A 234950-nucleotide genomic window follows, 5' to 3' on the forward strand; every position below is an offset into this window, starting at 1 on the left:
GGATCACCGACCGATGACGATCAATTGTTCGTAGGTAATATACCCTATGCTGATTTTACCGACTGATATTCATGGTCCGACCGATGACGAGGAATTGTTCGTAGGTAATTTACCCTATGTGGACTTGCGCTGAAATCAGTTCTCGAAAAGTCCATCAGATAGCACTAGTTTTTGTAGTTCCTGGAAATTCCACCACTTAGCGCTAGCTGTATCGGTGAGTGCGCAGACGCGACCAACAGCGGTAAAATTCAAACATAAAAAGTCCCCAAGAAGCCTCGCCCTTTCCGACCCCTGCCTGTTCAGAATGATCGCGCGCGTTCGGAGACCACCCTCTCACCCTGGAAAACGACTTTTTTACCCTCCAAATCAACCTTTTCCGCTCGGGAACGACTTTTTCGACCCGAAAAACGACTTTTCCGGCTCAAAAAACGCTCCTCCTTGCTCTGAATCGGAATTTTCCGACCTCTGTCTGTTCAGAATGATCGCGCGCGTTCGGAAACCATTCTTTTACCCTGGAAAACGACTTTTCCACCCTCCAAATCGACCCTTTCCGCTCGGAATCGACTTTTTCGACCCGAAAAACGACTTATCCGGCTCGAAAAATGCTCCACCTTGCTCTGAATCAGAATTTTCCGACCCCTGCCTGTTTAGAATAATCGCGCGCGTTCGGAAACCACCCTTTTACCCTGAAAAACCACATTTCCACGCTCCAAATCGACCTTTTCCGCTTGAAAACGACTTTTTCGACCCGAAAAACGACTTTTCCGGCTCGAAAAACGCTCCCCCTTGCTCTGAATGGAAATATCCCGACCCCTGCCCGTTCGGAATGATCGCGCGCGTTCAGAAACCACCCTTTCACCCTCAAAAACGACTTTTCCACCCTCTAAATCGACCTTCCCCGCTCGGAAACGACTTTTTCGACCCGAAAAACGACTTTTCCGGCTCGAAAAACGCTCCCCCTTGCTCTGAATCGGAATTTTTCCGACCTCTGCCTGTTCAGAATGATCGCGCGCGTTCGGAAACCACTCTTTTACCCTGGAAAACGACTTTTCCACCCTCCAAATCAACCTTTTCCGCTCGGAATCGACTTTTTCGACCCGAAAAACGACTTTTCCGGCTCGAAAAACGCTCCCCTTTGCTCTTAATCGGAATTTTCCGACCCCTGCCCGTTCGGAATGACCGCGCGCGTTCGGAGACCACCCTTTCACCCTCAAAAACGACTTTTCCACCCTCCAAATCGACCTCCCCCGCTCGGAAACGACTTTTTCGACCCGAAAAACGACTTTTCCGGCTCGAAAAACGCTCCCCCTTGCTCTGAATCGGAATTTTCCGACCCCTGCCTGTTCGGAATGACCGCGCGCGTTCGGAGACCACCCTTTCACCCTCAAAAACGACTTTTCCACCCTCCAAATCGACCTTTTCCGCTCGGAAACGACTTTTTCGACCCGAAAAACGACTTTTCCGGCTCAAAAAACGCTCCTCCTTGCTCCGAATCGGAATTTTCCGACCCCCGCTATTCCCAAATGGCCGCCACTTTTGAATCTCACGAAAAATCCGAACGATGGCACTGGCCGCGACTCGTTTTAGTAGTTCACGAAAAGTCCGCCACTTGGCACTAGCAGTATTGGCGAGTGCAGCCACGTGACCAGCAGCGGTGAAATTCAAACATATTTGAAAAAATCAGGGAAAATTGGGAAGAATCGCAAAGAATCAGAAAGATATTGATCCAGGATGACGTCCCATCGGTTCTGGATCACCGACCGATGACGATCAATTGTTCGTAGGTAATATACCCTATGCTGATTTTACCGACTGATTCTCATGGTCCGACCGATGACGAGTAATTGTTCGTAGGTAATTTACCCTATGTAGACTTGCGCTGAAATCAGTTCTCGAAAAGTCCATCAGATAGCACTAGTTTTTGAAGTTCCTGAAAATTCCACCACTCAGCGCTAGCTGTATCGGTGAGTGCGCAGATGCGACCAACAGCGGTAAAATTCAAACATAAAAAATCCCCAAGAAGCCTCGCCCCTTCCGACCCCTGCCTGTTCAGAATGATCGCGCGCGTTCGGAGACCACCCTCTCACCCTGAAAAACGACTTTTTTACCCTCCAAATCAACCTTTTCCGCTCGGAAACGACTTTTTCGACCCGAAAAACGACTTTTCCGGCTCAAAAAACGCTCCTCCTTGCTCTGAATCGGAATTTTCCGACCTCTGCCTGTTCAGAATGATCGCGCGCGTTCGAAAACCACCCTTTCACCCTCAAAAACGACTTTTTCACCCTCCAAATCGACCTCCCCCGCTCGGAAACGACTTTTTCGACCCGAAAAACGACTTATCCGGCTCGAAAAACGCTCCCCCTTGCTCTGAATCGAAATTTTCTGACCCCTGCCTGTTTGGAATGATCGCGCGCGTTCGGAAACCACCCTTTAACTCTAAAAAACGACTTTTCCACCCTCCAAATCGACCTTTTCCGCTCGGAAACGACTTTTTCGACCCGAAAAACGACTTTTCCGGCTCGAAAAACGCTCCCCCTCGCTCTGAATCGAAATTTTCCGACCCCTGCCTGTTCGGAATGACCGTGCGCGTTCGGAAACCACCTTTTTACCCTAAAAAACGACTTTTCCACCCTCCAAATCGACCTTTTCCGCTCGGAAACGACTTTTTCGACCCGAAAAACGACTTTTCCGGCTCGAAAAACGCTCCCCGTTGCTCTGAATCGGAATTTTCCGACCCCTGCCCGTTCCGGATGACCGCGCTCGTTCGGAAAACACTCTCTTACCCTGGGAAACCACATTTCCACCCTCCAAATCGACCTTTTCCGCTCGTAAACAAATTTTTCGACCCGAAACACGACTTTTCCGTTTCAAAAAACGCGCCCCCTTGCTCTGAATCGGAATTTTCCGACCCACGCCTGTTTGGAATGATCGCGCGCGTTCGGAGACCACCATTTCATCCTCAAAAACGACTTTCCCACCCTCCAAATCGACCTTTTCCGCTCGGAAACGACTTTTTCGACCCGAAAAATGACTTTTCCGGCTCAAAAAACGCTCCTTCTTGCTCTGAATCGGAATTTTCCGACCCCTGCTTGTTCGGGATGACCGAGCGCGTTCGAAAACCACCCTCTTACCCTGAAAAACGACTTTTTAACCCTCCAAATTGACCTCCCCCGCTCGGAAACGACTTTTTCGACCCGAAAAACGACTTTTCCGGCTCGAAAAACGCTCCCCCTTGCTCTGATTCGGAATTTTTCGACCCCTGTCTGTTCTGAATGACCGCGCGCGTTCAAAGACCACCCGTTCACCCTGAAAAACGACTTTTCCACCCACCAAATCGACCTCCCCCGCTCGGAAACGACTCTTTCGACCCGAAAAACGACTTTTCCGGCTTGAAAAACGCTCACTCTTGCTCTGGAATCAAATTTTCCGACCCCTGCCTCTTCAGACCCACTGCGCGTGTTCGAAAACCACCCCTTTACTTTAAAAAACGACTTTTTCACCCTTCAAATCGACCTTTTTTGCTCAAAAACGAATTCTTCGACCTGAAAAACCGCTTGTTCGCTTTTAAAAACGACGCTCTTCGCTCTGAATCGGGATTTTGCGACCTACACCGCTCTGGTATCACTGCCCACGTCAGAAAACCACTCCCTCACGCTTTGACACGACTTTCTCAGCGTTTAATTCGACCTCTCACGCTCAAAAACGAATTTTTCGACCTAAAAAACCGCTTTTTCGCTCCTAAAAACGACCCCCTACGCTCCGAATCGGGTTTTTCTGACCCCCGCCATTCCCAAATGGCCGCCACTTTTGAATCTCACGAAAATTCCGAAGGATGGCACTGGCCGCAACTCGTTTTATTAGTTCACGAAAAGTCCGCCACTTGGCACTAGCTGTATTGGCGAGTGCAGCCACGTGACCAGCAGCGGTGAAATTCAATCATATTTGAAAAAATCAGGGAAAATTGGAAAAAATCGCAAAAAAACAGAAAGATATTGAAGATTGATCCAGGATGACGTCCCATCGGTTCTGGATTACTGACCGATGACGATCAATTGTTTGTAGGTAATATACTCTATGCTCATTTTACCGACCGATGATCATGATCCGACCGATGACGACGAATTGTTCGTAGGTAATTTACCCTATGTGGACTTGCGCTGAAATCAGTTCTCGAAAAGTCCATCAGTCAGCACTAGTTTTTGTAGTTCCTGAAAATTCCGCCACTCAGCGCTAGCTGTATCGGCGAGTGCGCAGAAGTGACTAACAGCGGTAAAATTCAAACATGAAAAATCCCCAACATAAAACATCCCCGAAAGACCTCGCCCTTTGAGCGAAAAAAGTCAAAAATCGAATTTTTGTTCGGTTTTTTGAGCTAACTCTCACATATAATTAGCTCAGAAATCCGAATCTATGTGCCAAAATCATCTACTCAAGCAATCGATCGAGTAATCATCAGTTATTCGCTGTTCAAAGCAAAATAATTATGAGACATCGATTGGTTCCAGTCGTAGACTCACTTTGATTCGTCGCAATTCATGCATGGGTCGGAATATTCGAATTTCTCGGTCTACGAGGGAGCCCAAGCTTAGCTGAAATCAGGTAGCCACAGCCGAGGGGTTTGTTTTGAGGCGTCACCTCTGCTCAGCCCTGAAGGTGACGACCCGCAACAAAGCGCCACGGTGCTGGCTACGCTGACTCCAGCACAGCTTGGGCTCTCTCGTATGCTCCCAACAGCGAATAATTGATGAATAATTAGCTCATCAATCGACCGGCCGTTGGATAAATTGGACTTGAATTCGTCGAGTCAATTGTGCCACGACCCGAAACCATCGGAATATCTTGATATTTCTACGTCTGCAACAAACGATTGGCTTATTAATCGACCGGTCGTTGGATAAATTAAATTAGGAAGCAGTTGTGGATTCTCAAACTCCAAATACATGACGATACCTATATTACGGCTTCAGGAAAACGAGCGTGTCGACTGGACCGAGCAATTCCTGATACTCGTCGAGAGATCTCCATTTTTTCGTCCAGAAATGCGACAAAATGGACATAACGTGCGAAGTTCTGTCAAAAAGCAGCATCGCGGATCGAACGGAGAACCCCAACGATTTTTCTGAAACAAGTACAAATATTCAAATGTTTATAGATTACCGGATGCTAGAGGAACCAGAAACTAACAAACCTGCATTTTTCATTCGGACGCTGTATCCATATCAAAATAAAACTGACACGTAACTTTGCAGTTGCTTGGATTTATTGTCCAGGCCCGAAAATTGCAAATACCTGAAAACTGTAGCCTCTGATCCTCTGGGTTTTTTTCTGTGTCAAGACCAAGAATGCAATTACCTGGACAAAGGAGTAAATTTAATGACATGTCATCATTAGTATTCGTCAACATCAGGGTTGTGTTCAACTTCGATTTAAAGGATATGCTCCGATGGAACGTCAAGGGTGTGTCACGAGTTTTTGATCGGTAAGTTATCAGATCTGATACCGACCGATGACGATGAATTGTTCGTAGGAAATTTACCCTATGCGGAGTTGCCGACCGATATCCACGGACCGACCGGTGACGATGAATTGCTCGTAGGTAACTTACCCCATGTGGACTTGCGCTGAAATCAGTTTTTGAAAAGTCCATCAGATAGCACTAGTTTTTGTAGTTCCTGAAAATTCCACTACTTAGCGCTAGCTGTATCAGCGAGTGCGCAGACGCGACCAACAGCGGTAAAATTCAAACATAAAAAGTCCCCAAGAAGCCTCGCCCTTTGTCCGAGAAAAGTCGAAAATCGAATTTGTTCTCGGTTTTTTGAGCCTTATCTCACATATAATTAGCTCAGAAATCCAAATCTGAGAGCCAAAATCATCTACTCATGCAATCGATCGAGTAATCATCAGTTATTCGCTGTTGGGAGCATAAAAATTATTAGACATATCGATTATTTTTAGTCGTAGACGCACTTTGATTTGATTTCAATTTCTCTGCTCATTACAGTGAAAAATTTGCGATTACGATTTGGGAGGAGAGAAATTATGAGACATATCGAGTGGTTTTAGTCGTAGACCCACTTTGATTCGTCGCGATCCATGCATGGGTCGAAATATTCGAATTTCTCGGTCTACAAGGGACCTAAACTGGAGTCAGCGTAGCCAGCAGCTAGCGTTTTGTTGTGAGACCTCACCTTCGAAACTGAGCAGAGGTCACGCCCCACAACATACCGCGCGCCCGTGGCTACCTGACTCCAGTTTGGTCCCCTTGTAGACCGAGAAATTCGAATATTTCGGCGTATGCATGGATTGCGACGAATCTATGTAGGTCTACGACTAAAACCAATCGATGTCTTATAATTATTCTGCTTCGAACAGCGAATAATTGATGATTACTCGATCGATTGCATGAGTAGATGATTTTGGCTTTTTGAATTTGGATTCCTGAGCTAATTATACGTGAGATTACCCTTGAGAAGCCAAAAAAAATTCGATTTCTTAGCAAAAAATTAATCATTGTTTTGATTGGGTTTAATATGCTTTTCTTACGTATTTTGATTTCAGGAATCCGAATCTGGAAGAAAAATTGATCTATTTATAAAATTAAGCGAGTTATCGCCAATTTTCTGCTTTTTGCGGTCAAAAATAAAAAATTGGTTTTCTAGTCTATATTGATGTAATTTGAGTTCAGGAATCGCACAGGATATCTATAAGGGAAAAAATCGTAGCTCAATTTGGACAACGGATTCGTGTTCCTGAGGTCAAAATACATAAGAAAAATGCCATACAATCAATTTTTATTCTTTAAAATTGATCGTATGGCACTTTTCTTATGTATTTTGACCTCAGGAATATATATATTAAAACCCAATTAGAACAATGATTTATTTTTTGCTCAAAAATCGAATTTTTTTTTTGGTTCTTCAAGAGTAATCTCACATATAATGAGCTCCGAAATCCAAATTCGAAAGCCAAAATATTCTACTCATGCAATCGATCGAGTAATCATCAATTATTCGCTGTTCGAAGCAGAATAATTATAAGACATCGATTGGTTTGAGTCGTAGACCCACATAGATTCGTCGCAATCCATGCATAGGCCGAAATATTCGAATTTCTGAATTCACCAGCAAACCCAAGCTTAGCTAGAGTCAGAGGTAGCCACGGGCGCGCGGTTTGTTTTGAGGCGTCACCTCTGCTCAGCCCTGAAGGTGACGTCTCACAACAAAGTGCTACCCTGCTGGCTACGCTGACTCCAGCACAGCTCGGGCTTCCTCGTAGACCGAGAAATTCGAATATTTCGACCCATGCACGGATTGCGACGAATCAAAGTGGGTCCACGACTAAAACCACTCGATATGTCTTATAATTATTCTTCTCTCAACAGCGAATAATTAATGATTATGTGATCGAATGCATGAGTAGATGATTTTGGCTTTCAGATTTGGATTTCTGAGCTGATTATCAGTGAGATCAAGCTTGAAGCACCAAAAAAAAATTCGATTTTCGACTTTTTCGGACAAAGGACGAGGTTTTTTTGGGGATTTTTGACGGGTCTTGACGTATTAGGGTGGTTTGTTCACGATTTTTGGCGGTTTTCGATCCAAAGGGGTGGTTCATTGGCGATTTTTTGCTTCTTCTGGAAGAGAGGAAAGGTTTTTTGGCGATCATTGACGATTTTCGACCGGAAGATAAGATTTTCTGGCGATTTTCGGCTTTTCCTACCAGCAGGGCCAGTTTTGAGGTGATATTTTTTCTCAGATTTGGAGCCCAGAAATCCGACTCTTCTTGCGAGAATATTTTGCTCGATTAATTAATCGAGTAATCGCAAATTTTTCACTGAAATGATCAGAGAAATTGAAATATCTCTGTAGCTTTGAGTCGGAAAAAAATAGGAAAAAATCGCAAAAAATCAGAAAAAAATCGGGAATTAATGTAGGATGACGTACCTTCGGTTCTGGATCACAGGGAACCTCTAGAAAGGCCGGGAAATGCAGTAATTGGCGGATCAATTGAAAAATTGACTCAAAATCGAAAAGAAATCAGGAAAGGAAGGAAAAAATAGAAAATATTCGGTCAACATCTGGAAACAAGTCTAAGGTCGTGTTACTCTAGCTGCAGGGCGTCAAAAACTCACAGGACATGGAGGAAGTCCACTAATTCATTCAAAATGAGATAAAATTCGAGAAAGATTCAGGAGAAGAGCGGGAAATAATAAATAATGATGACGGAGCAGTAGTTGTATGTATTTTGATCTTGAAAACAAGAATCTGATTACATAATTGAACAACAACTAGGAGCTATCAAGGTATTACAATTTTTTGACTTCTCAAAGCAGTAGAGTACAGCAGTCAATCAATTTAAACAGAGGATTAGTATTACCATCGTTTCTGGGCCCTCAACACGTAGAAGTGCCAAAACTTCAGGGACTAGACTTCATTATTGACTCGTATATCGATAAACGACCAGAGTCTCACAGATACTGCAATATTGCTAACACAATACAGGATGCGTTTCGAATGTTTCAAAATACCTTATTCTAATACATTTCGAACTTAAGAACATAAATCCGACGAATTAGGTGAGCCACGACTCAAAGCTACAGAGATATTTCAATTTCTCTGCTCATTACAGTGAAAAATTTGCGATTACGATTTGGGAGGAGGAAAATTATAAGACATATCGAGTGGTTTTAGTCGTAGACCCACTTTGATTCGTCGCGATCCATGCATGCGTCGGGAAATTCGAATTTCTCGGTCTACAAGGGACCTAAACTGGAGTCAGCGTAGCCAGCAGCTAGCGTTTTGTTGTGTGACGTCACCTTCGGGGCTGAGCAGAGGTCACGCCCCACAACATACCGCGCGCCCGTGGCTACGCTGACTCCAGCACAGCTCGGGCTCCCTCGTAGACCGAGAAATTCGAATATTCCGACCCATGCACGGATTGCGACAAATCAAAGTGGGTCTACGACTAAAAATAATCGATATGTCTTATCATTTTTGTGCTCCCAACAGCGAATAATTGATGAATAATTAGCTCATCAATCGACCGGCCGTTGGATAAATTGGACTTAAATTCGTCGAGTCAATTGTGCCACGACCCGAAACCATCGGAATATCTTGATATTTCTACGTCTGCAACAAACGATTGGCTTATTAATCGACCGGTCGTTGGATAAATTAAATTAGGAAGCAGTTGTGGATTCTCAAACTCAAAATAGATGACGATACCTATATTACGGCTTCAGGAAAACGAGCGTGTCGACTGGACCGAGCAATTCCTGATACTCGTCGAGAGATCTCCATTTTTTCGTCCAGAAATGCGACAAAATGGACATAACGTGCGAAGTTCTGTCAAAAAGCAGCATCGCGAATCGAACGGAGAACCCCAACGATTTTTCTGAAACAAGTACAAATATTAAAATGTTTATAGATTACTGGATGCTGGAGGAGCCAGGAACCAACAAACCTACATTTTCCTTTGAGACGCTGTATCCATATTGAAATAAAACTGACACGTAACTTCGCAGTTGCTTGGATTTATTGTCCAGGCCCGAAAATTGCAAATACCTGAAGGCTGTAGCCTTTGATCCGCTGACTGTCTTCGATTCCGAGACCAAGGATGCAATTACCTGAATAAAGGAGTAATTATAATGACATGTTATCATTACTATTCGCAAACGACAGGGTTGTGTCGACTGGAACGCCACCATGCGGCGAGCCCCACCAGCAATGCATGCTGGGAGTCTCGAAGCGTCTCGAAGCGTCTCGAAGCTACGACGCCATTAGCTTCCCGAATTTCGAACAGTACACCTCGTGCACTCATAACTCCTTACTAATTTAACCATATCGCATAATACCTAATCCTAAAGGTCGCACTAATCAGCTTGAACATTAATTCTAATATTGGGACAAGAATAATCTACTGAATTGGAATATAAAATGGTTTTACCTGAGATACTGCATGGCTCTGCCCGGGCCAGACAGGCATGGACAAGTTATGAACCGGTCCTAGACCTGCTGCGAAGCAATCTGCGTCTCTGCAGTTTCTTCGAAATGCATACTCACAATGCAATATGGAGATCTGAAACTTCTTCTACCCGGATCTTAACCTTTCCTGTCCTACAATCTGGTTCGTTCTAACTTCTCTTCTTTTCTATCTTTCCCCGCGTATTTTCGTAGCGAGCAGCGAGCGGGCGCCTTTGTTTCGACTTACTGCGATTCGATCGCGAACGGTCGAATTAAGGTCGATCATGCGACTATGCCCCTACTTATTACGATTTATTTTCACGTTTAATTTGTTACAACAATAGAATATCTTAGTTTGTTGATGTAATATTTCGAATCAGAGTGCACTATTTTTTGTTTCGGAGAATCGAGTTCCTAATCTTTCAACGGTTTTTCACGAAATTTTCATTTCTCGTAAAGTTGCTGCGTAATAGACACTTGGTAATTTTGATTCGATTATAATTGCTCGGTATTCGTAATACCGGGCTGTGATTTTATGGCGAAGACGACCTTGTCGCCGTGGGGTTTGTAATCTGAATCAATTTGATTTGGAACTGCAATACTTATTCGTGTATTGGTATTATGCATTATAGAGCCCAGAGCCTGTTGCACTTCGATGGCATACTATACGTATCGGTGCAACTAATCTAACTGGCACGTGCAATACTGCTGAGAACGATTCCGTAGCTACTCAAACCGGATTTCTGTTCACTACATTCGAGCAGAATTGGTGAGCCTCAAATTTTAATAATTCTAGTCACATTCTCCGAATTCTGTGACTCGCACCGCCTGTGTATTAGAAATCCACTTTATCAAAAATATTTAAATTTCGTCTTACAGATAAAAGTTTTTACTACCTACAATAAAGTCTCCTCGTCTGGCTGGTCACCAACCACACGCATAAAGTGAAAAATTTCGGTAAATACAATTTTCTACCACTGTTTTTTATCTTTGACGGAGTCTTTTTTCTTATTATTCATGTTTTTCTCTTCTTGTCATTTTTAGAGCACTATTTTTCGTGGGAGTATCGAAGGAGCATTGTATCGACCTCTCATCGTACTACATCTTCTACATTCAACCTACTACACAGCTATAGTCATCAGGGAGGCAGAGACATCCGGGTAAAATCCAAGACCCCTGAGCTTGGGAACCAGCTCGGGTCCGGTTTTGGTACCGGCAGCGGTGGGGTAAGTCCCAGCAGTCAGATTTCCTCGATTTCTTTGCCAGCTCACACGATGGTGAACGCTGGCATCGGGATCGTTGTATTTTATAGAATAAGTATGTTCCCCCAATTCGCGTGGCGTGGCGGTACTTTTAGATTTTAAAATCATTTTATTAGCTCAGGTAATCGTAGGTTCGGTTGTCGTTGAGCATAGCGCACTTGCAGTTTGTAGAGTCACAGGTATAGAATTTTTTTGGAAAATTATTCAGTTAGTTGATCTATTGGTTAGTCAGTTGACAAATAGTTCATACACTATGAACTATTGGCATGACGATACCTATATTACGGCTTCAGGAAAACGAGCGTGTCGACTGGACCGAGCAATTCCTGATACTCGTCGAGAGATCTCCATTTTTTCGTCCAGAAATGCGACAAAATGGACATAACGTGCGAAGTTCTGTCAAAAAGCAGCATCGCGGATCGAACGGAGAACCCCAACGATTTTTCTGAAACAAGTACAAATATTCAAATGTTTATAGATTACCGGATGCTAGAGGAACCAGAAACTAACAAACCTGCATTTTTCATTCGGACGCTGTATCCATATCAAAATGAAACTGACACGTAACTTTGCAGTTGCTTGGATTTATTGTCCAGGCCCGAATATTGCAAATACCTGAAAACTGTAGCCTCTGATCCTCTGGGTTTTTTCCGTGTCAAGACCAAGAATGCAATTACCTGGACAAAGGAGTAAATTTAATGACATGTCATCATTAGTATTCGTCAACATCAGGGTTGTGTTCAACTTCGATTTAAAGGATATGCTCCGATGGAACGTCAAGGGTGTGTCACGAGTTTTTGATCGGTAAGTTATCAGATCTGATACCGACCGATGACGATGAATTGTTCGTAGGAAATTTACCCTATGCGGAGTTGCCGACCGATATCCACGGACCGACCGGTGACGATGAATTGCTCGTAGGTAACTTACCCCATGTGGACTTGCGCTGAAATCAGTTTTTGAAAAGTCCATCAGATAGCACTAGTTTTTGTAGTTCCTGAAAATTCCACTACTTAGCGCTAGCTGTATCAGCGAGTGCGCAGACGCGACCAACAGCGGTAAAATTCAAACATAAAAAGTCCCCAAGAAGCCTCGCCCTTTGTCCGAGAAAAGTCGAAAATCGAATTTGTTCTCGGTTTTTTGAGCCTTATCTCACATATAATTAGCTCAGAAATCCAAATCTGAGAGCCAAAATCATCTACTCATGCAATCGATCGAGTAATCATCAGTTATTCGCTGTTGGGAGCATAAAAATTATTAGACATATCGATTATTTTTAGTCGTAGACGCACTTTGATTTGATTTCAATTTCTCTGCTCATTACAGTGAAAAATTTGCGATTACGATTTGGGAGGAGAGAAATTATGAGACATATCGAGTGGTTTTAGTCGTAGACCCACTTTGATTCGTCGCGATCCATGCATGGGTCGAAATATTCGAATTTCTCGGTCTACAAGGGACCTAAACTGGAGTCAGCGTAGCCAGCAGCTAGCGTTTTGTTGTGAGACCTCACCTTCGAAACTGAGCAGAGGTCACGCCCCACAACATACCGCGCGCCCGTGGCTACCTGACTCCAGTTTGGTCCCCTTGTAGACCGAGAAATTCGAATATTTCGGCGTATGCATGGATTGCGACGAATCTATGTAGGTCTACGACTAAAACCAATCGATGTCTTATAATTATTCTGCTTCGAACAGCGAATAATTGATGATTACTCGATCGATTGCATGAGTAGATGATTTTGGCTTTTCGAATTTGGATTCCTGAGCTAATTATACGTGAGATTACCCTTGAGAAGCCAAAAAAAATTCGATTTCTTAGCAAAAAATTAATCATTGTTTTGATTGGGTTTAATATGCTTTTCTTACGTATTTTGATTTCAGGAATCCGAATCTGGAAGAAAAATTGATCTATTTATAAAATTAAGCGAGTTATCGCCAATTTTCTGCTTTTTGCGGTCAAAAATAAAAAATTGGTTTTCTAGTCTATATTGATGTAATTTGAGTTCAGGAATCGCACAGGATATCTATAAGGGAAAAAATCGTAGCTCAATTTGGACAACGGATTCGTGTTCCTGAGGTCAAAATACATAAGAAAAATGCCATCCAATCAATTTTTATTCTTTAAAATTGATCGTATGGCACTTTTCTTATGTATTTTGACCTCAGGAATATATATATTAAAACCCAATTAGAACAATGATTTATTTTTTGCTCAAAAATCGAATTTTTTTTTTGGTTCTTCAAGAGTAATCTCACATATAATGAGCTCCGAAATCCAAATTCGAAAGCCAAAATATTCTACTCATGCAATCGATCGAGTAATCATCAATTATTCGCTGTTCGAAGCAGAATAATTATAAGACATCGATTGGTTTGAGTCGTAGACCCACATAGATTCGTCGCAATCCATGCATAGGCCGAAATATTCGAATTTCTGAATTCACCAGCAAACCCAAGCTTAGCTAGAGTCAGAGGTAGCCACGGGCGCGCGGTTTGTTTTGAGGCGTCACCTCTGCTCAGCCCTGAAGGTGACGTCTCACAACAAAGTGCTACCCTGCTGGCTACGCTGACTCCAGCACAGCTCGGGCTTCCTCGTAGACCGAGAAATTCGAATATTTCGACCCATGCACGGATTGCGACGAATCAAAGTGGGTCCACGACTAAAACCACTCGATATGTCTTATAATTATTCTTCTCTCAACAGCGAATAATTAATGATTATGTGATCGAATGCATGAGTAGATGATTTTGGCTTTCAGATTTGGATTTCTGAGCTGATTATCAGTGAGATCAAGCTTGAAGCACCAAAAAAAAATTCGATTTTCGACTTTTTCGGACAAAGGACGAGGTTTTTTGGGGATTTTTGACGGGTCTTGACGTATTAGGGTGGTTTGTTCACGATTTTTGGCGGTTTTCGATCCAAAGGGGTGGTTCATTGGCGATTTTTTGCTTCTTCTCGAAGAGAGGAAAGGTTTTTTGGCGATCATTGACGATTTTCGACCGGAAGATAAGATTTTCTGGCGATTTTCGGCTTTTCCTACCAGCAGGGCCAGTTTTGAGGTGATATTTTTTCTCAGATTTGGAGCCCAGAAATCCGACTCTTCTTGCGAGAATATTTTGCTCGATTAATTAATCGAGTAATCGCAAATTTTTCACTGAAATGATCAGAGAAATTGAAATATCTCTGTAGCTTTGAGTCGGAAAAAAAATAGGAAAAAATCGCAAAAAATCAGAAAAAAATCGGGAATTAATGTAGGATGACGTACCTTCGGTTCTGGATCACAGGGAACCTCTAGAAAGGCCGGGAAATGCAGTAATTGGCGGATCAATTGAAAAATTGACTCAAAATCGAAAAGAAATCAGGAAAGGAAGGAAAAAATAGAAAATATTCGGTCAACATCTGGAAACAAGTCTAAGGTCGTGTTACTCTAGCTGCAGGGCGTCAAAAACTCACAGGACATGGAGGAAGTCCACTAATTCATTCAAAATGAGATAAAATTCGAGAAAGATTCAGGAGAAGAGCGGGAAATAATAAATAATGATGACGGAGCAGTAGTTGTATGTATTTTGATCTTGAAAACAAGAATCTGATTACATAATTGAACAACAACTAGGAGCTATCAAGGTATTACAATTTTTTGACTTCTCAAAGCAGTAGAGTACAGCAGTCAATCAATTTAAACAGAGGATTAGTATTACCATCGTTTCTGGGCCCTCAACACGTAGAAGTGCCAAAACTTCAGGGACTAGACTTCATTATTGACTCGTATATCGATAAACGACCAGAGTCTCACAGATACTGCAATATTGCTAACACAATACAGGATGCGTTTCGAATGTTTCAAAATACCTTATTCTAATACATTTCGAACTTAAGAACATAAATCCGACGAATTAGGTGAGCCACGACTCAAAGCTACAGAGATATTTCAATTTCTCTGCTCATTACAGTGAAAAATTTGCGATTACGATTTGGGAGGAGGAAAATTATAAGACATATCGAGTGGTTTTAGTCGTAGACCCACTTTGATTCGTCGCGATCCATGCATGCGTCGGGAAATTCGAATTTCTCGGTCTACAAGGGACCTAAACTGGAGTCAGCGTAGCCAGCAGCTAGCGTTTTGTTGTGTGACGTCACCTTCGGGGCTGAGCAGAGGTCACGCCCCACAACATACCGCGCGCCCGTGGCTACGCTGACTCCAGCACAGCTCGGGCTCCCTCGTAGACCGAGAAATTCGAATATTCCGACCCATGCACGGATTGCGACAAATCAAAGTGGGTCTACGACTAAAAATAATCGATATGTCTTATCATTTTTGTGCTCCCAACAGCGAATAATTGATGAATAATTAGCTCATCAATCGACCGGCCGTTGGATAAATTGGACTTAAATTCGTCGAGTCAATTGTGCCACGACCCGAAACCATCGGAATATCTTGATATTTCTACGTCTGCAACAAACGATTGGCTTATTAATCGACCGGTCGTTGGATAAATTAAATTAGGAAGCAGTTGTGGATTCTCAAACTCAAAATAGATGACGATACCTATATTACGGCTTCAGGAAAACGAGCGTGTCGACTGGACCGAGCAATTCCTGATACTCGTCGAGAGATCTCCATTTTTTCGTCCAGAAATGCGACAAAATGGACATAACGTGCGAAGTTCTGTCAAAAAGCAGCATCGCGAATCGAACGGAGAACCCCAACGATTTTTCTGAAACAAGTACAAATATTAAAATGTTTATAGATTACTGGATGCTGGAGGAGCCAGGAACCAACAAACCTACATTTTCCTTTGAGACGCTGTATCCATATTGAAATAAAACTGACACGTAACTTCGCAGTTGCTTGGATTTATTGTCCAGGCCCGAAAATTGCAAATACCTGAAGGCTGTAGCCTTTGATCCGCTGACTGTCTTCGATTCCGAGACCAAGGATGCAATTACCTGAATAAAGGAGTAATTATAATGACATGTTATCATTACTATTCGCAAACGACAGGGTTGTGTCGACTGGAACGCCACCATGCGGCGAGCCCCACCAGCAATGCATGCTGGGAGTCTCGAAGCGTCTCGAAGCGTCTCGAAGCTACGACGCCATTAGCTTCCCGAATTTCGAACAGTACACCTCGTGCACTCATAACTCCTTACTAATTTAACCATATCGCATAATACCTAATCCTAAAGGTCGCACTAATCAGCTTGAACATTAATTCTAATATTGGGACAAGAATAATCTACTGAATTGGAATATAAAATGGTTTTACCTGAGATACTGCATGGCTCTGCCCGGGCCAGACAGGCATGGACAAGTTATGAACCGGTCCTAGACCTGCTGCGAAGCAATCTGCGTCTCTGCAGTTTCTTCGAAATGCATACTCACAATGCAATATGGAGATCTGAAACTTCTTCTACCCGGATCTTAACCTTTCCTGTCCTACAATCTGGTTCGTTCTAACTTCTCTTCTTTTCTATCTTTCCCCACGTATTTTCGTAGCGAGCAGCGAGCGGGCGCCTTTGTTTCGACTTACTGCGATTCGATTGCGAACGGTCGAATTAAGGTCGATCATGCGACTATGCCCCTACTTATTACGATTTATTTTCACGTTTAATTTGTTACAACAATAGAATATCTTAGTTTGTTGATGTAATATTTCGAATCAGAGTGCACTATTTTTTGTTTCGGAGAATCGAGTTCCTAATCTTTCAACGGTTTTTCACGAAATTTTCATTTCTCGTAAAGTTGCTGCGTAATAGACACTTGGTAATTTTGATTCGATTATAATTGCTCGGTATTCGTAATACCGGGCTGTGATTTTATGGCGAAGACGACCTTGTCGCCGTGGGGTTTGTAATCTGAATCAATTTGATTTGGAACTGCAATACTTATTCGTGTATTGGTATTATGCATTATAGAGCCCAGAGCCTGTTGCACTTCGATGGCATACTATACGTATCGGTGCAACTAATCTAACTGGCACGTGCAATACTGCTGAGAACGATTCCGTAGCTACTCAAACCGGATTTCTGTTCACTACATTCGAGCAGAATTGGTGAGCCTCAAATTTTAATAATTCTAGTCACATTCTCCGAATTCTGTGACTCGCACCGCCTGTGTATTAGAAATCCACTTTATCAAAAATATTTAAATTTCGTCTTACAGATAAAAGTTTTTACTACCTACAATAAAGTCTCCTCGTCTGGCTGGTCACCAACCACACGCATAAAGTGAAAAATTTCGGTAAATACAATTTTCTACCACTGTTTTTTATCTTTGACGGAGTCTTTTTTCTAATTATTCATGTTTTTCTCTTCTTGTCATTTTTAGAGCACTATTTTTCGTGGGAGTATCGAAGGAGCATTGTATCGACCTCTCATCGTACTACATCTTCTACATTCAACCTACTACACAGCTATAGTCATCAGGGAGGCAGAGACATCCGGGTAAAATCCAAGACCCCTGAGCTTGGGAACCAGCTCGGGTCCGGTTTTGGTACCGGCAGCGGTGGGGTAAGTCCCAGCAGTCAGATTTCCTCGATTTCTTTGCCAGCTCACACGATGGTGAACGCTGGCATCGGGATCGTTGTATTTTATAGAATAAGTATGTTCCCCCAATTCGCGTGGCGTGGCGGTACTTTTAGATTTTAAAATCATTTTATTAGCTCAGGTAATCGTAGGTTCGGTTGTCGTTGAGCATAGCGCACTTGCAGTTTGTAGAGTCACAGGTATAGAATTTTTTTGGAAAATTATTCAGTTAGTTGATCTATTGGTTAGTCAGTTGACAAATAGTTCATACACTATGAACTATTCAAATAAATCATCATCCACCAACCTTATGTAAGCAAGAGTGCGCGGCTCATAGGCAACGGTAAAGACCATCGTTTGATTGGCCAACGCGTTTTCTTGCATTTTATAATAATTTTTAGTGATTGATCTCGTTTTCGTCGATCACTAACTAGTAAAAAAAATTAGGCCGTTCGAATGGTGGTTCTTTACCATAGTTTCACTTTCTCGAGGAGAATCAGGTATGATCAGCAGCTCCGAGCGATTAAAAAATACGTAATTGATTTTTTGGAGATAAAAAAATTTGTCGATTCAGTTATTCTCAATTCTCATTCATTCAAAGTAATTAACTCCAACTGATTGATATGGAAACATATTTTTCAACATCTTCTTTCCTCCCTGATTCTCTTGTTAACTTTAAGTATCCGATTAAGCTTCAAGAAACTACCGCGGACATTGGATTTAGTATAGAAATAATTAAGATATAGATTGAGTGTGAAAATAATTAAGATATAAATTAAGTGTGGAAATAAATAAGATTTAAATTAAGTTTGAAAATAATTAAGGTATTTATAATAAGGTATAAGAATATTCTTGGGCAACGTTTCATCTTCCGAAGTGGAATCCTGATCGAAGAAAAATATTATTTCACTACCTATATTATTTTTTGTTAGCATTAAGAAAAAAAAAAAAAAGAATTAGTCATAAGAAACCTTACCCCAAACACACACATTTTTAAGCCCTTAATTAATATGAATTAAATTCATTCTTTTGCTTATACCATTTTCCAATACGATTTCAAATGAAATTATCGAAACATTGTTGTATTTCAATTCATGAGAATCACGTTATTCAAATCATTTCACGATTCTGGAAGTTTAATGAATTTCGGCCGATAAAACCACACACATTTAAAAATTTATAAATTACGGCTTTGGCCGGGGCAATGGAAGCCTATATTATGCACACAAAACACATATATTTATAAGTAATATAAAAAATAACAATAAATTACAATTAGGAATTAGGTTATTATTAGTTTCAATTGTTAAGTCTGCGCTCATTACCTCTAAAGTAAGTAAATTTAGATTAACGAGATCTAGGATGTCTAATCATGCATAAATTTTTCTTCCCTCACACAAATCTATCAGCCCTTTACTTTCTTTGCTCACTGTCAGTATACAAATAGATATGAGATTGATTAAAATCATTGTTCAAAGATTCTAATGACATTCTATCAAAGTACTACAAAATTTGAATCAACTAAAATCAAGTTACTAAAATCATTCAAAGATTCTCAATGTTGATTATAAATTTCGGTTCAGAAAAACACACACCTTTTCAAAATTTACTAAATTCTTTGGCTTTGGCCAGGGCATGGGCAGCCCGCACTATTTCTTTCCACACAACAGGTATGGTGAGTTTTTGAACGAGAGACCACGGCAATGAATGTGATATGTGAGTGAGATTGGTTTGAATGAGATGTATAAACACATGGGAATTTTTTTCCCTTACACACACAGCCCTTAAGCTTTTCTCGTTAAAAATATACAAATTTGAATTATTTCGGCCTAAAAAACACACACCTCTTCAAAATTACGGCTTCGGCCGAGGCATGGGCAGCCTGAACACAATTACACTTTGAAAAGACTTTTTTTTTTAATTTTTTTCATAGAGTCAGTTGTCAAAAGTTTGACAAAGCGAATGTGAATGAAATGGTTCGAAGCGCCGGCGCTGGTGTGATTCGGGGATTTCGTCAGTAAAATCATTTCTTGGATAAATATAGGTGAAAGGCAGGTATAGGTAAATTCATGCATCGCGAAGGGGTTCTATTTGGAATGTATGTGCAGTGTGAATGCGAGTATGCAACTCATAGTTTTAACCGTTGGGCCGGGTGTGGGCTTAACAAAGTGGGTAGGCAAGAAATCGGAAGTGCAACTTTTCTTTTCACAGCAATTCCAAGTGATCAATTAACTAGAGTTTATCAAATTGCGTTGGCTAATTTTTTGCAATATTTTGCTTGATATTTTTATAATAATTCTTTTCGTGCGGTCTTTTAGATCTCTTTGCTGAGATCTACTAGATGCTTTTACTTCCAATGGTTCACAAACCCAACCAAACAAATTCAATTAGATTAAGTTTTTTTCTTCCCTGTAATATTTCTGGTCACTTGGAATGGGCAAAATGCGTCCACTTTGCTCTCCGTACCAGCCGTGGTGCATGGAAGTGAGGTGGACGTTGAGCTCGAAGACGTCGCGTCGAAGAGGACCACCGACCGCCACGCCACAAATGTTCAAACCTTCCCTATTTCCACTCCCCAATGTTAATTGGAATAGAAGGATGCGATTAAAAATTGCATTTCTTCGATTTCCATTAGCATAATTATTCCAAGTCTGACGCTGCTCGCGCGGGTACATAGCGCGCGGACGAGGAATCGCATGTTATTTGTTTATATATGTTATTTCTTGTATGCCCGATTGGGCCATTTTTTAAACAATAACTAGCGTGACTTGCCATCTTGCAAGGCGCTTTAAAAACTTTGAGAGATTTTTTTTCAGGAATTTAAAGTAAAATAAAAGCCCAAGTTTCGTTGCTGCTGCTCGTACGCGCGCGGACTTGGCGCTTAAAAAATGCATCGCAACGCTTTATGCGTTTTAAACCCAAAAACCAAAAAATTGTAAGGAATCAAGTACTATTGCACCTTTTTGTGCGTGGTACTTGACTTCCAGGGGATTATTTATAAGATACTAATCAAAAGTTTACCTTTCAGATTATCAATATTAATAATATTTGCTTACAGCTCCTAATCAATATTTTTTATTTTCAGTTTTCATACTAATTTCAATTTCCTTACAGGTGTTAGGTTTCAGTTTTTAGGTCCATTGCTAATCAGATGTTATTCACAGGCTGTCTCTGGCTACTAACATGCAGTTTGCTTTCTGATTTCAGGAATCCAAACTTTCTGAAGACTCTCCAAGTTTTTTCATTCGTATCCTTGATTTTATTGTACGTACTAATCAGATGTTGTTCACAGACTGTCTCTCAATAGACTCAGGCAACAGCAAGGACGTCGTGTGATCGCATTGGTCGCGAAAATGATAGGTTTTGGAATAAATTCCCTGGTTGTGTGTCATGCAAATCTTTCGATCCAACAACGTCCTCCTTATCTTGGGAGCTTTCGATTAGCATTGGCTCCCGCACAGATCTAGCAAATTGATGGCATATCAATGAGAACGCATGAGATGAATGCGTTGTGAATTGAATTGGAAACAAAGATTTTCTTTGATGGATACTTACTCTACGCTCTGGTAGAGCTATACGAAAAAAGGCATGACATATTTATCCAAGGTATACAGGGTGAATCCTTCAACTCTGTCAACCCGTCAGGGGTATGTTGGGGCTGCTCAGACAAGCATTTTGAGGTAATACACTTATGGTCGGAAACTCCTCCTAACGGCTGTGGAGGGCTTTGGAGTTTTGTTTTAAAAATTTTTTTTTTAATTTTTTTTTGTTTTTATTTTTTTCTTTATGGTACCCAGTTTCCCTCGCGTGACGATTAACTGCAGAGAAAACTTGCCTGTGGGGAAAAGGTCGGTTTGGGAACCGTTCACGATACCAGCGTTGCGCAGCGAGTGAATTCGAATCATTGGCGCGGTACGCATAATGCACATCTGTTAGCTCGACCCAAGTAAGGCGGTTCATAATTACTCGACTTGTCATTGTACCGATGAGACACTAAGAAGTACGTTTTTGAGCGCAGAACAAACCATTACGTTCGAATCCGAGCGAAAGTAGGAGCAACCCCTGGGTACCAGAAAAAAAAAATAAATGAATAAATAAATTTTAAAAAAATCTTCAAAGCCCTCCACAGCCGTTAGGAGGAGTTTCCGACCATAAGTGTGTTACCTCAAAATGCTTGTCTGAGCAGCCCCAACATACCCCTGACGGGTTGACAGAGTTGAAGGATTCACCCTGTATACATACACGTACATATATCCACTTACTTATATATCATGTATAATTTATATTTGTACATACGAAAGGTGTAGTTTGACTCGCGCTCATTTCTCAATAACAAACGTTGAAATGAATTAGGAATTTTATTGGCGTGACCGAAATCGTATAGAACAACTGAGGAGCTCGCAGTACTATGATGGATTTATTCATTCATTTTTATTCCTGAAAGGTTTTATTCCTGCTAGCTGTATCGGCGAGTGCACAGACGTGATCAACAGCAATAGAATTCAAACGTAAAAAATCCCCAAAAAACCTCGCCTTTTGTCCGAAAAAAGTCAAAAATCGAAATTTTTTTTCGTTTTTTAAGCTTCATCTTACATGTAATCAGCTCAGGAATCAAAATCTAAAATCCAAAATCATCTACTCATGCAATCGATCAAGTAATCATCAATTATTCGCTGTTCGAAGCAGAATAATTATAAGACATCGATTGGTTCTAGTCGTAGACCCACTTTGATTCGTCGCAATCCGTGCATGGGTCGAAATATTCGAATTTCTCGGTCTACGAGGGAGCCCGAGCTGTGCTGGAGTCAGCGTAGCCAGCAGCGTAGCGCTTTGTTGTGGGTCGTCACCTTCAGGGCTGAGCAGAGGTGACGCCTCAAAACAAACCGGACGCCCGTGGCTACCTGATTCCAGCTGAGCTTGGGCTCCCTCGTAGACCGAGGAATTCGAATATTTCGACGCATGCATGGATTGCCAAAAATCAAAGTGGGTCTACGACTAGAACCACTCAATATGTCTTATAATTTTTCTGCTCCCAATACCAAATAATTGATGATGACTCGATCGATTGCATGAGTAGATGATTTTGGCTTTCAAATTTGGATTTCGGAGCTGATTATATGTGGGATTACTCTCGAAGAACCGAAAAAAAATTCGATTTTTGAGCAAAAAATTAGTCATTGTTTTAATTAGGTTTAATATGCTCTTCTTACGTATTTTGATCTCAGGAATCCGAATCTGGGAGGAAAATTGAACTATCTCTCGAATTGAACTAATTGTCTGCATTTTTGTGCGTTTTTTGGCATCAATTAGAGGATATCTCGAAGGGAAAAAATCGTCGCCTAATTTTGACAACGGATTCGTGTTCCTGAGGTCAAAATTCATGAAAAAAAGTGCCATACCATCAATTCTCAAGAAATCAAAGCTTTTGGCCAAAATCCGAGATTTTTTTCGAGGGGTACCCCTTGCGATTTTTTAAAATTTTGACCAAAATTTTTGATCGTCTGAATGGGATCGTATGGAGGTATTTTGACCTCAGAAACACGAATTTATTGTCCAAATCAAGCTACGATTTTTTCTCTTCGAGATATTCTCAAATTTGTAGCAAAAAATGCAAAAAAAATGAGGATAACTCGGTTATTTTTGAAGATAGATCAAATTTTCCTCCGGATTCGGATTCCTCAACTCAAATTACATTACGATAGTCTAAAAAATCGATTTTTCATTTTTGACCCCAAAAAGCTGAAAATCGGCAATAACTCGGTCAATTCCAGAGATGGATCCATATCTCTTGCAAATTCGGAGTTCTTAGGGCGAAATACGTGAGAAAAGCATGATTGACCCAATTAAAAAGAAGATTGTTTTTTTTGCTTGAAAATCGGAATTTTTCTTGGTTCTTCAAAACTAATCTAACATATAATCAGTTGAGAAATCCAAATTTGAAAGCCAGAATCATCTACTCATGCAATCGATCGAGTAATCAGCGATTATTCGCTGTTCGAAGCAGAATAATTATAAGACATCGATTGGTTCTAGTCGTAGACCCACATAGATTCGTCGCAATCCATGCGAGGGTCGAAATATTCGAATTTCCGAATTCACCAGCAAACCCAAGCTTAGCTAGAGTCAAGTAGCCACGGGCGCGCGGTTTGTTTTGAGGCGTCACCTCTGCTCAGCCCTGAAGGTGACGACCCACAACAAAGTGCTACCCTGCTGGCTACGCTGACTCCAGCACAGCTCGGGCTCCCTCGTAGACCGAGAAATTCGAATATTTCGACCCATGCACGGATTGCGACGAATCAAAGTGGGTCTACGACTAAAAATAATCGATATGTCTTATAATTTTTATGCTCCCAACAGCTAATAATTGATGAATAATTAGCTCATTAATCGACCAGTCGTTGGATAAATTGGACTTGAATTTGTCGAGTCAATTGTGCCACGACCCGAAACCATCGGAATATCTTGATATTTCTACGTCTGCAACAAACGATTGGCTTATTAATCGACCGGTCGTTGGATAAATTCAATTAGGAAGCAGTTGTGGATTCTCAAACTCAAAATACATGACGATACCTATATTACGGCTTCAGGAAAACGAGCGTGTCGACTGGACCGAGCAATTCCTGATACTCGTCGAGAGATCTCCATTTTTCCGTTCAGAAATGCGACAAAATGGACAACACGTGCGAAGTTCTGTCAAAGAGCAGCATCGCAAATCGAACGAAGAACCCCAACGATTTTTCTGAAACAAGTACAAGATATCTATGGTACAAGTCTTGGAATGTTTATAGATTACCGGATACTGGAGGAGCCAGAAACTAACAAACCTGCATTTTTCATTTAGACGCTGTATCCATATTAAAATAAGACTCACACGTAACTTCGCAGTTGCTTGGATTTATTGTCCAGGCCCGAAAATTGCAAATACCTGAAGACTGTAGCCTCTGATCCTCTGGGTTTTTTCCGTGTCGAGACCAAGAATGCAATTACCTGGACAAAGGAGTAAATTCAATGACATGTCATCATTAGTATTCGTCAACATCAGGGTTGTGTTCAACTTCGATTTAAAGAACATGCTCCGATGGAACGTCAAGGGTGTGTCACGAGTTTTTGATCAGTAAGTTATCGGATCTGATACCGACCGATGACGATGAATTGTTCGTAGGAAATATACCCTATGCGGATTCGCCGACCGATGTCCATGGACCGACCGATGACGATGAATTGTTCGTAGGTAACTTACCCTATGCGGAGTTGCTTACCGATGACGATGAATTGTTCGTAGGTAACTTACCCCATGTGGACTTGCGCTGAAATCAGTTTTTGAAAAGTCCATCAGATAGCACTAGTTTTTGTAGTTCACGAAAATTCCGCGACTTAGCGCTAGCTGTATCGGCGAATGCGCAGACGTGACCAACAGCGGTGAAATTCAAACATAACATATCCCCGAAATAAAGAATCCCCAAAAAACCTCGCCCTTTGTCCGAAAAAAGTCGAAAATCGATTTTTTTTTCGGTTTTTTGAGCTTCATCTTATATATAATCAGCTCAGGGATCCAAATTTAAAAGCCAAAATCATCTACTCATGCAATCGATCGAGTCATTATCAATTATTCGCTGTCCGAAGCAGAATAATTATAAGACATCGTTCGGTTTTAGTCGTAGACCCACTTTGATTCGTCGCAATCCGTGCATGGGTCGAAATATTCGAATTTCTCGGTCTACGAGGGAGCCCGAGCTGTGCTGGAGTCAGCGTAGCCAGCAGGGTAGCACTTTGTTGTGGGTCGTCACCTTCAGGGCTGAGCAGAGGTGACGCCTCAAAACAAACCGCGCGCCCGTGGCTACTTGACTCTAGCTAAGCTTGGGTTTGCTGGTGAATTCGGAAATTCGAATATTTCGACCCTCGCATGGATTGCGACGAATCTATGTGGGTCTACGACTAGAACCAATCGATGTCTTATAATTATTCTGCTTCGAACAGCGAATAATCGATGATTACTCGATCGATTGCATGAGTAGATGATTCTGGCTTTCAAATTTGGATTTCTCAACTGATTATATGTTAGATTACTTTTGAAGAACCAAGAAAAATTCCGATTTTCAAGCAAAAAAAACAATCTTCTTTGTAATTGGGTCAATCATGCTTTTCTCACGTATTTTGCCCTAAGAACTCCGAATTTGCAAGAGATATGGATCCATCTCTGGAATTGACCGAGTTATTGCCGATTTACAGCTTTTTGGGGTCAAAAATGAAAAATCGATTTTTTAGACTATCGTAATGTAATTTGAGTTGAGGAATCCGAATCCGGAGAAAAATTTGATCTATCTTCGAAAATAACCGAGTTATCCTCATTTTTTTTGCATTTTTTGGTACAAATTTGAGAATATCTCGAAGAGAAACAATCGTAGCTTAATTTGGACAATAAATTCGTGTTTCTGAGGTCAAAATACCTCCATACGATCCCATTCAGACGATCAAAAATTTCGGTCAAAATTTTAAAAAATCGCAAGGGGTACCCCTTGAAAAAATCTCGGATTTTGGCCAAAAGCTTTGATTTCTTGAGAATTGATGGTATGGCACTTTTTTTCATGAATTTTGACCTCAGGAACACGAATCCGTTGTCAAAATTAGGCGACGATTTTTTTCCTTCGAGATATCCTCTAATTGATGCCAAAAAACGCACAAAAATGCAGACAATTAGTTCAATTCGAGAGATAGTTCAATTTTCCTCCCAGATTCGGATTCCTGAGATCAAAATACGTGAGACAAGCATGATGAACCCATTGAAGACAATGATTCATGTTTTTCTCAGCAATCGAATTTTTTTTTTGGTTCTTCGAGAGTTATCTCACATAATATCAGCTCAGGAATCCAAATCTGAAAGCCAGAATCATCTACTCATGCAATCGATCGAGTGATCATCAATTATTCGGTATTGGGAGCAGAAAAATTATAAGACATATTGAGTGGTTCGAGTCGTAGACCCACTCTGATTTTTGGCAATCCATGCATGCGTCGAAATATTCGAATTCCTCGGTCTACGAGGGAGCCCAAGCTCAGCTGGAATCAGGTAGCCACGGGCGTGCGGTTTGTTTTGAGGCGTCACCTCTGCTCAGCCCTGAAGGTGACGACGCACAACAAAGCGCTACGCTGCTGGCTATGCTGACTCCAGCACAGCTCGGGCTCCCTCGTAGACCGAGAAGTTCGAATATTTCGACCCATGCACGGATTGCGACGAATCAAAGTGGGTCTACGACTGAAACCACTCGATATGTCTTATAATTATTCTTCTCTCGACAGCGAATAATTAATGATTATGTGATCGAATGCATGAGTAGATGATTTTGGCTTTCAGATTTGCATTCCCGAGCTGATTATATGTGAGATTAAGCTTGAAGAACCAAAAAAAAATTCGATTTTCGACTTTTTCGGACAAAGGACGAGGTTTTTTGGGGATTTTTGACGGGTCCTGACGTATTAGGGTGGTTTGTTCACGATTTTTGGCGGTTTTCTATCCAAAGGGGTGGTTCATTGGCGATTTTTTGCTTCTTCTGGAAGAGAGGAAAGGTTTTTTGGCGATCATTGACGATTTTCGACCGGAAGATAAGATTTTCTGGCGATTTTCGGCTTTTCCTACCAGCAGGGCCAGTTTTGAGGTGATATTTTTTCTCAGATTTGGAGCCCAGAAATCCGACTGTGCTCGCGAGAATATTTTGCTCGATTAATTAATCGAGTAATCGCAAATTTTTCACTGAAATGAGCAGAGAAATTGAAATATCTCTGTAGCTTTGAGTCGGAAAAAAATAGGAAAAAATCGCAAAAAATCAGAAAATAATCAGGAATTAATGTAGGATGACGTACCTTCGGTTCTGGATCACAGGGAACCTCCAGGAAGGCCGGGAAATGCAGTAATTGGCGGATCAATTGAAAAATTGACTCAAAATCGAAAAGAAATCAGGAAAGGAAGGAAAAAATAGAAAATATTCGGTCAACATCTGGAAACAAGTCTAAGGTCGTGTTACTCTAGCTGCAGGGCGTCAAAAACTCACAGGACATGGAGGAAGTCCACTAATTCATTCAAAATGAGATAAAACTTGAGAAAGATTCAGGAGAAGAGGGGAAAATAATAAATAATGATGACGGAGCAGTAGTTGTATGTATTTTGATCTTGAAAACAAGAATCTGATTACATAATTGAACAACGACTAGGAGCTATCAAGGTATTACAATTTTTTGACTTCTCAAAGCAGTAGAGTACAGCAGTCAATCAATTTAAACAGAGGATTAGTATTACCATCGTTTCTGGGCCCTCAACACGTAGAAGTGCCAAAACTTCAGGGACTAGACTTCATTATTGACTCGTATATCGATAAACGACCAGAGTCTCACAGATACTGCAATATTGCTAACACAATACAGGATGCGTTTCGAATGTTTCAAAATACCTTATTCTAATACATTTCGAACTTAAGAACATAAATCCGACGAATTAAGTGAGCCACGACTCAAAGCTACAGAGATATTTCAATTTCTCTGCTCGTTACAGTGAAAAATTTGCGATTACGATTTGGGAGGAGGAAAATTATAAGACATATCAAGTGGTTTTAGTCGTAGACCCACTTTGATTCGTCGCGATCCATGCATGCGTCGGAATATTTGAATTTCTCGGTCTACAAGGGACCTAAACTGGAGTCAGGTAGCCAGCAGCTAGCGTTTTGTTGTGAGACGTCACCTTCGGGGCTGAGCAGAGGTCACGCCCCACAACATACCGCGCGCCCCTGGCTACGCTGACTCCAGCACAGCTCGGGCTCCCTCGTAGACCGAGAAATTCGAATATTTCGACCCATGCACGGATTGCGACAAATCAAAGTGGGTCTACGACTAAAAATAATCGATATGTCTTATAATTTTTATGCTCCCAACAGCGAATAATTGATGAATAATTAGCTCATCAATCGACCGGCCGTTGGATAAATTGGACTTGAATTCGTCGAGTCAATTGTGCCACGACCCGAAACCATCGGAATATCTTGATATTTCTACGTCTGCAACAAACGATTGGCTTATTAATCGACCGGTCGTTGGATAAATTAAATTAGGAAGCAGTTGTGGATTCTCAAACTCCAAATACATGACGATACCTATATTACGGCTTCAGGAAAACGAGCGTGTCGACTGGACCGAGCAATTCCTGATACTCGTCGAGAGATCTCCATTTTTCCGTTCAGAAATGCGACAAAATGGACATAACGTGCGAAGTTCTGTCAAAGAGCAGCATCGCGAATCGAACGGAGAACCCCAACGATTTTTCTGAAACAAGTACAAATAATAAAATATTTATAGATTACCGGATGCTTGAGGAGCCAGGAACCAACAAACCTGCATTTTTCATTGAGACGCTTCATCCACATTAAGATAAAACTGACACGTAGCTTCGATGTTCCTTGGTTTCATTGTCCAGCCTCAAAACTTGCAAACGTCTGAAGACTGTAGCCTCTGATCGTCTGACTGTTTCCCATTTCGAGACCAAGAACGCAATTACCTGAATAAAGGAGTAATTATAATGACATGGCATCTTTACTATTCGCAAACGACAGGGTTGTGTTCAACTTCAATGTAGAGGCTATGCTCCGATAAAACGTCAAAGATGTGTTACGAGTTTTTGATAAGTAAGTTATCAGATCTGATACGGACTGATGACTTCGGAACGATCGTAGGTAAATTATCCCATGCGGATTTGCCGACCGATATCCATAGACCGACCGATGACGATGAGTTGTTCGTAGGTAACTTACCCTATGCGAATATGCCGACCGATACTCATAGACCGACCGATGACGATGAATATTTCGTAGGTAATTTACCCCATGTGGAATTGCGCTGAAATCAGTTTTCGCAAAGTCCATCAGATAGCACTAGTTTTCATAGTTCACGAAAATCCCGCCACATAGCGCTAGCTGTTTCGGCGAGTGCGGCCACGTGACCAGCGGCGGTAAAATTCAAACATATTTTAAAAAATCGCAATCTCCTGCCCTCAGATTCTCCATTTCATCCTTCAGATCCTCTTTGCTCAGGTGTCTACACTTGTACTTTGGTGTTTGCCTGAGCCTCAACGATTCTTGTCCTAAGAGTTCCAGTCTATTGTTTAAACAGAAACAGCGGTCAGTGGAACCATTCAGGAGGTAAACTTTTTGGACCTGCTCACTACAGAGGATGGAAGTATCAGAGATTGTAACAGGTGGATTAATACTAACGAAAGAGATATTGGAATAGTTACTCGTATAACTCCAGACGTTTTGATAGAAAGCATTGAGTAACTATACTTCGTACTAAGTATAGTTACTCAATGTAGAAACTAAGGGCCCACAGGTCCACCCTTTGTCGAGCCTGTGTGCGGAATGATTCCAGCCCAAAATAGATCCTCTTGGAGGTTACCGGCAGCATCTGGTACGAGACCTGTTTAATTCGTATCTTCTAAGGGCAGCTTGCGGCTCGTCGCTAGTGACCGAACTGCTCCGAGTCAGCCCAAGGCCCGTAGCCACTAGGAGAGTCCACATCAAACACACTTGGCGAACTTCGCTCCTAAACGCTATAATTCGTCTCAACAATCACGCAGAATCAATACAGAGATCAGTGGTCTCGCTAGATTTCGACAAAATATATGATTACATTTTCAATTGTACGTTCAAACTGACGTGAAAATTATTCTTCCTCATAACTCTGGAGAGTGAAAAACCGGTTCTCTTCCTTTTTGCTACACACTACCTACGAGGTATGGATGTGTCCGTGGTGCAAGCTCGATCAGCGCGTTATAGAACCGTGGTTATAGCTCTTTAGTACCGCGTTCATCGTGACCTCTGACGTGATCCACTTACGTTGGTATCACTACGCGCAAGTTTCATCACCATTGATTGGGCCACTTGATATAATTTAGCTGTACAAGATCACTGAAAGTCCTCGCCAATTCGCTGTCCAAGTTCTACTGTATTCATATTTTAATTGCTTCTCCAATGAAACGGATGTTTCCTCTTCCTCTTTTTCTTTCCAAGGTGCAGACTAATTGTTGTTGAATGAAAACATACGACACCCGGCGAACGTTGTTCGCCAAGCATAAGCGCAGTGATGTGTGCTATAATGGTCGCAGTATAGGGAATAATACTACTATATTCCCTATACTGTGGTTAAACACACTTGGCGTACGTCGCACCTCAATGCTATAATTCGTTTCAACAATCACGCAGAATTAATACAGAGATTAGTGGTCTCGCTATATTTTGACAGAATATATGATTACGTTTTCAATTGTACGTATGGACGATCAAACTTACGTGGAAAATTATTTTTTCTCATAACTCTGGAGAGTGAAAAGCCGGTTCTCTTCCTCTTTGCTACACACTACCAACGGAGGTATCGTATGTGTCTGTGATGCAAGCTCGACTAGCGCGTAATAGAACCATAGCTCTTTAGTACCGCGTAACCAAAACGCGCTACTCATGGTGTAAATTTCATAGTAATCAACGAATTTCGTTGATAGTAACGAGTAGTAACGAGAGAGCGGAAGAAAAATGTCTACGGTGGATGCACGTGACAAGCGCCGAGACTTTGCATGATCAAATACTGACTAAATTTTCTGGAGTTACCGTGCTAATAGAAAATGATCAGTAGTTTTCATGCTGCGTTAAAAAATGCTGTGGACGTGGTGAGTTATAATGTATGTTCGTCTCTAACCGATCGTTATTTGCTAACTTCATCTGGAACAAAGATTCCGGAGTTCGAAATAGTACCGTCAATTTCAATCTTTGTATCAATGCAGCTATGAGGCAGGAACAAGACTTTGTAACCAGAAAGTTGAGCCTCTGTAATTCTATCAAATTAAATAACTCTGAGCTTGATCATTTTTTCAGGTTGCTCCACCGGCAACAGCCTTGGACGACTTTACGTACCACTGGAAACAGTTGATGAATTTTTACGTGAATCATTTGACCAACTGTAAATTACCGATAGAATCTACAAACATTCCACATCACCTGGACCGATTACTCGGGATCCTGTTGAGTGAAGAAAACTTGCTAGGATCAGAAAATCCTGGGCCATGCTTAGAATATTTACTACAGCATCGTCTTTTGGACTTGCTAGCCACTTTAGCTAGCGCTGAGACACCACCAGGAATGAGATTGATCTGCTTATCGTTCTTCAAGAGGCTCCTGACCCGACTACAGCATCCACTGCTTCCTCATGTTTCAATTCACAGCCCTGTTCAGAGATTGATTACATTCTGCAATGGAAATGTTGCCTCCCCTACTGAAAACGAAGAAATACAATTTCTTGTGGCTCTTTGCTTCTTAATATGCAAATATCCAAACCTCATATTTGTTATGAATAATGTTGAAATACCACAACAGAGGCCAAAATTTGTAGTTAATTCGGCTCGAAACAAATTAGACACGCAACAAATTACATATGCACCTACAAGGACCAGGAACAACTCTAATCCATTGTTCGAGCCTCTGAACATGCAAGCAGTCACTTTAATAAATCCCAATTTCCATCATTCTGACAATGGAAAAAAGCTATCCAGCACATCCAGTCGACACTCGGCCAAGAGTAGGGATTTTAGGGTAAATTCCAGCAAACAAATGCCATACATGGACGACACTTTAAATTTGAATTCTATGGAACATGAGAGGAAAGTATCCAATCTTTCTAATGTCCCTCACGGGAGGAATGAAGTAGAGTCTACGTCAAATAGTCCTAATTCTTTGAAAAATTACGTCAGATTCCTCTCACCATCAGATAATGTAGCTCATCAAGCAGCCGAAGTGGATGAAAAGTGCTCACAGCATACTTTGATAGGATCTACAGAGACTATGAAAGGACTTGGGTCAAAAATTCAAGATGTCAGACAGTCACAAATAGAATTGAAAGGTGATTCGTTACACCTCACTGCATCCTCAAGCCTGGATAAGATGGTTGCTCACTGTGAGATGTTTGAAAATATGTCCAGGGCGTTCGGCACCGACTGTCACCCAAATAATAGAGCCAAACATCATAGTGAAAATTTGCAGTATTCTTCAAATGGTACATCACCGACAAGAAGCTCTAAATGCCTATTACTAGATGCTTTGATAAGCTATCTAAATAGCGCAGTAGGTATCTAAATCTAGAACCCACATATTAAATCATTCTATGATTTTCGTACGTTCTAACTTTTTGTGCATTCTATCTGTTCTAGGACAATATGGTCAGAGTGAAGGCTTGTGAAGGAATAATGGTCTTGGCATCATTACAAGATCCCTTGTTTGCTCGTATCATTGTGAAGAGTGAATTGCCATTTGCATTATCCAGTAGACTAGAAAATTTGTTTAATCTTATACCGGCTCATGTTGATCCAAATGAAATTGACGAAGTCAATGTAACTTGGGGATTAGATTCCCCGCTTTGGACTAGTGAAAACGAATTTCCTGGATGTAGACAACTTGCTGCATTTTTCATGTGGCTTGATTATTGCGACCAGCTAACTAGAGAGGCTTATCCAGTAGTTGGAGAAGTTCTTGCTGAAAACATCCATGTGATGTTCTTTCAAAAAGTGTTGACTCCTGCCCTTTCTGATCATCATGTTGTGCTAATCACTGCGCTCATTACAAAATGTTTGAAGGATATGAGATCGCCACTTCTGAACACTGGTAGATTGATTATCCTTATTTCAACTGTAGTTAGCTGAAACCATAGCGAATAAGCAATGCTTTCTACTCGACATTTTATAGAGATGAATTACTGGCTTGTGGGTCATCGCAGGGATCCCGAATTACCTGGTATTCAACCCTTCCCTGTGATGCATCAGTTAATAAAAAACTGCTACGAGGGCAGTGATGATTTAATTCTTGAAACATTGAGGTTATTCGGAGAAATAATCGAGAGACGACACGAGCATGTCCTACATTGCTTAGTTCTCACTCATCTAACATCTAGGGGATACTACAATAGTGGAGCAGCTGACTGTGCTATCGCTTCTTGGAGTGACGAAGAAGATGAAAGAGAAAAAACCAGGTGTAGCTTAGACTTATCGTATAAACAAAATCATAGTCGAACATTGGCACCCTCAAACATTCACAGAATCGTAAATTGGTAGGGTTTAATCGTTTTCCTTATACCTACATGTTATACCTCTCCCTCAGGTCCCCTATGAAAGTTTTGGTTTCTGTTCAGCTTTCTATCCCTTCTACCCAGAGTGCTACAGTCGGACTTGGATGCGAATAATTACGAGCAATATATCACCGATTGGGAAAAGCAGTACTCTTCAGTCCTAACTGAGTGTGCATTGTTGTCTTGGCCCCTGGAAGCAGTGAAAATGGATGACTTGGCTAGTTTGGACTCGAGACCTGAGGCTGATCATTGCACGCCTAGATTTTATCCAGGGGAATTCTTAACTATGCTTTTCGAGAAAATTACCAACATTCCCCACCAGAAATATGACATTAATCTTCAATTGACTGTGCTAGTATCAAGGCTGGCGCTGCTGCCGCACCCATATGTCCATGAATTTCTGCTGAATCCTTTGCTACCCCTAACACCAGGAACTAAAAGTTTGTTCGGGTGTTTACAGCAGGTTGTAAAGTACCTTGCAATCGAGGTTACTAAGGTGAAGGGCTATAAACAAATTTTAAAAGACATACGGCTTAAGTTGCTGCAAGATTCAAATGACAACCAGTAAGTAAACAGTACTTCTCCGATTCAAACTATCATAACTATTGTGACGTGATGAATATTTTGCTTTGCAGAGAAAAAGAGGACATTCTCTTTGAAAGCGTCATTATCACTGAAGAATTTTGCAAGGAGCTCGCAGCTATATCTTACGTGAAATATTATCGTTCCATGTGAAGTTTGAAAACTCAATCCGTAACATCTTGAAATGAATGTTGACCCTTGAAGGGTAAATTTTCATGCAAGCGTTAATCGTGCTTGGAAGCATAAAAGTTTCATGCAATTGGCGACGGAATAGACGCTCTGAAAAGACATTTGATCGTGAGTAGCTATGTGACCTGTGATAATAAAATCCGATGTGACAACGTCAAAATCAGATCAAGTTATGTTTCTCTATTTCAAAATATATCCTACAATCTGAAAATTTTTTCCATATAAACCGATTCATCGCTGCAGCGATACATCGAACACAAGTAATTTAACATCTTCTCTCGGTGGCGGATGCTCTCAAGATAAACGTCCTAGTGGTCTGAAAATAAGGAAACGGTGAATGTATTTCAAACTTGTAAATGTGGCCTTCCGTTCAACTACGAATATTAAATGAAATTTGAAGATGTATTATCGAAAAAAATTGATAAATCGGTATGATTTCTGGTCTTGCGTCGAAGGAAGTAGTCAGTAGTTCGAAATTGAGAGCTGAAAACTTATTCGAATATTCACCTTGTCAACGATCAGTCATCGGATATTCCACGAAATATTTGAATTTGCAATCACGCTGTGAAGTATCTGATTATTGTAGCGCCTTCAGTAGGACTCGGAGCGATGTGATGTAGCGCTTCAACTACCTTATTTTCTTTTATGATTATTATACCTGTGTATGTGAATAACTAATACCATCCACGATACGTACAAAATCAAAGTATCAAGACATTCGCCAAGACAGTGCCAAGCACCGCATTTTTCAATTTGTTTCGTTAACATTTTTTTTTCAACTTTTTGAATCAACGATCCAGTTTTTTTTCATTCCTCAAGTTCCTATTTCTTCTAAATGTGAGTAGGGTAAAATTCTTTTTTCATCTCAGCTTGGGGGTAAAATTTGTAGCTTAGATAACAAAAAAAATTTCGATTAAAAAAAAACAAACACCTCTCTCAATATTTAGAGGTGGCCCACTAATTTTGAAAATTATTAAGGAATGTGAATTGCCGAATATCATAGATATATACATAGGATATGATCGTTTCCAACTGAACTTCTACTCTGATACAAAAACAGAGATATGTAGTTTAAAATTTTGTTTGGAAGAATATCCTGAAGATGTTGATATCAGTCTTCTAGGGTAGCTTAAACATTTCCATATCTACGTGAAGACACACCATACAGCCAATGAACGTAACTCAAACCACAGGATCTATACCAAATAATTTTTCAAGATAAACTAAATTTGGCATTTCCTGATGTACAGACAACGTTACGGTTGTTTTTGAGTCTGATGGTTACCAATTGTTCAGGGAAACGATCTTTTTCGCAGTTGAAGCGTTTAGAAAATGAACTGCGGACAACCCTGCTCCAAGAAAGATTATCGGACCTTGCTATCTTGTGTATAGAAGCCTAAAAACTTCGGACTTTATCATTTGAAGATATTATTGTTCACTTTGCGGAGCTCAAGTCTCGTAAAAAAACTTTGCAGCAATAAGTATAAATGAAAAATATGAAAGGACAATGAAAAAATATATAAAAGCAAAGAACAGAAAGAAAACAAAATAAAAGCAACAAATACAAAAAAAAAGGTTGACGCAGAAAACACGAAAAAAAAGAAATAGTTAAAAACCACAGAAAAAATGAGTAAAAACAAAACCCCATCGATAGATTTCTACGTTGTCACGGGAATTGGGCTTGATTCACTAAGAGGAATCATGATAAATACATTTACATATCGTTTTGGGGCCTCCAACATATTATAGCTTAGGGCCTTCGTATAACTTTTTGTTAATTCGGCCCTGTCCCAAGCTAATTGTAAGAGAGAAAAGAAAATTTTGTTTTTTTGCCCCACCCTACTTTGGACGTGATGCGAAGTTACATGTATACGTGCTCGGCGCTACACTAGTTATGCTTGAATATTATACATGCCGCATTGTTTTGCACGGGAGGTGGCTTTTGGGCAGCTACTTGTTACGTCTGGAGGGGAACAGTACTTTTAAACCTAATATTGAACTATTGCTTCTTCGGCGTAACGATGATTTACAATCTTACAATCAGTGGCACACGCGCATACCAGAGGTGAAGCTGAGCGTTGCGATAGAGGTAATTTAATTTGTATATTGTCACGATAACCATGGAGGCAATAACCTGTTTTGAATAAAAATTATACATTTTCTCCGCAAACTGTAATTTATTTGTAGTTCATCGTGGAAAACATAGATTATCGATCGATAAGATTTAATTAATACCTCGCAATTGTTGTAATTTGCACTAGCGAAAGACTTCTTTCTCTCTCAGGGTGCAAGAAACGCCTGGTCGCGTACCGGGAAAATGCCATTTAGAAATTTCGCAAAATGAATAACGGTCGCCCATCCTCTTAGCTGTCGCCTACCGTCGTGACAGTAGCAGAGCAACAGCCTTGGGAGAACTATAGTGCTCCAGCTAGTAGCCTCATTGTCAGTGCGACGAACTGTATCGTGCTTCTCATTGCTACTGCAGCCAATCGATGAAAAAACAAAATACTGATGTGTGTCAACTACAAAATGGGGAATAGTCTGGACTTGAAAATAGAAGAGTTCGTAAAACATCTTCAGCGGTTGTTATTGGGCGTCGACGACGAAACGAGAAAACGTTCATCAATCATTAAAGTGAACAATGATAATCTATCGACACATGGGGCTCTTTGTTTTCCTACTTGCATCGAGACTTGGAAGAAAGTATTTCCAAAAAGTTTAGAGCCCGGCTTACGTTGTAGAGATATATTGGAATACTACCTTATTAGAAACGGAATCGCATACGATGACGAGCAGATCACAGAAAAGGTGAGATCAAGTCCGGAGAGTATAACCTAAAAATATTCTAACCGGTGATTTTTTGTTCTTTTTCACCGGACACTTCAGGCTTTCCAGAGCGTGATTCGAGCAAGTAGCGATTGGTATACAAAAATTGCGAAGTGCGTCATTGAGAACAAAAGAGTTAGCGTTTTTTTGAACAGAGAACAAACTTTTGCTAATACCGTCTCTCGAGTTCTGGCTCGAGGTGACAGCTACGGAGAGTTTGAGTCGAGAAATGAGTGCTTTTATTTTAATGTCATCCCAGACAGAAACTCTGAGCTAACAAATCTAAGATTACGTCTAATTAAAGGTGTGACTGAGAATGTACTAAAGGCTCATGGATGCCAAATGTCCAATAATATCAATAGCCAAAATTATAACATCACTGTTAGGTCTGGAAATAATGTCTCCGAAAATGAATCTAAAGTATTACTCTGCGGCGTCGTAAAGAGCATGGAGACAAAAGCAAAGGATACAGCTCTCACAGAAGCAGAATATTTGAGACAAAGACTGGCAGAATTATCCAAAATGTCAAATCACAAACGCATTATCTCTGGTGAGCACGGATGCCCCAACACTGTACTGTTCCAGCAAATTGCAGATGCTGCGATTGCGCTTGAATTTTTGGCCGTGAGACCAAATCGTGCTCTGACAATCTCTTCAAGTTCTGCGTTATACAAGAGTTCTCTTAACCTTAAGGGTAGGTCTGATTTATTTGTGTTCTCCTTTTGAATGTGTTTAGGAAGTTTTTCCATTTTTCATCAAAAGCAAATATTTTTGTGCATTTTAGGCTCCTTATTCATCCTCTACAACACAGCCAGAATTTCAGCCATATTTCATAAATTTGAAGACGAATGTTCTAATGGGAATTATCCAAGTTTACCAAATATTGAGAATGTGGATTTCTCACTATTAGATCAAGAGGTTTGGCTAATATAGGCAATTGGACCCCTATGGTGAGTTTTTTCAATCATGAGTACGGATCCGAAATTTTTTTTTTTGATTCTAGGAAGAGTGGGAGCTGTTGTACAATTTTCTACTTGGCTATCCAGAGATGCTTAAAAGTTGTGCGCGATTAGATGTAAACCTGGAAATTTGCCCGCAGTATATTTGTTCGTTTTTGTCGCACTTGTGTAATAAATTTAGCGCATATTATCGACGAGTTCGGATCCTAACCGTAGGAGAATTTTGAAATAGTTTTATTTACAAACATGGAGAGGAGAAAGATTGTGTTCATTCGTGTCTTTTCTTATTCTAACAGGAGGGAAGAGATCATTTGATGCCAACGATGATGGCTAGATTGTACCTACTCAAGGCTGTACAAATAGTGACGTGTAACGCTTTGAGGTTAATAAATACAAATCCAGTTTCGCAGATGTAAGGATAATTCTTGTGCTTCAAGATAAGCGAATTACACGAGACCGTAGTTTATGATTATAACCATGGAAGAAAGTTCTGATGTTATTTTGTGATTATTGTGAATTGACCTCACCTCACAGTGACCTTAATATAATTTGTGGAGGAAACAATGCCGAGTCACTTCTTCTTTGCATGAAGTAACGGTCACCCACAATTTTAAATGTATCTAATTTCACGTATCATTCCATCATGTTTTCGTTCTATTTTATTCGTGCGATAAAATTTTGATGCATTCGATGTTGAAGCCGATGAATAAGTTTTTCTCGGAATTCACAATCATGACATAGTCTGTTGATCATGAAATTTGTGATACCGAATGGAGTAACTAACGCATTCCAATTCGGTTTCGAAATCAGAAAATATTAGGCTCAGAGAAGATCTATAAGTGTATAGCCTGGGTAATGCGTTGGTTGCTTGCGCGCGGTGGATCGGATTATTGACAATTATCTTTTGGGCTATGGCCAGTGTATTAGGCCTAGTAAAATTTGGTCCGTCTGTTATGTACATATTTACGTACGTGCGCATAGTTTGATCGATAGTGGTCAGACCTGATTGTGGTATGAATTCAATGGGCAAAATTGGCAAATGTGTGAACTGAGAATGATACAATTCATATGAAAAATTAAGTTTAAAGGAATAATGCAAAAAATTAAATATCTCCGGAACCAAGCGTGACCGACCATTAATTAACCCAAAGTAAAAGTCACTCCGTATCAGTTACTCTATGTATTTACATCTGTTTAAATCAAAATATCCGGAGGTGAAGAAAAATTTCGCATTAATCACCAGATGTGTTACAATGATACAATGAAGTAAAATATGAAAACTAAGTAACGTTCATCGTTTAGAATCAAATGCTGCCCTTGCATAATAATTACTCGCTATGTTAAAATATCTAATCATACGTATATTGCGCATTGAAGATTGCATACTGATTAGCATCTATTATCTCAGTCTGCGGCGATATATGTATTTAAAAAAAAAAAAAAAAGAAATCACTCTGCGGTCAATTCGAATTAGAAAGAACATAAAGACAAGTTCGAACGATATCGGGGTATAACTATTTTAGCCACAGTGCAGTAGTGTGGGTACATGTTGCGTACAATAAATTATGTATTATTCTTTGCTGTCTTTCACTGGGGTCAAGTTTAGCCAGACATCATAGTTCGCTACTTATACGTTCGTCGATAGTTTTAATGCGTAAAGGATCATAGAGATCTCGTGTAATGAGAGCTCAACGCCGCCGCCCCAACACCTTTTCGGATCCGGAATCGTTCCGATGGGTGGATGAAGGCTTATCGTGGCTCGGTCTGATAATACCCATACGCTCGAGTTTGGCGAGTTGATTCTAAGCAATTTCTCAGACAGGATGAAAAAAGTTGAACGAACCAGAGCGTATTTGTACGCGCTAGGAGGGGAACAATTTAATAGCAATGTAGGCACCTGAAAACTGAAATAAAAAATCTTGCTGCATCACTGTGCGACATTCTATAGAAGATCGTTATTTGGTTGGTCATCGTTGTTCGACCAGCTGTTTGTTTTGTTTTCGGGCATGAAATTCACGTGACGGTCGCAAGTGTGGCGGTCTGCACTGGTAGCTTGTGCCGCAGGTGTTGATTGGCGGTCTCCATGCACTCGCGCAATGCTTGGCCAATAGGGTGCGTCGTTAGTAAGGAACGGCTGGTGCCTCGGTGCAAAGCGTTTGACATCGATAAATGCGTGAGAGTGCTCGCGGGGTGCGGAGCCAGCCGTCGTGAGTCCCTTGTGTCCGTTCGTTGGTTTCGTTTAATTTTTATTTGATGGATAAATCTGTGCGGGTTACATAAATTTAAATGACAATAAACGACAAAACGTCACAGTGTTAATCAAGTGGTTCATTGGCACGATATACATGCTCAATTAATACAACTTGTACGTGTGCGCTCGGGCGAGTGTGTGTATAGTATGTGTGTATACGTATATACACATGTATGAACATATATAAATATACGTATATACAAATGTATTCACGTACCCACTAACGCAAGAGTTCTAGTTACTCGCGATATAGAATAAACGGCAGATATTCGTGTTCTACACATATTGTTCAGTTCATATAATTATTCTTGATACATATACACACTTGACCGTACTACATCAACAATTCGTGCTTGCGATCGTCGATCACCATTTAGTTTTTTTATTTTTGTTCGTTTGTTTCCTGGATTTACATCCGATTTCTTTTCGCGAACAAGTCGTGAGTTCCTAACGGAAAAACAAAGTAGTAATAAGCGTCAAATTTTGTTGCTACGACGACACTTGCCGTCACGGCCGTGATCAACGACGACGACGACGACGACGACGACGACGACGACGACGAGGGAGAAGAACTAATAGTAACGATTAAACGGTATTAAAAGTTGAATGTATGCCTACCACTGAAACGAACAACGGAGTGAAGGTAAATAAATAATCATGCGGAAAGCTAAAAGTTTTGAGGAGTGAAGTAAAAGAATAGAAACACCGATAATTAACGGAACGCCCGTCAACGTGACTTGATCACACGCAAGTAAAGCTGGTTTCACTTATACATATATACGAAAGATACGTTACTGACAAACCCGCGCTAACTTTAACTCTCAACTCCACCTTGGTTTTTTCGACGCTGCTGCCGCTCAGTGCGCTGCGTACCTTATAAAATAAAACCGATAAGGTGCGCGCAGTGTTAAAATTGATGTGAAAGAAATCATATAATCATAAAACAAGGTTGACAGTATAATTATTATAATTAACAATAATCTGAATTTGACAAATACAACGACGAGTAATTGCAAAGGTGTCACGATAAAGCATCGAAGAAATAAAGTGAGAGAGGTGGTGGAGCTAGTGTGTTGTGTACGTGTGGAACGTGTACGTGGGAAAACGTAGGTTGATTGAGTTGGAAGTACGAGGGACGAAGGAGACACTTTCAAAGAGGATTTCTGTGAAATAACAGAGCTCATCACGGAAAATATGAGCATTGCTGCCCTTTTGGAGGCCGCCGAATACATCGAAAGAAGAGAACGGGGTAAGTGTCACAGACACATCGTCGACATATTATTTATCAACAATCTGCTGTACCCTCGCTACCGCTATCGAATATAAGAATCCATCTGTTGTCCGTACATACACTTGATACCGATCGGTACTGCGTCGGACTTGGTATCATCACGAAGCTGCAGCCGTGGCCGTCTCTCGACTTTCGGACCGGTGGGTCGTTCGCTGGCTGCAGCTGGCTGGCATTTGCTCGTTTTAGACAAAAAAAAATAAAAGAAAAAAAAAAAAAAAACAAACATGGAGCGTAGTCGCGTTCTGCTTCGTTCCATTTGCATCCGTGTTTCCCTGCACTGTTCTTCCACCTGCTAGAAACTACCGCGTCAAGTTATATTTGTTGCTGTCCTAGTGCAGGGTGACCTACGGCCAAGGCATCAACCTCGTGTCGGTTCGTGTCACTTTTTTCACTACAGTTTGATATTTCGCTCGTGACATCCGATGTGATGCATGTCTATAGCTATAGATAGAAGAGAACCGTCCTCGAATTCTCTGTACCTATCATGTGTACATGAACGAAAAACAAAAAGAATTCCTCCTCTCTTTGACTTTTTCCGATCTCACGTACCGTAGAGTTATTGTATTGGCATACGTGCCCTACGCAATGTAAATCTCTCTCTCTCTTTCTGTCTCTCTTTCTGTTTCTTCTACTTCATCATTTTGCTTGCATTCCCTCTCTTCTTTCATTTGTAACGTCCTTGTCTTTCTTACGTTTATACTCACTATACTTTTCCTCCATCTTCCATCCGAGTTGGTACAACTCCCTCCACAGCGCTGCCATGCCCGACCCCGATGGCTTTAAATACGTGTACCGTATATGCATTCGCAGCTATAGTATATCTCGTGTATACCCATATGTATACGCGTATAGCTGGTGTACCGTACGTACGCATAGAGCTCTTTGGCACCTGGCGGCATCAAGGCTTACATAAGAAAGTAATTCAACTCCCAACTCCTCCCACCACCTCTCCGAGCTTGCGGATTCCGTGTAATAACAAAAATATATTGAACCCGAATTCCCGGCACCTCCTCTGCACTGCTGGTACAGCAAATGATTATACATAAATGTCCCTATTTTTGTGCAAATCTCATCCTCGCAGGTATGTGTTACGACAAGAGAAATGAGGCTAAACATCGCAGAAGTGACCAAACGTTATCGTAATCATCCTCATCGTTATAGTACTGTCATGAATATTTTTATCAACGATGTACTCCTTATCGTTGCGTGGCTATTTTCGACCGATTCAATCCAATCTCAACCTCCCCGTTCAAAAATGCTACCTCCGGGGATACCGAAACGCGAGCGATGCGATCATTGCGGTGGCTGTTCCTCTTCTTCATAATTTCATCCGCGTTATCATTATACAGATCATTAGGTATGTACAGGGTGATTAATTTTCATCTCTCCAGGGCAGATTTCTCGCGAACGGAAAAAGCATTTTGGGACATGACTCATTAGAGTTATACCTGCTGGAATTAAAAAAAAAAAAAAAAAAAAAAACGGAAAAAGCTTTTGTTATTTGTAGCCTCGAACGAATCTTTACCAAGAATACAAAGCGAGAATCGTACGCTTTTGTCGGTCCCTGTTATCGTACAGTCTTTGTATTTTAGTTCGTTTAACGTTCATTTGGAAAAGTAGTTCCGTCACTAATCATCGCTATTCGGGAAAATGTATTACCACTCTATATTTGTGCAATAGTGCTTACCTACAAAATTTGATACGTTGGTCTCATTGTCAGTTATTTCGAGAAAGTTTCTGGTGAAGGTTTACGTCGTATAAGGATATAACTACTTTCAATATTATCGAATTTTTGATTGAAAAATGTTCAATTCTTTATTGATATAGGGTTGACCAAGTGTCAAAGATGTTCGTTTACGTCACCGAAAAGTTTGAAGGTTGAAATAACCTTCGAACTCCGACGTGATCAGTGGAACTCATCGTTATCAACTCATTTTCGAGCAGTGTCGCGACATGATTCTACATTGTACAGTTCTTCGCCTATTGGTTTTATGAAGCAAGTCCTTGGAATACCTTTTCGTGCAAAATTGATCGAACTTTTGGTTTGCGAAATGAAAAATGTAAGGTTCCGTTCGAAAAACCGAAGTTGACCTTCACTTGGTCTTGGCCACGCCGCTTGAATCAAATGGCTACTTCTTTTCTTCTTCGAACCACACAAATTTTGTGCGAAACCTTTTTTTGCGTGACTTAGCCGTTTTGAAGAAATCAAAATGAATCATCTTTAATACAGATGTATCAAAACTTATGAGTTACATAGATGTATTTGACCAGATTATGTGACGACTCGGCGCGATCTGCGAGTCCCTTATTCACCAGTCGCTTTTAGCACTAACAAAAGAGGTATCCAACTATATTTGTTTACTCGTTCCATTTTCTGTGAATAAGAAATCTAGTCAAACACTTTTGAAGCTAAACGCAGCTTGCGAATAGGAAATTTTATGTTTGTACACGCATCAGTACCGAATGTATTGAGCATAGTAAGTATAGTGTAAAGTAATATCCCGTGCACTTCTGATGCATAAATAACCCATGTATGTATGTACATACGTACGTAAGTACAGGTGCACCGAAACACTACGGTCAATGCGTGAAATATGCGCAAGCATCGCGGATGCACTGATACTGTACACGTAGCTCTTTACGCACATACTTGCCCCTCTTCTCACGCCTCACAATGTAAGCTTGGCGTGATCATAACTGGCGTAGTTAGACACTACGCGATATGATTTAGGTTGGCGCTAAATATCCCTAGGAGAATTTACAGCAGCGCAACGGCAGAGGTGAGGATCTGGTGCCGCTCGACCCGCATCTATTGTACGCGAAGTCCAATAGAGATACATATTTTGCGCCAACCTGAATCATATCGCGTAGTGTCTAACTACGCCAGTTATGACTGAGGTTTGTGTACATACTTTCACTACTGCCATCTTCAACCCCATCCCCATCCCCACATTTATATCCATATACTCGCCGCTGGTGTATCCACAGCGCCTGCGCCGCACTCCCACCTTTGTCTATTTCACTTTCTGCATCCATACTACTATACCGCAAGATCCCAGTAGCTGACTTGATGCTTGTGGCGCTTCCCCCGTGCCCAAGTACGGGGCTTGAGTCGAAGTCAACGAAAGAGACTAACAATAAGTTTATTACACTAATGCGTATGAAATAACGTACGTTTGCGTTATGACGTAATAACATGGATGTACGAGACCGGAGTGAACTTGGCCCCCCAATATACATACTATTTTAAAAAAATGTTTGCCACCGATTGTTATCCGTTTGCCAATGTTTGCCGTATCTTTACCTTCGTTTGCCTCTTTTAATTTCGAAAGTTTTCCGTTCGCGAAAATTGAAGAGTAATGAAAAGGTAAAGAGGAATATTCATATGATAACAACTCAAGAATGCTGTACCATTATTATGATAATTATGATTATTAATTATGGTGAAGGGGCAAACGAAGATAAAGATATGGCGAACATTGGCCAACGAAGGACAATCGATGACAAACCTTTTTTTTCAAATGGTATGTATGTATATTGGGGGGCCAAATTGACTTCGGTGTGTACGAGGTGTGCACTTTGGGATTGTCTACATTTCTTGAAGTAACTATCATTCAAGTACATTTTATGCTATCGCGTTGTGAATAGAAGCGATTCGACAAGTATTAGTTACTTTCCAAAAGCTCTGTGACTTGGGCTGTTTCGTCTGGGTCTAACTCAAGAGTCTCACTTTTTTCGCTATCATTGACCTGTCTTCATTGATTTCGAAAATACGACTGAAGTTACGACAAAAATGTATTGAGATGTAAAGTTGAACTTGAAATTTCAAAAAATCGTTTTATTGTAAAATGAAGCCTCAACTCACAATCAATATATCGCCTTAATAATACATCTGACAATGAGCAACATGATATAACCGTTCTTCTAACAAATTAGGTTTCCCAATGAAATTGAAATTAGAAGTTTGGATGAAAATTGTCTGCTGGTGAGTAATCACTCCACAGACAAACACTCCATCGTTAACACGAAATAGACATGAGTGTTCCATTTTCACTTACCTCGATTTTCAATATTCGAATCTTCAAATTCGGGGCTTGGCACATCACTATTTTTTTTTTTTTTCCACGCATCCGATGATATCGACGAGCTCGTGCTCGCGTTAAATCTCGTCTTCTTTCCCAACGATTCATGATGAATTTGAAATTGAAAATTGCAACTGTCACGGTGTGGTCGAATATAATCTCGCTGCGACTATTCGATCAGCTGAGTATATAATATGGGGATTGCTCAGCATAGTTGAGAGGGCCAAGCTATAAGCGCCTCAGTTGGTGTCCCTCATCTTCGTAAACTAGAGAAGTTTGGCTAGCGCCCGTTCGGGCTCCCGTCAGGCTAACGTGTCGAGGCGCGCAATGGCTAATTGTAAGCCTGATCTGGCGCTGGTGTGGTATATGACATGCCCCAGCAAATTTCTACACGGGCTCCTCTTTCTCTATCGTTACCTCTATTACAAGTCAATCGGCCATCGGAACAGTGTGGAGCGCGAGCTATTTTTCGGCTTTCAACTATAATAATGGGACTGACGTAAAAAGCATTCGGTCACCTACGGCAACGAGGGTGGCATCTTCTTTTCTCTACTTGCGGACACGGCTCGATGCTCATCACGCGCACGTGGCCGCGCATCTGTCGTGCAAACATCTGTGCCATCCGCACACCCATATCTCTCCGACCTGATACGCGTGTACTGTACATACCTATGAATATTATGCAAGCGCATGTGGAATATATAGAGACATCAGTGTTCTTTACCGTTGCAGAGGCTGAACATGGCTACGCATCGACAATGCCGATACCAGATGACATTCGGACCGTTGTCAAGAGGACCAAGACAAAGAAATCCCAGGGCAGCAGGTTCGTTGATAAAAGCCGGGGGTGTACGTACTAGTTGCGATAAGCCCCCTACCGAGTTTTTAGTATTTCGAGGGCTAAGAACCGGGAAAACTTCATCTTTTTGGACTTGCAATCAATGTACTACCACGAGAACGAACTCAGAAATGTTGGCAAAATAAAGAAGCATCATCGGAATTAGTGTTCTTCAAACGAAATTGTTTAGTTGGAGAGAGTAGCGTATTGCGCAGCAATGAGGATGTGATATATTAGCTTCCATGATGCATACACCCACGCTTCATACATCTTCACGGAACGGAAAGGCGCGATTTCAATATCTGGGCCATCAATAAAGACCGTCAAATCAGGGGGCAAAGACTTCAAGTAAGAAAAAGATCACAAGCAAACGAAATTTTTGTTTGCTTCCCCCTCTACAAAAATAGCAAAATCGGCCTTTCCCATTTATCTATGGGGAAGAGGTGAATAAATTCATAGATACATACATTACCATCAAAATTTTTATGTTGTTGGCACGACCTTCCGATAGCATATAACGTTCAAATTTGACGAAATCACATGGAGCCATCTACTAGAAAGATTTAGAAACATAAAATGAATGAATATATAAATTACCAAATGAACCAAATTGAACTATGCTAAAATGCTTTTCTTCGCATCCAATTTTATGCCAACAACCGTAATTCATATCATTTTATCTTTTGCTCACTTTTGTGGGGTACTTTTACATGGTCGTGACCGGCATTTCACCCGACAGGTCGCTCTTTTCCTACTCTCTTTAATCGGTGATGCGTAGGCTTGTCGGAACGGTTAACGGTATACGATGCTGATATTGTAAATTTTTCACATATTTGGTCTATTTTGTGCGATGAATCGTATGACGAAACATTAATTGCCAAACATATGTACGGTCGATGGCGGATCGCTCCTTTGGAAAAAATAAGAAAAAATGTCCTCGCATATTCCAAATCGCTTATAGAATCATTTTGTATAGGCCCCGTGTCCAATTTTTAAGTCATGATATCGCGGAAATGTATAAATAGTGTTTTTCTACGATGAAGATACAGATATATGTTTTTATTTGTTGCACACGCATACGGAGTGTATTCTTTCGATGTGATTCTATGCTCGTCATTTGAAATGAATCGTAATGTTTTAGGTCAGAGGACGCCCGTTTGCATTTAGCTTTTATCATACGATCACCTCGTTTCATAAATTCTTAATGGGGGCTTCTCGAAACTACACCCAAGACTGGCATAACGTAGTTCTTAAATCTAACTTGCATATCATCGTCATAATAATTTTCTGTATTTCTCTGTTACAGAACTACTCATAATGAACTGGAAAAAAATAGGTGAGTTACATCACAATGCAATTGTACGGTTGGTCGTAAGTTCAAAAATGAAGCCGAGAGACTAAAAAATAGTTTTTTTTACTAGTCCTCCACATTTCGAAAATTCCGGATAAAAGGACCTACTACATTGCGCTCTTGGAACAATGTTCAGAACAACCTGGAACAATCGAGAAAAATTGAAATTTTTGAAAAGTGGAGGGCTAGGTCAAAGAATCCTTATTTTTTTTTTTTATTTATTTTTTTTTTATTTTCCAAGATTCCAGTTCACACTAGGACATTTATTTTCTGAAGCAATGCAGAACGGTTCTAGAACAATTTGGAACAATCGTAAAAATTTAAATTTTCGAAAAGTGGGGGGCCAACTTCACGGAGGTACGGTTACCTCATAGGTTAGCACTTTTTTTGTAACGTATTATATTGGGTGAACTTCGGCAACATTTTTTTTTTCAGGCACTTGTTATATTGAGTTCTTACATGCATATCATTGGTGCATACCGTGTCTTTATAAAAACGTGCTATAGCCTATAAAGCTGTAATAGTGGTGTACTCGCCTGTGCAAAGTTTGTTAACGGGTGAGTTGTAGAAGCCGATGCAACTTAACTGTACCTAGCGAGCCGCTGGATACAGTTTTATAATATCGCGACAAAACTTATGGCGAACCTGAAATTTCTGATACTTCTTTCTCATCTATGTCAGGTGACAGCTGCGCTCGAGCTGTCCTACTAGATCTTCTATAGCGCGATACACGATCGACCCGCTTTCTTTTTCGAATCACGATATAACGTTGAGGCATAGCTGGGTCGTATGTACGTACATACATACATACATACATACATACATATGTATAGGTACCGTGCGATTCCGGTGCAACGGGCTGCGATCCACGCATGCGTCGAAATATTTGGATTTCTCGGTTTCCGAGTGAGCCCGAGCTTTGTTATCGCTGAAGTCAGCGTAGCCACCGGCGTAAGCGTACTGTTGTTAAATGTCACCCGTGAGGGCTGATCGGTAGCAGATGTGGCAATAGATCAGCCCTCACAGGTGACATCTCACAACAAGACGCGCCATAAGGGCATAACTTATTTTTTAATGTTCAGTTCTTATAAAATCTTGAGCTCTTTGAATTCAATATTATACCACGTACACGTCGCGGAGTACATTTGTCATGTGCTCGCGAGCTGATTTTCCTAACATAACATAATCTGTATACCATCTATCCACTCTATTCTCACAATCCATGTAAAATTTAGAAGGCGTTCGTAAGCATGCGATCGTTAATTTGATGGCAGACCCAAGTTCACTTACTGGAATTGTAGAAAGTTTAAACGAACCGACGGGTGAAATCTAAAGGTAGGCACATATATAGATTTTCGCGCGAAAATCCTCTATTAGATGTGACATTGTGATTGAATGACAATCTGGTGAATCGGCATTGGCTCCTGCAACGTGTGTCGCTGTAATAAGATGCACGTGGGATACAGGTGTTGCGAATTATGCCTCGATCGAACTGGTATCGAACGCGAACTGTTCCTCCGCAGTTCTAACAACGGTAGCCCATCCATGTCTCTGTTGTCCCGTTTTAGCACACTCGCCAACATTTAGTGGAAGCATCGAAAGCAATTTCTTCGACAGGTCGACCGCAAGAGCTGAATTATCGAGCTACAGGGATTGGCGGCATTTCGATACTTGAATTTGTTTGTTCACATCCTGTTTCATTCTTCTCAAATTCCTCTTGGTTCACCTTACCGCGTTGATCACCGCGCCAGCTCTTCTCACCGTGAGTAGATCATGTAGACCTATAGTATATTTACCCACCTGCACGTAATACTACACCCACTCTAATTTTCGTTGCGCGTGCGCCGATGATTTCCACAGCTATGGAAATTTGTATCCGGGAACAAAGGGAATGAAGGTCGGTAGTAGGAGTGGGTGCAGTTATTATTCCTTCGCGAAGCTACACCGCTCACGTATGAGTATAAGCGTAGGGAAACACTCGTGCCAGGTACCTTCATTCGGCACTGCAGCAGCATTTTGATTTTGTCGAACTTTAACTTGCCGTACAATTCTCCTTTTGGCTTCTTCCCTGTCTTTGAATTCTCCTCGCAGAATTGTTTTTTTTTTTTTGCGCTATGAGCGCAACTCCGGGGTCGAAGAGAAAAAGAACCGACGAGAGAACAGCGAAAAAAAGAGGGAAAAGAACCGAGAAGGTAATTTGAAATGCATTGAATTTTTAAGCGTCCCCCTCGATTGTGTTGCGTTTGACCAATCGAGAGCCAACTTTATTCGTCGCTCTTTCTTACAATTAGTCGCGGCCTTTAAACCCCCCTCTCTCCCGATAATATAGCCCTTTCACCTTTTATGAAACCATTCGACTGCGATTGGTTTCTTACCTGTTGACGACCCATTTTTTCTTTTTTCAACTGGATCTCTTTTGAATTACATCGCATATCCGAATCTTGAAAATAACACGGAAATCAATTTTTATTTGCATCTTTGCCAAAAAGCAAAAAGAAAGAAAAGAACTCTATGAATCATGTTTAGATAGATCGTTGCACATACGAATATATCATATGTCTCTATAGTCTATCCTACAATTAATTGGCCGTAGGACACGAAGCGCACGGCCGAACAAACGGCGAATAGAGTTCCGAGACGAAAACGAAAACAGAACCAACCTAATTTTCCCGAATGTCGGTGAAACGCGTTAGCAACATAAGTATCACATATATTAATAACCATATCTGGTCGATAACATGTCCTATTCACTTTTGAACTATAATGTAGATTGGAGAGGATGGAGAGTTACGATTGTGAGATGATTTTTGAATGATGTGGGATAATAATTATTATAATACTTGTGATATTTGGAATCGATAACACTGACAATCGCACAGCCATTGGAGTACTACCTACGCCTCTATGTCGCCTAATTGTAAGTCTGGGTATACCTATGTCTATCCAGCCAGTCGCGTGAATTGGTGTGGTCGCGTTAAGGAGAAAAGGAAAACGAGAGAAGGGGAGTAGCCGTTCCTCTCTGCAGATCGATACTCCGGGTGGGTGCCAGTACTGCCAGCACCTCGTATAGGCTCAGATAACGTTGTAAGTTGATTGACGTTGTTGGATAATCTGGATAGCTCTCCTGCGGTTCTCTTCTAAACGTTATACGCCCGATATTAATTCTCTTCAATACCGATGTGAACCAGTACGTATAGATGTATGCTACACTCAACTAAATTCAAGAGTCACCCCGGGATGATTGGACCTTCTTGGGGTGGCCCTTCAATTTTTGTGCCTATTTTCTGTGTGCGTGCGTACGAGTGCGCGCGCGCGCGCGCGCGTGTGTGCGTATTTTGCGTACAGGGTGAGTTTTTTGTCTTTAGACAAGAAAATATCTTAGAAACTCAAGGTTTTTTGGTAAACTATTTGGAACACAAGTTGCAGGATCAGAAGAGACAACTCTAATGATGCTAAGGATTCAAAAAATTATGGAGGTTGTATGAGAATTTTAGGGGGTGACTTTTTTTTTCAAGGGAAAATCGATGTTTTTTCACTATAGATTCGTAATCTAAGAACACAACTGAGTAACATTTGCACGGAACATTTTTTTTTGAATGTCAATTTTTTGGGCATCAAGGAAAATCAACCTAAATTTAGCGGTTCGCATTAAATTTTAAAGGAAAAACTAAAGCTTTTAAAGAAAAATCGCAGAACGCAAAAGATGCTTAGATTTAGGGGAAGATATTGAAAAATTTCTGGGGATGGTTTAATTCGGCTTGATAAATTGAAGAGGTCAAATTTCGAAAAGCTTGCGTTTATAATTTCTTGATCCCATACTTCATTCAACAAATCCCCAGACTTGCACGCCTCGGATGCTAAGTGGGAGAGGTTGGGCTCCGTTATTGGTCGAAACTAAAATACGTGATTTTTCAGCTTCAATCGTTGCCACCAATTTTATACAATGCTTATTCAACCAAAAAAAAATTCACCATAATTAAGAGGACAGTCTATTCAACAATTCTGATATACATTATATATTTTTAAGTAATTTTATTCAGATTGTTATACAGAAAAATGTAATTGAATATTTATTTGCGGACGTCAATCAGTTTGTTTGTATGTGATCATGCGTGTACGTACCACGATATCTTTCGAAAGACTGAATCAATCGAGCCCCTTTCATTTTTATTAAGTTGACAATTTAAAACAGTGGAATCTTATTGAATTTCACTAATGTAATTATCATCGTTTGTTTGTTCATAATTAATTGAGGAAGTGATCAACGTCAGATATTTCTTCCATCTAACAATAAAAGGCACCAATGTGTCATTGTTAGTAGCAAAACATAACAAGAGAGAACTTTACTAAAGCGCATGCTCCATAGAAGTGCTTGTGAGGAGTTTTTATTTCGCGTTTATTTACAGATAACGTGCCGGTAGTCTAAACCTGAAATTGCTCACTCTACCGACTTTTATTGCGATAACATGAGCTTACCAGGCGCGTACTACTGGATTTTCCATTATTTTCTTCTTCTATCAAGCTATTCAGGTGTAGTAGTTATTGGGTGGGTGTTATTCCAAAACATTGAATGTACTTGGTGACCTTTTGGGGGGTTTTTATAACTTTTTGGCGGTAAGAAAAAGTTTCGAATTTTTAATCGTGAACCGTGGAAAGGTGAAACTCAAACAAATAACAAGCGGTATGGATTTATGCGTATGGCGAGTTGGCAACTCGAGCGCATTACGTGGAGCGAAGTATAATATCAGATGATTGCTACCATAAGGTTGGGTCGACTGAAACTTCTGTTTCCTGTGCTTTTATGAATTGTTTTCATCGTCACCAACGAGGTGCAGACACTTCATGAATTACGTTGCCTCTTTTTGTTTGTTACAGGTGGGTATACTTGACACCTCAGGTCTGATCTTTTGATTGATCTGCAACTATCGCATGATACGATGGTAATTATAATTGCATTCATTCGTTTTTTCACAACAAAGAGATTCATCGAGACTCGTTGTCAGAAGTATGGTATAGTTTCCATTATTTGCTATTGATTTGCTAAAATTTTTTGTATTACATTGCACAAATGAAAGAATAAAAAAAATAAATGAACAAATGAAAAATAAATAAACGAATGAATGAAAATAAAATAATAATAGAGGGGAACGCGGGGCCATATGGGGTAGCGGGGCAGAACGGGTATTTACCCTAAAAATTTTGTGAAATTGTTTTCAAAATGATCGAAAAGGACTTTAAACATTATTCTGGATTGAAAATTTGTTCCCTCCCCATGGAATCCTCAAGTACCCAGCTTTGCCCCGCCTTCCTCTACTAATGATAACTAATACAACATATCAAGCCCGGCTATGATGAAGATGGCGATGATGTAATAACTGACGAATGAAATTCAATCCCATCTGTCGATCTTCGATTTTACCCGAGCCGGCGAAGTTGCAGTTGTTGAATCGACGAGGGTTGCACCGATGCATCGCGATGATGCGATGGGGGGCCGGACTAGGCTCGAATCGGGAGCCAGGCATCCGGCAGGGGGTGTGATTTGCATGTTTAATTAGGATATACATCTCTACGCTTACATCGTTCGTCGTCTCAATTTTCAGTTCAGCGTGTGTAGGATGCGCATCTGAATGTTAATGACATCGATCAGTAGATGAAGTGATTTAACAAAGATGAAGGAAGTTCATGGTATAATAAGTCGGCCTGATATCGCGAGGGGTAGTTTGACTCTTTATTTTCCATTTCATTTTTAAATGCGGCATTGACCCGAGCGATGAAACCGTTTACACGACGAGAAACTGATCTTTATTATGTATTATCTAGTTTAATTAATACTCCGACGGGGGGGGGGGGGGGGTTGTCTATGGGCCATTAGATAGATAATACATATCATCCGACAGACGAAGAGATCGCTCTGTATTCTTTTCCTATTCCACCTACTCTTCTTATCCCTACTCCTTTGTTCCCCGAATAAATGATATCAAATGGAGCTATGGCATACAATTGAATCAACTCCTGCGTATAGCACGGTTTTCCCGAATCACTTTGAGTACGGTTGGGAAACATCGTGGCGTTGCAATTATCCAAGCGGTTCGTCAACGTGCAATCGACCTGGTCTCATGTCACACTCACGAAGATACATTTCCGACTATTTGAATAATTTTTCAGTATATACGCCTGGTTAGATTGATTGTGAATCGTGGATTGTGGATTACAAATCTACCGCACCGGGCGTACGTGCATTCGTGTATTACGTGTCTCGTGCAATAAACCTCTCCGGAAACTCGAATTTCGTTACGAGCTCGTGTATGTACCGTAGCATCACGAATCGATTATCTCGACGATTGCTAATTTTTATCAGTAGCTACACGCAGTAGTAATAATAATGGAGCGATAAACTTAATTGTGAATCGACGATTAGGCTAGGTTATAGCATCGCACAGGTATACTTACAGACGATACATGGTCCTGGTCCCACATCTTTTAGTGTTTCGCCGCAAATGCGGGCTCGACGTTGCTAAGCTAATCCGAGGGTGCGCTCGGTCTACCTACAGCAGCAGCGTTGACGCATAGAATCGGAAAGTGAAAGTCAGCGAAGAAAGGGAGCCTATAGTATGCATGTATGTTCGCAATTGGCTCGGTTTGCTACGTTGAAGAATCAGATGTTAAATTCTCGGTAATGAGATTTCACGGGCACATGGCCCGGGACACGGCTCATTCCCGCAAATGAAATCAGAGAATCCACGAAACCATGAGGCGGCTTATTGTCGGAGCATTTCTCACGTATAGATCTGTGTTTTGCGCACAGTGTGCAAACTGTGTGAAAGGGGCAAGGGCGCGAGTGCCATAAACAATGAGCGATGGAAGAGTGAGAAATACTAGGAAGACGACAATTCTCCGAGGCTTCTGTCGCGCGCTTCTATCCACTCACCACGTGACGTTCTACGGATTCGTCAAATTATGTTCGGGCGCTTGGTGAGCTAGTCAGGTAAAGACAGGTCGCCTCTTTGGGCTTCGTCGTCCTCGATGTTTGTATCGCCACGATGACAATTCATTTTGAACGCAACAAACTAAAATTGCATGAAAATTGTGACGGACGACGAGGTAAGCCAGCGGCTCGGATACCACAGTTGACGTTTGGCTTATTGTTAGCGGAGAACGGTATGAATTTCCCACCGTAATGGGGATTTTTTTTGTATCGAAGTGATAATATTATATTATTGATAACAGATACACTGTGATGTATCATCGTCTGCGTCCAGTTGGTTCGATAGGTGGAACACAGAGAGGCGCGGTAGAGACGAAAAATAAGGGGTGAGGAGTTAAAGAGCGACCGAGTTGGCTGTTGGGTGTATGTATGTACGTATGAATATGTATACAGTTTTAGGCCGGCGATTGTTATACAGTTTGCGATGGATTGCAGGTGTGCATATCGTAACGGACACGGCCAATGACTACTGACGTGGTAGCGGACCGTTTCCACTCGACAACTCATTTCATTATTGAAAACCTCCTAAACATTTTAATCTGTGCCAAATAATTTATCTGACATCTCGTCGGTCTAGTGGAAATATTTGATTCTAAACATTTCCATTAGAACGACATTCTTTATAGTCATCAAGTAGGAAAAACGTACCTCCAAGATTCTTCATTTCTATTTATCGTTCAGGGTATGCCTGTTGAGTGGTTGTATGGGTGTGCTTGTATCATCGTTTACACCGCAGACAAGAAATTTATATTTTGTTGGAAGTGGGGCCCAGGCACACTGCATGAGATTCCTCGTTTCGTTTTTATTTTATTGAAATACTCTTCATCAAACATATCAACAAAAAAATGCTAATCTCTAACTAAAATTGAATTCATTTCAAAGTTATAGCTCAAATACGTTGCTCGATTCATTGCAATCCGATTTATTCATCGTGGCCATAAAGGTGAAAATTTTAAATAAATTTAATAATAGAGAATCCTCTGCTGTCGCGCCCCACAAAAATCTCCACGCTTTCTCTCGCAATCAAGAGTTGAATTTCTATAGCCACTACGCTACGGAAGCTGTGTGCCAAACACCTGCAGCCTTCTTTCTCCGTGCATCGTTCTTCTCTCGTCTAACAACAAGTGGATATAATGTGTAGTGGATCTAACAAAGTATACCTAGTAGCAGATGCTGGTGATCGTTCTGACATTCCGTCGTACCTCCCCCTCCACTTTTTTCCCCCGTTATAATTTTTTCGCGGCGTTCAAACTGGCAGCAAACCGACTGCCGCATATAAACCTGATAGCTGTCATTTCTTCGAAAATTCACTCTCGAATCAAGGCAATCTCGAAGATGATTCTAGAAATCCTCATTATGATTTTACTTGTTATTGGCGTTGTCATTATCCGTGGTTTTTTTTTTCTAATTTTTTCCAGAGTATCAATCTAGGTTCCTTTTCATAATTAATCATTTCCCATTGATGATAATTTACTGTAGTCGAAGGAGTGTTCTGACAATGGCCTGGGAAAAATTTTCGAGTCGTGGGGTGCGGAGACCATGTTCACTTTACCTCTGGGTTGAGGGGGTGAAGAGAAGAGTCATCCTGTTGCAAATACTGATTGGGAAACACGGTATAAAGAGTAGCCTTACCTAGGTAGTGTGACCGGAATAAAAGTACACCGGAAGAAAGAGTTGGAGCTACGGAGGCTCCCTATTCTTTGAAGACCGTGTATTTACAGTACGTCTAAAAACTTGTAACATTCATTTCATATGCACAGGTTATGTGTTTTGTTTACCAATTATCTGCAGCAAATTCGTGAGCAACTGCGAATACTTGAACACTGCAGCCATCATCCTCGTGATAACGGACTATCCGGTACGTTACGTAACGCAAAGCATATCGCCTTTCTGCAAAAGGCATTGCGATTTTTCGGCGGAATGATTTTACTTTGCGGAAAAAGACGGAGATGACGCGTACCGCCGCTAAAGTAGCAACGCGGTGTAGAGGGTGTAGCTGAAGTCGTACGCGCTGACGGTAATTCCTTTGTAATTCCAATTTAACGCGCCACATTGATTAATCAGCCTGATTAAACCTTTGCAACATCGTGCCTAAGCCGCTTCTGTCAACTAATTGTGACTCCCGGGTCATTGTCTGTATGCTCGTTTCTTCGTCCCATATCTCCGTATACCCGGACACGTTATTGATTTTTCTCGGAGAAAGGAAAGGTCTTCCTCGTTAGTGCTCCAACCCGCAAAGCAATGCAGCATCGCTGATCCTGACTAGCATCCTTTTGATCCTTAGAGTAGCGAAAAGCCACCGGAGCGGGATATACATCGGGAATGACATGTCCGAACAAACCTGAGAATAAATCCGATTTTACTCATTTTTTCACCGAAAATGAGCATTTTATAAGAAATCGGAGGCTCGTGAGCAAATTTTGCCAATAGTGTTGTCTTGAGCGTATCAAAATATGCATTTGGTCAGAATTTCAATTCAAACAAAGTCCCGAATTTTTCAGTAACCGTTCCGCACCGAAAAGCCACTAGAATGGCTTTGCAAGTGTCAGGGACTTTGGTCTGGATATTACTAATAGATATGTATGAGTTTTTTTCAACTATCTAGTCGATTTTCGGTATTTTAAATCACCGCACCATAAGGGTCATATAACACTGATAGTGCTGGAGCCAAGCCCTTGGGAGAGGAAAGAAAGAAGAGGAGTCCTCACCGTACAGATTTATACTACTCGTTTTCTTATCAAAAACAGAAGCCATTCACGAGTGACCGCGGATCGCTGCTTCTGGGACACAAAGCGAAAGACAGCTGCGCGTAGTCGCCGATGATATACCTACGATGCTGTGATTAATGATTCAACGACGAAACTATTTTCCACCCAATTTTATTGTATTCCGACCAGACGATCTTCAGACTTGGCTGCTTTGATTTATCGTCATTTTGTTATGCGTCGACGGTTACGTTCCCGTTGCTGAGCAAGCCAAGAGCGAGCGCTGGTTCACTTCGCTCGTTCATTTCATTCGCTGATCTCATACAAAATGGAGTCCGAAGTAAATTCGTTATTCTTGATTTCGAAGGCTATAATAACTAAAAGGGTTGTAACCCTCGCTTTATGTCCGTACAGAGAGATTAAATTTCACGGAATCACGGTGAGCTATCAGCCAGAAGAGTGTATCGATGTCGTGAAAATTTTTAGTTTCCGTGTCATATTTCATTCGAACAATCGCGAGATTGATCATTTGTTTTTTTCACAGTTATGTGATACGCCCCTGTGATCCTTACTTAGGTGTTTATGCAAACGTCATCTGCTTTGTGATAGAGACGGCGTGGGCTCGATTGCTTACCTAAAAGAAATCATTCGCACACTGTATTAGGTGATTGTCAATACTTAACATTTGTTCTCTCGCCGGCAAAATGTAGTAATGTACAGACGTGTCTGATTTTCTTTACCAAGTCCGTTATTTCTTAATTATAATGAATACAATCAATCAGAATCTCGTCTCTCGTTCAGTGAGCAGAACAAACTTCCTGACGTATCGGGTCCCCGTGTAAGAAGAGTTTCCAGATTCCAACACATTCTCACATTTCTTCGTGGAATATAGAATTTATTTCAAAAGAAGTTATTCGTCTCTTGCGTTCGAAGCGAGAAAAGATCAAGAATCGTTCTGAGACAAATCACCAGCAACTGTTTGGAGAATAAAATAGAAAATATGACTTGCATGCGATTAATTTATCGATTTCATTGAACTCGAATTTAAGCGAATATAAACTCAATAAGCGTATGTATCAACGAAATTTCACCAAGTTCAGTATCGTTGGCCTAAATTTTAGGGTCTCTATCCTCAATTCTTTTTTTTCCATTTATTCGATGAACAAACGATGAACAACCTCCTATGCTTATTTGTTTTGCAATTTTGAATCTCATGAAAAAAGGAGATGTTTTCGTAAAATTTTTTTTTTCGAAATTTATTTTCGAAATTTATTTTCGTTTGAAAAATTCTATTCAAAATATGGAGTAAATTTTTGGACTTGTCGACTAAGGCAAATTAATTATCTCCGGTGTCAATCACAACCGTGGTTATGAAACGGTTAATGCACTCGCAAAATTTACTCAAAAGTAAGAGAACCCTTCCATCTCTATTCGCGTACATGTGAATCTATATTTTCTTCGTTTACCACTTTCGGTATTGTTTTTCCTATTTCTCGGATATACCGTTACTAACATTCTCTCAATCTTTTATTTTTCAGACGGGCGCACCTCCGAACCTGTTTGGAAAAGTTGAAAGTGCTTGTACCATTAGGTCCCGAAACTTCGAGACACACCACCTTGGGCCTTCTCACAAAGGCGAAACGCTTCATTAAGGTATAATATAACAGCAATTAGTAGACTATGCGGTATCGCAAATCCATGTAACAGTTATGAAACTTGATTCGAGGAAAAAATTACGGGATTGCATAAGGATCGGGGTGCATCGGTAAATTTTGATGATAGTATAGAGCACGTGCGCCGGCAAGAATAATTTCTCCGATTCACGATAATTTAGGGACAAAGCGATAGAAATTCCAGAATATATATGCCGAACGATCAAAAAAGGACAATCAACGTTCCGAAATGTAGACAATTGGTCCGATTGTGAGACGCGAGCATCAACCATCACTCTACTTCCATCGTCGAAATCGCGGCTAGAGGTGGAGAAATCAAATGGGTGGCTGGCGCTGGTTAGATCGTATCAACGCGCCGAGCCGAACGATTTTCACACTCCCATTAGACTCTTCTCCTCTCCGACTTGTTTCCCCCCTGGCTTGTGTCTAATTCTTTGGTGGTGTTTTCTATTTTCGTTTGTTCTTTTTCTATCTTGTCATTTTTCAGAACCTCGAGGAACGCGAGCGAAAGTACGCCGTTCACAAGGAGCAATTGTCTCGGGAGCATAGATTTCTCAGGCGGCGACTCGAACAGCTGACAACGCTGCAGCCGGGTCACTTGCATCCCCTTCGCTCCAATGGACAGCATCATGGCGTGACCTTGAGTTCGAGCGCACCCACCCCAAGTTCTGCCGCTACCGGTTTACTTTCGAAGAGACGCAGCATATCCGAGTGTTCGGTGGGTACCGCTTTCTCCGCCAGCTCAACCACAAGCTCGCGGAACTCCGACAGGTCTGCGGGCAGCCCTTCAGTCTCCGAATCCGGTGAGTCTTTACTTCGTGATTACGAGCTACAAATCTTGGAGAAATTTATCACAGAACAAATGAATTCGGAGATCCCTAAATTGCACACTTTGGGACTAGAAAGTTTCGCTCTTCAGCGTGAAGACAACTTATTGCTAAACGTTCCGCAAATTTCAATCTGGTCTGATCGATGTGAATATAAACACCACTTTTCGTCAGAGAGAATCGAACTGCGACAACTCTAGTAAATTATCCCTTCCAGCAGCCGTTGACCCCTTTGCCCTCCGTAAAGTGTTTGCCTATACAGCAGCGATCGTATCTTGCGAGGTATGTGTGGATCAGGCATACATAAAATATCGTGATAGCCGTATATATGCATACCTATACCTCGTTATTCTCGATGACTATCGCTACATTGCTGAATTTAACCGAAATTTCACTCATTGAGATTCTTTTTATATTTCCCGTGGAATTTGGTGTGATCTATCTTTCCATTTTCACATAACAAGTTTCACGCGAGAATAATTCTTTAATTGCAACTGTCAAAAAGTGGCGATAACTCCGAACAAGTAACAGTCGAAAAACGTGGAATTGTTGCTCTATTCTATCTCACAATCAGCAAAATAAAAAAAAAATCCGCGTCCACGGTACACTGTAGGTTGCAATGGGTCGTCATTCGTCAGTTTTGCCAAAATACTATGGTAGATATTGACGAGTTGCCTTAATCATTTTAATTCAATCAAGAGTGGCTTATAATCTTTCCCCTATTCCAAGTACAGTCTTCTTTGTTGAGGACTTATTGTTAGTTGTTGCCATCGAGTCAATGACCATCAATTCTTCACTATGATGCTCGTGCGCTTGTGCATGCAAGTATTCATTCGGACGCTTATTCGCCATACGCTCGATCCAATCCCCCACTCCTATATATGCGCTCTTTGGGGTTTCTTCGTTCAACGGTCCTTGAAAACATTCGAGAGAGGTCGAGAATACAGAGAGATATTTGTAGGTAGTATCGAAACGCAGCGTTTTGGTTAAAGCTGAAAATTTGGAGGAGAAACTTGGGAAAGGAAAAAGTTGTAGGCGTATGATACCATCGTATACCGATATCGAGACTCGATGTCGATGATGATGACTAATAAAATGTATTGGGTACATAAAAACCAGTGCAACAATAATTACCGATGCCCAGTATTATGTATATAGCGCGTCGTATATGTATAGCGTACGGAGAGGGAAATCTTGTTAGCCGTTGCGCAAATCGAGTTAGAGAAATCACGGCAGTTTTCGACTAGACTAGGGAAGCCCCGGAAGGTTCGAAGCCTATCGAAGATAACGAAACACCCCCCCCCAACCCTACCCGTCCGAAAGTATCCACGTAACTTATGTATAGCGTACAATCTTTTAGTTTCGCCTGTATGGTGGGCCAGCGCGGTCGCAGCATCACGCGCGTGGTATGTTTGTACACAAACCTCAGTCATAATTGGCGTAGTTGGACACTACGCGATATGATTTAGGTTCGTGCCAAATATCCCTGGTGGACTTGACGTACTGCGATGGTGGTGCGAGTCGAGCGGCGCCAGATCCCCACCTCTGACGTTGCGCTGCTGTAAATTCCCCTCAGTCTGCCGAGCATCATTTTGGAAATTCAAAAGTTCTTGAGCGACCCCTGAAATTACATGAATCGGGCTGTAATTTAAAAAAAATCCATAATTCCCAGTTGAAAATAACCGAGTTATTCGAAAAACAAGAAGAAACCATTTAAATCAAGATAGCGACGAACGCAATATGGGGATTGTTTCGAAAATCGCGATTTACACCACCAACCACCCCTCCGCTAACAATAGGAATGAACAAAAATCGCACCCCCTAATTTTCCACAGCTCAAATGCTATTTCGACCGTGCTATCGCTATTGCCTGCGAAGCTAGGCGAGCTTGCCTCGCGCTTGCGCGTGTGACCGAATTGCGATACGGGTACGGGTATTGAGCTTTATTCGCACGCACGGGCTATTTCTTGAAGGGAAAGAGAAAAGTGACTAAGAGGAATCGTGGAAAGGGAAAGAGAAAATGAAAAAGGGGGAGTGGCAGTTGTACAGTTAGTAGGAGGTGCTGCTCCACCGATTTATGACCTTTCAAATAAAGAAAGAGGATTGGAGTTTTTTTTTTTTTTTTTTTTTTTTTTCCCCTTAACGCAATTTCATCAAGACCGAGTCGAAGTCGACATTGGTTTTTCGAACGGTGCGCCATATTTCGAACATCTGTATATCGTAGAACAGCAAATCTCGCACAAAAAATGTCTGAAACTTTTCACCTCGGGTTAACAGGTGCGAAGATAACGGCACTGTGACGTGAAATTGCCGATGCTCAACACGTTCGTACCGTTCGACGTATCACTGTCATTATTGATTCCAAAAGCATCATCATTTGATTATCAGAAGAAAATATTCGAAAAACATAAAGTTCTTACCTAACAATGAGTCGGGACGTTTTGATGCGTTTTTCGGATTCTTTGAAAAAGCGCACATTCCACGCACGTGCGAATTGAAGACTCGCCCCCTGAGGCCGAGAATGCCACGCCTTCCGTACAGTACACCCGAATGTATTTACGTTCATAGCGGACTCACTTGCATCGATATTCGTTTAAAAAGCGATTAGAGGCGGATTTTTCGTAAAGTTGTCAATCACGCTCTACCGCGTGTTTGATAATGAAGCAAATCATGTGGATCTTAATTTTCAAGCGGACTATCACATTGAATCGAGTTATGTATTGGACTTCCACAAGATAATTATTCTCCGTGATTCACCGACGAACGGATTTCATAAAACTCTTGAAACCGTTTGGGGTAGCCCGTATTGCTACCTCAAAAAAGACTTGCAAGTATTCCCAGAAGGGTGACCCTGAACTTTTTCTCCGTAAGATTCCATTAGAATCGCTGAACTGATTTGGATGAAACTTGTGTAGCGAAACGCTTAGTCTCTTCGAGGCGATTAAGAATGGCGAATTAAGACGAATTGAAAATAATATCAGTCAAGCTTCCGCCAATTGATGAGTTGCTTTGCAAATCTGTTGAAAAATTTTGAACATTCTCCGCGAAATCAACGAATCAAATTTTAACCCGTCACGATATATTGCGCCCCGGAATACATGAATTCGATGATTATACACCTCACTGGTTACTTGTTTTCTTCCCGATCACACTGGTAATCCCCTAATATCCACTTATTATTCGTCCAACGACATTAAACGATGAACAACTAAACTTCGTTATTGGTAGTGAAAGTATGTATAGGTATACAGGTACAACGTACATGTATATATAATACGAATATTTGTACGACGGCGGCTATGATCGGGCGAGTTATTCAGCAATTTTTCACCGAAATCACTTTGGGGAGAGAGAGCGTCGTCTTAACCAGCCGACGTCATAGGCAGAAGCAAAATTTGTTTTCAAGATCCAAGTTTACAATTAATATCCTTATTTTTCCGAAATGCATCCGGCTTGTTCACAGTTCTGAGCGGACAAGAGGTGACTGCAGCGAGCTGGGGGTGGGGGGCAGAAGACAAGCGGGAAGCTTGCCTGGGGGGAAATAGGGGTAGACCGATGCAGACGGTGCTGGTTTTAATGAACTCTTTTACCCGGTACTCGTGGCACGCTCTAAACCACCGCTTTGGCCGGTGTTCTCAAAGCCGTGCTACTCGCAATCCTTCTAGAACTAATCAATACCGCCAGCTCCTGATGTCACCGCGATTTCAGACCCTCGGTGTCGATATACTTATGCAGCTGTACCTGCTGCAGATTTTTATACCCACTGAATTCAACCATGCGGGAACAATACACGCGAAAATAGGGGAAACAAACGATGACGGAGGCAGTTGAAGAGTGGACATACGCGTAATTTTCTGTGGCTACATATTGCCTACATATTGCTGTAAACTCTTGAACCAAAGTAGCTATCGCGACAAGACCTTCTTCTATCCAGTGTTGTCTATGGACCTCGTATAATATGAACTTGTTCCATTCGTAAATTGTTCAGCTATTCAGCGCATATTTCTTGAATTTGCGTATGGGTTTTTGGGTATAAGTGAGATAACTTCCGGAGCATTAACGAAAGAGGACAAGCTGGAGCATTGGTGGAAGAATAAGATGGACATCGATGAAATCTGAAACGTACAGATATCAATGACAGACGGATTTCGTTACGTAATATCTTGCGGAACTGACATGAGAGTGAAGAGAGATGTCGACATAACGCGGTACTTGTTCGAAACAGTCGCTACAGGTGTTCTGTTCGAATACTGGTCTATGACGGGGAGACCATTCTTGGAAATTCGAGAAATTCCACGGTATCTCTGGACTTTGCCGAGATTATTACCGAAAGCCCTTCTCAATAGGGGATGCACCGATGGTGTTCTCATCTTTTCGCTCCAATTTTTCAGCACAGTGCCGTTTTTCTTCGTTCGAAGCACTGAAATATTTAGAAGAAATGTAAACAAACTAGCGGGTTTGGACTAACTGTTGGCCAGCCTTTGAACATCCCGTCATTTGTGCTCAAAACAATATTATTCATTATTACAATACTTTTTTCAATTTAATGTTCAACATGTGGACAGTTACCTGTAAGATCTGGTGCTCACATTTTCAATGAAAATTCGAATACGTTGAGATTCGCTGCAGTGAGGATTCCCCGTTGAGAATTTCGCGATTCTAACCTCAGGTTCGTTTTCGGCAACTCGGGATATTTCATTTTCGTCGAAATCCGTTGGTCGTAAAGTGCGTGCACCACTTTTCGCACGTCATTGATGTACTCATAGAAAAAGGTGGGGGCTATAAGGTTAAAAAACTTGAGAGTAACAAGTTTCATCAAAAAAGGAATTTCTCTTTAGCAGACTATGTGAAATTGGAATTTTGCGAATCTGGCTTCAGATTCGTAATCAGCGATCCAAATAACTTTGGAGTACCAATTTTCATCGAAATCCGATTCCCTGCGTAAAATTTTTATTTTGCCAATTTGACTCCAGATTTGTAATCAGTCACCCAAAAAATCTACTGCTATCGAGTTTAATTTGAATCCGTTCATCCGTTCCGAAGGTATCACAAATTTTACTTTGTTTTTGGGAATTTTGTTATCTGAATAGTTGAAAAACTACTGAACCGATCAGAGCTAAAATCTAATCCGTTCTATAAGTTTGGGAGAGACGCGTCGATTGAGACCAAGTTCATCAAAATCGGACCAATCGTTCTCGAGATATCGTTGGACGAAAAATTGATCACATACCCACACACAGACGTCCATTTGAAAATGATCGCAGGTGATTCCCCGGACCTCAAAACGTGAGCATCTGGTGAAAACCCAACTTTTCATTTTCGGGGTGATTACAATAACTTTCTTTTGTCTCTGAAATCAGAGAAACGGGAAGTTTCGAAAAAGAAGAAGAGGAAACTGCATGAGATAAAGGTTTGAAACGAATGGCCCGCGTGGTCATGAGTCGAGAATCACTGTTACCTGTATAGGGAATGAAAGAAGAGGAGATGGGGGACGGTGACGAAGGTGGAGGTGAAGGAGAAAGTAGAAGTGGCGAGGGCAGAGCTCGCTCGGTGTAACGAGAATAGAGGCATGTTATTGATTATGGAAAAATAACCCCCGCCTGGTGTCATGGCGATGTACGTACGTACGTACACTCAACCATAGCAGCCTCCGCTTACGACTAGGCCAGGCTGCACGATTTGCACACACGCGCGTCTACCCATACGTACGTGTGTGTACCTATGCGTACGTGAGCACGTCCATTCGCAGCGTACAACGGTAGAGTCTGGTAAATGCTGTTCTGCAGGCCCGTATAATATCGCGTATTCATTGTTACGAATACGAGTTATCTATATAAATATATGTGTATATTGTACGCACGTACATACATCATGTTCTACCGGAACGATTCGTGCTGACTGGCCACTCCGTACGCCTGACCAGCGTTAACTCAACTTACGCGGCGTATGAAGTGGCCAGTTTCCACGTATGTACATATTGGCCCTGTATATGTATAAAGAGTGTCTCTTTGAGATGAAAAGTTAGATTTTTATTTTTTATGTATTTATTTTTCACGACAGTCCCTCCTGGCGCTATGCCTGTCATTTGTAAAAAGGCGTAGAAATGTCGAATGGAATGGAAATCGAAATGTTGTAATCAAGGTTTTTTTGTACCACATTCCCCTTTTAACTTTTTTACAATATTTTTATGATATTTTATTTTGTTTGGTATCGTATGTGACTTGCATGTATATGCGGGGAGGAGATGCAGGGCACTGATTCTTCGCTTTCTCTATGTATGTATGTATGTATGTATGTAGGGTGATATATATATATATATATAATATATATATATATGAAATCATACTTTATATTTATATTGTTTTTTTTTTTTTTGTAAAATCAATTGAATTCTGTTAATCTGAGATTTTGAACTTTTTTTCGCAATTTTATTGGAAAGTATTTGAAATTTTTGATTGATGTTATTTTTGATCGCAGATATCTTTGAAACGGTTGATCAGAGGAACTTTGACCTTCAAAAGTTTTTTGTAGAGCGCTAAATTTCCTATAAATCCTCTCACTGGGATGTGTTGCGTGAACAAGCCGTTCCGAATTAATTCAAATTCAAAAATGAAAAAAAAAAAATTTCCCGTGTTATTAAAATTACGGGCTCTAATAGGCGCCAAAATCCTTGTTTTTAAATGTACTTTCAACTTTTGGACACCATAAAAAAAAAAAAAAAAAAAATTAGTAGTACACGAACTTCGTTCATAAGTGGTGTAGTTAGACACTACGCGATAATATCTCCGGTGGACCTTACGTACGATGGATGCGGGTCGAGCGGCGCCGGATCCCCACCTCTGCCGTCGCGATGCTGTCAATTCCCCTAAAAATATTTTGCGCCAACCTAATTCATATCGCGTAGTGTATTACTACGCCAATTATGAACGAAGTTCGTGTACATATATACATACAGACGTTACTGCAGTGGATTCGTGCAAAGGTACGACAGGCGAGAAGAAACCTGGCGCTGCAACACCTGACACCGACTCGTAACGAAGAAGCTATCGGCTCGGCTATTTGTTACAGTTAAATAAAATCCACCTGAAATAGATGACTTTTATTCAACATAGTACCAAAAGCGAAGACACGCTGCTCCGAACGAAAAAAGGGTTCTTTACTCCTGATACTCGAAAACTAACCGGCTAATGGTTCTCAAATTTTACATAGTCAAATTTCACGATGTACATTATCTGTGCCGAAAATTTCGAACATGGTTGAAACCTTCATTTTTGCTGAGAATTGTAGGTACACATTGAGTTTCGCGTCCAACGTATGTATGTGTACGTATCTTCGTGATCAGCGTGGCGAACTCTACAACGTACTAAAATTTCAGGATTGTCAGATTTAAGAAAGAAAAAAAAACACGAAAATCTAGACGATCTGAAAAAGTTAGTCTTCAAAACACATTCCATTCAAGCTAATCGAATTTGGATGTTTTGTTTTCAACACAGGCCCTTCTGGAATTAGTCGCACGATATTACCATGTGTATACCGTCCAAATCGTAGAGAAAAGAGCGGTAATGGTCACATTTTGAGATACCGTTCAATTATGTTAATATCCGAATCAGCAATCGAACGATTTTTCCTCATAATTATATCAATTGGTTTACTGCTATGATTTCTCACTTCTACAACAGTATCATGTTTTGACCTTCGTTGCCGGGAGCGGCAATCCGCCGGCGGCATGTTATGCAGCGGCGACGTTCGTTGCCAGATATCTTATTTTTAACGTGCACAGAATTTTATTATTTTTAGTCCGTGACATAGTTAGTCACCTATATGCCTCCACACCGACGATGAATATGCACCTAACCTACACCGGTGATGTGTTGTTTTTACCTCATCGACTAGTTTTTTTTATCACACTCGCTATCGTCTCGCGAGCCAACTTGAATTTATCTTACCATACGAACATCTATTATTATCATAATTATTATTGTTGTTGTTGTTGTTGCTGTTATCATTATTGGTACGTTTACTCATTACGTCAACGAGACCGACTTTATCTTTGCTACTGCAGGCGCTACTATATCTATACATATGTATACTTATACGAGTGCAAGAGTTGGGTTGCTATACGCGGTGCATCGACGCACGATGCCGCCCATAACCGTTCCAACGATAAAATGAGATCGAGGTCCGCTTGCAAAATCGAGCTTTACGACTAATTGCAAGTCAGTTGCATCGACTTACCTCAATTACATGTTCTTTGCAATCTGAAAGTGAAAATTTTCGATCAGTAATTGGAGCGGCAATTCTATTCGTACCGCAATCGTAAAGGTACACGTAAATGAACTATGAGTGTGCCTACATTATTATAGATACAATTGTAGTCGGACTCGAGTAAGTTGAACGTACGTATACCGTACGTACCTATGCGCGAATGAGACAGAATCACGGTGGCGTCTACGGTGAACTGGATAGCAGAACTAGGAGATTCCCATTATAGCTCGAGGGCGCTGGTGAATTTGAAAAATTCACACGATTCATGAATTTGCTTGACCCCTTTACAGAAACTTTCGACAACGTACAAACCACTGTAACCCTACCTCCAGGGAAATAGATGTTATAGAAATCGGTGCAGGTTTCGTAACCGTGAACCTACTTCGAAACAGGAATCTATAGCTACGCATAAGTGGTATGTACAGCGTATGGTATACGTACACTTCAAACAAACCATCCACGAAATTTTGGTCACATAGCGGACTATCTTGAAGTTGCGATGAAAGACCTCAACTACCAGGAATTCTTTTTTATCATTTTGCAAGCTTTTAAGCCCCTGAGGGCATAACGATTCGAAAACAACCATATTAGGGACTCCCCTAGTAAGTACAATGTCGTTACCGGTGGCGCTATACTTTTTACAGAACTGTCTTTACAAGTAGGGTCGAGATCAAGACCAACAGAAGGTGGAAGAGCAAACATTGCTGGTACACTCTATTATCTTACTCGGACAACAATTGAACATCTGTCGTACGTATGTATGATGTACGTATTGCGTCAGCCATTCGCCTATATGAAATCCGCACGAGCAATGAGTAACCAGTTCTGATTGATCGAGAATGATAGGAACATTGAAAACCCTGTTACGGCTGACGGTGTTAGGGCTTCGTTCCGGAAATGAAAAATAAAATTGAACAACAAAACTCTACGTCATATTTGTATTCCATAACTGACGTTGCGTTCTGCTTGATCTATTTCAGACGAGGTCGATGTAATTGGGTACACGAGTAACCAATCTGACACCGATGATCACAGCAGCGTTCAGAGCAGCAGCGACAGCGGCGTCGCTATGTCCACCTCCAGGCTGACCCTCTCTGAAATGATGGATAACCTCTAGGTGAGTTGGTCTCCGATCCGGGGTCACCTTCGTCGATCGGTCAACAGCTCCTGCGGTCGCGATCGCGATACCTATACACATGCATAGAACAAAAATAGAAAAGTAAAGAAGGATTGCCTTTTGAGTAAGGGGCGAAGTACAAGGTGAAGGGATCTGCCACGATTCATTTTAAATCCATGCAACATCGTTTGCCAACTTTATCTTGCGTTATAAATAAGACTCGTAAAAAATGAGGAGTATGTTTATGAAAAATAACAAGTCCCAACTCTTGTCACATAAGAGGGCTTACACTTACACTTTGATAGAAAATATTTTCATTATTACTGTGTGCGAACATCAGACCAAGCCAAGAAAAGTTTTTTTTTGTTATTTATTTATTTATTTATTTGTTTATTTATTTATTTATTTATTTATTTATTTATTTATTTATTTATTCATTTCGTGTCTCACGAGTCTAAACATTAGTGTTAGATCTGACGATGACTCTGTTAAAATTTGAGCTCGTTCGGGTAATTTTAGAGGTCGCGCATCGGGTCTCAATATTTGCATCTCACTCAGGCCCAATGGATCGGACGATACCATGATTTGAACCGTGAAAGGTTATTTTTTACGTGTTAATCAAATAGCAAATATTAGGACCCGATGCGCGACCCCTAAAATTACCCGAACGAGCTCAAATTTTAACAGAGTCATCGTCAGATCTAACAAAACATTTCTCGGCCAGGCCTTATACACATGTATCGTTTTACAATGTTTCACGTCGACTAAATTGTCTCACTACTTTTGAAACCTTAGGCTATATCCTTTTTTATGTCGCACAGAGGTTATTTTTAGTTTTGGATCACACGATTGATTTAAATATTTGACTCAAATAATAGTTGGTAAAAAAATGAGAGTATGTACCAATTCTTTCGGTATGTTCTTCCGCCCCACAATTTGGTTCGCCGATCTACTATGCCGATGCACTTTGCTCGTTTACAGTCATCGTCAAGACGAAACTTTGTCGAATATATCTTCATCGCAACTTATTGTTTATACCAAGTTTCTAAAAGTTCCATCAATCCGCCGTCAGATAACTGTTAATCCCAAGTCGGAAGCTAGTGAGAACGCGCGTCCTTTGTTCGCCGTTGCATAGTCGCCTGTAAGGCTGGGTATTAGATGGACTATAAATTACTTATAAACGGAGTGTTTTCTCGTAATATTTTCCGCTGCACGATAAGCAAGCGCGCCCGTAGTTGTCTTTCTCTGATTATCAAGAGTTATCGGCGTACCAGATACCGATGATATCTCATGACTTTCGTTGCGATAATCAAATTCTGGAAGATTCGTACCTTCGACAAGAGCCGTCACCGGACTCGTATTGATGACCGTAGATATAACGTATGCTTTATTACGCTTCGGTGTGAAATCATCATCAAGCAAGTTCTTTTGTTCCTCGAGAACGAGACCATTTATGCACGTTCTCGCGGACAGAGGATTATTTGAAATGTAAGAATTCACTGATATGGGCATACTATTGCACCGGAAAGTTTAGAACCCTCAGTTTTGGATCTCTGAAACGGTTCAGGCAAAACGGATCTACGTGGGCTGAAGATTTGTACGAAAATATACACCTTCCCTTGCCGTAAATAGAAAATCGCTCGTATTGCTGACTTTCGGTAATCGTAATTCGAAATCGAATCGAAATTCTCCAACGGAATCATTCCGAGCAATCTTCTAGGAACCTCTCTGGATTTTTTTGAATTTTTTGAATGCTTTTCTAACGAGTGGTGACGCTTCAAAGTTAACCTATATATATTCATCATGCATTCGCACGCGATAATTTCCAAATATAGATCGATATATTCAGACGTATACTACATTTCGTTGTTGCCTGTAGAAAATAATGGATAATCACTAATCACAGTGAACCCATAATGAATAACGCGATCGATTATTCTGAAACATGACGAATCAAGATATATACCTATATCTAGGTAGATACGATCATTCGTTCGACATTCACCCGTTCATGATCTATGTAATGTTATATTGTGCTAACGAAAGGGGGTGGTGTGGGGGGGGGTGTGTGTTTTGCATTACAGATGAAGATTTTTGGTGGAGGCGGCGGCGGTAGCAGCAACAGTGATGGTGACGAGTGCGGTCAGGAAGCTTTGAAGAAGGTGCCGCACCGAACGAACGGGAATGTAGGTATGTGGTTCGCGAGAGCCACAAAAAGTGAATAAGGAGTCGGATGGTGAAGGAAATGGCGGGTGAGAATATAAAAGCGGTCGTGTAGGCGGGATAAGCCGAGGGTAAAGAAAGAAACAAGTTGAATGATACTGAGGAAAAATATACGTACGCACGGTAGGAGGTAGAGGAACGAAGCAACGCGACATTGATAGATGGACGTCAAGAAATCTGGGCAATGCAAAGAGAGATGGAAAATTGAATTTCGAAGATTGACATTTAGGGATCGCGAGTAAATAGGCTGTGTGCAAATATAATACCGCAGTTATAATAACGATCGAGAGAAGCAAGTCCCATCTGTACTAGACGGTGAACGGGGCATAATTGTTATCACCTGTGACCGCCGTCGAAGTACCACGACTATTGTCAGTCGCTCATTATTTCGTGTCGCATGAAAATCAGCAGGGATTTGTATAATATCCAACCGGAAAATAATAATAGGTACGTCTGATGCGTCGGAGGAGAAAACCAAAAAGTATATTGTGACACCGTGCAAAGTCGACATCGGAGGTATAATCGCAATCCACGGAAGGACGAACAAATATACATAAAATAAAGCGAATGGAAAAGATGAACGTAATATGGTGGTGGATTATTAGTGAAAAATTGAATATTATAATACGCATCGGTGTAGAACCTCTGCGACATTATTATGAGCGTATGTGTGAATTGTTCAATACCAATGTTGCATGAAATTATTAAATTATTTTTATGACCGTGATGCGGACAAGCTATGAAAAAAGAAGTAAGAGATAGAGAGGGAAGCTATAGAAGAGAAGGTAGATCGAAAGATAGAAGCGAGCCCGGCAAACAAAAAGTTCCAAAACAATGAACATCCATACCTATACATAAAGTAAAAAAAAAAAAAATAAAAAAATAAAAAAATAAAAGATCGCAGAACGATATAAGTCAGGTGAGTGTGTTAATTGAGTGACTTATTGTCACTGATTTGGTGATTGTACATTCGAGAGTCTGAAATTATAAGCATTAATTAACCGTCTATCACGAGAGATGGAGAGTTGCAGTTTTTTGCGGCGATCCACTCTATTAGGGTAGAATTATTCAATCAATAATTTAAATGAATTATAATTATATTATTACGATAATCTTACTGAATAGTGCATGATGTTAGTATTTTAATCAACATCATCGTCATCATCGTCGTCGGTGTCGCCATCACTCTCTCTATTTTTCTTATTAAAAATACCATAATTTCTGAATCATCTGATTGTAAGAATATACATATGTGTAGTCACGAGAGGCTCACTATCTATAAAGCAAGCTGGATGACCAATTCTTTTTCTGATTGTGCGTATAATAGTCATGCGTACTTCTCGTTGATGTTACAGACAAAAAAAAACTAACGAATCAGAATTTTAATTTACATCAATTAAGTTGTAAGGTTATCGTTGGTAAAGTTTGTTATACGACTCGTACGATATTGTTCATTTTTTGTGTCACCTCGCGGTTGACAGGGATTTCAGGACGTTCTCGATTCGCGAATTCATCGACGTTACAAGTTAATTGAGGAATTGGATATTTCGCGAATAAACTCATGTCGGCATATATTGTTGCAAGTATATTAGCTTGCGATGAAGTGTGTTCGTCTCTGAGTTTACGTTTCTTTATTTTTTTTTTTTCTTACGAATTTTTATAAGATGCGATGCAAAATGCAGTTAGAGCCAACGGATCCCCGACCAAATCCAGAATGATACGTACGGGACGACGTTTCGGGATATTTCAAACATGAATAAAAGATTGAGGAACTGAGGACCGAAAATTGACGCACCGATTTGACGGACACCGACCACGGATCGATATGCGGTGTAGACTGAAATTGTAAACGTAACGAAAGATCTCTTGAAAAATATAAATTAAAAACTTTAAAACCCAAAGAAAGAAACTGAAGGGGACACAGATACGACTGCGCGCATTTAGTAAGATATAAATTTTAATGCATGACCGCTAAGTGACAATGAAGAGATTCTGTCATAAGATGGAAAGTCGGTTCTCACGATCAATCTGCTGAAATTAACCGGGTGAGCGTGATGCTGAATTTCCCAAATTGGAGAGTGAGGTGGGTGTAACAAACCCATAGGATTCATGTAGCCTTTTCATGTTAAAATCTTAATTTTTATTATTTTACTTAAATTTTACTAAATTTCAATAAGCTATTGCTTAAATTTTATAGGAAAATGAAAGTTAAAGTAACATCCTTGTTCAGAACTTTGATATTTATTGATAAAATCAACGAGACACAGCTTTCAAAATATCGCGATTATTTATCAAGGGTGAAGTGTAATGCATTCAACCTTATGCTCGCCGAGTGTCTAACTGTTTTAGTTGTGATCACGCCAAGCTTACATGTGAAACCAAACACATGCACATGAAATCAAAACTTAACTTCATTTCAACGTTTCTATGTGATTGATAATTGGGGGAAAATTTTCCGGCTGTGATCTTTAAAAGGTTACCGGGGCACGTGACATGGAATTTTAGAGACATCAACCACGGGGACATAATCCTCATGGTTCAAAATGACTGTTAAAATGATTGATAGTTATCTTTGAAAGATGTGAAATTAACGAACAAATCAGAATTGTGAAAAAAATGATACAAGTTCAAATGAAGAAAGGGGGAGTCATATATAGATGAATAAAATCATATACTATACATGTAAATGAATATACATATATGTATGCTGTAAGTTTGACGGACAACGTGACGGACACCGATGTATTCTGTCATCATGCGGTGGTTCCGCATACGCACCTCACAACATTATGAAATGGATGGTATCTAATGCCGCGTATATAGATTAATAAGTATAATAGGGGATAATAATTAAATGTGTTTGAACGAATAATTATACGATAGCTGTATAAGACGTACAAGGATGCACCTTATCAGTTTTTTGGTCCGGTCGCACCGTGCATTCTTTTGTGTTTATATATTACAATCGGTGTACACGAACTTCGTTCATAAGTGATGTAGTTAGACACTACGCGATAATATCTCCGGTGGACCTTACGTACGATGGATGCGGGTCGAGCGGTGCCGAATCCCCACCTCTGCCGTCGCGATGCTGTCAATTCCCCTAATGATATTTTGCGCCAACTTAATTCATATCGCGTATTGTCTTACTACGCCAATTATGACTGAGGTTTATGTACATTGCTGCTAAAGATATACGCGCGTGTTCGCTTTAGTTTCATCAGAGGAACGCGTTTATCTGGCGTACAAATAACTTGCAACACTCGTGATTGCGATAGCCTGGTTGAGTTGGTTCTGAATCGCTTCGCGGCCAAGCGCGCGTTTGGACAAATTTTTCGTGTAGCTGGACCGGCTACAGAGAGTTGTCTGAGCGAGCTTGGCCGCGAAGCGATTCAGTATCAACCTAACCGTATATGATTGTGTTTTATGAATTGTGATAGCTATGCAACGTGCTGTAATCAAGTAGATCAATATTACAGAGATGCATTTGCATGCGAGTTTAAGAATGATACAGGGTTTATTAGAAGCCACGCGATACCTAACCTACGCCTATACCTGTGTATGCATGTTATACAGGGATAATATGTGGAAACTAGCCACTCCGTACGCCTGACTAGCGGCAACTTGACATACCCTCACCAATCCACAAAATTTTTACTCGCGTGAACCGACGCTAGCGGGGGAGCCGCAGAGGTTCACGCACGTGAAAATTATGTGGATTGGTAAGCGTACGTCAAGTTGCCGGCAGGCAGGCGTACGGAGTGGCCAGTTTCCACACACCATCTCTGAATTATTACATCATTGTATCATTTTATCGTTATATTATTATGATAAATGATAAATGAGAGTATCTCGACATCACAGAACCAAGTACAAAATGTAAAACTAATTTTCCTTGCACTAACTGTGATGAAAGATGAAATGTTGAGAAATGTAGGTTATTAAATGAGATACATTGTATGTTATGATACTATAATTACCTCGGTAATCGACGTTTACGAATAGATGGTAAATCACATATACGTCAACGTGTGTGTTCACTTTGATCAACGGTAATCGCTGTGAATTATCGCTGTAAAAATGCATGGTACGAAATTGTTCTACAAGATCCCAGGCCAGCCAGTTCCCTCGAAAATGTGATAGTAAAATTAAACACTTCTCTAAGTTGCCGAGGCGTATGTATGTACACAAGCGCGACCGGGGCACGTGAAAGTATAAAACGTAGGCGTAAGGGAAATGGATTTGGAAAGAAGGAGAATAAAATTCACTTAACCGCCGTTAAAGTTAAACTCATACGTAAATGGTGGAGGTCACGCAGCAGCAACACGAGTTATCGCAATATTCAGCCCAAGTTCGAAATTAACAGATAGAAGCGAGTAAAAAAATTACAAACAAATAATAATGATTGAAAAACATGTGATTGGAGTAGAAAAAATTGAAGTAATAAAATGGAACTTCGTAATTAAATTAACAAGATACAGTACACCCGTACATCTAGCACGTGGCATGACGATCGTCGATGCAACGATAATGTGGGGTATTATCCCTTCGCGGATGGAAGATGAGACTCCATCGCTCTAATTTCTTTCAAAGGAAACCTGACTGTTTGATAAGATGGACGTTCGCGAGCCGCTTCATAATACGTGTCCGCAACGGTAAACAGGTTTGAGCGGCTAAATTTGTCGACACTCATTCGCAAAGGGTTATAATTTACATGTAAAGATAATACATTGTAATAATAATGATAACAGTGAGGAGGATACTCGTAACATATAGAAGATAGAAAGAAATAGCTAAAGGAAGGGATAATAAAAAAAAAAGGATATTAAAAGGAAAGGCGTAGCGAGAGTACGGCGTACGAGTTGCGTTGTGCCCAAGTGATAAACGTGACAACTCAACAACGCTAATGTGAGTGCTGATAAAGAGCACAAGTACACATTCAAGTTCCCCTTCAACGCTCCCATCCATCCCCTTTCAATTTGCCGTATTCCCATCGGGATTTTCAAAATTTCGTTCAAATATTGCTGCAGGAATTTTCGACGCCACAAAACACTTGCCGAAACCACCTAGAAAAAATATGTCAGCCCATAAAGCTAGTATTTGCTATTCTGGAGTTTAAGCTATTCAGGGTGTTTTCGACTTTTTCGAAAAAGTAGGAAATGTAAATTTTCTTATTTGTTTCTGGAAGAGGTTGCTAGATGGCCGAAGTCGTGAGCAAATGACTAACAATAAGATAGTGCAATCACTTCAATGTAACGGTCAATGCTGCAAAGTTTGTTGACCGAAGGACCTCGTTTTTTCAACCAGCATAACTTCCCGGCACCACATAGAGAAATTTTAACCTCTTAGCTTTCCCGGAATAGTCGAAAATACGCACAAGTACTTGATACCAGGAGTGATACGCATAAAAAATGATGAAATTATTTAGTGATCCAATACCTTTAATGAAACTATATACGTATAGACGAAATTATGATAAGTGCTCCATTCGCGGTACAAATACATGGAGATGAATTTCGATACCTGAAACATACATGGCGTAGTTTTAAGCACGTAATTCTCGAGTTAATAAAAATGAATGAATAAATCAAAATTGATAATAATATTTACTTGTGATCGCAGTATATGGATTGAAACAAAGTTGACAGAAACCAAAAAAGATGCAAATTTAGGAATTATTAAAAAAAAATGGGAAAAAAATAAAATTTATCCGGTATGACGGCGGTTTTTGAGATTGAAATATTAACTCAACTGATGAAGTTCGATGATGTACAAAATAAATAAAAGTGGTGTGTCACCGCTTCACTGCGTAATTCCCCAACTCTAGTTCGGTAAAGACCCCTGAAAATTCGTAACCATAAAGTTAACCTTGACCGTTGAATTCAAGGTCATAATTCGAGGTCAATTTGTCATTGGCTCGAAAATTATCGTTTGTTGTGGGAAACAAAAATCTAAAAGGCACCATTATGGTTTTTTCCGATGGAGGAAATTTCTGGGGTGATAAAATTTTTTCACCTGCGGTGTGAACGGTATTGAGGTCAATTTTGCAGCCACGAATTTTCATGGAACTTTAGCATCCTTGAGCTGGAAAATTATCAGTCAAAGCGGTAACACGTTGATTTTATACACCTTGTACGACACATTTAATAAACATACAACACGCGTGAAGTGGAATAAGGTTTCGACATAATTATGGTTGTGAATCAGTTATTTCATTAATCGTAAATTCAACGAACGATATATTACGTGTCCAGTATTATACACGTAAATGATCATGTACACGCGTATTTTCAAAATTCATTCTTTTGAGAGAGAGAGAAACAAAGGAAAACAAACCAACAGAACAAACATACTAAGGCACAAGCAATCATGTCGAGGTATGATATGATCATTTCTACTATGAACCAGTGATTATGAATTACTCATAGGTAGAATACCGAAGCTATGTTGAAAGTGCATTGACAGAACATAACAAAGTTTAATGATAGAAACATAACCTCGTCGCACCCTTACAAAGCTCCCGTTGAAAATTTAACGGAAAGACGGTTACAAGAATCATACAAGAGCAATAATACCAAAAAAAAAACAGATGAGAACAATAACAATATGATTATTGAAGAATCCTCCATGCATGCGTTTGTAAAAATGAAAGGAAACTATGGAATAAAATTTATAACGATGACGATGATGATGATGACGGTGATAATACCACCGGGGTTATTATCTTCTAACTTTTGATGAAAAGGATCTTCTTCCGTGTAAACATTTCGCTGCTTTTATTGTTTAGATCAATAAACTATATTATTGTTGTTATGATTATTGTATCGATACGCGTGACACTGATCGTGCAGAGGAATGGAGACTAGATTTATAAATGCCCAAATGAAATTGTCCCTCACGTGTCCGGCAGCTGTGCATTCTTTCTTCTTATATCCATGCGATGGGAGGTATATGTCGTATAAGACCGAAACCGATTTTCAATGAACAAGAAGAATTATTACGAAATATTAGTTTTACACTCGGAGAGGCTATAGTTCGGATCATCGCGTCGATATCGTTGCATTTTCACTGAAACTTGAAGTAAATTCGATGAATCGATAGAATTCGATTCGTAGCATCAGATCTAATAGCTATTGTAATATCCATTTATTTCCGGTCACGTATATGCATAGGCTAATTGGCGACACTCCTTCAGAGTAAAGAGCGGTCCTTTGCTCGGTTGTTGTTGAGCCACGCCACTGCAGGATTACACAGCTCTTTGAAAATCAGTCACGGCCCGACACACCTGCCGGTAAAAAGAAAGAGAGCGACACAAAGTAACGGGGTAACAAATTAAGGGGTGTAAGCCAATGAGAGAGTAAACTCCGACAAAAATAAAGAAAAGGGATACAATTTAAGATCTATCGTCAGGAAAAACACTCACGGAGGGAGGGCCGATAACAATCTGCCGCGAAGAGCGACAGCAAAAAGAAATTCCCTGGCCCTTTAGCCACTAACAATAACAACATGTGATTATTAACAGGAGAACGCTTAATGACAAGTAAAAACTGCAAAAAATTAATGAAAAAACGATATCATAAAATTAATACAGATGTCCAAAAAAAAAAGAGGCGACACAAGAGAGAGAATTCGTCAGTAAAAATAATAGTTGTAGCTGAATGATTGAAGGAGCATACAGATTTTCTCACGTCATTACTTTGACAAGAATGATGGAAAAAGTAACAATAAAAACCGATGAATTATTTATAAATTGAAGTAACGGATGGGTGAAATTGGAGAACATTATATTAGGTATGTTAATACTATGGAGTAGAGCTACGTCTGAAAATTAGATTTATTTAAGAGCAATCTTGTGGTGAATTCGGTAATTACACTCGATCCATTATGTTACTGCGATCAATATGGACTTCAGATTATTCCAAACTATGGTTGAAATTCTCTGTGAAAGTAGCAGAATGTAATGGAAGAAAATAATTGAACAAACGTATCAACGACGACACGATAACATATAATTCAAACGCAGGTGATTGTAAGAAATATTAATATTATCATAATTATCGTTTAATATTGTGGTAAGTTTGAAGATACTGCATAAAAATAAATGAATAAACAAAAATTATCATTACTATTGTATTATCATCCTCATCATCGCCACCATCACCACCGTCATTTATTATATTATTATTATTATTATTATTATTATTATTATTATTATTATTATTATTATTGTCATCATTGTTGTTGTTATTGTCATTATCATTATCATTATTGTTGGTATTGTACATATTACTTTTAACTCTACTGATATTGCGTCATTTTGATCTGATACTTTCGCGATTCTGCAGAAAATAAAAAATTTGTGTATCATTGAAAAAGCATAATTTCCTAGTTAATTGTTGTTACCCGTAATATATATGACAATCGCCCATCCATGTTTATTTGTCCGGAGTTCCTGCTGGAAACTCGCATGAATCATAAAAAATTAACCGTAAGTAGTTTCTCCAACGACACGTATGGTAAATATGCACAAAAGATATATGGATACATGCACATATCCTAAAACAGCCGAGTGCCACATGCGAAAACCGTTCGCTGAAACTTTTTTAATCGAGATGTTATATCGAGGTCTGTTATCGGTCTTAGATGCGGCCCCACGGAACCAACTTGAATTTTTTCAAAAGCTCATAATTTACTTGCCTGGACATACCGCTCGAAGGATAAGTCTTCGTTAATCCGTTGCACCGGGCAGCTGAAAACACCACTATTTGCTTATACGTGGTCAGAATAATTAGAGACGGAACGGTATCGAGCATGGGAGATAAGGTAGGAGGACAGGTTGTTCCAGAGGTGGAAATAACTTCCTACGTTTGGTTGTAAGGCGAACGATCAGATGGCAGTTTATAGTTAAAGAATAGCGTACAGGTTTCCCAAGAACTGCATAGCTGGAACTGAATATTATTGACTCATTTACACATTTTATTTAATTATTTAGGCATTTATTAATAATTTTTCATTGTTTCATAGCCCATGACACATCAGAATACGTGATAAAGCTGCTGTAAAAATTTCATGGTGATTTGCTGACAACGAGTAGTTTTAGATGTTTGTAAACATATTATATTCATAAACTACTTTTTCCTCTTTGGGTACCCCTTCGGTACTAATACGAACTAACAATAAGAGGCCATGCACTTGATGCGATTTATTCCACTTGAGACTAATTTAAAAAATTTCAACTTTCTTTAAAATATGTCGCATGGAATCCACCGGTATCGGTTGATCGCTATCGAGGAAGATGAAGATTACAATGGAATCTAAAGGGTGGCAAGAATCCGCTTTGAGTCATTGACCGGGACTCTTGGTAAATCATACGTATTGTATAGGTATAGAAGCGAATCGTTAAACGGTTTTCTACGTATAAATGAAAACGTTCGCATATCACGTCTTTCAAAAATTCATATCGATAAAAATACCGATCTAATAGTTACGCTTGTTAATTATGATTAACATATTCTATCTATCAAATGGTAATTATTATGCGTATTATCAATACAATACAAGTTTTCCAAGCTATACCGCATTAGCTAACATTCAATTTGGTAGGGCTAATTATGATCATTGTGGGTTAAATAGTTATCTAGACAACAATATTTTTCATTCATCTTTATTCCGTCGTCTGCGCTCTGTGTAGTAGAATCTCGAATCCAACGAATGTGTGGATTCCATGGCAAACGGACTGAAAAATAGGTCATTTCACCTTGGACGTGCGTTTGGCAGGTCCACCTGACCAGATCGTACATCGAAGGTAAAATTACGTACTATGGATATAAATTGCTACATCGCTGGTAAAATGTAACAGATGCACCATAGTTGTTAGTTTCCAGCTCCCGGAGTAGCGAAACGGGTGCAAGAATGAAAATTCCCTGGAATCCACAATGATACGTACCATTAACACTCGACCCTACTTCACTCCAGATATCTCTGTACAGGTGTCATAATGAAATATACCAAACCGCGTGCAGCGTGCTGCCTGTACCATACGCAGCTAAAAAAATAATGCAAACCAGCTGACCGGCAGTTCTTTGAGAAATTTTCACAGGTACCATATCGAAAGTGCGGGGCATGTTTGATTTGCGATCATGTTACTCACTATCGTGAGTCGGCGATGAATTCATCTGGTTCGTCATGTTGTTCCAATATAATTGAACTTCCATTGCTGAAATTCGCTCTCCGAGAATTGCATAATTGTATAAATTACACACTGGGAAAGTATAGGTAGTATATGTACGCACGTATATAGCTACATACACTGTATCGAGCCGCATAGGCATCGTCGAAAATTCATCTCATCGTTGAATTATCTTACAATTCATTGGAAGAAGATGTGGACAAGCGGCGTTTTACCGGATGAAAAATATCTCGATGCGTAAACCGCACATCCAAAATGTTGGAAAAACGCTGAATATTGTTTCTCACGCCGCTGATGGCCTTGTGCAGTATACGCCGTAACATACAAACGGCAGACCAATTTTAAATGGCGATAAAAATCAATAAAACTTAGTATGTAGGCAATAATGTACGAAGCCATTTTTCGGAGCTTATTGATTTATTCATCTATTCCATGCTTCATTCGCTATCGTAAAATTGGCTAGTTGGGGTGAATATATTCGTCGGCGACTAATCTATCGTATTCAATATTTCGATGAAGCAATAAAATCTCGACCCTGGTCAGATCGTTTGTTACGTTATATCGTATTATTGTAGCATCAAACCTTACAATTACAAGTATAGAGTGACATCCTGTAAATTTCAGCGGGCTATATGATTTTCCCGTTATTCGATGAGAATTTTCCAAACTCGCAAGACCCAATGGCACTGATCAGATGTTCGAAACTTGACGATGCCCAATGGCTTATAACAAGCGAGATCGATAAACATAGTGTCAACAGATAATAATCAGATATCTCATTAGAGGATAATGAATCAATCAATCGATGATTTATTCGCCGTGAATATTGAGATTTTTGGTATTTTGCTACAAGTTTTGGTTGACAAATACGATATTCAGCGTACAGGTATTAACAACAAATGAACCGACCCCGTACCGCTGCAACAAATTGAAAAATGGAATTGCGACGCAACGATCATGTGAGCTGATTTTTTACAGTAAAAAATTATTCAACCACGGCTTACGGACGAGTTACCTAAATTACAACTAAAAAGCGACAAATCTAACTCGCTAATATAACGATACTCAACTCCGCTCATTTATCTTCATACGAGGTGAAAATTGCCGAGCATCTTTTGAAACATGGTGCTAAATCGTTATTCCGAGAGATCAGAATTACTGTGAAATACATACGGATTTGTATTTATGAGTCATAATATGCTGATTTCCATAGGTTCCTCAATTCCTTATTCAATTTTATACGATCATGTTGTATCGACCAGGTCCACATGTTATTGTATCAATGTTCTGAATCGTAAGGTACGAGTTGCTGGATACAATATATTATTCTCCTATAACTGGCCAGGCGTTGCTATTCTATTTAAAAAACAATTTTCATTCCTCGCGGTGGAACATTCGATCGAATCGAAGCAGGATTCGTTTCCCGTCATTATTTCATCAGGTTCACACAACAAGCGCGGATCAGCAAAACTCAACAATGAGGTTATACTATCTTTAAGGTAATTTCAAACTTCAAAAGCCGAAGCCAAGGCAACACCTTCACGATATCACTGACCGTATCATAGTCCTAGGTGACGAGACACATACAAATATATGTATACACCTGTATTATATTGAACAAAACTACGTTTGGTCTATAATAGATATGGGGCGTCACGACTCGCAATACGCACCGACATCGTATCTCTAGCACTCGTAGAATCGATCGGTGTATTTATTATTCCGATTTGATGAAAAATAATGGAATGGCTAACAATAAGTAGATATTCGGCTTATCGTGCGCGTAGCTCTGCTCCGTGCGCGTAATGCATACGGTAGGATGACGTATGCCGGGATCGGCGAAATTATAAGTATAATCTATTATAAATTATATCTACATAAGTATATTCTTCATCGCCGTTACGTAGGCTCGCGACCGATGCAACGTAATTCTGGTAGCAATGACTTCGGGGGCCTTTGCGGCCTTCGTTTCCGTCGCGGCTGATGCGATGATGTATGTACATACGTACCTACATGGGTATCTGATACTCGTAATAAAAACAATCACGGCTTACTTCTGATCCCTAATAGACTCTCGCCGAAAGCATGTCGTATTGTGCAGCGATCGAGACGTGGATGTCAATTTTGGTAGTCGCGTCGTACACTTCCGCCGCAATGAAGAAACGAGAATCCATCCGTTTTTTCGACTATGATCCGGCAGAAAGACGGCACGATGTATACCAAAGCCAAATTCAGGCGAGCATATCGGGAAACATAACGAGAGCCCACGAGGATGCTAAGGGTACGTCGATCCTACTCCGAAGACATGAGCTGCACGTTATCGTCCGCGGATCTGTGCAGACGACGCACCTCCGACAGAGATCGAATGGGAGTTGGATTCAGCAATGAAAACGGATGCGAGTGGCGATCTTGAACAAAAATATCAACAACTTTGTTTCAAAATTTCAGTTATCATATTATCGCGTATTGTCGATGCGTGAAATGTGAAATGTTCAACAAAGAATTATGTTTGATAAATGGAAGAATTATCGCGTCCGACCGATATCTGATATACGATGTTATAGGCTGAAAAATACTAGTTGCTTTTATCATCATACTATGCTCGAGTGCGGTACAGATATATCACATCCCCACATGGGGTATGGCGCCACATACTACAGCAGGGAAGGTAAATTCAGCCCTATTTATGTATGTGCGTATGTATGGTACGCACGTACGTACGTACGTACCATACAGCGTGCGGAATACATACAGGTGCCGTGAATAATATGCGCGAGACGTCCACCTTGTACACATTATTCGTATGTGTATGGGGCTGCTGCAGTGATGCAATTTCTGGTCTAGCCCTCGAGTAGACGATTCCTCATTCGCTAACTAAGAAGATGATTTTGCTTCTCTTTTTATTCGCGTTCTCACCTCTCGGGTAGTCCGCCGAAGGTTCGCTTCTGGAAAGTTCAACGACACTGTCCGCGATACCTGCACCGCGTTGCCCGGGGCTCTTGGGATGGCCTTTATTACCGAGGAGGATGTGGGGGCTACGATTCTGGTGGTGCGGATCGCTAATTCCAGCTTGATTACCCAGGTGGCTGTTCTGTCCGCAGTTCTGATTCACTTGATTCTGATTATTCGGATGAGGGAAATGGAACATCGGGGTATGGGGCCAGGTCGCTGGAGGTGGACTCCGCACCAGGTGTTCGTGGACTTGCGCCAAAGTCAGGGGATCGGCGTCCCCGAGTTCCTGAGAAGAATTCACATTGCACTTATCGTGGCGTCAGTTTCATTTGCCTGATTATTAAGCGAAACGCTGGCTCACCTGTGACATAAGGATGGCGTCATCCGACTCGGACTCCTCGATCGATTCCACTAGGCTCTCGCGACTCGCGAGGACCTGAGTTCAAGGTCGGTAATCTCGTCTAGTTTTGCGATTGTACAATATTTGGGCGGATGGGACGAAGTGGAAGAACGATAAGTAACATGAGAATCATATTACCTGCAAAAAGGGATTATCCTGGCGACTGAGCCTCAGAGCCTCCATGTCTTGATCGATGTTCCGAGTTCTACCCGGGGTCAAGGTCAGTATCGAGTGTGACGGGGACGGATGGGGTTGATAGCCAACTACGACGTCGACTGCAGCGACGCTCAGCGTCGAGGGGATTCGAGCGACGGCGTTGTTGTTCCGATGGGCGTTTGATATCACAGCTAGAACGATGTATCGTACGTTGTTCAAATTAATTGCCGGTGCGCCGGCAACGGTAACCGTTTCCGATTGCGAGCTATAGAGAAAGGGAATACGATTCATGCTACCCCACGCTGTGAAAGAATGATGCGAAATCCTTCGCCTCTATCCGGCCCATCCCTATAATATGAGACTTGGCCGGAACAGAGATCGATAACAGTAGTTTTCGGTACAGGTATTGCTTGAACCTTGTGTTGCTCTTCGTACGACGTATTACGAGATCCACTTATGTACGGACACACACATACGTATGTGTGTATAAACATGCAAAATATGTATAGCTTCTCCACGAGTGACCTGGGCGCGCGGCAAATTTACTAAAATCCCCTTTGCTACGCGGTCATCACCCGGTTGTAAATTTCAGAAAAAAATTATACCCAAAGCTCCAAAACCGTACCAAGAGTCAACGTTCCCCGACGCGTTACCCAAGTAGATACTTTGATGACAATCCCTGAAGTATACAAATATCAGCGAACTATAATGGAAACGTTAACATTGTACGTACGTGTACATAGGTATATTGTATGATCGAACTCTTGGTCCTCAAAGTATGCGATTGATAAAATTTATACCGCACATCTGTATACATATACATTATACATAGATTCTCCGGCGTGGAAGGAATAAAGGCACGAATGTCGATTAGACTCATATATCTTTGATAGGTGTGGTAAAAGTGCAGACCACGCTATGAAATCTAAAAAAAGTAGTCAAGTGTCATTCGCAACGAATCGCTGCAAATTGGTAAATGAAAATAGGTACGTACATACATACATAAATATGTGATACGCTCTCACGAGTGCCGCGTGACGCGAGAAATAGATGATGTATAATACGGATGAGCGGTCGAGACTAGAAAAGTAAAAAAAAAAGAGTAGGTGAGTATCAAGTAATGCGAGGCGAAAATAAAGCAATCGGAACGGAGGAGCGAATCACACTGCAACGCAAATGCAACGCAAAACAATGCAGCAGGCTGAAAAAGATTAAATCCTACCAGCTGGTGTCTCGACCCGCGGAGCGCGGTCCATCTCTTCATCCTCAATTCGCATTCCCGATGCAGCAAATCTTTTCACCCTGAACAAACTCGACCAAAATGCCACACCCTTCCGTTTTATGTTGGCATATTTTTGGACATCCTCTGGCGACATAATATGCAGCATAATCGTCTGAAATTGTAATTCTGCAACGTCAATTTAAGAACTTTCAAATATTTCGCCCCGCGCCTCGATTATTGGATCGACTCGAATTACGTTTCTTTGCAATCGTTTGTTGGGAGTTATTCCAGTTTCATGCTGATCCAATCCCAACGTTCGGCGGTAATTAGTATGTCTATATATATATATATATACATATATATATATACATATATACATATATAATGTGTGAAAGAAATGGATATTTCATTCTTTTCAGCTAACCCTTCGATCACGATATACACATGTCATCGACTTGACAGTCTTTGTTCAATAGAAAAAATTTCGATCAGTCCCGCACGATTGGAGAAGAAAAAACAATAAAACAAAATGATCGCAAGACATTCGGTACTGGATCCCTGTCACTCACCGAGTCACAAAGTTGAAGTTGAGGAAAATCGGCGCAACCTGCGCATCGAAGGGTCCCCATAATCCACAAACATCTCCCTCCTTTGACAAACTATTCCGCCCAAAAACGGACGGTAACTGTCGTATTTTCAGGATTAGGTAGGTCCCTTCGGATACTAGATTCCAATTCCTGAGATCTGCAAGAGACATGAAAAACCAATCACTGCACAAATGATTTAGAATTTTTTTTTCCCAGCTGAAAATAATTCAAAAGCGTCGAAGCGCGTTTCAATTTGCCGCGATTTTCGCCCAGGAAAATTATAGTTTGTTTTTCCGAATACACCCATTACCGTGAAACGTCTAGATCAGATCATTATTTATCCCCAAGTGACAACGAACAATTGCAAAAAAGTTATTGAATTGATTGACGACGAGGGACTCGCTATTTATCAGAGGTCCTTCTGTAAGAAGTTTTCACGTGATCTTACGTAATTTACCTATGTAAGCTACGCTGTTAGGAGGCCGCAGCAGCTCTAGAGAAAAATTGAAATTGAAACATTGACGCATAAAATTTCGACTGATAACCGTAATTACGATGTTACGATGTTCTTCTTTCTAATTCGCCCGCTCTTGACGGACACGCTCTGATAATTGACAGAATGTCCGAAAAAAGGAGCATTCTCCCCTTCGGATCCTGGCCATCGACATATGATCGTATTATTATGCGATACAATCTAGGGATCGGCTTGGACTGAATGGCGAATTTCCGACTTGTTATCGAGTGCACAGGAGGAGTGGATGCGAGAGTAGATGTGTCCGCGAGTAATATGACAATAACTATGCCACGCTATACGCTCGCTAAGCATCGAAAAGCAGGTCGGGGCGCGAACATCGTTCGAACACTCCACCATGGTACGAAACGATGGGCATTTTCTGTTGTTTCCAACATCGGTCCAACTGTCCCTAAGTTGTGCGAACCTAAGTCGCGAAGGGCGTACTTCGCACGTCCCACTCGAACGACCAGTACAGTTGACGCCCGACGGAAACCGAGCCACGTGCTTTCGTTACGGTGCCCAGTGTTCAGAGTCGCAGGTCTCACGATTGGATGGCAATCGCGAGATGTGAGGTATTACGTATTAGAGTGCTCTCCGTGTAAAAATCAGCCTCCATGAACATTACGTAGGTAGATTCTCGCTGAACGATGCGCGTAAATCCCCATGATACGGTGCTGTGTCGGTTTGTCGTACAATCGAATAGTCGAGCGAACGATTTGCAGACGCTACGTTACAAAATATGTAGATGAATCCCTGCGAAAAGTTTGACGGCGGGGATGCTTACGTCCGTGTTGACACATCTGACCTATACATGTATGTATTGTATGCGTATCGTTAATGGAGTTTTCACCACATTTCTCGTTTTCCACCACTCCTCCACACGAGAACCATCTCGTGAGCAGGAAATCAACGGCGCCGACCCAGGCAGCCGATCCCATCGATCATAATTCTAACGCTATTCAGTTATACCTGTAGGTGATTACGTGTATGTATGTACCTAGGATTAATCGCATGCAGAAACACGGGAAATTTTTGCGTAGACTTACGCTAGCATCCACGTGCCACCACCTCGACTTCCATTTTTGAGACGTCAACCGAGCCTTTTTTCCTTCCCTTCTCGTTTATTCTCTGTTCTCTATCACCTCGTTCTCTTTCTACCTTTTCCCGCGCCTCCGTCGTGAACTGCAGCAGGTATGTTCCTGACGTTCAACTTCCACGGGTTGGTTCTGGGGAGCCAATGGTAATTCCCACACCTTTACGGGGGTGGTGAATGGCGTTGATCACCGGTGTTGACTCGGGAGTCAAACAATTACCCGGAGGTTGCAGCCGGGATGAACGTCCGTTTATCCGGATGAGACGACACGACCCTTCGCGAACAACGGGGACTCGGTAGCGGTGCTGAACACCAGGGATAGGATAGCTGTCTTCTAACCGGGTGTCACCGGCATGCGCATCGTCGACGCGCCTCCTGGTCAACGACGCCACCCGAATTCGCCCGAGCCCCGATCACCGATCCACCATTATAATCCACGCTACCCTCGCTCGCAATCAGTGTGGGTGGCGCACCCCAGTTGATACGTGTGCGTACGCAGAATCGAAAGGCGATTGAACGGTACCCCTAACCTGCTATCCGGGACAATATTCTGCAACTGTGGGCGCAGTTGTCAAGAGAGATTCTCTGTGATCGCTATGTTCACGTAGCGTTAAGAGAGGCCAACGATGGTTGTGTCGATACTGCCGTACAGGTACACCAATTGTGGAAATGGAAAGAACAAAAATTATAAATGTATTACGAACAGAGTATTGCCATAAGTGCAGACGTGCACCGTATAGTATTACTTCTCACTACGGTGTGACTGATGAAATCGAGCTTTCAAGTGCCCCCTGAAATTATATTATTTTCCTACCGTTATATCTTGTACATTCAATTGGATGATTATTCAAATTCATTTCTCCACGCATTCGATTTATTTTCATATAAAATATTGGAAAAAATCACAGTTACTTAAAAATCTTTCTTTCGTCGACCAGTGCATCGCAACAGCTACTGGGTAATTTACAAAATAGTCGATGATTATCATATCGATGATAACAAGAGTAATTTTGATAATATGTATATTAAGACGACAGATGATTATTTGATCACTAATAATAGTAGTAGGAGCAGTAGTAGTAGTAGTAGTAGTAGCAGTAGCAGTAGCAGTAGCAGTAGTAGTAGTAGTAGTAGTAGTAGTAGTGGTGGTAGTAGTGGTAGTGGTAATAGTAGTAGTAGTACTGGTAGTAGTAGTGGTAGTATTACTAATAGCAGTAGTTGGTAGTTAGTAGTACTAGTAGCAGTAGTAACAACAACAACAACAATGTTAACAACAACAATAATAACAAAAACAGTAACGGGAAAATCAGCTACAACATAATAATAATAATAATAATAATAATAATGGTTACATGATAATAATGATGATGATGATGATGATGATGATGATGATGATGATGATGATGATGATGATGATGATGATGATGATGATGATGATGATGATGATGATGACAAAAACAACAACTATGATAACGACGTTGACGACAATGATAGCGAGAATAACGAAAGCACCAACAACAATACTCGAATATTCTATATCGATCGAACTGGCTTTTCAGATACAGATACATGATGAGAAAGAGATATTCGCTGTTACCATTATTATAATCGTTATTCTTATTCTAATAGTTAATATCATCATAAACATTAGGTACTACTATACCATTATCCGAGCCAATGCCATGAATTTTGCTTATGATTATGATTATTATTATTATTATCAGTATTATTATTATCAGTATTGTTATTATAGTGTTATTATTATCTTTATTAGGCACGAGTCGGTCGGTTGGGCACTATGGAAACTATCCGCGTAATCAACCGCAGCTAACAATCAGTGCAGATGGTTTGATGAACGATGTAGGAAAATGATGATAATTTCCAAATTAATGCGCATTCTCACGCGTCGATGATGGTAGTTTTAGGTGCATTTTGAGATTACCACCGGTTAGTTGGATCTGGACGGCCTCATTTATTTCATTGCAGTCTGAATCTATATCAAGTTCAAGACTCACAATCATCATCGTATATGTGTACATTGAGATTGTGCTAACGGCCGCATGGTATTTGACGGTGTCGCGTGGTCGTGGTGAGCTTTTCGTTTTTCAGCGCCCCGACATACTTTGAACTCTATGGAATCCATTGCAATACATAAGTAGACGCGCTCTGGTTCTCGAGCGACGGTGTCAATTGTCAGCCTGTGAGTTATAACACTCACTGTGACGTGGGGTCGGGTGCCGTTTTGTGTTATTTTTCTAGTTACTTTGCGTTAATCAAGTTTCGTTTTAACTTGTTGGTTTCATCTCACTACGAAAGTAGAAGGGGAGAGGCTTAACCGTCCGACTCATGTTGGCAGCTTCCAATTTGTGTGAATCTTTAGTAACTCTGCATACCGTTTATAACCTTATGAATTATAGCCAACACCGACAACAATAATTCCATTGCCCAACTCTATAAGCTCAGATACAATTTAAAACTTGAAGGAATCATCCGAATTTCAGTACAGTACACGCTATTACAACTATAATTGTTATTGTTGTTGTTGAGGCTGTTATTGTTTTTACTATCATTGCGATTATTGTTATTTTCATCAAATGAAAAATATATCCCATTCAACTATATTATGTATTAGGTATTCAATCAATGGATAAATCGTACATGGGAAAGTCCACGTGAATTCGAATAGAGTCGAGTCGGATTGGAACATGTTGTTAGGTTACTTGAGCACCATTCCGACGACACTTGGCCAAAATAGCGAGCGGTCAAATCTCACAATTCAGTTCACGTGGCCTTTTCCTACACATTCCTCGTATGTGCGAGGAACAACAGCCAGTAGTAGACGAACATCGATACAACAGTTCATTTTCTTAGTAGAGCATGGTAGAGCTGAAAAACAGGCTTGTTCGCACGTGTCCAATTCGTATTTATACACATTACGTGTAGAGTGTCTACTATCTATCAACACGTGTGTCTGGTCGAGCGATACTTGTCCTCAACAATATCTAAGAATCACCACGCGAAGCACTTACCACGATTCATGGTACAATTCAGGAATGGGTTGAATTCACAGGCTAAATAGTTTAGTACCCCTCATTTGATACCTATTTATTTTTAAAGCCTAATCGTGCTTTCATCACTCAAAATCAACTCGAAGATTTTAATCTGCGATCTACATTTGACGGCGAACAGCGAATGACTATGGAATCGAACGGCGAAATCCAGTCCCACCAGGATTCTCTAGCCAAGTGTAAAAATAATGAAAATAAGAAAATACACGGTAACAATGAATAGGTAAAAACATTAGTTCACAGATTCAAATTGTCGTATACACCCCGTAGTCGGAGGACTCACTTCTTTTCCAACTGTATACCTACAATATCTATATCATACGGGATGCCTTTGTTTCCGATGATCGCCATAGATGGATGAAAAAAAAAGTTCTACTATCTTATAGTTTGTACGTCTGAGTTTTGTTCCCAGCTAGTCTTTCTTCCGCTTCTCCCTACGCGTCTCAAGTATCCAGAGTGACAATCGAATCCATTCATGCTCAACAATTTTATCGCTGCGATACAAAAACATCAAATAATGATAACGATAATAGTCATAATGATAATAAATGATAATTGCTAATCGTCGATAAAAATATTTACAAGAATATCTTACATAACAAAAATAATTTGTCGCGCGGTAACCTACATTCCGTGTTACACAGCGCGTTTAATCGTTGTCGCGGAGGGGGAATAGTTGGAAATGAAATTGGAAATGGAATGGAGGCAGTGACGGAGATAGAGACATAGATGGAAATGCAGAAGGGAAAAGAGAGAGGCCCGAAGAGTTTCACGAGAGGACGTTGACTTCCCGCGGAGAACCACATATGTTGAGGACGCTATCCGATACGTCGTCTGGCGTCGCCTGACTTCTTGCCTCGGACTGTGCCTGCCTGATGGCTTCCTTGTAAGGTCCACGTTTCTTTTTGTTGAACCGGGTCTACGCGTCAAATTTAAATTTAACAACATCGCACCCATACCGGTTGAACAGAGAGTTGGTCAATGGATAAAAATCGAGAAGATGCGAGTGGTTGGTTTTAAGGTAGGAGATGTTTTTTCGTTACCTTGAACGTTTCTAGGAACGGACTGAGCTGATCGCAGGACATCAGGGAGCTGGTGGAGGAGCCGTACCAAGCGACATGAGCCTGAGGACTCGAAGTAGTCCCGTCCTCTTTGCAGGCCACTTGGATACTCAAAACCTGACACAACAGATTTCCAATCGGCATAATGTTTTCGTTTCGACGAAGCCACGGGATCACGAATCACCGTTGTTGTCCCAGACGGGATAAAAATTGTGGAAAAACATCTCACCTTTCCGGGCCACCATGGGAACCCGTGAATTTTCCCCCAGACCACATCACCGACATCCATTCGCCTACCCGTGGCGGTGAGACAATGAGGAACCGGAGTAGCGGCGAGTCTCATAACAAGGGGGTGAGCAGGCGGTGGAAAATCGGGGGCGGTTTCACCGGCGTCGACTTCTGGTTCGTGTTCACTCAGATCGTCGCTGCTGGCGCCAGGGCTCTTGCAACCCGACGATGCGTTGCTGACGGGGTATTCGCACCTCGCGTAAGCGTTAGTGTTGAGCCTCTTCAGTGATATTGAAAGCTTTTGTTTCAGGCACTGCTCTTTTATCGCCGTATAAGAATCAACGGGAAGGACGTCCCACTTTCGCTGGTCGCCCTGGGCTGCGCCCGTCCCACTCGCACTTACAACTCGGTCCTGCTCTTGGGCCCTGGAGCCGTGTGTCTCTAACTGCGAGTGCAGCAGCCCTTTGTTGTGCTTGCGGTCTTCCTTGTGCTTCTTCTTGTGTTTAACTTTGTGCCTACGACGGTGATAAGACAGCGGATCGGAGGTTGGGTTGTACCTGTGAACAGGGTCGGTGGCCCCCATTTTTCGTTCGTAAAGTTGTGAATACATGATCATCGAACGAAAAGCATTTCGAATTTGTGTAACAATTATTTCGAATTTCAATAAATGGGAACAATCTTGAAAAGGGAACGGAAATAAGAAAATGGCTGGTATTTCGAATTCGAATCGCAGGGGACCTCCGTCCTCCTTCGGAGATTATATGTACATGTATATCGTCGTCTTACCGTGGAGAACCGTTGCACGGTGATCTGGCCGGCGAGACACCACCTAGCATTTTTCTCCTGGCTTCTTTCTTTGCTCTTTTCAGCGCTCTCTTCGCGGCCTTGGCACTCGCGTCCTTTGCCCCGGTTTGCTGCACCGCACCGTCCGAGCATCGCTCCTCTTCGTTCTCCTCGATTACTTCCGCGAGATCGACGGCTGCCGGGGTTTGTTTCGCAATTTCGGGCGGATCGTTTCGCGGCTCGGTGGGTGCATCCGGGAGGTCCTCGGTGTCCGTATCCCTCTCCCCGTCGAAGAGGGTACACTGGATCTTGGCTGGGATTTTCATCACCGTCCCCTCTCCCTGGGCGCCAAAGGATATCTTGATTACCGGTGTCGTTTTCGCGGTCCTGTTGAGCTCTTCGAAGACCGACTCATCCCACAGATCCTCCATCGAACCTACCGACCTCTTCTTCCTCGAAACCCTCCCCCCGGTTATCTTCGGTCTCATGGTGGAATCGGCCGCCGCCAGAGTCTTCTTGTCTTCCTCGTCGGGAACCTTCGCGCTCTCGACGGACGAGCTACTCAACCTCCTCGGTCTGGCACCGTAAGCGGTCGAAAAATTGTTCGTGAATTCCGTCGAACGGTTGCCCTTACCAGCCTCGTTTCTAGCGTCCTCGGGTTTTCCCGGAGAGTCCTCTTCGTCCTTGGACCAGTACGACGTGCCGGAACCCCCTGACACCGGGGACTTACCCTTATCGCCGGACGCGGCGCCCTGAATCGCCTCGTTTATCTCATTGGGTCTGAGTCTCGAAACCTTCGGGATAAGGGAAGGGTGCAATTTGGCCGACTCCGTCGGATTTGAGGCTGCGCTTGACGTTTGCGATGTATTCGCACTTGGATTTTCGGCGAACAGATTTCTCTGGCCCTTTGCCGGTGTTGGCTGACATCGACGGTCGCTGCGTCGCGTAGGTGTCGTCTCCTGGAGCTTTCGCTTACGGCTCACGTCAACGTTTTCACTGTTCTCGTTGCATATTGACCTGCACTTGCTGCACAGCACCTGACGAGGCCTCAGGCGCACCGTGGGCCTTGCATTCTTGTACCTTGCCGGGGGGTTGATGTTTCTACGGAGATCTATCTTTGTAGGAACTGCCGAGGCCCGCTTCTCCTGGAAATAACTGAACCGCGCGCCTACGGAAGCGAATTTATCGCCATCTCCACCGTCGTCGCGAACTGGTTCCGGGAGCTGGACACCGCAGGGCAATCCTCTGAAACAATATCGCTTATTGTTAGTGAATTTTTCTTTCAATCGGAATCGGAGAAATTCCATCAGACTTCCATGCACCGTGCAATCGTGAGAGACACCGCGCGTTCGCGTGGAACGCCTATCGCCCGCATAGCTCATCATAGCTCATAGGGAGAACTCTGATACCTAGGGCAAAGATCGTCGCAGTCGTACCTTCGGAGGCGGTGATTATACTTGCGTCTATAACGTATACGCAGGTACGTACTATAGAAATCACAGCTATCTTCGCAATACGCCGTACGAGGGAAATGCAAAAATCGATGTCAAATCGATCGTCGGATACAATGCGCGGAACACCGTGTTGTATTCGCTATCGTGCCTTCTGTATCTTTGTGACCGTCGTCACCAACGCATAGATGTGTGCAGGTATATTAGGGTGGTCATTATTTGGGTCATGTTTTAATTCCGTTGCTCCTCGTAGCTCAAATTTCCTGCAAATAAATAAGAAACGCTGTCGAAAGCTGGAGCTCGCAGCTCAATTCCAAGTCGACCCCCAACGCCTTCGAATTTCCCCATTTGAATAACATGCGGTTTTCGAGACTCGACGGTCGCCGTATTGTCTCTATTACTGTGCTGCTCCAAAAAATGTGAAACTTGCCAAATCTCTCATCTGCAGTATATCGGCGAACGACCTACGAAAATCACGTGGATTTTGTTTATCAATTAATTGCTGACGTTACAGATACACCATGAATGTCAATCATACGTCAGAAGATGGCATTTTGTAAGAAACGACACGACGATTATTCGATGAAAAGAATCTACTTCCGATAGACTGTGACCGCACCGAATATTTTCGTCGTGCGCTAAAAAATGATTCAAGCATTTCGTCTATTACGTCACACCTGTGCGTGTATAGGTGTATAGCGACGAACAGCTGACAATGAGTCATCCAAACCGGAGACCCTTTACTGAAAATCAGCGACGAAGGGTCTCCAATCCAAACGGTCTATGGTCGCGGCGCGGTGCGACGCGGTGCAGCAAGGGGGGTTGTTATCGAGGCATACCCGCTGATCTCGTCATACCCGAATATGGTTCTCGTTACGTTTCGTCTCACAGTTAGTTACTACGATATGCGAGTACACGCGTACGTACCATGCACGTCCGAATGTCCCAAGCTTACTTCCTCGAGGTAATGTCACGCTATGTTTCGCTTCAAAGCGAAAACTATATCGCCTATACCCGATGATTAAGGGCCATTGCGATTATCACACGGCCCGCCGTCATTTAGCTCGTTCGATAATTAACCACGTCAAATATTGACATCGGAGTGGTTGCATCGTAATTTTTAATCGCCGCACCGCCGCGGGACGAAGGAAAACTCAAGGAAGTAAGTCCCGAAAAAAAGTTTCTCCTGCTTTTCGATAGAACTCCAGAATTCGGTATTCAACGCACAGCTGATAACAGTTGTGCGCAGAAGACAGCTGTCGCTACGTCTCGTACTTATTCGATGATACAAAAATTTCAAAAAAATTACGTCGTAGGAGTACTACCTTTTTGATCACGCCCGAGAAACGAGATTACACGTCTCGATGTATGCGTCGGTTATGTTTCGTGTTTCTGGCCCGTTCCAACGACATGAAAAGGGGCCTGAAATCACGGTGATGTTATAAATGGATTTTCGAGTGAAACAAAAAAATAAATAGAATAAATCGATGTAATTCTGGGAAACAAGAGAACGGAAAGGAAGAAAATGTCAGTCCGAGGTGCCCACCTCGACCCACACTCTTTTTCACACCTTTTACTTCACCTACACATAATAATATGGAACAGGAATACCACGCGGTAGGTGTACGTATGTAAGTACGTACGTACGGTACGCACCTATACTGACTACAACAATACGGACAGTCGGGACATGTTTTTATCACAAAAAGGTGCGTCGCGTTGAGGTACGTAGTTGCGTCATCTGCGGATAGAGACGGGTATTCCAGATCCCGATTGATAGTCAACTCTGCAGTGCAGCGCTATGAAATTCCCCGCTCGAGCTCAATTCAAGGTCCGAAAATTCAAATTTCTCAGTCTGATATCGGTCTTCGAAATTTCTTCGACCGGATGCGCAGAGTAGACGGCGCGTTATCTTATCGGCAGTCACATCGGTCGCATACAATATCCGGGATACGATAAGGCCATTGAGCTCCCAACTAACAACGAGAACGATTGCGGTTTTTCAAATCGCATTCAACATCGGGTGAAACCTACTATACATATAAATTCCGTGTATGACTGCGATCACACATTCATGTCATGGGATACGAAGATGCAGTTCTAGGGATACATCAGACGATATCCATGGTTACAGCTGATGACAAATATCGAATCAACTGATTGTGAGTAACAAAAACGACGTTTATCGCGAAAGCGTGCGATCGCTGAACATTGAAAGATCATTCGACACTCGGATATGAGAGACAGGGTGCAGCCGTGCGGTAATGAGCAATTTCATTGATCAGCATCAGCGATTTGTAAAGAGGATATCGGTATCGGTCGTATTTGCAAGGCCGGAAAATATACTTATTGTATGAGGTATGAGGCACGTGTCGTTCATAGTTATTCGGAGGGTTGGACGTATAAGGAAACGGAGAATCCGGGTACTTCCGAGCTGACGGGAGAATTTTCCCGATTGCTTTGAAATTAGAAATTGGTACGCCGATTGTGAGTCGATCGGTCAGAAATTGGCAGTGGACCGTATAAAAAAAGTATAGCGCTGGAGGAAGAGAGGACAGCTGTTGTTGAGAGACGGTTGAACGCTGTAGTGTAGGCGATTATTCGGGTTCTCGAAGAAACTCTATCGCGTGGTCCTGGTTATGGACAGGGATTAGGTATTGGCTAACCACCTTTGCCGAGCTCCAACCTATAGAGTTTTTTGGAACGATTTCAAATATGATCTTGACAAACCAGGAGATTGAGAAATAATACAAAATTTGCTATGGTGGCACGGGCGTTTAAAAAGTAGTGGTGAGAAATTCATCCGATTCACCCCGATTCACCCCGATGCCAAGAGCCCCGAGCACACGACGAGGCTAACGCTGTGCCAGCGGCGACAATGTTAATAACGAATGGAGCGTTCGTACTCGTACAATCGGCAAAAGAACGCAGGTTCGGAAGAAAGAACTTGCCCGAATCGGCAGCATGCGGTCTGGTGAGAACTTACAATTAGCGGAAAAACCATGATTAGCAATTAGCACAGGAGCGGTATTCGAAGTGTCGGGACGCGCGATGCGATCGCGCTAAGCTAACTCTCTCTCTCTCTCTCTCTCTCTCTCTCTCTCTCTCTCTCTCTCTCTCTCTCTCTCTCTCTCTCTCTCTCTCTCTCTCTCTCTCTCTCTCTCTCTCTCTCTCTCACTCCCTCTTGCCCTCAGTATTCTCTTTGGGAAAGGCGGGGTCCGCATTGTCATACTAATACATGAACGCCGGGCGCGCGGTTCAATTCAATATCGATACCTACTAATTGTAAGCCGTACAGTCTTCCCGAGACCAGTCCATCATAACTTGCATGGTACAGCAGGATGGGCAACACTTCGATATCCATAAGATTGATACGCGGTAACCGTAATCGGGGGCGCGAAATTTGTCAGCGTAGAACTTTGCGCGTGACGGGGAAGGTTGCGGAATTCTACTGCGATGAGTCCTTGTAGTCGCAAGATGATACAGTTCTTCGTGAGCGGGGTTTTTCCTTCGAATTGTTTACCGATCCCAGAAGCATGCCGGAAAGACGCACGGTCAAGTCCGCGAAGGTATTTACATATTATAGTCGCGTTGCTCGTACACCTGGAAATGTTCAGATAATTTTGGGGGAAGCGAACTGCAGGGAATATTCACCCTTCGACATTGGTGATTAGCTACCTCGTTCTCTAGCCTCGTACGCGCCAGGAGTGCGATTACCCCGGTTACGTAGTGGCTTCTCAGTGCTCGGTTGTTGGTTCTTTGGGATGGGTACGTGGGAAAAGGCGGAAAGTGTATCGAGGTGAAATTCTTTATCCTGAGGATATCGGGGAGAAGGGAAATTGTGCCTACTGTAAAAAATTACGGACTATTCGACGGTACGCTCATTCACCCCCTACATAGGCCGGGAGTCGAGTTATTCGCGACAACAGAGTCGGACGGCCGCTCATGAGGATAAAATTCCTGCGATTCCTCGTTTAAAGGGGCGTGCGTTTGTCTAGTAAAGGGGACTTACCTTTTAGTCGCGTCGAGCAGTGCGCCTTGAAACAATTTAGTCCCGTGTTCGAACGACACGACCACGATGTCCGGTAGCATCGATTCCACGCTGACCAGGATTTTTTCACCTTTAACAAGGCCCAGCTTGAGCGGGGCTCCCGAGTCCGCCATATTGGTTCGTGAGAATTATTGCTCGAGTCTGTCGGACTGACGTGCGAGCTGCCCGCCGAGGGGCGAGGGGAAGCCGCCATTGCACCACGCACAGCTGGAGTTGAGCTATTCTGCGCATGTGCGACGTCGCGACGGCGTAGGGGCGGCAAAGGTCGACGCGTATCCCGCGCCTGTTTTTTCTCCCAAGTTGAAGAGATGGCGGAAGATTGAAAAGTTGCGTTCGCTTCCCGCTAAACTCTAATTCCGTTCAATGCCGATTATCTCAAATGTCGATCAATGAACTGAAACGCAATTTTTCGATCAACGCGACCGCGTAGGGACACTTGGCGTATCCTGATTCAAATGTGTGTTGTATCCCTGATGAGATTAATCCTAACAATGAGTTATTTTGGAAACCGATACGCCCGTGGACCCGACGAATGAGAAATTTGGTAAAATCCAGGCTCAGACGTTGGATTTACACGGCTCTCAACCGTCCATTACCGGACATTCATCGCGAGGGGGGACCTGTGGATTGTAGCGTAATTCCGATATGGACAGAATGTGAAGAAATTCGCTATCCTTCGATTACTAGAAATCGGTGAACGCGGAATGCGAGCGGATCCGCGGTTCGCTCGGTTCCGCTGTCGCGAATCAAAGTATTTACTCGGTGATGTGTTTTCTGAAAAATGGTGACTTTCCGTGACACGATAGATAGCGCACGTCGCCAATCCACTTACGGCCCTGGGTTTAAATACCAGAGTCTCGTTCGACTCACACGCCTGTCGGCCAGCAACTTTATTTACATCAAGCTACCCTGAGCTGATACGAATGAAGTACGGTGGACCGGCCTGACGGTGGAATGATGAAATTCTGCCGGAGGAGGCAACTGAAACCATGGCTTGGATGGAATTTATATACTAGCTCAATTCTGTCCACGCCATGGTTCTATCATGCGTGAATAATCCGTGTGTATGTGAAAAAGATTTGTGTCATTAGCTTATTCTTCTTTCTTCAATGATGGAATGGCTCTTTCTATTTCGTTTGTACAAGCGTTCCGCAACACCCGCACGAACACAAGCCGCGTAGCTTCGTGGCGGTGATCGAAAATAACAGGTATGCCTGTATGAAAATACGTCAGTGCAAATTTGTATGCCACAAGCTCGCGTTTTTCACTCATCTCCAAATGAACGCCGATTCAAGGACCTGGTCCAATCGTCCCGAAGCACTGACGTACGGTTACTCGATCATTGAGCTAACTCGTCCCCCAGTTGGATTCCAAAAGCGGAATTTCAATGTTACATCGTAATGCTGAAATAGGCGTATTATCGTCGTGTGGCACACTGTGGAATTTTGCAGTTTTTATCACATCGTAGCAAGAACTCTGTTCGATAACAACCGTCATAATGAGCGCGAAATTGCAACGAAACGAAGGCTAAACAAAAAAAAAAAAAGCTAAACCCAGAAATGACTAACAAAAGAGAAGGAGCGTTGCCAACGGATGGACGGGCAAAGTTCCAGACTTCACATGACGTTCCCATTCGATGGCGCTTACCATGCTAATCGTCCTCGTCTACTTACCGCGAACGCGGTTATATACGTATTAATTTTGCACATGGTATGGAACTGTAAATTGGTATGCGCAGGCGGTTACGAAATTAGGCGTTGACGCTCAGACGATAGACCGACGTGTCAAGGGGAGGTCTGGTATCGCGCGGCTGACGGTAAGCATATTTTCCACGCGCCCACGGACATTAACGAAATTAGGCGGAAGGATCGGTCGATTAGCAACAAGTGCTCATTGTTAGAAAAACAGGGAAAATTGTGCGCGTGGTTCGCGATCGCGTTTACATAATCGTGCGCGTATGTATGATTTAACGTCAGTCGTCTTCACCTTCTATTCGCACTGTTGGCGAATCCTCTCACAATCGGATAGTTCGTACAAATCGCGCTTGCGGTGTTCCGGCAACACACCTGTTGATCATTGTACGTACGCACGTACAATAATACAGAACCGCGCCAGTCGCTGCACCCTGCAGTCTACGCTCACAATCGGAGAGATATAGGTACGTACGTCGTACGTACCAGCGTATACGCCTGCGGTTATATTATACCGCCGTTGACTGAATACCGCTAACAAAATCGCGTAACCCGCAAGCAAATCGATCTCATCGTGTGGCGTGGTTCTGACCGAAAATAGATCCTTTATAGCATAACAAAGTACGCGTAAGTAAGTATGGCAGACGGTTGGCGAGTAGCGAATGAATCCTTTGCCAAAGTAGTCGACCTCGTGGACCTCAAAAGTCGAAAATGCTACTACGCACTGGCGAGCAATTTTTATCGAAGAGGATGGTGCAGAAAGTTTGCCCTCTGCGAGGGTTGACAGTCCATGGTACCCGGTGCAAGATATCGGTATAGAAATCAAAGAAACTATTTGCATCCCGCTTGTGAAGATTCATTTTCAATCGGTAATCAATATTCTTATCGAAACTGATTCCTTTATTTTAACTGGGTAACGTAACGTCAAAGTTACGATATCAGTGATCTGACATCGGTAGCGAAACAACTATCGTAAGATCGCGAATGGAAACAAGGGGTGCGACGATAACACTTGTTACGTGAGCCGGGGGGGTTCGTCATAACTGTAACTCTGTTGCATATGAGACTCACGCACACGGTTCAATTGCAGGAAAAACCCGCAATGGCATTGGGAAAAATCGATCTGGACAAACCGTTATGGGATTTGAGTACCTTTTTAGGTCGGTGGCGGCACTTTGCCTGGGTAACGGATTTCAGGACCTGCGTGGTGTCGGAGCAACAATTTATTAACGCCAAACAGCTGTGCGAACAATACAGGTATTACATGTACAATGATATCATACTTCCCGACATGTTGACGTTGATGTTGATATTTTGCTTTCAAATCGTATACTGCAATCCCTTCTGGTAACTGATGTAGTCTGACAACACCGTCGACTTGCGCGTCATTTGCGAAAACTCCCATCGCGCATTACGGTTATTTTCGCTCAGATCGTGTACGGAGTGATTATGCGCTTTTGAAATCATTCTATTCCCCGCTATGCACGGGTGTACGTACGTACGTACGTGAATAATTTTCACCTCGCGATAGTCGCAAAGATGTGAATAAACGCAGTTCAGGTCAGAGCTCGTATCAAGTCTATTATTAAATAGAGTTGGACGAGATCGTAATAACGCTTCTGTCACCGAAGCTATACTTAGAAGATAAACCCACGACTGATACTTGTTGCACACGAGTTAAAAATTCTTACGTATCCATGAAAGTTTATAAAAACATCACAAAATTACAGTATCCATGAACAACGAAGAGCAATTCATAGAAAACATATTGACGATAAATTTTCTTTGCACGTTATCAGGGTGGGGAGAGAACCTCCGGGTACGACTCGCGAGCAAATAGTGTATGCAAAGAAGCTGTACGAGTCTGCATTTCATCCCGACACAGGTGAGCTTCAAAATGTATTTGGAAGAATGTCTTTCCAAGTCCCCGGTGGGATGGCAATCACCGGAGCCATGCTTCAATTTTACAGGTGAGGTGAAATACTCTGATTTCTAACAGCTCCTGAGAATTACAGTTATGGTTTAGAGAGAGAAATCAGAACTTGCCGTCAACTTTGGAACGGGATGATTATTAATCCTCTCATTTTGCGGACTCAGAGCTGTGTTCTATATATTTTCAATGTCAATCTCTGTTTTCATTTACGATTAACAGGACGACGACTGCAGTCGTTTTCTGGCAATGGGTGAATCAGTCCTTCAACGCTCTTGTTAATTACACGAATCGAAATGCTAACAGCCCAGTGAGCACTTCTCAGCTAGGAACTGCGTACGTCAGTGCGACTGTCGCTGCCATGCTCACTGCCATCGGGTGTAAGACCTTCTGGCAGAACAGGGCCAACCCTCTAATGGCCGTAAATAATTGAATTTTAGTTATCTTCCAGTATAACCCGCAGTCCTTCTTTTATTCCATTCTCGCTGTGTTTATGAAATCAGTTTGTTTTTCCTGCATTACACCAATTTTTATGCATCGAAGACATATACTAACTCCTTGTGTAAATTTTTTCAGAGATATGTCCCATTCGCTGCCGTCGCCGCAGCAAATTGCGCGAACATTCCATTGATGAGGCAGAACGAAATCATCAATGGTATAGACGTGAGTGACGAAAATGGAAACAGACTCACAAAATCTAAGGTGATCACGCGAATCTTCGCTATTTTGAATTTATTCGGTACGAAAAATCGCTTATATGGTATTGTGGTTGTTCAAATAATACTATCACATGTTTACAGATAGCGGCGGTGAAGGGTATCAGTCAAGTCACCCTGTCTAGGATTGTAATGTGCGCTCCGGGAATGTGTAAGTGATTGTGTTCCGAATGTTGATCATTCCTCTTACCGGTCAAGCCCCAGACACCTACTACTGCTAACCGGTGGAATCCGGTTGATATTTTAGTTTATTTCACTGTTCTTATTCAGATTTATTAATTGATTTCGCATTATTATTTTTGTCATTCCCGCTGCGAATGCTTGATTTCCGAATGCCGCCGGCAAAGTGGCTGAATCTCACGTGTCGAAATGTAGTCAAGTATAGTCATTAGATCCGGTGCCTGTAATACAATTTACTATTTTCTCAGTGATCCTCCCACCCATTATGCAGAAACTGGAGACATACGCGTGGATGCAGAGGATCAAGCCCCTTCACGGACCTATGCAAATCATGATGGTTGGCTGTTTGTAAGTGCCCCATGACTTGATGGTTTTGAATTCCGTATCAATTATGCTCTATGCGATCGCTACCAAATATGATGTAATACCTTACAGCCTGACTTTCATGGTGCCGACCGCGTGCGCGCTGTTTCCACAAAATTGGTAAGTTTGTAGATCATTGAAGGTGTTGCAAAAATGTGGAGTGGTTTGATTTTCTTCGGTGGCATCTCCTACAAATTATCGAATTTTTGGTGTACGTTGCAGTGCTATTGCGGTGAGTACGCTCAAGCGATGGGAGCCCGAAAATTATGAGGAACTCCGAAAGAATTGTGAAGATGGTACACTTCCGGCTGTACTTTATTTCAACAAAGGATTATAGGTGTTCTCCGAAATCACTGTACAACCGAGCTCGTCTAATCTTTTAGATTGGAATAATTTCTATCAAAATTACAATAAGTAACTCTAATCTTTTAGGAAAAAGTTCGTGACTATTACAGGATATACGAATAATGAGGCGATACGAATAAACAAACCTAGGTATTGTTATCAAATGTCGGAATTCAACTGCAACTTGACTGAATTTGAAAGAGCGTATATTCTTCGACTTGATCTCGGAAGAGACGTCCATAAGTGCATTTCGTCACGTTACGACAGCTTTGCGACTTATTATACATGCATAAACTAGAGATAACCGAATAAACATTTTTATGATCATCGTTATCATCAGTTGGGTATATTTTGACAATAAATATTAAAAAACAATTTATTTTTGAAACTTCACCCCCTTGCAATTATTTTATGAACACCGGGTATCGAGCCATAAATGTATAAGACGAACTATCGCTAATGAATTCGTTGTTCAACTTTTTATAAATTAGGCGGGCGAGTATGGGGTGCTTGCATTGACGGTTGGGGAACGTAGCCGATACGCTCCTGAATCTCTGACTGTGGAATTTTCCCCCAACACGGTGAATTGATAAAACCCGCCAGTTTGTCTGCTTCCTTCTTCGCCTCACGTTCTTTCCTCAACGCTTCGAATTCCTGTAGATCATCAAGCTTCAGGTGGATTTGCGTAGGACTACGTCGAATCATTGTTATTGACCTAGAAAAATCATATTCAATAAGACCCCCATGATTTGGAAGCAACTTGCAATCTCGTGCTACAATTTTTGCAATTCCATTATTTCAATAACAAAAGATATTCATAAAAATCGAAATTAATACTTTTGTCTCTGTAAAGCAAACAACGCGTACATTTGGTTGCGATTTCTAAATAATTTATAATCCTCGTCATCCCTTTGAATATTCGCCCCTGAATTCTGACACAAAAGATGGAGGACAACTCATTCGTCAAAGTAAGCAGCGTCTACGTGCGTGCGCGTCACTGCGATCATGCGATAAAGGAAAAATATTTTACCTTCATAGAGTATGAGCGCATAAATGAAAGTGGCGGTCGAAAAATAAAATGTGTCTGAGATACGTCGCAGAAATTGTAATTCACAATCAATAAATGATATGAGTAAAGTTACCGCTGCAAAATAGCTGAAGATGTGGGTGCAAGACGCAGTCTAGTCGCTGTAAACACGCTCCCGATCGACTGCCCATATAAAACGGATATTCTTCACCGCCGCTAGCACCCTTGTTTATCAAATTATAAACAACAGTATATCAAAGATCCAGGAACGATACGATCACCCGAAAGGATGCTGTATCTCGAAGATTACGTCGAAAGTACGTAAGATCGGAGACTGCAATACCACGTCAAGCTCAATCGAGGGATATTAACCACTCTGAATATATCTATCCTTTTTGATTACTTAGAATGTCAGCTTAGTTAACATTGAACCATAACGTCACTTTACAACGTCCGCCAACTTGGATTATTTCTAATTTGACATACTCTTACGCATCGCAGATTATCTTGTATAACGAACTCTTGTGATTCAATAATTGTTCTCTTCAGTTATGAGGTTAAGATGATGTTATTCGAATGGTCAGTATATTCAGCCAACCTCAAAATCTACATCATTGTGAACTCTGTGCTGAGAGAGTGAGAATTTTAGAGCCGTACAAACTACGAATTTCACATTAAAATTCCATTAAATGCATTTTTCCTCTCCCCTCTCCTACCACTCTTCAGTTATGTCATCTGTACCAGAACGGTTAATGTTTCAGTGATCGAGCATCTGCCTCAGGAACTGCGGGACAGGTTCACGGAGATGAGAGAAATGGACTTGGGAGTACAAAGTACTGGAGACATATATTATTTTATATGGTCATAGATTGCTGAATTTGAATTAGTAAAGTGTTGATAATTTCTTCATCAACTTACAGACTCGATGGACAGCTTAGAAAAAAAAGTGAAAACGTTCTTTTCAAACGCTAAGAAAATGAAGCCAAGTGAGAAGGAGGTGGAGTACGAAACGATCAGAAAAGACTATTACAAAACGTTAGAAGACGCAGATGAAAAAGTGCACTTAGCTAATCAGATGTACGATTTGGTGGATAGGTACTTAAGAAGACTCGATCAGGAACTTCACAAGTTTAAAATGGAACTTGAAGCGGACAATAAGGGGATCACAGAGATTTTAGAGAAGAGATCCTTAGAATTGGATCAACCACCTACTAATAGTAGTCAAAAAGAAAATCGTTATAGCTTCACGTCGAATAGAACTCGAGATAGTCACAGCCATTGTAAGTTCAATTCACCAAAAATAAAAATATCGAATTTTAGTTACATGAAAGTTTTAACTGCGCATAGCCCGGGCAGAGAAACGGAGAGACTCTAACGCATCATCGGCATCGATAGAGAAACGATTGGCAATCGAAAAGGCCTCGCAAAGTCTTCCAGAGTCACGTCCAGCCTCTGCAAATTCAGGACCTATAGTAGCAACAACCTTACCATCAACCCCAACTGCAATTGCTAGCACGGTAGGAGCAGTTGGTTATAACCTTGGGCACATTGGAGCAGGTGGTAACGCGATTGCAGCGGCAGCTTCACAAGCCATAGCTGCAACACAACTAATGCAACAAGGTAGACGCACGGCCAGTTTGAAAGCAAGCTACGAAGCTATAAACACTGGAGGTGTTCACGCAGCTGAATTCAGCAGAGAATTGGCTGGTGCGGCACAAACTGCTATTGCTGCGATTCAAGAAACTACCAAGAAACATAAGAAGTGAGCTTTTCGAAAGGAATGCAGAGTTCCAGCCACATGTAACAATAACGTTTTCTCTGTAACTAGGTGGCTATCAAACTACTTTTGTATTTCAGAAAAGTCACTACTACGGTACCTAATACAAGCGTCATAAATGCAGCGGTACAACAGCCTGTCTCTCCACTCGGAGTAACAGCAGCTGCAGCTGTGACAGACCCAGACAACGCAGATTGGCCGTATGATCCTAATGAACCGAGATATTGCATATGTAATCAGGTGTCTTATGGTGACATGGTTGCTTGCGATAACTCAGATGTAAGTATGAGGCAGTAGCTTCGCTTCATTGTTACAATGGGTGCAGATCGGTTTTTTCCTATATTCTCGTGGTATTCTTGCTTTCAGTGCCCGTTCGAATGGTTCCATTATCCATGTGTTGGAATTTCGGCTCCTCCGAAAGGGAAATGGTATTGTCCGCAGTGTACATCTTCTATGAAGAGGCGCGGTGGGCGAAAGAATTAATTAGACGAAATATTTTCCGAATTTAACTGTAAGAAAAAATTACTACTACCTCGTAGCTACTGTCTGTCCCAATTATCAATTATGAGGCAGAAATAATACAGATTTCGACAGTAATTTTATACACAATTTTTTTGAAATTATACTTCAAAATAGGTTTTTTTTCCTCGCTTACGTTGGCGTTTATTGAAATCGAGCGATTTTTGTGATGACTTGAATTTTAAATATTCAGGGCGACTGATCTACGTGAAAAATTATTTATTCCCCGGTATTGCGTTGAGGCATGTTGTACATGGAGAGTATTATGGTTCGAAACCGAAAATTTTCAAGTCGATTGCACTGTGATCGCCCTGCCAGTCGAAAAAAAATCCATTTGAGTATAGATAGTCGTTCATTCGTTAGATAGTTGATTTGTTTGTTTATTTATACTATATGTATATCTTGTGATCTTGTCCTTCCTACTCTTGAAAAATGACCTCAATGGATTTCGTATAGATTTGTGACTATGAAGGCGAGCTTGGTTTAGGTCTCCCAATATCACTTCGGAGCCGACGATTGAGCGAACAATAAATAAATACGCTTTTAAAAACGAAATCATAAAAATAATTATGATAATAATAATGATAATAGACTCAATAATTGTAACGATAATGAAAAAAAAAACTAGTACCAAAATAATAAAATATTGTTTCAACTAAGTAAATAATAGCGTGTGACAAACAATATAAAATCATGTAATAAACTAACAATAAGTGATGCATTGGTATATTGAATTATTCGTCGTTCTCTTATAATTGTTTCAGAGATATGTATGATATTTTATTGTACATGTTCAATTATAAACTGGTAAAAAATAAAACGTGGTAATAATGCTAACTACAACGATTGACTAAATATCAAAGTGTTATAAAGAAGAAAACCCAAAATGAAATGAGACGGCTGCAACTAGTAGTTATGTCATCGATGCATTCTTAAATCGATTCTGCAATCAGCAGGATCAAAATTTTTATAGTTTGTATTTCGAAAAGACAAATGTAATAAAGATCGGAAACCGATATGATATAATAATAATGATGAACACGTTTTGAATCAAGCTTTTCGATAGTTCAACTGGATAATTTTGCTTTCCTGCTTTTCTATTTCATAAGTTCATGAAAAAATTAAGGTTACAATCGTCCTTTCACTTGTATGGTTCAGCAACTGGTGACAAGGGGGTTTGAATTCTCCGACGGTTCAAACAAATCTCTGAATATAGAAAAGTACAATGACATAATTGATTTTTTTTTAGCACCACGAACCTTGCTCATCTTCAATTTACAGTGGATCATCAGACAAAATATACCAAAACGTCGCACGATATGCGGGGGACCCTGAAAAACGGGGGCTTTTCCTTTCCTTTTCACCGGTGTGCAGGCCTCTTCCGTTCGACCTTTCGACTGCCTCTGCTATGTACTGTACTTTCTTTCCTATGTCCATGTACTGTACCGAGACCTGCAATCTCGATAATGGATAACTTGTTAGTCTTTTTTTGCCGTGTTTGAAAAAGGTAGGGAAACAATACATGTACGTACGACTCGTACGCAAAAATCGAAAGAATTCGTTGTAGTTCATTTCAAGCGCCCTTCCGACTCTTACTTATTTTCGTTTCGTTTGAGTAAGAGAGCATGGAATGAGACCGCAAGGAGCGAACCAACAAAAATAATGTACGTACGCTACTCCGAACACAGCCTATACACTATGATGTGAGAATTGTGGTTGTAGACTCATTGGTAAGACAATATTTGTTATTCAATTTCAAATATATTTATATAAAAATCATTAAAAAAAATACATATTGATGTGAAAATTTACATGCACTAGCTGATTGGGAGCGGTATGCCTTTTTCTATATAAATAGCGTTACGCATTTTCGTTTTTTCTCTTTTGGTCATATTGGCATAGTTTTCATACCATTACGATGATTTTTGGCGTCAAAAAACTACGCTGCTCATTTTGTCTCATCACTTTCACTGCAATTATTAATTTTGATTTTGTGTTGCACAGTATCGTCGCTTACGGTAATAGAAAATCTAACTAAGAAACTTGCCAACAACAAAGATAGTAATAATAATGATAATTACGGTGATGATGATGATGGTAATGATGATAATGATGACATGATAATGATGGTAATGATAATAACAACAACAACAACAACGACGATAATAATAATAATAATAATAATAATAATAATAATAATAATAATAATAATAATAATAATAATAATAATAATAATATTATTACTAACAAAAACAATAACAAATATGAATATTGGCATAGTTATCGAATATGTATTGTAGGTATAGAGCTAAATAAGGTATTTGGATGGTAGACAGTTCGTGCAGCAAGGTGCCTGAATATCCGGAACAATCAGGAGGCGCACGTATCAAAAGTAAATGGTTCAAGTGTACAATAGCACTGAACGATCAGAAATATTCCGTCCCACCGTTGCAATGATGTATTTACGAGTAATGTGGAGAACTCTCTCAGTTCGTATTGTTCAAAGTGGATGCAAGTTAATTCATTCTCGAGATAATCTTACGTAGACGGCAGTGCAGATCGAAGTATGATTGACTACGAGTATTTTGCAATTTCACCGATCTTAGTCGTGGAATCTTATTAAGTAATTTATTTAAATTTTTCCCTTATTAATTGAGCATTATATCGAGTAGTTGTTACTACGGTTATTAAATTACGTGTTCTGAAATTAACGAGTCTATGTAACGTATAAGCAGCGATGGATATTTTTTTCATTGTCTTCGCTGCGCGTCCAAAAGAATTGACGCTTCGCACATGATTTTGGCGCTGGTACGAACGAGAAATAACAAGTGATATTCTTCTGTGACGGCAAGAGGAGCTCTAGCTCTCACGAGAGCGTGGAGGACGGTGGCTCTTTCGAGATCAAGCCACCTCTGTAAATTCATCTCACGGTCTCTTGGTCCACCCAGTGTCACGTCAGCTGGCCCCCACAAAGAGTACTCCAGGACGGATTTTACCTGTGACAAACTCGCTATTCCCTCATGTTCCAGCAACTCCTTCACCAAAGGCAGCTTCCGGCAGAGCGCCAAGTCACGCAGGGCCTGTAGAACGCACTTGTACAGCGAAGCTCTTTCTTCGTCCGCGCATTCGCCGTTTCCGTCTGAGCCAAGGCTGAAAGTTTACAGATGCATTGTCACTTTTCGATTCGGGACTTGTTCAAAAATCACTCACCTTTGAAGTAAGTAAAGCCTGTAGCAGGCATCGTTGTCTTCACGGCAGAGGATTGCATTGTCCACATGTTTCGGAGCCTCCTCTACACCCCTTGCCAGCAAGCTCTTCAACGCGTTTACCAGCTGCAGAAGAACGAAGCACGCTTCTCTTGCGTAACTTTCTTCGGTGGAGTCTCGGAGAGTTGAAGCAAATGATGAAATCGTACTGACGCGTAGATGCGGGAGGACCGAAACTGTAGCTGAAAGATTGAAATATTTGTCGAATTAGAACCGATGTAATACTTTGATGAAAATTTCGTGGATCAACTCGTTACCTTCAACATTTCTGGTTTTTCCGCAATTCATTTTCTCAGCTACAAAATCTGGTATCACATCTGTGAAGGCAATTATTGGCACGAGATTAAATTCCTTCCGAGAGACGTGAAGCACCGGATCGAGGGCAATGTAGATTGTGACAAAGACATCTTTCCATGTAGCGGTGTAAAATACGCACCGCCCAAGGGGCAGACATGTACTTTCGTCGAGTGCAAAATCTGTCAAGCGGAGGGTTGCTGTTTTCAAAACGCTCAACGCAGGCGGGATCCCAGAGCTCTGATTTAACTGTGAGAATTGTAAAAGTAGGGATTTAAAAAATTTTCATCAATTGTCGATTGAACAATGATTGAACATACGAAGGGTGCTCGATATTCCGGAAAAGAAAAAGAGAAAGCTCGTCGTTGATATTTCAGACGTCGTTATATTTTATCTACGCCCACCTGTTCTAAAATCTGGGCCAGAGCTTCATGATTCGCGACAACTACAGCTCCGTAATTATCCTCGAGGCTACGGTGAACGATACTACGTCCTTGGCGTTTGCTCAGCCTTCCAACTCTCGATTCCTGCTCCTTATTATTTTTCCAGTCCTGGTCTTCTTCCGGCCCCTTTACGAGTAGGTATAGCGTTGCGTAAGAATATTTGAACAAAATCGATCGTAGGAAAAAGGTTGTTTCTAGTTTTCAATAGATCCTCCTCTGAGGAAAATTCACACAAACCTCGTCCCCGGTGTAAAAGCTATAAGGAGAGTAAACCTCGCTTTCAGTCTCGCTTCCGCAGTAGGGTAACGATGTCGATCTGGTGAACGGTTGCTGATGGTACTTTAAATCACTGCTCGGATCCAGAGCACTACTGTCGGACTTCCTCTTGGAGTTCGTGTCACGTATTCCCTCTCTGTTAGCGGCCCCGTGACGCAAGTCAGACGTCGAATCGCATTCCGGCGAACTCGACAGACATTCGTACGCGTGGCTGTCATCGGACATATTCTGCGCCAAGCCAGAGACAAGATATCTCTTTGACAACCGTCGAGGAATTGACCAAGTTCACTATTCGATAACCGACTAACGGAACCGAATTAGATTGAATAATTCGATAATTACCCGCGACGCGTTCTCCGCGGGGGGAGCGAGGCCTTCTCGGGATTGCTCACGCTTCGGCTGGCACGTGGTGGATGCGGCTGCGGGAAGTCGCCTCGTGGCCAAAGGTTGGCAGAGGGCCTGGTCCCGCATGCTCGCTGTCCTCTGGGGCTTCGAAGGTGCAAGGGCGCTGCGTACTTCACCTGGAACATCCTCCGCTGCTGCAGGGCCGCCCGCCATGGTCAAGCGCCAGGGTTAGTACCACAAGACACAATGCAGAACACGCAGCCTACGTTAAGCTAACATCGTACAGGCGAACAACACTTTGGGGCGTTCCACATTCTCTTTTATATGTATACTATTAATAATTACCATACATTCATTATTACTTTACTATTATTTACGTCGTCGTCGTTGTTATCATGCGCGGGTATAGGTATACATGTATGTATGTATACGGAGAACGGTCAGATTTAAGAGATTTATTTTATTGATATCATTGCGGTTGTACCGAACGATACCGTTACCGTAAACATACCGTTGTACCGAACATTCGTATTGCCGCCAATTGTCGTGGATACCCGCAACGGATATCTAAGAGACTGCTTCGGTTTTCGTGCGAAATACTTCAGCTGAAGTGAACGATGCAATGTCGACGAGTCGACAAGTCAAGTGGTATATGCGTTAAGTTCCGACTCCGGAATATCGGTATTGAGAAACAAGATTTTTCCATTAAACAATATACATCTATAAATTCATGTTCACCGTTGCACATTGTTTCTACAGATATCGTCAATATCACTAATATTTGTGAGCAAAAAATTTCCAAGGAAAAATTTAGGAATAGACAAACATGATGGAATGACGCAACGATTAAGCACGTCTGACGGACAGACAAATATATATGTATGTGAGATTATGGAATCAAGTTTATCAAACTTTTAGCAGTATTGTTTATTTTCAGAATGTATTATCGATCAGATTATAGAGCGTCGATTATAGATTACAGATTATTACTTATTCACAATAACAATTATCTGAAATTGTCTATGAACTTTTTCAAACGGCATCCATTCCATACAGCTGATGCAGATGCATTCTCACGGATATCATACTAAATTTCGATAAAAACATCAAATTATCTCGATATGTGAAAAATATTTCGGTACGACGATTATCCCGTTCGATTGACCTTTGCGAAAGAAGTCCGCGCAACCAAGTTATGCAGTCATTGATTTTTTTCGTCGAAGTTATCTGTCAATGATGGACATTGCGTCCCCGATCATTCAGATTTAGAATTGTTAGTCAACCATCGGCACCACCAGTTGTCGCGTTTTTTTAGAGAAGCCTGTGATCGTTAATTCATAATCACGAACGTCTGATACTGTGTTGTGCGCTTCGGCAAAAAAAATTCCTTTTGCCCAAACACTATACATACATATACAATGTATACGATACAGGCAATGGATACCGATTATGCCTAGTTGCATAATCGGTCCATGTGAGATGGTTGCCATTGTCGTGCCGACCAATTCACTTGAGAGCATTCAACGAAGGGAATAAGCACGGCAACCGTTTCAGGATGAGGGAAATTCGATAGTATAATGTTTCCTACTTTGTTGAAGCTAAAAGCAGACTTTCAATCACGTGTAAGTATGGCTGCCACATCGTTATTATCGACAAGTACTCATAATCGGGTACAATAATAATTAGTTACACCGTACAGGGCTGAACTTACCCAGATTTGCGTAGATCGAGTCGATGGCGGTCGGGCTCGGCGGGTGCCAAGATTTCGCCGAAGACTTTACTTCTGTTCTCGGCGGTGGAGGTCGCACCGGTTTGTTCGCGGGGTCTAATCGGGCCCAATCGTCCAGTGACTGATTTCTTGGCGGTGGCGGGGGTTTTCCAGGCCTCGCTGGGACGGATTGACAAAAAATTGAGAATTCGGTTATCATTTATGTTGCACCCTGTGCGATATTTGTAGGATATACTACGCTGCGACCGTGAGCCCAAAAATCTCTGACTCACCGAGAGTATGGTGACCGGGGCCCGTCGATAACGAGGAGAGATAAGTCTCCGCGGTATCCGTGACGCCGGAATCCACGTTCGTCTTCACCTCTTCCGAAATTCTCGCGACTCTGTCCCTGCTGACTACCTCAACGGCGGCACCGTCGAGTTCCAGGGGATGAATGATTTCTAGTCTCGGTTTAGAAGTACCCGGCTGCGGAGATTTCGGCATAATTTCAAGCCTCGCCGGAATTCCTAGCGGCCCCTCGACTTGCTCTTTCTTGGAGCCCATCCTGAGAAACTTTTTCAGAGAGAATCTAGACCGTGCCTTTTTTTTCTCTTCTACTTTATCCGCACTTGCGAGGCTATCTTGCGAAAGTGAAATCATCCGTCGTGCCGTGGGCTCTGGAACTCCGTTCGAATCGGAATTAGATTTGGTAGTTTCCACCGGGGTTTTCGTCGATTCCAGCTCCTGGTCTTTACGGAATTTCGGACTGCACGACGAAGCTCTCTCTCTCTTTTCCTTTTCCCTGACAACCGGAGAGTCGGACTTGAGATTCGTCGCCCCCGGTTTCCTCGAAAAGAGCGAAAGTCCCCCCGAACCGTCATCCGCGGATGTGGTAGCCGTTGCCGCCGATGCGATTGTCACGCTACTCGGCGGCGGCGGCTTCGGCGCCATTCGTCTTTTGTTTGGCGATCGTACGAGTGACTCGGCTTCGCCGTCCCCCAAGATTTGACGCATAGTTTCGTCCCGATCTTCCGTTTCTTCTTCCTCGTCCTCGCCACCGGTGACATTGCCCTCATCCGTGACACCGCTCGATCCAATCTTAACCGCTACCTGCTCCTGTTCTTCGCCTTGAACATTTCTCACGCCTAAGGCACATATGGTCGAAATCGAATTCGAACCAACATCCGATCGAGGACTCTCAGAGTTCCCCCTGAAGCCCTGCAGCGATTGTTTCGCAGGTAAGGAAATCGGCTTCTCCGGAACCGCTGGCTTCGTCTTCTTCGCCGTATTGTAGAGAAAAGAATTCCTCGGTTCTGACGCGGTGTTCTTCTGCCTCGCAACCATCTCCGATATCCTCAGGTGCGTTCCACCGTCAAAATGGGGTGGTGGGCTTCTCGGCAAAGCCGGGGGTTCGACCGTCTCTTCGTCAGCTTTCCCGTCTGGTTCTCCGGCAAGCTCTCTACTTACCCGGCAACTGAAGGCACCCTGGTCATCGTTTCTTCCAGTGGTGCTCCCTTTCCCTTTCCCATCTCCGGCTCCTTCTTCGTCCAGCCCCTGCAGTCTCACGTCCATCGCGTTGCCGGTTTTTCCCCTGATCTGCGCGGCGCTCCAAGTTCCTTCTCTATTTTCGAATTTTCTCATCCGATTGTTGCCAGAGCCGGTCGAATCCTCGTTGTCGGTCCCATCGAGGCTCTCGACCTCCTTGTACACGATCCCGGAGAGATTATCGCTCGCCCAAGACGCTGTGCGATCGTCCGTGCTATTCGCCGTCTGCTTATGAACCTCCTGCACCATGTCAACAGAGGTAACCTTCGGCTTACCCGCCACGTCTCTTTGCTTTTTGACGCCTGGCGTCCTCGTGATGCCAATTTTCTTCGTCGCGGATCCGTTTCCCGGATCGGCGGATTTTTGGTAGCTCTCGGTGACAACCCTCGAGCTCGCGGACTCTACGTCCAGGGAGTCGCTCTTCTGAATAACAGAAATGAGATTACTCGATGTGATGAGAGGCATGTCAACGATTTTCCCGAGCGGAGCTATTGCCGTCTCTTCGCGAGTCTCTTTGTCGCTTCCGTCGCTCACGATTCTATCATCTGCGATGTTACTGACAGACTTGAGCTGGACCTGAGCGACATCCTCGCCGCCGGATCTATTGAGACTTGTGAAATTCGAGAAGGTCTTCGTTCTCCATTCGCTGGGGCGCTTCGCCGACGGTATTACATTCGTATCTCCGCCAAACGGGGTGACCGATACCAACAACGTTTTTTTCTTGCCCTCCGAGTCCTTGCGGGATTTGCCGAGCATGAGGGAGAACGATTTCTTCGAGTCGGGGACCGAGTTGGACGAGAGGTTCGCCGTTACGGTATTGAAATTGGTGTTCGCTCGCGTGAGGTTGCAGAGAGCTCGCTCCTCCTCCCCGTCGGGCAGATCGTCCTGGATTCCCAAGAAGTCGCTCAACTCGAACTCTTCCGAGTCGGAAGAATCGTCGCCTCCGTAGCCAATCACTTCGGACAAAGCGTCGGGAAAAGCAACCTTCTTCTTCCCTTTGGAAGGCGTATTTCCCTTCAGGATACTCTGCGGGTGATACAAATTGAACGTGATCAGATTCAACGCGATTGAACGGGCCGCTGACTCGCGCGGGTCGAAGACGAATATTGAAAACAAAATCTCGCCAGGCTATACCTGCGGCTTGGCTTCGTTGCGTAACCTGCTCGTCGCCTTCGCGGTAACCCTCGCAGGGTTGAATTTGGCGGTTTTGTCGTTGACTTGCGAGTGTTCCTCTCGTGATTTGAAGCAGTTCGAGCATAGCTCCTTTTTCCACGCATTTTGCACGAAGTGGTTACACTGCGCCGACATCCTATCGCGCCACTGTAATCTTGCATTTGCAGTGCCGGTTATGACATTTCGCCTTCTCAGCACACACCCATACCCTCACTGTAACAAACGAAAAGGGAACGAGTGATTATCTCTTTCTCAATAACTAGGAGTACACGTGGAACAAAATCATGGCTAATCTGTACACGTATACGGAATACGTAACACACGCGTGTGCGAGCGCGAGGCTGTTCAGCGGGTATACCTCTACGTACGTACGAACGTACGTGCCGTAAGCTCCCGCATACGTATACTCGCTTTAGGACGTTGTCAGCGTTACCGGAGTCGACGCTCTTCGTATCAAATGGTATCGAACATATCGACGAGGTACGAAATAATGTGCAGAGTGTGCGTTGTTTTATTCCCCGTCGCAACGTTTCTTGCCGGACACGCGTTGTTTTCATCTTTCATCTCGGACGATCACTTTTCGCAATCGAACCGGTCGGTCGAACGACATTCGGCGAAGTATCAAATTGAGGGCATTATCCGCGCTATGATTCGAGCATGCGATTCAAAATCTTCAAAACTCCGATACACCCATACTTTGGGCGTACAAACGATCTAGCCAAGAGATAGACGGAATTCATATATATCTACGGATAATTCGATTAACATGTTACTTGCACCGTCGTCGCAGATACCCACATCCCACTTGCCGTTTGCCGTTTGCCGTTTGCCGTTTGCCGCACTGATCCAGGAGAAATGGATGCGAACGGCGCAACGGTTGTGCGAGGTATTCGATCGTTAGATGACGTTTATCGATAGTACGTACGCGGATGAATAACGTGTGATGCAGTATACGCATACTGCTATTACACCGACGCATCGATCGAATAATTCGTGGCATTGAAGAATGGGAAAGTTTCCTCTCTGCATGCACGGGATATATCGTACGTACGTACGTACGTGTATGCATTCGTGAGATTCGTGAGCGGGGGCATAACAGCATCCGCTGGTAACAACGGTACACCCATACCTCTGCCTATGTGTATCCGCTGTACCGCGGCAGCATAAATTGGTAGAGTCGAAGCAACGAAGGTGATACGGTGGGGACGAACCAGTCTCTGTCCCGTGGCACAACATTACGTCATCGTTGTCATTGGAGCTGACGTGAAAATAATTCGAGCAACGATAGAAAAAGCCCGAAAGGGAAACCGGTAAACCGGTCTCCGTGGTCTTCCCTCCGGAGAGGGAGCCGGAAATACGAAGGAGCGAGGTGGAAGGAAATGGGAACGGGGAAGACGAGGAACGCGGCGAGCCGAACCAGAGGAACCGAAAGCTATCAGTTGCAATAGCAGCCGTACGTATTTAAACCTCGACTGCGGCACTCGACTCTATCGGTCCCAAAGGAGGTCGACTCAACCGAACGTGACGCGATTCCGGACAATCGTACATATGGACCGGTTTCGAAAATTTTTCAATTTGTCTCCCAGCGGCTCTCGTCGACTCGGATAAATATACATATTATCACCTATGCTGTTCTATGGTATTGCAATAGTCGCATTGAAATCTACAAGCATTCGTCCGCAGGTGTCACCGATGGTGATAATCATTTCGTACCGGACGCGGTGCCCAAAGGACTGCGGGGTAGGGTTATCTGGCGACGATGCGAAATACCGTAACGGAGGAACGCCGCTCCGTACCGGCGAGAGAGTCGACGACGACGTGGCTGCCGTTGCCCGTTCGGTCGCAATTGTGCAATGTTACGTAACGACGATCGTTGTTAGACGGGGATCGCTTCGAGTGGCAAAACAATGATTGAGAAGTAAAAAACTCAACGAAACGAAATGGGCGGGTTGCATAATCCGGAGACTGCGATAAAATGAATTAGAATCGTCAGAGTTCCCCGACATTATACGTCAGTGCTATCGCGATATCGTTCCAGTTGCGTTGCCACCGCTCGCGATCAATCGGCACCGCAAACGCATTTGATTCTGCAATGCGTGCCCGAGAGATCTATGAAAATTATAGAGGTACGTTACATCGTAAATCGTCATGACTCGGTGTTTCCAATTATTTCGAAAAAGGAAGCTCGCGAGGCTCTCCAATCGACGAAGTAATCCGTGCATGCTACCCAACTTCCGATATCAACGGAGGCGATTATTTCTAAATTTTTACACGCCGTATATCTGACAGGGTACACCGACGACGAGTTCCACAACACGAACTGCCGGTGGAACGCGAACATCGCCAGAGAGTCGGTCAAGATTTGTTTCATATAGGTATACATACAACGGTGAATTCTCCTATGTTCCGAAGTTGCTGTGGCGACTAGATTCTCGTTCGCGTGCAATACGCGTGTATATATGTATACATAAATCTTTCTCTCTATACACATATGAATCTTTTATATATATACAATATAAATCTGTAGGTATACACACGTATAGTAGGAGGTGTACTTTTGGATAATTATAAGTATCGCACCGCGGGCACCGACGATCGCTAGATGGGTATAACCGTAGACATATATGTGTAACAATTTGTGCAAAATGAGCGCCGCGGTTTACCCAGGATTTGTATGTTGGGTGAACGCCGCGACGGCATCGGCACTTTCTCCGAATACAGTACATTCGATATACCTATCTACGATAGTATGCTGTATGCAGGTTAACGATTCACCGTCTCGCGGCAGTCTCTTTCCCCGTAAATAGGTTCGCTCCCGTTAATATTTCAGCCGATGAATTGATTTTTTCTCTTCGTCGGTATACCCACCGGTGCTACGCGATCATCGCGTAAACCGAACCTCGGAAGAATTGAGTTTGCGTTTTCCCTCGTCAGATCTTGTTTGATCGGACACGAAGGGTAGAGCCTTCGAAAAAGGAATCTGCACGAAGAGATCGGGCTTTTCTATTATTCGTTGACGGTTATAGTTTTTCTCGTAAGAATCGTCGATAGCCGACGCGTCGGAATCCATCCACGGTGGACCCACCCTTCCCTCCTGTTCCACTTTTGCACTCCTCTCCATCGCGCTCGATCGAGCGACCGCGAGGACGAGGCCGCGATGACGGTAGGAAGGAATAGACACCGCCGATCACGCGATTCGCATTCGTTGAATGACGAATAGAGTCTCGACGTCAAAGGCGGTGCGACTGCCATCGGCGATAGGTGGAAACGAGGAATTCATCATTGCCAATGATTCGACAAAGACGGAAAAAGTTGGTACCAGGTAACGTACGTACATGTAACCGTTTAATTGACGCCGATCCTCCAAACCCGATCCGAAGGATCCGATTTTCCGACTCGAATCGCGGTAATTTGAGAACAGAGGGGGAGATCTCGCGAATTATGAAAATCAAAAAATTTGACAATTTCACGAACGTTCGGTACTACGAGAGGTGTATACGTACCTTACGCATACGCGTGTCAGAGGTATAGGTGTACGTACCTAAAACATGGATATACGCGAGCTCGCTTTCAAAAAACTACCCACGCGAGTAACCGCGAGGCGCCGCCTCGACGCGAGTCTAAGGGGTCTCTTGAGCCCAACGACGATCGCACATGGCACTCTTTCTCTAGCGGACCGGTCGTAAAGCATGAGGAGAAAACTCAACAGTCTATGACTTTGTTGAAAATTCTCCCGGTACGATCCACCCGAGTGATCAACCGTTGATTATGCGCAAATTATCGATCGAGAAAATTTGAAATCATAAAATTCAGCACATTTCTCACGTAATAGTGACAACGGGACAGATAATCTGCGTCAGCAATGTAATCGTAGCTCATTGTCGGTGCCGAAAAAAACGAAAAATTTCATTATCTCCATCGCAAACCTGCAGAGATGGACGGTTGGAATAGCTGTCGACCGTTCGACGTCCGCGCGTCGTATTCAAAGGATTATCCCCTAGCGGTATAGATACTCGGTAGTCCGCCCGTTCTTTGTTAAATGTACTTGGCGCGAGACTCCACCGAGTCTCTCGATGATGCGTAAGTATACATACATTTAGATATACATAACGATGAATCCAAAAGACGCTCCCCCTACATGACGATCGAATCGACTTTTCTTCTATTCGCAACTGATACGGTCGATGGACTTTGATTTTTTTTTTTTTTTTACAAAGTGCAACAGGTGATGTCGAGAAATTATTTTTATACCCCCTCCCCTTCCGCCGCGAGTTTTCGACATCGAACAGAGACTGTCGGCCAAGGAACGGTCGTGAATCGACGACTTCGAACGGTTAAGTTGTGAAATGCTGCAGGTAGAAAGTTTCCACGAGTTTTTATGGTACCGTTGGCGATGATTCTCCCCACCCAACGAATTGTTCGGTGAATAAGTATACGCGCCGTGAGTTCCGCACCTCCGCACAACGAATTCAATGGACAGTTGTATCCAGTGCTAAGGACCAGAGAGGCGTATTTGGCCAAACTGAATTACAAAGTAACAAAACGTCAGAAATTCCGGTTGTCAAAATCGAAAAAATATGATACGATGAAAAAAAAAACTTTTGAACATCGCCACGTAGATTGCTGACTTTTGTTTCCATCGATCCGCCGTTCCGGCCAATAGCCCCGAATGATTTCATAAAAATCAAGGTATTTGTTGTACGACTATCGAATCGATGAAATAAATTGGATCGAGCGGCGATGTTCTGATCCAGATTCACGGCGCGGCCACGGTATCCGAGGAGTTCCTTATTACACATAGATAGGTATACCGTGGCGCGGATACATCCGCGTAGATATACGTTGTATGTACCTATGTATGTATGTATCTGTACGAGTCGACGCACACACTCGTACCATGCGCGCACTGATTTCTAATTAATTGGAGGAGGTACAAAGGTAACAGCGGCGCGTTGCCCTCGATATATTCGACGGTATATATGAAGCCGTCATTTGCCGGAGTATGCGAACATCACGCACGCATGCACCGAGCTACTTCGATCATCGAGTTTGCCGTCCGCACAGGTTCCACCGCATGCACGGACACCTATACTCTCACAGGTAGAACTCGGATACGTGGTTATGCGTACATGGCGATTTTCCTTATGGGACGCGTGCGGGTGCAAATACGTAATACGTAATACGATTTCTAATTCTCTGAAGTGGGTAATGGGTAATAAGTAATGGGAAAGATCTCTACCGCGCCCGACCGTGCATACCCGCGTACGTACATCGCGTGTTTCCAACTTCTTCAGACATCCGACCCGACGAGATGTCGGTGGCCCCGATTTTTTATACCACGTACACGCGTACGCGTACGCGCGATCTTTCCAACTGGCGATGTTTCTTTTTTTCGTCGATAAGAGTCTAGCAGTGATTTTTCCCTCCCGCCGAGCAGACGACCGAACCTTCGTAATTCGACGATCTTTCCAACATTTTTTTCACCGGCTCTCGACCAAGCGGCCTATGTGTACCTGTAATACGCGTAGTCAATTTCAAGTGACATATACCATTGTCGCTTACGTGCGATCGCGTGCACGGATTTGTCATTCACCGACCTTGTTTCAACAATTGAATTTCTTCTCCACTCCAAATATTCCGAACAATTCTTCCAAATCCGTAAAACGCAACCTTCGGAAACCGAACGCAAACAGACCGGGTGACCCTCGGCCGACACGTGTATCCTTCGATTATTCAAAATGCTTAAAAATCTCGAACAGCGGAGAACAAGGAAAATCGTCCGTCTCCCATATACCGGTGCGCATTGCGGCACACACTGCACCCGTTACAACCGAAAACGATCATTTCTCACGTATATGCATACCTATACGCGAGTGAATTTTTGTCCACATTCGTTACACGAAGAATACATTTCCATCGCGACTCGTCTAGATTTTGATGTGAGAAAAGAAACGCCCGACGTTGTTTCTCATAGGTATAACATGGAACGCGATCCCAATCTCGTCGGTTCTATAGGTGCAGAGGTGCGAAGATGGAGAACATATCCGACACGAATACGAATTGTGTTCACCATTGACGCGTACGGTACGTACGTACGTACATTATACTTGCAGAGCTATAGCTGAATCAAATCGGATTTCGATGCATATGCAGTGGCGCCCGTATGTAACGTTAATTGTGTTGAACTGCACACATGTAATGATGTGGCATTTTGCAGTCACGAACAGATATGGCTAATTCTATCGCTGGCTATGCTGAATGACGTGATTCATACTGTTGTCGTTGCCATGTTTCTACCGATCGTTGAACACCGGCGCGGCAGCATCGTCATGCGGCGGTATAGCAACGCCGCATCTGTATGTACAGTTATATATATATATGTATATTTATGTTCAAGGACAATTCGTCGACGAATTTTTGCCGGAACGCTTCGCTGCACCAACTACTACGTTTCTACGCACGTATCGATATATTCAGCCTATGGGTATATATGGGGCATTCCACGTCAAAGCGAAGTCGTTTCAACTTACCGGTCTTCGATTGCCTGCACAATTTTTCCAACATAGTTTTTCGCAAACCAGAACCGACACTTGAGAGCTTTTATTTTCTTCAGAGAAATTGACGATTTTTACAAGAACTAAAATTTTGACATTTGTTCTCTCAATGACAGCTCATTTTGCTTACAAGGGAAAAGATTGTACGACATAAGATGTTCACTCTGACAATCAGACAAACTTTCCGGAAAAAAAATTAATCGCATTTCCAGCGTCAACGACATCGACGTTACATTGATAAAAAATACCAAAAATCAATTTTTCAAGAAGCTACGATTTCGAATCCCCCCCCCCCCCTCAAGCAGATTGTCGGAAAGGATGAAAATTTCAAGACCAGAATCAAAGTGAGCGCTCGATCCTACGAGCTCTAATTCACGAAATCGTGAAATTTATTGTATGTTTTCACGCGACTCTGTACCTAGACTTTACGGCCTTTTACCTAAGCACGGCAGTATAGACGTGAACGCCGTTTATACTTATTGTTAGGGTAGGTACCTGTGTGGGTGTACGGAAGTATGGGTCCGTACGTACTTACGTTGTCCGGATGCACGTGCACAGAAATACGCACGAACGTCAACCGAAGCTTATGGAGTGGCCACCGTTCGGTGTCCCCTACGACGGAATCGATTCGGTCGACGTATGCTTCGGAATAGTGCAGGGACGGTCTTCTTTCTCTAATTTTGGAAATTGCTCTACAACCGAGCAGCTACATATTTTAGACACAAACTGAGCCACGAGTAGTTCGGAAAAACTCGTTTTGGGCTCAATGGCCTATTCCGATCCGTTGCACTTCTCGGCACAAGTCACTGGAAGGTCTATTTCTGTTCAGACTGCATTCCTCTACGTCCGGCACCGTATGTAACACGTATGCTGGATACATAGGTGTGGTGGTAGGGACGGTGGGCCTGAATTACAAACAGTCTGCCGCAGGCCGGTCCTACTTTAGTTTACCCCGAGTAAACGTACGTATACCTATACACGTTATACGACGTTTACTCGAGTAAATCACCAAAAACTTCCAGGTCAACTTTACAGCATACATCAACGGCAGACGCGTGAATGAAAACGACCTCTTTGATTCCTCCTTCTATTCGTCTTCTCTTCTTCGTAACGCACGCATCGTCTCCCGAGTCCCCGTTGTTCTCAAGACTTGAAAATTCCATCGCTACACGAATCATCGAACAATGAACCGTTCCTACGATTGTTTTTTCCGACGATCGTGAGCCGCACCTTTGTACCTACACAGACGCGCCTCTACCTCCATACTGTGTACGTATAGTCGACGGGTATTACATACCAATAACGTGATATAACGGTCGTTCGGCGTGTACTGTAGCGGCGTTCCTACGATGATCCAAGTTATACGTATAGGTACGTACGTACGTACATGTACAGCAGATACATACGTCGGACGGACGTGCGCGGTGTCGCGTTCAACATATCTCAGTCTTCGTAAGAATTTGAAGAGAAAAAAAAAAAAAAGGAATGAGAAAGTCTCGAGAGTCACAGAGGCTTCTTATTTGATTCCGGGGGCTATTGGAAATCCGTGGAAGGCTTCGGGAACGCGCGATTCAAATTCTCCGACGCGTACGCTATCGATTCGTATACATAGTATATAATGGAACTTCGTCTACAGGGTCCACGTGCTTGTACAAAGTATTCATACGATAGGTCGGTGGGCTGCGGTAACAATGATCGCGAAACAAAGAATTAAGAAACGTTCTTTACTCTCGTTGCTTTCCGCGGAGGAGGTCATCCACGCTCGTTCGTTCGTTCGTTCGTTCGTTCGTTGCGTGCAACTGGTGTCATCGCTGACATTACCGCGGATAATGGATCTTCGGAGGGATGCACGCTGGTTACACGTAGGAACAAATTGACCGGAACCTGATAGGGCCGTAGCGGTATAGGTTCGGGGGGACGCGTCGCCCTGATTCCCGGAGATATTCTCGTATAATTTTCGGTTTCGAGGAAGACCGGTGCGATACGTTCGTGCGTAAACATGATAATGTACGGATATGGAGGTGCTACTTCCTCGATGTTGACGGAGCTGCTCTACACCGAATATTTGGTGTCTGCGGATCGCTCCCACCGCCATTCACACCATTCTCTGGTTTATTAGAATTTCGGGCGCCGTGAATGAATCGCCGCCGGTGACACTTTATTGCGATCGGTGCTTATTCGGTAAATGAGGCAGGGCGAACGAACGCTGGTGCAGGTCCGGCATCGTGCGCTATCGGTGTTCATTGGTGTTATTTACGTTACAAGGAGGGAGAAGGCGTTGGTGCTACATAGACGTCACGTGTGATCGTTTCAGCATTAACTTCCGGTCGGGAGTTCCCGCGAATGGAGAGCTCCTTCTTTCTTCTTCTTTCTCTTTTTCCGTCAGAAGCGGCGACGCGGCACTAGCAGCTGCAATCGCGGTCGTAGGCTAGTTTTCACTTCTTAATTGGCAGATCGTCGCGATTAAATAATATTCCATAATCAGATGGCGTACGTGCACGTTCGCAACTGCTGTGCGCATTAACTAGTAGAACCGGTACAGAAGTAGAAACTCGAATCTCGCGTGATCTTACGGTTCCGTATCGGAGACTAACCTGCATCGAGAAACCTGCCGAGTAGCGTACGTTTGAAAGAACAGGACGGCCCCGAGTATCTATAGGTATAGGTATACCTATACCGACAGGAACGCTCGGACCTCAAGTGGAAATTCGCGTTTTATCACATGGCTCCCAAGTTAACGATGTAAATCGGCAAATCTGGAATCACCATCGCCCCGTATAAATCGGGGACGAGATTTTCAAACGTCCAAGAATATACCTACTGCTCGAAAATCTCCGGTAGAAAAAATGAAAAAATAAAAATTCATTCCTCGCCGAGAAAAAGTTCGCATAATACGTACCGGGGAATGGAATAACGAGTTCAACAAACCGGAACAACAATTCGAAGGGACAAATAAATCAACGTCGCGTGATTCGAAAAAATTATTAAAAAAATGAAAAATTTAAATCAAAAAGGAATTTCGATGAATTGGAGTGCGTGGTCATTGACGGGTTTTGTTCAAATAGGCAAAGATGACAAAACTTTCGTCTTACATCCATCACGGCGTAATTATATTTGTATAACCGACAAAGCATACGAATGAAGAAAAACGTCGAGCGGGAATGGGGGCAATCGCGCTCAAGTTCCCAGGGTCCTTCACCCAACGTCGGGCACCCGAACGAGGAAAGCATTGATTCTTATTATAGCTTCGTATAGATTGTTCTCGATTGTAATTAGCGGTAAATAACAAAACGCGTTTCCTCGACTCGCTTCATCCATCGTCGTCGGGAAATCGGGGATCGATTTATTTATTTTAGACAATTCCCGTCGATGCCAACTGCGCATATGAATTTTTTTTTCAACACGTGCGCGAAAACGTGAATTTTCCTTTATCTCGCGTGTGACGCGAATGGGAAATGGCCCATCACTAGTGTGGACTTCATCAATGAACGCGATATTACCTCCCTTAGGCAAAACTGGATTTCACCCCCCTAGGGAGGTGTTAATGAACTCTTTTTCCAAATCTTTGACCCTTTTCCGAAATTTCCAATAACGAACGATGAAGGACCTATTAAACCTGCACTTGTTAAAAAAAGCACGGTGTGCAACGGGGGCGGGGGCAAATTCTCCCCCTTGTCGTACGACGTATACACTGTTATTGTCGAAAGTAAAATCGGATATGACGAGAAGTATCGACAATGCCGCAAACTCAATTACTCCCGATCCTATAACTCTGAATAAATTTCAAAGAATTTATCGGTACGATGCTTCACTTGGTCCCACATCGGTTTTGCAGTGAGCGATAGAACACGTACGTACATCGTCGTACCTACGTACGTACGTACGTACGTACAAGTTGACTCGCCGTAGATGCGCAGGCGAGGATGCAGGGAACAGGTTTTTCATAGACACGGTAGCGTACGTACGTACGTACGAAAGCACGCGGGCACCGGTTACCGCTGCAGTTGCCGCGTGAGGTCGGATCTCGGTCTCGTTATTTTGTTCGTTGGATATAATTGGCCATGGCGCACGTTGCGTTATACGATCACAACGGATATCACGATGCCTGCATCCGTAAAAGACACATCCGTGCATACCCTTTTTATTATACTTGTACGAGCCACAGCCACTGCACGGTAACGTCGAGAACCAAAGCTATAAATGCAAAGGTACGTACATCGAAATTACGATTACGTCCGAATTCCTTCGCCGCCAAATTAATTTTCAACCGTGAAACAGAGGCTCGTCTCATTAGACTTTTTTAGGGCATTCAATTTGCTGCAAAACAGTTACCATAAGTTTTAGCTCTACGACCGATAGTCGTCAAAGGTGACGAGTGCACATTGATAAGAACTGACATCAAACCCCCATAATTCGGCATTTATTCGTCATACATAAAAAATCAACTTATCGAGTTACAATCGATCGGAAAATCCACTCAGAGAGGGATATTCGATACATACGTCAACGGAGGAACTTGTTTCCTTCGACTGCGGAATGAGAATATAAACTCTGGGGTGTTTCACTTTTCGGCGATATTTTCATTTTCCTTCTCCTATCTAAAGGGGAAATCGAATTTCTAGGTGGGAATGTTTTTCAGAATGTTTTTTTCCAACAAGGATGTTCTTCTTTTTCGTCGCGGCGTTTGATTTTCGGGTAGGAGGGGAGAAAAATAAACATATCGCCCAAAAATTGAACACCCTAATCTGTATGCAGTAATTTGTTGGACGGGTATCAAATTCCAAAGTCACAATTATAACATTCTTTCCATGTGAATGTTATGAAAATAAAAAAGTACGAGGAGAGACATGTGATTGAAAATATTAAGAGCTCAGATTTTAGCAGGCGTCTTTTTCGCCTAAAATGGAATTTCTGAGCCTGTGTGCAGAAAAAAAAGAATTTTCTCTCCTGAAACACCCTAACAGATACCGTAAGGAATACCGATGTTTTTTGCAATTTCCTTACCAAGTATCCGTTGCCTCATCTGCACAGACTTTCGAGCCCGAACCTGTTTTTGATATCCACAGGCAAGATATTCGAGTGAGGCTACGACGTAATATGGCGGAGTAATCGAGCGACATCGGTCGATCGCTTGCATCGAGTTCTTCAATTGATTGCCTTATCGATGATATGTAGTCCCTCTGTTTCAGGGACCCTACTTGTCGCTTTCGCATCGGTAACCCCTATCATACAATCGCATGGCTATCGTATCCGGTAGCAGAGCATAATACTTGCAGGGGGGAATTTCAGCGAACGCGGATGCATCGACTGTGCGATGATTAGTCGCGTGCCGGTGCAGAGTTACAACCATACTTCGAATTCCGTCTGTCAGAGACCTCTCTCAAAAGTTATCACGAGCAAAATATCCGAAAGAGACGACATGATAGCGTACGATCGCGTCGTCGAGCCGAAGCTCGTAACTTCGCACTTTGCCACTGACAATTAGCGCATGCATACATAAGAGTGGGACGGGTAATCGGTAATCGACGGATAACGTTCAAATAAGATCGGCGTGGTTTCTTACGCGACGCCGTTGACCCGATCGAAACATCGATCATTCGCTCGCGAACATCGAAAAGGCTGCCCGCCCGTCGCGTCGCGCGCTAGGCTGACAGGTGCAAATTGTCTCTCGTTTCTGGCTGCAACTCGTTACACGGCGCATCTTCGATCGGTGACCGCGATGTAGCGGCGAACGAATCGGGACGTTGGAGCGTTGCGCTCCATGAGAGGTGAACTTCTTGCGGAACGACGCGCGCGCGGAATTAAACAACGGCGTTTGAACGGCAAACACCTCGAGGTAACTCGTTACCCCGCTGCGGTATCTCCGTGATTATCTCGTCGCCGGTTCGATGAAGACGAACTGTCGTTGTGCGCACACATGCCCTCGATATGTATCGCGCTGAATAAGTTAATCGAGAATAGCAAACAAACAACACCACGTCTGTTTTCGGGGTGGGGTTGCGACACAGCAGAGGGGATGGAAGTCGGTAATATGTGCAAATAACTATTACCGCCCGCTATTATCATTTACGCCCGAAATCCTATCCAAATCCCTATCGGTTGATCCTTGGAATGTTCTCGATAAATGAAAATCCTCTGCCGCTGCTGCAGATGATGACGATGACGACGACGATGCTGTCGCGTCGACGCGTCATCCGCTTAACCATGGCAACGTTCGGGAGATGCAGCCATTGTACGCCGCGCTAGTAACGCGCCTTGGCGAGCATTGTTTGAACGCAGACCGGTATTGCAGGTGAAGAATCTTTGTCTTGTTCGTAGCCTGTACCAATTGCAAGTACCGTACCGCGGTGTACGGAACGCGGATGGTCGAGCGCGGGGTCGAGCGAGTATGTCGGCGGTGGGCGATAACGCGTATCGGGAATCGTGGTCCGGTTGAGCCGTACAAGGACTCGCGATCGGATCGATCGTACCGTGCAGGCGATTCGTCCGTTGTGGGGTACGGCAGCGTTTCCTCTGCGGCGAGTTCAGAATAACCCGACAGCTAAGGCGACGAGTTTCAAAATGCGACGCGTAAGCAACCGATGAATTTTAGTCCGAGGATAATTTCACGCGGGTAGAATGTGTGTACAATGGTACGAGTTGTCCCGATTTTACGTCCACTGCATCCCGAAGCCATTTCCACGAGCCATTTCCCTAGTTTCTCCCTCCGATGGCATATCGGAGGCGACAACCGACTTCGAACTTTGCGCGTAAGAACGATTGGAATATGAAATCGGGCGTCGATACGAGGAGAGTCCATTTCTCGTTACGTACTCGCCTATGCGCGTAAACATACACGTATAACGACGATAAGTCCCGATCGTCGGACGTATTCGCAACGATGGGAATGCGATCGGCGGTAGGATCGACACGTGCAATTACGTACCCGGAGGTCCCGAGGTCGAGTGAATTCAACACCCGTCGCCCGTCGCCCGTCGCCCGTCGCCGCCGATGCGTTCGATCGGGAAGTGGGGGCGAACCTTCGCTGGGTAGAGGCGCGGGCGTCGTCGCGTTATCCTTGGGAAATCACTTGGGTGCCTCACGGAATCACTTCAATCGGAGCAACGATTGCAACAGCGAAGCCGCGAACGAATCGTTATTCGTCAACCGAACTCGTTTCAATTCCGCGAGGAGTTCTCCCGACGGTAGTGCGACCGGAAACGATTATTCCGTTGCTTTTCTCATCGCATCCGTCGGCGATCGCGCGCGAAGCGAAAGGAAAGTAAAGCGGTCGAGGCACCGTGCGCTACTCGCGATCGTCGTCGGTGGGACGCAACACGCGTACGCCCGTAGTTCGATACGCGGTGGCCGACCGAGTACTGACTAGCGACCGACAACAAGACCGACTCAGAGGCCCTACGCCGGACGGGCCCCTCGCGGCGAGCGGCGGACTCGAGAGTTGATCCTCGGCTTGAGAGTCGAGAGTTAGAGGTTTGGAGTTTGCCTTACGCGTTGCACGGCGTACCGCGTACCGCATGACGCCGCTGCCGCGAAATCCACACGCCTCTGACTCTACTTGTCGGCGACGGGGTTAATCCCGAGTCTCACTGGCTCCGCGAACCTCGTGCGTCGTCGGTTCCTCGTCGTCTTCTCGTACATGGCTACGAGCTGACTACGTTATGGGGGCGCAACGTAGATCGTTGGTGGCGTTTCGTTTCGATAGACAAAAAATCCGATACATACCGGGATTTTGGTGGGCGCGGAAATCAAACCAAACATTGTTCATATTTTTCAAGGCTTACCGATTGACGTGAGTGTGCGTGCGTATGGTATGCCTACGCGTACGTACGTACGTACATTATACTCGTATATGCGAGTCGAAACACATTCAAGATGTTTGGGAATTATACCCTTTTGTATCGAGTCGAAAGGTCCATGGTTAATCATTCTCGCAACAATGGCACGATCGATCGATCGAGCTCCGTGCGCGATCAACCGCCGTAACGTGAATCGAGGTCGATATGAGGAATTCGATATTCCTCTTGTAAAATTGCGGCGTAATGAATGAATGACTAACGGAAACGAATTTCAGTCATGGAATACACAGATACGCGGGAAATCTCCTCCTTGTAATAATCGTACGTCGAATCCAGCTTTCTATATCTGCCTACCTACGTCTAGATATGATCCACCACCCACGCGATGCCACGATGTCCGTCCAAGTCCTTTTGGCAACTTGAATCCGAGGATTGGACTATTGGTAAGCGGGCACTTTGGTCGATTGATCGTCAATAGTGGGAAAACGACGTATTATCGTGTTATCGGTCGAATGATCAGTCCCGATGAACTATTCCCGATCCCCGTTTTATTAAAAAGGTCATACAGTGATAATGAAACGCTGCAAGATGCGTGCGTGGGCATTCCGGTCGTTATTGCCAAAGTCTCGAAGAGAAGATTTATTCCCGGTGACAGCGGCGTTTCTTCCGAATACTTCTTAAAATGGTCCTCTGCAAGCTGCCCGGATTCCCTCGAGACCTGGGATTGAATCTGAAAAGGAGCCCTCGCGAGCGTCGACTCGCTTAGAACCTCGTCGACTAGCTCCTGCGAAAAATTTAGAATAAAGTTGATTGACGAACCCTATACAGTGCCGAGATAAGTACCTAAGTAGGACGGGATAGATTGACGTGAGAATAAATTGAACGACGCAATTTCGTAACAAATGATCAAGAGCGTCACGTTGGACGAATAATTGACATTCGAATGAAAGCACTAGCTGCACGCGTGCAATCTATTCATTTGTAAAATAAAGACCGGACCGTTTTTTTTCTCCGTTCCTTATTCTTTACGGATTTCAAGGACTACGGTAAATAAATGACAAATCTCGAGCACGCAGCAGCTCGCGATTTCGGCACAGCTATAACGCTGCCCTTTTGTGGGCGAGGTATGGACGAGCTTCCGTTCGTTCAGGGCATGTAGCAAAATAGTAGACTAGCTGGTCCGATTCACCTTTAGGAATAATCATGAGTCATCGATTAAATTTATATCGATTGAATGTCTCTAGACGCACCTGGGCAATCGCAGCTTCCTACGAGATCTGGAGCAATCGCGACGAATCTAATTTTCCTGGATTCGACATGCTCGAGAACCTCCTCGAATCCGCTCTGAGATCTCCACCTCGTTCGAACTTTGACTTTGTCATTTCCGTACATTCGACGTCGAAGGCGATACACCCCGGCAAAAAACCCCTCAGCGACTGCGTTCAAACTCGTCGTCAAATCGTTTGTACAATATCTGTATTAATGAAGAAAACTGACTCTCAGCAATCTATCGTCAACGTTTCGGAACTCATCTCCTATGCGAAAGTCTGATTTTTGCGCTGATTGTTTACAGAGACATACGGAGTATTGAGTGTACGTATGTACAACCGGTGGAAATCGATGCGTTGCAGGGAGAGGACATCGTCATGTGTAATTCGTGCAAACAAAGAGACTAATATATGTAGTTACGACCGATGCGCGAATCAACGCGCGGACACTTTCGCAAGTCTGGAGAAAATTCTCACTCGACTCTCCGACACTGCCGATGAACGAAGTTTACCCGGAGTACGAAATGTGAGTACATCGTCGATACCTATACTCTCGAAAATGTTTCGAGTGTCCGATTTCCGGCTCGACCCCCTCTCCCGATGGCCTCGGAATTTTTCAATTCCCTTCGAATTCCCCCACCGTTTCGCCGGTCTCGTCGCAAATTTTCAGGCAGTGAGCTTTGGTGGCCATGTCGGAGTCCACGAAGTCCGTTGCTTCCGACTTGATTTGCGACGATTCCTCGAGGAGTGAGCCAGCGTCCCGGTCTTTCTGAATTAGGAAGTTCTTCAGTCTACCGGCAACCTTGCGTTTGGGCATTTCAGGCCTTGCGTAGTTTATTTCGCCGTCGTCGTCAGCGGTGCCGCAATCAGATTTGGGCTCCCTGTAATTGCCGTCGAAGAGCGTCATCGAGGACATGTTTCTGACGAAGCTGACCTCGGATCGTTCATCGTGCGAATCGCCGCCAATTTTCAGCCTATCGAAGTCGATTTCGCTGACTCTCCTCGACATCGCCTGGATTTTTTCTGCATCAAAAATATCGCGCATACGGACGTTCATCCGTCGCTTCCGTTCTCGCTCTTTTAACACGTCCCTCTTGAACTCGGCGATAGACCCCGCCTTCGTAAATTGCGACTCGTTTCCTCGACTGCATTGAAAGACTCGCCCCACGTCCAGCTGGGGGCTGCGAATCGACAAACTCAAGTTCAGCTTCACCCCCGGAAACTTTGCAGAGCTCGCTGTTTGTGATCCGGTAACACTTCTTCGCCTCTGAAAATTCGGAAGTTTAGGATCGGTGAAAAACATTCATCTCCCGCGACATTCGTTTGTGTGATAAAAACTGGCAAGAATTCGTTATTGTACGTGGTGAAATCGGGACGAAATTTTTTCTTTCAGTCGGTCTTCAAGTTCGATCGGTAGTGGGCCGTTTGTCGGGTAGAAAGTCCGCGGGGGTTAATGAAATCTTGAATCTCTTTTCTGGTATCAAGTTCAAATCGGATCTATTTGGTTACGAGACCACGATTATGGACCTTGAAACCAAGATTCACAGATTCTTTCCACGATCTCGTAATAATTATCGTTGAAAAGGATAATTGTGAATAGTCTTTGCGTTAGTGGCGATTAACCGTGCAATCGGCTGTCGGATCACATATTTAGTTGCCGAACTCTCACCTTCGCGGAGTCGAGTACGTCGATCTCGGCATTCCTTCTGGCTTCCTTTGAAGAATTGCGTGCAGCCTCGTCGTCCAACACTTTGACATTACGCCGTTTTCCATTCCTAAGATTTATTCTATCGGGATCCATTGTTGGACTAGCCCTCATCTCGAACGCAGCGAGTCCCGCCAGTTTTCTTTTCCCGGTTGTCCGTTCGACTTCGGGAAACCTTACGTGGTCGCGTTCGCTCGGTCCAGCCGAGCCCCTTGCATACTCCTTGTTTCTCTCAACTCGGCCGGGAATTGCGACCAGATCTTCGCTCGATGGTGATTTTTTCATCCTCCTCGACCATGGCGAACGTTGCCGCCTCGGCGATAGGTGAGGCCAACTAGTTTCCCCGCTGGTCTCCGACTGGCCCGAAGACCTTGGGCCTCGCCACCAATTTATTATCCAACGACATACGCTCGCCACCCCCCCTCCCCTCCCCTCTTGTGACTTGAATTTGTTCGCGAGACGGAGACGGGGAACGCAATGGAGAAGGAGATGCGAATGCGCGGCGAACAATGCCCGGGGTCCGACTCCGTGATTCGGGAGGCTCACTTACAGTCTGACAACGAGCATGGAGACCGATCATCGGTCAACGAGTAGAGCGCTGAAACAGCCGAATCCATACCGCCGAATCGACGAGACGCAGCATTCGACGACAACAACTGTAACGATGACGATGACGACGACTAGTTATTTTTTTGTTAGGTCCCTGGCGATGGAAAAGAAACTGGAACGGTCGTGACTCGGAGAACCGTATAGATCGAAGATTACGGCACACGCACTCCGAAGTTACGTTCACCAGCGAGCGGTGGAACTGCGTCGAATTCACATCCACGTGCGGTATAGCTCTATGCGACATACTTGTCTGCCGCTCCGATCCTCGAAGACGTCGTCGACGACGTGATAGTGCTCGGAGATACCAACAGATCGCACTACCTCACCCTCAACTTCAGGAGCGTAACCGAAAAATTCTGCACTCGGTCGAAGTGAAAGCACGTTGCCACAACCAGGCCCCGGATTATGCTTCGAGAATATCATTGGAAAAGCCAATATTAAAAAGGGATTTGTTTTTCATTTTCTGATGGCACTACACGATTTGCGAATTTTCGCAGTGGCAGTACCAATTCTTGCGAGCTTTCAGCACAGATAGGATTTCGATAATGGAGATCAATCAGCTGATTGAAATCTAGCGGGAGCACTCCGCATCTCTGACTAACGAGTAGAGAAAAAAAGCACACGGACACGTATAGAAAAGTGGAACGAATCGTGCGTTCCGCTATGCGAATCACCTGTATAATTGGTAAAACCGATTTTCCGGAATTCGGTTGTTGCACCGCATTGCATCAAAATATCGATTCCTAGGGCTGACGATTCCGTCCCACGGTCTCTGGAAATCATGTCCGTTAGGAAAGGGGTATCAACGGTGATATTAACACGTTGAAATCCATGCAGATAATCGCTAGATTGGAAGCTGGTCGAATGCAAATGATTATAGACGTATACGCGGAGTGTAACAGCTGCTAGATCGCATCGATAAATTATGGATAGGAATTTATCGGTTATCAATTGATTACTCGTCGAGCCGATTCGATGGGGGGAAATTATGTTACGTGGAACATCGCCAACGGTGTCCACTTGGAATTTCGGTAACGGAACGGTTTCGGTTCCGTGAAGATTTCTAGAGAAATTCTCCATATCTTGGTAGTTGTTGCGAATGATCCGTCGGAACGCCGTTGTACCGCCGGACCGTGGCGCAGAAAAATCTCACCCTTTGGTCCAGTTACAGCGGGTTTCGCGCACCCGTCGAAGCACCCCCGAGATCGGGGCATGCGCCCTCACATGTTCAATTCGCGCAAGCCGATCGATAGGACGCCGGTGTAGGTATATAAAGAGCAGCGTTCGCTCTCACGTCACATCGCAGTTGAGAAGCCGAGTTACTTTCGAGCTCCCGATATACCACCGCCGATCAACGCTCACGCACGTATATATCATTACTGTCGATTCCGCTGATTCTATTGCTTTCGAACGGATAAGGTATTTAATCGTTAATCGTAGTATAAAAATAACCACCTACATATTAGATGTTAAGAATATCAATCGATCCCAATATTCTATCGTTTCTCAACTCTTGCGCGAACGATCATTGTCTCTTCCCTGCAGCAGCGCGTGTTACGTTCGACTCTCGCCCGATGTTCAACAATCGGATCGAACGATTACGTGGGTTATCGAGCCAAAAAATTAATGAAAATCAGAGAATCAGAAAAACAAAAAAAAAAAGAAAAAACAAACCAAGGCATCGATCTTTTCGTTCCGACTTGATGAATATTTCGGATGTTGGGTAGAGCGGGGAAAGCTCGAGGTAATGGCGAGATCTATCTTTTGCCGGGTGAGCATTCGCCGGAAATGTAATGACACTTGTTGCTTCACTGACCTGTTGATCGCGCTATAATATGCCACAGTTTCGGATCCGACTACGATTCCATTCCATCGATTCTCGCGTCGGTGCGCGGCTGCAGGTCTGAGCGATCGGCTCTTGAGATGAGGGTCGATAGATTATAGCGGCGACACGAAAGAATCCAGACGCAAAACTACGACCTTTATTGAGCCCAATCGAGACGTAGCTACAGCTATAAACGATGAAAGAAGCGTTGAAATATAAACAACAGCCGTACAATGACAAAGGCGAACCGCGCTCGACGAATCAATCAAATAATCGATCATAGTACTTGTACTTCGAGTACAGGAAATAGCGTACCAATGTTGTTGAAATAAAGCTCCACACGCAGACACGTGTGGCATGGTGTAGGCCTACTGGGGATCCCGCCATGTAAAAAAACGGGAACGCGTCGCGGCACTTTACCCCCTGGGTGACGCGGAAACTCGTGCCATTTTTCAACTACATCTGATCTGAAATCTCGAACGCTGTCGCATCGCATGTGAGATTCGAAAGAGGTCGTCAAAAAAAAAAAAAATAAACGTCGAAGAAGAAACGACGAACCGAACGATCGGTGCACATGCCGCCGATTCAACGGCGTTCCTCGAAACATATCAAATTGATTTTCGAGTGGGAAACGGGACGTATAGGCTGAACAAAGTCTATTCACAAGGCTGTGAAGAAGGCTGGCTGGCGATTCGCTGCAGACCGCCGGTCGTTCCAGCGAGGAGTAAAGGAAGAGGAAGTGGAAGTGGAAGTGGTAAAAGAAAAGACAAAGATTGACACATTGACTTAGTTCCCACAGCCGGGCATGACAGTATCGCGACCGGACCGCACCGGACCGTTGCTCTACCTTTCGTTACGATGTCATAACACTTTTTGGCCGCCCCCCTTTTTCACGAAGAGCGAATGGTTATATTTTGACGCGCTCTCCTCTCGGAACCCCACCACCGGCGTCGCGCTAAGTCAAACGGTCGGACGACAAATATACATATACATGCATGTATAATATACAATTATACCATCCGGTTTCTCGCGCAATCGTCCGTATATAAATTATAGTATAGGAACAGCCGGTTTTCGATGAGAAGCCGAAATTTACGGTGGATGTCGTCGGATCGGTTGCGATATCACGTCTCGTTTCTACATACCCCCGATCCATTTGCTGTTGAAGTTTAATGGAAACGAGGAGGAGGCGAAAATGGAAACGGAACTGTTCGTTAAGAGTGTTTTAGAAAAGTAGTCGCACATTTCTCAAAAACGTGTGACCGCTGCAGGGATCGGCGATCTTTTCCATTCGGAGATATATCATCGTACGAGTGTGTCTCGCGGGTGAATAATCCCACCGAGCTTCAGCGTATGCGTATCGTATGTACAGCTTTCCGTCGTTCGATTTTCAAACGATGCAATTACCGCGTACTTTACACTCGAAGCCGCCTCCTCGTACGACTTGACTTGCGAGTACGCTATACCTACGATATTTGGGCTGGCGAGAATCGAAGCCATGAAACGAGAGTACCTCGCGGTGTCTCGTTACATGAAGAAGGGACTCTTTTCCCCGGTGGCTGGATGCCCCTGTGCCGCCGCGGACTCCTCCGCTCCTTTCCTCGGTTCCTTTTTCTCGACTCGCCATCTCTCTCCGCCTCACTCACTCTCTCGCATCGCCGGCACGATTGTCAGCTTCGCGAGATAGCAGCGCCAAAAGAAGCAGGAGCAGCGGAACAGCGGCTGCGAGACCACGTCGCAGCGGTCGCGCTCCGTAGATCAGGCTTTTGCAAACGGATGCGGGTATATAGGAGCGAAATCGAGGGCACGGCGAGGGGAATAAATATACGAGTCGGAATTTCATTCCGTGGTCCGGGGAAAACGCGGAGAGCTCCGCAACGTCGTCTATCACTGTTATTATTTCATCCACGGGATGTGCAAAAACACGGAGGATACGGTACGTACGCGCGTATACCCCTGGCTTCCCGCCGCCACCGTCGAAACGGGCCATCGCCCCGCGTGTGCGAACGCATCCTATACCCCCTCGCCGCGGCGACGACGCGGTCCCGCCGCGTTTCACGCGATTGCCCGGTCCGCAACGATATAACCGCGTCGTTGACGGGCCGCATCACGCACGGTGTCTCACCATTTCGCTCGAAACGGAAGTGCGAGCGGCGGTTTCTGTCGCGCTGCGAAATAACGAAGAAGAGGACTCGCCTTTCGAATGGCGGAATCTCAACGCAAAGTATCACCGGTGATAACCGTAACCTCGTCGGCCGATGAGTCCCTTTGTGCACGGTGTCATAATCCCGCACAGCTATACCTTCGCGTAGAACAGGAGTACAGCTGTGGCGTATCGACGCCGTAATCGAAGACCGCGCGTCTCAACTGCATCCATGCGCCCATTCCCTTCCAACGTAGTCCCGTGTACCGTCTTCACTTGTGCGTTACAGACTACACACAGATGCCTTTATTAATAGTCAACGCGCCTCTCACAATCAGAACCGTTCCGCGAGGATCCAAAAATACCGCGATCGACCTACCCACGTATTATATTATTCGCGCGTTGCAGGGAAACAGAGGTGGAGATGAAGTACGCACGCGAGTTATACAGGGGGGAAAAGAAAGAGTCGACACCAACTCGACTCATTGTGAGCGTTTCGTCTCGACCGAGCTCCCTCGCTTCGTAATGTCCATAGTTAATGCCAACGCGGTCAACTAGTTTTCAACGCTCGGCATCGCGCGGGGCTGTGATACCGGATGTATACATAATCCCCGATGAGGGAACAATCACGCGTCAGCCCCACGTTTATCTTCTCCATCGATGTGCAACGATCGCAGAAATTATTGCCCCGGGCTGTACCGCCGTGTGATTCGCGTTACAGGTACACGCCGTTCACCCGTTTACCTGTAGGTACTTCGACGTGCGTTCGCCCTTAGTTTTTATCGGCGATCGCCGTTCCCGTTGATGTGCCATAGCTTCCCCGCGACGTCGCGAATCAACACACGGTTCGAGGATTTCATTAATTTCCACCAACCTTCCAGCGGCTTATCAGTTACGCTCGGAGGAACGACCGGACGCCACGAGATAAATAACAACGCCCACGGACGATCGCAAACGGCGATAAGTGATCGGCTACTCGCCCGTCATAATTCCACTAAGGGTGCACCTCATAGGGTGTTCAATTTTTGGGCGATATGTTTATTTTTCTCCCCTCCTACCCGAAAATCAGACGCCGCGACGAAAACGAAGAACATCCTCGTTGGAAAAAAACATTCTGAAAAAAGATTCCCACCTAGAAATTCGATTTCCCCTTTAGATAAGAGAAGGAAAATGAAAGTATCGCCGAAAGGTGAAACACCCCAGAGTTTACATTCTCATTCCGCAGTCGAAGGAAACAAGTTCCTCCATTGACGTATGTATCGAATATCCCTCCCTGAGTGGATTCTCCGATGGATTGTAACTCGATAAGTTGATTTTTTATGTGTGACGAATAAATGCCGAATTATGGGGGTTTGATGTCAGTTCTTATCAATGTGCACTCGTCACCTTTGACGACTATCGGCATATTGAATTTTTAGACGAGCGAAGCCACTAATTCACTTGGAATTTTTTTTCAACGGGGTTATTCCTCTTCCTCTACGGAGCATCAGATTTTCGGGTAGAAGAAGGAAGAAAAAATATCACCTAAAAATGAAACACCCCAGTGTACCTATATTTTTTCCTCGAAAAATTTTCGAGCTCTCGATGCGACGAGGTCGATATGGTCGCGGCAAAACCGCGGGGCAACTCGTTCGTCCGTCGAGTGACTACGTTACGCGTAGCTTATGCCTACGTAGGTGAGTACGCGTACCTCGGACAAGTATCGGTCGACCGTTAACTGTTCGTTAGCCGGTCGTTGTTGACTTTTCGTACGACGCCCCGGCTCTTTGCGCAACTTGTATATAACTGTAAGGTCAGCTGCTAACGAAACGGCGAGCTAGCTACACGCGCCGAACGTGCACCGCTGCGCACTTTTGAACGACCGTCGGCACGGGAGTCGGAGACACGGCGCTCCTCCGCTTGTGCGCCAGTCACTCTCCCACGACAATACGTCTCCGGCAGCGTTACGACAACAGTGCCAAGGTCAGGGAAAGACGATCGGCTTAAGATTCGATGAGAAATACCGGTCAGGATTTAGTCGAAAGGACGAATGAAATGGAACATCAACCCCTGCGGGGCTACAACCGTATCGTAAGCGGTTATTATTTATACGCAGCAACGGTACCGGATACCGAAAACCGGCGTCGCGTCGCGGTCTTGACGCATCATTCCTCGAGAGGACGACGAAAAAAAGTAAAAGCTCATATAATTCCGCAGCCTCGAATCATATCAGCTGCGGAGTAAACGGTCTCGGGCAGAGGCGCCCCTGCATTCCCAGCTTATAACATCCGTGCTACGGCAGTCGTCTCCGCGATCGAGCGACGTACGCCCGGTTGGGATGATCCCGAATCGTTTTGCGGGGCGCTTATCACGTTTCATCGATGGAGACAGGAGGCTAGCGCGGGCGCATGGAATCGCCGTTTTCAAGGCTTTCCACGGTTCGATCGTTACGACTATTGTCGCGGAGATCAGTCTCCGTGTATGTATAGTCCGTGTCACGATCCGCGGTCAGGTGAACATCTTTGTTCCGAGGCTAAGCTGCCGGAGGGAGAGAAGACCGTATGCCGAATGTTGAAGGTGAACAGGGACGAAGAAACTTTCGTAGCGACCTTCTCGAGTAGAGCTATCGCGCGCCCGCGAGACGATCGGGCGCCCGTCGAATGGAATATCATTGCGTGAACGTACGCACGCACGTGTGCGCTTATACGTACGTATGTATAGGTGCGTACGTACGTCCCGTTCATTCTTTTGCGAGCAGACCCGATACATACCCCTGACCACTTTGTACGCACTTTCACCACTGTCCATTGTTTTCGTTGTCGCACGCTCGCACGCACGCACGCACGCACCTCCCATACCTACTTCGGTGTAGTACCAGACTCTCAAGTGTTACCGCGACGTAGGCTCGTACCGTAGTCGCGCATCCTCGGGTATTCGTACGCTATTATTCCCGAGTTGTAAAGAAACACCGCGGGTACGCATCCGTCGTCGTATTCCTCTGTATTTCGCTTACGTGTACAACGTGTAATACGTGGGCATTGAGGGAAACGAGCGACCGCGGGTGCCTTGGCAACAATTTCGATTTCGTGGTAAGTATTTTTGTATTCTTCGTCCGCCGCTGACGTATTCTCAACGAGCTGAACTCGCACAGTTCTTCACGAGACACATCCGTATGGCGTACATAATAGCCAGGTTGCGCAACTTGCCGGGATACGTACGTGCGACGACGAGCTGACGACCTCGAGGATGATCACCACCGGGTACCCACGTGTTCCGCGGTTTCCTGCCCGCGTATGCGTTTCTCAAATTCTACTTTTGCAATCACCCGTTTCTGTACGAAATCTCTGTATCGTCGCAGTGGTATTGTCTGCCCGTCATATCGGCAAAGGTACGTACGAGATGGCCTTGGAAGTTTTCTTGACAAATTGGAATCGCTCGTGGATACCAGAGAAACGATTTCGCTGTTTGTTCGTTTTTCTGTCATCGGTCAACGCGACGTTGCGAATGAAAACGGTCCTTCTGCGAATTTCGACGATGGGGGTGTGTCCTAGTTGAATCCTCGTGAAAAATTCCACAGGGATCCTCGCAAGATGCCTTCTCGCAGAAGCGGGACGCCGGTACGCAAGGGCAAACGGAGGGAATACAGCTACAACCGTTACATTCACAAGGTCGGACGAAGCGCTCTTGAGCCTATTTCTCGTTGTTTATCGCGGGCTGCCGAACGATCGCCATCCGCTCGGTCCGAGCGGTCTGATTGTTTACGTTGCCCGCAGGTGTTGAAGGACGTGGACGCCCAGTTCGGATTAACCGGCAGGGCGATGGAGATAATGAACAGCTTCATGGCTGACATGTTCGGTCGAATCGCGACGGAGGCTTCGCGGCTGGCGACGTACAACGGCAAAGTGACGGTGACCCCGAGAGAAATTCAGACCGCCGTCAGGCTCCTCGTTCCCGGAGATTTGGGGAAATTCGCCGTCGCGGCGGGCGCGAGAGCCGTCACGAAATACAGCACGTCGTGAGAGGGGAGCGATTCGAAACTCCATCTCCGTACCTTCGACTCTGGTTGTTCACCGCAAATTGTTACCGATAAGAATCAAATACAAAATACCGACTCTGATCACGGGTATAACCTTCCGACGAACATCGCCGCGTCTCATCACCACGTCTCGTCGTCGTTCCGCAACGCGCGGCAACGATATTCTTGCGAAATGACGAAATGTTCGTACGGTTGACTCGAACGTGTACCCGTACGTAAGCTAACAGGGTACATTATTTACGGTAGTCATCGCACGGCGAACTCGCGGTAATAACGTCGCGGTTACATGCGAGAGAAAATTAGAAACAGGTATTACGAATAGGTAAAAATAAGTCACGAGGATACGTCGTTCCACCATTCCGCGACCGGTGCCGCATAAAAGACCGGGCGAGTCACGAAGGACTCGTATGTCTTACTCTCGTGCGTACGTACGTACGTACGTTTTAACGACGTTTTACGTGTGTCCGCTTGTTTTCGTACCGCCGCGGCAAACAACTCGCCCCGCCCGTCACGGGGACAAAGTTTGTACGTTCACGGCCGTGACGAAGAGCGACGTACGCGACTCGCATATGCCACCTCATACATCTCACCGCGGTATTTCATTCCATTAGGAGTCGCATCCTTCGTCGTATCCTCGCACGAGCAACACGGAATTTCTAACGAACTCGTCGTCTGTGGAAATTTCAATTATGCACACTTACGAGCGTTAAACATGCTTAAACCAGCGGAGGTAAAGGAGCGGCGAAAAGACAATACAATTGCCTACACTTATTGTTAGAAACCGAAAGTTTTTATTATCTGCTATATACCGTCACATTGCGGAATTAGAATAACCGTCATTTTCCTTCCACGTACGTTGTTTTCCAACGCGAGTGAAAAGTGAGGTCGGTGATTTATTCGTATCGGAGCGACGGACGCGCCGCTGCCTTTTTCTTTTTTTTTTCCTATTTTTTTTCTCTTTTCCAGCTATGAGGACGAGACTGCCCCGGAACTTTTGAACGACCGATCGCGATCTGTTGCGCTTTGCAAGATTTCAATGCAAATTCAGCGCGTCCGGTTATAGCGGCCGCGCCGGCGAGACTCACGTCGAGATAAACCCCCAGATTTTTAGAACGGAACTGCTGAACTCGCGTCGAGTGCAAACCCGAGCCGCCAACGCTTATTGTTACGATACAGACAAACATCGATAGGAGCGCATTGTACACGTGTATCGAGCACACGTACGTACGTACGTAGCCACAGGCAATCGCCGTTTCTAATTAGGTGTCGTAATAAATAAATCAGTTCTACACGGTGCCTTAATTGGACATAATTAAATTAAATTAAATTAAAGAAACAATTCCGCATCGAGACAGCGAACAGTTGTTGCAGGTCCGCTACCTTCGCGCCAGAACTCGTAGATCCAGATCCAGATGGAAGTTCGTATTTGAAGAGAATCGGCGCGTAACGGGGCGTTGGCCCGGCTAATCATTCCGACGTATAGGTGCGTGCGTGCGTGCGTGCGCTACACCGATTCCGATTCCGAGGACTTTCGTTCAACGGTATCGCGAGTCGAGGGGGAGGTTAACGAGGCCTGGGGATCGGAGGATCGGACGATCGTCGTTACCGAATCGACCATTACGAAAGAAACAACGTCACCGCGCATCGGGGACTCGGTACGATACCCGTTCGAACGAGCGTCGGCTCGTCGCGCGCGATTGTTATTCGATTCGCCGCGAGTACGGATCGTGATTGTACGAAAGACGAACCGGCGTTGTCCCAATTATGATTACAGTAGTAAATACTTACTCTCGCAGAGATCGCGGATGCTCGAGGCGACGCGACGCGACGCGTCCTACTTGGCGCCAATTTGGCTTCGTGTCGCTGCCCAGCGGAGATCCGACGAAATTCCGCCCCGATGACAATCGGCGAACGCCCGATACACCGTCGGGGTTAGCGATCTTCGTTACGCCCATGGAGGTGAGAAGAGATCATCGATACGAGTCGCGTCTACGACGACGAGTCGTTTACACGTACCGCCCTATCGAGCACGAGCAGCACCTCTACCCGCATATACGTAGGAGCGGCGATATCGGTATATCGCTGCGAACTATTCCTCAAATATTTGCCAAGGCTCCGGTGAGATTTGCGAGATTGCAATTTTTACCTCGCCGACGAGGAATGACTTTAGAAATTGTGTACCTAGAAACGAACGTAAAAACGCGATAAAGATACATAGGTATACCCGCGATGTTGCAGACCCCTGAAGAAATTGGCGACGAAGAAATTTATCAGCGGCGATACGAAGAAACGTGCACACGTGGGCAAAGTATACCGTACCGTACGTATAGTATAGTTAGAGAACGCGGACGAAAAACCGGCTCCACTCACGTGGTAAGGCGCAGATGCGGAACAGTTGTCGTTTTTCCGTTTGATATTTCGTCGTTTCCACCCGCAACGGTTAGCCCGCGACGTCTGCCGATCGTAAATAAACGCACGCGGAAATCTTTCCGGGTCGCGACGCAGGTACGAAGACCAGCGGGTATCAATTGCACACTTGTACCCGCGATGCGTCCGCGTCGGAGTTTTACGAATCGAAACCTCCGATGGAAAAGTTGCGGATTCAACGGTTCGCGACTAATTTTATAGCGGCAATAATATGCGAGGCGGGAATTCCGAAACCTGGTGGTCGAACGTATCTTAGATACCAAGCTCGCTCGTACGTGTCGTCGTTATGTACTTGCAGGAGCTGCCGACGATCTAAAAACCCCGTTTCTTTCGACAAAAGTCTCAGTTTCGTTTGGAATTTATGCGCATTTCCACTCTGAATAGCACGGCGCTAATCCGGCGGACGCGAGACTGCACGCAGCCGTAGTGGTCCGTCGGGTGCTATTCCTCGGCAGGGCGCCGGTATGTGGTACAATGCGATGCGATATCTCGTCTGACGCGCTCGCAATTAGTCGCTGAATTCTTAATAAACCTTTTTCTCGGAGAAACGAAACGCCCGCGTTCCTATTCATTTGGGAGTCGTCGATCTCATCGCGAGCCTCCGCTTCGCTGGGCGCTTTTTTGACAATCTGCCTCCGATGCGTCATCATTCGATTTCCGCAACGCGGTTCCACGACCGATTGTCCGTTGCAACCGTCGCGATCGTCGATCGGTGGTTCGGAGACTCGACGGAGTGGGAAGGCCGGTAGCTGCGGGTGATCCGAAACGAGGAGCGTGGCCGTCGGCGCGCGGATCAATGTACGTACGTGTATATCTGTGGAGTTGAGCGAAACGTCGGAACGGGGCTTCGGAACAGCCTCAGGGAGTTTCGGCTCCGTACACACGGTATACCCGTGCGCGTATACGTATAGAGGTACAAATACGAGTTACCGCGAACGCCTTGGAATTAGGGTCTCGCGTGAAGAAACCGCATATCAGGTACAGCCGCGTCGTCGAACGCACTCCGATCCGACGTATGCTTCGCACTCGATAATCGTATTCACACCCATACACCCGTGCGCGCGTCAGCGCAAACGCTGGAATTACAGGTGTAGCGGTCGTCGTACCGGCATTTCGTGCGACGCCGCTGCTCGTTTTCGTTGGGCTAGAATTTTATTGTGGCGCGTACGCTGTACGGGGCCGCAAAGTAGACCGCGAGGGCCAATTCGAAAAGTGGTGAAAATCGGTCCCAGCCGTCGGCCGATCCAACGGTCAATCGAGCGGAGCTCATGGAATGTGGACGTATGAGTTTCCCCGCGTATTTCGAGCGGGTCTACTACTACGGGTGAACGCGGGCGAACGGCTCGCGCCGCAGTCGCCGGTGCAACGGAGCGCGAGCGATCGAGAACTCGATCGCGAAAAGTCGCGCGTCCCTCGGAAATTTCGTCGTACGACGTTGAATTTTTTACACGCGTCGGAGTCACGTTCGGTTTCACGTACGACACCGTTTCGAGGATGCAGCGTTCGCTTTCAGTTCGGTCTAGGCGCGACAACGGCGCAACAACGACGCCGGGGCATTTCGGGCATTACCGCACCCGCGGCGGGACCACACGGCCGGGAGAACCTTTTTCATTCAAATGACTTACTTATTGGGAAAACGGGGTCACGCAGGCAGCTAACGCGGAGCCCGCGCACCGAGGAATAGAACAGCGTTCGCGTTACGAACGGCGTCTCTTCGCGGCGTCGGTGTGGCTCGGCGCGTTCGAATAACAAATCGTATGCAAAACACGCGAACGTTCGGGGGAAGAGAAGGTGGGGAAAATGGACAAAAAAGTGAAGCAACGTCGGCTCGTACATCGCCGATCCATAAATCATCGCCATCGCCGGACCGTGCGACGATCGGTATTCGAACGACGTTACACCGGTACGATGCGTACGTAGGTGTACGTCGTAACGATCCGCACCGCGAATTTTATCGCAAACCGTCGCCGCAATCGTCAATACGGTACAGCGTTCGCCAAAATTTCCGGGATAATGTGGTATTCGTCATCTCGGAGCCGACCACATGCCACCGCAGCTACGGTGCACACGCGTGGTAGAAACTAGAATTCCTAGAGGTTATTACGGTGTACCTCGTACACCGACATACCGTTCACCGCGTCCAAATATATCGTCTCAATAGTGTTTACCGTAATTACAACATTTACCCGTAACGACGGACGAAGAAAGGCAATTTTTCTCGATCATATGCACACGGGTTGTCCGGAGACAGTGCAGGGATATTTGCCAGCACATGGTCGTTAACCAACGGTTGGGATATTTCTTCTTTCTCTCTGCGTATCGTTGTACGATGCGAATGCGTACGCTCGTCGCCGTCCGTGTAGGACGTACGCTCAATTCGACGATAATCGCGGGGCTGGGTGGGTTTTCCGGCTGCGCAAATTCGATCGAGGGTCGTTGGAATTTTTCGGCGAACCGCCCGAGGAATTCCACGCGAAACGATTGAAATATTTTCGGGAAATCGTCGCGACTCTCGTCGAGCGGGGATCCTTCGGGGGGACGGGAGTCCTCGCCTCGGTATCACGCCGGCGACCTAGACCCGGTGCCGGGCAGACCGGTGCGTCCTCGTCCAAGACAACGAGTAACGACTGAACGACCCAGTTCCTTCCTCGGGCACGAGGCACGACGTACAACTCCGCCGGTCCCCCGATCCCCCGATCCCCCGATCCCCCGATCCCCCGATTCCCCGATCCCCCGATCCGCCGATCCCCCGATCCCCCGGTCCTTCGATCCTCGGCTCCTCCACCTGCCGGGCAACGGGCCCCGCGGCAACGACGGTAGTGGAGGCGAACGCATACCCGACTACGCTCAGGCCCGGCTAGCTGCGAAGCCCGAGTGAAGCCCAAGTTGCAGTTGGCGCTCCACTCTCCGACCGAAGCGGCCTGGTCATCGCGATCAACCCGGTTTCCTCGGGTTTCGTTCGGTTTCCTTTCGTTGAGCCGCGTCGGGATCGTCGTACTCTTCTCCGTCGTCTCGAATACAATCGGAGGCGTACACCCTCGGTTTTGCTCCACATTCGGCTGGGTCGATCGGTGCGGTGCGCGAGATACGTCAACTCCCGAGGAGCGGACGTTCGAGGAATATATCATCGGGGTCACGCGCGCCACCGACAATCATCACGGTGCAACGGCTCTCGCGCTTCTGGATCTAACGGCGTTCCGAATACGCGGAGGGTGGAATCTCGGCGAACGATCCGTCAGCCGTCCCACAACAGATGCACCACCGTACCCCGATCGATGACGAGCGAAGAGTAATCGTCGACGAGTAAGTCGACACTTTCTAATCCACCGTATAGGTGTAATGGTGATAACGACGAGCGACCGCCCGCGGAGGAGTACGAGGAGCGATCGTTGCCACGTTGCGCCTGAAATAATCGATTGACACGATAAACGGGTTTCGTTCAATAAGTACGCGGCGTTGACTGAAGATCGGTGCGACGATCGCGTGTATGTTCGAAGCCCCGCAGTTGCAGGAGTCGCGCGATACCCCTTACCGAGGTCCGGGCGGATCGTCTTAGAATCACCCGCGTAAAATGAACCCCGGGCGCTACGAACAGCGCGGAATGTCGGCGGGCGGTGGCAGTCCCGTGCTCCCCTGATCGTCGTTTCCCGAATTCCCAAGTGCTGCGGAGTCGCGCGATAATCGACAATATTCGCGTCTCGGAGACTCCCGCGCGACCGATCCCTGCCGTTCGGCGGTGACTCGTCGTAGAAACTCGCGCGGCGTTATTCCACTGCGTTTTTGCAATACGGTCAGCGGCTCGAGGAGCGGGCTTCGGGAGAGACGGAGTGAAAAGACCTAAATCAAAGTGAGCAGTGCGTCCGTCGTCGCGGTGTCGCTGCCGCTGGTGCTGTTGCAGTTCCCACCGGGTGGAAGACTGTCGCGGTGCGTCTCGCCGTAACCCATTTAACGCGAGCGGGATACGTGGTCGTCGTTAATTGCGCGAGAGCTCTTCGAACGCCGGCGAATTGTTCGGCGGGCGGCGTCGGCGAAAAAATCCCCGTCTGCGCGACCGAGAGATCGTCGATATGAGGAGAAACCAGTCCTCGTGAAGAACTTTGGATCGATCGGAGACTCGAGGTCTTCGAGTATATCTCGCCCCGTGCCGACATCGGGCGTACACGTCGCCCTCGTAGACGCGAAAGCAAACGTGAGTACAAAAACATGGGTATAGACATCGGGTAGGTGCGCGCGACCGTGGAACGGGATCCACTCGCCTCCGCCGATGGATCCGGAATCGCTGCACGATGCGCCGAAATACGAGCCAACGACGACGCGCGTTCGCGTTCATCGGTACGTAATTTGCTCGGCGATGAGCCGATGACGATTCAACGGCAATCGGCGGTCGTCTCACTTTCCGCGTAATAAAACCATTCGTCTTGTCGGTAGCGGTGCGAGCTGCGCCGCGCCGTCGTTCTTTATTGTATACCGTAAAGACGATAGTTTCTTTGTTATTGTTTTGTTATCGTCGTCGTTATTGTCGTTCGGTTGTTGTTATCGTTGTCGCCGTTGACGTTGTTATTGTCGTATTATTATTAGTCATTCGCATGACGCGAGACACCGACGTATTACAGTTAGCGAGAAATTCGCGTCCTCGCGGTGAGCGCGAAACTTTCCAGAAGAATTTCTTTTCTCGGTAACCGTAGAATCCGCTGCCGCGACGCCGTTCTACCTGGCGAAGTCGCGGCGGCATCGACTCATTCAAAAAGTATACGGATATCGTATCGTTGTACCCCACGCCCCGCGGGTAATCGATCGGCGGAACCCAAAAGAGCGGTTCGCGCGACCGGCTGTACACGTAGCGCCAATGCAAGTCGCACCGATTTTCCACGGGAAGGCAATTTCGTGACCGGGTTAAAACCAGGCGATTTTCTCGTACGTACGTACTTTCGCTGATTAGATTCGTTTGGGAAACTGAATGCGCCGTGGAGATAAGTACGTAAATACTCGACGATGTCGCCTGTCGTATCTCCGAGTATCATACCAACACGTACAGTTTCGTTTACCGTGCATACGGATACAGCCACGCATGTACCGCGGGGTATACCGCGCTTATCGGAAAATCCACGCATTAGAGCTTTTCTTTTGCCGGCGCTTATTTATTTATTTATTTATTTATCTTTCACTCGTTACGGACGGAGACACCGAAACTCTGGAGGATATCATGGGAATTCGGAAGTCCGATCGCCAGTCGGTGCTTGGCGGCGTTGACTCGCTGGTGCCGCGTACGGCAGTCCGTTATGCGGATGGCTGTACTGCAAGTGACCTGGAGCGAGGTGGGCAGTGGGCGGTGCGTATACGCTGGCCCCCACGTGTGCGGAATGCGCGTGCATACCTCGTTCCTAATAGGCCGGAGGATTACTCACAATCGGTTTCTCGGTCGTCCGTACTACAGTTACGGAACGACGACAGGTGAAACCAAGAGTGCTGCCCGACTCTGATCCAAAGAGTATAGGGTTCGCTCCGATCCAGAGTCGACTCCGCTTTGCGATCGATTACGCTCGCCGCTATTATTGCCCGGGGCAAGAACTCGAGCCGCAGGAGTCAGAAATTCACATCCGTCTTCGTGGAAACGTTGAAAATTACGATGTTGCGTTCGGATGAGGTGAAAAATCATCCTGACTGACCTTGCCAACTCGCGGTTCGAATGGGAATTATAAAATGCGTTTCGGTGAAAATTTTCTACCAGTGTCTAGTTAGTCCCCCGAGTTTGGAAAACTGAAATCTTTTTTTTTTCTCCGCAACCGTTTGCACAGATTCGCACAATAAAAATTTTCAAATGGTACAAGCATTCGGTTACCGGTATCGATCGAATAGCTTGCATATCCTATATTTACGGATACGTTTACAGAGAGGACGTGTCGATACCGGTGATTGTGTGCTCGTGCACACGACCGAGTTCGATTCAGCGGTAGAGGAAGAGGTGGCCTACGCTTCGATCGGGATACGTCGATGTTTGCGAAACTCGCATTTGCACGTGGCGATAGCTACCGATGTCGTTCGGTCGTAATAACGCCGGCAATTTCCACGATGATTTAAAGTTTTATCCCGCGCACCTTGATGCGACGCAGTGAAACTCGATTCACAATCAGTGCCAAGTGCACCGCCGGCTACAGCCCGCAGGCTTTCTATATTCTGTATAGAAACCGTACGGAAACGGGAAACACGGACGTTTGTTGCAACATCATGTAGCATATCTCCTTCAACCTCTGCGCGCTAAAAGTGGATCAAAGTGATCGCAGAGCGGCTCATGTGTATCAGGCTGACCGAAAAATAAATTTTGTTTTCCTCGTTTCACGTCCTATCGTCTCGAAAGTCACTTTTCGGCGTAAGAAACGTTCTCCCCGAAGCGCAGCTCGATATCTCATCTCTACAACACGCGCGACGACTTTCCATTTTCTCACATACTTATAAATAGTACGCGAAATTTTTTTTTTTTATTTTTTCCCCGTAAAGGTTTTGAAATTCTTCGGTCAACAATTCTGACGCACACATACTTGTAACCGAGTTGAATCCGACCAGATTCGAATCTATGTACCTATATGCAATCTACATCAATAATAAGCGATCTTTCAATATCTAATAAATTTGGAAAGGAGGCGTTTCTCGACCGAGCAAGGCTCGCCGGACGTTGCTAATGGGGATGTCGGGAATCACGCGGTTGGACGTAGATACGCCGCTGCGATAGGGAATGAATTCGAACCCCTTCGCGTCGAAATGCCAAAGCTTTCCATCCTCCGCCACCGACCCGAGGCGGTGGGTTTTATTCCCTAATCCGGTAGCCGCATATCCTCTTTCGCGACTACATCGTACCTAGCATGTCCGCGCTGGCGAACGGCGACGATACACGCCTCACTTCGATCGAGAAAAATATGCCGTACGCGCGCCGAGTTACTCGCAGCTACTGCCCCAGAGGTCAAAGCGTGCAACGGCGGGAAACAACAACAGCGACGTACGCGGGCACACGCGGGTTCGGGCCTACGTTGAGGAGAATCGGAGCGGGACGACCGATGGTCCGGCTGTTCTCCCCGAATTCCGCAGAGCTCACCCGCAGATACACGCGGTACCGGTGCCGCAGCCGCGGCCCGTCTTCGTCGCAGTTCGTCATCCGGTGCAGTCCGTCTGTGTGGCTTTTGCAGCTCCTCGAAAGAACCGTTGCTCAAAAAGACGCGTGCGCCTCCTGCGCCACGTACCGCGTACCTGCCATTTACATCTCGAACAGCAACGGTCTATTCGCGTACTTGTAGGTATATCCCATCACGTGGCGAGGGAAGACTGCCCTGCCTCGGGGTCCAACACCCGAACCGATTTGCTAACCGACGAATTTGCTATCGTACGATTCGCATTTCGTGATACTCCGTATCGCATGGGGATAATATTTACCTATACTATGCTGCTACGTTACAATTACGCGCACGAAGGGAGGACGCAGAGGAATGCCCTCGCGTACAGCGAGATTTGCAGGGAAATGTCTACCTGTCTATCTGCTACCGTTTAAAAAGTTGCGTATCCGCAGAGGAATATACCGGTGTGAAGCCGTCGCGCGCACACTTTGTTTTGCAGATCCGTACATAGCTATGCATGACCTTGGATTTCTTCCAAGCGATATTCTGACCGAGTCGATGAACCGATATTTGATAAAATACAGAGACGTCGCTCTTCTCATCGAGCCGATGAGTCCGCGAGTTTTTGGACCCATCTCGGTTTCCCGTTTACATACGGCATTCGCTGACTACGACGCCATTGCTCGAGATATATCGCGACGGAATTCGGGTGATATAATTTTGGAAGTTTTTTATTTCAATTTCGCACTATCGGTGGAATACGCACGACCCAACTAGGCCTCTTAAGCGGGAGTGTCTGGCGCGACGAACCGAAAACTTTCGCCCGAAGACCCGCTATAGTTTTGTCGATGTACCTGCTTATGTTTTCGTCAACGCGTATATTCTCATCCCGTCAAGTACATATAATACAACTTACGCGTGCGTACGGTACACAGGTTACATCGGATGATCGATATTTAGGGACGCGGAAGATGCGGGAATGAAGATGAACCGATTGCGGCGCACACGTTACCAGTTCAATCCGGCAGGTATATTATACGTATACGAGCCGGAGTGTGTAAGAATGAGGAGATTCGATTCGTGAAAGGAGAAAATGTCCCAGATTTGGTAAAATTTAATTGCGCGCGTACGCGATGCTCGGGTATAATAATTTCGCAGCGAGCACGCGGCTACCTAATAGCCATACGGTAGACGCGTGGCGTGTCTATTATTTATGTCGCTGTTATTCGAACTTTGGACGATTCCGGTGCGAGAGTATACCCGATACATCGCGCCCGCCTCGGTGCAAGCGTAACGAGACGCGGAGGAGAATCGTCGTTGATTTAAGGAACGTCGGTCTTCTTATCCGGCACGTATCGGGAGTGCCATAAATTTCACCCGGCAGCCACGAGTTGCTCCGCTGCAGCAAGATCCTCCTTGCTCCGGTCTACCTTTAAATGGTAAGAAAGATTTCTAACTCGGCAAAATGGCGAACGCTCGGTATCCAACCTTGCCAATCACTCATTCAAATCTCCGAGATAGTCGATCGTGTCATACCCGTATCACGCGCCGGCTTTACCCTCGAGGCGTTCGACGATCTCTACGAGAATCCGACCCATATTCACCTCTGCAGGCTTCGATTCCCGTCCCCGGGCGCTGCGCCGTTTCTTTTTTCTTTCACTTTTTTCCTATTACCCGCACTCCCCCCCCCACCCCACCCCCACCCCACCCAGGTTCGTCGCGTCGCGTCCTACACCGTTATTACTCGGGAGCGTGATTAGCGTAGCGCACAGGTGCCATTCGATCAACGGTTTCGGCGGCAGCGAGGGGTTCGAGCGAGAGAAGCACGCAGTTCAAGGGTGAAATGAGCGAAATTGTCGAGGTACGCGGCGTCGAGCATTCCGCGGTATGCCGATCGGATTCGGGTAAACCAGGGCGGAGCGAGGAGAGCGCGGTAAAGATGAGGAAGAGGAAGAAGGAGAGGAGGACGTGGAAGTGGGGAGGGGAGATGAAGAGGAAAAGGAAAAGGAAAAGGAAGAGAAAGAGAAAGAGCGACTAGAAAAGGACAATGATCCGTGCCCTTGACACAATTGTTAGAACGCACCACGTGCACGTGCGTCTCGGTCCTCTTATTCTCGTTCTTGCTCTCGTTCTTACCGTCGTTCCCCCCGTCGTCGGAGCCAACGTTGTTATTTCAGATGAGTAGCCGAGATAGACCGCACACGCGTGTCCGCATCCGCCTGCGTACGACGTGGGTACGTGCGCTCGTCTACGTATGGGAGCGCGCGAGTCCAAGAGCCCCGACACCACGAGCCTTTTTCACGAGGAGACGAGGAGCTACCACGAAAACGACGTGGGGAGGAAATTCTCTCCCGGTTTCGTTTTTGTCGCCCGTCGAGCTCGCGCCGCCGGACGACGTTCTCTCGTATCCGGACAAGAACGATGATCCGAAGGAGAGAAGAGGCGAGGATCGTCGTTGCAGTCGTAGCCGATAAATGGACGTCGGCGGCTCTCACGGTACGGGCTTCCGTACGCGAGATGCGATACGCCGAGGACCGCGGGACTTTCTACTCGGTGTTCGACGCACGACGCTCGATACCCGAACCAGACCGGTGATATTATTCGCGTTGCATCTACGCGGAATCTACGAGGAGTCTACGCGCGTCGTCGTGACACATATTTCCGCGAATTCGAACGACTCGGGACTCGGGACTCGGTGACGGGTGCGCGTCTCGCCCCTTAATTCGAAAACGATAATTAACGGAAGCGACTCCGCGCGTCCACTCGCCTCGGAAAATAATAGGGACGCCAACACGGAACTAACAAGCTAGCGCACGCTAGACCTTACAGCTTGTTCCCCGCTCTTCTTCCTCGCTTCCTCTTAATCAGGAGCGCGGGATCACTTCCTGCATGCGAGGTAGATTTGCGGCGATCTTTTCGCGGCGTTGCACGCCCGCACCGGGATACAATGTACGTACGTACGACGAGCGACAGTCGAACGGCATCACGCACCCGAGCTGCCGCGGTCGTCATCGCCGTTGCCGCTGTCGGTAGAATCGTTGTCGTTGATCGTTGATGTTGCCGGTATACAAACGCGTTGTCGTCGTTCCAACTACTTATTTAGGTACTTTCTCTCAATTATGGAACTATAGTCAAAACCTGCTGAAGCTTCAAATGCATTAGATAGGGCAGCCGGTGGTCATGTGATCTGGTTTTACTTTCGTAACGATCGCCGACAACGGACGCGACGCGACGGTGACGGTGACGGCGACGGTGACGGCGACGAGCTACTCGGGTACCCGTATCATACCCGTATATCATAAGCATTCATAAGTGTCTCATCGCTAGTCCGAACGAAGCGTACATTTTACGTAACACATTTATAGCCGATGACGCGTTACGATTTTGCTTATGAATATACATACCGCCGAGTGTTCGTATATTTTCTTCCGTTCGGAGATTTCTGTGGAAACACGTCGGAGGTCCGTTCGGTGTGTTCGGTGTGGCGCGAAATCCGACGCATCGGTATTTCGTGACTCGACGAGCCTACCGAGAAAGTGCTTTGTCAATGTTCGCGAGGACTTGGCGACTCGCCTCTCCGACGAGTACGCTCGCTTCGTATCGTCATTCAACGACGATGTATGTATCGTATGTACGTTCATAGGGAAGGCGCTCGCGAGTCGGACGCTCGCAGAGTCACGCGCGTATGACGTACGTACGTACGGCTCCGCAAGCGCGATGTAATCGTACGAAAGAAGGAGATCAGAGGCCAGGACAACTCTCTATGCCCGCAGCGGCAAAACGACTCCGCAGGTCCACGGATAGGCGGCCGGCATATACCAAATATCCGTACGCGTACCTACGCAGGTACGTACGGTACCTATACCTACCTACCCGGTTCCGTATACGCGTCAACGGAGGCACCGAATTTTGAGACAATGCGTCGGAGGCGACGGGAGAACGAACGTCCGGTATACCGGAGAATTATTCGCCGTCGAGCCGCGAGCGAGTCACGAGCCTCGCCTCGGGGGGGGGTTCACCCTCGTTCCGCGCGTCGACACTCTCCTCCTCTCCTCGTATTCGCGCGTTCGTCTCACTCCCTAATTTATACATCCGCGCGTAAAATTATGCGTACGAGCCTCGAGTTCGAAATTGAACCGGAGCTGTCCCGTTCCCCGTGCCAAGCCACGCAGGAAAGTAAAAGCGACCGTTGAATCGAACGGTGAATCGTGAAAGTGTGACTCGCACCGCGGAGTCGTCCGCCTCCTCTGACCCGAGATGACGCGGGATACTCGTTTCTGTTCGACGACAATAAATGAGAACAACGATCGAACGCAGGGGATGAACGTACCACGGACCGTGTTCGCGTCGAGCCGATTTCCGCTCCGCTAAAAGTGTCTGGCTATAGATTTTTTGCTCCTGGGAAATTCGACGTACGTGTACGACAAGTTATTCCAGCCCCGACGACGAGTGTTATGGCTCAAGCTCGGTACTTGGACGTTGCATTCGTACGAATCGTACGCGAGATCGGGGGAAGCCCACGTCATAAATGGAATAACGATCGACCACCTTTTTCATCCACTCTGTAGAAATTGACCCCGCAGGGTCGTACTCGTCCTCCTATTTTCGCGGGGTGCGCCGAGTCATCGCCATCCCTGTAATTCAGGCCGTACAGTTTTGCCAGGTGTACGGTAACTTTGCCGTGTAACGGCTGACGACCGCCGTCTCGAAGAGCCAGGCGTTGAAATGCGGTACCCACTTCCCATTAGCGAAGGATATGAGTCCGGGATAGCCGGAGGTTGGGAGGAGGATCGTCGAATGAAAATGGGAGAGACCCCGGTCAGGGATTCACCCGCGATCCGTATTACTGCACGTTATTACACATCGGCTGCACGAGTGCGAGGGCTGTTCGCCCGCGCACGGGCGAAAGTGAAAGACTGGAACTCGTTGGTCGCAGTTGATCGTGCTCGGTGTCGGTTCGTTATCGGGACTACTTGTAACCGAGGAGGTAACATCGACTCGCGAGCGCGAGTAGCTAGGTACAGATTAGCGGTAACTCTCGGTGAGCGCCGCGAATCCTCACCACGTAACTACGAATCCTTTAGCCGTGCAATTGCACCGCAGCGCCGAAGGCCGATTTATACTCGAGCGATAATCACCGAGCTCTTGAATAAGAAAATTGCGAGGTCATAATTGTCTAATTGGCTGCGTCTGCGTGACGCTGCTCCGCCGAACAGGCTCTTCGGGGATACGAACAAAGAACCGCGCGATCCGCTGAGATTTCGCACGGTGGTCCTCGTTCGTCAAAGTCCGGGAGGTGGAACGTTGTTTCGAGGTGCCCGAAATGACCGAACGGTAGCAACGACAACGGCCACGGACACCGAACAATCGGCGAAAAGTCATCCCGGTTGTCTCCCGCGGAATCGCGACGCGTGTCTCTCCATTCGCCTCGTTTCACGCGTCAGCCATTTTTTCGTCAACACCGAACCGAATTCGATGAACGCGCCTCCCCGCGCCGGTGCACGGGTATCCCACGGACATAGCTGCGGGTATGCGTACTGTTTACACGTACGCGCGTACGGGTATGCAGTTCCGTGGCCATTATGTCTCTTGTACAACTATACCTCCGTACTCTCATTGACCTCGCTCGTCGAGCCGGCCGATGGGACGGAGAATCTCATCGACGACTGGTCGCGGACCTTCGCGCGCATCTTTTTCCTCTCCCATTGTCACACCGATCGCTCGTCGCCGATCACCTGCCCGGATGAAAAGAACGCTCGAGAATCGTACGGATAGACGATCCCGGCTCAGAGAACAGAGAGCTGCGTCAACTGCTGAGGCACTCGGCGGTTTATAATTGTTGTCGAGCGAACGTTAGAAAATGTTCCGCGTCAGCTTCTTCCTCGTTTCGTTCCTCTCGTCTCGTCGCCGGAGATATGACCTCGAGGAAACGGAACCAACGCCGTGAGATGTAATTCTTTGCTCCGAGGAGTGAACGGCTGGTCGCAGAGTTCGAGTTCCTTGTCTAGGATTGCGGTACACCGATCGCGACCTTGAGAGCGCAAACTGCAAAGATGTACTCGGTAGATCGCGAGGGATCGCGAGGGTGAGCCAGGAGAGAAGGCGGCGAAGATGGGACACGCTGAAAAAGCGAGAATCTCTGCCGAGCGAGAGCGTGCGAGACGGACGTACGGACGTACGTTCAATGAGAGAGAGAGATAAGGGAGGGGGCAGGGGGGAGGGGGGAGGTGCAAGGGGGAGGGGGGAGGGGGGAGGGGGGAGGTGCAAGGGGGAGGGGGGGAGGGGGAGGAGGAGAAATTGAGAGAGAAAGAGGTGGTGTCCGTTAAGCCTCAGGATAGGCCCCCGTTCAACATAACCGTCTTTGCAGCAAAGCTTCAGTGTCCGCGTCGTCCTCGTACCGGGCGAAACTCTGGCGTCGTTACCTGAACTTTGTGAAAAAAGAAAAAAGGGAAGCCGGCCGTCCGACGCAACTTCCGCGATGCGTTACCCGCACGTTCTCCGTTGAGTTTCCGCCTTGTTCCACATCCCGTTCGACGAACCCCTAATTTTTTCGTCAACGCCTGTAAAATTATCAGCACTGTCACGGGAACGAGTTCGACTGGGCGAAAACGGTGTAGCTTTTTTCCTCCGTCACGGATAATCATGATACGGGAATACACCGGTGTCAAGGACGCAGCTGCAGTCCACGTCAAGAGTCTTCCGTTGGCAACCCGCATCATATCCGGATAGCAGACCCAGGTATTTTCGATCGTCGTAATTAGGGAAATCTAACGTACGTCGAGCGTACGAGCGTATAATTTCTTTCGCTCGACGATTCGGGGAGAAGTGGAGCAGGGGGAAAACTTCCGAGTAACTCGCGTCTGCAGTCGGCAGATAGCGAGGACCATATCTATACCTATAGGTATGATACGCGTGATGTTCGCTTTAATCGAGTTCGGTCTTTATTTTAACCGTTATGTGTGTGTACTGAATTTGCGTGGTTTATCTCAGAGTCTGCGGCGCGCTGATTGCGAAAGGAAACGATACGCGTGTTCGCGACCGATTTAGGATGCGCGCTTTACTCACGTGCGCTCGATAAGTGCGAGGAAAAAATTCAGTCCGCCTCTGCAAACGTACAGCTCGACGGAAGACCGATCGACAGGGAATTACCGATTAGATGCGGAACGAGATATTCGCGTCAAGTCGAACATCACCCTCGTTGCGGGAGCACGGCGTGAATATCTCCGACACGAGCTCGTCCAGCATCCGAAGAATACGACCGTGGAAAATAACCGATATCACGTACGCGCGGAAGTCCGGAATATCATTATCTCTTTGGCAACGTTCTCTTCGCGTACCGGAAATACGGTCCGTTATGAACGAGTAATAAACATTCAATTACAAAATTCGAACGGATCCCTCTTCACTTTACCGGTCGGTCATCGCGGTTTCGCTATATTTTTCAAATTGAATAAAAAAAGAAGAGAGAAAGGGACTGGAAACGAAATGACAACGATCACGTTCGCGATATTAGCAACAATGATAACACGTTAACGATGATGAAACGATGAGATAAACTAACGAACGCCTCGTTTCACGCATAAACTCGTCAATCAAGCCAGGTCGTGTACGCAATAACTTAGCCCGCCACCGAGCAATGAATCCGTAATTTGTCCGCGACAGATTGAGCCGCCGAGTATTACGCGGCGCGATTGCTGGATTGATCGATCACCGTGACATTTTCATCAGCGAAAAGCAATTCGAAAATTCGGTTATTCCCCCCAAGCCCGTAACGACTCGCCACCGTATGGATTTGTGTTACGCCGGGTTGGATTCCGTCGTAGATGTGGGTCGAGATTCTATCGCGTCGTTGGCAAAAAAAAAAATATTTCGATCCATTCGAAATGCTGCGCCGACGTTGCGGCGTACGATCGATGTGTCGCGGCTATCCCATTCAATCCACGATTAACTCGCGTCGAATCGTCGTATCGTACGGTTGACGGTTGCCCGGACACGGGAAAAAGGCCCCCCCCGTAACCGTAACTCGTAATCGGCTGCTCGTACGAGGGCATTCGCGCGGTCGCGGCGATAGCCGTGCTCCGCTCGGGCGTGACGCCGAGCAAAGAATTTATACGAGCTAGAAAATCGGCGGGGGGTCATTTTTCGTCGATCATCCTCGGGCGTTCTGTTAACGTGCAGCGAAGCACGTCGAATCGACCGTATTGCATATTCCGTAACAGCGTAGCGCCACGGCCACCGATAAAACCCAATCCAGCGAGCCGATTATCGAGATTCATTCCCTCTCCGCCCCACGGACCATATGGTCTCGCCTCTGCGAAGAGATACCTAATTGCTAATCGCTGATTAACGGACGCCCCGTAGTAGCTGGTCACTAATCGACGGTGATTCCGGTTCCAATTATTGTTAGCGAGCGGCGATAGCGACAAGCGACGTAGTTTTACAAGTTTAATATCGCTTAGCGCGGCGCTCGACCCCCGGATAACCCACCCCGGTGTACGCGTACTCCTCGCGTATAGTGTACGTGCCACTAAATTGAATTAATTGTCAACTCTAATCACGTTGGACGAGCCTCGCGCCCGTGCGTGGGTCGTCGATGCAGATATTCATAGCTGATACAAAATGGTCGTACATCGCAGTCGCGTCGCGTCGCGTCGCGTTGCGTTACAACTCGTCGGGCGTCGCGATGCGCCGGTAAGCTCGTGGGCGGCCTATCTGATGATACCGTGTAAATAACAGCGTACCTTCGACCGCAGTCGTCGGAAAACGTCCAAACTATAAAGATGCGCTATGCCAGCGTCGAGTACCGTTTAGCGTCTTGAGCACCCATGGCAGGCGTTGCGGCGTCAGATCTGTAAAAATATACGCGTTGCGCCACAGATGCGGCGGTACTACGTGATCGCGTACAAACGTACCCGCGGGTGCGAATATCACGTGCTTTTCATTCGCAGCCCCGATCCAAGCCGACCCCGTCGAGGGCCGACGCACTTAACGACTTGGCTGGCATAAGGTCGATCGGATATGGTAAGCGGTATAGTCGAACCGGCGGCTGGTACGGCGGCTATACGTACGAGGGGCGAGCGAACAGAAACGCTCCCCCCGATGGAATCCTTGGTAAAAACCGCGTACGCAAGCCTCGATTCTAACGCGCGCTAAATTCTCAAATATGTGTCAGTTTTTGCACCCTGCACCGCTGCATAACCCCACGTGTTCGGCCCACTTTCGACCGCAACATCGAGTCCGCGTCCAACTGGAACTGCAGCGACTCTTCGTCTTCCGTATGCCCGAGGCTCTTATTCGGCGCGACGCCGGCTTATTTACTCGAGTTCGCTTCGTTATCGGACGAGGAGAGACGTCCACCTGCGGGTATAGAACCCGCGACGGTCACTCCGCGTGCACGCCCATACCCAGATTCCGTTGATCCCCGCCGAAGAGATTCACCGATGCCGGATTTTCGCCGGACGAGAAAAATAAGAGAAAACTTGCCGCGGGTTCTTCTTCTTCTTCTTCTTGACACCGTACACGCGTACGGTGTACGCGGAGAATACCGTAGAAATATCAAGAGCATAGTTTCACGATTTCTATCACTCGGGCTATACGCGCGATACGTGCCCGAAGGCGTTGAGAAAATTGGAAAAGTTATACTTATGTAAAAGTACGTAATCTCGGTTGAATGAATTCTCTCTCTTTCTCCTTCTACCTCTCGACAACTCTCGAACGGGAGGATCAGCGCAGCCCACTTCGATGAAAACTCGATCGAGAGCCGGTGAGCCCGCCGTACGAATGATCAGCGCACCATTTCAATGGTGCAGATCGCTTACAAGCGCACTGCGGTGTTCCTTGTCGGAATTCGATTCTGCTTACAATTAGTAATAGTTTTTCTACGATGGAATTCTTTGAAAAGCAATTGAAATTTTTTCCAAAATTTTCTGGTCCTTTATTTTGGAGACACTCTTTTTGAAAAGAAATTCAATTCTGTGCGAAAAAAAAAACTCAGAAATAGAACAATTCCTTACAAATTGTTAAAGTGCGGCAGGACGAAGCTTGGTGAGCTACCAAAGATATATCGGCGACAACGGAGAATGGCGATACATTTTTAACGTCGAGACGATGAACGAAGAACATCTTTTACGCCAACACAGGTGGGCAAAGATCAATGGAGTAAATCACAAAGAAGCAAATTGTACGAGCAAGGTATACATTTTGCAACATTATTCGCTGGCGTTCAGGTAAATTATGGCCAGGTAAGAGAAGTTTTTACCGATTTATTTTGTCGGCCGTTTCGATAACTCACGTGTATAACCGGAATATCGGTGACTAGTGATTTACATCTACTATGCATCTGCTATACATAATATTATTTGATGACTATACTATCGTGACGTATCGCCAAAATTGACCTTCTCTCCACGTATTTCATTTCCGTTCGTTTCAATATCAAAAATGCATGGTGATAATTCTCGATGTCCACATCGCTTATCCTTCAGTTTTCGAAGCCCTGTCTCATAGTCGCGCTCATAGTTTACAATTCCAGTTGTAGCTTCTCCAATCAACTATCCCGGAGCTCTCGGTAACTCCACCCACGTTCATCTGTATTTCCACAACCAAACAATACGTTAGCTTTATCTGCACCCACACCCCGCACCATAGATATATTGAACCCATACCGGTCTACGTGTAGTTATTAGTTCGCGATCGTTCGGCTGGGCATAGAATCAGGGACCGTCCAAAAAATAACTACTCCTAAGCGTTTGACGTGGGCGATATATCGCCCGCGCCCATTCGTTATATCTCGCCGTGCGTATAAGACGAACGATGAACGAGAATGCCCCGGTATTCGATTCTCTTTTTGATAAAGAGGAAATTCAACACGCGACGGCTACCAGTTTTCGGCTTTAGCGAGAAATGGGAAGCCTGAAAGGGACGCGGGAATTTTCGAGCGTCCAATTGCGAACACGAGACACGGGGTATCGGACGGAGAGGTACCGGCACAGGTCTAACGGTAATCGAAGAAATTCTAGAAGCCCCGCAAACTCCAGGAACCAAGTGATCGGAATTTAAACACGTTGGGGAATGATATAAATATCTGCAGAAAGTCCCCGTGGGCGGGGGCGGGGGGAGGGCAACGTGGTTCGCGACGAAGGAGATGAAAGAGACGAACGAGACGGGAAGGGAGACGAAGGAGATGGTGAAAAATCCGGAGAATGGCGCGATAGGAGGGATGCATAAAGGCGAAAGAAGTGATAGAGTTGGCATTCTTGACCTAGCCATGCGTGACCGGAGGCTGCGGAGCGCTATCGGTCCGCGGCGTACCTACTACTCACATGCCTGGTAGCGCCGAACAAGCGAGCAGTGTCTCAACGGATACCGAGTATCCGAGTATCCGAGTATCCGAGTATCCGAGTGCAAACGCGAGGCGTGAGATTTTAGCTTACGTCGTCGGGTCACCGAGTGCGACGAACGCAATTCGCTCTCTTGCGTCTCTCCTCCTCTGCACAGCCCTTCACCCTTCGCCCTTCCATTCCTTTTTCTTCCTTCTCTGCTCGACTTGTACGCTACGCGCCTTCTCCCTCGGCGGTTTCGCCGAACTCTCACGCGGTCGACGTTCGCACAGTCTGGCATCATCATTTTTCGGCGCACAGCCGCACCGGAAAGAAACAACTTGCGGTCGCATCGCAATCCGCGCCAATTTCAACGACTCTCGGCATTCACTCGGACACATGGAAATCGATGCGGGCCGCGGTTGAAAAATTGCCCCCGCGACTGACAGGATTTGCGTGCAACATGCCACTCGATTCGGTATTTCGTCCGGAGGGTGATGTGAAATCTCGCTGATTTCGTCGGCTGTGCCGTACGTATACTTATCCGAACACATTGCGAGTGTGCATAGGCGCGTTACCGATCTCACGATGAAACAGCTCGCGTGAATCGGGTTCATGAGTTATTTCATCGCTGCCCTTGTTGAAAAAAAACGACAATTTCGAAGATTCCTCTCAATAAAATTGAAAACCGATCTCCGCGCCTACGATTGAAACAATCTGATCGGTTTATCTCCGTTCCCCGCTGTTTCCCGAACGGCAACGCGAATTTACCGTGGTTCGATTCGATCAAGAACGAGGACGTACGATCGGTATGAGAAAAGTTTGACGCGCTTGGAGAAAATAAATAGCGCGTTGCACGTACGTAAGGACCACGAAAAATGAGGAGGATAGCGTCGACTGCCGAGCTAACGTGAGCGAGAAAGACCCGACGACTCGACTACTATCGACTAACGGCCACCGTATGCGCCGCCTCGATCGTAACGTTGTAACAGTTTGTTGATCTTGGAAGACCGTGAGCCGGTGCAGCGCCGGCGATACCGATGTATCGGCTACGGCCTCGTGGCGGTTGTTCGGAAAATCCGAGGTTACGCGGAATCGGAGTCTGGTTGCCTCGGCTCCCCGGTAACGCTGGCCTGGTTCCCCCTGACTACGAATCGGACGATCAGCTTTCAGACTCACCGGTCAATAAGTATACCCGGTGCACGGGTACTCGCACACGCGGGCGTTACCCGCACCTCGTCTCCCATCAATTTGCCGATGGGTCGTAATCTCAGCTCACATTCGACACCCGGTATCTCCGATGAGGTCTACGGGATCGCGACATTTGCGATTCCGACAATTTACCGGTCGGTCGCACTTGTACTTTGACTCGTGTACCTGTACTTGGATGTTTTTTTTTTTTTTTTTCCACCCCGAGGTCATTCGGAGGCTTATCTTGTTTGGTTTTTCCTGTTCCAGGGTGCCAGAATGCGGTGGCTCGGGTACGTGGCGACAATCCTCTGGTGGTCAGGCATCGCTAGGTCCCTCAGCACGCTGAATCGAGGTCACAGTCAGTATCAACGTACAGGCATTACGCCGCGTAGCTCGTAAGGCGCGTCGTCGTGCGTTTCGTGTGGTAGTGGTAGAGTATAACTGCGGCGGTAGCGACGTCGAGTAAAACCAAGTGTCCGTGATTTAATCCAGCGAGCAGGATAATGAGCACCGTTCTCAGATATCCCCGCGCAGTTAATTGACCCGCGACTTTTCTTTTTCCTCGTCGTCCCCGAGGCTCTGCTAATTTTTTTCGCATACCTACCCGCACCACATTCGACTCGGTTGTCACCCTCGTCGACTCGACGTCGGCGTGGCGAATGTCAAACACCTGCAACGGTGAAGTGAACCCTTTCCTCTCGCGCGATCCGGGTTCCCCGTGCGACCCCGTGCAGAGTCCCCGAGCTTGGACGTAACATCTACGCCGGATGGACCGGCGTAGAACTCGTGGCTCGGGTTATTTTTTTCAGGGGGCCAAACTCTGCCGAGTCACAAAGCACCTATTTTCGTACGTATACACGTGAGCGCCGAGGTAGAGAACGGTCGACGAGCGGTCAACGTTGCACGCGGAACAACGAGAGACCGGCTGGGCTGGTTATATCCATAGCAGTAAAGTGCACGGATAGCTATTAACCGCGCGAGTCACGCTTTAATTAACCTATATATTTGCTCAGCTAATAACGCTCAGCTGGCTCCGAAATACACACCAACTCCGAATGACAATTACATTCTTTATTAATGCTGTTTCTGGTTTTCTTTCTCCTTTTCTCTTTTTTCGCTATCAGCGACAACCGCCCCACCTGCGGCTTTGTCGTAATGTCGTACAAAGCGAAAGACATTAACTATCCATACGACTGTATACTTAAACTTTCTCCGACCGTCGGATGATCCCACCGGTCCGTCCCACCGTCGACTGTAGATACTGTACAATATCCACACTCGACGGTCCCACTATCTAATTGTCGGTTGTACACGCGCGCCGACCATTCGCAACTCGATTCTTCTCTCCTATTGAATTCCAAGAAGTATTCCGATCCGTAGTCGGTTGAGCCGAGAGAAAAGAGAAAAAAAAATAAAAAAAAAAAACTGCTCTTTCGCCCCACCCCTGTGCTTACGATTCGTTACTCCGATCGCGATGCAAATGTAAGTAGTCCCTTCGGTATTCATTGCAGCGCCGAGTCGTTGTTATCGTTGTTAGGTGAGGACCCTGAAAGGTATTTCATTGTTGCATAAATCCGTGGAACTTGGACAGGTTACAAGATCAGCCCGAAGCCCTGCAGAGGACCCGAACCAGGGAACGAGGAAGGGACGTGCATGTTCGTTTGGGAGTGTATAAAGTCAGAGGGTAGTCACGTCGGTGTTTGCGTGGACACCTTTATGTTCGGGAGCTGCTGTGTCCACAATTCGACGGCGAACAACGTCAACGCGACCCCTGTCATCTCTGGGGGTAGTCCGAGCACGCGGCCCTCCCTTGCGGAGGCCTTGTACACTTCGCCGTCGGGATCCAAGTCTCCCGGGTCGTCGCAATACCCGCAGAGGACTCACCCCGCTACTCCGTCGCTCGGGCATCACGGCTACGCGGGCGTCACTACCGGAAGTTCACAGGGCAGACCTCAGAGGCCGAAGCCCACCGGCGTGGGCTCGGGTCCGGGTAGACCCGCTCAGAAGAGGCCGCAGGGCACCCAACTTGCGAATCAGGACAACAGGCTCACTAACGATTTTCACGTGGAGACCGAAAGCATAGAAGTGAGCGAAACCGATGACACGCAAGCCGTTGATCAGAGTCCGAAGTACCCGGGACTTGGGGGGCCGGTGGACAAGGACGACGTGTCGCACAATACGCTCGTAGTAAAATTACCGAGCAGGATACCCGGCCAGGAAGCGAGGCCGCACAGACCGGGTTACAGTCCGAAACCCCACACCGCTCAAAGGCCGTCCGAGTCCAGACCCGACGACGGTAAAACGGAAGACACGGACTTGGTCGTGCAGGCGACCGTGCACAAGCCCAACGTCGACTCGGGGCTCGCCGGAAACGTAAGACGAGATGATTTTCAAATTGTCGGATGTGTCGAGGTGTCGATGATCGAGGATTGTCGAGTTTGTCGGTGCGATTGAGCGTACTGAAAATGTTTCTCTTGTCATTTTTCGGCAGAACGGAGCCATCGTCCAGAAGCAGAACCCGAATTTCATTCACACGGAACGTCCGCAGTGGGCCACGAAGCCCAATCTCTCTCAGAAGCCCTCGACTGACCCCTCAAAGCCGCTCGTTTACCCGAAAACCACGACTTACCGTCCCGGATCGATCGCGAACGCGAAGCCGAATTTCGTCTCGAATACCGATGCGGATAAGATCTCTGTGAAAACGACGAGCATTACGCGACCCACTTACTACAGCAGCCAATTGACCGGGTAAAATCATCCATCCCTTGTTTTTTTTTGCTCTCTGGAGGCTCGTTTGCTCTTTGATCCCAGATTGACTTTCCGTGCCACCGGAGCTGCATTGAAAATACGATTTGATTCTAGCACAGCCGGATTCACGCAGCATACGATCCAATGGCAGGTCACCACGGAACCTGCTTTCGTCACCAAACAGAAGACCCCGACCGAACGACCTCCGACCGTCTTGGAAGCCACAAGACCCACGGTGTCCAGTCCTCAGATTTGGTCCGAGAACACCTGGACCCCGCCCAGACAATCCCCCAAACCTCATTGGACTGACAGCCCGACTTGGTTCGAGGGCGGCCCTGAAAGCTTCCCTTCGAAACCTCCGGGACCCACCAGACCTACCAGACCGAACAAACCCTACCAGGTGAACAAAGTACCGATATTCTTAGCCAATATACGCCTATGAAATCCCGGTAGATACATCTACGTGAACGCGAAAAAAAATTATTCGATACAAAAAAAATCAGCGGTTTATTTGATTTTTTTGTTTTGCTTTTGGAGCATAACGAATCGAAAAATCAAGAGATACCTCTTACCGCAGAGGAAAAACATTTCTTCGTCGTGTTGCGTAATTTATGAACGTTCGTCGCAGAGCATGGACTACGAGAAGCCTCTAGGCTCCGCTCACTACATAACGACATCCTACGTGGAGTCATCGACTAAGGCGAAGCCCATCAAGAAACCGAGCACGACTGCGACCCCGACAACAACGCCGAGCGGTACGTCCTCGACGAAAACGATAACGACAACAACGACGAGAACTACGAGCGCGGAAAACCCCGTAACGTCTCCCTCGTCGTCCACGACCGCGAGCACCACTACCAAAAGAATTCCTGGCAACGTTTTGACCGTCTCCGCGTCTACGGGTAGCAAGGAAACGCAGTGCGGTGTCCCCCCGTTGTTCCCACGTCCCGAGACCCGAATAGTCGGCGGAAAGGACGCCCCGTTCGGTAGGTGGCCGTGGCAAGTCTCCGTCCGAAGAACGTCCTTCTTCGGATTCTCGAGTACGCACAGATGCGGGGGTGCGGTCCTCAACGAAAACTGGATAGCCACCGCTGGTCACTGCGTCGACGAGTGAGTGGTAATTGATTTAAGGAAAACTCCGAGGAGGATTTCATCGCTCTGCATATTTCTGGGCTCATTTGGAGCGCCGATGTGACGATTGGAAAAAAACAAATTTGCTACCAGTCATTTACCGATTATTACACCCGTCTTTTTTCATTTCCGTTCCCAGTCTGCTGACGTCGCAGATCCGTATTCGCGTCGGCGAATACGATTTTTCGTCCGTCCAGGAGCGTCTCCCTTTTGTGGAAAGGGCGGTGGCGCGAAAAGTGGTCCATCCTAAATACAACTTTTTCACCTACGAGTACGACCTCGCTCTGGTACGACTTGAGACATCACTCACCTTTGCGCCGCACATATCGCCGATCTGTTTACCAGCCACCGACGATCTGCTCGTCGGCGAAAATGCCACCGTCACCGGATGGGGACGACTCAGCGAGGGAGGGACGTTACCCTCCGTCCTGCAAGAGGTAACGTACACCCCAGTTTCAGCAGATCGCTAACAGCAGCTTCTGATCGTAGGAAAATTTCACCTCGATGTCGTTTGTTTCTTGAAGGTTTCAGTGCCGATTGTCAGCAACGAAAGGTGCAAGTCGATGTTTCTAAGAGCTGGAAGACACGAGTTCATCCCCGAAATATTTCTGTGCGCGGGGCATGAAATGGGGGGTCAGGATTCCTGTCAGGTAATTCAACGAACAGTGCGAACGAGGACGCGATCACCGCTCGTACGTCTCGACGGAGGTAACGATGGATTTCAATTTTTCAGGGCGATTCCGGGGGTCCTCTGCAAGTCCGCGGTCGTGACGGACGTTATTTTTTGGCGGGCATAATATCGTGGGGTATCGGCTGCGCGGAGGCTAATTTGCCAGGCGTTTGCACGAGGATATCAAAGTTTGTTCCATGGATTTTGAAGAATGTCACTTAGCCCGAGATCACCCGTCGAGTCTGGAAGGTGTTCCAGTCTTCGCTGGAAGCGGGTCTATATTTCCGGTACCTTGAGCAGCAAAGGAATGGATCCCGAAGTGTCGGGGATTGAGACGCAACTGAATGTAAAACCAATTGTAAGAATAATGTCAATTCGAAACCCAACAATACTCGATCGACGACCAAACGCCCAGACTTCGTGGGAAGCCGCGCTCTAACACGAGATAACTCGTGCGAGTCGGCGTATCGGAGGAGACCTGTTTCATTGTTGTAACTATGTACGCAAGTTCGTTGAGGTGAAAAATAGCAGATGGTGAGCAGTACAGAATTACAATCGATGAATATAAATGAATCGTCATTCGATGATAATGTTCCAACGAATAAACGAACTGGCGATAAGTACCGCTCAGTTTACGCGGAATACGGCATACGTGAGGAGAGATGTACTATATGTATACATAAATTTGTACGTAAAAAATATTGAGGTTTGAAAGGCTTTCGTCGGATAAACATAAACATGCTACGGTCTTGCCTCGGAATGACGACACCGACGAAACGTTGATGTTGAACTACGTCGTGTTACGAGAACCGTGTAGTAATAGACGTTGCGAGGTAGACACATGTTATGCCTATAGATGTGTCGTTATCGCAACACCCGATAATTGCTGCTTTTCCGAACGGTTCTTTCCATAAAACACACACGCACGTACACACACACATAATCACACACATTTTTGTACATAGCACTACTCAATTGTAAATCACTATAGCTATACATAGTATAGGTGAAGTATGCATATATTATAGCAATATATTATAATAATTACAGTGATAAGTTACAGATTTATTAAATAATGATAATTACCAACGTAATATTTAATATTTTTCGAAGAACATAAATCTATTGTTCATAAACAATGTCAAATAAATATCTTTTCGTTCTTAGACCTGAATTTTAATGTGCTCCGGAGAAACGACGATGTGAGAACTTGACGTTTAGGGAAAGGTGGGGCATTGCGGACCCGTTGGACGATTTTACGGGGAACGTGGACCAATAGCTAATGCAGACAAAAAGTCGTTCGTTTTGCCCCACCTTTTCCTGAGATACAACATAGAAATTCGAATGCATTGTTCGGTGATTATTCACGATCGTGATTATTCTCCTTTATTTTTCGGGCGAATATCGGATACATTGGAATTTTCTCCCAATGGAAATGGGGGAAGAGTCACGGGAACGTCGGAGAAGACAAGCTACGATAAACCGCACTAGCGAATCCGAGAATTTAAAGGGTCGTCTATACGCCCAGCGATTAGTGACACTCCGGTGTCGGCGTCGACGATGAAAAACAGAAATGGGTGTTCCGCCACAAAGCTCACTGGCCCAGCACGCTCGAAGAGACCGTTTCCTGAAAATCCATTGCCAATGAAATCTGCGACGATCGCTCGACAATTCAAGGGTAACAAATACGAAGCAAACGAAGAATGCCGACGAAAGAAAAGATTAAGAATTAACACGGTTCTGGGTAGTACGAAATAATCAACGATCACAATGGCCGGAAACTATGCTGGATTATAATGCTAATCATAACTTGAATTGAGAAAATTAGCCATTTACCAAAGAAAAAGTAAAGTTTCACACGAGAACGAGATTGGTGGAAGCTTAGATATTCAATATAATATGGCACAAGTTGTTAGTCAATTGATAGTGAGAAAGATTTTTCAGATTCATGGTCAGATTAGCGATCGTGTGGTGGATTAGTGGAAACGCTTCGAATTCGTAGTACATTGCAGCAAGCACAAGACCGAATGGATTTTTTTTTTTTTTTTTTTCACCAGAGGAGAGAAAATCGCTGGTTTCCCTCCGCTGTTGTAGAAAAAAGCATGTGAACTTGGAGAAAAACGGACGTTTGGGTCTAATGTAAAGTTGAGATTTCCAAGGCGAGTCCGCTCTCGGTACACAATGTACTATTCTATTCCAAGACCACCACTTGTGGTGTTTGAAAAAAGACTGCGTCACTTCTAAAAATGTTATTTCTGAAACTCCAACAAAAAATGTTAACTTTTGCTTTAACAGTAATTTTACCGCCCAAAGTGTGATTGTATGTGCTGCGTTTTAGAGTTTTAGAAGAAAACTTGATATTTCTCAATCAACAAAATACGACAAACTGAACGAGTACCGCCAATCAAATGATATAGCTGTAGTTGGAGGACGTAGGTTTATCAAACCGTTCTGTGTAATTCGTAAAATGTGAAATCATTCCCAGTTCTGGTGTAACATTTGTCAGGTGAAAAGGGATATCGGCTATTAAACTTCAGTCAAACTTTGCAACAATACTGGGAATATATTTAATCACAGGTATTATCTCCGTGTGCTACAATCACGACAAAGGGAGAACGATCGTTTACGGTGAGTCAGCGTGAATTTCATTACGCGAAAAAAAACCGAATCCGGTACTCCGAGAAATGACCAGCTGACACGAAGCATTATCTGACGAAGAGCGTAGAACAAAGACGAAGTAATTTTACGTCAAAGCCGCTCCATTCCTATTTTCAATCAATTTCAGCCCGTTCTGATGTTCCGTGTAACCGTGTAATAGTTAGAATTTTCATTGTTGTTATTCGCACGCATACGAATGATTTGAAAACAACTCCACGATCAATTCGAATCGGTATAGGTTTGGTTATTTTATGAAAATCGTGCACATTATTGTTTGCGAGGGTTTCTGGACGGGCGGAAACCATATCAATCCACTTATCGAGACGAGGCTTTTACATCGCGACGAGTCCTAAAGTCGTATACCACGCTACGAACGTACATTTTCGATCCGCGGTCTGTTATGGAATTGAACGAGTAAAGAATTAGACCGCAGCTCGCTACCGATCGTTCGGAACATTACTTCTCGAAAAATGGGATTTCGTCTTTTTTCAAACACCCCAGTGATCGGATTTAGAGAAAGTGTTAAAGTAGAACCTGAGTGAAAAGATTGGTGAGCGTTCCGCCAGCTCGGAGGCGCATCTAGACGCCGGGTTCGAAATGCTCGTAGCCGGGTCTGGGGGTTTGGAAGATGGCCCGGGGGTGAGATATCGGCCTGATAATTCCACTCACTTGAGTGCGTTCTGTCCGGCTTCATGTAATTGCGTATGTTAACGCCGATGCTTTGTTGCACGTCCCTGGCGTATACTCCGGGCTCCTCCGTCATCGGTGATAAATTGGCGTCCCTCGGCTCGAATACATCCCTGATGCCGAGCTGCGATCAAACGAGAATTTAACAAGTGGCACTTCAAACACCCACCAACCGTATAACGGGAGGTGTGAAACTATTTTGCCGAGAGTGGATGATGCCGAAAAGCGAAATGGGGCGTTACGGTACATTCCTCGGTCCCCGAACTCATTCGGACCCTCGGAGGCGGAATATATTCGTGGGCCAACTCTTCCAAGTATTTTCATCTGACTACTTATCGACTTCCGATTTCCACTCGGTTCGCGAACTCTTGTCCGAAGTACATTCGGACCTCGCGCCGGTGACCGCGCTCCGACGAGACGAGACACGGGCAGCTGCATACTCGTCTAGGTGCAGACGTAATACAGGTGTGCCCGTGGGTATTACCGTATTAACCCACCGATTCACAAATTGTGGTGGTAATTTTGAAAATTGAGTAAAATTGACGGGATGTCCGTCGACGCGGACGGATTCGCTTAAATTCGAGTATTCTCGCGCGAATAAGATGTCACGGTCTTTCGGGAAGGCGACACGTGACAATCATTTAGACAAAGAGCAAAATTTTCACCTCGAGAGTCGGTGATTGCGAGATTTTAAGCCAAGGCGAAATTGTATCGGTGCGTTTACTTGTATTTCACCGAATGTGGAGGCAACGTAACGAGAGGCTTCGGTGACTTGAACAGAGACGACGAACGAGTTGTCGTTGTACTTGTACGGCAGAGGTCAAAGATCGAGGGCCTTACCCGCTGTAGGAAGGGAGTGAGAGTTACGAAACCCTTCAGCATAAAAGATGGTATCATTGCTCTGACCCAAGCAGGCTGCAGTTCCTTCCTAAGTTCCCTGAGCCGCACGTTCCCGAGGTCTCCCACGAGTCGTCGAGTGCCCTCCCTGTCCGTTGGCAGAAGCAGCAGAATATTGTACCTAGGATCCTGCGAAAGGCATTGTAGGATCAATGAGAAAATAAACCTGAATGAATTCACTCGTATAATGACCAACATCTAGAGGGAATTCCAACGCCAGTGCCTGCAGGGTTGGAAGGAAGGCGAATGGCAGGATGACGGTGTACGTCGCCGCTGATACGATCGTCGGCTCCTTGCCGTTTACCAGGAAAGTAATTTGCGCGGAGTCCCGCGACGACTCGTCAATGTTGGGCGAATGGACTCGCCATTCCCCGAACTTCCGGGTCCATGGAGCTTCATCTGAGAATGAAACGCGGGGTCAATCGGGGGGTTGAGATTTTAACGGGAGATATTGCCTCATTTATTACCCGGAAGTCCTGCAAAGTCTGGGTAAGCGGAAAAGCTCGGAAAATCTGGCGCGTTCGAGAAGCCGGAAAAGTAGCTCGTGGGACTTCTGACCCCACGGATTATTTCGTCAATATTTATCTTTGCACTCGACTCGTCGAGATCAGATCTAGCATCCCGTACAGACCTGACTACGAAATCTTTGATTCCCGTTCCTCGAGAAGTACGTTTTTCGGGACTGTTAGTCGTTACCGACTGAGAAGTGGTGGAAATTTGAATACGGTTTGACATCGAATTCGGATCGTCGGTCACCATTGTCGTGGTTTCAAGATCCGACATCGGTGTCGTGTCGACCTGATTTGTAGTTGACTCTTGGACCAACACACTCGAAGCTGTTCCTTCTTCTTCGGAGGAGGAGGAGGAGGAGAAGGACTCTCCTGTATCACGGGGCATGATCGTTGTACCTTCAGACGAGGAAATCAACGTCGTAGTTGTAAAAAGCGTGGGTAAAGAAGTCGCTATCGGAGTCGTTGCCTGAGAAGACTGATTCTCTTGCGTCACCTCAAGTGGTTCCTTCATCTCAACCACTGACGGCTCATCCGTGACAGACTCCCTGGTAGTCGAATCGGCCGATGAGAGAAACGATGTGGTCGATTCAGGGACGGGGGTGGTCGAAGAGGATTCCATTGTCATCGTCGAAATATCAGCAACGGATGTCAGGGATGCTGCTGCGGTCGTTGTCGGGAAATTCACCGTAGTCGCAGGTACTCGAGCGGTTGTCGCGAAGCTGGAAATAATCCGAGTCGTTGGAGTCACGGTAGGAGTTTCTTCCGGTTCACTCGTCGTCCCCGCAGGGACTTCGGTATCGAGGTCGGTCGGGATAGTGGATGTTTCAGCCGCTTGTTGCGTTTTCGGAGTTGTGTTTGACGGTTCATCGCCGACGTCCGAGGTCACTGTGAGCAACGTTGTGGTGGATTTTTCGGTCGGAATTGCTTGCGAAGTCAGCGGAGACTCTGTCGTGTCTTGAACGCAGTCGCCGGAAGGCCGAGACCCCGAATAATTTGGGAGGGTGGCACCGTCCTCCACGAAGGGAATATCAAACCCGAAGAACTTGAGGACACCCTCGTACTCATGGCGTAATTTTATTTTCTCTCTGTTCAAAGTCAGCCCTCCGAGAAAACCGTCGGGGCTCAGATAGCTCTGGGTAAAACGATGCGGAATATCAATCGAGAGGTTCAATTCGATGAGCGATCGCGAGGTCATACAATTTTTCTTAAGCATTGTGCGAAAAAAATGGGACTATTTTAGGGGAAAACTCGCCCGATAGATGATCACCGAGACACCTTACAAGATCCTGACGTGAATACGCTCATTTATACCCGAGTTGTGGCCGTGAGAACTTCGATCTGCCTCGAGGTAATGGAAATAGCGAGGGTGGTGCATTCAAAGGTTTCCAAAAGTGTATGACTTCGTATCGACTTTAACAAGTCTGGAATTGTTTTTCCTGCGCTTACCCTCAGCCTCCTATGAATATCGCGGAATCCGATCCTCGTGACGTCTTTGTCCCTGGGAAGCCCAAGGACGCGGGCTATCTGTTCTTTTCCGGGACCCGCCGATCCCTCGTAAAGTACAGCGAGTACGAAGCCGATCCCGGTGGGAGAAAAAGCAATATTTCCGCTTCCTCCGCTCTCTGCGTATTCCTGCAGAATTTGAACACCTAGGTCGTTGATAACGTCCGTCAGCACGTCGGCGGGACGCCGGAACGTTGGCGGGGAAGCTGAAGTCGACGGATCGAGCCACGCACCGACGTATCCGTGCACAGTAGGAGCCTCCCGGACTACTACTATCAAACGGGCGAGAACATTTTTTACAAATAAGAATTTGCAATGCCCAAAGTGCGCCGCAATTCTTAGGCATCACCTACTCGATACGTGTGTCAAGTACATGCTGACCGGTAGGCCGAAAATTGTTGATTAGCTATTAGTTTCGTTCATGCGATCATGCGACCGGTCGGTGATAATAATGCTTAGAAATAGTGTAATTGAAGTGAACTTGTGCTACTAGAATATAGACGAACGTACTATGAAGAAATACCAGCCATAATATCCTCATGTTTAGAACTCGTTTGGTAAAACTTGTTCCGTCAACCACGTACAACCAAGTGTCACGAATTGTCAACACAAACAAACCAACGCACCGACTCGACTATCCGACGACCGTACAGTTAATGAACGCGGTCAGTAAAATAAAAGCGTGGTAAAACAAGTCACAAGCATCGCGTATTTAATTTAGACGTCGAGTGCAACCGAGACGATGGGAGCCACTAGGAGACCGACTGGCTCGTCAGTCAGTCGATCGGTATATAATGAATCGGTATATATATCTCTCTCTCTCTCTCTCTCTACCCAACTCGACAATTATAGCGTCCAGTGGTCAGCGTGATAATGTTCGCCATCGAGCAACACGGAGGGACGATGGGCGATTGGGCCTGGGGCCTGGGGCCTGATGCTTGCACGAGGCGCGACGTCTCGCAGTCTAGAGAGTAGGGGGGTTCAAGAGGGGGTGGGGAAGAAGGCAGAAGATTTTTTCAGGAGACAAGGTCGTCAGGTAGATAACCCCGTGGCATCATTGCTTCTGGTAATCCGGGTCTTCCCTCGACCCGCGGTTCCCTTCGTATTATTATGTCGAGTCCGGTTGTTCTACAAAAAAATTCTCACTCTCAACGTATTCTAAAATCTTAAAATAGAAATTTGAACAGCAACAAGCGTGAAAGATATCGCAAGACGTTGGCCGTAATGCAAGACTAATTCGAATATGCGTACTACGTACATACGTCCGTTTGCGGGCATATTACGTACAGGTACAGTTTATCGTTGCTAGTGGCTATAACTGTATAGTTATTGTAATTCGTATAATCTAGCGGGATTACCCAATGTGTGAGATCGTCGGTAGGTTAGCTAAATAGCTGTTGTACTTCACTCGTATTCACTTTGGCGTGGCGAATGAAGAAGTTACGCTTGAGTTAATCAGCTGTTTCGACGAACACAGAATTCCGCTCCACTTATACTTGCGTATCAGCAATGGTATCAATATATCCATGGTATCAGGGTATGGACGGGTTGATTTTCGCTCATGTTGCCACGCTGCCGATGTAATGACTCACTAACATCAAATCCTGATGATTCGTGATGAGTAATCGTGCCAAACTGACCGATTGGTTTTGGAAATCGAAATTTATTAATTGATGAAAAAAATCCCTCCCAAGAGGATGTCCCGATTGGGAGTCGAACTCGTGAGGGAAGGGATGACATTTGCGGGGAAGAGGTTTTGGGAAGAACTTCGAGTCAGAAAAACAACCGATCGAAGAATCAGGGCGGATACCGATTTTGGAGTTGAATGTTTGTTAGATGTCGTTGACTATTACCACCTCGTACACACTCCTGTTTGGGCAGTTGCTACAATTGTTTATTGATCAAATCATCGGGGGTTACCTCCGAAAAATTTATCTGCTAGCGATCAGAAGGACTTTGAATTCGAGATAAAAAAAAAAAAACCTTATGTACTACATAAATTATTTTACTGGACATCGACTATTTTGTATTTCGATGAACTTCTATGGCGCGTTCTCTACTTCCGGTTCGTTGAAAAGTTCAGGTCACGAAAGGGCGAACCAACTTTCGCTCCAGTACAACCTTCCGCTTCACCCAGAGAAACTCGCAGCTTAGAATCATCAGCGCAAAAATAAATCCTGTGGAGAAAGAAAAATTAAACCGAAACCGTTTCCGTTGATCGTGTAATTTGCGTCGAGTATCGCGTATCAAACGAACTAGAATACCGTTTCGAGCAAGCGTTTATTGCTGTCCAGCTGCTCGGCATACTAGGGACTCGGAGAGCGGTTGTAGCAAGGGCAAAATAAATATACGCTCGACGAGTTGATATCTTACCAATGAAGAGAACGAAGAAGCTGCCCTGCATGTCCTCGATATTGACCTTGTGGTTATTGGTTTCCTGGTTCATACCAGGCCCTTCCCAACATTTGTCTCTTATGGGCATCCTCTCCGAGGTCCACTTGTGAATCAGTCCAACTTGGTGCATCCACTTGAGCCTATACATATACGATAAAAAAAGTAGATATTGCGAGAGGAAATTAATAAATTACCACAGGGGTCAGAAATAGGGGACACAACGCGCGGGGTAAGGAATTCAGATTCTTGAAACATTGTGGAAAGGGAGTCATATTATACAGAGTTCTCGGCGATTCTAGACTTCAGCCGATTCCTACGGTGATGATTCGATACCACCGGAACTAACAACGATCCCCTGCAATTGTTTCGCTACGCTGTTCGTACCTCGAAAATAATACTCACTCCATATTTATGATGGAGAGGTATGGACTACCGGGAGCAACGATCATGGCGATCGGTTCTTGCACAAACTCCTCGGCGCTTAGTGAAAAGTCGCATCTTCCACTAGCGAGAAGTTCCCGTCTCATGAGGAATCTCAGAGAAGTTCTCCAATCGATCAATACGTGTTTCCCTTCCCTAACGCGCCTTACGGAGTCCGTTTCGTTCGTCACGTTGTACCTCTCAGCACCGGCGAGAAACCTGCGAAATTTCGGCTCGTCCGTAGACTCGAGAAACTCGACAAGGTAGCTTCCGGTAGGCAAGGTCCAGCTCAGCTCGTTCTCCCTTGCCAAGAGGTCTTCGATCGACGTCACGGAGACGTCTATCCTCGGGAATGTTAAAAACGCGACCAGGTTACCGCTGTAGGTAGCCACAATCACAATTGCCACCAGCCACCAAGTTCCGACGATCAAACGGCCGCTGTCGGCACGAGGAAGATGCATTCCACCTTAAGGTGGGAATGTTCGGGGATAAAAAATAGATGATGGTTTGACATTTCATCGTTGGTACTTTCGTACCTTGTTGGAGGAGCGCCCCGTACACGTACCACATGCAGTCCCAGGGAGTTCGTAGTCCCGGAGACCGCGTTAGGTTTGTGTAAAACGGACTCCACTTATGGACCAGGTACAGCATCGGTCCCATTATCAAGACAGCACCGGCCAAGCAACCCCAACTCTGAAAGTAATTAACGAAAATAGGACCGGTACAGAGCTATACCTACGGTCCCTTGGAACGCATCATTTTAGGTTGAAATAGGCACGCGCGGTTCAAACCTCCTTGGTATAGGGTGACATGAAGAGAAGAGCCCTGGAGAGGTGCCTCGGTCTCGACGTGAGAAGACTGTACGTCTGGATGGACACCGGTCGCGTGAAGTTTAACACGGTTTTTCTCGATTCACTGATCGTAGCGGCGCATGCTGCCAGCAGGACCTTCTTCAGTCGGACGAGATCTATCACGGATGCAGGAATTCTATTGGTCGTCGACATCGGCTCAGCCTTCCTCACCTGCGAACACAAGCCAGACAATATTTCACAACCGATCGTCTTCAGCTTCCAGGGTAAGAGAAAAAAAATTAAAAACATAGTCAAACCCGACAATAACAATGACAAACGCGTGTTTGATCTCGATGTGGCTATAGGTCGCACGATATGAACCTCACCCTTGCAGATTCAAAATCATTCGTCTCGCTTTCAAATGATGCGATATGGACGGAGTAGGTGAAGTTCAAGCGAAGACCGAGCTGCTTTAGTACGTCAAAAATAAGTCCATCGAACATCGCTAGACCGGACCTGTTCTTATCGATTATTTGCCAAGGGGGATTCTGAAAGCGATTTTCTCAAATATAATCATAATAATTAGTGTGGTAAACAGTTTGGAGATTTATTGCAACCCGTGCAGTTAGTAATCTTATGTTCAACTGACGTGGTAGGAAACCACAGGGAGCGTCCTTCCCCTGAATCCGTGTTCCACGTGAGGGAATATCGCGTCTGTTAATACCGCGCCGGGACGAGGAGTCCAAGATCCGGTGCCCAGAAAATACCCCGTTCCCGCGGAATTATCTTCGGCATTTTTTTCATCCGTTGAAAAAGACTCCCCCCAGGTTATCGCCGATGTCATAGTCCACGATAAACATCTGTCGCAACTCTCTTCGGATCCGATTCTGCTCTCAAAAAGTTCTCTCTGCGAAACGGAAGCTTGAATGATACCGTACAACACATTATAATCGGAAGGAAAATAGCAGATCTACGATACCAGGGTACCGAGCAACTTATCAACCTTCATATTGTCGAGAACCTCTCTGCGCCGTTCTCTTTTCGTAAATCGTATTGACTCGAATTCCTCCTCTGTAACATGCTTCCAGAGCTCGATCTCCTTGATCAACGAACCTTCCAGAGAAACCGCTAAAGCTCTTGTCAGTTCTCGAATGTAACAAGTGAGTCCAGTCTGTGTCGAGAAAATGTGAATTCGATAAGTTTCACACGAGATTTCGGGACAAAGTGTGCTCTCATTTTCCAAAACGCTCACGTTACACGCGCCCCCGGTGCTTGTAGTATTATGAAGGATAGCAATATTCGCGCCCTCATCGAGAATGTCTCTCAAAGCGGTGACGTTTTGATCCTGCGAGGTCGTGTCACTCGCGAGGTATAACCACTGTGTTCCAGGATGAACCATCTTCAACGATTTCGCCTTGAAAGGTTTACATATATTATATGTTAGCATGAAGTTTTTCACCTGCGAATGAGTATAATCAAATTACCCATACATATAACTCACCACTTCCATGACCACGCCAACCATCTCGATGGTGACAATCACGAGGAAACAGCCGCCTAGTCTTTCAATGGGAAAATCAGAGAGTATTCTCAATATTTCCTGTCTCCTGGCGCGGTCTGATTTTGTTTTTTTTATCGCGTAAACAGATCTTGTCGCAGGGGTCAGCCCAGAGTCCGGCAACTCTGTTGACAACGCGATCAGGACTCTGCTTATAGTGTCCCTACCTGTACATAATCGAATGAATTTCGATTACTAAACATCGCGATGACGGACGCGTCCTGCAGAATGAACTAAATTTAAATTGACACTCATTCAATTTGGAGTGAAAATTCGGAAGCACCAACAGCGTACGAATAATTATTGGTTCAATATTGGCATAAAATCAGACTTGTTTAATACACCAAGTATAAATGTATACCAACGCGCGACCTGAAATCCATTACGTAATTGCATCACAATATTATGAAATATCACGAGTGTTCGTCCTCTAGAGTGTTCATCCTCTACTCGTGCTCCTCGAAGAATACATACACCCTTCGTTCGAACTCGAGAAATTACTTAAGCATTTGCTATTTTTTCAAAGGGCTGATATTGAAAATTGAAAGCGATTGTCACGATCTCACTGTGGATTTGCATTCAAAAGTTCAAAATACACGTGCGGGATAATATTCGAGTCAAGTTCATTCTTTCGGGACACGTCCATCATTGATATAGTCAACAAACTCCTCGTCTGGCGTGCGCTAGAGACAAGTAGTTTTTTTTATATCGACGTATGTACATTATTTTCTTATACCAAAAGTGTCGTCGTGCAGGATGTTTATCTTACTCCACGCAAGAGCCGATTTTGTTCTGAGATCTAATAGCACCTGGGACAATTCCTCGCCAGGGTTCAGAAGAGGGACGCTGATACCTTCGTGGCCCGGAAGTCGCGGACAATCCGCATCTTTGGATAAGAATAGCGATTTCAATAACGTAGATTAAAAATTTCGAAAAAAGTATACCGTCACACTCAGGCGCGTAATTACTGAAATTATCGGTATAATCATTCACATTCACATTATTGTTAGTTGTCATTATTATATTTTATCGTTTTTCTAATTTTACCCGTCACCGCAACGTGTATAAGGTCTTCTTTCTGAGCCTTGCGAAACAATTTCCACGTTTCGGAACACCGTGCGACCGAGAGTAAAATGGTGTAATCTGGCTGGCAAATAGTAAATACCAATTATTCGTTTGCATACACTTGAGATTTAGAATCTTCACTTCGTACTCGTACCCCGGCGCAAATTGAGGCTCGAGTCGGTGAAAAGATGTGCCTCAATTCTGCCCAGTCGCATATTATCTTGAACGGTTTGCGAAACTACTTGAAATATTTCCGTCAACGCCTTCTTGTAGCTCGCACTTTCCATAAACATGTGATCATCTACGACAATAGCTGTGACAGTTAAAGATATTAGATAATTGTCTTCAAGTTTAACTTGATTGCGTAGATGATTTTCTTTATTCTTTCGCTACCGAGGTACGAATAAAACCTACCCATACTCGCGTTGGCTGTTATCAACGATGGAAAGTCATTGGAGCGAACCCCAGCAGTTATAATGACTAGAAGAAACAGCGTCTTAGGCATTTTCGAATAACACACTACCCAGAATTTCGATCTTCTCAGACTAATATAACTTCAACTAGCTTCTAAAAAATTGATGCGCTTCCAATTCTCTTTCACGCTTCCCATTTTTTGTCATCTCGTAAACAATGAGCGGCCAAAAGGTTCGTCTTCGGGCATGCCGTACCATGAGATAGAATCCAAAGGTTATCGGTTTCGATGAATTATTGAATGTTAATCGGAACTAATCTAAAATCCTATTATCCCCACCGTCCCAACTACCCAGTGTAGCGCCCTACGACCGATATTGTTCGTTTTACGAACGTGTTGTATAACGTTATACATTGACAATTCCAAACACTATTCTAAAGCACATAGGTTGACAATCAGACTGCTCTCGCATTTTATTTCAGATCTTTGCATAGGCATTGACCCTTGAATCCAGGACGAGGATAAAGACGAGATCGTGAAACCACCAGCTTCATACACATCTATGTGTATACGGATACGTCCACCTGAAACGAACATGGCCACAAAAATTTTTTTCGCTAAATTTGCTTGCTAATTACCTCCGAGAATTCGTGTAAGATTTTAGATATTTTGAAATGAATGGTTTTGATGTACGGCACTTGGGAGTTAGCCACAAACGTGATTTTCGCTAAAATCGCGTTTTTCCAATTCCAAATTTCGCGAAAACGAAGCAAAATCAAAAATTTTTCTCATTGTCAGCAAATTTGTCGTCCCTCTTGAAAAAATCATGATCTTGATCTTTCGTGGCCTTTAATTTTCCATTCAAATGCGAAAAAGATATACTATGTATAAGAATTGGAATTCTTTTCTAAAATTACATTTAAATCAATTGTTTTACAAAAAATTAAGTAAACCCATGCTAGGTATGCACATTATTTCTCTATTACTAGGTGAAGTGGAGATTAGATTATTTATAGCATAAATAAAGTGATGAATGAAATTCTTGTAGAATGCCTATTTTCGCGTTTAATTGGATGAGAAAAAACTGGGGATATCTCAGTAAAATATCTATAATTCAGAAAGTTTTTATATTACTACTCTGAAAATTGAGAAACCTCCAGATTTTTGAACGAGGAATTAATTTTTCAGAGTCGAAATTAACAAAAAAGGCAGCACCTCATTTTTTCAATTCTTAAAAAAAATTCAAAATTTGACACAAAACTTGGAGGTACTGAGAAAATATTCTCTCAAAGTTTGGAGAAATTTTTTTTTATTGGCCATGTACGTCTCACGTGGACTTGCCCATATGAAAGCCAGAATGGGGAGTTACCGTATAATCATTTCAGAAAATACAAAAAATAAAAATTGATCGAACTTTTTGTTCTATATGTATGTTATTGTCTGTAAATTCATCTCTCCTGAATCCGAAAGAGTAGATTCGTTCATTTTTTGAAAGATTCCAGAATCTCTTGTATTTCGATCTCTGGAGCCCCGATCTCCGATTTATTGAACTGACCGACTGCCAAACCGTGAGACGATGTCTGTTCAATTATCAATAACATATTAAGATGATGACGGATCAGCATGTAAAACTACGGAATTCAACCATCTTCATTTTTCACCCTTCGCTTGGCAGCGGAACAGGACTTATACTCGTAGATAAGCTTTGGCATGTGTTCGTGCGGTATGCTCTGTGGCAGTGTGGGACTGATGAGTCTTCCACGGTGATTATGCGATGTGTGGCCTGTATAATCAGTGCGTGGCATTTCAAGGCTTTTACTTCACAGAAGCGGACTAGGCATCGCATAGGTGGCAGCAGTTAACCGTCTTAAAGAAGCACAATTTCTTTGTGCCTATCGATAAAAAAGCGCTGCACTGAATCATAACATGACTCTGAAGCTCTTGACTGATTATTGGTAAGTAGTCAACGCTGAAGCAGCCTGAAGCGTACGAGTAGAATCGATCTCTTTCTTTGACGACGTAAACATCGAATTTCCCCGTTCACCATTATCAGCGGAAATTCAACCCACTGTTTCAAGCCAGCGGATTTCCACCACCGTCCTCGTGGTCGTTTAGTCAGAAATATGAACGCGGACGTAATCTTCTTGCTCTGTCAAGCGCGGGCAGTGCCTGTCAAATGCGATTGAGGCTGGAATGCACTGATCAGTGCTAGAACAGCATTTGGCGTTTGAGATTTGACATTGGATGGTGCGTGCGTGCCAGGGATCTGAATATTTTGTCAATTTTGTAATTAGTATTCAAACTCTGGAAACGAACTGCAATCTGTTTGGGTTTTGCGTGTAAATGGCGACTCTACTCATATTTCGATTAGTGTACCGCCCCACCTTTTTCGAAAATCATTGAAATTACAAGGTACGGTATTGTTGCTCCAATTCTAACAATAGGAAGAAAAGTTATTGAGCCCAACCATACGTGATATCTAAAGGTGATATCGTATCACACAATACGACTTTAACGCATATGTACGTACGTATAATACGTGACAATACATCATTGCAATACATGCATACATGTGCACGCATGATACATGTGAAGCTCGCCACCTTGATTGCTACAACTCCAAAAGTTCAAACTCCTCTGCTGACAGCATGGCTGTTACCAGAATTGTCATCAGGATTTGTCAAAACGTCAAGTACTGCTGAAAATTATGTGAAATTCGGTATTCGGACGATTATTTCTCGCATAAGTGTGATGGGTTAAGCGAGCAGTGATAACCAACATTGGTGCAGCGTAAAAACGCTTGCTGTTTCATGAGTAATAGTAACTGCTGTTGGATGTAAGACTCACCATTAAATCTCGCTTATAGTGACTAGCTGCTTCTTTATACAACATAGATTCAACGATGGACCCTGAGAATCTTATGATGCAGGGAATCCTGCTATTTCCACCGCAAGGAGTACTAGGACAACTTAAGGTTAGCCTGTCGTCAACTAGCGGCAAATATGATGATTATCATCAGTAAATACAATAATAATATCACATCACACCGCACGAAAGGAAGTTAACATCCTTTTGTGTACCACCCTTGCTTTCACTTGAACATACCATATTTTATCACATTCACTCTGCATCATAAATTACATCATCAATTTATCCAACAGAAAACCTGGCACAAGAAGTTCTGCCTACTTTTTAATCCCAGCAAGGTTGGAATCAAGAGACTTGAGATATATGATAGTCAAGATGAAGTATCGGCACAGCCACATTCTTCTAAAATCATCACCCTGGAAGCCTGTATTAAAATTACACCAATCAATCAGCCACACGTTTTTACTGTAAGCTACTTCAATACAAGTCACACTGATAGCTTACAGATTAACAAATGATGTTCTTTGTTTCCAGGTAGTCACTAAAACCGGTGTTCATCATTTTGGCTGTTGCTCCGAATCAGAGATGACGACATGGATAAATGCTTTTCAAACAGTTGCTTTCAAAGACACTCTTTTGTCGCAAACAATCGAAGAGAATAATGATTTGTATTGCACGAGTGGAGAGGGAATCTTTGCGGTAAAGCTAGTGGCATCCGATGCTTCCAAAAGATGCGGATTACAGGAAAAGAATTACACATTAATAATAGCCACTGCCGATATGAAATTGATGGACGGAGAATATATGCTATACATGTGGCCTTATCGGTTCATAAGAAGGTATGGTTACAGAGATGGCAGATTCACTTTTGAGGCCGGTAGAAAGTGTGATTCAGGTGAAGGATCGTTCCACTTAGAGCACAATAATCAGCAGGAAATATTCAGGTGTTTATCTACAAAGATGAAGTGCATGAAAAAGCTATTGAGTGGAGATAGTAGCCCTACTATAGAATGTAACAATGCTCAATATCATGCAGCTATGTCGATGGAGGCTGGTTCCAGGTCTCCGTTACCTCCTTCCCCAAATAGTTCAGCTAATTTAGTGGACATGGAATTTTCAACAATATCCCAGAACTCTCAGAAGCAATTGTACTCTTCGTCTAGTCTGGAATCTATATCTTTTATAAAACCACCTCCTCCAATCGTGAAACCGAAACCTGCAAAACCTCCGCGAAAACATATGTTTACTTCTCTTTTAGAAAGAAAGCCCCTTGAACAGGAGTTCCCTGACTCAATGTTGTGTGGAAAGTACACCCGATTGAACTCAAGCAGCTCTTCAGAGTTTCCTTCAACGGAAAACAACAACTTGACTCATGACGACTTGAAAAATCCGTACGATTCTATCGAAATCAGAAACAATGCATGGAAAACACATGGCGTTGATAATGTACCGCACACAGAAATGGTCAGTCCATGTAGCTACGGAGATGGCAATGAAGGACAGTACGAAGCTATTGAGACTTTATCCTTGGCTTCACATAGTTCATCTAAGAGTAAAACTAGCACCACTGAACTGACTATTACCCCAACATGTCCCATTATTCGCAACAACGTTTCAAATAAGTCTGATCCGCCAAATTACGACAAGTTACAACATTTCGGCTCCACTCATAAGCTAAATCATAACTCAGCGTACAGAACTCCCAATATTCAAAATAATACTCAAAATATCTCTCAAGTGAATTCACCTTTGATACCTGCTGTAAATAATAACTCAACAACATCATGGGATAACTATGACTTTGTCGAGGATATGTGTGCAGTGAGATTGGCAGATGATAGTAGTCATGGCTACGGAATGATTCGAAAGAAATCTATTCCACCCAACATTGTTGGACCAAATCACAAGATATACAACGAAACTGAATACGCGATTATTTCAAAGCCAAGGAGGGTTTGAGTTTTCTAAGGTTTTTCATGTGTAATTCATGATAGTTCAGTGCATTTTTGTGAAAATAAGTTAGTATTCCCTCGTTAAAGAATAAGCGATTTCGCGTGTCTCTGAGTGGACAAAACTTGGATCTAGTGCCTTAATACTATAATACTATCATATGACATACATAAAGTAATATGGAATGATATAAGTGATGATAGAAGCCAAATTATTACATTAAAAAAATCAACTAAATACTGCGACTTCTTTAAAAGTAATTTCACGTACTTACTTACTTTTTAATAATTGTGGTATCTCTGTTTACTATCACTAAATCACCTTGAAGCTAGAATCAAAACTGAAATTTGTCAAAAATTATTTGCACATTATTGCCAATAATGAAATGCCATCAATGTAATTCATCTATCCACCATTATAAGTTAATGGTTCAGCAATAATAGTGCCATGGAGATGAATATGTAAAGTTGTATACGTTTTAAGTAGGGTAGAACATATGAGCACCTATGTGTTATTATAGGTTTAATAAGAACTTATATTTTTTGTTCGATGTTATATAGTATACGTGTTTCATGTGGTTTATGCGCAATCAAAGAATGGTGCATCACGTAGCTTTACAGATGGTCAAATACTTATTGTTAGTTATGTTTGCAGGAATGACCAAAGAATGATCACTGAACATGGAAAACCTATTTATGCCTGAGACAATCATAACTCGACATGTGATACCGGTAATTGCTTGCTAGAGTGACATGGTCAAAAGTCATCAAGCTCATACAGGAAAGTTGCAAGTCATAATTTACCGATTTTCCAATTTCTTGCAGCAAGTGAAATACTGCCGATATTCAGAAACAAAATTCCAAAACTGTGTAAACTATTAATTTCACATCATCAAAATGATGTGCAAGCGATTGAAGCATCTGAATTCTAATCTTCAACATGAATGTCATAGTGTATTACCTTATTTGAATTCAATCCGATACAAGTCGTATTATGCATAAGTTAATTTGATATATTTATTTTAAATTTACGTGCAAAAAAAAATATTTGTTATTTTACAACATACCAATACCAATAGATAAATCTATTAAACATTGTCCAAACAAGAAACATTTTTGTTTTTTTAAGAAAATAACAAAAAGGAATCATGCTATTATATGCATTTCATTGTCAAAGGATGATAATATTTAATATTTTTGTATCTGTCGTAGCACTTGAAATAAGCTGAATATACCACAAATATTTGAAGTAATTTACAACCTTTTTAACGGCTCAACGTCATTGATTCTCACATGGGAAAAAAATCTTACATTTTTCAGCCATCAGCAAACAGGCCAATAATTACTTGGATGTTAAGTTTTGACTTCGGTGCCAAGTTTCATGTAATCGGTCTTGGGAATATCCTCTTTTTCTTTGGCTGCTGTTTTTCTGACCAAATCATTTTCCTGTGTTTGCATTTTGGCAAATGCCTCTTCTGCAACAGCCTCAAAATATCCTTCGCTGTAATTGATCGTTCTATGAACCTTTTCCCCTTTTGTCGCTAATATTTGTTCGATGTTTTTTTTGCCCTGAAGATCTGGGAACCATCCAAGATTGTCTGCTATGAAATGATTATTCTTACATCCGTCACACCTCACTATTACAACTCCTTTTTGATAAGCAATTTTAGATATAATCTTCTGGTTTTTTGTATTACATTTTTTGCAGGTAAAACTCAGGAGAAATTTTCCCTCTAACTTTCCTAGAGCTTGTGCCGGTGACTTATCTCCCGACTGCTCAGACAATTCTGTATTTCCTTGATTTTTTGAATTCAATCTGGTTAGTGTGTTGAGTAATCTATAGTGATGCTGAGGCATTGAAAGAGCTGTAGCCTTTGAGATTGGTGATTTCGCTGGATGTTGTAGATACCTCGCCAACGATACGACTGTAGTTTTAATCGCATTCCTTATTGAGTGCATCATCATTGAGTAATTCGTTTCGGTATATTTTTTAAAGGGTAAACACTTGCTGATTTTGTAATTATAACCTGGAATTGCAAAATCCGATAGTTTTACAATTCCACCTAAGAGAGTTGGCGAAGTCACACGTATCGTACGTACGATCGCTGTAGATCGTTGTTACGTTGTTGTAACTTGCAACGTTAGTCGTAACGACTGGGTAACGACTAACGAATTCAGACTCAGACTTTTGTAGTCAATGCTAGTATATTAAATGTCTATGGTTACAACGGTTGCCGCCATTGCCATCGGTTGAATAATAATTATAAAACCTTGATAAATCCCCAAGATTACTGTCATGAGCTAGAAGTTTGTTGTTAAACAATTTTGAACGATAATTACAATATCATAGTACGGTATTTGTAAGATATGTATGCATCGGCTTGGTTTGCTACTTTGTGGTGTGTTCATAAGCACGGCCGTCTCACGAGACAGTTTAAACCACTGAAATAGAAGGTTTAATAGTTTAAGTGAACATAACCGCCGTATAAGTAACTGCCCGCGTAGATGCCGGCGCGTGCTTTTTTGAATCCGCGCCGTCTCAAAAAGTTTTAATGGTTCTGCGACATTAGTTGCACGAAAAACTTGAAACTGACTATCGTAACATCATACCAACGTGTAATCATTCGACATGGAAGACTTCAATGACGGGGTCGATGGAAAGTTGGCGTATAGAATGCGAAAGGTCAATTCTGAACAGTTTCTCACACTCGTGAGGATGCACCTGTCCTTTGAATTGGACCTTAACACAGAAGAGTGAGTTTCATGGTTTCTAGTTAATATTGTTCTACATCATGGATTGCACTAAGAGTACGTAGGGCTGAAAGTTTTTATTCATCCCTTCTGAACCTTGCCTAACTGTCTTTGTACGCTACAAATTTATCATTGTGTTTATGTGTATTTAGACACGAGTAACCAAGAATTGTATGCTTGTGTGTAATTGCATTTTGCACACAGTGGGTATTATCTGGCTGAAAGTAGAAATAGTTTCATATCGTCCAGTGGTGTAGGTTCATCCCATACTACCAACAATTCTGGCCTATTTATGTTTTTGTCTTGATATCGGCAAAGTGGGGAAAAGAATGCCAGAACAACGATATAATATGGATACACTCCAGTTTTCTGTAGTCACTAGTAGTGAAAACTAATAGATTGGAGTTTCACCTTATACTCAGAAAACCCAAATGCATTCTTTCACCAGTGACTGCGTTGTGGAAAAAGCCAAACTGAAGAAATGGGGACTCATAAGCTTTTCAAAAAAACCAAAGTCCATTATTAATCTGCAGAAAGGAGTAAGCGAAGGTGCTCCTCTGACACATGAGGGAATTGTTCAAGTTAAACAGCTGATCGAATATCTGTCAATTGAATCAAGTAAGCTAGAGTTTGCATTCAGTTATAATTACGGATGTGGTATTGATAATGTTGCTAGTTTCTGGTTTTTATCTTTGTTTTTCAGGTATTGTACAAGAAGGCATCTTTCGTCGCACGGGCAAACTTACTAGACAGCAAGATCTCAAGACTGCGTTGTATCAAGGAATTCCTTTAGAGCTTCAAGATGGGCGTTACAGTGTACATGATTGTGCATCGGTCTTGAAGAGCTTCCTAGCTGAATTACCAGAGCCGCTATTAACGGAGTTGCATTATCCTGCACATTGCCAAATTGCTGGTGCGTGGAAATTTTTCATTCAATTTTGTACTATTAATTACAACAAACATTCTTGGAAAGATGAGTGGCTATGTTTTTCCGTTGATTACAGAACTATGGTGCGGAGATGTAAAGGCAAACGAATGTAGACTTCTGAGGTCATTGCAGCTACTTCTACTGTTACTACCATCTGAGAATCGGATCTTACTCAGGAATGTTTTAAAACTATTGAACAAGACTGCAAGTTTCGAGCACAGCAATAAAATGAACTGCGCTAGTCTTGCCACGTTATTTACACCACACTTGTTATGCCCAAGGAAATTGTCACCCGAAGCCCTGCACATTAATTCACAAACTTTATCAGGATTGGTAGCTTTTATGATTAAAAAAGGAACGGAAATATTCGATATCCCTCCAAAACTAGCCACGGATATAAGAGCGTACTGGGTTGAACAAGAAAGAAAGCTGTTGAGTCCAACAAAGACAGATGTGAGTTTTTTTTATTTATTTTTTTTATCCTTTTTCAAACGCTAATGTGTTTTTACAGCTCAATGATTCAACATCAGATACAACCGGCACAGCTCATACTGTATTCAGTTTTGTTGACCATAAACTCACTGCTAAGGCTAATTCGACGCAAGACACACAGGCAGCATTGGCTCAATTATATGCACATATACAAACCATGCCAGAGTCAGCAAAGAAACGTAGGCTGGTTAAGCAGTTTAATAAAGAAAATGGACAGGGTACTCCGAGACAAGTAAAGAATTTGCGGACCAAAAGTCTTGGGGATTCTATAAAGAAACATATCTTTCAAAAAAAATTGATCGGCCATAAAAAGATTGTTGATATCGACCTTGGAAATAACATCAACAGATCTAGTAGTGAAGAAAACATCTTGTCGGCGGTAAATAACACTTCCTGTTTATACCAGTTTTGTCTGAAAATTAAGACCAGGAAATACGTGAATGTATTTGTAATTTCTATGTTCCTTACATGTCTTTCTGCCTATGATAACAATGTGGCTGCTATTGTATGTGATAATTTGCTGGTTTGCATGCTTCAAACAGAGTATGGAGAAGTCTTTGCTACCGACAAAGACTTTGTTCAGCAAGTCGGACGATGAGCTAAGCATGGACAGCTATGAACGCTTGGAAACCAATAATCTTGACCACATCAAAGTCATAAGTAGTAGCACAGGCAGTTTGAACACATCTAACACAGGGCATCACCAGACCAAGAAGAAGGTTGCAATGGTGAATTTTGTAAATATTAGCGAGAAAAAAATCAATCTTGAAGCGGGGCATGTGGAATGGAAGAACACAAAAGTGAGTGAACATATGGTTGAACAAAATTTGAAATCTTTGAACACAGCTGAAATGCTGAAAGAACAGAAATCCCATGTCAGGGCAAGTAGCTTGCAAGATATTAATACAACGAAAAAACTGAGATTTGTGAGACAACTTAGTGAGCCTGGCGTCTACTCGAATCGAAATATCTCTGACTCGAGTGAAAGCGATTTGACGAAGCAGAAATCGGACCCTGTCTCCCCTATCGCGAGACATTCTAACGCGGAGGTAGTATTTTCTCCTAGAAAGACCACGTCCGACATAAAATCAACAATTACATCTGAAAAACCAGAAGACTCAATCCCTAAAACGTCAAGCTACTCTCCACCAATGGTTATGAGTAAATTTTGGAATACGTATACCGCTCATACCTCAACTCCGGCCAAGAATTTATTTCGCCGTAGTCTTGCTGCAGCTGCTGTGGCTAGTGACAGCATATTGACACCCATCGCTAACAATGACAAAAGCATGAGTCCCATTACTCAGAGCACAACTAAGATGAGCAAAGCAATGCAGGTATGCATGTACCGAGATTCCTTTTCTCATGTCCTTGTCAGAGAATTAATTGTGCTCTGTCTTTGTCAGCACGCAACTTTCTCATAGCTATATTGCATGACGCCTAAGCTTTGGCACCAAATAATCCTTTTCTTCCGTCTATTATCTATAATGTTAGTTCCTGAGAAATTGAATGTAATTCATATTCTAAATAATTGATGATTCCAATAGGAAACCATGATGACTCCACGGTCAAGGAAACCCGTGATGATGGTTTCTGGGTCAAATTTGTGCAATCTGGCATCGTTAAATAGTGGCTTGACACAGAGAGGATCTGGTCCTACCGTTAGAAAACCAAACCTCGATCTGACACGGAGAAAAAGTTGCACCTTCATACTCGAAGAGAGCCAAAAGTTACACAGCATCACCGGAGAGTCGATACCATTTGAGGGTCAAGAGAATAAGAATACCGAAAATGTCGAATATTCAAATAATGAACAAAATTTCGTCACTTCTGTGGAAGACGAATATTCCAACAATATCAAAGGAAGCAGCGCTTCTATAACGAGTACTTTTAGAGAGTATTTGTTATCCAGGAGCGTGTTGACAGCGAGTCCTGTAGATCTCAGTTTTACGTCACGAACCGGTGATTTTGAGCAATCTGAGTCAGATATAAACATTTTCAATGATGACAGTCTCTCTGATAGTCTGTTACGCTGTTTAGATGGGAATCATCCAAGTTCAGATACTTCGGGTATAGCCTCAGGAAGTACGAATAGTGGAAATAATTCAGTTGAAAAAATTGACGACCTTCACCAGTCCCCAAGAAAAAGGGGAACAGATTTGGAGCGTAATGATTCTAAAAGATCTGTTACAGATGAATCTGTTATGAACAAACTCAAGTTCCAGACCTTAAAGAACAAACAGTTGAGCGAATCTACGTTGAATCCAGTAAAATCGAAGGAAATACTACAGGAAACTTCGTTTTAGTGTCAAACGTGGATTTCATTTTCTGGAAATTTTGATTAGGTATTACAAAATAACGCCGCGAAACGAGCTATTCTTATTGAACTGTTATCTCTTTCACCATTGTATATTGTATTAATTTATGTCATTAAGCAGTTTTTAACATTTTTACGTAACTCTTGAATATTTGGTAGAGAAACGTCGTTGAACACACGTTATTTGGTGTTTTATTGTGTGATTAGCAAATTTGTTGCTACGTGATATGCATACAACACAGGGCTTTGCTTGCGTTATATAATAAAATTTATGTGACAGAGTTCGAAGTGGCACGTTCTTTGATATACTGACCTATCTATAAAGTAGTACCCAAATAGGGCATATATGGCTCAAAAGAGAATGACATCGGTATCAACGACGAATCGGTGACAAATTGATTAATGTGACCAAAAACGTACAAGACGCTACATCCTGTCAAATCTGTATCAATAATTTTATATTTTATAATGTAGCACTTGCCTGAAGTAAAACACTAATAGCCTTGATTTGCTAGTTTTTCATTTTCACAACTCCACTCCGCATTTACCACTTAATTCTGCTCACATGGTCTAATTTGAACGATGAATTAAAGAATGAAAATACACTTTTCATTAAGAATGACTCTGTGTCAGAACATGTCGTCATGCCCTAGGTCTGGAATATAGGAGAGTCCTCGTTCCTTCAATGCTTTGCTCATCAGCCTTTCTTGGTCCTGTTTCAACTCTTGTTCTCGTCGTTGAGCATCCAATATGTCATCTACCGATACCTCAGATAAGGCGAGATCCTTCTCCTTTTCTTTGTCCTGCAAAAGTATTATCAACATTACTTATGATACACGGAGAATCTAGATTTGAGAAGTATTATAAGTGCGCTTAATGCCAAGAGTACCCTTTCTGCTTTTAACAAGATGAAATGGGGGAAAAAACTAGTAGGCTTACTATTTCACCCAAAAGAACGACGTTCTCGCCTCTGACGATAAAAACGCCTCTGGGAATATCTCCATATTCTCTGCCAACATGAATCCTCTCGATAGTTCGGTGAAGAACCAAGTTAGCGAATTGATCGACGCTTCTGAGATATCCAATGAGTGTTCGACCATCCCTCAGCAAGACCATGAGTTTTTCTAAATAAATAATTGGGAGATGACAGTTTCATTTAATATTTCAGTTTGGGGCTAGTTCTGGCATAAATATAACCTGTATGTTTTACATGAATAAAAACACCAATCAGTATCAGGTTTGATTCAACATACTGTCAAGTTCCTCGAGGAGCGACGCTGTTCCGGGTACAACATTCATTTTTCAAGATTAATAACAAATCGCAAACGTTCAAAGTGATTTTTAATAACGCATACCTAGAGCGCCGCGTTTACGGAGTAAACATGACGCATGACAGCACAGATCACAAATACATGTTCGGTTTAAAACCCTTGCAAAACGACCACTGATATATACATGTACTCATACGCTAGTGTTACATCAAGCACGACCGAGTGGCGTGCGCATGGCTCACGAATTCGGCAGGACGCCCGAGAAAATTTAACCCAGCGCGGCAAACCTTACTTGCATTATTGCATTAGTCAACGATTATTGTTCAGAATTATCCAGAAAAATGTTTTTGAATCCGATTCGATTGAAGCAATTTAAGGTGATTTAAAATTCTGAAAAACAAGTAGGTTATATGTATGTTTGTAGAACTTAATTGTGAGACCATATTATGCGTAAATTTTTCACAAGTCTTATAGCCACCACGACATTTTGCAGTACACGGGTCACGGCACCTTACGTACGATCATTTCAGGTGATGTCAACTGAGGATGTCAAGGACGAAAAACTTTTACAATCGTGGTATATCTGTAATTTGTCTGTCTTGAGTCGGCGCTCGATCAGTTATCGTGTTCTCAAATGTTGGATTGCGCCATTTCGTGATTGTATGTATACCTAGCGTATTCTGTACGCTAATTACGATATAGTCGATGACTCCGTTACATGCGAGCTAAAAAACAAAGTTTTACGCCCATAATATCGACATACGAATAATACGCCTGTTAGAGCGTGGATCATAGCCGATATCCTGCCTTATCCCTCAGTCAAGAAGATGATCTATATCGCAAGTTCCATTTGATGAATAGCCGAAGCTATTAACGCAATGCGTAAGCATTGTTCTAGATGGGTTGAAACTATGTGTGTATATTATAGGTTGGCCCAAAAGAAATATTTTTTCTTTGCGTCTGCTATGAAAATATATTACTCACCACGAGCCTCCTCCAAAGATCCAACATTTTCTAGATTGAAAATGACATGGGGATTCTGAAAATTTCAAATCGATAAAATTTTGATTTCTAAAAGTCGCTCCAAATTTTTTTCATTCTCAAAGTAAAGTACTTAAAATGATTTCTATACTGCGATCTTTGAATGTATAATGTGCTTATATCAACTTCAAGACAAAAAATCAAAGGTTCGTTAATATTTAGATGTAAAGGTCGCTGGAAAAATTTTTTATTAAAGTACTTTTCTTCGAGGGTAAAAAAGATTTGGAGCGACTTTTAGAAGTCAAAATATTGATTTGAAATTTTCACAATCTTCATATCATTTTTAATCTAGATGAATGACAAGAAAAAAGATTGAAAAAAAAAATCTAATTTTTTTCACGATTTTGCAAATTTTTTAAAATCTTGAGAAATCACTAAAATTTGTCTTTCGAACTGATCTTCGGAGGAGGCTCTTGAAGTACGTTGAACTAATATATATTCATATAAGAGACGTAAAAAATGAAATATTAGACTTCTTCGGGCCACCCAAAATTATATAAGTGCCTGATAGATTATATCTACATATAGCTAGTGTAGGTACATTGGTTGGAAGGTGATGCCGATTGCAAAATTAAAATACCCGGTCGGCAATTACTCCCACATCCTGCAATATTGCTCTCACTTTCTCTCGGCACATCTCAGGACTCCCTGCATAACACAGCCTACTTCGCAGTACGTAACACATAGACGATGTAATTGATATGTAGTTACCATCGGGATCTCCTAGCAGTACGACACAGAGGCAGCTCGTGCGAGGTACTCCGAACTTGGGACTCTAATACATTCACATTTCTCATTTCCGACCCAAGCTCTCCAGAAATGGCACGCCACATTCTGATCTTGCTCCTGTGCTCATTAATCTTACAGTCGGGTGCTTGGTCCCAGCTCCTTTTTGTGAGTGAATATCTTCATTTATCCGTTACATATAAATACGTTGGAAAATATACAGTTTATCTGACATTAGCTTTATATACCTAAGTATTATTTTTCATCGTTATTTGCGTCAGCTGTCAAATCGTCGTATCGTATCCTAGGGTATATCGAAGATCGTCATAACGGAGAGACAGTCCTTCGTATAATGAACTAAACGAGCCTCCAAACGTATACAATCTGAACCTACACATCTATTTCTATTCATATACAAACCCGTGTCGAATTACACAATCTGCGGTGGAGCCGCTACCATGTATTCATGCGTGCAGAAAATATTATAGGTACTGTACGAGCGAGCGAAACTGCGCTCTCGAGAACGCGACCTCTGGTCCTGATACTGTACGGCGTGCGGTAGTCGTGCACGTCCATCGTTCATTTATAGTGACTATTTTGTGTATCCACGTAAGGCAGGGGTGTACTTTATCCAAGGCCTGACATTTATTATCACCCCGTATCCCACAGAATACAACGCCGCGACCAATTAACTCAAATTTCACCTGCGCTGGGCGGCTGGCCGGATACTACGCCGATCTTTCTTCAAACTGCCGAGTCTATCATAATTGCGATGACCAGGGCAACAAATTCTCCTATCACTGTCCGGAGATGACTGCCTTCCGACAAGAAGCCCTCGTCTGCGACCACGCACACCTCGTCGACTGCCAGACTGCCGCCACGCAGATTCTCATAAACAGAGCGGAAAAATCGAAAAAGACCGTGGGAGCGTCACCAACCGTCACAACTATCAATCCCTTCTCGAATTTATTCATCCGAAAAGATGCGGCTGCCAGTCAAGTTTCAAAGCCGTGGCCTGCCAATGTGCGCTTCAAAACGGCTGTGGCTCAGGAGACTCCGTTTCACTTGGGTCTGGATGCGCGACATACGTTCGCAGGAATGGCTTCAACTTTCGCGAGTAACCAAACCACAGTAGCTCAGCTCGCGAGCGGTAGAAATTCCGGCATGGAGAAGATTGCAATGCCGTTCGATTATCGCTGGGTTCAATTTTCGGGCGATCGGCCGAAGAGCAAAAGCAACGGAAGCAGATTCGACGGGTCTACCGGAAGAGATCTCATTGCGAACTCACGCGGTCACTTGGGGTGGAAATTCACAAATCGCAGTATCAGCACCGCAGAAATCAACGCCGATGGGGAACACCACACGCAACCTTCGGCTTATGAATACTCACGAATGAAAAGCTCCCCTATGACCTCCAGAAGCGGGTCCTATCCAGAAATCAACGGGACGAACACGAAATCGACTCAAATTTCGGGACAAACGAAGCTAACCCCGAGCCTAACAACACTTTCGCCCTCGGATATTCTCTTCCCCGACTTTACCGCCTCCTTGAAACCTCTTGTGCCAAACGCCCTTGAATATGACCCGTACTATCCCAGAGAACCCTGGACTACAACTGAGACCTATTACACACCTAGCGAGCGAAGTGAATCACCTCGGGCATTCGATTCACCCAACTTTCAACCTTCCCTGATCGGCGTGCGCTTCAAAATTCCTGATATTCTGCCGGACCTGAACACGATTGACGATATCGTCGAACGGAGGAAACATTTTTTTATACCGAGAAATAGAAATTAACTATCATACGTATGCGTATGCGTCGTATGTGTGTCGGCATTAAAATATACACATACATGCATCGGTGTGACGATATGCTAATTGCAGTCACTCTCGTTTTCCTCTCTAAGATTATTATTACTTCCGTATGGCTTGCGTAGGGTTTTCTCCTATGCAGAACATGGGTACACTCGTTGAATAAAAGTCTGTTTTCATTTTCTACGTATTTTACAACAAACTGCGATGATTGTCATTATTATTTATTAACAAATGATTAAAAAAACGTCAATGACGATTCTCGAATCTTTTCATTCACCTTTTTAATTTTGTTCCTTGTCTTTTCGTATAAACTTCCGATCGCGCTAATTATCGATGCAGAAGCAAGGCGCGTACGTAAGCTTAAGCGGTCTTGAGGAAATCCCTCCGCAACCGAGCGAGTAGAGGGCCAACAGAAGTGGACCCGATGTATCGAGAGAAACCAGAATAGCTTCTGAACGCACGGGCGATCGTACGCGGAGTGCTGGGCACCTATATACGAACCCCAACATGTCAAAGTCGAACCTGTTAATATCCCTCTCAAGATATCATAGTCTACTTGTATAAGTCGCTGAAATTCCATGTAGCAATACCATAATTGAGGTGTATACAATGTAACGTGCGTCGTGCGAAAAAGATAAAAAAAGAGCCGATAAAGTGCATCGGAGAGACGCCGCGAGTTTCAATGGATTGTTTTACCCGTTCACGAGAATCTCGTATCCGTTCAACGCTGAGGTATCCTTTGGCGGTGTCCAGGCCACCAGCAAGTTTCAAAGCCGTGGCCTGCCAATGTGCGCTTCAAAACGGCTGTGGCTCAGGAGACTCCGTTTCACTTGGGTCTGGATGCGCGACATACGTTCGCAGGAATGGCTTCAACTTTCGCGAGTAACCAAACCACAGTAGCTCAGCTCGCGAGCGGTAGAAATTCCGGCATGGAGAAGATTGCAATGCCGTTCGATTATCGCTGGGTTCAATTTTCGGGCGATCGGCCGAAGAGCAAAAGCAACGGAAGCAGATTCGACGGGTCTACCGGAAGAGATCTCATTGCGAACTCACGCGGTCACTTGGGGTGGAAATTCACAAATCGCAGTATCAGCACCGCAGAAATCAACGCCGATGGGGAACACCACACGCAACCTTCGGCTTATGAATACTCACGAATGAAAAGCTCCCCTATGACCTCCAGAAGCGGGTCCTATCCAGAAATCAACGGGACGAACACGAAATCGACTCAAATTTCGGGACAAACGAAGCTAACCCCGAGCCTAACAACACTTTCGCCCTCGGATATTCTCTTCCCCGACTTTACCGCCTCCTTGAAACCTCTTGTGCCAAACGCCCTTGAATATGACCCGTACTATCCCAGAGAACCCTGGACTACAACTGAGACCTATTACACACCTAGCGAGCGAAGTGAATCACCTCGGGCATTCGATTCACCCAACTTTCAACCTTCCCTGATCGGCGTGCGCTTCAAAATTCCTGATATTCTGCCGGACCTGAACACGATTGACGATATCGTCGAACGGAGGAAACATTTTTTTATACCGAGAAATAGAAATTAACTATCATACGTATGCGTATGCGTCGTATGTGTGTCGGCATTAAAATATACACATACATGCATCGGTGTGACGATATGCTAATTGCAGTCACTCTCGTTTTCCTCTCTAAGATTATTATTACTTCCGTATGGCTTGCGTAGGGTTTTCTCCTATGCAGAACATGGGTACACTCGTTGAATAAAAGTCTGTTTTCATTTTCTACGTATTTTACAACAAACTGCGATGATTGTCATTATTATTTATTAACAAATGATTAAAAAAACGTCAATGACGATTCTCGAATCTTTTCATTCACCTTTTTAATTTTGTTCCTTGTCTTTTCGTATAAACTTCCGATCGCGCTAATTATCGATGCAGAAGCAAGGCGCGTACGTAAGCTTAAGCGGTCTTGAGGAAATCCCTCCGCAACCGAGCGAGTAGAGGGCCAACAGAAGTGGACCCGATGTATCGAGAGAAACCAGAATAGCTTCTGAACGCACGGGCGATCGTACGCGGAGTGCTGGGCACCTATATACGAACCCCAACATGTCAAAGTCGAACCTGTTAATATCCCTCTCAAGATATCATAGTCTACTTGTATAAGTCGCTGAAATTCCATGTAGCAATACCATAATTGAGGTGTATACAATGTAACGTGCGTCGTGCGAAAAAGATAAAAAAAGAGCCGATAAAGTGCATCGGAGAGACGCCGCGAGTTTCAATGGATTGTTTTACCCGTTCACGAGAATCTCGTATCCGTTCAACGCTGAGGTATCCTTTGGCGGTGTCCAGGCCACCAGCAAACAGTCGTTGCAAATCTGTTTAACCACTCTGAAGTTCCGAGGCGAAGGAAGGAATATTCGAGACCAGGGCATCTCGGGCTGCGCGATATCCCTTGGGTCGGGCACGCTTGAATCGTTCTCGGCTTCCGTCCTTACGTGAGATACTTCATTCTTAGTCTATGTACGCACATGCAGAAAACGCGAGTGGCTATTTCTTCAAATCCAAGTATAACGATGACTACTCATCCAAGTACAATATTCACGACATATCCTCACCTGCTCGTGAATAGCAAGTCCGTTTAAATAACTGTACAGCCTGCAGCGATCAAAATCTCGACAAGCGTTTGCAGAGTTCGGAGTAGCCAGATTCTGCACTACCTTTCCAGCGTCTACTCCTTTATCTATCAAATTGTCGGCCAGCACAGCAATTATTTCATCCTTGGTCTGATTTTTAGCACGGAGAAGTCCGATTGTAGCTCGCAAACCTGCGATGAGGCATACACAGCGATTCATGTTCTGTTTCCTTGTGATCTTAAAATTCTCGACGATTAAGCAATTATCTTTCAGGCCTGTCGAATCGTCAAAATACTTATGTTCTTGCATCTGACCGGAAAGAGTTGGTCTGATCGGTGTGGGGTCGTGATGTGGACAAAACGCGGTGGCGAAACGGAAGTCTTCAACAACACCCGGAACACCAAGTGCTGCAGTATATTGCGCGACGAGTTGTTGCAGAGCGTTATTCTTTTTGCCGATGCGGACGGCGTCCCGCTCCAGTATCTTTGCTAAATTCTCTGTTTCGGTCTCCCTCAGACTCTTCTCAACGTTGGGAAAAGTCTCTTGGATCGAATCTACGCAGCAGCAGTATTTGCATTGCATTTCCCCACCCCTCACGCATTCGCAGTCACGTCTGAACACGAAAATTGAAGCGGTTCATGTTCAGGAATTTATATCGATCGTCTAGCTCTGTGACTTCAGATCCGACATTGACAGCTGGAGTCTGATGCAGGATCGCTTTCTTCCCATACTATGGAGAAAGATTCGTGGATTCTTACCCTAGATCTCGTTCGGACTGGGATAGACCGATGATTTCGGCACAACCGCAAGAGCAGCTATTGTTGTCTATTTCGTCGTTAGCATCTGAGGGAATGGCACATCTGCGCGGACATTCCTGTAATCATTCGGATTTCCTGTCATAATTCAGATATTGAGAACTTGCGCGTTACCGGATAGTCGATTAGGCGCGCCGCTGCGGGTATCAGGAATGAAGATGTATGACTATAGGTATAATGCTTGATAAATGCAAACTCGATCTCGTTGAACAATTTTTTGTGTGTCAGAGATATGCGCGAAAAATTCGTTCATTACAGCGCTGTATGCTATCACCTTCGAACTTTGTTCCTTTGAATCGCGTATTAAAAATACCCTGTCAAACGCACCACGCTTTTGAAAATGTCTCCAGCCTCACTGACTGGGGTTATATTCGAGGTCGAACATCCACATTCGCAGTCGAGTTTGTCATCTTGGCAGCCACACTGGCATTCTTTGACATTAGTTGGACTAATTTCAGAGGACCCTTCGTTGAGACTGATCAAATCGCAGACGCACTCTCCTCCGCAACTGTCACAAAACCAATCACCGGTCTTCCCCAACATATCCGAATCGAATCTTTCGCAGTAACAACTGGGATACGACCCGTCCTGCGTTTAAAAAAATATCGTCTTCTGGCATCTACCGAAAAGTGCTAAGTAAGTTGTTTCGCGTCCCAGGCTTTCCAGCAGGGCGCCTATATTAGCTTAGCTGTCGATTACACTGCGAACAAAGAACGGTAATCATTACAATGTTTGGCGCCCTTTGGAAGCCTGGTATCAGAAACGAGGGGTCAGCCTTTCGCGGAAAGTAGACTCCTCACTAGGAATAAGTTCAATCTCACAATATGAATTGAAGTAGGTTCGAAGAAGCAGCGGAAAGATCGAAAAATGAATACCTCGTCCGCTTTGCTCAACTGCTTGAGCCTCGTGGCCGCATCTTGCAGGGACCCGCTCAATTTGGACAAACCGTGGTTCTGACAAGAGGTAAAAACTTAACAATCACAACTGATCGCGTATACTCTTCTTATGGTACAAATAATTGTTATGACGGACCTTTGCTTTTTCCAAGATATCTTCGAACTCTTCGGCGAGGTGTTTCAGAGCCTTCGGACTCGCACTCTCGTCAAACAGACCACCCTTATTGCTTGAGGCGGTGACGCAGCTACAAACGAACTTGACAGAGGTCACCGGTCTGCGTGCTTTTTCTATGATGGGCATGACGATTTGACCGTCGAGGACTTCGTTTTGCACTTGGCCAAGTATTTTCTGTGTGCGTCCTAATTCTACCTTGAGAATTTCCGTTTGTTTCGTCAAGATGTCTTTTTCCTGTCTCAAGTTCTTCAGGCTGGTTATCATTCTCTTATTGTAATACTCGAGTTTCTGTAGTCTTCGCATCACCGAGTCTTGTGACAAACGTTCGTTCGCCTCCTTACCTAGATGGAATGAAATACACTGGAAATCCATACTCTCCGTAGGATCTTTCAGTAGCCTGTTTGTTTTATCGAACGTGTCGCAGAATTTTTGCTCCTCGGCTAGCTCTTGATTCCGAACCAGGCCAACCAGTTCGTCGTGGCTCAAATGCAATTCGCTCACGTCTCTTTCCGCAGAGGCGCTATCTCGTTGTCCAACATCGCCCTTAACAAAGAACGTCTGTCCAAATGACGTCACCTTTGGGGTTCTTTCGTTGTCAAGGGGGTCTACCGTACGTTCATATACGACCTCTATTCGGAGATCACCAGCCCTCGTCTCGCCAGAATGAAAGGAATCCGATCCGAATTGTGCAGCTGATTTGGGGATAACACTCTCGAAATTGATCTTCGGTATTTGGGATCCGTAGTGCATTGCAACCATGGCGGACGTTAGGATTGTCGGTAAAGCGCACTCCATCGATTGAAGACGCTCGGCCAGTTCGGTTTGACGAAATTCTAAGGAAGCATTTCTTTCGTGATACTGAGCTACCATGTCTTGCCAGGTATTCGCTAGTTTGTAATTGCCGATGTCGGATTGATAAAAATTCATCTCGTCGACGAAGCCCCGCGTCTGATCACTGTGTAATTTTGTTTATTTTTTCAATGTTTTTCATTAAGATTTTAGATAATCTTCAAATGTAGGTGACCAAGCCGTAACTCACGGTGTATCGCCATTTTTGAAGAGAAAAATTTTCAATTATTCGAAGGCATTTTTTAACGATCATGCCATGAGAAAAATTGATCCTCGAATGTTTCGATTCGGTAGCAATTAAATTTGGGTCACAAATTTCTCATAGATGTATGATGAACCTGAAGAACATAAGGTCGATTTACGAGGTGCGAACAAGATCTTTATCAGGTGTTGGCAGCTCGTCTGACACCTGCTAACAGTTGGGATTCGATATGATAGAAATCATGTGATTATTTGCTTTGTATGCGCATGTGTACACCCTACGTAGTTTAGCCTGACATTCTCTTACATAGTACATACAAGATAAATTATATGAATATCAATCTACTTAGGTATAGGGTAGAGGTTTGTTATTGGTCCAATGTAAATATGGTAAGGGATACGATTTGCGGTATGATGAAGGTCGGAAGCACAGCGATAGTTCATGTCGTTCATGTTGCCCAAACAATTCGAACCTCGATAACGTATACGATTGCCCGTACAGGCTGTCCAAACTGAAACAAGTGTTTTGGATACGAATTACTTTTTTAAACGATAGGTGTAGCTATTGCTGAGAAAAATTGAAGCGTTTTTGAATGTTCTCATTGCGATGCTTCATTGCCGAGTTACTGATGTTCAAAGTTCTGTCGTGCGATGTGAAATGGTCGAATCTACCATATTCGTTCGCGTGCAAGTGACATTGACGGCAAACTTTGAAAAGGTGGAACTCAACAAAAATCGATTTTTATTCGAAGATATTGTAGTTTTATCTAATTTGTCGAATACGGAGCTATCTGCAATAACATCGCCATATACCAATATATAACTTCCTTTGAACCGATCAACTTTTTTTCAAACGTTTATTTGTCATTTGTTCGATACCTGGCACTCTCTGTGCGATTATCTATAAACCTGTAAGAATATGGAACCTATAATAATATAACCGTAAGATGAAAGTTAAAAAAAAAGTGTACGGTGGACTAAATTTACGTAAATCGACTAGATAAGTTTACCTCATTGATACAAATCGCTTATATGGCATACTCGCTACGCTTCTGTTTGAAAATCCCCTCGTCTGACGAATAATTGGCTTGAACAGTGAGTCGTGGTATTACATTAATGATTGCAGATACATACAGTACTTAAAAAATCAGGTTTCATCGATGTGCTTAAATCTGAGGCTCAGATTTATCGGAGGCTTTTTTCGTTTAGGTTCGGAGCTGAGTTACGCACCAGTTAAAATAAGTGTCTCGGAACATTTTTCGATGCGTTCAGGGTAAATTAATAATACCCACAGAGTGGAAGGAAAAGGAAAGGTTTCGTTGCAGGGATCGACATTAATAGCATTAGGTCCTAAAGTATACCTACACGGGTAGATTTCTGCCGGACTTCATGCGTGCAGTTATTAAGGGTAGGAGTTCCGATCGGTAGATTTTCTCCCTCGTCGGAGCGTCTCGTGCGTTTCAGCTCATCGTCAGTTACTCGTTATACCTTCGATTGACAAATACGGGGTTAAGCATGCGCGAAGTTAGTAGGTAGAAGGCTTTGGGTTCTCTCTGGAAGGGGCTGCGGGTGTCAAGTTGCAGTTAACTGTCGTGTTTCTAACAATAAATTTAGATATTTACAGTATCAACAGTTCTCTAACAATAAATATCAGACGTCATTATTATAATATATTCTTGCCGGCACTTTATTCCTCGTCTTCTTGTTCTTCGTCTTTCTCCTCATTCCGGAGACGTCGATCGGGGGGTGAGTGTCGCGGGCGCGAGGCGATTGAGCGAGACAGATGATATATTTATAGATTGTATCGTGATGCACGTGAAAAACAGGAGGCGACGGACGTAAGTCTGTTCGTCACTTGGACTCACCAAGTAGCGGCAGCGTATTCGTCCTAAAAGAACGAACGATTTGAAACATGAATGTTGTAATGTACGAGTGAAAAGGGCAAAACCCAACGACAAGGATAAGCGCATTATCGTACCTTTTTAACCCGGTCTGGAGACTGCAGTTCGACAACTTCCACTGAGGGAACAGTGGGGTTGGAAGTACGAGTTCTGCACCCGCGAACACATAGCCGAAAATTTGACTGACGCACCGCGGAGGAACCCCGAGCAGTTGATTTCATCTCCAACGAAAGTAGATTACCTGTAGAGAAAGACCACATTGTAATCTCCATTTTCTTCTATTTTATTGCCAAGTATGAGCTAAGAACAATTTTACTGAGCGGCGGATAACTGGCCTGTCGTTATACAAAAATCCAACTGACTCTCATATGGGCTGAGAAGTATAATAATTTGAAGTGCTAAATATTCTCAACTCGAGTTAGGTTTGTGTAAAAGTGCTTGCCACAAATTTCGCCAATATGAAATGATCCAATATTGCCTAGTGGCGTTAGGAAGGAATATCGATACATCAGCGCTTCTTTAACTCTTTCGCTACGGCGCGCGCGAGGGGCCTCACCGTGGAGTTCCTCGCGTAGAACGGAGCGTGCCACCATTATCTATGGTGCCACCTATTTCGCTATTCGTAGTAGCGAAAGGGTTAATGCCCGACAGAGCAGCGACAGACAACGGACGAAGCATATTATGTGCAATAGGTACACGTTGCATGTATGGTATACGTTAATCGACATCAGATTGCCTCGAACGAGGAGCTTGTTAAAAAAAATGACTAACTCAAAGAATGATGGTAGTAAGTCATTCGCATGGGAAAAACCGATATAGCAATTATTATCCCTACGGCCGTGACGGCGAATCAACGGAGACCCAACACCGCAAGCTACAGCGAACTAAATTAACGCTCCTATTACTATCACCATAGATATATTGAACTATGCTGTCACCATAGTCGCTAATTGTAAGTATAAGAATGCAAGCGAATAGTATCTACAAGTGTATTGGGAGTATTGGAACCATGGAAAATTCGAGGACCGTGAACGTAAAAAAGCCCCAAATTATTCGTGTATATAAGCTGGCCCCATTTTTACGCCTTGTACGGTAGCAGATACAAAAACTAGGTCGTACATATTACGATACAACCTGAACTGTGAGTGTGAAAGAAGAGCACCTGATTGGGCTGATTTGGTATCAATATACTATTGAACTATGACTACTGACACTGCTATTGAAAGGTGTGTATATTATGTATGAATTTTATAAAACTGTAAATAGAGTAAATGAAAAATTGCAATAGCTAGAGGATTCTGGTGGTAAAACACTGACCTTGGCCGGTCCGAATAAATTTCCCGCCGACAAGTTTCGTTTCGTTTGACATACTTTATCGCTTCTTTATTTTTGTCCGATTCTTCAGCTTCTGTTCTGTAGTACAAAATATGTCTTCCGTGGTTTCAGCGAACTCGCCCAAGATTTAACAATGTCCTCTAAAAAAAACTTGTTTTTTCACTTCCCTCAGAACTTTCGGCGATTCAGTTTTTCGCACTATATTCCCGCATCGTTTGGCGATGCGTGAGGTGGCACAAGGTTCGATTCTTCTATCGGAACAACGTCTTTCAACCGTTTCAGGTCTTCGAGGTCTCTCGGCGTAACCAAGTTCGCTAAAAACCCTCTCCCAACTTTTCGCAGAATTTGCAAGAAATTTATACGTAGAGAGGAATTTTCGTAGCTTAGCAATAAGGCCGGAAATGGCAAACTTTTGATTTTTGTTGGGTCAGCGAAGTTGATACTTCTGCCATAAATTTTTACCCTATGCCTACTAGACGTAAAGCTCTTGGTACAAGACTAGCCTGTGTATTCTATGCGATGCAAAATCCACCTCCAGCGAATGGGCTCTACCCTCTCTGTTCCATGCCTTTATCACCCCGCCCTTCCCTCCCCATTTGCTCTCCCGCTCCCGCTCCCACTCCCTCTTCCAATCTCGCGCTTTGCTTCTTTCCCGTATTTGTCTAACCTTCGTTTCGGGCTCTATCTCGTTTATCGTCACTACCGGGTCCGCGTCCACCGCGTTACCATGCCCGACTTCACGCTCGCCAAATTCACCATCCCCAAAAGGTCGGTCCTCGTACGATCCGTCGACAATCTCTTCTGCTCCGTTGTCGACGCTCTCAGCGACGGAGGTAACATCCCCCTCTTTCGCCTCCACCGCCAATTCCGCAGCTACGAGGAGAGTCCAAGGTTCGATCTTGAAACAATTACGACGAAAAGGAAAAAATAAAATCCATATCCTCTCGAAAGCAGCTTACACTTACAGCTCCAACTGACTGAATCTCGTGTGTATGTATGTAATCATGTGGTGGAATCATCGATTGACTTACCTCACTCGTCGTATCTGGCCCTGAAGTCGCTGTCATCGTCACGTGCGAAGACGTCACCAGATCCATCGGATGATCCGATTTACAAGTTTCTTCGCAGACTTCGTCCACGTCCATGGGTGTGGAAATTTCCAGCCCCGGTTGGATCGAATCATCGTCTTTTTCTTTCATTTCCGTTGTATGACACTCGTCGAGTACTCGGTACGCTTTTATTTGTTCGCGCCTGTCTTCGAGTTTGCCCGAACCTCGGCGAAGGAGCACTTCCTCAGTCGAAATTTCTTCATCCATCCTGGAACGAAGCTCTTCGAGTTGAGTCGAGTATTCGAGTTCGATCGCTGAACAAGTTTTGTTCGCCTCCGGAGACTCGAGGTCCACAATGCCCCGTGTCGCCGGAAACTCCTCCCGCGCCGGCACATCCACTTGCCCAATTTCATTCGATCCAGCCTCTTCATTACCACGGTTAATACTGCTCGGGATATCCTCTGTTGAACTTCTTTCGCGGGGGTGGAGCTCCGTCGAGGCGTGAATATCCATTCTATCGAGAACCTCCGCTTGGGCGTCGCTCCTCTGTTTTATAAAATCGTGAGAATCGCGATGGGCTTCTCCCGCGTGGGATACGCACTCCGCTGTATCCCGATTGCCCGAGAAATCCAATGCCGTATTTTTATGGTTGCGCAGAGCGTTCTCAAACCAGTATATCGTTTCGGTGAGCCGGTAGTTTTCATCGAGGAGTTCCTCCTCTCTTTGTTTGGAGAGTTTCTTCGCGTGCACCCGGTCGCGTTCCGCTTCCTCGTAGGTAGCGAGCCTCTGCTCGAGCTCCCGGATTCGAGCCTCATACGCGTGATTCGAGTTGGCCTGTAGGAGTGACGGCGACACGTCGCAGAGGTCGGAGGGAGAGGATGCCCTGGGCTCGACCACCGGCACCGGAACTTTGACCGCACGCTCCTGGATACGAGCCCGCAACTCGTGGAGACGCCGAACTTCCTGAAGAAGATCTCCAGCCGGAGTATCCGTTTGAGTCCCGCAACTCGCAAGTTCAACGTGCCCCTCGTCGTCCTCGTCGAAAATCCCGCTCTCCTGCAGAGATAGGGGAGTTTTTTGGGGTATCGGAGAGACGGGACAGGCGTACGTATTGTACGGAATCACCGTAGCTACCGCGCGATCGCGCTGTTTGCACAGCTGTTCCTGCGGATGAATAATTAAATTAGATTTCCCGATGCCAAGGAGGATATATCGGAAGGAGCGCGGATCGAACTAGACTCGAACAGAGGGTGATGGAACTGTGATCGCCAATCATTGAGATATAATTGAACGACCGTAGCTGTCGATCGGTATTATTTGGCCTGTTTGCAGACGAACGGAAGACGCTTTGCGTTGGTTCCCAGAGAGGTGAACATCCGTGAATATGAAGAAGGCGGGAAAAAAGTTAAGAAAGACCGGGGTGTCGGATCAAGGTATCCGCTATCGAATGTCGCTCGCGTCTCACGCGTCGACATTTTACGCTCGTCGGTAGAATGTTGGCGATACAAGGTGGGTCGGTGGATAGGACGCAGCCGATACGGATGACAGAGAACGTAGTCTCACCTTGTAAAGGTGAATCGGCTCCGGAGATACGATACCGCTGTCGGCAGGGTCGGGTGTGTCGCGGAGGCAGGGCGTTTCCTCCAACTCAAGGACACGAAACTCGAGCAGCTCGTTCTGTTCCCGGAGCTCCGTGACTTCCGCCATCAAGTCGGCCTCGCGTTCCTCCATCTCACGCAGCTTTTCACCGAGAGCTCTTTTACCGTTCTGACTTCCTCTGGTCTGCGGAGAAAAGGATTTGCGATTACGGATAACGATTACGATTGTGAGAAAACAAGAAGGAGCAAACTTGGGCATATAGAACGGACCTCCTGGAGCAGAGCTATCTCGAGGTCGCGAACCTGACTTTTAGCGTGGGCGAGTTCTCGCTGTTCTTCAACGAGTCTGGTCTGCAGCTCCTCGACCTGCAGCAAGACCGTTTCGTAAGCTTCTTTGGTGACACCGGTGTGTTGCCTGCACTGCCCGCATCCACCGGGTTGGGGTGAGAGCGAAGACGGGGCGCTGGACAAGGCGCTGTCCCCCTCCTCGTGTTCCTCTTCGTCGTCAACTTCTACGACGGGCTCCAGCTCCAGCCACTGTTTGTAGAACTCCTCCTTCCGCTTCTTGTTGCATATCCGCTCGAGTTTGCGTTCCTTTTCCTAATTCAGAATATTCTTACATCAGGGCGAGAATAACGAGCGATGAACCCGACGGAGATATCTGGTATGATACAACGGTCATGCGTGCGGATGCGAGAGATACCCTGCAATCGTCGCCTGCGTCGACGCTCCGGCGATCCCGTTCGTCAATGATCGTGCGGCAATAGTAATCACTCGAAATGTGAATATCTCGAAGGAAAGATACCACTGTCAGAGTTTGAAAGAAAAGTTGACAGAATCCTATTCGCAGCTGATAATCTCACGAACCGAAAGCCACCTTTGATAGGGGAGAATTGAGGAGGGCTGGCAACCGAAAGCCGAAAGAAGAACAGGCGTGTCATACGCGCCCGATATTCACAGACCATTACATTGTCAAGACGTTACGTAACAATACCTTGAGAGCTTGTCTGAGAACTTCGATGACCTCCTCTTGTTCCACGCCAAGTTCCCGAAGACGTTCGACCTCTGCCGCAGCCTGACAGACACCGTTGCACAAGCCCTCCGCCTGCAATTGTACGCGGAAAGATTTCGTTGCTACTTCTTCGTTCTATTATACATTATCCTCTCATAATAATTCATCGTTAGAAAGCGGGGGGATTGTACTCACGACATGTTCGCTGCTGTTGGAGATCTCTCCTATGCGAGGCGTTAGACGAATCTGATTACTTCGTTCCGACTCGCGCAACTTTCGCATCTAGAAGAATCAAGATTTCAATTTGACGCCAAAGCAGTCTCGTCTAACCGTCCTCTCGACTTTCTAATCAAAAATATCGTTGGTCATTTTTGTCGACACGACGACGAAGTAACGTTCGCGAATTCGGTAGGGTGCCTCGACAACATCGAAGGACCTCGTCGTCCGTGTTCTTCGTTCTCCTCGCAATCGACCTATTCTCGCAAGACCGCGCAAAACAACGTGTTACGACGAATGAATAGAACCGGAGCGATGAGAACTTGAAAATTTCAGTTCTTATCCAGACCTGGTTGGTTTTCTGGTCTTCCCACTTTTTACTAGTCGTTTATAATACCGGAGCACTGTATGCGCACACCGCACTACGTTGTGATCCTACTTTGAATTCATTCATATCGTAAACTATATTAAAATTATTCGTCTACTACATGATTTGAGGGATTTCATAATCAAGGTCGGGCGAATTCCGACCAAGCGCGCGCGTGCTTTTACTTTATCTCTGCGCTATGCACTATGCGGTGTTGTATTTATACATCGGAAGCTCCTTTCCATTTCTTTTATATTACCTATCGCGCATCGATATCCACTTTATGGAACACTAGCATATTGGATTTTTTTCAATCAAATTCATACTCTAATTTTTTACCCAAAATCGAGATTTTGCACAGGCTTCGGCCTTTGATTTTTTCGATTTACGGATCAAAAAATTACAATTGGACGCACCACTCCACCTTGACTTATACTGACAATGAGTTCAGGAATGCAAATTTGCTAGATAAGTTGATCTAACTGTCGTAATGCGCGCCTTTATTAGCTCTGGGAGCGAAAAACATTAGATATCTCGATTGTTCTATACAAAAATCGTTCGTATTTAGTTTTTTTCGATTCTTGCAACTGAAAATAAAAATTCTGCAATCGCTTGTACGTCCAGTTTGTGATTTATTTCAAGTATGGGAACGGATTCTCGGACTACATTCCCCTGCTATCGAAAGTAATGTACTTTTTATTCGATTTCGAGTCCCCCCATCCTCAGTAAATGTCGATTCCTTGCGTCAAAAGTTGCTGCTGTCGGAAATAGTTTTTTTTCCTTTCTCGTCTTACTCGTTCCTTCATTTAATCGCAATGACTGCGAAACGGTCACGAGCGATCGAGCATAATCGAGTCTCGGCAAGAAAAAATTATAAGAAAATATCGAACCTCATGGCGGAGTGATAACTTTCTCATCCCGTTAACGCTTCTCACCAACATGTTCACTTTTAGTCGGTCTCAACTACGGCCTCATCAGAGGATAGCGACAAACGATATACGAATAACAAACGTATAGAAGCCGTCGAACGGTCGGCGAAATGGCCACGTGATTAAAAAATCGGCGTGCGTGGCAAGAACGGACTCGGATATGAGAGTTGGCAAAATATAAGCAGGTATGCGAGTATCATCGGTAACGTGCATAATTACGGACACGTATGTGGGGAATGTTCGCCGACGTTGGTGTGCTGCAACGGCTGTCGGTACACCTGTAGCCAAGGATCCAAGTTCTGCGTACGAGTGTGTAACGCGTGGGCTTCGACCGTACGAGCTATGGTACGAGGCTCGGAAGATTCGGAGGCGAACGGATGCTGCTCAGGTAATGGTACGGTGGACCGTTAAGTTGGCCCCCTGACACACAGCTGAGTACCGCCCGAAGTCTCTCCGACTGACCCATACGAACGGCTCGGCTTCGCGGGACCAACGACTCGCCCCAACTGTATAAGTATATACCTGTCGGCATCCGTACCAATGGGTCAGGTGAATCGTGACAATCGATGGAAGTGGGTCGACCGCCGACGACGAGCCGTAAAACCATCTCGGTAACAAGCCGTGCGACCAAACGGATCCCAAATTATTCTTCCCTCGCATCGTCGCCGCTGAACTCGCGTCACTCGGTCGACTCGTTGCCCTTGCCCTTGCCCACCATTCTGTGCCACAGCTCGTCGTCGGGACAATCGGTCTCTTCAAACGGCGATCGCGATTCCATCACATCCGCAATCGGAATTTCTCCACGTTAAATCTTGGAAATGAGAGCCTCGAACGCTGCAACGGCGGTATCGTCCGGGATTCGTCAATCGAGTCATCGTTAGGTGCGTCGCATGTGCACCATCGAAAGTACCTACGGTAGGGACCGGTGGCGAGTCGACGCTACGGGGTGAAGGTACCGCGCACCGTTCCGAACCGTTATGTGTACCCGGTTACATTACACCCATACCGGCACCCAGCTGTTACAGGTACACATGTTTACAAATAGGCGTATACGGCATTCTATGTGTACAGCATCGGTGGGGAAACGCAATGATATTCTCGTACTCACAAGTCAGCACAATTTTGGAGGCTTTGGTCCCCGCCGAACGATACAGGGGGTGCCTGTCGGTATTGGGTGTAAGTTAACAACAGTAAACCTACAGGCGAATCGCCAATAAGATCACGTTTCATCGGCATTCGAACACCAAATTCATACAACGATCGGAAGCAAGAAGAAAATGGAAATCCGGTTAACCCGAGTCGCGGGAGCACCCGCCATTGGAATCTGGACTCTCATCCCTGTGGGCAGGGTATCGAATTGTATTCGCGGTCTCTACCGTTCCGGTGCAACGACGGAACCACTCCACAGGTCACACTCGTTCGTACCTATTTAGGTCTGAAGCGAGCGGCTCGGCGGCAGGAGCGAGGGGAAAGAAACTCGAGCGAAGTGTCGGTTAACTTTCACTGTATCACTACGGTTCACTAGGTCTTGACCACCCGGCCGAACTCTTTCGTTCGCAAATATGATAGAATAACGCAAAAATATCCGTAATTTCTCGTCGGTTTCCTACTTACCACGCGTGCCCGCAATTACGCCGGATTTTGGGTGACAATTTGTCCCGCCCCTTCCCCGGTACCGTTGGATATGGTACGTAAATAGAGCGATGGATAAACAGTTCTAAATATAGACGCATAAAATTCGGAGATGAAAGATAAGAGCGCAAAAACTAGCATCGTTTTCCGCCGAAAATCTTCATGTGGATATTGCCCGTTGAAACAGCGTAGCAATTGTGCGATTGCCGTAAACATAACATGCAGCAAGGCCATCTTATTGGCAGCTCTGCCAAAATTGAGAATTATCATGCCGCCGAATTAATCACGTGAATCCGACCGATGTAAATGGCACCCCCCCCCAAGATACGAGTAGGATACGTATACCTATACAGTAGGGTGGGTCGAAAGAAATTTTTTTTTTGGTCAAAAATCATAGAAAATATCTCAAAATTGTCGATTGTGATTGGTTTCGGCTCGTTCACGGTTCAAAATTTTTTTCCTATTATTTTTGCAATTCAAGTATAAAATCAAAAAATGACATGCTCTTTTTTTTTACTTAAAATTGAAGTTGAGTGAAAAACAATCACAATCGACAATTTTTAGATGCTTCCTATGATTTTTGACCAAAAAATATTCGAATTTCTCGGTCTACGAGGGAGCCCGAGCTTTGCTGGAATCAGGTAGCCAGCAGCGTAGCGCTTTGTTGTGAGACGTCACCTTCGGGGCTGAGCAGAGGTCACGCCCCACAACAAACCGCGCACCCGTGGCTATACCTGACTCCAGCTGAACTCGGGCTCCCTCGTAGACCGAGAAATTCGAATATTTCGACCCATGCACGGATTGCGACGAATCAAAGCGGGTCTACGACTAGAACCAATCGACATGTCTTAGAATTTTTCTGCTCCCAACAGCGAATAATCGATGGTTACTCGATCGATTGCATGAGTAGATGATTTTGGCTTTCAGATTTGGATTTCGGAGCTGATTATACGTAAGATTACTCTTGAAGAACCAAAAAAAAATTCGATTTCTGAGCAAAAACTGAATCATTGTTTTAATTGGGTTTAATATGCTTTTCTTACGTATTTTGATCTCAGGAATCTGAATCTGAAAGAAAAATTGATCTATCTCTAAGATTGACCGAGTTATCGCCAATTTTCAGAGTGTTGGCATCAAAAATAAAAAATTGATTTTTTGGTCTATCTCAATGTAATTTGAGCTCAGGAATCCGAATCCGAAAGGAAAATTGATCGATCTGCAAAAATGACCGAGTTATCCCCATTTTTTCGCGATTTTTGGCATAAATTTGAGGATATCTCGAAGGGAAAAAATCGTAGCTCAGTTTGGACAACGGATTCGTGTTCCTGAGGTCAAAATACGTAAGAAAAGTGCCATACGATCAATTTTAAAAAATAAAAATTTTTAGCCAAAATTTGAAAAAATCGTAAGGGGTACCCCTTGGAAAAATCTCAAATTTTGGCCAAAATTTTTTATTTTTTAAAATTGATCGTATGGCACTTTTCTTATGTACTTTGACCCCAGGAACACGAATCCGTTGAGAAAATTGAGCTACGATTTTTTCCTTTCAAGATATCCTCAAATTTGTACCAAAAAATGCGAAAGAATGGGGATAACTCGTCGAATTTTATAGATAGTTCAATTTTCCTTTCGGATTCGGATTCCTGAGCTCAAATTACATTGAGATAAACTGAAGAATAAATTTTTTATTTTTGACCTAAAAAAGCTAAAAATTGGTGATAACTCGGCGAATTTTAAAGATAGATCAATTTAACTTTCAGATTTGAATTCATGGGGTCAAAATACGTCAGAAAAGTGTCTTTCGATAGATTTTAAAAATACTTCAGTTTTGGCCCAGAAATCAACATTTTTTTTAATAGGGTTTATATGTTATTTTCATGTATTTTGATCGGAGGAATCCATCTATAAAATTGATCGAGTTATCGCCAATTTTTCGCTTTTTGGAGTAGAAAAATTGAGATATCTCGATGGGAAAAATTGGTAAATTGACAAAAAAATATTCTGATTATGCGTGTGAAATTACAAAGACCGACCATTTTATTACAAATCTATCAGTGTACCTTTTATAATGCATTACAACACGTTGCAAGGAAAGAAAATTTTATTTGGAATTTTTTTTTTTTTATGTACACTCGGTGCCTCTGTTTCTGTACCAAAGATCTTAAGCTTCGGTATGGCCTTATGGACAGAAATGAACTCGCTGGGTGTACTCTGAACCATTTAAATACTGAATTTTCACATATTTACTTTCTTAAACGGTTTGCGGTTACATAGAATTCGCACAAATGCCGCCAAAGGATGCCGCCGATCAGGTGGATGAAAGGGATAACTCAATTACGAGGTGTGAACAAGATCTCGATCAGGTGATGACAGCTCGTCTGACACCTGCTCACAATGGGAGTTGGATACAAACAAGGACTGTGATTTCACACCTCATCATCTATTAAAAAGCCATAAATTATATTTAAATTCTGGCACGTGCCGACAATCAAAGGAGTGTCCGACGCACGTGTTAAAAAAGGGCGTTGCAATATGCGACGGAATTTGATTGGGTGAGCCGAAGCTTGACACCGAACTCCGCGCGGACTGGATTTGCCCAATGATTTTTATGTATGGATTTTGGTGCGGGAAAGCTCAATGTGGTGGGAGCGTAGGACGCGAGGCGGTACGCCGCGGAGCGGTAGAAAGACGAACGAGATAGAGAGCGCTCGAGTCCAGCCCGCTGGAATATGAAATCTCGAGCTGCTTAACCCGCCATCACGTTTTTCACTATATCTCGGGAACGAATGATCGGAATTTGATGATGCGTTGAAATTAGAATTCGTGATTTCGTGGTCATGGATCTTATTTATAGATTAGGTTCGTTGCTGAATTTGATCGACGGATTCGTGTTCCTGAGATCAAAATACGTAAGAAAAACATATTAAACCCAATTGAAGACAATGATTCATGTTTTGCTCAGAAATCGAATTTTTTTTTGGTTCTTCAAGAGTAATCTCACGTATAATCAGCTCCGAAATCCAAATGTGAAAGCCAAAATCATCTACTCATGCAATCGATCGAGTAATCATCGATTATTCGCTGTTCGAAGCAGAATAATTACAAGACATATCGATTCCTTTTAGTCGTTTAGCCCACTTTGATTCGTCGCAATCCATGCATGGGTCGAAATATTCGAATTTCTCGGTCTACGAGGGAGCTAAACTGGAGTCAGGTAGCCACGGGCGCGCGGTTTGTTGTGGGGCGTGACCTCTGTTCAGCCCCGAAGGTGACGTCTCACAACAAAGCGCTACGCTGCTGGCTACCTGATTCCAGCAAAGCTCGGACTCCCTCGTAGACCGAGAAATTCGAATATTTTTAGGTCAAAAATCATAGGAAGCATCTAAAAATTGTCGATTGTGATTGTTTTTTACTCAACTTCAATTTTAAGTAAAAAAAAAAAGAGCATCTCCAAGAAGACCATGCTGAGAAAATGAAAAAAAAAAACTTTTTCATCCCACCCTACTATATAGGTATACTTTCCGACCACCTTCGAAGCTTTGGCACTGTATCACATTTTTCTCTGCTTCGGAGTCTTGCTCGCCTTTCTGATCATCGTGTTAGTTTTTTTTACCTCGCAACCAAACAATGGTTTGAGCAGGTGTTGCATCTTCGCCACCTCTTTCGCCGTCGCGATGAAATCGTACGTTCGAGCTCGAAAGAACCGAAAGACCGATTCCGATGTGATCGCAGATCCGGATTCAGCGATATCTCGTTTGTCTCGGCGTCGCTTTGCGTTGGTTCGCGAATTCGAATTCGATCTCAATTCTTAGCAGCGGCACGGATGCGGGCGCCAGGATCGAGGAGTTGGCAGTGGAAGAACCGTTATTGTAGTGTATCTACACGACGCTGAGCGAGAACCCCATATTAATTATGGTTCGTTTTGCCCGCTAGCAAGCCAGGTCCGTTGAATGTAGTAGGGAGTGCCGACGAGTAAACGCGTAAGTCGAAAAATTCGTCTCAACACTTGACCGGAAAACCAGTCCCATTGTTGACGGATTCACCAGTACCCATTACTGACCATAAACCACAGAGGCGTCGGCGAATCCGCGAACGAACAACCGTTTGGTCTTCTCTATTTATAGGGCCAGATTTTCATTTCCTCGTCCGAATACCTTCGCATCGAAAACGCAAACGGCATCGCGTACAAGCGGAGATTCTGCATTAAACTTACGACTCACAGCCAATTACACTCGGCCCGCCGCTCGATGCGCTTCTAAACGATAAATTTAAATACCGAAATTAGAATACCGAAACAACGCCTCGGAAGAGAACACGTCCCATATTCCGAATTCACTGGATCACAATCAAATAACGCTTCGCAACCAGAACCATTGGAGTCAACCAATGCTGCCAAGTACACGATACGGACTTGGCATTATGCAATAAGTTAAAAATGCGGATCTGTAATCGGGCCAGAACAAACCGATTACACAATATTTTAGCATAGGTAATACGTCTATAGGTCACAGGTGACGAAAGTAAAAACAAAATAATAATTCGGATTCGATGGTACAAGTGGAAATAACTTCCATCAATGGATGTGCGACGCCGCTAGGATTCGATGATTGTACAGGTGGCGATATCCGATAATATCATCACTTTTAGTCGATTCTATTTGTTTCGTGCGACTATACGATGACACGCGTATCGCGCAACAGTGGCACGCGGAACGGAGCCGCAGCTGGAACGTCTCCGTTGTACTCGTCATAATTCGTAACGGTTGATAACTGAGGAAAATGTCTGAAAATATCGACAAATTGAACCTGCAATCAGAGTTGTCGATTACTGGGATAATGTAGCGCTTATTCACAACTCGGCCACATATCCGCGCGAGGCAATGTAAGTTATGGCGCTCCCACGCACGGGGCACATCGAACGATCGTATCGCACTCGAAACCGCAAAGCGTATACCCATACGTACGTACGTACGTACGTTCTTACACAGCCAGTTTCTCGGCCCCTCACGCACTCGACGCTCTTTCAAAACGGGATAAATTTTGCTCGGCACATAGCTAGCGGGTATAACGTGCGTACGAGCCACTCTCTTGTTTCGCTACGCCGGATCTCGTTGCGGGAAACCATATGTACTTTTAGTCGGAGCACCTCGCAGCTGACAAATCCGTGCTCGGGAATCGGATGATACGACACACGAGAGAATCTTCACCGATCGTATTCTCGATATCTTACACCGTTCGAGATGTTTCCATTTCCGTTGATGTTTAATTTTTTTTATCCCATTCGGTGCTCCGTTCACCGAATATGTGGGGTGGGGATGATCGAAAAATTGAAAATAGAAACCCTGCATGGGAAATGAACGATTCGCTTCTCGCAGACTCTGCAGACGATCAAAATATTGACTCGAGTTGAGTCGAGTTTTACGGAGTAGGAATACAAATGACCCGCGTAACGAGTGCCGTCCGCGCGTGCTGTTTACCGTGACATGAATTCGATTAGCCAAATCACATATTTGCAGAAGTACATCCTTGGATATAGGTAGATGTTGATAGGTGGACGACACGACCGTGTGATTTATATACCGGATCTTGGTGATAGGTTTTGATGAGTCGCTGAGATGCGCCGAGATATGGACCGACGGCGTAACGATATACTGCACGGACGGACGATGATTGACGCGAAAACAAATTGACCATCGAATTCGATCAAAGTCGATCGAAGTCGCGTCGACGGGCCAGTACCGTCAATTCGGCTGGCTTCTTCCCAATGCTAGGTACTACATAATGGTTCGCGCTCCGTTGCAGTACGACTTTACACGGTGGAGAAAACGACGCGGCGTTGCCCACGGCAGGACACACGGAAGTCAGTGACCCGACTCCCCCCTACTCAAGTTCCCCACGGTGAAAATACAATCTAGAATCTATTATTCCATCCGGTTCGTGGATCGGAAAAATGGGAGAAAACAAAACGAAATGAGAAAGCGACCACCCGCGTGCGCGCTCCGAGCAGGACTATCGGGCTATCGACGACAGGTCGACGGAACTCGACGTGCGGATCAGTCGGGCATCGAGCTATACGCGTATCATTGTTTTACGTCCCCGCGGATATCAACCCTTCGCACTCGAGAGGTGGTGACTCTCGCTCGCCACTTCGTTTGGTGCGGACATCGCGAGTCGCGACTAACGCGTCTCTCCTTGATTTCTCAGTGGCGACTCGTTTCTGATTCAAGTGCCGGATCTCCTCGCGTGCCGGAGTTTCCATTGATCGATAATCGCGGACGTGCGATCGTACAGTTGGGAAGCGTGTGGCGATCTTTCGCATGAGCATCGGTCGGAAACGCGTCGATTTTTCAAGCGGGGTGATTCGGCGCAGTGGCCTGGATACCTCATACCTACGTACACCACGTGTTTTCAATTCGTTCTCTTTCTCTCCCCTTCGACTCGCGTCTATTCGTCGCCGCTTTCTCAACGCTCCGACGGGTACGGCGCACAAGTGTCGTGTACACGCGTCGACCGTGGTCATGGTTCGTCGAGAATATGGCGATGATTCTTCATTTTACTTCGCCCCGTATCGTTCGCGTCGTACGGCGTTGCATGGAGAAATTCTCGCCATTTGTCACAGGCGTTCCATAAATATGTGCGGGGACAGCGGCGACAATCGCGTTAAGAAACCGGTCCGGTCGTCAGCCAAAAACGATCGAGTACTCTTCCAGTCTCCCGCACGCATCCGATTGTTCGATTCCGTATGCCGCCGGTGCGTCGCGTGATTCAGGGTATCGCCTCGCCGCCCGTGCGGGCCGCGAACGCGAGTCATGAATCGTCGTTCGGTATTCCGGCGTACATCTAAATACGCCTTCTTATGCCATAATAGCTGATGCCGCGGTGACCGCAGTCTTTGTCGAAGCTCGCCACGGTCTCTTTGTCGTGACTCACGTACCGGACTTATAAGGGAACCTCCACCGCCGGTGGCCTACGCGAAATGTACGAGGAGTCGTACGATCGACCGCGATGCCGTAGCGCGTACGGTCAACGATGAGCCGAGCCGTCGAGCGTCGAACGCCTCGCAAAGAATTGACCGCGATTTCGTACCGACGATTAAAACACCGCCAAGCAGGCTTGTACCGCTCGGATCGACCCGGTGTAAGAGACGTTATTGCCGTCGTTATCACGGGCGACAGAGGACAAAACGAGGGGGGAAAAGAAAGGGGTGCAAATTTTGCAAGGTAACATCACGGACGAGATTATACGTACAACGTCGATGAGTCTCGTTGACAAAGCTCGTACCTACTTCCTGACGATAATTCCGCGATTCGCCCGACAGCGGCAGTTCCTCGTTCACCTGGATGTGCGTATACTCGAGTACAGCAGACACGTATGGGCGTTCAACTCGTAGACCGGAATACAGATACGGATGCTATGATGCCAAGTAGTGTGTACCGCGTAAACGTTATACCGTACATAATTGTCCGATCGCGGATCCGCTCGATCCACCGATCACGTTTGCAAACTTTCGCGCGGTTTTAATCAATATGAATATTCAATTCCCGGCCAACATTGCCCCAAGGCAATGTTACACTCTCCCCAACAGTTGCAGCGGTCAGCTATCCCCGCAGACAGAATGTATACGAGCTCAACAAGGTAGGTGGGTATAAGCAGCGAACTCGCAGTACTCCGATTTCATTGGTATCGGCACGGGAACTAGCGAAATTTCGAAGCAAGGCTCATCTAATCCCGATCCAACTCGCGCGTATCACGGCAGAGTCGAGAGTGAGAATAAAATAATTAGGGGGGGGAAAGAAAAGCGATGACGTAATCAGATAAATCGTATGAGATTGTGCCTCGATCGTCGTACCACTGCGAGTCAACGGTAATGCTCCTGTAACTCGTTCCTCGATTACGGTAGAACGGTGGAATCGCACGACGACCCGGTACCCGGTTCGATCGATTGATCGTTATACTCGTGTATGTAACTATACATACGGACACCGTTCGGACTTGACGCGACGAGCGGCGATAATGTCGGAGAAACTTTGTTCCGATCGAATAGATTTTTCGTTCTTTCCTTTCTATTTAGGATGTCCTACTCCGACCATTGCGTGCAACGGTTGATTCGACATTCCGTCGTGTAATGTATATCCGCGTATGTAGTACTTACGTACGTACGTAGGTACACGGGTGTAAGATAGACGTGAGAGTCGTTCGGTTGATCGGCCGGTACAGCCTTGGCGGAGATTCGGCGCGCCGCAACCAGCGCTGACTTTCTTCGCCGACGAAACTTGGTGCATATGCAACGTTCGATTGACCAACAGAGTTAAGAATACGTCGCCAACGAGCGAATCGCGCACTCGAGTGAAATGGCGTTTGACATTGTCCGCGGGATCGCAGTCGGTCGGTTCTTCGAATCGTGTCGAAAGTATAAGGCTCACCTCATTCCACGCGAACCCCATCCAGTCGGCGCGGTGACGTTTTCAAATTCATACAAAAACCCGCGATTGAGATGGCCGGGAGTTCGTCGGTTGACCTTCGTTCACCGTTACACCGCTGTAAACCGGATCACGTCGCGCGATCGACGAACCGGACAAGGGGTTGACCACGTTCGACGATTCTTCAAAATTAATGGTTCGTAGGAGGGATGATAAGAGAAGAGGAGGCGGTTGCTGCGCGCGTACGTTCGCCTCCGAAGTCCAGAGCAGACTAATCCCCATTTCCAATTCCCCGTTCACCATTGCCTACTGCCCCGTCTGGGGAGAGTTTCGTCTGTAACCGCAAGTGGCAATGGTTGCTGGACGGACCTCCTCTACCTGTTTCTTCTACCTGTACAACGACGTTGCGACGCGCGACGCGCGATGTGGCGCGATGCACGCCAATCAACTTGGCTTCAAATTTATTCACCGAGTGGCTTACTCCGCCGTGGGTATCGCGCGCGTGCATCGTTCGTCGTATACGCGCGAGTCAAATTCGGAAATCGATCGCGACCGATGTGTGCCAACGTCGGGCGTCGATTCCGTCGCAGTCGCTGTCTTCTCCTTTTCCACCCAGGGCGTAATAGCGATCAGAGAGAAGGAAAAGAGAGAGGAAGTCGGACGTTGGCGTACATTACTCGTATCCGTACGGTTATCGTGCGAATGGAACTGTACTCGGCGCGGAATCAATTTACAATTAGTTATAGTTACACACGCAGTCTAGGTCAGGTCGAGGCGAGCTCACAACCGAACGTTATTATTTTTCTAACGGCCCTCTGCGCACCTCTATGGCCTGGCGCTGACGGGCGTGCATCTACCCAAGAGTACAATACGTATGTACGACGACGTGAGGACTCGCACTTGCCCGTGCAACTGAAACACGCCACCGCGAAATTCATCTCGTCTGAAAAGGGGGAGGGGGAAAAATACAACGATAACTCCGAGCCGCAGACTTGAATTTTGAAACTGTACAGGCACAACACGAATGCGACGTACGTACACCGGCCTCGTCGGATTCACACGGTTTTAGGGTTTCGCAATTCGTATGCAAATTGCATCGACGAGACGAGTTCGATCAGTGATTGTGCCACCCGTGCGAACGCGACGATAACCGAGCGATCAATCTTATCGGTACTATCGTAGAAATATATGTATGTGTATATCTACGGTACCGTCGTCACAGATACACCGAACGACGGAGGACGAGCGAACAAAGTGTGCCCGTCCACGACCGCAACGGCAGCGTCCGCTCCGAGTAGGAGTTTGGTGGAGTTCGGGGACCCTGCGAGCAACGCGCCGCACGTGTTTACACGCGTATATCATCGCGAGTTCATCAGCTACAGCACTCAAGAAGTCAATTAGCGAGTACGCGATCTTTCGTAAAGAGCTACTTCGACGAAGGGAAAGGCTGCAACGTCGTTCCGGTTATCAACGTACGTAAGAGTGAACATAAACTTCGGTACTGCTATCTTTCGTCCCATGCGGACCTTTTACGGACCTAACCGCGTGCCGGAGGGGGCGGTCGCAGAGCGGTGCCGGCGCGATCGAGGCCCGTCCGGGTGATCCGAGCGACCGTCCCGACGACCGGTCCCAACGCTCTCGTAGGCCAACCTCCGAGTTCCTCTTACCGCCGAATTTATTCGTATTTCCTCCGACGTCCGAAAAGCGCGCACAATGAAACTTTGCGCCAACGAACGCGATATACATTCCGACGATTCTGGAAACTTTTTTACCGTTACTCGACCAACATACCTACGTAGGTACGGGATCCGCAAAAAAGTATTTCTTTTCCTTGTCCGTGAGAGTCAACGACGGCTGGACGATCGGCGATTGATTGTAAATACGTTGCGATTAAGCCTTACCAGATCGTCTTTCTTCGCCCGCAGCTTCTTGTGGATCCGAGAGCCCTCCAACACCAGTCTTTCCAACTTTTCGATTTCCCTTGTTTTACTTCGAATTTCGTCCATCTGCGAACAACGATCGAACGTCAAATGACCCGAAAAACCATAGAAAACGATCGCGCGAATCAAGGGGCGAGGTTTGAATGGGGGGGCAGAGAGTCGAGTTTCCTTCGTCAAAGTTGACGCTGCGTTCCGTTACGAATAATACGGGGATACCGCGTACGCGCGTACCCGCTTTCGAAATGTGACGGACGGTAATCCGTGATCCGGTGGTAATAGGATCGGAATCGAAATTGAGAACTTTCCCCTACGGCAGAAAACGACTTCATCTGCGTATGCGTTCGCAACGATAACGAGTCGTTGCGGGATTTCCACTTGATTTCTTTCCTCGATCCCGTTTCACCCGAGTCGTATTTATAACTCTTTCACATTTGGGTGGCGATTTACTTTTGATTCGGCGTTCGCGTGTAGCTGAATTTGCTAAACGTAAAAAATGAAAGCGAAATAGAGAATTCGACTGTGAAATGAGGGCCGATTATTACGGTTCGAGCAAAGAAAACGAATGGAACCGATAGATGTAAGCGCAACAAATTCGTGGCGCGAATTCGAGGTTTTCGTTGCGGTAGTTTTATTTTTTCCGAAAGGGATATCGCGTGGCACTGGACAGCGACGGTCGGGCGTCGACCATACGTTTTCCCACGTTGCTGCGAAACCCGTTCGACCGCCACCCGACAGCGCTGCGACCCAAATTCTCACGCAATTAAACGCGTTTCATAGGTACGATTTATTAGGTCGAGGTGGGTAAGTGGTAAGTGTCGTCGGTGATCCCCGGCATGCGGTGGCTGCCGTCGGGTCTGATCGACGATAAAAGCTCGAGTAACTTAACTCCTACTATATTATACCCGAGTTGGGTACCCATTCATTCTCCGATCGACGCCCGTTCCACACCTCGTAGACCTCTACGATATCGAGACCGACTCGCACGGATACCGATACGACGCGTTGAGGATATGCCACACGCACCGACGTAATAATACAAGAAAGCTGGGAATTGGCCTGCAGGACGCGAACCGAACACCATGGGAATTAATCTCGTGTGAATGTCGGCGGTCGCAACGATGAAAAAATAAGTTGCGGTGAAGACGGATAATATCTGTCATTCCTTGTTTAGCACTATCGTGGAATGTCAAGTCCTCGTTGTATAGATTCTAAAAATAAATGAATCAATCGCCGATTAAAGAAAATCTTGAAAGTTGATCCAAAGCGGGGCTTTTTTGAAAATCATCGAAACTCGCTATTGGCTACAGGTGTATAGTTGGAGGACGGGGCGACGGGCCGGCAGATCCCCTGACCCCCTGACTCGGAAAACGGATGGTACCTGTAATTCTGTTTGTCTTTTTTCATCGGTTCGATGATCTTCTGGCGTTGATTTGCCTGTTTTTTTTTCCCGCTGTAAACAGCCGGTTACGATCGATGTGGAAAAATGAAAGGAACACGCAAAACTCCGAAAAACAGTGTGGGAAAGTATTCGACGTATAGTAATTACCCGTCGAACACGCCCATCGACGACGAGTTATAGCGGAGGTAACACGAGCATTTCCTACACCGGATGATTTAAGCGCGGGTAATCGAGCGACGCGGAACGGAGGACACAGCGTGCGCTGCGGACTCGAGTGCACCGGTGCATGGTCAACGACTCGTCCGCGACCCGTTAGCAGTTCTTCCAATTGATCGGACACGGAGCTTCATTTTGAAAATACGCGCATTCCACGTTCTTGTACTTATGTTTTCTCGGGAAGCTTACGACACTTCAATGTTTATTTTTCAAAGCAAACTCCACTGCAACACACGACCTTCGGGCGATGGAGTCGCCGATAGCTTGTCCGTGAAGAAAAACAATCTCCCCTTCTCACCTCGGAATCCCTGCCAATTTTTCGCAACTGCGGTCTGCGCTGAATCGCACTTCTGGTCACCTTGACCGATTGCGACGGTGCAGGTAAAAGTACGAGGATTACTTACCATTCGTATTGTGTCGCCGCGAAGGGTTCTTTGCAGCGCCGCAAGCTGCATCTCGTGGTTTTCGTGTTGCACCCGAAGCTCCGCCGCGCGCGTCCTTTCCGCATCTGCAACAACCTGACGGAGAAGATTTCGAGATCGTATTGCAACATTTGCGGATAACGTGATATTTGCCTACATTCTCTGGTCCTCCTCGTACTTGTTGATTACCTGTAACCGTTCCTCCAGTTTCCTGTTCGCGGCTCTCAGGGATCGCACTTCAACTTCCAGTTTTCGGGCGTTGACGTCCTCGTTCGTTCCCCGTTTCCCATAGCCGTGTGGAGTGCCGACGCTTGACTTGAGCCGCTGAACGGAAGCTTCGGCCTCCGCGAGTCGTTTTTTCAGGACGGCTAAACCCCGACGACGGTTATCCTCAATCAGAAGTTTCGCCTTCGCGGACGGCGACGTGGACTCCAAAGGTGCCCGGGTCGGCGACTGCGCCAATCTTTAACAATCGTTACCGAATCACAACGAAACTCGGGCCGCATTTCAGCCCTGAATTCTCTTTTGATCGCACGTACGAACTACCGCGAATTAAGAACAAACGAAACTACGATAACTCGACGCTCGCTCACCTCGACTTGAGTTCGGATATGATTCGAAGATACCTCGTCGCCTCGCCAGTCTTCGCATCCTTGACAGCTGCGTCGAGTTCCCTCCTAGCCAACCTGGCGGCCTTTCTCTCCTCGTCGAGTTCCGCGCGTGTCGTCGCGAGATCCTCTCTCATTCTCCGCGCCCCTTCCTCCAGCCACTGTATGGTCTTCCGGAGCCTCGCGGCTTCGTCCCGTCTTTTCGGCAAATGCTGTTGCTGATTCGCTCGCTGTGCTTGAGGAACGGCGACCGTCGCCTCAGGCTGCATATGTTGTGCCTCGACTTTCGAACCACTTATACCATCCGGGAGCATTTTCCGCGGCGACTTTCGATCCTCCCAAGCCTTTCCGGGGATTCCGCCCGATTCTTTGAGTCTTTTCGTATTGTTATTTCTGCAAAGAACATCCCTCCCGGATCCGGTGGCCGCGAGGGATGGAATCCCGCTGTCGATAACATCGGCGCTATTTTGGCAAACGGTCGTCGTCGGGGTGCCCCGCGTTGGCCGTATCGAAAGGATTCTCGCGTCGTCCGGCTCCTGTCCACGATCACGGAGACGCTCGTTCTTCCGGCTGCCGAGAGTTTCGTCGGCGCGCTTAGGGGACTTGATGGGGACCTCCGTTTTGGAACAGCTCGGTTCCTGCCGGTGCCTCTTCCTTGCCACAGGTGTCGATTCTGCCCGGGCAAGGATATCCAACCCCTCGATATCGATTCCGGGAAAATCCGATTCCCCGGATCTCGTTGTTCCCGTACTCGTCTTCGTCGAAATGACGGTGTCTCCCGCTGAGGAGTTTGTACTCATGTCGTCCCTAGAAATCGTAGAAGAGAGATCTTCGTCAGCCCGATACCCGCTGCACTTACGGTATACGGTTTGTATGCGAATCATCGCAATCGGAGTTCGAATAGTCGACTCTGCCGGTGTTCCAGTAACAGGGATTCGGTCTGTGGAGCAACCGCACGACGTCGGAATATAATACGAAAAAAAAAAGAAGCCGTTGAAACTAAATTTACTCGATCGTCGCATGCATTCTTCGCCAACAACTGCATCGCGAATAACGCGATACGGTATTCCTTTCGCTTATGCGAAGCAACGGCTCGCCACGCTGTTTTGATTCGGATTGCGCGCGATAAAACGAGACAAAGTCCCGAAAGGTTAATCCAATTTAGCCACTGCGCTGCCTGATCGCCGATTAAAAATAAACGTTGTCATGAGATCGGATGTCGCCGATGTCGCATAACGTTCCACGAATGGAGAATAGAGTTCCAATATTTTGACTCGGATATTGCGCGTGAAATCGCCACTCGTGGCCAGCGGTCTTTCCATTCGACCACATTGTCCAGATTGGAAACCGAGTCATGGCTATATACGACATACCATAGATCGGAATTAATTTGACGGAGGGCACGTATTTCGCGTACCAACGAACGAAAAAGTGAGAAGAGTGTTCGTGGTGTGTAAATTTAGCCGATGACGGGGTAAAGTTTCGATAACATCCACGGTATGAATATACCTATACAGATATAGATATAGATATCGATCGATATCCGAACCATCTGTGAATCCATGAATAGAGCGAGGGCGAAGTCGCGGAATCGGGAATTGACAAACGGAGTTTTCACGGGTCATTCGGCTGCAATTTGCGACACCGCGACTCGTGACCGCGGATCCTGTCCGATGGCATCAAACCACCGCGCTATTCATAGCTCTCGCCTGTCAGCCGCACCTCGACCGCGCGGGTTCCCAACTTTCTGTTATAATAACGATGTCCGCGTACGGGTGGCTTAGCATTATTTCGGACAACCGCGTCACCGGAAAAATCCACCCAGATCTCATACGACAAAATGGACTGGAAACGTCGATAATCCCAACGAACTGCGAACGCCGGAACGAAGCGGCGATTCGATTATCCGTTATCTACGATTCATACATTGATATTGGCTGCGAAATGATCACCCCCGTATACCACGCGGTTGTTACCGCGATGGATTCGAGGAGAAATCTGAAAAAATCACGTAATGACGACAACAAAATTGCGAGTGAATGCGAAAGGCTACGCGCGACAGTTAATCGCCAAGAGGAGAGAGGATAGCGTGATGAGTTTTTAACGGGTACACCGTTTGGCCAACGTCCTTGCGACAAATCATCGTCGCGGCAGTTGGTAGCGGTGTTACTCGGTTACGTACGATACGATGCGATACGTTAGTCGTGAAGAGTATCAGCCGAGGATGTACATGCGTACATCCGTCTGTGCAAAAATTATACCACCACGCGAACGCAACGCGTAGTGGTAAGTGTAATGCAAATCCGAAGGCACGCGTAGTACACTGTCGACGCCCATTCCGTCGCATGACTTACCTACCAATTTTCAAAAGACAAATTTTCCCGGCGTTCGATCAGGGGGAGAGCGATAGTAACGCCAGGTGAAGAGTGTATTTGCAACAAGGAAACTCTGGACCACCGCGCGATTCGAGCCCCCGATTCAGGTCCGCCTCATGAGAGACACCGTCACTAACTAAAGCCTAAATTAACATCGGACCAAACTGTAGTAAAAGATCTCCTCCCTCTCCGATACTCGACTGCTCACTCGCTCACACGCCCACTCCCTCTGCGTTCGCTATCTCTTTCTATTTTACCGCACAGGGTGTGACAAAAGTCCGGAAACAGTACGTGAAACGAAGAAGAAGCCACTTGCAAAACAAACGTTGGCCGAAACTTATAGGGTTTCCGAATATAAATCTGATAATAGTGAGGATTTGGTCTTGGCTCGAGGCCTATAACCGTCTCACCGCGATGAAATCGACATTCCGAAGCGAGGACCCGCGTTTTTACCACTCGTACGCCAAATCTCGTCAGTCGTTGAATCGTACGGTTGATTCTTCGTTCGAACCACTCGATGTTTCGGACGGATGATTGCAATATATATATACGTTCAACATACATCCGCAATAGCGTATTTTGAACGGGCTTTTCGCCGTACATATCAATTATGTACTCGTTACATGTACGTACGATCCTTCGATCCGCCGCGTGTATCATCTCCCTCGTTCTTTGAACCACTGTCCACCCACGCAGGTCGAGCCGCGAATAGGTAGGTATACATTTGCGTATTATCCGGCGAAGCTATAGCAACTGTCGCTACGTCGATATTGCAAATGCGAATAGTGTACGCGTGGCTCGTACAATAGCGATTCTTCGACACCGCGTAAATGATCATCGTTGTACCTATACTCTCGATGCTACTCTGGTCCAAATAATACCGCCTCTGCGGATCAAAGGTGCCCTTCGACGGCTAATCGAGATCGCATCGCGCGTCCGCCGGCGAACACGTACGCTGAGTCGATGAGCGGAATGACGAGAATTTAACGGACTGTGATACGCGTTGACGAAATTCGAGCAATCGCCCAACGCCCCGATTATTTTGTACAGCCACGGGTATGACTCCCACGAGCAGAGTCATCCTTGACCCATTGACCCCTCGCGCACACCGAGCGCGAGTCGCGCCCGTACGGGACTCCGATGATACGGCGATCCACACCCTACCAGTCCGTATACTTACTCGACTACTGTTGTTTTCCCGCTTTTTTGCGGATCAGAGGGATTGGTTTGAAGCGATCGCATTCGAGTTCAAACAGCCTTTGCTCTTACGCGATCACTGACCGACCGGATCGGAAGATTGAAGGATATCGTAGTTTTGACGTTGCGGCTGGCCGCCTCGCCCAGGTCCGCACGGTGCACCTCTCGAGTCGGGAGATCGCGATGAGCCTTGCCTCGTCGAGGCGAAGCTTCGTGGCCACGTTCTAGGTTCGCGCTCTGTAACGGCGAGCCGAGGCGAAGGCGTTCGCGGAGATATCGATTGACGCCTGTGCAGTAAACGAGAAGCATCTGTAAAGCGGAACTCGACGAAACTCTACGAAGGAGGACGAATTGACGTGATTATTCGTCAGCGTTCGTCGTCAGCGGGATAACGTCGACGGGTGCACATGTGAATAACCGCCGGCATACCTGGAATTGACGAGTTACCGCTGCGTATCGTGTACACCGATATGCCAACTGACGTGTAGTGTACCGGGGGTGCGAGTACAGGTGAAGGTGTGCTGCTGGTTCAGGTGGTGCAGCGATTGAACGAGCGGGTGGGATCAGTTCTGCGCGTGGCAGGTTCATTCCCTTTCGCTTCTTCTTTTCCGGGTATACGGAACAAAAATAACATATCGGGGCTGAGTATCCCTTTTGGCTTCTCTTTCAGCCTCAAGGGCCCTCGAAGGCGAAGCGGAATAACTTCTGTACCACTACCCCTGAAAAATCGAATGTGCCGCAGATTTTGCAGGGAGAAATTAGCAAAGTTGCAATCTATGCCGACACAGAATATTCGTCGGTTCTCGTACTGTGGTGCAAACTTTTCTCTACACACTTAATGTTTCGACCCTTCCGTATCAATCACTACCTATTTCAAGGAGTTACACGCGACAAAAGATGTGCGACGCGTCGTCAATTGTGGAAGGGAGACGATCCTTCGTGTAATCGATGATACACGTGAAACACATCGGACCGGTTGATTTCACCGAAATAATTTGACGAAGCCCCTGTTCGCAATCGTCGTCGACCGTACCTTCGACCTAGAGCAAAGTCGTCCACCGCCGTTCGGACCGGGTGATCGCAACTCGTTGAGTTCCAGCCCCTGGAACTTGGAGGTATACGCTTCCGAGTCCCATAACCGGAGGATACATTCGACAATCGTATGGTGAACTGTAGTGCGGGATGTGGAACAATTACCGTATGACGAGAAAATCGAGTTCATAGTACGGGACGTGAATGTATCTAGTGAAAGACCGAGTATAAGATCGAATCCATCGAGAAAAATTCATAGGGCAAGTGATCTGGAATACGTGGATACAACTTGAGAAATGTCGGAAGGGGAAGCTAACGATAAAGCGGCGTCAGCAGCGTCGCCGTCCCCTGCAGCCAATAATTCCGCAGTGACGATTGTTTTACATACGCCGATTCCACAAGTAGCTAGCAGGATGCTGCGATCCCCGAGTCACGAGAGCGTCACCACGGATCTGTCGTTATTCAGCGTGTCTTCCATAGCGAGTGACGCCAGAGGGAATCGACTGGTTCCTTTCAAATCCTACAGCGACTGTCAGCTAGCGAGCAGAGGCCCGTCGCCGAACCCGGATACACGTCAGATTCAAGGCAACAGGTGACAACAGTCGCACCTATTCGATAGCGACGCGATAATCATTACGTACCGTATGAAAATGGATTCTTTCGCACTTACATTCGCGAGGTTCACCCAACGAACGTTAGACATGAACTTGTTCCCGATATTCGCACAGTTTCCATCGGTGAAATATTTCATTTTTCATTCGCAGCACTCGTCCTAATTAATAAACGACGCGCGACCGTTCGTTCGATCTTTCGCTTTCCTCAACAGACGCCAGTTCCAAGTTCCGCTATCTCGTGGAATCCCGAAACTGGACAGTGAGTTTCTCCCGTACGATAATCACCGCTCTTGTTGACCTCTGCTTACAGACCAGCCGAAATTCCAGAAATTCTTTGGTTCGAGGAGGAGACGGAGTTGATCCACAGTTGCGGCGCACTTTCATCGGCACTCGGGCGGCTGAAGAGCTTCAGCGACAGCGATGTTTTCCAGCTTCCCATTTCGGACACCCGATACTCCCAGAAGCTGAGATCGGCCGTGTCAGCCCTCGCCCTGGACACCGCTCACCGAAACGGTCTGCTCTTGGAACACACGAGGTTGGACCACGCGTCGAGATCTTGCAGTACTTGGGTGGCGGTCGGGGATGTCGGCACAACGTCTCAGCTCCCCAGTCCCCACGGTGGTGCGGTTCAGCCAGAGCCGCCCGCCTCCTGCAATCAGCCGACGCAGATGCCGTTCACCGCCGCTGACCTGGTCAGATCCGTCAACAAGAAGGTCCGGCAGAACTACATCCGTCGAAGGTTCGTCGCACTCGAAATTCCCGCCGCCTATCGCTGATCCATTCGTTGCGAAAACTTGGGAAATTTTCTTCATCGCTCATATTTTCGACAGGCTGACGACGACGTACAGGGCATTGGAACGTCTGTCGCAAAGTGAGTTCAATTTGGACAGGCTGGAAGCCGCGGCATCGGCGGCGCAGTCGACCACCGGCGCTACCCTCTCCGTACCTGGCGCCTCGGCATCTTCGAGTTCGACGGTGACGACGTCTGGCAAAGATAAAAATCTACCGCTAACGGTTAGGGATGTAGAAAGGGAACGCGGCAGACAGCTTTCCAAGTACGAGAGAAACATGATGATATTCAATTGGCTCCATACCCTCGACGACACGGCTGACCCCGTTCCGAATCTCGATGAAATTACTGCGTAAATGATGCATAAACAGCGGCCTCCGGTCATCAGTTTTGCACATTTGGCGTCCCCCGCGGTTACCGCCTCGTACGTACTACGTACATGCGTACGATCACCCATCGCGGTACTCTCAATCTCTCGTATTATCAGTTTTTACATTTTATTCTGTTCTACGTTTACTCTGTCGTATGTTAAACTTACCTCACGTATGCGCAAATTCGCATCTACCGGGAAAGGTAGTAATTGTTTCTGTATTTGTATATACATACCTCAAGGATCTAGATTCCATGCCGTATCCTATGTCAGCTTTTATAGTGTACCGATCTCAATACAGGCTGCACTGATCGTTCCTTCTTGGCATCGATATACTTACTTGTCCACCTAGCTATACCTATAAACCTGAATGTGCATCGATATGGTGTTTGCGCTGTGCTTATACCTGAACCACGGTCCGTGAGGCAATGCTGGATCTGTGAGGAACACGCAGGTCCGTATAACTATCTGTAATAAAGAAAATATACCACAAAGGTGCTACGGTTGAAAATTGATAATAAACGAAACCTTCAAATTTTACGCCATTATATACATACATATGTTCATATTGCTGTACAAGGTACCGTCCTCTCCGAACGTCCGTTTCGACAGACAAATTTAATACTTTTATGAGTCGATATTAAACAAAACTGGTAATGTACGTACGTCGCTGCATAGATATATCTATGGTCGCTGATATTATATGCTAAGTATGGTCAGTTTACATTAAGGTGGTCCTTATTCGGGTCATTTTTTAAATTTGTTGCTCCCAATAACTGAAATTACTCCAAATGAATAAACAAAAATGTACGCGAAACCCGAAAGTTGTAGCTCAATTTTTTGTGGTCTCCCGAAACCTTCGAATTTTCCCATTTTCCTATTAAATAAAATTAAAATTTCGAGGCTTGACTCCATTACTGTGCTAGCCCAATAAATTTGAAAATTGGCAGATCTTTTATGGATTTTTTTCATCGAAGAATCGTGGTGTCGTTTTTTACAAAATGCT

At 44.6% G+C, this 234950-nt stretch overlaps 23 protein-coding genes and 2 long non-coding RNA genes across 55 annotated transcripts; 11 read left to right on the top strand and 14 right to left on the bottom strand.

The window, feature by feature from the left end:
- Nucleotides 1–4722: 4722 nt before the first annotated feature.
- LOC125502088 lies at nt 4723–5203 on the bottom strand. The gene is made up of 3 exons (XR_007279938.1): nt 5189–5203; nt 4951–5119; nt 4723–4854 (listed from the first exon to the last, which is right to left on the bottom strand). It is a non-coding gene; the product is annotated as an uncharacterized LOC125502088 (long non-coding RNA).
- A 3732-nt stretch (nt 5204–8935) lies between these two features.
- Nucleotides 8936–9721, bottom strand: LOC105686819. 2 transcript variants are annotated; one of them, XR_007280108.1, is made up of 3 exons: nt 9467–9715; nt 9225–9393; nt 8936–9128 (listed from the first exon to the last, which is right to left on the bottom strand). XR_007280108.1 is itself a non-coding variant. In XM_048660287.1 (3 exons), exons 1-2 carry the CDS (start codon nt 9704–9706, stop codon nt 9230–9232), a joined length of 408 nt encoding a protein of 135 aa, XP_048516244.1. In that variant the 5' UTR covers nt 9707–9721; the 3' UTR covers nt 8936–9128; nt 9225–9229. The 2 variants fall into 2 exon arrangements, 1 of the variants encoding a protein (XP_048516244.1); XM_048660287.1 differs by having other exon boundaries at nt 9463–9721.
- Nucleotides 9722–15484: 5763 nt separating this feature from the next.
- LOC125502215 lies at nt 15485–16268 on the bottom strand. Of its 2 annotated transcripts, none has more exons than XR_007280065.1 (3): nt 16016–16257; nt 15774–15942; nt 15485–15677 (listed from the first exon to the last, which is right to left on the bottom strand). XR_007280065.1 is itself a non-coding variant. In XM_048660111.1 (3 exons), exons 1-2 carry the CDS (start codon nt 16253–16255, stop codon nt 15779–15781), a joined length of 408 nt encoding a protein of 135 aa, XP_048516068.1. In that variant the 5' UTR covers nt 16256–16268; the 3' UTR covers nt 15485–15677; nt 15774–15778. The 2 variants fall into 2 exon arrangements, 1 of the variants encoding a protein (XP_048516068.1); XM_048660111.1 differs by having other exon boundaries at nt 16012–16268.
- A 7770-nt stretch (nt 16269–24038) lies between these two features.
- On the bottom strand, nt 24039–24721 carry LOC125502216. The gene is made up of 3 exons (XR_007280066.1): nt 24580–24721; nt 24326–24494; nt 24039–24229 (listed from the first exon to the last, which is right to left on the bottom strand). It is a non-coding gene; the product is annotated as an uncharacterized LOC125502216 (long non-coding RNA).
- A 6512-nt stretch (nt 24722–31233) lies between these two features.
- On the top strand, nt 31234–34835 carry LOC105693508 (FHF complex subunit HOOK interacting protein 2A-like). Its single transcript, XM_020856590.2, has 6 exons — nt 31234–31463; nt 31657–32898; nt 32985–33435; nt 33517–33877; nt 33959–34459; nt 34531–34835. Exons 1-6 carry the CDS (start codon nt 31407–31409, stop codon nt 34628–34630), a joined length of 2712 nt encoding a protein of 903 aa, XP_020712249.2. The 5' UTR covers nt 31234–31406; the 3' UTR covers nt 34631–34835.
- A 611-nt stretch (nt 34836–35446) lies between these two features.
- LOC105693392 (DALR anticodon-binding domain-containing protein 3) lies at nt 35447–39015 on the top strand. 2 transcript variants are annotated; one of them, XM_012413265.3, is made up of 6 exons: nt 35447–36755; nt 36951–37474; nt 37553–38186; nt 38277–38410; nt 38496–38663; nt 38748–39015. In XM_012413265.3, the coding sequence occupies exons 2-6, from the start codon at nt 37178–37180 to the stop codon at nt 38865–38867; spliced, it is 1353 nt and encodes a 450-aa protein (XP_012268688.2). In that variant the 5' UTR covers nt 35447–36755; nt 36951–37177; the 3' UTR covers nt 38868–39015. The 2 variants fall into 2 exon arrangements, with proteins under 2 accessions (XP_012268688.2, XP_048516061.1); XM_048660104.1 differs by having other exon boundaries at nt 37879–38186.
- A 1605-nt stretch (nt 39016–40620) lies between these two features.
- Nucleotides 40621–80434, top strand: LOC105693393 (max dimerization protein 1-like). The gene is made up of 7 exons (XM_012413266.3): nt 40621–41951; nt 46808–46901; nt 48220–48249; nt 59493–59607; nt 60115–60430; nt 69700–69836; nt 71921–80434. The coding sequence occupies exons 1-6, from the start codon at nt 41897–41899 to the stop codon at nt 69834–69836; spliced, it is 747 nt and encodes a 248-aa protein (XP_012268689.2). The 5' UTR covers nt 40621–41896; the 3' UTR covers nt 71921–80434.
- Nucleotides 80435–82646: 2212 nt separating this feature from the next.
- LOC105693530 lies at nt 82647–89494 on the bottom strand. 2 transcript variants are annotated; one of them, XM_012413534.3, is made up of 7 exons: nt 89126–89494; nt 87548–87722; nt 86979–87150; nt 85739–85947; nt 85562–85636; nt 85165–85486; nt 82647–84656 (listed from the first exon to the last, which is right to left on the bottom strand). In XM_012413534.3, exons 2-7 carry the CDS (start codon nt 87605–87607, stop codon nt 84541–84543), a joined length of 954 nt encoding a protein of 317 aa, XP_012268957.2. In that variant the 5' UTR covers nt 87608–87722; nt 89126–89494; the 3' UTR covers nt 82647–84540. The 2 variants fall into 2 exon arrangements, with proteins under 2 accessions (XP_012268957.2, XP_012268958.2); XM_012413535.3 differs by lacking the exon at nt 89126–89494 and having other exon boundaries at nt 86979–87164; nt 87548–87689.
- A 2752-nt stretch (nt 89495–92246) lies between these two features.
- Nucleotides 92247–99962, bottom strand: LOC105693476. Its single transcript, XM_012413430.3, has 5 exons — nt 99776–99962; nt 94316–95557; nt 93531–94086; nt 93284–93418; nt 92247–93159 (listed from the first exon to the last, which is right to left on the bottom strand). The coding sequence occupies exons 1-5, from the start codon at nt 99925–99927 to the stop codon at nt 93010–93012; spliced, it is 2235 nt and encodes a 744-aa protein (XP_012268853.2). The 5' UTR covers nt 99928–99962; the 3' UTR covers nt 92247–93009.
- On the top strand, nt 99462–105414 carry LOC105693478 (sideroflexin-2). 7 transcript variants are annotated; one of them, XM_012413441.3, is made up of 9 exons: nt 99462–99562; nt 102596–102762; nt 103305–103475; nt 103658–103856; nt 104012–104137; nt 104236–104302; nt 104580–104679; nt 104767–104814; nt 104917–105414. In XM_012413441.3, the coding sequence occupies exons 2-9, from the start codon at nt 102608–102610 to the stop codon at nt 105029–105031; spliced, it is 981 nt and encodes a 326-aa protein (XP_012268864.2). In that variant the 5' UTR covers nt 99462–99562; nt 102596–102607; the 3' UTR covers nt 105032–105414. The 7 variants fall into 7 exon arrangements, with proteins under 7 accessions (XP_012268864.2, XP_012268858.2, XP_048516065.1 ...); XM_012413435.3 differs by having other exon boundaries at nt 99492–99638; XM_048660108.1 differs by lacking the exon at nt 99462–99562 and adding an exon at nt 100834–100878.
- Nucleotides 105415–105791: 377 nt separating this feature from the next.
- Nucleotides 105792–109199, top strand: LOC105693477 (inhibitor of growth protein 3). 2 transcript variants are annotated; one of them, XM_048660106.1, is made up of 6 exons: nt 105792–106645; nt 106828–106899; nt 106987–107346; nt 107414–107828; nt 107924–108122; nt 108210–109199. In XM_048660106.1, exons 2-6 carry the CDS (start codon nt 106872–106874, stop codon nt 108324–108326), a joined length of 1119 nt encoding a protein of 372 aa, XP_048516063.1. In that variant the 5' UTR covers nt 105792–106645; nt 106828–106871; the 3' UTR covers nt 108327–109199. The 2 variants fall into 2 exon arrangements, with proteins under 2 accessions (XP_048516063.1, XP_012268854.2); XM_012413431.3 differs by having other exon boundaries at nt 105793–106383.
- Nucleotides 109200–110103: 904 nt separating this feature from the next.
- LOC105693505 lies at nt 110104–131409 on the bottom strand. Of its 3 annotated transcripts, none has more exons than XM_012413487.3 (10): nt 130892–131409; nt 117374–117625; nt 114988–117265; nt 114698–114874; nt 112984–113162; nt 112603–112869; nt 112327–112491; nt 111886–112171; nt 111573–111810; nt 110104–111512 (listed from the first exon to the last, which is right to left on the bottom strand). In XM_012413487.3, the coding sequence occupies exons 2-10, from the start codon at nt 117545–117547 to the stop codon at nt 111113–111115; spliced, it is 4164 nt and encodes a 1387-aa protein (XP_012268910.2). In that variant the 5' UTR covers nt 117548–117625; nt 130892–131409; the 3' UTR covers nt 110104–111112. The 3 variants fall into 3 exon arrangements, with proteins under 3 accessions (XP_012268910.2, XP_012268907.2, XP_012268908.2); XM_012413484.3 differs by having other exon boundaries at nt 112984–113180; nt 130892–131398; XM_012413485.3 differs by lacking the exon at nt 130892–131409 and adding an exon at nt 124502–125206 and having other exon boundaries at nt 112984–113180.
- A 998-nt stretch (nt 131410–132407) lies between these two features.
- Nucleotides 132408–135597, bottom strand: LOC105693307. The gene is made up of 5 exons (XM_048648840.1): nt 134700–135597; nt 133650–134297; nt 133508–133521; nt 133013–133236; nt 132408–132546 (listed from the first exon to the last, which is right to left on the bottom strand). The coding sequence occupies exons 1-5, from the start codon at nt 135018–135020 to the stop codon at nt 132440–132442; spliced, it is 1314 nt and encodes a 437-aa protein (XP_048504797.1). The 5' UTR covers nt 135021–135597; the 3' UTR covers nt 132408–132439.
- A 6795-nt stretch (nt 135598–142392) lies between these two features.
- LOC105693350 (histone H2B.1, sperm-like) lies at nt 142393–143396 on the top strand. Its single transcript, XM_012413196.2, has 2 exons — nt 142393–142959; nt 143065–143396. Exons 1-2 carry the CDS (start codon nt 142882–142884, stop codon nt 143308–143310), a joined length of 324 nt encoding a protein of 107 aa, XP_012268619.2. The 5' UTR covers nt 142393–142881; the 3' UTR covers nt 143311–143396.
- Nucleotides 143397–148566: 5170 nt separating this feature from the next.
- Nucleotides 148567–171081, top strand: LOC105693523 (serine proteinase stubble). Of its 11 annotated transcripts, none has more exons than XM_048660098.1 (9): nt 148567–149057; nt 165634–165718; nt 166958–167739; nt 167858–168114; nt 168229–168514; nt 168743–169224; nt 169385–169682; nt 169770–169895; nt 169979–171081. In XM_048660098.1, the coding sequence occupies exons 2-9, from the start codon at nt 165643–165645 to the stop codon at nt 170135–170137; spliced, it is 2466 nt and encodes an 821-aa protein (XP_048516055.1). In that variant the 5' UTR covers nt 148567–149057; nt 165634–165642; the 3' UTR covers nt 170138–171081. The 11 variants fall into 11 exon arrangements, with proteins under 11 accessions (XP_048516055.1, XP_020712222.2, XP_048516056.1 ...); XM_020856563.2 differs by having other exon boundaries at nt 148568–149057; nt 165634–165724; XM_048660099.1 differs by lacking the exon at nt 148567–149057 and adding an exon at nt 149117–149943.
- LOC105693349 lies at nt 170917–177088 on the bottom strand. 4 transcript variants are annotated; one of them, XM_048660101.1, is made up of 7 exons: nt 176684–177088; nt 176116–176448; nt 174625–175801; nt 174354–174556; nt 174101–174286; nt 173108–173384; nt 170917–171542 (listed from the first exon to the last, which is right to left on the bottom strand). In XM_048660101.1, exons 1-7 carry the CDS (start codon nt 176711–176713, stop codon nt 171403–171405), a joined length of 2346 nt encoding a protein of 781 aa, XP_048516058.1. In that variant the 5' UTR covers nt 176714–177088; the 3' UTR covers nt 170917–171402. The 4 variants fall into 4 exon arrangements, with proteins under 4 accessions (XP_048516058.1, XP_048516059.1, XP_020712226.2 ...); XM_048660102.1 differs by having other exon boundaries at nt 176116–176441; nt 176683–177088; XM_020856567.2 differs by having other exon boundaries at nt 176116–176444; nt 176683–177087.
- A 911-nt stretch (nt 177089–177999) lies between these two features.
- LOC105693308 (ionotropic receptor 93a) lies at nt 178000–184660 on the bottom strand. The gene is made up of 14 exons (XM_020856553.3): nt 182815–184660; nt 182555–182713; nt 182383–182478; nt 182072–182221; nt 181279–181502; nt 181030–181191; nt 180781–180948; nt 180427–180684; nt 180164–180325; nt 179778–180008; nt 179523–179679; nt 178969–179452; nt 178546–178706; nt 178000–178349 (listed from the first exon to the last, which is right to left on the bottom strand). The coding sequence occupies exons 1-14, from the start codon at nt 182903–182905 to the stop codon at nt 178252–178254; spliced, it is 2601 nt and encodes an 866-aa protein (XP_020712212.2). The 5' UTR covers nt 182906–184660; the 3' UTR covers nt 178000–178251.
- Nucleotides 184661–184915: 255 nt separating this feature from the next.
- On the top strand, nt 184916–188740 carry LOC105693481 (docking protein 2). The gene is made up of 3 exons (XM_012413444.3): nt 184916–185786; nt 185974–186147; nt 186215–188740. The coding sequence occupies exons 1-3, from the start codon at nt 185715–185717 to the stop codon at nt 187637–187639; spliced, it is 1671 nt and encodes a 556-aa protein (XP_012268867.2). The 5' UTR covers nt 184916–185714; the 3' UTR covers nt 187640–188740.
- Nucleotides 188633–189766, bottom strand: LOC105693482. The gene has a single exon (XM_012413445.3). It carries the CDS (start codon nt 189592–189594, stop codon nt 188983–188985), a length of 612 nt encoding a protein of 203 aa, XP_012268868.2. The 5' UTR covers nt 189595–189766; the 3' UTR covers nt 188633–188982.
- A 107-nt stretch (nt 189767–189873) lies between these two features.
- On the top strand, nt 189874–194401 carry LOC105693480. Its single transcript, XM_012413443.3, has 7 exons — nt 189874–190383; nt 190829–190998; nt 191084–191293; nt 191385–191761; nt 191820–192179; nt 192343–193137; nt 193348–194401. Exons 1-7 carry the CDS (start codon nt 190259–190261, stop codon nt 194104–194106), a joined length of 2796 nt encoding a protein of 931 aa, XP_012268866.2. The 5' UTR covers nt 189874–190258; the 3' UTR covers nt 194107–194401.
- LOC105693483 (U6 snRNA-associated Sm-like protein LSm1) lies at nt 194177–195600 on the bottom strand. The gene is made up of 3 exons (XM_012413446.3): nt 195371–195600; nt 195057–195241; nt 194177–194920 (listed from the first exon to the last, which is right to left on the bottom strand). The coding sequence occupies exons 1-3, from the start codon at nt 195414–195416 to the stop codon at nt 194747–194749; spliced, it is 405 nt and encodes a 134-aa protein (XP_012268869.1). The 5' UTR covers nt 195417–195600; the 3' UTR covers nt 194177–194746.
- A 1297-nt stretch (nt 195601–196897) lies between these two features.
- On the top strand, nt 196898–199223 carry LOC105693309. The gene is made up of 2 exons (XM_012413149.3): nt 196898–197323; nt 197825–199223. Exons 1-2 carry the CDS (start codon nt 197249–197251, stop codon nt 198950–198952), a joined length of 1203 nt encoding a protein of 400 aa, XP_012268572.2. The 5' UTR covers nt 196898–197248; the 3' UTR covers nt 198953–199223.
- A 1632-nt stretch (nt 199224–200855) lies between these two features.
- Nucleotides 200856–203172, bottom strand: LOC105693348. Of its 2 annotated transcripts, XM_012413192.3 has the most exons (6): nt 202730–203172; nt 202346–202461; nt 201902–202200; nt 201570–201778; nt 201247–201470; nt 200856–201039 (listed from the first exon to the last, which is right to left on the bottom strand). In XM_012413192.3, the coding sequence occupies exons 1-6, from the start codon at nt 202943–202945 to the stop codon at nt 200874–200876; spliced, it is 1230 nt and encodes a 409-aa protein (XP_012268615.2). In that variant the 5' UTR covers nt 202946–203172; the 3' UTR covers nt 200856–200873. The 2 variants fall into 2 exon arrangements, with proteins under 2 accessions (XP_012268615.2, XP_048516062.1); XM_048660105.1 differs by having other exon boundaries at nt 201570–202200.
- Nucleotides 203173–206116: 2944 nt separating this feature from the next.
- On the bottom strand, nt 206117–230083 carry LOC105693507. 3 transcript variants are annotated; one of them, XM_020856660.2, is made up of 13 exons: nt 229925–230083; nt 227552–228373; nt 227148–227421; nt 226941–227054; nt 224883–224987; nt 211614–211700; nt 211401–211511; nt 210677–211006; nt 210372–210590; nt 208791–209972; nt 208427–208657; nt 206502–206665; nt 206117–206411 (listed from the first exon to the last, which is right to left on the bottom strand). In XM_020856660.2, the coding sequence occupies exons 2-12, from the start codon at nt 228364–228366 to the stop codon at nt 206642–206644; spliced, it is 3492 nt and encodes a 1163-aa protein (XP_020712319.2). In that variant the 5' UTR covers nt 228367–228373; nt 229925–230083; the 3' UTR covers nt 206117–206411; nt 206502–206641. The 3 variants fall into 3 exon arrangements, with proteins under 3 accessions (XP_020712319.2, XP_048516047.1, XP_048516048.1); XM_048660090.1 differs by having other exon boundaries at nt 229921–230081; XM_048660091.1 differs by lacking the exon at nt 224883–224987.
- A 583-nt stretch (nt 230084–230666) lies between these two features.
- On the top strand, nt 230667–234261 carry LOC105693356. Of its 2 annotated transcripts, XM_048660110.1 has the most exons (4): nt 230667–231720; nt 231809–232762; nt 233095–233523; nt 233615–234261. In XM_048660110.1, the coding sequence occupies exons 2-4, from the start codon at nt 232467–232469 to the stop codon at nt 233928–233930; spliced, it is 1041 nt and encodes a 346-aa protein (XP_048516067.1). In that variant the 5' UTR covers nt 230667–231720; nt 231809–232466; the 3' UTR covers nt 233931–234261. The 2 variants fall into 2 exon arrangements, with proteins under 2 accessions (XP_048516067.1, XP_012268626.2); XM_012413203.3 differs by having other exon boundaries at nt 230667–232762.
- Nucleotides 234262–234950: the final 689 nt, after the last annotated feature.

This window comes from Athalia rosae, chromosome 1, assembly GCF_917208135.1.
Source record: "Athalia rosae chromosome 1, iyAthRosa1.1, whole genome shotgun sequence".
Classification (NCBI taxonomy): domain Eukaryota; kingdom Metazoa; phylum Arthropoda; class Insecta; order Hymenoptera; family Athaliidae; genus Athalia; species Athalia rosae.

Bases quoted from the DNA above. Each gene is read 5' to 3' on its own strand.
- LOC105686819 (XM_048660287.1), bottom strand. From the start codon at position 9,706: ATGGTGGCGTTCCAGTCGACACAACCCTGTCGTTTGCGAATAGTAATG. The intron at 9,394-9,462 runs GTTTGTTGGTTC...TACTTGTTTCAG, and splicing joins CGTCTCAAAGGAAAATGTAG to AAAAATCGTTGGGGTTCTCC.
- LOC125502215 (XM_048660111.1), bottom strand. From the start codon at position 16,255: ATGGTGGCGTTCCAGTCGACACAACCCTGTCGTTTGCGAATAGTAATG. The intron at 15,943-16,011 runs GTTTGTTGGTTC...TACTTGTTTCAG, and splicing joins CGTCTCAAAGGAAAATGTAG to AAAAATCGTTGGGGTTCTCC.
- LOC105693508 (XM_020856590.2), top strand. From the start codon at position 31,407: ATGATCAGTAGTTTTCATGCTGCGTTAAAAAATGCTGTGGACGTGGTG. The intron at 31,464-31,656 runs GTATGTTCGTCT...TCATTTTTTCAG, and splicing joins TGGACGTGGTGAGTTATAAT to GTTGCTCCACCGGCAACAGC. The intron at 34,460-34,530 runs GTAAGTAAACAG...TTTGCTTTGCAG, and splicing joins CAAGATTCAAATGACAACCA to AGAAAAAGAGGACATTCTCT.
- LOC105693392 (XM_012413265.3), top strand. From the start codon at position 37,178: ATGTGTGTCAACTACAAAATGGGGAATAGTCTGGACTTGAAAATAGAA. The intron at 37,475-37,552 runs GTGAGATCAAGT...CGGACACTTCAG, and splicing joins ACGAGCAGATCACAGAAAAG to GCTTTCCAGAGCGTGATTCG. The intron at 38,411-38,495 runs GTTTGGCTAATA...TTTTGATTCTAG, and splicing joins TCTCACTATTAGATCAAGAG to GAAGAGTGGGAGCTGTTGTA.
- LOC105693393 (XM_012413266.3), top strand. From the start codon at position 41,897: ATGAGCATTGCTGCCCTTTTGGAGGCCGCCGAATACATCGAAAGAAGA. The intron at 48,250-59,492 runs GTGAGTTACATC...TTTATTTTTCAG, and splicing joins AATGAACTGGAAAAAAATAG to ACGGGCGCACCTCCGAACCT. The intron at 59,608-60,114 runs GTATAATATAAC...GTCATTTTTCAG, and splicing joins AGGCGAAACGCTTCATTAAG to AACCTCGAGGAACGCGAGCG.
- LOC105693530 (XM_012413534.3), bottom strand. From the start codon at position 87,607: ATGGGGACCCTTCGATGCGCAGGTTGCGCCGATTTTCCTCAACTTCAA. The intron at 87,151-87,547 runs GTGAGTGACAGG...TTACAATTTCAG, and splicing joins AACTTCAACTTTGTGACTCG to ACGATTATGCTGCATATTAT. The intron at 85,487-85,561 runs GTGAGCCAGCGT...AATTCTTCTCAG, and splicing joins ACGCCATCCTTATGTCACAG to GAACTCGGGGACGCCGATCC.
- LOC105693476 (XM_012413430.3), bottom strand. From the start codon at position 99,927: ATGGCGGACTCGGGAGCCCCGCTCAAGCTGGGCCTTGTTAAAGGTGAA. The intron at 95,558-99,775 runs GTAAGTCCCCTT...ATATTGTTTCAG, and splicing joins CTGCTCGACGCGACTAAAAG to AGGATTGCCCTGCGGTGTCC. The intron at 93,160-93,283 runs GTAACGAAAAAA...TTTGACGCGTAG, and splicing joins CGTTCCTAGAAACGTTCAAG to ACCCGGTTCAACAAAAAGAA.
- LOC105693478 (XM_048660107.1), top strand. From the start codon at position 102,217: ATGCTACTACGCACTGGCGAGCAATTTTTATCGAAGAGGATGGTGCAG. The intron at 104,303-104,579 runs GTAAGTGATTGT...CTATTTTCTCAG, and splicing joins AATGTGCGCTCCGGGAATGT to TGATCCTCCCACCCATTATG. The intron at 104,815-104,916 runs GTAAGTTTGTAG...TGTACGTTGCAG, and splicing joins GCGCTGTTTCCACAAAATTG to TGCTATTGCGGTGAGTACGC.
- LOC105693477 (XM_012413431.3), top strand. From the start codon at position 106,356: ATGCTGTATCTCGAAGATTACGTCGAAA. The intron at 106,384-106,827 runs GTACGTAAGATC...TTAATGTTTCAG, and splicing joins TCTCGAAGATTACGTCGAAA to TGATCGAGCATCTGCCTCAG. The intron at 108,123-108,209 runs GTAAGTATGAGG...TCTTGCTTTCAG, and splicing joins TTGCTTGCGATAACTCAGAT to TGCCCGTTCGAATGGTTCCA.
- LOC105693505 (XM_012413484.3), bottom strand. From the start codon at position 117,547: ATGTCGGCGCAGTGTAACCACTTCGTGCAAAATGCGTGGAAAAAGGAG. The intron at 117,266-117,373 runs GTATAGCCTGGC...TATCACCCGCAG, and splicing joins GCAACGAAGCCAAGCCGCAG to AGTATCCTGAAGGGAAATAC. The intron at 111,811-111,885 runs GTAACGAGTTGA...TCAATCTTTCAG, and splicing joins AAAAACCAGAAATGTTGAAG to CTACAGTTTCGGTCCTCCCG.
- LOC105693307 (XM_048648840.1), bottom strand. From the start codon at position 135,020: ATGAAAAAATCACCATCGAGCGAAGATCTGGTCGCAATTCCCGGCCGA. The intron at 134,298-134,699 runs GTGAGAGTTCGG...CCGAATTTTCAG, and splicing joins ACGTACTCGACTCCGCGAAG to AGGCGAAGAAGTGTTACCGG. The intron at 132,547-133,012 runs GTGCGTCTAGAG...AATTTTTCGCAG, and splicing joins AGGAAGCTGCGATTGCCCAG to GAGCTAGTCGACGAGGTTCT.
- LOC105693350 (XM_012413196.2), top strand. From the start codon at position 142,882: ATGCCTTCTCGCAGAAGCGGGACGCCGGTACGCAAGGGCAAACGGAGG. The intron at 142,960-143,064 runs GTCGGACGAAGC...CGTTGCCCGCAG, and splicing joins ACAACCGTTACATTCACAAG to GTGTTGAAGGACGTGGACGC.
- LOC105693523 (XM_048660092.1), top strand. From the start codon at position 162,965: ATGAACGAAGAACATCTTTTACGCCAACACAGGTGGGCAAAGATCAAT. The intron at 168,115-168,228 runs GTAAAATCATCC...ATTTGATTCTAG, and splicing joins TACAGCAGCCAATTGACCGG to CACAGCCGGATTCACGCAGC. The intron at 169,225-169,384 runs GTGAGTGGTAAT...TTCCGTTCCCAG, and splicing joins GCTGGTCACTGCGTCGACGA to TCTGCTGACGTCGCAGATCC.
- LOC105693349 (XM_048660101.1), bottom strand. From the start codon at position 176,713: ATGAGGATATTATGGCTGGTATTTCTTCAT. The intron at 176,449-176,683 runs AGTACGTTCGTC...CTCGCCCGTTTG, and splicing joins TATGGCTGGTATTTCTTCAT to ATAGTAGTAGTCCGGGAGGC. The intron at 175,802-176,115 runs GTAAGCGCAGGA...CGTTTTACCCAG, and splicing joins ATATTCATAGGAGGCTGAGG to AGCTATCTGAGCCCCGACGG.
- LOC105693308 (XM_020856553.3), bottom strand. From the start codon at position 182,905: ATGCCTAAGACGCTGTTTCTTCTAGTCATTATAACTGCTGGGGTTCGC. The intron at 182,714-182,814 runs GTAGGTTTTATT...TAACTGTCACAG, and splicing joins AACAGCCAACGCGAGTATGG to CTATTGTCGTAGATGATCAC. The intron at 180,685-180,780 runs GTTGATAAGTTG...TCCGTTTCGCAG, and splicing joins AGGTTCTCGACAATATGAAG to AGAGAACTTTTTGAGAGCAG.
- LOC105693481 (XM_012413444.3), top strand. From the start codon at position 185,715: ATGGACCCTGAGAATCTTATGATGCAGGGAATCCTGCTATTTCCACCG. The intron at 185,787-185,973 runs GTTAGCCTGTCG...TTTATCCAACAG, and splicing joins GAGTACTAGGACAACTTAAG to AAAACCTGGCACAAGAAGTT. The intron at 186,148-186,214 runs GTAAGCTACTTC...CTTTGTTTCCAG, and splicing joins ATCAGCCACACGTTTTTACT to GTAGTCACTAAAACCGGTGT.
- LOC105693482 (XM_012413445.3), bottom strand. From the start codon at position 189,594: ATGATGATGCACTCAATAAGGAATGCGATTAAAACTACAGTCGTATCG.
- LOC105693480 (XM_012413443.3), top strand. From the start codon at position 190,259: ATGGAAGACTTCAATGACGGGGTCGATGGAAAGTTGGCGTATAGAATG. The intron at 190,999-191,083 runs GTAAGCTAGAGT...TTTGTTTTTCAG, and splicing joins ATATCTGTCAATTGAATCAA to GTATTGTACAAGAAGGCATC. The intron at 193,138-193,347 runs GTATGCATGTAC...TGATTCCAATAG, and splicing joins AGATGAGCAAAGCAATGCAG to GAAACCATGATGACTCCACG.
- LOC105693483 (XM_012413446.3), bottom strand. From the start codon at position 195,416: ATGAATGTTGTACCCGGAACAGCGTCGCTCCTCGAGGAACTTGACA. The intron at 195,242-195,370 runs GTATGTTGAATC...TTATTTATTTAG, and splicing joins GCTCCTCGAGGAACTTGACA to AAAAACTCATGGTCTTGCTG. The intron at 194,921-195,056 runs GTAAGCCTACTA...ATACTTTTGCAG, and splicing joins TCGTTCTTTTGGGTGAAATA to GACAAAGAAAAGGAGAAGGA.
- LOC105693309 (XM_012413149.3), top strand. From the start codon at position 197,249: ATGGCACGCCACATTCTGATCTTGCTCCTGTGCTCATTAATCTTACAG. The intron at 197,324-197,824 runs GTGAGTGAATAT...CGTATCCCACAG, and splicing joins CTTGGTCCCAGCTCCTTTTT to AATACAACGCCGCGACCAAT.
- LOC105693348 (XM_048660105.1), bottom strand. From the start codon at position 202,945: ATGTTGGGGAAGACCGGTGATTGGTTTTGTGACAGTTGCGGAGGAGAG. The intron at 202,201-202,345 runs GTAAGAATCCAC...TTTCGTGTTCAG, and splicing joins CAGTCCGAACGAGATCTAGG to ACGTGACTGCGAATGCGTGA. The intron at 201,471-201,569 runs GTGAGGATATGT...GTGCGTACATAG, and splicing joins GACTTGCTATTCACGAGCAG to ACTAAGAATGAAGTATCTCA.
- LOC105693507 (XM_020856660.2), bottom strand. From the start codon at position 228,366: ATGAGTACAAACTCCTCAGCGGGAGACACCGTCATTTCGACGAAGACG. The intron at 227,422-227,551 runs GTGAGCGAGCGT...CGATTGTTAAAG, and splicing joins ATATCCGAACTCAAGTCGAG to ATTGGCGCAGTCGCCGACCC. The intron at 227,055-227,147 runs GTAATCAACAAG...CTTCTCCGTCAG, and splicing joins AACTGGAGGAACGGTTACAG to GTTGTTGCAGATGCGGAAAG.
- LOC105693356 (XM_012413203.3), top strand. From the start codon at position 232,467: ATGTCGGAAGGGGAAGCTAACGATAAAGCGGCGTCAGCAGCGTCGCCG. The intron at 232,763-233,094 runs GTGACAACAGTC...CTCTGCTTACAG, and splicing joins CGTCAGATTCAAGGCAACAG to ACCAGCCGAAATTCCAGAAA. The intron at 233,524-233,614 runs GTTCGTCGCACT...TATTTTCGACAG, and splicing joins CAGAACTACATCCGTCGAAG to GCTGACGACGACGTACAGGG.